Consider the following 272,857-nt stretch of genomic DNA (forward strand, 5'->3'; position numbering starts at 1 on the left):
TTCGCGTCAAATACTTAGTTGGTCAGACGAGATGATTTGGTTGCTTTTGAAAGCACTAAACGAGCTCTAGCTAAAGCAATCATGTTGGTACATTCGCTGCCTGACGTTCCAATTGCTCTAACTACAGATGCTTCTGACTTTGTAGTTGGGGCGGTCCAGGAACAGTTGGTGCATGGACAATGGCAACCTCTTGCTTTCTTTAGTCGTCAACTTCGTACTAACAAGCAGTGCTTACAGCACATTCGATTGGGAGTTGCTTGGCCTCTACCTTGCTATTCGTCATTTTCGTTTTTTACCTGAGGTTCGGCCCTTCACCGCAATTGTTGATCACAAATCATTTACTTTTGCAATGTCAAAAGTGTCAGAGCCTTGGTTTGTTCGCCAACAGCTCCATTTGGCTTACATTTCTGAATTTACTACAGATATATCGAGTGTTGCACGGGAATCTAATGTGGTATCGGATTTTCTTTCTCTGCCAAGTTCCAATGTGGTACACTTGGGGGTCAGTTACTCCAGCTTGGCTGCAGACCAAAGTTCTGACCCAGATGTCCAGTCTTTAAAGACAGGGATTCGAGGCCTCAAATTAGTTGATGTTGCGTTTGAGGAGGCCAGTGTGCAGGCACGTGCACACATAGGGCTCAACCTGTGCAGTGCACATGCCCTTTTTAGTCTTGGATAGAAAGTGCCCTTCCAAAATGATCAAAAGTGCCCCCGCGACGCGGCACACCCTCGGTCCCGCCCTTCAGTAGGCGCGCGACAACACCGCTCTTGAGTACGCGCGCGACAACACAGCTGATCAGTACACACGCGATAACACCGCTCTTCAGTATGTTCGCAACAACCAACCACCCCCCCCCCCCGCTCTTCAAAAAATTTATTCTGCATATGCCCTTTGGACGGTCTCTGCACGGGCCTGCCAGTGTGTCTCTTCTGTGCGACGTTTCATTGTGACATTCTCATCCTATTGGTCCCAGGAACTGGAGACGGCATGTTTTTGACATTCTTTATAATTTGTCTCACCCAGGCGCTAAAGCCTCGCAATGATTGTTGGCTTCGAAGTTTGTCTGGCCAGGTCTTAAAAAAGTTGTGCAACATTGGTCTGTTTCATGCATCGTTTGTCAAAAAGCAAAAGTGCAGCATCATGTTAAAGCACAACTGGCACGTTTTGAGGCACCAGAGTTTTGACCGTGTAAACACTGATCTTGTTGGTCCTCTTCCTCTTTCTCGGGGGTACGCTCACCTGCTTATGATGGTGGACCGTACTACTAGGTGGCCAGAAGTCATGCTTCAACTAGGAATATTGCATGTGCTTTCAGTGGCACTTGGATTGCAAGATTTAGCACACCTTTGGAAATTTCCTCTGACCGTAGACTGAGGTTCACATCTGAGCTTTTAGCAGCTGTTGCATGTAATCTGGGTGTTAAACTTATTCACAATACGGCTTATCATCCACAAGCGAATGGCCTGTGTGAACGGTTCCACCGGTCCTTGAAGTCTGCACTGTGGGCTGCCCTAAAGGATGACAACTGATATGACAAACTCCCTTGGGTTTTGCTTGGGCTTCGAACAGCCCCCAAAAAGGATCTCCAGATTTCTTTGGCGGAACTGGTGTGTGGTCAGACATTTCGAGTGCCTGGTGATTTTGTCCCTAGTGTCAGCACTCCATGGTCTGGACCGCAGCACCCTTCCATTTTGCAAAGTCCTGCCTCCTCTTTTACTCCAATGCCTACCTCTCAGCATGAACTTCACAAGACCTGGGTTCCGGATGAGCTGTCTTCGGCAACATTTGTGTTTGTTCGACATGATGCACACAGAGGTCCTCTGAAACCACCATGTGATGGGTCATTCCGAGTTCTACAATCTACGCATAAGAAATTCAGGATTGATGTTAGGGGAGGTCGGAATGTGTTTCAATTGACTGTCTGAAACCAGTTCAAAGAGACCTGGATCAACCTACTCAGCTGGCAGTTCATTCTGCTGTGGCGACCCCGGATTAATAAAGGGATTAAGCTGACAAGAAAATGAATGAATGAATGATGACAGTAAAAAATATTTCACAAGATATTTTTCAAGACACTTCTATACAGTTTTAAGGTGACATTTAAAGGCTTAACTATATTATTTAGGTTAACTAGGCAGGTTAGTGGTTATTGTGTAATGATGGTTTGTTCTGTAGACTCAAAAAATATAACTTAAAAGGGCTAATAAGTTTGACCTTAAAATGTTCTTTAAAAAATTAAAAACTGCTTTTACTACAGCCGAAATAAAACAAATAAGACTTTCTCCAGAAGAAAAAATTAGATTACCTCAACTTAAAGTAACACATGTGCAGAAGCTTTTTTGGGTGAACATGCAAAGTTTTGCTCTCTTTGCTCTTTTTTACTTAATAAAGAAAATTTTGATTTAGGTTAAGTAAAAGTCATTATTTTTTTACAGTGTGTATGGATGTTTTTCAGTACTGGGTTACAACTGGAAGGGCATCTGCTGTGTAAAACATATGCTGGGTAAGGCAGCGGTTCATTCTGCAGTGGTGACCCCTGATGACTAAGCCGAAGGAAAATAAATGAATGAATGATTCTATAACAGCACCTGTTGGTGATACATCTTTCACATCTCCTGCATGCTCACATCAAACAGGAACTGAACTGAACTGAACAGTAACAATATGGTCTGTCATTACATACTGCACAGAACAGTGTCCTTTCTTTCAGAGCAATGAAATGACGAGGTTGACATTTGCCTGCTGTCTCTGGTGTATCTCTGCCAGCAGATGAAAAGAGGAAAAGGTCTCTCATTAACAAAGAATAGGTTAGTGTACCATATCTAGCTCATGCATTATACACCATGGTATAATTACACTGCAGTTTCATAAGCTGTCGGTTTGTTTTTTAAGAGGTCTGTCACTGCAGTTTAGCCTAATGTGATGGTAAATCTAATCTCACCCAATCAAATTATACCATTATTTAAATGAAGTGCGCTGTGTGTTAAAAGCATTAGCGTGCACTGCTGTGAGGACTATATATATATATATATATATATATATATATATATATATATATATATATATATATATATATATATATATATATATATACCCAAATTATGTTAAACAGAGCAAGGAAATTTTCACAGTACATCTGATAATAATTTTTCTTCTGAAGAATGTCTCATTTGTTTTATTTCGGCTAGAATAAAAGCATTTTAAGGACAAAATTATTAACCCCTTTAAGCATTTTTTCCCGATGGTCTACAGAACAAACCATCAACAGTAATAGTCAACCAACAAACTATAAGCCTTTAAATGTCACTGGAAGCTTTACCGAAGTGTCTTAAAAAATATCGAGTAAAATCTTATTCAAAGAATATGTCATCACGCAAAAATAAAATAAATCAGTTATAATAGATAAGTTATTAAAACTATTATGTTTAGAAATGTGTTGAAAAAATTGTCTCTCCGTTGAATAGATAGGAAAAAAATTAACAGGGACGCTAATCATTCAGGGGATGCTAATAATTCTGACCTTAACTGTGTATTATATATATATATATATATATATATATATATATATATATATATATATATATATATATATATATATATATATATATACACACACACACACACACACACACACACACACCACACACACACATACATTTATTTCATATAATAAACAGGCAACAACAACACACGCACACAGCTACACACAAACTTGTAGCTATCTTCATGGGCACTTACATAATGATTTTTAAACCGTACAGACTGTACTTTTTTATCATCCTAACCCAACCCCCACATGAAACAGTTTTACATTTTCAAGATACTCCATTTCACAATGTCATGCCTTTTCAAATTGGCTGTTTTTATGTGTTCTCCTTGTCTGCATAACGAAGAGACAGCAGGTCAGATCAGCATTGATTCCTTTCAGAAATGCCTAATCATGACCACATGGGGGCAGCAAATCACCAAAAAGCCATCCAGAAGTCAAAGAAAAGTATAAATGTATTGTAATACATATGTTTTTATTTATATATACAGTATATGATAAAGGAATAGAATTTATAGAGAAGTTCAGTTTTCCGGTGCCTCCACGTGATTATAGTGTTGTAATTGATGCAATACCAGCAGCAGGCCTGGTGAGGCTTTTCAGGGTTACAGTGAATCAAATAAGCTAGCAGTTAAAAAAAAGAGATTTTATGGTGTTGATAACAAAGATAGAAAATGCAACAACACATTTCTTAGAAGTTTGATTATCCTGCAACTTTTATAAGGAATAACCAATTTGAGAATATCAATTGGAAACTGGTTTGACTTAACAATATTGTGTCACTAATAAAGTCAGTGAAATAAAACTTTAAAAATATACATAAAATATATCCAACCAGCCAGTTTCTCAAGAATTATAAAGTTGATCTTTCTGAATTTTGTGTTTTCTGCAGAATGGATGTTGAGATTGTTTTGCATCTGTTGTGTTTATTGTATGTACAGTTTAGGTCAGAATTATTAGCCCCCATTTGATTTTTCTTTTTTAAATATATCCCAAATTATCTTCAACAGAGCAAGGAAATTTTCACAGCATGCCTTATAATATTTTGTCTCCTGGAGAAAGTCATATTTGTTTTATTTAGGCTAAAATAAAAGCATTTTTCAATTTAAAAAAAAAAACGTTTTAAGGTCAAAATTATTAGCCTCTTTAAGAAATATATTTTTTCAATACTCTAGAACAAACCACTGTTATACTACAACTTGCCCAAGTACCCTTACCTGCTGAGTTAACCTAATTAACCTAGCTAAGCCTTTAAATGTCACTTTAAGCTGTATAGAAGTGTCTTGAAAAATATCTTGTCAAATAATATTTACTGTAATCATAGCAAAGATAAAATAAATCAGTTATTAGAAATGAGTAATTAAAACTATTTTTTTTTAGAAATTTGTAGAAAAGAAATCTTAAAATTCTGTTAAACAGAAATTGGGGAAAAATAAACAGTGGGTCTAATTCTGACTTCAACTGTATGTTAAATATTTCTGATTTGATATTGAATGTTTATTTAATACTATGAGTGGTCATGGAATTAATATAAAGAAAAGAGAATAAAAAAATAGAGATAAGAATCTCCTGTTTATGTTAAATCTTTTGATATTATTAGGAAAGTTTCATATACACAAGTGTAAATGGTCAGAGAGGAAGGCTAATATCTTCCACTTAAAAGCTGCTGTCAAACTTTATTTAAAAACACTTAAAGCAATCAAAACTGTAAATACGGGCCTACTCCAAGAACTAAACTTCTCTTCTCTACAGTAATTGTTATGTTTATTTGCTCTTGTTAATTTTCTTTCTTTCTTTCTTTTGTAATTTTGCTTACATATTTTATGATAAAATGTGAATATCCTATTGAAAGATTTATACATTTGGTTGGAAATGTTCAGCATATACACATACATCAATTTATAAAATCTGTGATATAAATGATTGCATATTTATCTTGTATACAACTTAAATAATTAAATAAATAAAAAAAACAAACAAACAGTATAATAATAATATATGATAATGATAATGATAATGAAAATGATAACAACAACAACAACAACAATATTAATAATAATAATAATAATAATAATAATAATAATAATAACGTGTTTTAAAGAAAACGGCATAATTTAAAAAAAACTGCATTTCTATTTCTATTGTATTGCCTTTCTGTTCAGATTTATATTAAATTACAATGATGATGGAGTTAAGTGAAGGCTTATTTTATAGAATTAATTAATTTATAAGTGAATTAAATAATTTATAAGTGAGAATAATAATAATAATTGCGGCGCATTATGTAGTCCTGTCGCCTCACAACAAGAAGGTTGCTGGTTCATGTATGTATGTATGCGAATGACTGTGTATGGGTTTCCCAGTAATGGGTTGCAACTGAAAGAGCATTCGCTGCGTAAAACATATGCTGGATAAATTTGTGGTTAATTGCGACCCCAGAATAATAAAGGGACTCAGCCGAAAAGAAAATTAATGAATAAATGAATAATAATAATATTGATAATACAGGGAATTTGGTGTTTTTTATGTATTTTTAAGTTTACTAAATTAAAATTACCACTCAAGAAAGACAGGTAGTAAGAAGAAACTCTACTGATATCATACGATGGTAATAACATTTTTATTAAAGACACAACTTTTTATTTTTATTTTTTATTAAAGAATGCAAATATACAACCACAATCAGGAGATCGACATAAAATTGAGAAAAATACAAATTACATTAGCAGCAGAAAGAAAAAAAAAAAAAGATTAACAAAACAAAGGAAGGGGTGAGTAATTTACAATTGTATAAAAGTGTATGAAAATAAATTAAGAGCATTAGGAAAGCGTTCTAATCAGAGTCAATAGACAACAGCTCTTTATATAGAACCAGGAATCTGACACATTTTTTGTTTTACACATACAGAAAGATTTGAGCAGTGAGTCAACTTCAATCAGAAAATGTAAAAGAAAATGTAAAATGTAAAAGAAAATTGAAGCCATGCATTTTTTGCTTATGTATAAAAAAAATCCAAACAAGTTAGCCGGATATGTTTTTAAAGACACGACTTTTTATAAACAGGAAGTTGAATGATTACGTATGCCGTGAAGTCCCGCCTTTTCCGACAACAACTAGGATGTAGTCTGTTGCTGTAGTGCATTTTGACTACAGCTGATAAAGATATAACTTGATGATATTTTATCCAAGAGCTGATCTTTGACAGTACAATGGCTGAGTCTCCAGACTGTCGGAGTCTTGTTTCTGCGTCGTCACAGCTCAATTTAATGGAAATAGAGGCGGTACGTCTGAGATTGACTAACGTTAACGTTAAGATGATTCAGTGTCTATGATTGTGTTAATTTTTGTTATAATTGGTTTGCTTATTTACAGGTTATTAGATAGGTGCGCTTTATTTATGCTTCTTTCTTTTACGTTTGTCACTGAGGTCGTGATTGTTTTGTGCATAACCGTTATATGTTTTTGTAATGTATTATTGTTATTATATTGTATGTATGGTAAGAATCCTCTGCACTTCTTTATAGCTCTGTTCTTTGATACATGTGCGTTTTAATAGTAAACATGCATTTACATTGTAGATTGACGATAAAGAGTTTGACATCCCTCAAGTGGACACACCTCCGACCCTAGAAAGCATCCTTAATGAGGTCAGTATCAGACTGTCTGTTTTTTTTATTGTTCCCTATCAGCACCCTCAAGATATTAGATGTGCAGATTCACCAGTCGAAGGTTAGAACGCACCTTTATGCTCTTTTCAACGTTTCATAACTATATGTAGAGACAGTTATGAAACCAAGTGACACATGTAAATGGGTTTATGGGAATTATGGATAGACCAAGATTTTATAAAAAAACCCTAATGTAATATTATCCACTTTTCCAATCAAATGTTTAAAATAATTTGTGAAGAAATTAAAGGGATTGTTTACCTCCAAATAAAATGATATGCTAAATTAAAAACCCCCACAAAAACTAGGGATGCTCCAATCAGGATTTTTGCAGCCGATACCAAGTACTGATTCTTTGTCATAGTGATTGGCAATGCATAAAGCACATTTTTCCTCTACGTATGTTACTTAAGTGGAGATATCTTCTTACCCAAGTTAAAAAAAAATTAAGGATGTTGCAAATTACCCCTTAAACATTTCTCTTATAGCCATTTAGGTGTGAACATGTCATGGTCAAAAGAAGATTTACAGAAAATAATAGATAAAATCTAAAAAAATTGGTCAGAAAAATGACAAACAAAGCAATATGAAAACATTTTTCAAATTGCATATTTAATGCATAAGAAGTTCAAATGCACACATCCCTTACTTCTTTACTAAAATAGACCTATAAAGTACTGTTTATTGCAGTAAGTATATTACAAGAAGTTATATTATTAAATCTTTATGTAAAAAAAAAAAAAAAAAAAGTTTTATTTATGTAATTTTCCAGCCAGGTTTTAGTGAAATTGCAATATTGTCAAAAACACAAAACATTCAGTGTTTTATGTAAAAAGGCCTGAATACATGCAAGGTCATTCTAATATTTTGCTCGTCCCCAACTAACACAAACCCTTGCAATCGGTTCATGATATCAGCCAGATCAGCAAGTACCGATTGAGTAATGATAGCAAACTGTGGCTGACTAATTGGAGCATCCCTTACGAAAACTGTAACATTATTCAAGGAAGAGATGTAAATTGTGTTACCATTTACTCATCATTCACTTGTTGCCAAACTCTTTCTCCTGTTGAATACAAAGAAAGTTATTCTGAGGAATATTGGGAAAAAAGTGTTATTAACATCCACAGTAGCAACAAAATATTCTATGGAAGTCAATGGCTGTTTTACTTTTAACATTCTTCAGAACAAGAGAAAGAAAGTCAAATATATTTGGAACAAATAAAATATTTTGTTTAGTGTTAAAATATATTTATTTATATATTTTTATATATATTTAATTTAAAATGGTTTATAATTTTTTCGTTAAATAATTTAAATTTTTTTATAAATTTGTACAACTTTGTTCTTTTTAATATTTTAACATGCTGTATTTGAAGGTCTTTGAATTTACCAGACATTACATGCATTCACAAATTTAAGATTCTTTAAAAGAAGATATATAATCACAAGTTATTTATCTTAAGACTGAGTTTTCAGACACACAATACTAAGTTTAGAATTTAAGTAAGACTTACCAAACAGAAGACAAACACCCAAAACTAGTGATAACAAAATCATGTTTTTGCAAGTAGGAGTGCCTTAAATTTATTTTAGCACACTATCTATTCATTTGTCAATGCTCTTTGATTTATTTCAGCCTGAAGATGAGGATGAGCCATTCATTTTAGAGGACACATGTCTTTTGAACACAGAGAACATTGATGCCCACTCGTGTGAGACCTCTTCTTTGGCCAGCTCTGACAGTGGAGACCGAACGCATTTAAAGAGGAATGCGCACTTCCTTTATATTGTTGTTCTTGCCCTGTTGTGGTTTTTGTTCTGCTGTTAAAGAAGTATTTTCTTTTGAGTTATTATTCTGTGTGTTCCCCTCAGGAGGAGGAAAGCAGTGGAAACTAATGCTACAGTGCATGGATCTGTTCTTAGACGCAATGTGCTGAAGGGCATCTCAGCTCAGATAGTATCTGCTGCGGTAAGAGGAATAATACTTCATCCACAATTCCAACAATGCTGTACTACATAAGCTGTGCTTAAATATGTTGTGTATTTGATGACTACACTGTAAAAAATACATTTGAATTGGGACAACATGAGGGAATTAGGTTAACTTATTAAATTCTAAAGATTTAAGTGGATTGAACATAAAACAATTAAACTGTCTCCAAAAAAAAAAAAAAAAAGAATAATTGTGTTGTTTCAGCTTGATTTGAACAAACAGCATTTTTTAAAATTTTTGTTCATTAAATATTTTTGTAACATTAAAATAAGATCACATTTGTTAACATTATTTAATGTATTACATTTAACAAATGTACTTAATGGCCCATATTAACCTTGGTTATTATTAGTTTATTAATGTTCATGTTCATATTAGTTCATGGAGCTTCATGACTTTTTAAAATAAATTATTACTTCTTGCAGTAAATATGCATTATTGAATGTTAATAAATGCTGTATGAATATTGCTCTTTGCTTGTTCATTCTTAATCATTGTAAATGTGTTTTGTGTTCTACCTCCATTCAACCAATTGTTTTTTTTACTTTTAAATAAACAAATTAGTATTTTTTAAATTACAAAAAGTTTAACTTGCAGCTTTTTCCAACTGCTTACACACAAAATCTTTTTATGTCACAAATTTTCTGAATTCTTTCACTGGAAATGCAAACTACACATCAAATGTCCAAAATCTCAGCCTTGAACACTTTTTTTCAAAACACTACACACAACTCTACCTAAAGCACAAAAATCTAACAGAAAACTACTTGCTTTCTTTTTCCAAACGCAATCAATCAAAATGCTACACTTATTCACGCGTTCGCTCAAACACTCTTCACACCTACCACATATTTATCTTTTCTAAATCCTAAATTCTTCTAGAAAAGGATAGAGGAATTATTCTCATCCTGGCTCTGTGATAGCCCACCCTATGCCTGCATTATGCTTCTCCAGGCAATGGACACTTTTCCCCACACTCTGCATTTACTATATTCTGGAGAATATACATTTGCTTTAGATATGTATTGCATACATTTTTACATACATGTTTATGGTTTTGTTGTATGTTACTGTATACAGCAAGAATGTTTGGCTTAATGAATATATTCTGTTTCTACATGTCATTGGTGTTAACTGTGTACCTGTTACTCCTCTCAGATGACTGTCACTGTAGAACATTGTATTGAATTGTAGATATAAGACTATACAGTACATAAGAAAGAGCTTTATATTTAGAACAACAGTGTTGACATGGTATATCCAAAAGTGTTCAATTATAAAAGATGTGTTTGCCATTTGATGCAAATGCTTCTTTCTAACATTTGTTTATGGCATTTTGAATGCAGTGTTACATTTTGAAGGAGATGTGAGCATTTTGTGTGCACACTTTTGAAAATTGTGTGGAGAGTTTTGAAAAAAAGGGACACTTTTTTTTTTGAAAATGTGTGTAAGCAGTTGGAAAAAAACTGTAATATTTTTGTCAATTTGAGTAATGTAAGTTGACGTGATAATAAGGGTGCATTTGATTCAGCTACAATAAATAAGGTAGATTGTATTTTTCATTTTTATTTAGATTTTTTGGCTCCTTTAATTATTTCAGTTTGAAATCGTTTATGTTTGTGAATTTGTGTAGCTTACTTTTTTATTTTCTGCTTTTACTGTTTCCATTTCCCTTCAGGATAAAGTTGATGCTGGCTTGCCGACGGCGATAGTGAGTATATGTCTTTCTTGTGATTTGTAATGTTTTTTTTCTTCTTATTTTTTCTTCATCTTTAAAATGCTTTTGTATTTGCAGACTGTTTCAAGTGTGATTGCAGTAGGAACATCTCATGGTCTGGCCTTAGTGTTTGGTAAGCTTGCCATTTACTGCCAAATGACACTAAAGTGGAATCTAAGTTATGTTTGTAGCAAGGTTATGCGTTTGTTTAATCATAGCAGTATATTTCACGTTCTTTTGCAATTGTTAATTAACATAAAATTTAAAATGCAGCTTGTGTAACCATTATTGTTATAAAATGAGAGTTTTAAACCACCATGGGACTATTTCTCTGCCTTGGCTTTTCTTGTGTGGGATGTTCAGGAAAAGGTAATGTATCAGTAAGGTACAAGATGTGTTTTCACTTCAGTTTTAAATTTGTTTCCATTCCATCATGTTTAACATTGCTACGCAGTAATACCTTTTTCACACTGGATATGTAAGCAGAGCAAAAGTGGCACCACTTGTGGAAACCATATAGCATTCAGTGTAGTGTAGTTAAAAGGTAAAAAAAAAAAAAAGACAGAAAACAAAAAGTCGTAAACTGATAATGAAACTGACCATTGGTCCAGTCTTTACCAAATTTGTCCTGGATCTTCTTCAGACCATATAGACCAAGTTTCTGGAATTAATGTTTATAGATAAAACTGCTGTCAACAGTCATTCTAAATTTATCAAATGACCTTAAATAGTTTTGTCATGAGACTGGTCTTGCAGATTCCTTGGATCATAAAGAGAACAATGGTATAATTTATTCCCTAACTGACATGACTTCCTGTCCACCTTCTTGAATTAGTTTAAAAATCTGTTGTTTTGAACTCTCCTTAGATCCTTAGCCCAATTTCCACTAAATTTGGCCCAGTAGATGCTGACAAAAAGTTATAGGATTTTCCAGTTCTCTGTAGCTTGTTGCCATGCTCATATATGATGTGGCGGCTGGGCTGCTTGGCCCTGATAATTGCTGCGTGCGGAAATATTTAAAACTAAAATTAAAATGACTATTCATTTATTAAAAAAATAAATAAATAATAAATGTGTTTTTTCAGGAATCCAGAAGTTTGAAATGTTGAATATACTTTACAAGGTTTCCAATGATTTAATTTCAGATCAAAGCGTTTACACAGGTTTTGCATCGACACCATGATTTGCATTGACACTATGCTGAAAAAGAACAAGTACAGTATTTATAATAAATAAAAACATTGTTTTGTACTTAATTTCTTTTGGAGTTTATTAGTGTTGAAAATGCTGCTTGCATAGTCTAATGTGAAATGACCTCAGAGCATGCTTAACTAATTAAAATATAGTAGAATGACATGAACTGAGAAGTTTGTGATGGCTGTTTGCACGCTTTTTGTTTGTGTTTTGCTTGCGGTTGCATTTGGATCTATTATTAAAAAACAAAATCACAGAGCACTGTTTGTGTTACTTGTTAAATTATATGCCTGATAAAACATAATTCTTCTGTAGCCTCTAGTTTTTGCCTAATCTCTATCTTTTGAATTTAGATCAGAACCAGGCTCTGCGTCTGTGTCTGGGCACTACAGCGACAGGAGCAGAATATGGTGCTGTGTCGGCTCTCAGCATTAATCACGACTGTACACGACTGCTGTGTGGCTTTGCCAAAGGACAAGTACGCGGCACCAATCTATAAACTGACAAACAACATAAATTACAAATTAGCAATGATGTCGTCAGTCCAAATGTTCAGGTGCATATTTATGGGAAGTCTCTGTTTGTTCTTAATACAGATCACCATGTGGGATTTGGCCAATGGGAAGCTGCTGCGGACTATTACTGATGCCCATCCACCTGGCACTGCCATACTACATGTGAAAGTACTGCACTGCATGTTTTGTATGTGCTATATATGTTTTGTTGTTCAATCAAATTGAATAAAGCTTTTTTAATTCTCTTTTTGCAGTTCACTGACCACCCAGCGCTGGCTGTGTGTAATGACAGTGGCGGATCAGTTTTTGAGCTGTCATTCAGGTGAGACATGCTTTAAAAGCTTAAGATATGAACAAACTAAAGCATATTTGTGCAGTGGAAAGGGAATTTGGTTTGTCAAATCAGTATTGTAATGAAAGGAACTGGTGGGCAGGGGGCAGTAGAGCTTCATCTATTCTTACAGCACCCCAATGGCTGATTGTAATACAAATGTATTTTACCCATTTTCCCTTTAAACAAACTTGAAAAACTCAGTTAATGAGGTAACGCGGGTAATTTAGTTTTATAGTTTATTTGTACTTTAATGCATGCAAATTAAACCATGTAATTGTTAAATCAACTTTAAAAATAAAGTAAAATAATTGCCAATATGGTATTTGTAATGCTCTAATTTTATCCTCTGTATTAATCTAAAATAGTATTTTTCTGGTTCTTTTGCTGTCCTCCCTGTCTGTGTTTTTCTGTCATTTCAATCTGAAATGTGTTTCTTTAAAAGTAAAAATGCCGCATTTTGAATAAAATGCAATACACATGCAAATACAATCTATTATGCAATTGTTTCTCTCTGCCTGATGCATCTCTTTCCCTGATACATATTTTGTTATATTATGCCTTTTTATGAAAAAAGTTACTTTTATTCTGGATTATATATTATATGTATAAACTAAAATAAATGTTTGCTTTGACATAGTATATTTGTGTGTATTGTGTATAAACCGTTGAAGTCTAAATTATTAGCCCCCCCCTTTGAATTTTGTTTCTCTTTTTTAAATATTTCTCAAATTATGTTAAACAGAGCAATGAAATTTTCACAGTATGTCTGATAATAGTATTTCTTCTGGAGAAAGTCTTATTTGTTTTATTTCGGATAGAATAAAAGCAGTTTTAAATTTTAACATAAAAATAATTAGTCCCTTAAGCTATATATTTTTTCGAAAGCCTAAAGAACAAATCATCGTTATACATTAACTTGCCTAATTACCTTAACCTGCCTTGTTAACCTAATTAATCAAGTTAAGCTTTCAAATGTCATTTTAAGCTGTATAGAAGTGTCTTGAAAAATATCTAGTCAAATATTATTTACTGTCATCATCAAAAATAAAATAAATCAGTTATTAGAAATGAGTTATTGAAACTATTATGTTTAGAAATGTGTTGAAAAAATGTTCTCGCCAGTAAACTAAAATTGGGAAAAAAATAAATAGGTACTAATAATTCAGGGGATGCTAATTCTGACTTTAACTGTATATTATGTATATGTAAATACACATATGCATGCATATATTTAAGAAAATGTTTTTTATATTTAGATTATAAATAGGGCTGCACTATATATTGTTTCATCATCGATATCGCAATGTTTGCATCTGCAATAGTCACATTGCAAGATCTGGAATGCTAAATTATAGTTGACCAGGAGCTACAGAACAAATGCAATTTGTAGAGTCACTGCTAAGTTAACCATTATAAAGTGAAGGTTTATCATTTGCTTGTGTTCTGAATGCCTGTGACTGAGCATTTCAAGAGAGTTTAAAACAATTGAGCACAAAAATGTTTGGAGGTGTAACAAATATTAATTGCATTTAAATATTTATACGGGATATTTTTTTCTTACTTAGAATTTTTGTCTTGTTTCTAGTCCAAATATCTACATTTTTAAGGGAAAACTACTTTATATTTATATTACTTTACTAAAAATGTATTTGTTTAGTTTTGTTTCTATGTATGTGTGTGTATCACATATGAATAATACATATATAATACACTCGTATATTATGTCAAAACAAACTTAGTTTAGATGTGATTAATCATGATTCATCTTTTATCAGCACAGATATATATTAATGATAAAAACCCTTTCATTTATTAAAATATGCGACAACATTTTTTCCCCAAAGTGACATAGTAGAATATATAAAACATCTTAAGTTTTCATTAATTTCAAAAACAACATTTTTATGAATCTAATAATATGCCAAAACAATCTGAATTTGAATTGTGTTGATTGGAATTATTGACAATTGTAATTTAATAAATCTGAATTTTTATGTGCTGTTAAAAATTTATTTGAATTAGAATTTTTTTAATATGCATTAGAATTTCTTAATTTGAATCTGAATTTCATAACTTGAATGTTGAACATCTGAAATGTAAGACAACTGCATTTTTTAAGGCTGATTTTTTTTTTATAGACTTATTTTCAAACTTTCAATTTTTTTTGTTTTGAATTCATAGACCACAGATATCCAGATTTTAAAAATACAGTTTCAAATTTTCAGTTTTTAAATTCAATATCCTAAAATTCAAAACCAGAAATTTAGATTGGGAAATTTAGATTCAGGAGAAAATTCAAATTAGAAAATTCTAATTAAGAAATTTAAATTCAAACCATTTTTTAGCAGCATATAAAAATTCAGATTTATTAAATTACAATTGTTAATAATTCAAATGAAAACAATTCAATTTCAGATTGCTTTGGCATATTTTCAGGTACATACATTTTAGGGCTTAAAAAGTGCTTATTTCCCCTAAAATGCCTTGTTGCAGATCTTAAATATTTTTAAACAGGTCTTAATTTTTCTTTGTCCAAGCAAAGCTAATCAGTACAACCAAAAATTTATCTAAAAAAAAAAAAAAAAATTTTACAAAACTGGCATTTTTAAACTCTATTTACCAATCTGGTTTGATCATCTTTCTCTAAATAACATTGTTTATTAATAAGTGTTTGAATTTTAACGGGGCAAGTAAAAATATTTTTTACTGGCTCTTAGAAAAAACCCTTAGCATTTGTTTCTATAAGTCTGAAATTTCATTCATAATGGGCTTAAAAAGTATTACATTTGACTTGATGAAACATGCAGAAACCCTGTATATACAATGCAATTAGCATCAAGTAAAGTGTATATATACTTTTTTATAGTAATAGTGATGAACTTAACCTGTGATATTTTAAGATTTACCCAAGAATTCTATTTCCTTAATTTTCTGTCTGTGGTTGAAAATAGAGACCTGTTAAACCTTTCTCACAAACTCGAAGCGATCCGCAAAAATCCATGTCAGTTGATGAATAGTGTTATGACTGTCTTTCATGCCCTATTGGGGAGGCAATTTTTCATTCATTCTCCTCTGAATGCCTTTGTTGAGTGGTAAAAAAATTCATCCTTATAACCTGTCATGCACCTATCATTTGTTACAGTATTGCCGGGACTCTATTAAGGTGCTAAAGGATTATGAATGCGCTCACATGTCTCTCTTTTTCTTTCTCTAGGAGGGTGATGGGGATGAGGACATGTGAATCCAGGTGTTTATTCAGTGGTTCCAAAGGTGAGGTGTGCTGTGTTGAGCCTCTACATGCTGGAACTGAACTCAAAGATCATCCCATTACCCAGTACTCCCTGCTGGCCATGGCGTCACTCACCAAGGTAAACTCATAGAAACACTACAGTTTCACTTCCCAAAAGTCCAAGCTTTCCATAATACAGTTTAAGTTCCCATTGTATTATACCACCTAAAGAATTGTGTTATGTTCGTTATTTATATTTTGCACACAAAATGTTATCAAATGATGGTTTAAATGGGCCCAAATGGCCTTTTAAATGGCCTTTTCAACCCAAAAGCTGCAAATACTAATAAAAGCACATAATAATCATCTTTCTTTCAGTTTTAAACAACATCATGTAGTTTTGAACATTTTTAAACATTTTTAAATAGTTTATACTAAAAACAAATTGATTTGAAAAAGCTGTTTTCCTCAATGCAAAGTAACAACTCTTACAGAACACTTTGTTTTCAGTTTATACTAGGAATGAAATGTCTCGCTAATGTTAGGTAATTTACTTTAAAAAAGTAATAGATTACAAAATACTACTGAAAAATTGTACTCTGATTACAGTACTAATTACTTCATTTAAAAATGACTAATCACTTTATTTTGAAGTTACTTTTAAAACATATAAAATAGACCTATACAAATACAAAATATACTGCAGCTCTTTCAATACTTTAATATTCACTCACGAAAGTGGGTTGAACACAGCAGCTTGACATATTCAAAATACTTAAAATTCTCTCATTATTTACTTGTTCCAAACCTGTCTGTCTTTTTTTTTTGTTTTCCACAAAAAAAGACTAGAAGATAACTGGATATACATAAACATTGACATATTATGCAAAATCACTGCAGTGTTCGGTGTTCTGTTTTTGAAGTAATTTGTTTAAATGTGTTTTTCCAAACAAAGTATGTCAGTCAGTCATTTCTTGTAATTTGACACGCGGACAACTGGTGTGCCTGAAAAATGTGAGTGCGTGCAATATGCGCTCAGAGTATGCATGCGCAAGCTGCACATCTTCAATGGAAATAGTGAACTTGCGGGCACAAAGGACATAATATGTGAGTGGCCCCATAAGCAGCTGCGTTTCAATTCACATTTAGAAGATACCTTCACTCCCGATCCTGCACAAAAATCCAATTTAGCTCGTTTAGGCTGAGTTAAACCGCCTTGTTTTTGGGTGCCGGTGTCCTCCTTGATGACAAGTGCTGACATGGAATGCTTTCTATTCAAGTATTTAATAAGTTTCTGTTCGAGTTAAAAGCAGTTAAAAGTCCCTTAGAGACTGGACATAGACTGCATTTTTGATGCAATATTTTTGTTTTTACGCTCAATGAAATCAAAGTAATGTCTGTATTTTCGCCTGAAGAAGCAGCCGCTATCATCAGTATCTTTTTCAGCTCACTTCTCCAGTAATTTAAAAGAGCATGCTTATTAACTGACATTGCAGCGGAAAATGTTATTTAAAAGAAGCATTTTTCTCTTCTAAAAATTATATTTGTAGCATAAGTAACGCAATTACATTGACTTTAGTAATTGTAATCAAACTACACAAATTTAAAATGCAGTTTGTTACATTACTGTGTTCCCCAGAAATGTGGAACATGTTACACCCAACTCTGTGTACCTCAGGACCATAGTTCTTCATAAATAAGCATAATCATAAATGTGAACAAAACACTGAACATATGAGTTATTTTAAACCTATTGTTAACATGCATTTAAATACAGATTACAAACTAGACACAAAAAAACCCTACTGTCAAATGTGTTTTCATTCTGTATCGAAAACATAAACTTGTTCCATTTTAAATGTTACTTAAAGTTAAAATTATACACATATTTGTTATACTTATGAAGTGAATGAATAGCATTTGTGTCAAAACTATGCAGACATTTCTACAAAACACCTGAATGCGTTTCGTCCATCATACGTAACCTCACAAACTGAATCGTCTGTCAGAAAAGCAGCATGGCCTGTCATGAATAATTAAGTAAAGTGTCTCATTAATATTTATGAGACACCAACACATCATGAAGTAGGACTCTAAAGATCCATGTGACTCGGTGCGTGTTGTCTTCAAATCCAGAAGACAAAAACAGCTCCAAAAAGCTTAACAGTTTTCTCCTACAGCTTAATTAACCATTGCCACACATTAGAAAAAAAATTCTCAGCTTCATGGTCCAGTAGACATGAGTCCAATACAGGTTTCTTTTTTTTGTCTTATCAATCACTGTTACTTGTTTTTTTTGAGTCACCTATAAAACTGTGACAAGCAATGGGACAAACGAAATACAAAGTTACACAACAAAAATATATTAAATGTTTCATGAGAACCTGAGAAGCATATCACGATGATTTCTAGATAAATCATTTAACAGTAAATAATAAGCACTCCTAATGAGCGCAGATTGTTGTGTATATCACTATATAATTTATGCCACTTTATCAAATTGGGTGGAAATTGGGCTTGGCTTACATTGTGCTTTTAGACAGAAAGAATGTATAACATCTGATGAGTTTGATATAATCTATACCATCTGGTAAGTTTGCTATAACATCTGCTGTGTTATCTTAAGTAAGTGAAGATTTATTTGACGTAAAAGTAAGTGAGATCAGTACTGTCAGATGGGCTATTAGAGGTACCAGTCATCAACATCCAAACACTGGAGTGCTCTCCGTCTGACTGCAGTGTTCTTCAGCCTCTGAACTCTTTATTTTGACAGATTCTGCTGATAGGACTGAAGCCTTCACTCAAAGTGTGGATGACGTTTCCTTACGGCAAGGTGCAGTACACCCTTTCATGTTAAGAATATGTTTGTGTGGGATTGCTTTTTCAGAGCGTATTGTCATGACACCTAAAAGATAAACTTATAACCCCTTTATACAAGATTTATGTTAGTATTTGTTTTCACTGCACGTACTTTATCGGCTGCATGCTTCTCTATTCAACTTCACATATAGTGTAGGTTCAAACGTTTATATACCATACCTAACATTACTAGCAGTGATGTCCCAATTTTGAAGAGTCAGTTGATCCAAAAATGTTGATTAGAAAGAATCAAGTTATATCATGCGTAATGGGGCTGTACATTATATAGTTTCAACATTGAAATCACAATGTGCATATTCACAGTAATCACACTGCAGTATGTGCAATGTTAAGTTCATATAGTTGGTATTATGTTGTAACTATATTTTACACTAACTGGCCACTTTATTAGGTACACCAGACCAACTGCTCGTTGACAGAAATTTCTAATCAGCCAATCATATGACAGCAATGCATTTAGGTATCTAGACATGGTCAAGACGATCTGCTGCAGTTCAAATCAAGCATGGGGAAGAAATGTGATTTAAGTGACTTTGAACATGGCATGGTTGTTGGTATTTCAGAAACTGCTGATATACTGGGATTTTCATGCACACACATCTTTAGGGTTGAAAGAGAATGGTCCAAAAAAGAGGAAATATCCAGTCAGCAGCAGTTCTGTGGGCACAATGCCTTGTTGATGCCAGAGGTCAGAGGAGAATGGCCAGACTGGCTCGAGCTGACAGAAAGGCAACAGTAACTCAAATAACCACTCGTTACAACTGAGGTATGCAGAAATGCATCTCTGAACCCTTAACAGGTCCAACCACCAAAATTAGACAATAGAAGATTGGAAAAACATTACATGGTCTGAGCCTCAATTTCTACTGTGACATTCGGATGGTAGGGCTAGAATTTGGCATCAACAACATGAAAGCATTGATCCATCCTGCCTTGTATCAGTGGTTCAGGCTTGTGGTGGTGGTGTAATAGCATGAGGGATATTTTCTTGGCACACTTTGGGCCCATTAGTACCAATTGAACATCATGCCAATGCCACAGCCTACCTGAGTATTGTTGCTGACCATGTCCATCCCTTTATGGCCACAGTGTACCCATCTTCTGATGGCTACCTCCAGCAAGATAACGCTCCATGTCATAAAGCGTGAATCATCACAGACTGGTTTCTTGAACATAACAATGAGTTCACTGTACTCAAATGACCTCCACTGTCACCAGAGCTCAATCTAATAGAGCTGGGGTGTGGTGGAATGGGAGATTCACATCATGCATGTGCATCTGACAAATCTGCAGCAACTGTGTGATGCTATCAAATCACTATGGAGCAAAATCTCCATATATGGAATATTTCCAGTACCTTATGGAATCTATGCCATGAAGGATTAAGGCAGTCCTAATGGCAAAAGGCGGTGCAACCCGGATTAAAACACTGACCATAATAGGGTAAAAGTTTATTGTATGCATGTTTTTATTGCGACTGTGAGTGTGTTTGAGCATTTCAGGAGTTTAAAGCATTCTGTCAGAAGACATTTGACCATTTGTAACTTTTAAAAACGATTTTATTGAATTATATATAGATTGAATTATATATAGATTTTTATAGATATATAGAATTATATATAGATTGATGTTATTTTACATTTGATTATTTAATTTGTGTACCTGGCTGTTGTTAGATTCCTCAGAAACCCATACGGCACCGTTTATTTCACCTTTATTTTTATATTGTATTTATATTTGCTTGTAAAATGTTTTATTATATTTTATACATGATGGATTCTCATCCAGAATCCTAACCAATCCATATTAATAAATTATTTTCCAAATTGAGTTATTTAAGCCATGGGGTGAAATTGAATTGATAAAACAATAAATATATTTTGCAGGAAAAACTAAATATTGCACTGTCAGATTTTTCCAATGTCACGACACTGGGGTTAAATGTTAAGGGGCTTTGTAACTACAGTACATTTTTCAAAATTGATACAGTTACCTATACACACTCATAGTATAGCAGTCGCTGCCATGCATTTCTGATGTAAATAAATGATACAGTGATATTAAGAATAAATAACTTTACTTATATTCCTATAGTTTACTTATTCATATCACATTAAAACCTAGACTTTTGTTCTTATTCAAAATCGCAACTATACTTGAAAGTATATTAAAGTTTATGAAAGTATATGTTTTTAGTTGTACAATTAAGGGTAATTTTGTTGCATTTGTTCAATTTATGGTGAAATGAGTGTGGGAATTTGATTTATATTTAATTAAATAAATTTAATTGATTTATATTTAATTAAATAAATTAAATAATAATTTATATCATGTCACTTCTTGTTCATTTATATCATGTTGCTGTGAAAGATCCACCCGTACACAAACACTTCCTATTTTTCCTAATTTCACTCAGGACAAATAGATCATGGTATGGCGGTAAAGTTAGTCATGACTTCAGTTTAATGCAGCCTTTTCTAATACTGACATTCATACATTAGTTTTGCCATTGATTTTCACCTTTTTATGTTGAATAAATGGCATTGTTAACTGGAATTTAAAGCTTCATTGTAATTGTTATTTGACCATCAACCAAACTGTCATGATTTGAGATTTATACATTTATACAATCTGAAATTTGAATAAATAACCTTTATATTAAAGGTGCAGTAGGTGATCTGCCAAAATGCTAACTGGTTAGCATAATATCATTAAAAATGACAGATTCACTAGATCATGTCATTCGCCAGTTAGAAAACTTTATAGTATGTTATAATACTACAATTCTGAACGAAAAACTGTATTATATTTAGCATGTTTTCAGTTGTTTAGCAAGCAAAACTTGTAATGTTCAATATTTCATGCATGCAAAGTCTCACTTTCTCACATGAGTTGTCCTAAAACCACTACTGTATGCTTAGTGGTTGGCCGGAATTAAATTTGATACTAAGCATGCTATTTAATACCGAATATGTAAAGTAGCATGGTAAAAAATATAGGAAGCCTGTCGCAAGTTGCCATTGTTCAAAAATGAACCAATGTTATGTGAATATAAAACCAACTTCATCTCAGTAAAGCAGGCTAGGCGGAATATCACTATTTATTTATGTTTTGTTGTTAAACTACATAAAAATCTACATCATTAATGCTGTAAATTGAAACGGAAAATAGTCCTATCAATCTTTCACCGGATGATTTCATTGGCTGAACAACACTTCTGTGCATATAACCCATTCATAAAACAACACAATCTATATCCGCTTTGCATGACTAAAGTAGTTTTAAAACATAACATTATCTGGCTAAAAGAAATACTTCAGCCATGGTGTCATCCTTCCTTCAGCATGCAAAAGTAACTCCAATGTTGATTCAGGATTTTAAAAAGTTTTGATTCAGCATTTGTTTTTACCGCTCTCGCTCTAGTGTCCAGGTGAATGCAGCGCACATGCACATATAAACTTTAGATCTGCATGAATGGCTGCGCAGATGTACAAATCTACATTTGTTGACAGACAGTTTGGGCTACTTATCAGCATTATGGGAATTGTCTGCCCAACATTAGTTTTATGTCTCACCCAGAATATAAAAATACATATAAATACATTTAGATCATTTACTTTAATCGTAACTATTGGAATGTGAAGAGACTTTCAAGCAGCACAACAAAAATGTTTCTGAAGACCTACTGCACCTTTAATAAGTGGTTTCCTAAAATATGACAATATTTGGCTGGGATACAACTATTTAAATATCCTGAATCTGAAGGTTCTGAACAATTTAAATATTAAGAAAATCATCTTTGAAGTTGTCTAAACGAAGTATGTTTTTATTAACAAAAATATTTTTGATTTATTTACAGTAGGACATTTTCTGAATGTCTTCAATAAACTTGACTTAATCTTCAAATAATTTTTGGCATAAAAAATCTGTAATTTTAACAAATAAAGTGCATTTTGACTAAAATATTTCCCAGCAACATAAGACTGCTTTAAAATTAAAATAAATACTGCCTATAAGAAACCTGAAACAAGTCCACATTTGCAGCATACAAAAGGGGTAATCCTGGTCTTTGTGTGACAGTTATATTGCATCCATTTGGCCTGTTGTCTCCTTTAAGCTTGTGTGAAGGTTGTTCTGTTCAATTAAATTTAGCTAAATTAGATTTTTTTACTACAGAGCAGCTGCGCATTAGCATGTTAATATCACTCAATTTCGCCTTTGTGTTATTGATTGTATTTATGGTGAAGTTCAGAGGTGCCAAACATTTTCTTTGCAACTTGTTCTCATAGAAAAGTCAGTGTAATGAGTAGTGATGCTTATTTCAGCCGGTAGGAAAAGATGCCAATTACAACCAAAGTTTAAAAAGCAGTAAGAAGAGTGGCAGTTAGAATATTATATAGCACTAACAAGGGAGTAGCAGGCTAACAGTGTCTTTGGTTTGGACTTTAATAATTGCAATTCTAAATATCTCATGTGTTTTTACATGTTTTTGAATGCAGACGGATCCTGCAAGCGTACCCTTGTTGGCTTGGCAGTTTGTGGCTGCACAGAAAGCAATCAACCCAGTTCTGGCTTTCTGTAGAGGAGACACCATCCACTTCCTACTGGTCTGTTTGAGCAATGCTATTTTAAAATTGATAAATACAATTAAAGGTACTTTAATGCTTAAAGTGTGCCATTTCTTTTATGCTTGAACATTTTAAGTGGCTGGACACACACTTGTGGTGGGAGTTTGGGGATATTATTATTATGTTAAATGAAGTCATGCCATGGATATAATTGATGTTAAAGGGATACTTATTTCAATAGTTTTCTTCTGTTGAACTAAAAAGAAGATTTTATAGAATTTTGGAAACTGGTTGTTATTGATTTGCATTTTAACGACCATTCACACGGGGCTTCAGCGCTTGACAGAGGGCGTGTCGGAAGTTGGGACCGACACGATCGTCATAGCAGCGTCAGCCAATGAAATAAGTCAGCAATAGGCCACTATCTGAGCTGATTTGCATACAGCGGTCTGATAGGCTGACGCTTCCTTTTTCGCTTAAAAAGTTGAGCAAGTCCCAACTTCTGCAGCAAGCAATGCCACTGAAGTGGCGCCGACGGATCCACAATGCAGTTTGGCAACGCCTGAAATCACCCATTCAAAGTGAATAGGAAGCGTTGAAGCTGATGCACCGTGTGAATGGGGCGTAAGGCTTGGTTGTGTTTAAAAGATGCAAAGCAATGTGTGCTCATGCTAAATTTGTAAAAAATCACGTTATTTTTGAAAAAATCTTACTGTAATTATATACAGCTACTCCGCTAACATGAAAACGACTGTCAAACGACTGTCCTAGTTTATCTGAAAGGCCTGCCCTTAAGAGGCTCTGATTGGTCAGCTAGCATAATGTGCTGTGGTTCGCGGATCAGCTCCACATTACCGGACAATAGCGTGATGCTCCTACAAGATTGTGGGTGTTTACAGGGGTTTGATGGATAAACATCAAATTTTAGTGTAAGGAATGGGTTTGTAACTAGCTAACTGTACATTTCTAGTCAAACCATCCTTCTGCAATCTTATAACAAAAATGGAAATAAGGGCAGTATTAATAGCTTCAAATGTGCGAGAGCGTTGCTATTATGTGATTGTATTGTATTGCAATATGGAACAATAAAGTGTTGATGTTAAATCAAAAGTAATTCACAAATATTTGAAAATTAAATGATTTAATGACAATAATTTGCTATGGTTACAACTGAATTAGTTACAAAATAACTAATATAGCATTGTAATAATTGTACCTATTGTGAGTAGGCCTCAAAGAGAGCCTGAGAGCAGAGTCAGAAAAGATAGTTCAGAGCAGGAAAAGAGACAGAGCAAAGTTTAACAGCTATTTCGTTTCTTTCTTGACCATGTGACCAAAGCCCAAATACTGAGATAAACAAACTGACCAATAAAAATGTTGCCACATCGTGAAACCCCCAAAGTCTAAACGCCAGGCCCTGATCTAGTCAGTTTCTGCCTTTGGAATCAGTATGGACCTTCTTGGTGAAAAAGACATGTTTTGCCATATAAACAAATACATATGATCATTTTCATCCTTACAGTAGCTAAAGTGTTAATGGTGCTAAACAGCATTTCCTGTTATTTATATTCTTGTTAAGGACCTTGCTAAAACATACCATTAATGCTAGAAACTGTGCATGTAATAAATCAATTTTAACAAATAAAAATAAAAATATATGAAATAAAACAGGTTGTGGCTTATAATCCACAGCTTCTTCTATTATGGTTCGAGCTGCTCCTTTGAGTTTTTTGCTGAATCCAGCACTGAACTGGGAGAGATTCTGGAAACTGTCCTTTGTCAAATACTAGCTATATATTTATAATTCTTTAAAGCATAATTAACATTAAATTGTAAGGACTTCTCTCTTTGTGTCATGCCCTTTGGAAGGCCAAATACAGAAACATTGTAGCAGTCTCTGCTATAACATTACAGCACCTCTAGCTATGCCCCTTCACCTCACGGAGTGTATGCGCGTGGTGAATGCGTGTAACCTGAAGCATTTGTGATCTCACCAGCCTGAATGCTTGTCACCTGATGGTCCACTATCGCTGTAGCCACTGAGTTAAAAGCTTTCTTCCCTCTATTTTGTAAGTTTGGTGATTGTTTGTACTGTTCTCATGTGTTAATGGATGAGATGGCAGGTGTCTCTGTATGTTTATATGTTCTGCAGAGCAGGAACCTGCTAAAACAAAGCATCCATGCTGAGTCAGGCCCGATTATCTTTTAATCTTTTCCTGTTTATTCAATCATTCATTTTCTTCTAGCTTAGTCCCTTTATTAATCTGGTGTCGCCACATCGGTATGAAGCGCCAACTTATCCAGCACGTTTTTACGTCGTGGATTCCCTTTCAACCACAACCCATCTCTGGGAAATCTTTTCCTGTTTAAAAAATTCTAAATAAATAAATAAATAAAATGTAATTTTGTGTTGTCCCCAAACTTTGTTCGCTGTAGACTTTGCTAAGCTAACTCCTGTAAAAGCCAATTTCTCCCTTTTTGGGATTGTTGTTTATGTTCACGCATCTACATTACATATAAACTAAAGTTTAAAATATGATTATTTAATATCATTAGTACAATGTGGTCAGTCATTTTATAAAAGCCATCGACACTTTACAAAAAAAAAAACTAAATCAGTAATGTATGTTTGTAGAAAACTTAATGTTAATCAATAAATAATAAAAAAAACTATATAATAAATGAATTAATTCATTATTACATGAAATATTTGCTACGCAAAGTTGTTTTTTTGTAACCAGACTGGGTGGCAATAATATTTAATAGCACAACATGCTTGACTATGCTAGCTAGCCGAATCTGGACCCTTTGGTCTGAAAAGTGAGAAACTAGAGGACTGGTTCAACAAATTAGATTCAAAACAAGCCATTAATCTAATTAGTGCCTCTAGTGGAACAACAACATACTTCACCCTAAAATAAAGGTCATAAAACAATTAACCCACTGTGTTATTTTTGTGCTTAGGTTAAAAAAGACGAGTCTGGCACCATCCATGTCATCAAACAAAGGCAGCTTCAACTAAACTGTGACCTAATCAGTCTGAGCGTGAGTCAGACTATTACCAGCAATCATCTGAGTTTGATTACCTTCATGGCAGTATGCTGTTTCATGGTCTCCCTTGTCTCTTGGCAGTGGATAAACCCCCGGACGATTGTGTTGATGGACAGCACAGAAAAACTGCGAGTGGTGGACAGACCCAGTCAGGAGGAGCTGGAAACCGTGGACATGGCTGAGCTTCAGCTGGTATACAATAGCAGCCATTTCAAATCCCTCGCCACTGGTGGAAATGTCAGCCAAGCACTGGTAAGGGCCAATATCATGAGATGCCACAGTGTTCACCATTTGGTCTGGTACATATAGCTTATTGTGCAATGTATATATATATATATTTTCTCCACATACAATGTTTCAGTCAACAATTGGTATTCTTGAATAAACTAGCCAAATATGTGCTTACTACTTTAGGATTCTGGCCCAATTTGGTTTTCTGAGAATAAGTGTAAATATTGAAAATTTTTGGCTAAATCTGTAACATTAGATCGCTGGTCTGACATGTTTACCTACAGCCATTTAATGACCACTGCAGTCAAATTGTTTCAAAATGTTTGAGATGCTTTACAGCGTTTGACTGCTCTTATGATGACTGTCAAAACAAGAATCAGTTGGAGCTCTAGAAAGGAAATGGCTTGGTGAGAGAAAAAGAGAGCGTTGGAGATTTTGCACATTTCATAGGGTTTTTCATGGCTGCAAAATGAGGTGGTATCCTGAGTATTAAATATATGTTACTTGATCTTGGTCTAATTTACCTTATTTTTGCATCCTATCAGTTAAAACATTATCTTATTTTAATTACACTAAATGTAATTAAATATATCCCATTACTTACTCCTAGGGCCATTTATATCAAAGTTGATATTTAGCCGCACCACGTTGGTGTTCCGTAACATGTCACTCAACTCCCAACCTGGAGGACAAGAAGATACACACATATACTACAGACAATTTAGCTTACCTAATTCACCTATAGCGCATGTCTTTGGACTTGTGTGGGAAACCGGACCGCCCAGAGAATGCTCTTATCAAGTGATAATATTATAAAGCTTCTGATTCTGTTAGACAAGCAAGAGTAGGTAAGGATTAAATTTTTTTTTAATTTATTTGTAAGTTAAGTGTTCAGGTATAAGATGTGTTTAATGTGTCTTTTAAATTTAGCTAGGAAATCATTCCACTGGTAAAGAACAGTAAATAAAAAGATTCTGAAAAGTGATTTATAGCTATATCATACACCTGGCACTAGATGTGTATAGTGCGGTTTGTTGCTATTTTCAGACCAGCGCCACTGTAATTTTCATATTTTGTGCCTCATTGTTTAAATAGCTAATACATTTGTGGCACTTTGTGAAATCATGGGCATGCTGGTCTAAAAATAAGGTGTTTTAAGGTGCTTCGTTGCCACGTTTTCTATTTTGAGGAACTGAAATAGGTGGCGACAGTCCAGTGCAGAGTGTGTTAGTTATGCACCTATCCAGGCCCAAACACTTACACATTACTTAATATACACAGGATGTACAGCAGTACAAAAATATCTTTACATAGAAAAAAAAATTAGATTAGATTTGTCCACCTGTCGAGTGTTGGGAGACATATGAATCACCAAATGGGGCATAAGAATATGAAGTGTGTTTGGACATAATGTTTTTTTGACCACACTTTGTTATTATTGTTTATTTATTCGTTTGATGGAAATTAGAGCTGACAACAAATCTTTGGGCTTAACAAAAAAAATTAAGAAATTAATTATGTATGCTAATGGATATCTTCAGTGGAGTGAGTTTCCACCATTTCCTTACTTCACAAAAGTAAAGAAGTAAAGTAAAGAGAAAGTAAAGAGGCAGAATAGAGGAGGGTCATTCTTCATCCTTGCACAAATGGTCTGTTTTTGGCCCAATTTCAATTCCCTACACTGTAAAACCCAAACAATTTGAGGAAACTTATTGCAACAAACCATTTGAGTTAAAAAACTAATCCAAACGAGTACTGTAAACTCAATTAACCTATACCTATAATTAACCTATCCATTTTAGTAAACAAAGCAATTTGAGCACAGTAAAACCCTATAAATGAAGAGAACTCAAACCAACTGAGTACTGTAAAACCCAATAAGGCAACTAAACTGTTTGAGAAAACCGAGTGCTTTAAACCATTTGAGTTAAAAAACTAATCTATTTAGGAACTGTGAACATACTCCATTTAAGTTGAAGTAATGAGGTAATTAATTAAGTCATTACCTTTAACACTAAGTTCAAAACCTTTTTTAAATGAGTAGAATTAACTTTCAGTAAATTTTAAGTTGACTACACTCATTTCATTTGATAAAGTTGACAGTTGGGTTTTACAGTGTACGTCTTTAAGCTAAAGAGAATGGGGACACCCCTACGCCTCATTTTGCAAATTCACCTGAAGGGGTAGGGGTGTTCCAGTTAAGTAAGGATAAAGTTTAAGGGGTAGAATTGGAAGTGGGCCAAACTGTTTTCTTGCTAGTGAAGTGTTCAGTGAAGAGTTCAGTTTTTTCCACTTTCAAAGTCAGCCATGTAATAGCAAATGCGCCAAATAGCAAATGCGACACAACTAACTCCTTAAGGGAATGGGAAATACAACTATGGTTTTATGCTCAAAATACACCCAAAACTCATTAAGAGAATAAGCACAACCCTGTTAGACCATATGCCAGGGCGCAGAGCGCATTTTTCCGTCCTTAAATAGCAAAAGTGTATTTGAACATGCCCTTACTGCTTTTGCTGCATGTGCTATAAAATTTGCACTTAGATAGTTAAAATAGAGCCCAGAGTCTCTTTGTAATAGTACCACAAGGCTGAACTCACTTTTTAAACAAAAGCTTCATTTGGGGGATATAGATTTGTGAAAGTAAGGGTGCAGAGTCTATTGCCATTCTGTATGCAAGAACCAATGTTTTGAATTTAACGTGAGCATCAATCAGTAGCCAGTGCAAGGATTTAAGGACATGGTCTCTGTTGGGCTCATTGAAGAACAGATGAGCTGCACTCTTTTGGATCACTTGCAGAGGTTTCAAAGTGGATGATGGAAGTCAAGCTAAGAAATCATCATAGTAGTCCAGTCTAGAAATGAGGAGTGCTTGGACCAGAAGCTGCTCCGTCTGTTCGGTGAGGAAGGGCCTGATCTTTCTGATGTTGATTGTCATATGGTCTGACAACTGAGATTTCACAGTGTGACATAAGGATAATGTTTGTGCTGTCTGACAATTGTACAGCCACAGTTTTAAAGGGCTATAAAGAAGGTACAGGGTGAGCCCAACTTTAGATGCATGATACAAAGTTTTTACGTGAATCATGTTCCTATGGGTCATGAAATCTCTGGAATATCTTGGAATTTTAAAAGCTCTCTTCTAGTCATGGGCCGGTATAAGATTCTGATGGAATGATAATCTTGGATAACAATATCATGGTTTGATAGTATTGTGGTTACTGCTGAAAAATAAAATCTTTTTAAATGTCTGCATAATAAACTAAACTTTTTTGCTTTCAAACACAGTATATTTTATTTTGAGAAACTGCCTTTGCACGCGATATCAGAATATAGCAAATTAACCTGATACAGTACACGCGGTTACAAGTAACAAATCACAACTAAATACATTTGCAAGCTAGAGTAAACAAGGCAACAACTTTAATCGCACGTACTTACACTTGATAAATGGAGGAAGAAACTGATCCATGTCCTGACATGTCCGATCAGTTGTCTTTACTGATCCTTCCTTAACCAAAGAAGCATTCTTTGTAGCATGTAGTTTCCAGAAGTTTCCAGTAGTTTCCAACTGCTTAAAGCTGGGCTTATGCTGAGGTTTCATTTTTGGGTAGACTCAATAATATCCATCTGCAGTGTGACTTCAATCGACCAACATGTTTGTGTGTGTGTGTGTGTGTGGGTTTCTGTGTTAGAGGGCGAGGCCGCAGGTTTCAAATCTCCCGAGTTTGCGCGTGCACGTGAATAACTTGGTTTCAATAGTACGTCATGGCGAAACACCTAATGACTCGTTATCAAGGCGACTCGTTTAAAGCACTATAAGTCGACTCTTTCATAGATGAATCAACAGTTTTAAACACTGCACACTTACAGATTTAAGCCTTAGCTGGATATTTCACTTCACTTAGAGCTGTGTTACACGCTACATGGAAGGGCATTTTCAAAAATCCATAATATGGGCTGTTTAACTAAACAGAGGTAAATATATATGAAAAATAGCACAAAACAACTGCAAAAATAATAAAATTAAAATCACAACAACAGCTTCAGATGTGGTGTGATTCAAAATGTTAATATGCATTTCAATTTAAGTATCTAAAATTTTACTTTATGAAACTTTATTCAAGAATACATATGTGTTATTATATAAGCAGTCACTGTTTTTCATAAAAATTGGCAATAAAATCTTTTGCCGCAAGTATCATTTCTTTTTTTATTACTTTAATTTTTATTGAGATTTAAATTTTTTTTAAACATTTTACATTTGAAAATATGTAATTTTACAGTGTTGCACATGAAATAATTAACAAATACAAAATAATAATTAGTAATTAAAGACACAACATTGAGGGGGTTACTTTGTTACAGATTCAATGCTTTCAGCAATTGTTAACATTGCAGTAATCAATCCATTTCTTCCAGTGCTTTAGAAATAAGTCCTTTTTAAGTCTAAATGTCAATTCTTCCATGTTGCTTATTTCCTTCAAAATTTCTATCCAAACAACAATAGAGGGGGTGTGATGCTTATACCAGTATCTGGTAATACTCTTCTTACTTGCCATCTTCATAGTTTTCAAGATAATTTGTAATAAAGTGTTTTGGTATCCTAAGATCTTTTCCATTTCTGTAATATTTTTGCACACAGTTGTCATTTCTAAGGTAAAAACTTTTCTAATTGGTGGAGCTAAGGAAGATTTTGGCTATGAGCATGGTTTTTTTAGTTGAATGGGCATAATTTGAAGTTACAGTGACCTGTGGCTTTTACAGAAGTGTATGCTCCCATTTAACAACCTGAGTGCTGATAGTGTGGAAGAAAAAAATCTATCTTGAGTCTTTAAGAAATGCAATTGTCATTTGTGGCCAGCAAGAATACAATTACCATCTAATAGAGAGTATGCCTGAGGCTGAGACAAGGTTATGAGAACAGAGATTTAAGGCTCAAGGGTCAATGAAAAGGCCATTAGCCTGAACCCAGTGCCAATTCATGAGATATGATTATATATTTCTAAAGTTTCTCTACAGTTTGGCAGTTTTCCTCAACACATAAATGAGGTTTTAGTATTTGGGAATAGTGTTGAATGTTAAACCACTGTTTCTCTTTATATCTTCAGGCTCTAGTTGGAGAAAAGACATGTTACCAGTCTGTTTGCAGCTATGCGGGCCAGATTATGTATCTTGGAACAAAGGTAAAGGCACTCATTATAACACTGAATACATGCACAATACAAAAACATTAGAATGGGCTCTTTACATGGTTTACTGCCTGGATACTTTAGATGTAATGCTGTGCAATATTGTTTGATTTTCTGTGCATAATCTTCTGATTTTATTTTATTGTATTATGTTACATCAAAGCTTTAAATGGCCATGATATTTCAAGTAAAATTATTCTGTAAGATATGATATAATATTGAACAAAATTACACCAAGATAAAGTCAGAGTTTAATTTGCCAAATGGAGCTTTCCAGAAAATTTCTCTCCAACTTGTAAAGAATTTTAAATGACCGTTGGTAGGGTTGGATCTCGTTCAAAACATTTTTGATGCTTTGAATTTGATACAGTTCCTGAATTATTCTTTTTTCAATAACAGGTTTATAAAATTAGTTTTAACATCAAGATTACAAACATCTTTTTTTCCAGTTTTTATTTTATTTAACAGATTAAAACACTTAGCCCGTACAGTATGTGCTGTTCGGAATGTTTTCATCCATTCTGGGGTGATTTTGAGTCTTAGTTTACCCAACACTTTATCTGTGTTTCAGCAAATGGAATATTTTTTGATGACGAATCTTATTTTGACACGTATTTTAGGAAAATTCTTTAATTTCTTTTCCAAAAATTCAACACTGCCATTTTAGTTATGTCTGTAGCTGTTTTCGCCCCATTGACTTTCATTATAATAAGATTTTTTGATTGCAAATCCATGACACCGAATAATCATAAGTCTTGATTGATCCAGAGTTTCCTTTATGGGATAAGGTAAATTTACATTTGTTTTACTATTGATCTTCAGTTGCAGTGCTAAAAAGGGCTAATTTCTGGATAAAAAAATATTATATGAAGTATAAGTGTTTGTGTGGGCATGTGTAAGAGTGCAAGACAGACCTTTGTACACTTACCTTGATATGTTTAAGTAAATAAAAAATAAGCAGCTTTACTCTCCGACCATAGTAAGTATAGTTCTGCACACATACTATGATTTGCTGTTTTATTCCATAGAATTCCATATAAAAGTCAGAAACATTTTTGTACAAGCCTATCTAAAGGGTTAATGCTGCCAATCGATGATCTACAGTAAAAATGAAGTTTATCTCTTCCTAATAGGGAAAGCCACCTACAATCAAGAATGCATGATTAAATCAATGAGGCAAAAAATGTCATGAACATAATAAACAATACACAAGGGTTAAAAGGATAAAGAAACTCAATTTAAACAAACAATAAGTCAGTCCAAATAAGTTCAAGTAGTTTACCGTGAGAACGATTTCATTTCAGTATGTGAGGTTCACTCCTGCATTCTTAAAGTTTTTAATAACGTTGCAGATTTTTCTAAAAAAATGCATGCAGACAGATAATTGTGCTATTGCTGCCAAGTTATTTGAAAACAAGTTCGGATGAAGAAGCTATGTCTAAGGTGACTCATGATTTATGGATCATTGGAGAACAGGCGTTTGATGACAGCTAATGTTATAAAAAGTATATGTTAGCAAAGATAAATGCAGTTAGAATTAACCTCATTGTTACTCCTTTATACACCTAAGATCTCCTGTTTACACCTGTTCGATTGGAATGCAAGCAGGAAGACACGTACCTGTTTAAACCTGTCATTTAAATCTCTCTCTTTTGTAAACTTTTGACTGATTTTCTAATGGTATCATTTGAAGTGATAGTGTACAAAAAAGTAATAAATCAGGTAACACTATGAACTATTCAAATTTTTTTATGTCTGATGAGATAAAGACAACAATGCTGTTTGGTATGTCTTTTCCATATACTTAACTATGCCCTTGCATACAGTTTCTATTCTATGGCGTCTTTGATATTTGTCTGCAGGGTTCTCATTCCAAGCCTTTTAGAACAAAATGAAAAACTTTTTAATAACGGTCTCTTTAAAATGACAACACACTGTGCTTTGGGCGCCTACACCATTAATCAAATAGATACACTTAGCTGTGAATCTATGTCTAATTTAACAAAATCGTCAGAATACTGATGCTACGGCATCTGGCACATCACAGCAGTCAGCATGTGACTTTTTATTTTCCTTCAAAAGTCTGTGGCCAATCCAAGTACTAGAGCAACAAAAAAGAGGCGTAAATACTAAATATTTATTATGAAAAATGCTTGATCTTTGATTTTATTTAAAATTGTCATTTCATTTTATCGTTAAGTGATCACCATGAAAAATTAATCTGGTTTGCCTTGGTTTGTTTTTATTTTTCAATGTCTGTTAACCTGGTGGCATTTTTTTTTTGCAGTCGTGTATCACAAGTCTATGTTAGGCAAAACCACATATTAAATCTCCCCCTGAACCTAACATTAACCCATATAGTTAGATACAATTTTTATCCCAGTACTTTTTTTAGTAATTACACATACTGTCAAATAAAATGCAATCATTAACCTCATTGATAAAGAATGGAAGATCATCAAGTGAAAGATATAGTAAGGGTAAAAAAAATCTAGTTTTATTTTCAAAACTCTTCTGTTGTTATGCTCATTGCCACTGCAATGGATAAGTTCGGAGGGGGGCGAGCGTTGCGCATGCATTTATAGTATTCGAAAAAAAAGTATTCCAGAAGTACTTGCATGACCTACTACATCTGGCGAAACTCTGAAGTGCACATCCGATGGATGCTGCGCTATCCTATGATGCCTCACAAGAGAATTCATGAATGGGAGTGAAGCGAATCGAAGCAATTGACGTGGGTAGGTGATTTACATTTACATTTAGTCATTTAGCAGATGCTTTTATCCAAAGCGACTTACAAATGAGGACAAGGAAGCAATTTACACAACTATAAGAGCAACAATGAATAAGTGCCGTAGGCAAGTTTCAGGTATGTAAAGTGTAAGAAGCAAAACATAAGTTAATTATTTTAATATATTATTATTATTTTTTTGTAATACAGTAAGCAGTGGAGCCAGAGAGGCAATTGCAGATTAGGAAGGGAAGTGGAGACTAAATAGTTGAGTTTTTAGTCGTTTCTTGAAGACAGCAAGTGACTCTTCTGATGCAGTTAGGGAGTTTATTCCACCAACTGGGAAGATGGAATGCGAGAGTTCGGGAAAGTGATTTCTTCCCTCTTTGGGATGAAACCACGAGGCGATGTTCATTCACAAAATGCAAGTTTCTGGAGGGCACATTAATCTGCAGAAGTGAGAGCAGATAAGAAGGAGCAAAGCCAGAAGTTGCTTTGTAAGCAAACATCAGAGCTTTGAATTTGATGCGAGCAGCAACTGGCAGCCAGTGCAAACGGATGAGTAGCGGAGTGACGTGCTCTTTCTGGTTCATTAAAGACCACTCGTGCTGCTGCGTTCTGAAGCAGCTGAAGAGGTTTGATAGAGTTTGGTGGAAACCCGGCTAGTAGAGAGTTGCAATACAGGAAGGGTCGGACCTTTCTGATGTTATAGAGTGCGAATCTGCAAGATCGAGCAATTCTAGAAATGTGGTCAGAGAAGTTTAGTTGGTCATTAATCATTACTCCAAGGCTTTTCACCGTTTTGCATGCAGTAAAGGTTTGCTCCATCCATCTGGATTGAAAAGTTATGATGTAGAGTTGGGTTGGCAGAAACTTCAAACATTTCTGTTTTCGTGAGGTTAAGCTGAAGATGATGATCTTTCATCCAGTGTGAAATGTCCAACAGGCAGACTAAAATGCGAGCTAGAACCGAGGGATCATCAGGGTGAAAAGAGAGGTATAGCTGGGTATCATCAGCATAGCAGTGGTAGGACAATCCATATTTCTGGATGACTGATCCTAAAGATGTAGATGCTGTAGGTTGGACACCTCTCCCCTCCAAGACATTCTAAATGACCTGTCAGAGAGGTAAGATCTGAACCACTGAATAACAGTGCCTGCAAAGCCCAGTGACTCAAGCGTAGATTCAGTGTCAAAAGCAGCTGACAAATCCAGCAAGATAAGGACTGATGATTTAGAGTCTGCTTTAACCAGTCTGAGATCCCCCATGACCGAGAGCAGGGCAGTCTCAGTTGAGTGGCCTTTCTTAAAGCCAGATTGCTTGTTGTCCATGAAGTTGTTTTGAGTAAGGTCACATGATAATGACAAACTGCTAATGCAGTACATCCGAGTTCCATTCATACGACTCACGTTCATACTGTGTAGAATGTACAGTTTTATGCAAAGGTTTGGGTACCCCTTATAATTTTTATAATTGCAAGACATAGACCGCTGGCCTTTCAAATCAGCAGTTTTACTTGGATATATTTTATACCCTTGAAAAAAGGAACCTTTCACTTCTGACATAACAGACAGGTGCAACAATGTGGATTCCCTAACAGAATAATGACATCTTTTTTTTATGCCACCTTTTGCTGTAATAGAAGCATTTAGATGCTTTTATTAGCCCTGAATTTTCACTGAAGGCATCGTGACCCATTCTTTCTTGCAAAATTTCCCCCATTCAGGTTTGATAGGTGCCGAGCATAATGGCCATTTTTAAATAAATCCATTCTCTATGAAGTTCAAGTCTGGGGACTGAGATAGCCATTCTAGAACATTGTTTCACGTCTGAGCAGTCATTGTCCTGCAGAATCATCCAACCCTGCTGTAACTTCAGCCTCTTGACTGAATCCTGAACATTGTTCTTCAGAATCTGCTGATACTTGGTGGAATTCATGCAACCTTCATTTCTGACAAGGTGTCCAGTACCTGTGCTTGGCACACATCCCCACAGCATGATTGACCCTCCACCATATTTTACAGTAGGGAGTAGGTTCTTCTCCTGGACTGCTGTGTTTTTTTTCTTGATGCAAAGCCTCTATGGTTGTGGCTTGTGTCCACAGTATATTTTTCCAAAATGATTTAGGCTTGTCCTGATGAGCCTTTGCATACCTCAAATGACTTTTCTTGTTGGTTGAATGCAGAAAAGGCTTCTTCTGCACCACCTTCCATTGAGCTGTTATTTGTAAAAAAAAGTGTGCTGGAATGTGGAATGATTTACAATGAAATTATCAGCAGCAAGATGTTCCTAGAGCTATTTGGAGGTGGTCTGCAGTTTGTCTGTGACCATTCTAGCCATTTTCACCTTTGTTTTTCACAATAAGGAGAAGCACAACTAATAAGCTGATGATTGGTTGCATCTGTGTTATGATTGTTAAGGTTCACTGAGTCACTCAAATCAATTTTGTTTTGTAATCAATCTGCATTAGGGCACTACAGGTTTTGAAATCCACATGAAAGAGAATGTGCCCAAACTTTTGCATAGCCTATTTTTCAGTTTCAATGTAATTTCACACATCTCAATACTGCTACACTACAGATTGTTTGTCTGAAAAAAATACATTGTCTATCTTTCTCCAGAAATTGAATGGCATTTCACTTTAATCTTCTCTTATAAAGAAAAAAAAAACTATACAGCCATAAAAGGTGCCCAAACTTTGTTGTGTTGTATTTGTAATTTAGAAATCAATGCATCTGGATTAGGGTTTCCTCGGTTTACCTGTACTATGATAGTATCGTGATACTATGGCTCCAAAATACTGGTGTTGCCACTGTAGTTTCTAAACGGTAGTATTGTCATTAATGGTCAGTCTACAATAGATAATGCTGGATGTGAAAAAGTCACTAAAATGCTCACACATTTGTTTTAAAGCCCTTTAAGGTTGCAAGTTTTCTAAAGTTTCAAACACACATCTGAATCGATTAATTTCTGTTCCTCTCAATATGATTTAGTAGTTACAACAATCTGTGCATAAGCCCTAAGATTACATCCAACAAGAAAAAAAATAAAAGAGAAATGATTTCGCACTTGCTATTTACTGACACGTGGATCAGCCAGACCAGGTTTTTAAACAAACTTTCTGTTACCGACTGCATGACATTTTGTTGTATTTTCTTTTAAACATGGACATTTATTCAAACCAGTCTCTTCTAGTTGACTAACGTTTAGTCGACTTATTAGGGGTTTGATGCCTAAAAACTTGAATTCCTCACACCATTTAGAAAGCTGATTTCATGGTGTTTGTATATCAAAGCAATTAAATCTTTTGATCTCAACTACATTATTCTGGATTTTGCCGGTAGCCATATCACTCCACATGTCGTCCCTTCTTAACTTAATCTTTCAGATCTGCCCAGCTAATATTCCTCTGAGGTTTTTTACATTCACTATAGTGAATGCATGAGATTTGCTGTAATAAATAGATGAGATTTGCAAGGGTATCTTGTGAACTCTGAGACTGGTAGCGCATGTTGGGTTGCTTGCGTTGAGCTGTAAGTTTGGCTGACTCCTCCAGCACCTCTGCGACTGAGCTCTGGCACACTCAAGTGCTATTATGGTAATCGCACATCACGCAAACCCTGAATATTCATTGAGGTCTGCTCTCCACCATGTCCTCACTGAACTTCCTGTTACCTGCAGCTTGTGGGAGGGAAGAAAAGAGAAATGAAGGAGATCGGGGCAGCTGGAGGGAGGGCTGGAAAGAGGGATTGCATTCAAATTGCCCATGGGTTATCCATTAGACATGGTAGTGGGCAAGCTCTGGGAGGTCACATTAATTCTTGTGCCGTGTATCACTTGTGCTTCTTATTTAATAGCTCAGCCAGTGCTTGAATAAACAGCTAATGTGACCTCAGTTTTATGAATGAGTCTAATTTTATGCTCTGTCAGTACGTTTAATGGCAAATACATATACCTCACAGGGCTCAGACATATTTTCCTTCCTGACTAGGGCCAGATTTTACTAGCAGTGGCAACTTTTTGCAGATTCGTTCTGTAGAATCTGAAATTTGTAATAAATTGTGTGTACATTAAATAAAATCAGTTCTTGTTTTTATTTATTTCTTTTTTCTATTATTTGTTTTGCATTAATAATTTCAGTTATGGTTATATAATCATTTTAAATCTGTTATTCATCTAGTTATTCATTTATTAAAAATTAATTTATCAATTTATAAAATTTAATTTATTGATTTGTTGATTTTATTAATTGTTTAGTTTTAGTGCTTTTCCCATTGTTTAGTCTTATTTTGATGGTGTTTCATGAAATGTTCCCTTCCACTCATATAAGATATGAGTGGAGATATGAGATATGAGAGTCTTGTGGCCTGATGTACATTTTTTTATGTTTGTGCTGTTCGGACGAAGTATGAGAGCGCACCGAACCACATGCAACTAAGATTGTTCAATAAATGCTGCTCTTTTATTATCATCACTTCATCTCCTGCTTTTACTCTTCTCTGGCTTACTTCTATTGTCGACTCCTTTATTGATGGTAGACTGCTACTTCAGTTGTATACTGGTTAACAGGTTTGGGTTCTGGAAACTTTGCTGACTTGTTGTCCAAAAACCTGGAGAAACTGACATTGCCTGACAAGATCAGGTGTCTGCAACTGGATCTTATTTACCTGTTGTGGAGACTGTGATCTAACAGTTCATAAATATAATACATTTTATCAGCTATATGAAATGTGAATTATGTGATTATTTTCATTATATAAATCAGTTACAGTAACAACTAGGGCTGCACGATTCTGGAAAAAATGTAAATCAGGATTTTTTTGCTTAAAATCAAGATCACGATTTTTTCACGATTCTGTAAATTTAAAATAAAGGTTAATATGATTAGCCTATTATTATTGTTAATTCTCAAACATATGGTAATACAACAATAGTAATAATAGGCCTATGTGTAGGTCTACTGTTGCTTAAAATGCTACATTTTGTAAAGTCATTATGGTGGACTTGAACAGACTTTCAGTATGTCCTGTTTGTTAATTCACAGTAAAATGATGACATCAGAATATAACTAATCATAATTATATAGTTGATTTATTATGTTTAAGACATGTGACAACATTATGAGACCATTTGTTTTCATTGGTAAAATTAGAATTTTGTCATTATCAGATTCCTTCATGCATTATATTTAACATTATATATAAGCTAGGGCTGTTATTCTGACACCGTAAACGTTTATTTTCACAACACTCTGTGTTCGCTACAGTATGTAAGAAAAAAACGTATCAAATGCTAGTCGTAATCATAACTGTAAAATGCGAAGTGATCAATTAAATGATGTGCGCACAAGTTTCACTTTCACTTCCGCGTGCGGCTCATTGTTGCATTCACTATCAGAGAAAACACATACATGCAAATCAAACTTCATGCACGACCCTCAATCGACTACTCTGTGCAACAAACTGAACAATATTTACAACTTCATTACCTGTTATTCATAGCCTATGCAGGTTGTGTTCACTTAAGTAGGCGTCATGCGTGCACGCACCAGTAAACAAACATTGCGTCAGTTCGCATGTGATTTCGCGGCCACAAATACATCATAACATAAAGACAGAAATGACATTTTGGGTGAATTATTCCTTATAAATACAGTATGTGACACTTTTAACGCCATTTGAAGATATCAATGTTGTTGTGAAGACTTGTTTGACTGCTTTGCTTCTCTCCTGACCTTGAAAATATGATTGGCTGAATCGTAGAAAAGCTTAATTGATCGTGTGTAAGGTTGAATCGAGATGGTAGTCTTTTTTTGATTAATCGTGCAGCCCTAGTAACAACTATTTAAACGGTTTATTCATTTGTTCTGTTTTAACTGATTGATGTAATTGCTGATTAACCTTTATGCCTGTATGAATTCATACAGTTTTAAAAATGAAACGTGGCATCCACCCTGCCCATAAACCCAACCTTCATTGGGGGATGAGCAAATTATCCCAAATTGTGAGAATGAGATCTTACGAATTCCTACGAATTAGCCACTAAATCAAAAAGTTGCTGTGAGGTTGTGCTGGAATAAACGTTAATTTATTTCAACTGTCAAAGTACCCATTTTTTGGATTTATCATCTAACATTTTTCAGCTTTTTTATATAAAAATGAAAGTAAATACTTGTTTTAATTAATTCGTTCACATATCAGAAGAATATCAACTCCATTTGCAATATGAAAGTTTAGTTTAATCCAAAACACCAAAAGTTCTGAGATATATAACTGCATGAAATGCGCAAGATTGGCAAGATACAGTACAGGCACAACTTAGAAACTTACACTGTCCCAAGTTATTAGATTGCTCTTAATGTTAGGTCCTTTTTAAGAATTGTTAACCAATCACTATACTGTTTTTTTCATAGTCTGTGCACATCATGACTCTGAGGAACTGGCGTGAGGTAAGACATCATTTTATAATGCTTTACTGACTTTATATCAGATAAGCGTTATTGAATCTGATGATGATGGAGTGATTCTTATATTCTGCAGCGTGTGGACTACCTGTTGAAGCAGGAGAAGTTCATGGAGGCTCTGTCTCTTGCCTGGTCCTTTCATGAGGGCACTGCCAAAGCTGTATTAGGTCGGTCCTTCTGTTCCCATCAACTGTAAAATGTGTGCATTTGTCGAGTTTTAAACCAAATTACACTTATTTTCTCTGAAAATGCCTGAAACTTTTACATGTCTGAGCTCTTAGTTTGTTGTCTAACATTGGTAAAATTAGTATTTTTTTCTTTTAACCTATAGCAAAATTTGAATATCAAAAGACCTGTTTAAAAGAACAGTTTAATACCTGTAATACCCAAATCAATATGCAAATTTGTTTAAAATTGTAAACCATATAAACCAGAACACACACAAAAATTGGTTTACTGTATCATGTTGTGCTTCTCTATTTCTAGGTTTGTTTGCAGACCCTGCTAAGAGAAAAGGTGTGGTTGCAGACAAGGTAAGAGAAATGACACATTTAAAAGAATGTTAATAGAATGTCACATCTATACAACGTTAGTTTCACAAGTTAAGACATTTTCCTAAAGCGGTAATTCACCCTGAATTGTAAATTATTTTATCATTTACTCACCCTTAACTTGTTTTAAACCCGTTTAATCTTCTTTCTTCGGTTGAACACAAAAGTAGGTATTTTAAAAAAATCTATAAACCTGTATTCACTGACTTCCATAGTACATGGATGTGATTCTTCCATATGAATACGGATTTCCATATTTTCCAAGCACAATGGGGTGACCCCTGTAATTTGGGTAAATCTTTTTTTTTTTTTTGAGGGGGTGTCTTTATCAAAGCAGGCGACTTGCTTCATTCTGGATGTCTTTCAGGGATTTAATTGTAGACCTACCTAGGCTACTGTGTAAATAACATAATGATATTATGTAGTGACAATATACAACATTATGAAATTGCTTTCAATGTGTGCACGACTGTGCACTTTTTCTGCTCTCACATTTGCATATCACGACCACGTGTGCTCTATGTACATTATAAATACAGCTGCAGGACGCACATTTGTTACTATTCTTAATATGTAAGAATAATTACTTATCATGTCTTCATTAATTCAGTGCTACAGCCTAGCACTTCAAATGTATTACCTGAAAGTGTCATAAGTTTAGATGGTATTACAAATACAAAAAAAAAAAATATTTTTTAGATAATTAAAACTATTTAAAACAGGGACAAAGCTGGAGGAAAAAGAAAGTGAAAGTGATTAACTCTTATTATCGATGAGGGTGGAATGTTAAAGCATATTAGGCTACTCAGTTCAACTGGATTTAATATATTCACAGGTCGAATTGTTGACTGACTAGTAGTTTAGTCATCATGTGAAATAAAGAGTTTGCTAAATTACAGGGAAAGTTATATTCTCTGGAGTTTGGACACAAGAGAACTACCCGGATTAGTGGCGCCATCTAGCGGCATTGTGTGAATTGTTCTGACACAAAGTATAAACCTTTTTTTAAAAGGGGAGCAGGGTGTCGTCTTCTTTTTTTTCCCTTGGCTGATCACATGCATGATAGTATTTTTTTTTCTTTTATTAAAAATTGTTACAGGTTTTTTGCTTTCTTTAAAAACCCAGAAACTTAAAAACATTTTGAACCACTTAATGTAGGATAAATATAGATTACATTTTCAATTTTACGTGAACTATCTCTTAAAGCTACATGTTGTAAGAAGGGATTGAAATAAAGGATGCCCATTATACAAATTTTTAGAGCATTTTCATGGTCTGAATAAGACCTTGTTAAGCCGTGAAGACAGAAGGTCTTTGGTTTATTATTCAGGGATTTTTGGCTTCAGATACAGTAAGGCTACATTGTGTGACATCAAACATCAAGGGGGAATGTGGCTGGTTTGGGCCTCATTTACTGGATTCAGAGTCTGCAAACTTAGCCAAAAGACATTTTGAAGCACCTTCTGGTTTATCTTAGTCAGGGGTTCATCCTACAGGCAGATAATGGCCTGAAACCCTCCTCCAGGCAATGTCAGAAATACCTAAGATGAAAAGAACAAGACAGTAGGCTTCAAATAATGGCCGGTACAGTCTCTTGAGTTAAACCTCATCAAGCTGGTTTAGAGAGAACAGGACTGAGAGGTTAAAGCAAAGTAACTTACAAGTACGACACATCTGTAAGAACTTCTGCAGCAGTGTTGGAGAGACCTTTGTGAGCATTTGATATAAATAGTTAAAGTTTGTCTGTTTTTCTGCAGTGTGTTTGAGTAAAAAAGTAGTTGTGTTGTGTTCAATTTAAGTTTTGGGTACTAGCTGGACATTCTTTTAATTCAACAAAATGTTGTTCCCGTTTCTCAGACATGATTCTTTTCCACCACATCCCAGAAGTGTTGTTTTGGATTGAGATTTGGTGACTATGAGAGATGTCATGATGTCATGTTATGGTTAAGAATCCAATTTGAGATTACTTGAGCTTTGTGTCAAGGTGCAAACTGATACAAATGGGCCAAAACTGTTTAAGAGTATACCTCTCAGATCCAGCTACCAGCAAGAAATATTTATAGAAGGCTGGGTGGATTATTGCTTTCATGTTTTTATGCTTAATTCAGTAACATTCTGTAAAATATGTTGCAACATGCCTTTATTTGAGTTAAAGGGGTTGTTCATCCACAGGTCATCCAAGATGTAGGTGACTTTTTTCTTCAGTAGAACATTAAAGAATACTTTGAAATGAATCTGTGGTCCTTCCTATAATGGCAATGAATGGTTATAGGTATTTTAAAAATAAAAACAAACAAGAGTTCTGATAATAAAACTATTTATCTGTTTGTAGCAACAGCGATGGCAACAGTAAAGTAACTTATTGTAGGTAAATACAGTTGAAAACAAAACAATTAGTCCTTTTCTAAAATGTTATTTTTTTTCAGATATTTCCTAAGTGCTTTTTAAATTAGAGATAGTTTGCTAGTTACTTTGATAAATACTAGTATTCAGCTTACAGTGCAATTTAAATGCTTAACTAGGTTACTTAGGTTAACTTGGCAGATCATTAGACTAGGCATGGGACAATAGCCGTTTTCAAGATATACAGTGGAAAAGTCAAGGTTTTAAAATGCCGTTCCTATATGTGTAGGATTTTTCAATTCATATATATATATATATATATATATATATATATATATATATATATATATATATATATATATATATATATATATATATATATATATATATATATTTTTTTTTTTTTTTTAAATTTTAGGACAACAGTATGTCCAGCAGAAAAAAGATACCCAAAGATGCCATTTTAAATGATTTTTGAAACTAATGAAAACAGCAAAGGTCAATAGCCTCTTTTACACATTGATACTGGAATCAATATACTGATACTGGAAATATCTGGAATGACTTTAACGGTAAATTTAAAAAAGCTGTGTTCACACAGGCAAGGATGTTATAGAATTTTTCCGGAAAAGACCATTCACACATCCATTCCAAAATACCTGTAAATTCTGACATCATTAAACAGAAATGAGCTCTAAACGGCTGGGCTTGTATTTCGAAAAATTTGACGACAAACTCTGTGGATGGATAAGTATTGTGAACAAGTTCAATAAAAACATATGGAGGAACATTTTTGCATGTCGAGATGTACATGTTATGTGTGTGTGTGCTGGCGCTCACCGGCTGCTTCACATGCACACATGTCAAGCAACTGAAGGAAGCAGAGCTTGAAAGTAAACAAACAGCGGTTCATCATAAGCATTTTATAGCAAATTTTTTCCACAATTGGTATTAAGAAGGAACATAGAAATGTTATCTGACTAACATTTAGCGGCTAAATGTGTCTAAAAAAATATTCAAAAACTTTTTATTTTCATAAACAACGCGGATGTGGATGCATCTAAATGTTCTGACTGGCTGGAGTACATGTCTCACATCAGCGTGTTCTAAGCGTGAACACACTCTTTTCAAAAATTATCCTTATGCGTTCACACAGGGTTCTTACAGGTGCTGGAAATCCTGGAAAATGCTTGATTTTTAATATAGTGTTTTAAAAGTTAGAAAAGTGCTTAGATTTTAGACAAGGTGCTTAAACCTGCTTGAATTTGAATTTGCAGGGCTGGAAATTTAAACTGTTTTGGTTGCATATGCGCATGATTTTATCTATGTGACCTTAAAATATATTTTGGAGCATATCTGCGAGTGCATAAATTGTTTTCATTGCAAAATGTTCGCCGCATGCGCGTATTTATGGGGCTAATAATGTGCCAAAACAATCTGAATTTGAATTGTTAAATTGAATTATTAACAATTGTAAGTTAATAATACTGATTGTCCTATTAGAATGTCCTATGTTTTGAATGTGTTTCTTAACTTGATTATTGAACATCTGAAATTTAAGACAACTTAATTTTTTAAGTCAGATTTTAATAGACTTAGTTTTAAACTTCAGATTTTTTTTTTGATTCTGAATTCAAAGACTGTAGATATTGGGTATGTAAAAATACAGTTTCAAGTTTTTTAAAAATTCAAATGAACACAATTAAAATTCAGATTGTTTTGGCACTATTAGCCTCATATGTATTTAGGAGACATTTACATTTACATCCAGTGAATGTAAAAAAAAATTGCAATGCACATGAAATATCATGAACAACTGGTCATGAAAGTTTGATACTACACCCAAACAAAATCTGATTGTAAGCTAATTTCTTGAGATATTTACTTTAGGTAGAAATAGACCAAACTTAAAAAAACACTTCGAATAACTGAACTCATTTTTGGGTGAACTATCCAAATAAATTTAGGCTCTAGAGCACTCAACAATTTAAGTTAAAATGTCGTATTGTGTTTTTCACAATGGATTTAAATGTGAAAAAGTACATACAACATACAGCTAAAGTCTGAATTATTACCCCCCCCTTTGATTTTTTATATTTTTTTAAATATTTATATAATACTTCAGGGGGGCTAATAATTCTGACTTCAACTGTATATAAACGTAATTAACCATGGTCATTAGGTGCTGGAAAAGCATACAAATGCACCTAAAAAGTGCTAGAAAAGTGCTGGAGTTTGAAGTTGAAAAAGGTGTAAGAACACTGCACACAGTGCTGCATTCTGGCATAGCGGCATAGCAACTTCTCTTTCCGGAAAATTGCCAGAACGAATTTAAAAATTCTTTTTAAAAAGAGCCTGTTCACACATACAGACCTTTCTGGAAAATTGACGTGTGTAAATGTTTCTCAAAAGAAAATATATTGTGTTTAAAGGGCGAAAAAGTTTGTTTTTTTTTGCAGACATTTAAAAAGAATATATTTTAGAGTAGTAATCACAATACAGTGAAACTGTGATATTTTTATCTAGGTTGTCATACCATTAGAAAAATATACTGGCCCATGCCTACATTGGACAACAGTAATTTGTTCTATAGCAATAAAATAATAATAATAATAATAATAATAATAATAATAATAATAATAATAATAATAATAATTATAAAGAAATCTTAAGGGGGCAAATAATATTGACCATAGTAAAGTTTTTAACTTTTATTTTATTTTTATTCCAGCTAAACTAAAAGAAATAAGACTTTCTCTAGTAGAAAACCAGAATAGGAAATACTATGAAAAATTACCTTGCTCTGTTAAACATCACTTGGGATAAATTTGAAAACATAATTAACATTTCACAAGAGGGCTATTAATATATTCCTCTGCTGATTTTCTCTCTTCACAGATGGTGGAAATTTTGTTACAGTATGTGGAGCGCTCTCTGAAAAAGTGTCCAGAGCATGGGAAAATCCAGGTGATGGAGCAGCACTTTCAGGTAATTGCTCTCCCAGAGAAGGCCTTTCAAATGAGCCTCAAATGGGTTTATGGAGTCATTAAAGTTAGTGCTTAAGAAGTCAACTGTTTTTTCATATTATTATTTTACGATCAAGATAAAATGTAACTGGAATTGGTCTGAGCTGAATAGTTTTTCAGCATTACAAAGGCTTTTTAGAGAGGTGAGAGTGAGGGGAGCAATGCAGACAGTCTCCTTTATGTCAGTCTTTAGGCCTCCGGCATCCATTTTTAAACTGCATCTCATCACAAGGTGGAAACCGCATATAATAATGGCTCACTAATGTCATCTCTCCGCTGCCTCTGGGTCTAGCTCGCTCTCAGATTTCTTTTTGCCATTAAGAAGCACTCTGTCATCACAAAAATAAGGCACTCACCAAGGCCAAATGGTAGATTTAGCTCTGTTTATCTAGGCTGATGTGAAATGTTCTGTTGCTAAACTGCCTGTTTCTCTGTGATATTTCAGCTTGTTTTAATATATTCTAAGTTGTTGTTTTTTGCTTATGTAGAATTTTGAAATATTTTCGTTTAAATTATTTTTAAAGAAAAGTGAGATTGATTGAACATTATTATAATAGTTTCACAATCTTTTTCAGCCCTGCGACTTGGTTCACCACACAATAATTTAAAAAGGATGACAGAAATATACATATATATATATATATATATATATATATATATATATATATATATATATATATATATATATATGATATATATATATATTAATTCTGAAAATTAGCTAAAGGTCATGAATTCCAAATTTTATCAATATATCTTTAGAAATTAATTAATTAATTTATTATTAGAATATTATTCTTTAAAGTGTGCAGTTGGATGGTTTTTTTGCTCAAAACTAAAAAAAAAAATGACATTTTGTGCTCTATTTTAATGATCTAGGCGCAAAGTCTGAAGTTTATGGCGCAAAAGCATTAGGGATGTGTCCAAATCCACTTTTGCTATTTTGACCCTTTAACTGCCTGCTCTACCAAATGGTTGACCATATTTTGGCTATTTTAAATAATGACTGTTAAAGTCGTTTAAAGAATGACTGTTTTAAATTATGGTTTACAAGACACTAACTAGCGACATTAGGAGTTAAGAAATACAATTTTTTTCTTTCTTGGTGGGACAGTTAGAGGTAAAATACAGTTTACACTAAGACGCACAGTCTAACAGTGTTGTGCTTATTGAGTTATGTGTGTGTTTTAAGCATAGCATGCATTAAACCAATCAGAGTCTTATCTCCATTCCCTTTAAGAGTCAGTTGCATTGCACCATGGTGCATTTGCTATTTAGGCTGCATTTACACTGCCGATCTTGATTGTCAGTTCTGATTTCTGTGACTGTTTCCGATTTTATTTGTTGACCAACTTATGTCATCTTTTAAAAGTGACTCGTATAAGATTGTCTGTATTTACAAAGCACACATCAAAGGCGCAATGACCAGGAAAAAAGAGCGGGTGCGTCTTATATTAAAAGAGCACTCTTTTCCTGTTTTTAATTTGTTCACAGGATTTAATTTTTTAAATTCTTTTTGACAGGTTGTTTTGCTGTAGTTTATGACAGAAAATTTCTCATTTGGCCATCTTCTTTTAATTTATGCTTTTCTTAAACCAGTGGGCATAATCCCTATGGTGTGATTTATGCATGTGATGTATGCAACAGTTTTATTTAAGTTTAAATTGGTTACGTGGCGGATGTTGCGCTCTCTCTTTCTCTCTCATTAACATGCTGAAATACTTGTGCTATATGACAATATAAAAGCTTTGTTAGTCCTGGTGTATGAGATTTAAGGCTTGGGAATCTGCTGAAGTCTGTTCTGAAACTATAGCACCAGAGTTGACGTCGTTCTCTATGGTTTATAATGATGTGCAGTCTACAGTACCTGCTTACACTGCAGACACGAGGGCAGAGATACAATTCATATTGGATAAATTTCAGAAAAAAAAATGAATTAAGTCACTTGACTTATGCAGTGTAAATGCAGCATTACATTGCAGACTTTGTAGGTAGAAAAACTGATTGCTTCACTAGTAATAAAACAGTCAAACAGACCATCTGCGCATTGATATAAAATGAGCCTCTTGCTTTCGGCCTCTACTTTTTCTTTACTTTTTTAACCTACTTTACTTACGTTCGTGGAAAGGAAAAACGGTGTTGTACGCACTTCACTGAAGACATCAGTTAGCATACATATTTAATTTTGTTTAAGCGCAAAGATTTGTTTAAAAACTATTTCGAAATTCAGTTCTAATTTCCAGAAAATAAATAAATGAACAATAATAACAAAGTGTGGTCAAAAACCAGTTACTGTATATCTAAATACACTTCCTATTCTTATGCCCCATATGGTGATGCATACGTCCCCAAAACCTGATAGGTGGACAAATCTAAACTTGTTTTTATTAAAACAAATATAAATTTGCATGTAATAAATACCACTAATAATGCATTTGCTATTTTAACAACAAAGCACAAAATGTAAAAAAAAAAAGGATTTGACTGGTCTGAAAATAGCAACAAATCGCGACAAACCTGTCTTGCACCTTATTGCGCCGATGTATGATAGGGCCCTTGGTGTTTGTTCAAACTACTTATTTAAAATGTGCTGAAACAATGATGCACATTGTTTTTTTTTATGGGATTTTTTATACAGTATTTTCAATCCACTTAATTTTGTAAAAACAAACAAGTTAGCTTAATACCATCATGTTGTACAAAAATTGATTGTGTGGAACCCAGCATTTTTTTTTTTTTACAGTGAATGATTTTTTTTTCCTGTCTCTACTTGCTAATAACGGTAGATTTTCTTAAAAGAAACAAACATGGCATGTTGAGTATGTTTTACTAAACTTTCCACTTATTTAATCTTTTTGTCAACGCCTGCTTCTGCAAAATGTTTTTCTTACTTAGGACTTTTTGTCTTGTTTTTATTCTAAATATATAAAAATTCTTAAATAAAGAAGCATTTCCTAGACAAGCAAAAAACATTGACTTTTTTCAGAAATAATTTTCCAAAAACCTTACAACGAGCAAAACAATCAGCCAATGGGGTAAGCAAATTAATCTTGACTTTTAGTTTTGGCATACGATTATTTTGCTTATCCCATTAATAGATTAGCTTGTTTCAGGGAAAAACTCGAAATTTTTTGACATTATTTCTGAAAACAAGACATTATTTTTTGCTATTTACTTTTTTGGACAAGAAATGAGACAAAAATCCTATAGAAAAAACTTTTTTTGCAGCTAAATTGCTGCCTTTAAAAGCCAAATTGCTCAGTCTAAATATTAATACTTAAAAGTTCAGAAAAGTTTATGTAAGTGTAATTTATTCAAATGTCATCCTTTAATTTACTTATGATTTTTAGCAAAAGCTAATGTAGTTTGCAAAGGTGAGGTTGCTGACACGTAATATTTTCAGTATCTTTGAGAGAAAACATTTCTAGCCGTACTTGATGATTGCTTATTAGATGACATTTCAAACTTATTGAGCTTTAGAGATTAATTTCCAGCATACAAAGGGTGCAAAGTCATTTTGTTTAAAGTCAAAATTTAATTGATATTTTTATTTCTGTAAAGAATGACTCACTCAGATAAGCTTGTTATTTACTGGTAAACAATAGCCTTGCTATGGATGTTTTGTCACTTAATATAGCCCTTTGGAAGCTTGTAAGTTTTCCATTGAGAGCAATTAGACATTGCAGACCAGTCTTGTCTGGTAAATAAGGGTCAGGTGTGTTCAAACATTTAGTGAAAAATATATATGTATAGTGTTTTCAAGCAGATTTAGTTCTGTAATGTGACAGGCTAAAATGCAGTTCAGATCAGGACTTGATTTAATTGTTTGACAGTTGATTTGAAAATGAAATATTCTATATCAAAATTAAAGCAAATCCTTACAAAATAGCACTATTAGCTGAATAAATTTGTGATCATTAGAATTTTCTGGACTGTAAAGTGGAACTTATAATACTTCACTCAGTTAATATAAAATTCACTTCACTTTGTGAATGATAGCTGTTCCAGTTTTGTGAAAGTCTTTGGGGCCTTCTGACAAGTTCTGCATACAGATATCTCTTTCGTTTTTTAGCCTACATTGCCATCTCTGATGTAAAAATATTTATTTATACTGTTTATTACAGTGAGCATTCTGAATTCATGAATTCCCTCTCCTTTTTCTTTTTTCACTTCAAACTCTATCACTCCATCTTTTCTTGCTTCTACTTGCCTTCCTCTTCTCTCCTCTGCAGGATGTGGTTCCTGTCATGGTGGATTATTGTCTTCTTCTACAGAGGACGTGAGTGTATAGACATCTTTCTTCCTACACACATGCAAGACCCGCACTTATTTAGATGGTTGTCATACAGTATTTGTGCATTTTTGCACAGTAGATTCTGACACTTTTCTTTTTTCTAGAAAGCAATGGTGTTTGCAAAAAGATCCATAATCATTAATTAAATGTTCTGACTTTATATATTTCACAACAATTTTGACATGACGTAAATTACCACTGAAAATTAGTCAAGTGTTTAAGTGAATATCAATGAATCAATAACACCACCATTTGATTGTTTGATGTTGGTAGCAATTTGAAGATTTATTTTCTGCTCATCATTTATCCAAAGCGTCTCACAATTGCTGACTACCAACTTTATTAAAGCCCTGCACAATATAAGCTTTTAGTTGTCCATAAAGCATCAAAATAGATGGTTTATGCTTAAGGCATTTTTTTTTAAATACAATGTTTTTTTCTTGCAGTCAGTAACTACTACTATTGTCATATCATTTTAATTTCACATAAAGGACATACTGTAACTGGTTGATTGTAAATGTTAACCCTATAGATTAGATATAATTGTGCATTAGTTATCAATTTATTCACCTTTTAATTACAATTACATTTAGGTTTCAAATAAGTTTTATCACATAAATTTTGGTTGCCCAAGTTACCCCTCTAAAGGATATTCAAAGTTATGAAAATGGATTCAAATATGTGACGTTTCAAGCTAGTAGAAATGTTTAACGAATGATAATACAGTTTTTGGACAGAGGGGGCGATGTGTTTACAGGTGCAAACTCGCTTTACCCGCACATCAGCAGCGAGCAAGAGGTGGGGTGGCAGAGTAAAATGACAGCGACGAAGTTCACCCGACAAAACGCAAACTTTGTGCAAATATTGCAAAAAGACTTTTACGTAGACTAACAGAACAACGAATATGATGCACATAAACCGTCAGCACTGTGAAAAACTACTGTCACAGACGTCTATATGCAAAAAACTGTTACTAAGTCAAACCTAGCTGACTTGCAGCTCCACTTGCTTTGACGAGTGCTGTGGGGATCCCACGCTGCATCAATGTTTTCATAGCTAAATTGTGAATATTAGATTATTTTCACCCTCTTCTTTTTAAATTAGTTTATGAATTTTTAAATAATTTGCTTATTGTTGGATATTTAAAACTGCTTGAAATGATCTCTTCTGAAGTGTATCATACTGATACGCATACTAATTATTTATTCATTTGTTCATTTTCTTTTCGGCTTAGTCCCTTTATTAATTCGGGGTCGCCACAGCAGAATGAACCGCCAACTTATCCAGCACATGTTTAGCGCAGCGGATGCCCTTCCAGCTGCAACCCATCTTTGGGCAACACCCATACATACTCATTCACACTCATATATTATGAACAATTTAGCCTACCCAGTTCACCTGTAGTGCAAGTCTTTGGACTGTGGGGGAAACCGGAGCACCCGGAGGAAACCCACGCGAATGCATGGAGAACATGCAAACTCCACACAAAAACGCCAACTGACCCAGCTGAGGCTTGAACCAGCGACCTTCTTGCTTAGAGGCAACAGCACTACTTTCTGCACCACTGCGTCGCATCCTAATTCACCATACATATAATATTAATAATTAATTCATTCATTCATTTTCTTTTCGGCTTAGTCCCTTTATCAATCCGTGGTTGCCATAGCGGAATGAACCGCCAACTTATCCAGCATGTTTTTACGCAGCGGATGCCCTTCCTGCCGCAACCCATCTCTGGTAAACATTCACACACACTCATTTACTCACACACACACACACACACACACACACACACACACACACACACACACACTCATACACTACGGACAATTCAGTCTACCCAATTCACCTGTACCGCATGTCTTTGGACTGTGGGGAAAACCGAAGCACTCGGTGGAAACCCACGCGAGCGCAGGGAGAACATACAAACTCCACGCAGAAATGCCAACTGACCCAGCCGAGGCTCCAGCGACCCAGCAACCTTCTTGCTGTGAGGCGACAGCACTACCTACTGCATCACTGCGTCACCAATATTAGTAATTGACTGTCATAATCATGTTCATCTCCTGGCTCTATCCTACTATATAATTAGTAATTTTATTATCAGTTTTTATGTCAGTGGCCAGTCCCCTAGAGCAGAGGGCCTATTGACCACCTCTGTACCCACTGCTCTCTGGTTTAGGACAGGCTTACATCTTCACACCAGCCATCTCAGTCCTCAGTGAAAGAGGTTTTTTCAGCATGGAACATTGTAAATATGCAAAGATGGAGCGACCCCCAGCTGTTATTAATTAAAAAAATATTTTTAATAAATGTAAAAATGTCTAGACATAATTATATATATATTATTTAGCTATTATAATGTTTAAATTGGTTTGTTTTAATAGCAACCTGCTTATATAACTTTTTTGTTTATTTGCTGAATACATGTCAACGGGTCCAGTGCTCTAACACTAGTTTTTTGCTGGTTTTGACTGCTCGTCTGAGCTAGGGATCTGCACTAGCAGAACCCGTTCCAAGATTTGATAAATAAGAGAATACTTATATTGATCAAATAACCTGGGGCGGGTGTTAAGATGCCTAAAATGCTCTTAAAAGACCACTTGCGGCACTCCTGCAAAATGTACATATGCCGTATAGTAAAAACATTAATTTTGAAAAAAAAAAGTTAAATTTGGAATTAATCGAACTTGCAGAAGCAATGACGAATTAACACCCATTCATTCAGGAAGCAGCAAGTGCCGGTTTCTCCCATAGTGAAAAAGTTTTGTCTGGTCGAGCGTGGTGCGGGTGTTGTGGTTTCTGACATTACAATAGTTATAATCAAGAAGGTCTCAATTATATGTGCAGTTTTACTAAAGTCCGTTTAAGGCAAGTCATTTCACTCGACAGCCATCCTTGCAACACCTCTCGGGAATTATGCTTGGGCATTCCCTATGAATAAGTAAGCATCAAATACTCCATAATTGCTTGCCAAGCTTAAAATAAAATTTAATATTAGGAAACAACAATGAAATTAAACAACAGCTGTCATTTTAGTTTCATTTCTAAACCTTCGAACCACACAGAATCTGCAGCATTTCACTTCTGGTCCGAGTCCCTCCCTCGGAGAATCTTCAGTCTGTAGTGATTGCTGATTGGCTCCTGTACTAAAAACGGGGCTTCATTTGGTATATTGACCGTTACACTTTTCCCCATTCAAAACAATACAAGTGACATGTCTTGTGTATTCTTTATAGTCTTTGGTTTTATACAGATATTGAGTGGGGCCTAAGAAGTTGAAAAATCTGCTGACGGTTCGCCACTTTATAGCACCTACAGTGCCAGGATATTGGGTCTCCTTTTTTTATCCTCAATCTCTCTGGGCATAGGGACATGTAATGTTCATTTTATATTTGTTCAAATCATTGACAGTTTGCTCAGTGAAGACTTTTTCTGTACAAGTTACTAACCTGCCACAAATAGTGGGTTCATTGAAAAATGTCAGGGGAGATGTTGAAACGTATGTATTTGGTTTAGGGGATAGCGAGTTATAAAAGGTTGGCAACCACGGGTGTAAAATATATTGTAAAATAGAGTATAGAGCTGAGATCGCTTTTTTCCGCCCGCAGCTTAAAATACAATAAACTGCTTGGGTGATGCAGGAGGGGGCTATCAAGTGATTGACCAATGCACTCCAGGTAGGGCTCCCTGCATCCTGCAAAGTAAATCCAACCCTACCTCTGTGTGTAAAGACAGAAGCAATGTCTACACTACGCTTATTCATTTATTTATTTGGAGATCATATGAATACAGCAGAATGAAATAAAAGTGTTGTTTTATGTAATTCTGGCTAACACACTGTCATAAAGATGTAGATTAAATATTTATAAAAAAAGAAAAAGCACACCGAATATAATAAAATACAAATAAAGCAATATAAAACAAACAAAAGCTATAACAAATTAGTCCTATAAATTACTAATAAATTAAAGCCAGCCTTAGTCATTTTTAATTTTCTTTTTACATAGGATCTGAAAAAGAGTTAAGTTATTTTCTAAAAAACAATAAACAGGAGTTTTGAAATATAGTGTAAACTGTTTAAGTAATACTATGGTTTTAGTGCACTACGAAGGGAACGCAATTATCACTATGAAAATCGATAAAAGTGAACTGTAAAAAATACATTGGAAAGCAAATTATACAAAAGAGAGATGGTTTTAAAGCCTTAACTTTTTTTTTTTTTTTTAATTATTCCAAGTTTAAACGTTGGAACATTTGAAAGGAGTAGGGTGTAGGGGAGGATAACTGGGAATACACAACCAGGAACTATGCTTCTGTTTGCGACGCAGTTTGTGAATGTTTGTTGAAACTATGGATTTGGGAAACACCATTTCAACAAACTATGTTTATATTGTTAGAACTTGTTACCTTAATTGGTTAATGATGGTTTTTGGAAATCCCTGGGCAGGTTGTTTGATTTGGGGGCCGTTTGCTCACACTGGTTTGATTATGGAAAATCGGTTGTTCCTTGTGCCACCTGGTGGATATTGGGTAAAGCACAAAATTGTTTTTTTTTGTTAAAAAGACTGAGCGTGACAAATTGCACCACTACGCATAAAGAAATGTATTCTCAGTAGCCACATATGTTGCACTACATTCAGTAAGGATGGCAGTATAAAGTGAGTGTTACATTATATTAAGCATCTTTTTGTTTTACTTTTAATTTAGGTAGTAGGAAGAAATGTTTTTCTATTCTATTTTCTAGTCTATTTTTTTCTCTCTCCAATTTCTTTTTCATTATTTTCTTTCAGCTGACAACTTGTGACAATCAATATTATACCACAAAGTTGTAGAGCGTAATTAGGGACCGAGCACCGAAACGGTGCGTAGGCCCTATTGGAATTGCTCCGTTTATTATTCTTCTTCTTCTTCTTCTTCTTCTTCTTCTTCTTCTTCTTCTTCTTCTTCTTCTTCTGCGGAATGAATCGCGGTTTTGAGGGGCTAAACATGCCCGAAAACTCACGCAACTTTGCACACGCCTCAGAAGTGGCGAAAATTTACGTTTGTTATGGGCTTCGGAAGTGGGCGTGGCAAAATGACTCGACAGCGCCACCTAGAAAAATTAAACGGACGAGCCCCCGATCCACGAATCACGCACATGCACGAAAATTAGCACACACCTCAAACATGCCAAAACATACGAAAAAGTCTCTTGGAGCCATATCTCAAACCCAACAGGAAGTCGGATATTTTTAACTTCCTGCGGCGAAAAAGTGGCGTTTCCAGGCGTTGTATTTTAACGAACTCCTCCTAGGGATTTTATCCGATCGACACCAAAATTGGGTTTTGTCATCTAAAGGCCTTGGCGATGTTAAATTGCGAAGCTTTAGAGTTTTCATCGATGGGCGTGTCCGTGGCGGCCTCGCAAACTTTGACGATTCGCCACAAAAGAGGAAGTCGTTATAACTCAGGCATGCATTATCCGATCTGCCTCAAAATTCACACGCTTGATAAGCGTCCTGACCTGAACACGTTTACATGCCAATATCCAGACATAGTTATAGCGCCACCTGCTGGCCACAGGAAATGACATGATTTACGGAGTTACAAACTCCTCCCACAAATTTTATCGTATCAACACCAAAATTGAGTGGTGTTATCTGAAAGCTCTAGCGATGATATATTGTGAAGATCTAGAAATTTCGCAGAGGGGCGTGTCCATGGCGGTATGACAAACCTCAACGCTTCGCCATGGAACAGGAAGTCCTTATAACACAACCACACAAAGTCCGATCAGCCTGAAACTTCACATGGTTGATAAACGTCATCTCTTGAACACATCCACATAACAATATTGAAGTGGGCGTGGCAAAATGACTTGACAGCGCCACCTAGAAAAATTAAACGGACGAGCCCCCGATCTACGAATCACGCACATGCACAAAAATTGGCACACACCTCAAACATGGCAAAAAATATGAAATTGTCTCTTGGAGCCATATCTCAAACCCAACAGGAAGTCGGATATTTTTAACTTCCTGTGGCAAAAAAGTGGCGCTTTTGCCATTTTCAGACGTTGTATTTTAACGAACTCCTCCTAGGGGTTTTATCTGATAAACACCAAAATTGGGTTTTGTCATCTTAAAGCCTTGGTGATGTTAAATTGCGAAGCTTTAGAGTTTTCATCGATGGGCGTGTCCGTGGCGGCCTCGCAAACTTTGATGATTCGCCACAAAACAGGAAGTCTTTATAACTCAGGCATGCAATATTCGATCTGCCTCAAAATTCACACATTTAATAACAGTCCTGACCTGATCAGGTTTACGTGCCGATATCCAGTTACAGTTATAGCGCCACCTGCTGGCCACAGGAAATGACATGTTTTACACTGTAACAAACTCCTCCCACAAACTTTCCCGTATCAGCACCAAAATAGAGTGGTGTCATCTGAAAGCTCTAGCGATGATATATTGTAAAGATCTAGAGTTTTTGCAGAGGGGCGTGTCTGTGGTGGCATGACAAACCTCAACGCTTCGCCATGGAACAGGAATTTCTTATAACTCAACCACACAATGTCTGATCTGCCTGAAACTTCACATGATTGATAAAAGTCCTCTCCTGAACACATCTACATAACAATACTGAGTCAGTCATAGCGCCACCTGCTGGCAGAATGTAGTTTGTCTTAAAACACAATCTCCACACAATCTCTGATCTGCCTGAAACTTCACATGGTTGATAAAAGTCCGCTCCTGAACACATCCTCATAACAATATTGAGTCAGTCATAACGCCACCTGCTGGCAGATATTAGTTTGGCTTATAAGTCAGCCACACAATGTCCCATGTGCCTGAAACTTCACATGGTTGATAAGATTCCTCTCCGGAAGACATCTACATGCCAATCTTAAGTCACAGTTATAGCGCCACCTGCTGACAGGAGGAAGTTTGGCATAAATCTGTGATTTTCTTAGATTTTTTTTATATATCGGCTTAAAATATTATTATATATTGAAAAAATATACTCTTATGTATTTGATTTATAGAGTTCCTGTTCTACGGTGATTAATGTCAATGATTGTGTTACTGTCTCCTATATTTGCCTTTAGCTCTTCTGCAGGGATTTCCTAATAAGCGCTAATGAGATTCTAAAGAGGGAGAGTGTGTGTTTGCCTGTGTATGTACTTGTTTGTTTTTGCTGATTAGCAGGTGAGAGGAAGCCATAACTCTTGTAATAGTGTTATGCGGTGACACACTTTCTGTCTTTGTGTGTAACTAAACAGAGAAGAGCTTGAGAGAGAATTGTAATAAAGAGCAGATTAGAGATCATCGTTTTCTGCCAGAAACTGTTATAAGCTAAAACAGACATTTTTAAGAGCACGTGACCTGTAGATGGCATGGGCTCCCAAATTCAGCTTGGCCTCTCAGATCGTTGTGAAGTGTGTGATGAAGTGTGCCAAATTATGTTTTAGCTGATTGAAGTATTGATGAGATAAATCTTCAAAGCCAATTTTGGGTCAACAATGTTAAACTTTTGAACACAGATGAATATCAAAATTATGTTCTGTACAAAGATAAACTGAGCAATTTTTTTGCAAAAACTAGAGAAGTTTTAAAGTAGGAATTGCAAAAAATGAAAGGCTTTAATGCTCAAAACGACCAGTAACTGTAGACTCTTAACAAAAGCTACGGAATGTTATCTGTCACGGTTCAGGAAAGGAAAAGGACAAGGACTCAAATGCAGAAGTGAAATGGGTATTTATTAATTAGAAAAAAAGGCAACAAAAACCACCCAGAGCAGAAAATAATAACAAAACGAATAAATAAAAACTTGTCTGGGCTGGCGGGGAAGAGCAGGGCTTGACAGGACTAGACAAGACAAGCCGATAAACGACAATGAACTGGCACAGAACAGCACACAAGATGAGACTATAAAAAGAAAGAATAACAAAACAAACGGTTGAACTGAATAAACTAATAATGAGATAACAAGGAGGGTGGGACTAGACAATAGTTATAAGAGCACATGACACAAAGAAACAACACAAGTTATGTGCAAAACAGGGCTAGAACACACAGTCAATGAGAGAACCCATTAACTGCGTGTTCACTTTAAACAAAACACTAAAGCAGGCCGCATGTTTAAACATAACCAACATGTAAATGTTAACATGAACCACTTGCCAAACACAACACCAACAGAAAACTGAAAGCAAGACATGAGTACATGATAAATAAAAACACTTACCGTGCACTCACACATGCATTGTGCCTGTTTCATTCCAGCGACAACTGAAACAAAAACCAATTAGACTGAGATGCTGAGAATGAAACTCCATGTTGCAGACAGAACAAACACAAACTTGCTGATGAGAGTATGCATCTGGAGCATGCCCAGACCTAAACGGTGCTCATAGAAAAATCAGAGACAGACAAAAACAGAATAAGAGTGCTCGACCTGAGAAAACTCGAGCCAAGCACATACAAGAGAGGAAAGGACTAGTGTCTGGACTCAAAACAAGAATTACCAAGACCGAAGTGGCAGAATCCTGACAGGAATCAGCATGAAGATTAGAATTGGTAATTTGTATGAATGTATGGATTCAAAAGTTAGTATATGAAAAAGGTGCTGGTGTTATAAAGTTTATTTATGTGGTCAAAGAGTTGGTCAGGGTGCTGTTGAGAACTACCTCAAAAAGTGTGGCAAATGTCATTTTCAGATTGTTTTTACAGGGCCTGCTGCCTTAGATTGCCATTACCTTCAGTGCACTGCTTGACCCCTAATATTTTGATTTGATTTGATACATTTATTTTAAACATTGAATACACTCTTCAAAAATAAATCCTTCAAACACATTTCACCATAATCAACAAAACATTTTCATATCTCTGCAAACTTAATTAATTGTAACCGGTAAAGTACTTTTATGGCATAGATCACAGTCACAAATTTTGCTAACGTCATATTTGGGATTGGATGTGCATTGTACAGTCACTGGAGTAGTGTGGCACCGTTACTGTTGGTGTCTTCTGTTTGATAGTGTTTGATACGTTGCTTTATTCGTAATTATTATTCAGATTATATTTTTTTGTTTCCTTTTACAGCCAAACAATCCTTGCTGTCATTAGCACTTATGCCATTAGCACATTTTGTCACACATTCAAAAGCAGCGATGTTTACAATTTTTCCTCGCATATCAAAATGTGAGAGACAAGGTTTTTAGATCAGGCTTGTCAAAACAGAGCAAGTGTATTTTGTTAAATGAGTGAATGCAGAGAGCAACATTCCCACCTTTACTAAAAACCTTTCAGACTGATTATAAAATGATTTGTCACTGTCGGATCAGTGAATATTTTAATGTCAATCACTAAAAACGTAGTGTTTTGCAATACAAAGTACTTTTATTAAAAACTACTGCAATTTATATAAATGGCTTTTACTGGGGCGCATTACAGCAAGAAGGTCGCTGGTTTGAGTCCCGGCGGTGGAGTTTGCATGTTCCCCTTGCATTTGCGTGGGTTTCCCCCCTGTCCTCTGGGTTTTCCCCACAGACCAGACACATGCGCTATAGGTGAATTAAATAGACTAAATTGCCCATAGTTTATTAGTATAGGCATACATTAGACTCCAGAAAGTGGGCACTAATAAGCTGAATAGCCACTGACATGTTATATACAAGTTATATCTTTAAAATCATTGAAGCACATTTTTAAAATAGGCACTATTCTTATAAATAAACCACAAATCTGCAGTCAAAACAACTGTATTATACTGTACTAAAAGGGTCCAAAAAATACATTATGTGGTTCAACAGCACCAGTATTTGTTAAACTAGAGCAAGTTAAGTCCTCTGTTTGACACTCGCTATGAACAGAGTAATACACACAGGTGAAGAGACTGGATCAGTTCTCGTATGTGACTCACTTCATGAAAACCCTGCTAAAGCCATTTTTATATGAATCACTGTTTTCTACATAAAATAGTTTTAAATATTTAAAGAATATTTTGTGAAAATAGAACCTTGATATCTTTAACATTGACAGTTTAATATCAAGTAAAATTTCAGATTTAGAAAAAAAACATATTTTTGAAAAAATCCAATTCAAAGAAAGGATTCTTTAATTTCTCTCATTTTAAGTGATATATGACACATTAAGATTGGAAAACGTCTAATTTGTAAGATGTTAAGTTCCTAAAAGCTTAAAAAAAACAATGAAACTATTGGAGTGGTTTAACATATTTGTAAAACCAAATGTTAGAATTGTAGTTAATAATTATAATTATGAAATGACAGTTCATGAGAATACTGTTGCATTTATTAAAAGTTGTAGGCTAAAATAACTAAATATATTGGCTATGCTGCTGGCCTAAAATAGCTACACTTTTAATATGGTTTAAAAACACTACAATTTTTAGTAACTCTAAATTACTATTGTAATGAGGAGATTGACACGGAGGGATCCATTATGCAGTATTTATTAGTCACAGTCAAACACAAACATCCAATACGCACTAAAGTGCGAACACACATCCACAGTTATCAATAATGGTCGTGGGGCTGGCGGCTGACAGACACAGAGTGATTTACCAGGCATAGATCAGTGGCAGGCGGCGTGGTTCAGAATCCTTTAAGCAGGCTTGGGTCGAGGGCAGGCAGCGTGGTTCAGAGTCCGTGTATCAAGCAAGGGTCGTGGGCAGGCAGAAGGCAACTCAGAGTCAGAAACAGTCCGGGGTTATTCACAGAAAATCAGGCAGGAAAGAACGCTCAGTAATGCTGGCCGGGGCTAAACAAGACTTCGCAATGAACTGGAGTTTGAGTGTGGCTTATATAGGGAGCGTGGGTCGTTAACTGGATTCAGTTCAGGTGTGTGCACAATCAGTCTAGGTTGATGATGTAATGCTTAGAAATCCGGGAATGACTGGGACAGAGTCGGTGACAGAGCCCCCCTCCAACGAACGGCTCCTGAAGTGAAAATAATTGCGACGCCGGGGTCTTCCACGGGGGCGAGGGGCCGGCATTTCCGGATGCTGCAAGTAATACTCATTCAACAGAGTTGGGTCGAGAATGTCCTTACGGTTGATCCAAGATCTTTCCTCCGGGCCGTACCCCTCCCAGTCGACGAGGTACCGTAGTTGTCTGCCCCGGCGTCTGGATCTCAGGATCTCATGGATCCGGTAAGCCTCTTCTCCGTCGATCATGATAGGTGGGGGACCCTTTTCACCGGCTGCCACCTCCCTATCCACCTCGGCTGGACCAACAGCAGGCTTAAGCAGGGAGACATGGAATGTGGGAGAGATACGGTAGTGGTTAGGTAGTGTCAGTCGGAAGGATACAGGAGTAATCTGTTTCTCAATTTGAAAAGGACCCACGTACCTGGGGCTGAATTTCTTGCAAGGAAGTTTCAGGCGAATGTCTCGGGTTGATAGCCACACCCACTGTCCGGGGAAGTACATGGGACCAGGACGACGAGGTGCTTCCAGGGGTTCCTTACGAATTTGCTCAACATCATAGTTTCTCTTGGCTGGGTTAAGTTTGAGAGAATGAAAGGTATAGGGGTGGAGTTTGTTAGTTGCCGGGGATCTCTGGGAACGTTTAGCACCGATGCCCGTGTCAGAGGCATCACTCTCAACGACAAACGGCATGGCTGTGGGGGGAACGGTTAAGCTAGCTGGAGCAGGTGATGCGGATGGTTGAACAAAGCCCTTCTCCAACTCCTCCGTGACGCAAGTTCATGGCTTTGGTCTCAGGCTGAGAGAGTGGAAAGATCCTTCCACGAGGGGGCGGTATGCCTGGTAGTGACTCCATAGCATGATCATACTCACGATCGGGCGGGAGTTTAGTGGCTTTCTGTCTGTTAAAGGTTTCATTGAGATCTTGGTAAGCTTCGGGGATCTGACTTGACTCAGGGTTTTCAGGACAGGTGATTCTGGTATTGAGCTGGACAGAGGTGACAGATTGAAGACATTGGTTAATGCAGTTCTTACTCCATTTGATAATCCCACCAGTCTTCCTGGAGATCTGGGGGTCATGGGCCTGCAGCCAGGGCAATCCGAAGACAATGATATGCTGAGGAGAGTCAATTACTAGGAAGGAGAGTTTTTCTTCATGGAGAGAGGCTGTTTGAACAGAGAGTGGTAGAGTACGGAATTTAATGTTTCCTTCCCCCAGGGTGCGTCCGTCTATAGCTGTGATGGGTAGGGAAGAGTCACAGGTGGTAAGAGGGATGGAGTGGTTTCTGGCAAACGTGTGGTCAATAAAATTGCCAGCAGCTCCTGAATCAACCAAAGCTCGAGTCTGAATCTTTACGTCACCATAGTTCAGACAGACGGGTAAACTCAGATGGTTATTGGAGGTTTAGGGTAAATTGGTTGCACTCACCTATACTGTCTTAGGTGGAGGTTTATTGGGACACCGGAACTTGGTATGACCCAAAAGACCACAATACAGGCATAAATGATTGTACAGTCTTCTTTCACGTTCCTCAGGGGTTAATCGGGTTCTTCCCAGTTGCATGGGTTCAGGGGAACTTGGAGCTGGGGGTCTTCAGGGGTTGCAGGACAAGGAAAAAAAAAATGTAGGGGTCTTCTAGCTCGAAGTAAATTATCCAACCTGATTGAAAGTTCGATGAACTGATCCAGTGATTTTTCCCTCATCATGGCAGGCCATCTCAGTCTGCAGTTCTGGGTTCAGAGCTTTTCTGTAGAGTGTCTTTAGAGGACCGTCAGCCCAGCCAGTCTGCGCAGCTAGCGTGCGGAAATGTAGAGCAAATTCGGCTGCAGGTTGATTTCTCTGCTGGACACACAAAAGCTCCTCACCAACGTTACGACTTTCTTCAGGATGGTCGAAAACAGTGCAAAAACGTTTGAGAAAGTCCTTAAATGAGGGAAAAATTGGGGTATTGTCTGGCCAGAGCGCAGTAGCCCAATCTAAAGCTTTTCCCGTGAGCAGGGAGCACACAAAGGCAATTTTACTCTTTTTATCAGTAAACAGATGGGGCTGTTGAGCGATAAACAGTTTACACTGTAGTAAAAAGCCTTTGCATTTAGCTGGGTTACCTGAGAACTTGTCGGGAAATGCCAAACGAACTCCGGAAAAAGTCTGGAACGGTGTAACAGGATGTTGACTTGGAGAGTAATTGGCGGTGAGTTGTACTGTGGAAGCAACTCGTAGGTCTTGCAATGACTTAACTAATTCATCGGTCAGCTGGGTTAGATGTGACAACTGCTGCTGATGTGTTGTTAGTACCTGAGCTTGAGCTGCGACTTCGTGGGACAAGACCTGTATGGCTGCGGGATCCATGCTGGGCGACGTCTTCTGTAACGAGGAGACTGACACGGAGGGATCTATTATGCAATATTTATTAGTCACAGTCAAACACAAACATCCAATACGCACTAAAGTGCGAACACACATCTACTGTAATCAATAATGGTCGTGGGGCTAGCGGCTGACAGACACAGAGTGATTTGCCAGGCATAGATCAGTGGCAGGCGGCGTGGTTCAGAATCCTTTAGGCAGGCTTGGGTCGAGGGCAGGCAGCGTGGTTCAGAGTCCGAGTATCAAGCAAGGGTCGTGGGCAGGCAGAAGGCAAGAACGCTCAGTAATGCTGGCCGGGGCTAAACAAGACTTCGCAATGAACTGGAGTTTGAGTGTGGCTTATATAGGGAGCGTGGGTCGTTAACTGGATTCAGTTCAGGTGTGTGCACAATCAGTCTAGGTGGATGATGTAATGCTTAGAAATCCGGGGATGGCGGCCTCTGCTGGCCAGCGAGGGGAATGACTGGGACCGAGTCGGTGACAACTATAGTACCATTTTTCATGTTTTAGCATTATTGTCTGCGTACATACTGTAGATTACATTAAAGTGCACCTATGATGAAAAATCTACTTTTCAAGCTATTTGGACAAACATATGTGTATATATAGTGTATAGACCATTATATTGGGGTGATATAAACACACCCTGTCCTTTTTTTTCAATTTAACAACATAAAAACGGTGGACCAATTGGAGCGGTTTTCAGACTGACCGCAACTTTACGTAGGAGTGCGGTCCCCCCGCCCACCAAATTGATTTACAGCTGCGCACATTAACATGTCCTGGTAGTCACGTGTATATGTCAACAAGACCAGACATATGCAAAGCAACCGGGAATAAAAGCTCTGTTCTGTTCGCTAGGATCTGCAATCATCATCAAATGTGATTATGAGTAAGTTTAACATGCTTAAAGTGTTTTAAAACAGTGCACGTGTGTAATGAAGTACAGCGATTTACTTCAGCTTTACTTCATCAGCACAGCCGCGTGTCAGAACAATTACTGTATAAAAGAAGACGCTTCAATCCTGGTTTGTGGATGTTAAATCAGGTTTATTTTGTAAAATAACGTAACAGATATCCACACAGCAGTGGAGGTTAGCCTGTATCCTGTCACATTTGAATGCAAAAACAGTGCAAAGCTAAGCGCGCTCTGTCTGTCTGCCTGCCTGCCTGTCTGTGTGTGTGTGCGTGTGTGTGTGTGTGTGCGCGCGCGTGCGTGCGTGCGTGCGTGCGTGTGTGTGCGTGTGTGCGTGTGTGCGTGTGTGTGTGTGTGTGTGTGTGCATGCGTGTGCGCGTGCGCGTGCGCGAACTTTGTAACGATATTGCATGTGACTCATCAATGCAATGTCACAACAAATACTGATTAGTAAAGCTCTTACTGTAGTATTTCTCACAAATTCTACGTGAGACCTTCTTCCTTTAAGTCTGTCTGTTGTCTGACGCAGCCAAGGGAGGAGATTAAAGCACGCGGGAAGGCACATAGAAACAGTAGGCGGGGAAGAGTCGTCTTAAAGGCGCAGTATGACAAAATCACACCCTGGTGGAAATGTGTATAAAACAGGTTCTTGTAAAAGGTACAATGAAAAATCTGATGGGTGTTTTGAGCTAAAACTTTATATACACATTCTAGAGATGCAAAAGACTTATATTAAATCTGAAAAAAGTGGTAACCTAGGTGCCCTTTAACTACATTTAAATATATTTTCCCCTTAATTCCTCCCCAGCTTCATCCAGGAATAAATCTTCATTCTCCAAAAAATAATCATCTTATTGTTATCTTCCTCATTACAAATCATTGCTGTTATCTTCCTCACACTTCACAACTGCTCACCTGCCTGACACATAATTCATAGATCAATAGCATCTGTGTCTAAAGTTCAAATGATTTAATTGTGTATCAGCGATTAAATGTTTCTAAAGTTAGCTAGTTATCTTGACACACATTGAGCCTTAAAAAAAATAACCATTCTTCAGTTCTGTAGTGTTGACAAAATTCTAAAGTGTTAATTTCAATATTTATCATGTTACAAATGTAAATTTTGGTGCTGTTTATAAACCTCAATATTTAATCTATTATTTACTGCAATTATCAGAATTGCATGTTTATGGCTATACAAATTCAAGCCTCTTTTTCTCAGAGACATATTATAAAGTTTGATTTACAAACTAGCATACAGTGTAAAGTACAGTGTTGAGGGTAACCCGTTACAATTAATGCGAGTTAATGTAATAATATTACTTTTTAAAGTAACAAGTAAAGTAATGCATTGCTTTTAAAATATAAGTAATATATATATATATATATATATATATATATATATATATATATATATATATATATATATATATATATATATATATATATATATATATTAAAAAAACCTAATACAAGTCACTTTTTAGTTTAATTCACTTTTAAAAAATAAATTGCTGAATTAAAATGAGTCACTATAAACCCTATCATACTCCCAGCGCAAAGACGTGTTTGGTGCGATTTGGTGCTATTTTCATACCAGCGCAACCCTAATTTTCATGCTTTGCACATTGTTGCACATGGATTAAATAGCAAATCCATTTGCACCACTTTTTAGAATCTTGGGCATGCTGGTCTAAAATAGAGGTGTGTTGAGGCGCATGTCTTAAGTGGAATGTGGACAACATCGTTTCCTTATCCATGAAGGCAAAGGAGTAAAGAGTAAAAGTAAAGAGAAAGAGAGAGTAAATGTATCCTCGTCCTGCAAATGGTCTGTTTAACTTTTTTCTCACTAGTGAAGCATTCCGTTTTTTTCACGTACAAAGCCTCAGCCAGGTAATAACAAGTAATGCAAGAGTAACTCAAAAGTAACGTAACGCATTACTTGCTATAAAAAAATTAGCTAAGTAACGCTACTAGTTACTATTTTGGGGACAACTCAATATTGTAATGCATTACTTTCAAAAGTAAATTTTTCAAACAGTGGTAAAGTATTTTACAGTAAAAAAAAAAAAAATGTAATGTATCGCCTATACTGATTCTTACCTTGTTGACTTTTGAAAGTAGTTTAGTATATCCTTATATTGTATGTAGTTTTTCAAAGTACCCTATTCTACATTCAGATAAACATGAAACTCAAACAGTTTGCTTTTATTGGTAAGTTATGCTTGTATGTTATTTTAAAAGCCAATAATGCATGGATAAATAGCCCAATCTAATTGTGAATTAAACATTTTTCCAGTTTTAATGCAAATCCACTGTTTACTAATAATATATTCATCTTCGTATATTCATATACAGCACAAAATCACACAAACATCACAAAATTCGTAGCATCTTTGGAAATGGCATATCATTTGAGCATATTATTCTGCTCCTCCAATCTTATTGTCATGGTGTTTTCGTTGCCTGTGGTTCATGGAGACTTGGCATAATTCATGCATGAGCACGTGCATACATAAACACACAAAGATAAAGTAAATTTACAATATCCTTGGGCCAAACTCTCAGACAGCTCATTACGGCCTGCACATCTCTCTTTCTCTCTATCTCTCTCTCTCTCATGCTGATTATCATCTCCATCTGTTCTGTCTTCTAGCCGTGAGTCAGTGTTAGTCAGTGTCAGCAGATAACCTCGTCTCCCCTCTGATCCAGGACCAGTGTCCTAAAGCCTTGCACCAAAGTATGTTATTGGAGTGCAGAAACAGCAGTTTTCCCACATGAAGTCTACATCTCCAGTATTTGAGACATGTTGTTTATTACACACACTCACATGCACACACACTTGGGATGAGACTGTATCATTTAAGGGAGAACAGACAGATCAATAATAAGGCAAATTAACAATAATGAAAGAAAAACATGTTTAAAAAATAATGAGTGTTAGTCAAACCAAAGAAATGAACAATACAAAGCAATTTTTAAAAGGAACTCCAACAAAAAAGGGAATAAAAATAAAACTGAGATGTTCAACATTCTATCTCTTAATTATACTAAGAAAAATAATTCATATGCTACATATGCACACAATCACACATTACCCCAAAAGGATGAACCTAAGTTTTTTTTTAATTTTTTTTATTGTAAGCTATTTACATATTTTGAGTTGAAAATCGTCTACAATTTTTATGTGGTGTATTTGTCTCAAATGAAAAACAATTCTACTGTCATTTAGAAATTTTAGATTAATTTGATGTAATTGAACAAATATTACTAAATGCAGAATATTAAAAAAACCTAGGGCTCTTTTTTAACGTTCTAGATGCAAAGTCTAAAGCACATGGCGCAAAAGCATTAAGGGTGAGTCAAAATCCACTTTACTATTTTAAGAACAGAAAAATATGGTTTGCACTGTGGCACATGGTCTGACAGGGTTGTGCTTATTCTCTTACTGAGTTATGAGTGTGTTTTGAGCATAATGTGCATTAAAACAATCAGAGTATCATCTCCCATTCCCTTTAAGAGTCCATTGCGTTACGCCATGGCACAATTGCTATTTACATGGTGGACTTTGTAAGTAGAAGAACTGAACACTTCACTAGCGACAAAAAGGTTTAACAGACCATTTGCAGCGAGGATAAAGAATAAACCTCCATTCAACCTCTTTACTTTCTCTTTACTTTACTTTTACTTCACTCCACTGAAGACATCCGTTAGCCTACATATTTAAATTTTTTTTTGAGCACAAAGGTTTGTTTTAAAACTATTTCTAAATCCAATTCTAATTTTTAGCAAATGAATAAAAGAACAATAATAACGAAGCATGGTAAAAAAATAAAATAAAATAAAAAAACGTCATATCCAAACACGCTTCCTATTCTTATGCCACATATGATGATGTATACGTCTCTAAAACTTGACAGGTGGACAAATCTAAAATAGTTTTTATTAAAACAAATATAAATGCATTTAATAATTAATACTGATAATAATAATAATAATAATAACCTTAAAATAAAATGCTAATTGTCATGAATAAACTGAAAAAAGCCAACTGACATGAAAAAGGCATGGAGATAGTGTTTTTTATAATTATGTAGAAAGTAATTTTGTAACATTTTAATTTTTTTCTTCATATGTAAAGATTTTTGTGTGTTGCTATACAGTACACACTGCATGTAATACGTAATGTGTACTTGTTTGGACCTGCATAGGTGCATAACGCATTAGTTATGGACTTTAGACCAGCTTTTATTTGGTAAACTGTGTAGTCCGTTTCAGTTTCTATTTATTTATTTCGTAATTTCTTTTTAGTAGTCAACAATGCGCCTAAACACACATCCTTTATAGACCGGCACACCCGTTCTAAAAGGCAAAAGATATGTGAACAATTCATATTACTTAAACATTAACAATTATTGGGAAGTTAACCAATAAACACAAACCAAACAATGTAATGAAAATGGAGATTACGACAGAATATTGTGAAAATAAAGCAATATACACATGTGTGTATACGTGTATGCGTTTGGACCTGCATAGGTGCATAACGCATTAGTTATGGACTTTAGACCTGCTTTTACTTGGTCAACGGTGCAGTCTATGTCAGTTTCTCGGAATAGCAATGTGTCAACAATGCACCTTAACACACCTCCTTTATAGACCAGCACACCCATGAGTCCACAGAGTAAAACAAATGGATTTGCTATTTAAATAATGTGGCGCAAAATGTGTAAATTAGAGTTGCAGTTGTCTGAAAAAAGCAAGAAATCGCGCCAAACACAAGACTTATTGAGTCTGCTGTAAGAAAGGGCACCTAGTGTGCTTTTTGTTTCCTAATAAATTATTGTAAATATTTTTCTTGCAGCGTCTTGAATCCCTTTTTTAAACTTAGAACAGATTTTTTTTTAATGCACTGCAGCGTTTTTAATGTGCATGTGCAGTACTTGTTTGGTGTAAAAAAGCAACTGTTACACTCTGTAGTGTACTCACTTTAGAGCAAAATCAAGTCACTCCACTCCACATTGCTCACTAGATATGCCCAAACCACGTTTTATCCTGATCAGCAACCGGATTCTAGGCTATATTATACACTCAAAATAACTGTTTTTAATAGCTACTTATTTAAAAATAAGCTGAAACAACACAATTCTTGCGTTTGTTTTGGGATAACTTTATTGTTAACTAATAAGTTTACTTAATTCCTTCATGTTTTCCTGACACAAATTGATTGTGTTGGGACCCAGCATTTTTTTGGGACCCAAAACAATTTTTTTACAATGTACAGTGAACAACACAATACCACAAAGAGCCAATGACATTATGTTTCAATATGTGAAGAACAAGGAAATTAATTAAACAATAAAGCCATATAATCAGGCAAAAATTAAGGTGCATCTTTTGTGTTGTTTTGTTCCCTCAGTCCATCATCTTTTGTGAAAATGTCAGGCAAGCTGAAGACAAAATGCTGCTTGTTTTTTCCTCTTATATTATCAGAGCATTATTTTCTGTCCTTGCCTCAAGCCATTTTCTCAGCCTGTGTAATTTTGTTGCTTGTTGTATTATCAGTGGCAGTAAAGGTCAGCAGCTGCCTTTATCAGACCTGCCTCACACTTTCAACCTCCACTCCTTTCTGCCTTTCCCCTCTTTTTATTATCATATGCTCCTATCATTTGGTGTTATTATATTGTATGACCAGAATTGCCATGCCAGTTCATATTTAAGCAAATGCAGCTGTCTGTCAGGAAAATATAAGTGCATGTGTGTGTGTTATTTAATTACCCTCAGTACTTTATTTCTTCTTTATAACTTTTAAGATATTTTGAATAATATTGTGCCTGTGTCTGTACAGTAATGCCAAGGTACAATGTATTAACATTGTAGCAATAAACAAAATTCTTTGGTACAGTGTAAATTTAGATGTTTTTTCCTTATTTTTAAAGGTAAGTTTTAGCCAAACACAGCTGCCATTTTTAAACCAAATCTTCACTTACTTACGTTTTAAAAAAGTGTTGTATATTAACACTATGGCTTATTTGGTTGCATTTTATTTAGTAAAATCACAGGAACATTATGTATTTAGATGAGTGAGAAAGAAGAGACGAGATAAGATGTCATCTGACTTTCAGGTATACCCACATGTATAGAGTTCTGTGAATTGCTGTGCTGAGTCTGGATTGAAGCGGCTGTTTTTCGGCTGAACTAAATTTATTTTTGATATCTTGGTCACTGTTTGGAGGGCCGGAACAAAGTGCCTCGGGGGCCGGATTCGGTCCGCGGGCCACCAATTGAATAGCCCTGCATTATGGTATTTTATGTAGCAACTGTTACTGATAAAATTTGATGTCTTAGTAGTATAACTACTAAGACATCAACACTAAAGCTGACTTTAGTGTTCAGTTGTTCTTTAAAAGTTTCTTAAAAAGGTGGTCCACTACGTTATCATCTTTTAAACTTTAATTGATGTGTAATGTAGCTTTGTGAACATAAACAGCATCTGTGAATGTAAGACGCTCGAAGTTCAATGCAAAGGGAGACTTTGGTTTCTACAGAGTTTGCTTAGCAAAGCCTACAATCAACAAATTTTGGAGACTACAGAAAAATAAATACTTCCGGGCCTGTGAGATCACAAACATAATTTTACCGAGCACACACACTGTGCAGCTAAAGGGCATGGCCAGAGGCAAAAAATATGAAATGGACACTGTAAGCCGGATTGTGTCAGTGGTAACTTACACTTCTGTGATGGCACCATTAATGCTAAAAAGTACATAGAGTTTTTGGAGCACAATATGCTGCTATCAAGACGACATCTTTTCCAAGGACGCAGATGCATATTTCATCAAGCAAAATCACATTCTGCACACATTACAAAGTCCTGGCAATGGACCAATGCAGTCCTAACCTGTCTTTATTTTGAAGTGCAAAATGCATCAACGAAGACCCCGTACTCTTGCCCACATAAAGACTTGTTTGCAGAAACAATGGGACCAAAATTACACCTGAAACCCTTCTTCACCTGGTGTCTTGAATGGCAATGGAATGAAATGTGTTGCAAGAACCAAAATGGGAATTTATGATTATTTTGAAATTAATCAATAAAACCATGAGGAACACATCAAGTAATGTTTTTTGTATTGTCTGCAATGAAATACAAGTCAAACTATATTTAGAAATCACTATTTTCTATTTTTTTTTACTTGCGTTTTCCCTACTGTCCCCTTTTTTTCTGATTTTGGGTTGCAAATAAACAAATAGTTTTTAATTTTTTTAAACTCTGAGTAAATATTTTTGAGAACCTGGCATGTTTTTTTTTTAATAGAAGTTTTATTTTTGCTAATTTTTAAAATAGTGGACATTATGGTAACTGCCACATAGATATAGGGTAAGGTTATGCAAGGAAACGTCTACATTGATTATGTGCATGTTTGATGGATTCTGCTTTTGTCCTCATCTAAGCTGTTGACTCATATGTGAGGTAGAGATGAGATTAATGATGCTGTCTGTAGACGCGAGACACACTGACAGCTGTGACACTTTGTGCCAGCCATTACAGTGAGTAAATGCATTCAGTGATGTTGTCGTGTTTAAAGAGCCCTGCTCTTCTCAGAATGCCAGAGTCTCTCAACATAATTGTGTGAATGTGTGCCATTGTGTGTTGACATTGATGCGTGTATGTATTTTGGTTTTCTCAAAGATCTGCACCCTTCAGGGAAATGTGTTCTGTCAAACTGGATCAAACTGTGTGATTCTGCCACCAGAGTTTCTTCAGCAAAGAACTGTTTTATTAGGTGCATCTCTTTTAGTACAGCGCTACCATGTTTTTGTTAATCTGGAAACAAATCAAGAAGTTTTTGAATGATCATTTAAATTATTATTTTATTAAAAATTAATAAATGTAATTTTATAAATAAATACATTTAATAAATCTTTAAAAGTCACATGAAAATGTCTAACTTTAATATAAGTCAAATTGGTTTTGTTAAGCTTTAAAACTTTGTCAAGAAAATTGTATTTTAATTACTAATTATTTTGTTAATTGTTTGAGATTTTTTCTATCACATATTTTTATTTTATTGTCGGTTAAACTTTTAAAAATTTTGTCACTTGTTATGTTGTAATTTTTACTTCTTAAAAAATAGATGCTGCTTTTTAGGAACCAAACTGTATTTTTTTAATTTTTATAAATGCTGTTCAAAGTGTTTACATTTATAAAAGCTATTTTAGTTTTGCAGTGTGGACTCATTGATGAAGCATTTTAGTCATGTGACCAATTCATCTAACATGGTGGATGACATTGTAAAGCAGAACTTAACATTATTAAACGACAAAATGTACTGCAGAGCATTTTACATCCAGTAGAAAGCGGTATGATGTAGCAGAATGACTGGGACTTATCCAGGCCACTAACAATATAATATATAATTGGCAACGTGAAGGCTCAAAACAGTGCAAGAAAGGATAAGAGCCAGAATCACATATGATCTAAGTCTGTTAAAAGTATGGTAGAGGTAAAGTTATTATCTGGCAATATCTGTGAATGGCTTGACTATATCCATATTAGACACAACAGGCCTATGTGTAAACTCCAATTCCATGACAAGATGCAGATTTTTTTCTTTTCTTTTTGTTGCCATCATTCTATTCACTTTAAATTCAGGTTCACAGCACAAAACTGTCATGCACAAAGTGAGCATGATGAACATAGCTTTCTCAATATAATGCTTGTGCACCGATTTCCTCTGTTTGTGGACAAAACTGCTTGTGAGCTCTCAAATGTACGCTGCTTGCGTGCAAATTTTCTCACTCTCTCTCAAATATGCACTGCTCACGCACAAATTTTCTTGTGCGCTCAGTACACTGCTCAGTGTCTGCTTATATGCAAACTCACAATTTGTGTCTTGTTTTCCCTCTTCCTTTCATGCTTTTTGATATGATTTATATTGGTGCACTATTTATTAACAATAACCAAAATACTAAAATAGACTTACATATTACATTTTGAATCTAATAAACCATAACATTTTTTTGCTGTATGTTATATGATGAGATATTTCCAGTTTCAAACACTTAAAGACACAGAGAACAGAAGTTCGATGTAAAGAATACATTTTATTTTAAAAACATTTTTTAAACATCCAAAAGGTGCACCATACTAATCAAATAAAAAAACATTTAGACAAAAATATAACTAACACAAGCAGAAATGTAACTGTGATTGAAAATAGAGGAAAACTTGATAAGGTATTAGTTCAGCATCCACTGTTCCCCCGCCTCTTTGGTCCACACTTTGATGGTGCGCCTCTGTTCTTCTCATTACCTGCACCTTTACATTGGACCATTTTTTTTTTAAATTCGTTCACAGTGCGATGTTCAGACCCCACTGCCTTAACCACATCAGCTAAACTCTTCCACTCTATTTTTATTTTAATTTTAATTATTTTTTTAATTTTGGTGGACAAACTTACAAATAACACAGTTTTTCTCTGGTCTTCCTCTGATAGCAGCACCTCCAATTTATATTCTGTGAAGTTTCTCTTCTTGCTTGCGTTTGCCATTGCTTTTTACATTTGGTTTTGCCAGAGTAGAGTCATTACCATATTTATTAGGGGGAGGAGACAGGGAGGGGTTTTGTGCTCATGCACGTGCACTCAATTTCACATTAATTTGGATGTTTAAAGAGAAAATGCGTGGGATTCCGCGTATGCGGTGTTTCATCAGATTTTTTTACTGCACATGCACATTTACAGCTTTGTCCGTACGCAATGTTTTAGTATTTATTCAACGCAAGTCTTTGTACTTGAGGCTGTATGTATTTCAGTTTTCCAACCCCTGTAGTTTCACAACACGTTAACGTTGTCAATGACTTGGTAAAGTGAAATTATATCTGCAATAAACTTTTTTTAAGCCTCTAACTCAATCACAGGCGAGCAGTTTTCATTTTTCATTCATTCTAGCATGAAATTTGGTTGCATATATGAATAATTGTCATGTTTCTTTAGTGTACTAAGTTCTCCTGTGCAGCATCTCGTTCACTCTCACATATTGTGCACTGCATGTAAATTAGCCATGTTTACTGATTTCCATATTGCAATATGCCACGAACGAAAAAATTATTATCTTTAAAGGTTTTTAAGCCGTCACTGGGGCTGTACCTTTTGAAAAGTTACACATTTATACACAAAGGGTCCATAGTGATAGCTTATAGATAACTATTATTAACTAAATTGTTCAACAGTATACCTAATAACATTTCTAGGTGCTAATATGCTCCTTTACAATATGTACCCAGTACACATACTATAGGTATACTAAAAGTCCTGGCAATGGCTTGCAGTATATACCTGTTTTTTTGGGAGTGTGCTAACAATATATACCATATCACTGCTAAGTCTTGGGTCATGGTATAATTCACAGCTGCATTTTTAAGCCCAACCTCATAATCATGCCGACGTTAATTGAGTCATCAATCTCCCACTGTTTAGTGGATCAAGATCCTTTCTGGTGCCAAATTCTTGTTCATGAACTATGCAGTGAAATCATGCACTCCAGCATTTTTTTCTAGTCCTTTTACTCTTCTTGGCTCTCTGTTCTCCCTATTCTTCCTTTTTTATTTGACACACATTATTTGACATTCACTCTGTTGGGCTCTTTGTCTTTTCTCTGTGAAGGAAATGAGGTGAGGAACAGAATGAGATGAATATCAATATTGAATGGCTTTGATGTTCATGGTGCTATTATTAAAGCCACCCTGTTTTTCACAGGTTGACAGAAAAATAGCTTGATCGAATGTTAAGTAGAGAGCAAAAAGCAGTTTTTTTTTGTTTATTACTCTCGAACAGTAGTACTTATTATTGATTTGTAATAAAAAACAGGACAAAATGCAATTTCTGTTATTTATGTCACTGTAGTCAAGTGTTTTTTCCATCTGTAGTCAAATCAAGTCACTTTAATTTTTATAGTGTTTTATGCAAAATTGATTTTGGTATTAAAGCAGCTAACAAGACAACAGTGTAATTATTCAGCTCAGTTCAGTTCAATGATTTATTGGCTCCAGTTCAATAACTAATTAAGATTAATTGATTAGGAAACATGGGCAATTGCCTTTTCAACACATTCAGAACCCTTTAAATCAGTGTTACTGCTGAATGTTAAGTGGCTTTTATATGTTGTATAGTATACTGAAAAGATAATTTTGTAAAATTTGTGGTTAAAAACAGCAGCTGTGTTTGCCAGAAAGCATAAAATAAATGTCTAAATTTTACTATAAACTAATGTTTTTAATTAATTTATATAACAGACTAACAGTGCTTCTGACAGGTTTGAAATACTTGCAGTGGTTGTCAGATTAAAACACACCATTTACCCACATCACATAAATAGTTACAAACATACACATAATTTAACTTTTAATAATCATTTTATTTATTATGACACTGTTATACTTTGTTTCTTATACACATAATTTAACTTTTAATAATCAATTTATTTATTATGACACTGTTATACTTTGTTTCATTATAATGGGTTAAAGTCAAATAGAAATCCACTATTTCCATTACTTTTATGCTACTCATATGCCATGTGCACAAAAAAAATTACTGAAAGTTAATTCTACTCATTTTGAACTCCGTGTTGAAGGTAATGAGTTAATTAAACATTTCATTACTTCAACTTAAATAGAGTAGATTCACAGAATTTATATATATATATATGTGTGTGTGTGTGTGTGTGTGTGTTTGTGTGTGTGTTTGTGTGTGTGTTTGTGTGTGTGTGTGTGTATATATAATATATATATTGTTTTATCTTTTAAGTTTTGATTGATGGAACTCATAAAAAACATTCTTTAAGGCTAAATGTTTTCACTTAATTTACCTTACCGAAAGTGTGAACACTATTACAGAAAGGTTCTGTGCATGTGAAGAGCAAAATTTTGTGTCTAGGTTTCCATGGCTGCAGGAAGATGTCAGGGTTCTTGTCAGAGCAACTGAGCTTGTCACGATTGCCAATTGAGATGTTCCCTGTTTGGGCATCTAAAATGCCTTAAAAGCTTTTTTTCTTTTTTCTTTTCTTTTGTTTGTTTGTCTGTGCTATCTATTCTATTCTATTCTATTCTATTTTATTCTAATCTATCTGCACCACCAATTTTAGACGCAATAAAAAAATCCATTTTTATTTTTGAATAAAGTGTTTGGTTAGACTACATTTTATTGATGCATGTAAATAGAATGTTGGACGTTAATGTGCTCTAATATGGTCTTACAAGTAAGTTTTTTTTTATTCAGATAATAACTTTTGTTCTTTGAAAGTTAAGTAGTTAGTAAAGTAAATTGTTTACATCGATGTGACATTAAAAGAGAAATCTAAAGAATCATTTAATTAAATTATTATATGCACTTTAAAAATAATATGACAAAAAGCCATCACAACAAATGCTTTTATGTTACTTCAACTTATTTTAATAGGTCAATAATTTTTAAGTTATAAAAAGTTTAACTATTTGTTTAATATGTTTAGTCAGTTTGACTGAACTAAGTTGAGATGACTAGAAATCAATTGATTCAACAACAAAAAATAAGGCAGTATGATTTTTTTTTTTTACTGTGTGCTAAAATAATGGCTTTGTTTTTGTAATGTTAAAAATGTATACAGTACATGTTAGAGACATTGTTGGAATCAGTACTGACCTTGACAGTGCTTCGATACAATGATTTAATTTGTTTATTTAAGTACGCCTAATGTTAATCATGATTAGACAGAGAAGGTTAAATGCTTTTAAACTGGTTCTCAGCCTGTATTGACCTTATTTTTGACCTGCATGTGGGCGCAGCCATTGAAATCTTTTTGGCTCAAGATTGGCTCGACTCTCATTGACTTCCATTGATTTTAATTGAATGTTAAAAACAGCTCATTATGCTGCTTCATGTTGCTAACTGATATATATATATATATATATATATATATATATATATATATATATATATATATATATATTTTATTATTTCTTATTATGTAGATCAAGTTGTTGACTGTTTTCTGCCGTTTATTATGCTTAGTCATTTTTTTCCATAGGCTACTGAATCGCAAGTCCTAAAGCAATCGCAAAAGAGCACACTTCCACATTGCAGAATAAGATCAATACATTTGTTTAGGGATAGCTAATATATTCTCGCAGTATTTTTATTTTTTATTTTTTGCTTTTTATATCTGATCTATAAAATACACAAGTTTGTATATTCCCACTACACCTGCTAACCCACTGGCAGTCTCCACAGAGACTTTAATCCCTGCGATCACTTCCTGTTTTCTGGTAGTGTTCTCTTCCTCTTTCACATTTTTCCTCAGTAACTGATAAGCTCTTATCACAGTAGGTTTGTTTTTAAATGCACTTCAGTTAATCAGTAGGGATGTTGATAGAGTTGTTTATGTATGTGTGTGTGGTTGCTTGTAACCTTGAAACATTGATTTATTCAAGCTTTGAATATGTTTTTGCGTGATATTTTGTTTGATGTTTTAGCTAACAGCCTAATGCTGTGTTTGAATCAGATTTCAAACGTCAATTTTATGATTCAGTGTGAGACGGATTATTTTCAGTTTTCTTTAAATCTGTCACTAATCATTCTATTGTAAGATGCATATAGTTTTGAATGCTGATTTTAAAGCTTTGTAGATTGTGTACAGTGTTTGTACTTTGATCAGAGAACTCTTCTATAGCATGTGACAGACCAGCTGCTGTATTCCTTGTACACAGTACTAACCTATTGGCGTCTGCTTGTTGATTATTTCTATTATTATATTATTATTTTATGTTTTCAAGATAGCACACTTGCAGGTTTACAAAAACTTTGTATGTTTCTTCTATTTTGTTATACGGTTGACAGGGTAACATGATCAAATATTTGGGGAAAAAAATCCACCGTTCATTGTCAGTACTGTAATGACAAATCATCACATGTATAGAGTTTTTGTGAACAAATAATTGTCCTGTTACAAAAATTGTGATCTAATCTTAAACCTGATGTTAAATATCTCTGGGGAAGCTTTTCCACCTTACAAAAAAAATAAATAAAAAAAAAATAATAATAACTTGACCTCTAGTTGATCATTTGGTATCAGAAGTGGCTTATATGAAAGGCAAAGGCCTCTAGATTACACTTATGATCATGCCTTGATTTTTGATTATTTAATTTGGACAGAAAGGTCTTACTTTGCTAGGATAAAAGTCTTGTCACTTTAACAAAAATAAATATATAAAGTATAGAATATAAAGTCAGTGCAGTGGAAAAAGATTAATATTGTGCATGACTCCCATGAGCTTGGAGGACTTCATCCATACATCTCTGCAATGACTCAAAAACTTAATAAAGTCATTTGGAATGGCAAAGAAAGTGTTCCTGCAGGACTCAGAGAATTCTTCAAGATTCTTTGATTTCATTTTTAATGGCTCCTTCATCTTACCCCAGACATGCTCAATAATGTTCATATCTGGTTACTGGGCTGTCCAATCCTTAAGCACCTTGACCTTCTTTACATTCAGGCACTTTGAAGTGGAGGCTGAGGTATAAGAAGGAGCGCTCTCCTTCAGAAGAATTTGCCCTCTTCTGTGGTTTGTAATGTAATGGGGCCCACAAATGTCTTGATACCTCAGGCTCTCGATGTTGGCATCCACTCTGCAGATCTCTCGCACGCCCCATACTGAATGTAACCCCAAACCATGATTTTTCCTTCACCAAACTTGACTGAGTTCTATGAGAATTTTAGGTCCATGCATGTTCCATTATTTTTTCTGCAGTATTTGTGATGATTGTGATGCAGTTCAACAGATGAGTTATCAGTAAAATCTACCTTCTGCCACTTTTCCAAACTTCCAGCTAGAAGTCAAGTTATTATTTGTTGCTCTTACAACTGGGACAGGCAGTTTGTGTGTGATGTATAAATCTTTACACTCACACACTCATTGTTTTTATTTTAGTTATACTAAAAGCTGCTTTTTGTTCAGTTTCATTTGTCAGTTTTTTTTTATTTTGTTATTTTGTTGAACAAGTCTTTATTTTTCAACATATTTCTTTTCTTACAATGATCTTCTTTCTTCTCAGGGACCTGCTCTTTAACCAGATCTACCCTCGGCTGGTGGAGAACTCTGTAGCTCGGGGTGTTTTTCTGGAGAGTTTGGAGCCCTACATTCTGAGCGAGCGGATTGGCTGTCTAACTGCTCCTGTCATGAGAGACCTGCTCAGTTATTTCCAGGAGAACGGCATGATGGATAGTGTGGAGGGATGCCTAGTCCACATGGACATAACCAACTTGGACATACAACAGGTGTGATGTGCTAATGGTCTATTGCTGCAGATGTTCATTGACTGTATTTCTCCAGTCAACTTACAGTGTATTTACTTGAAAACGTAAATTTTTTTGCAGGTGGTGCAGATGTGCTGGGATAACCAGCTCTATGATGCCATGATTTACGTCTTCAACAGTGGCATGAATGATTACATCAGCCCGATGGAGGTATGATGTGGTTTTGCTAAAATGCGGTTTAAAGCTAAAATTGACTCACTGCAAGACTTTGAAGACCGGAACAGATTTTTAAACACTAGATCCTAAATTTGTAAATGGTTACAAAAAATGAAATGAGCACCATAAACAGTGCTTGACTATCACAAGTATCAGATTTTTAAGTCAATGAAGAGAATGAGAATTCCGCCAGATGCATGCATTACAAAAAGTGATGCAAACAAACATAAATATACAGTAGAATAGAGGAACTGGCCGGTTCAAAACTTTTTCCCTTCTAACTGACTTTTTCCAGTTTGAATCTGTAGAAAACAGAGTGACTTGGGGTGCAGCTAGAGCTGATCACATTGTTCTACTTAGAAAAACGTCTTTTGGTCAAGCTTGTTTTTCAAGCTTCATTCGATTCACATCAGTGGAATATGATACTGCAATCCGTAAGAGAATGTGTACCAAGAATGATTTTAAGAATCGGCTTCTTATTAATCAACATTATGAACACTAGGCTATTTGACATTGTTGTTGTGGTTGTTTTATGTTGTTTGAGATTTGTTTTTAGTTTGGATTTGTATTTTTATTGGTATAGTCCTTTAACATCTGGAAAAGGGACTACCAATGAAAACTAATCTTTGGGCTAATTTGGGTACATTTACATTCTTGGTGAACCTTGATTAATGTACAATGTCCCTTGTTGTGAAATAAATAAAAGCTAAAACCAAGACAAATAATTAGGAATGCTATTAAATTATTTGAGATTTATAATGTCAAAATTAGCCTACTTTATTTAAATATGTTTAGTAAAAGCTTCTATGGTACACATATACAACAAAATTGCATCTTTATTTTATAATAATTAATATAATAGACATGCAAGACAATGAAAAAAAAAAACTTTCACATGAAAAGGTTAAAGACTTCAGAACTGGACAACACCCATGTGCTCAACTTATATTCTTTTTAGCATTTACTTACATTTAAAGGCTTATTTGACTGTATTAATACAAAATGGTCCACAAAATCTTCTTTTTGACAGCGATTAGTATATTTGATACACTATATTTGATATTTGATAAATCCAGGCACATGGAGAACAGATCACACACCGTCTTCAGGAAAAAAGATATCTCTAGCAACAGATTATGTCAGTTGTGTAATTCAGCATCATTTTGCCTGCCCCAGCTTTTCTCACTACAGATAATTGAAAACAAATAGAAATCAATGGTATTTTTTATTCTACAGCCAACTTGGTTAGCTTTTATTGGGCTGTTATCAATAGAGCTTAAATACAGGACTCTCATAAAAATCTGGTGACCCTTTTGGTGGATTAAACCAGGGCTGTTCAAATTTCTGACACCGCTTTAGTCCAAAAATTGAGGGGTTGTAAGACGTTTAGAAGACCTGACATTAGGTGACTCACCCTAGTTGTTCAAAGTCATCTTTTAAATCCTGAAGCAAATCAAACAACATGACTTGGCAATATGTTTGGACAATGTGGTCCTTTGGTTTCTACCCTACATCAAATATGGTCAAAAACAATAACTAAAAAGCTCAAATGTTTTTAGTCTGATGAGTGAGAACAAGTTCCCCTTCGGGGGGAACTTCAGCACTATAAGTGGATTTGATTGTAAAATCCACGCATTGGGAGGTTCGGTTCAGAAGCTACTCGTCTGAAAGAGTATTGAACGGGCCAATTAAGAATGAATTGGCAGCGCAAGCCTGCGCAGGTGAGCGGCATAAGCAATCAACTGAGTATATAAGCTCACCTGGCGCCAGCAGACGCTATCCTTTTTCGCTTCAGAGACTTTCTGATCGAGTCGATGAGGGTTCCTCCTGCTGTGACCAGCGATTCTGACCGAACGAGAGCATTCTCCCGGTCCAGAGTGTGTACACGCAGTGGCAGACGGCCGAGCTGGGTTTCTCCCTTGCCTGGCGTTCTTTGGGTCCGGTCCTCCAGAGCGGTGCGTATAAAGTTGCAAACTTCACAGAAAGAGCAACACAGTCGTGCAGCACGTCCTTATCAGGACGGCGCTCCGACTGTGCGTTTCTGGATGCGGTGGTTTCCTGTCCTCGGATGATGGGCGCGGGCACTGCGTTGCATGTCTGGGGGTCCAGCATGTTAATGCGCTGCTCGCGGGCAGTTCATGTCGTCATTGCGATGCCATGACTGTTGCTCAAGATCGCGGTTAGCCTTTGCAAAAGGGCGAACCACCCCAGGTGTCCCCTGCTCTGCAGCGGGCACTCGGGCAGATCTGAGGGTTTCAGCGAGAGATAATCCGTCGCCCACGGGCCCGTGGACCTCCCGCTCCTCTAAGCGCTCTATCCAAGCTTCGGGCGGGGGAAGCGATCCGTCTAACAGATGGTAGCCCTTACGCCCGATGACACCGGAGACCAGATGTCCACCGCGGCATCGGAGGGTGGGCTTTCATTGTCCGATGATGATCCAGACCCGCTCGCCCCCTTCGGGCTGGTGAGCGCTGTCACTACGGATCCTGAAACGGACATGGTAGCCGTGCTTTCCCGGGCTGCTTCGGCCGTGGGTTGGAGATGGTTTATCCCCCAGCTCCGCGGCCGGACCGACTAGAGGGGCGTTCCCTTCTTCCCGGAGGTGCACAGTAGGCTCACGCGGTCTTGTAAAGCACTTTTTTCTGCTCGTGCTGCGTGTTCCTCCACCCTAACCACTCTTGACGGTGAAACAGCCAGGGGGTATGTGGCGATTCCTCAGGTTGAGTGCGCGATGGCGGTAAATCCGCGCGGCGCCTCTTCTTGGCGGGGTCCGCCTCGTCTCCCATCCAAAGCCTGTAAGTTATCTACCTCCCTCGGAGCTAGAGCTTACATAGCTGCGGGCCAGGCTGCTTCCGCCTTGCATGCGATAGCCATCTACCAGCGCTACCAAGCGCAGGCGCTGGCCGAGCTGCACGAGGGTGGGTCCAACCCAGGCTTACGAGCTTCGCACCGCCGCCGACTTAGCTCTTCGGACTACTGAGTCCGCTGCGTGTGCGTTGGGGAGGACGATGTCCACATTAGTGGTCCAGGAGCGCCACCCCTGGCTGATATGCGCAAAGTCGACAAAGTCCGCTTTCTTGACTTCCCCATATCCCCAGCCAGGTTCGGCGACACTGTCTGTGAATTCACCCAGGAATTCAAGGCGGTGAGAGAGCAGTTGGTGGGTGATGTCTTATCGGCGGTCCGTAGCCCGCTCCGCCCGCCGTGCCATTCATACCTGCTCCTCGCCGAAGGCGCCCTCCTACGAGAGCTGCTCCGCCTCCGGCGAAGCGAGCGCGTCGGGCACCTCGGAAGCAGGCAGCCCCCCTGCCCAGAACGCCGCTAAGTCCGGCAACGGACCGCGAAGCGCCCCTGGGACAGGCCATCTGGAGAAGAGGGAACTTGCTCTTTCCCCGCTGGAGGGCGGGGCCCCATTTCCAACGGCACTTTTTACTGCCATGAAAACATTATGAAAGGGCACTTTTCACTTCCCCAGATGTGACAGCCCGAAATCTGCCAGTCTGGGACGCTATGCTTTCTAGCTTGCAGATTCGGTGCGTTTCGCCAGTGGCTCACGAGCGCTGGGAGGACGGTCTCCTTTCTCCCACCCCTCGAGCCTCCCCTCCGGAGCTCGGGTTTGGAGTGAGAGCAAATATCTCACCTCCAGCTTTTCCGTGGGACCCGCGAGCTTCCCGGATCAGCACACCCACTCCGCGCTGCCCCACTGCTGGTACGTCAGCGATTGTAGCGATGAGTCCATTAGCGAGAGCTCTGCCTACCTGGTTAGCGCGGGCCAGCTCTTCGCGGTGGCTCATACGCACAATCAGACTCGGCTATGCGATTCAGTTCGCGAAACGGCCCCCCAAGTCACGGGTGTGTATTCACCAGGGTCAGCCCCCTGTCCGCCCCTGTCTTGCGAGAGGAGATTGCTGTCCTCCTGGCGAAGGATGCAATCGAGCCGCTCCCTCCAGCCGAGATGGAGAGCGGGTTTTACAGCCCACGCTTCATCGTGCCCAAAAAGAGCGGTGGGTCACGGCCAATCCTAGATCTGCGCGTTTTGAACCGCTGCCTGCACAAGCTGCCGTTCAGAATGCTCACGCAGAAGCGCATCCTCCGGTGCGTTCGTCCTCTGGGTTGGTCTGCAGCATTAGACCTGATGGACGCGTATTTCCATGTCTCCACTCTTCCTCGCCACCGACAGTTTCTGCGGTTTGCGTTTGAAGGTCGAGCTTGGCAATACAAAGTCCTCACCAAGCCTGCGGAGGGTGCCTCAGCGCCCCTTCGGCTCGCGGGCATCTGCATACTCAATTTCTTTACGACTGGCTGATTTTTGCCTCTCTCGGAGCAGTTGATTATGCACAGAGACAAAGTGCTCTGGCACTTCCACCTGTGGGGGTTTCAGGTAAACCGAGAAAAGAGCAAACTCGCCCCCGTGCAGAGGATCTCTTCTCTCGGGCTGGAGCTGGACTCGGTCACCATGGCAGCGTGCCTCTCCGGAGAGCGCGCTCAGCTGATGCTGTACTGTCTGAGAGAGCTCGACAGTAAAATAGTGGTCCCACTGAAACTATTTCAGAGGCTCCTGGGGCATATGGCATCCGCAGCCGCTTCATGCCGCTCGGATTATTCTATATGAGACCACTTCAGCACTGGCTTCACGATCGAGTCCCCAGACGCGCATGGCACGCGCGCGCACACCGAGTCTCTGTTACTGCGCTGTGTCGCCGCGCCCTCAGCCCTTGGAGCGACCCCTCGTTCCTACAGGCCTGGGTGTCTCTAGAACAGGCGTCCAGTCTTGTTGTCGTTTCAGCAGACACTTCCAACACGGGCTGGGGGGCTGTGCGTTGCGGGCATGGGGCTGCTGACCTGTGGAAAGGTACCCAGTTGCATTGGCATATCGCCTGGAGCTGTTGGCAGTGTTCCTCGCTCTCCACCGTTTTTTTTCCGGTGCTGGAGCGGCAACACGTGCTGGTCAGGACGGACAGTACGGCGGCGGTGGCGTATATCAGCCGTATAGGGGGTATGCGCTCTCGCCGCATGTCTCAGCTCGCCCGCCGTCTGCTCCTCTGGAGTCATCCGCGGCTGAAATCGCTGCACGCCATTCATATTCAGGCAAGCTCAACCGTGCAGCCGATGCGCTCTCACGGCAGCCTTGCGTCCTGGAGAATGGAGACTCCACCCCGAGTCTGTTCAGCTGATATGGGCGCGATTCGGGGAAGCCCAGATCGATCTGTTGCTTCCCCCGAGATCGCTCATTGCCAGTTGTTCTTTCCCTGACCGAGTGCTCTCGGCACGGATGCACTGGCTTACAGCTGGCCTCGGGGCACGCGCAAATACGCGTTTCCCCCAGTGAGCCTGCTCGCGCAGTTACTGTGCAAGGTCAGGGAGGACGAGGAACAGGTTGCTGGTTGCGCCCCTCTGGCTCAACCGGACCTGGATGTCAGAGCTCTCCCTCGCGATAGCCCTCCCCTGGCAGTCCCTTCGAGAGAGCACCTACTCTCTCAGGGACAGGGCACCACCTGGCACCCTCGCCGATCTTTGAAGAGATTTTTAGACGCGAGGAAGACTTAGGTAACCTCCGATTGCGGTGGCTAATACCGTCACTCGGGCTAGAGCCCCCTCCCCGAGCGCGCCTATGCCCTGACGTGGAGTCTATTCACTGAATGGTGTGTCTCTCGCTGAGAAGACCCCCGTAATTTGCCAGATCAGCGTTGTGCTTTCTTTACGCCGAGAGAAGTTGGAGAGCAGGCTGTCGCCCTCCACACTCAAGGTTACGTGGCTGCCATCTCCGCTCTCATAACGCGGTGGCTGGCAGCACCGTGGGAACGCATAACCTCATCATCCGGTTCCTCAGGGGCGTTAAGCGAATTAATCCACCCCGCCCCCTCTCATGCCCTCTTAGGATCTCGCCCTCGCTACACAAGCCGCGTCAGATCCCTTCGATCCTCGACTCAGTATCTTTCTGTCCCTGAAGACAGCTCTGCTGGTCGCGTTGATATCGATTAGAGGGTCGGGGACCCGGAGGCATTTTTCGGTGAGTGACTCGTGCCTGTAATTGGGCTGGCTTCTCTCACGTCCTGAGACCCCGCCAGCGATATGTGCCCAAGGTTCCTACCACTCCGTTTTAATACGAGGTAGTGAGCCTGCAAGCGCTGCCCTCGGAGGAGGCAGACCCAGCCCTTCTTATTGTCCAGCAGGTTTTGCGTATTATCCGGACCGCACTCAGAGTTTAGATTATCTGAGCAGCTCTTCGTCTGTTATAGCGGTCGGCAGCAGGGAAGTGCCGTACCGAAATAAGTTCCCACTAGATTGTGGATGCCTTTCTTTCACTATCAGAGCCGAGATGAGCCGCGTCCCCCGAGAGCGCGTGCGCACTCCACTCGGAGCTTCGCATCCTCTCGAGCGCGCGCACGCGGCGCCCCTCTAACAGACATCTGTAGAGCTGCGGGCTGGGTGACACCCAACACATTTGCAAGGTTTTACAATCTGCGAGTGGAGCCGGTTTCCTCAAGGGTATTAGGTAACCCTTGGTGATTGAGGAAACAATTCGGTAGGGTGTTGAAACACGCTTGCTGCGCCATTTTCCCTAACACGGAGATACGTGTGCCTTTTTATCTGTCAGTAAAGTTCCCCGTCAGGTGAGCCCTGCAGATTCCTCCGTGGCCCCCAGCACTGACTCAGCGGAGGAGTCACTTGCTGGCCCACTACGTTGTAGGTCTGCCCGCTGGTCAGCCCGCGTTTTGGGTAAAGGTGCCTGCTATGCGTGATCCCCACTAGGCGATCCCATATGCTTATTCCGCCACGGTTAAGTCCCCCCCCTGGGCGGACCCGTGTCTTCCCTCCCCGCTAACCACTCTTTTGCTATGCGTACTCCCCCTTTTTAGGGCTAGTCCATATGTAAATTCTGCCATCTATCCTCCCTTGGGTAACGGATGGCCTCCGCAGCGTCCTCCCTATCGGGATTGCACGCTTCCCAACGTACTGTCGTATTTCCTAGAATTATCTAGATGCTCACGACTTCCCAAAAAATATATATAAATCCGTAAAACTTCTGTTGAAGTAGGATAAATTAGGGCCAGGGACACGTTGGAGGACCGCGCCCCCCATGATGTGGGTGCGTCACGCTTGCTTGACTATCTCCTCATCGGGGGTGTTGGTAAGGTGCAGTCATTATGGCGCTTTCAATGGGCTCCCAATGCGTGGATTTTACAATCAAATCCACTTATAGTGCTGAAGTTCCCCCCGAAGGGGAACGTTCGAGGTTACTAAAGTAACCCTTCGTTCCCCGAGGAGGGGAACGGAAGCACTATACTCCGTCGCCATAATGACTGTCCCTTAGCTGTTGAAAGTCTCTTCAGCTTAAAAAGGATAGCGTCTGCTGGCGCCAGGTGAGCTTATATACTCAGTTGATTGCTTATGCCGCTCACCTGCGCAGGCTTGCGCTGCCAATTCATTCTTAATTGGCCCGTTCAATACTCTTTCAGACGAGTAGCTTCTGAACCGAACCTCCCAATGCGTGGATTTTACAATCAAATCCCCTTATAGTGCTTCCGTTCCCCTCCTCGGGGAACGAAGGGTTACTTTAGTAACCTCGAACGTTATCTTGGCAGTTGGAAATGCTCAGATGTACTACTTTCATTTGTGAAAACAAATCCCATTTATTGTGCATTTGGCCAGCACATTTCTATTCTCTTTAGCTTATTTAAATATACCTTTTAATTTTAAGGGACTGTTCACCCAACAATGAAATTCTCCTCACCATTTACCCACACTCAGTTCTCTGGTTAAAATCTTTACAAATGTATTTTTTTCTGTTGAAGACCAAACAATCTGAAGCATCCTGAAGAATGCTGGAAAGCATCACTCATTGACTTTCTTAGTAGGAATAGAAATACTGGCGAAAAGAATAATAGTGAATTGTCCCTTTAAGCATGTTATAGAACATCACATTACTACAGAATGTAGCAACCTTTGTTTTTTCTCATTCACACTCTTGTGGTATGATTGGCACAATAAGCAGAAAACATTAAACTGAACCTGTTACAGCTTCAGGGACACCTCAAGGGTGCATGTGTTCTTTTTTCGATGCACTTTTGCCCATGTTTTAGTGTGCGTTTCTCACCATTAAGCTAGAAGAGAAGATGAAAGCCTTGTAGTCAGAGGAATCTTCTGAACCCCAGATGAAAGGCGGCATAGAAAGAGGATTCATTTGTTTCGTGGCCAGAATGTCACACACTGACCAAACACAACACACTCTGCTCTAGTGCTAGATTACATGACCGTGTCTTGCAGATGCTGCTGGGAGTGTGGATGTAAAAAAGACTGCAGTGTTGTATACATCTTAGGCCTGGGCATCAAATGACAAACTCTCTTAGCAAACTGTATATTTCTATCTAAAATATTATTGTCTTAAGCTAATGTCAATGTAAAACTGTTTCCCAATTTGTGGGACCATTTTTAGGACACAAAACAGTAATTTTCTTTTTAAATTAAAGTGATTTGGCTTGCTTATACTGGGTCGCTTTTAGCAAATTTAATGAAAATGTGTTTTGTTTTTCTTTGTCCTGCTTTTCCAGAAACTCTTTCAGGCGATTGGTCCTCCTCTGCAGGAAGGAAAGCCTCTCACAGGTAGATCAGAGAAATGAAATACTCTTTCAAATCTGAAAACAACACAGCCCACGTAAATCCTAACACCTGCTAAACTATAACAAGATGTTTCTGTTTTTGATGGCTTGAGCTAACCTAGAAAATGCCCCCGTTTTGTACTGTGATGTTAATAAAAGGAGGTTTGGTGGCACTTCAAAATAAGTTCAATAGACTGCTTTTATTTTGTATCAAAAAGCGACTAACAAACAAGATCCTAACCTTGAAGAAATGTTTTGAGAAATCATGATATAGACCATTTTAATGTGGTCATGTAATTGGCCCATGAACATTTCCTGCTTAGGAAATAGACAATTCAATCATAACTTAATGTTAAACCAGCTATCATAATATTATTAATCAATATGTTTATCAAATATTTATCAAAACTCTTTTTGGATTCTTGGAAGCTCTAGAAATTAAAAATGTAAAACATTAATAATGTCAGGATCATTGTTTCTCTTTACATCCATCAAATAACAATATAATAACAACGATGATGATATCAATATTTATAGTGATACTGATATAGAAATATTTGCAAATTGTGCCGCTGTACATTTAACTCACTGTTTAAAATAGCATTTTATTTATTCAAAGTACAGTTGTGTTTTTTTTTTTTTCTTTGTCTCCAAACCTGCAGCTCTAGTTTCGTTATTTTAATGTATGCTATTCATGCAAACTATTATAATATCTGCAGTAGAAAATCTTGGCTTCTCTATCGCCATCTGTGGTTGAGAAGCAAAATCATCACTAGAGTAGTTATTTGCGTAGTTTCATTTCACACTGTTCTTCTGCATCAGTGAACTTGATGTGAGGATTTTCTATGGTTGCCATTAATCATTTTGGGATCCATGTGTCTGTCATGTTGTCAAATATAATTTGACCTATTAAATATTATTTTGCTTTTGTTATTTTTGATGTTTTAGCAGATACTTTGTTGTTTTAATAATTTTGAACCATATAAATTAACCATATAATTTTTTTTTTTTTTTTTTTGCTTTTTCAGTGCATAATTTAGCTTAATGCAAAGCCTATGCTACTAAAATGATCACTGTTATTATTATTATTTTTGCATCTTTTATTGACATTTTTGTTTTGATAATAATAATAATAATAATAATAATAATTACTTAAGTTTTTATAGCATTTTTCTGGACACTTAAAGAACTTTACACATTTTTGGGTGAATCTCCTCATCCACCACCAGTGTGCAGCAGCCACCTGGATGAAGTGAAGGCAGCCATATTGTGCCAGGCCGCACACTAGGCTTAGGCTGTAATACCGTATTATGGTATACCGCGGGATCTAAAAATAGCAACGGTGTCAGTTTTAATACTGTTGTACCATCATAAAAAAGAATGCACTTAAATATGAGACAAGTATTAAATATTAAATATTATTTATTTATTGCTTACAAATGCATGTCTGATTGTCATAATGGGACAGTGTGGAGGAGAGAGAGGCAAGGTAAGATGGCAAGTCGCGCACCAAGTGACCTGTGTGTGTGCAGTGGTGCTGTCTCTCTCACTCTCTCTCTCTCCCTCTCCATCTCCATCTCTGTGTGTGTGTGTGTGTGTGTGTGTGTGTGTGTGTGTGTGTGTGTGTGTGTGTGTGTGTGTGTGTGTGTGTGTGTGTGTGTGTGTGTGTGTGTGAACGAGAGAGAGCGCCCCGCGCAGATCTCTAGTATAAACAAGACAAACAGGTAACCTTAAAGGTTGCATATACAGTATTCAGTTTCTGAATTATTCAGGCACAAGCCAACAGTTTGGTGACGCTGTCTGTACCTTACGTCATCATTTTTTTTTATGCACAGTAATACCGGATACCGGCGTAAAATAGGAAGGAGGTTTGACGGTATCAAAATTTGGACACACGGACTAGAGCTTAGATCAGGGCCAAAAAATGAAACCCGAAATTACCTGAGCCCGTGTACCTTGTGTCAGAGCTCGACCCGGTCCGACACATTAATTGTAATTATGAACCCAATTTAAACCTGACTATTTTTTAATGCATAGTCCGTTATAACAAACGTTCCCAACTACAATTCTGAGATGTTGGAACTACATAAATAAGTTGGAAGTCCTCGTTTTTATGCCTTTTTTACACCACATGCGTGAGCAGCATGTTTTTTTTTACATCCATGGTAGCAAATAAATATTAGAGCTTTCATACCAAAAACAGAAGCAGTGTGTCAGTGCAGAGCGTGAGCATAGCTGAAGCAGCTGTGCGGCACTCATTGGGTCTTTTTTGCAGGTGATCACGCTCAATTAAAGTGACAGTGATAATGACCCAAACATTGAATGACAGTAAAAATTTGCGATTTTACTAAATAGATGCATTTATGCGATTCACTGATTTTTATGCATTGTTTCAGCTCTACATACACAATGCACATGTGCTGCTTCACCTCTGCTTGTGCATGCAATGTGTGGCAGAGGAGGAGACACTTTTGCAGGAGCTAGAGCGTTGCTTTGGGTTGCTCCTTTGTTTTTTAATACCACACTCTCGTGTTTGTTCGTTTCTAGAAAAATAAACTTCAATAATCATGCATATGTTGTTTTAATCAGCTCAAGAAGTTTGATATTTCAAATATAGACGTGTGGCGGGCACAAGTGAGAAATTAGACTTTAGATGGTTTAGACAACATTGTAAACAACTACGGGGGACAGGGTAGGTCTGCTCTTATTCTTGGTTTTGTGGCTGTTCATCAAGACTTCGACAAGGTTTGGTAAAGCTCGGGTTGAACATGGCTTGTTATTATATATACATATTATTACAGTGAAATGTCTCTGCTGTGTTTTTAAAAATAGCGGTTTCTTTGTTTTCATTCTCCTGGCTTGTTCCACGAGTAACTGACGTATCTCTTTAAATCAATAACGTTCAGCTGCGCATCTTGCTCTGCCTTTTGTTACGCATTTGTTGTGCATAAAAAGTGGTATGGTACAGTTTGCTTTTAGGTACTTTTTGACAGTGGAATCAGCCATAAAAGCGTACTGTACCGTACCATACCGTATGGTACCAGGGGCCAGAACACAGCAACCTTCCTTTCCCATGTGGTACTGATTGGGTGCAGCCCTCCTTAGCTTCAGTGGGTGACCATGTGAGATTTGCAGAGAGCTAGCTGCCGGCTTTATGGTCTTACTTCTCTACGGGGTTTTAATTAACAATTTATCTATTTATTTATTGTTGTAAAGCACCTTGGGCAGCCATTCGATTGTAGTGATGTGCTATATAAATAAAGTTAATCAAAAGATTTCATTTGCACACTTACTGCACTGGAAATTCTATTTTTTTGATTTCATGTACAAAATCTGCTCACTAACACTGTTATTAAAATGATTAAAACATAACAATTAAAATTACTCTAATTTTTGACTGCTAAAGTAGCAATGTTTTATTATTTAGGAAATCTAATGCTAAACTTAAGTGCACATAATACCATTTTCCCATGTGTGTCCTATCACAGATGAGCATGTTGTAATGGGGAATAAACTGCTGGTGTACATCAGGTAAGGTGACTTTCTGCATAAATTCAGCAGTCATACGCAGTTGCATGCCGTATAACACACCTGTTCTTTCTTCTCTGCCAGCTGTTGTTTGGCAGGACGTGCCTATCCACTAGGTGACATTCCTGAAGATCTGGTCCCTCAGGTGAAAAACCAGGCAAGTAGTGTGATTACATCCAGATTGCATTAAAGAACATGCATTGTTTGGTTAGCATCTGAGGTTGCACTCGTGTTGTGTACAGCTTGACACCACAATGTCTGTTTTGTTTGTACTGAGTCTGTATGAGTCACGCCGTATTTCTCCCCGTTACACTCATAGCTCTCATAAAAGACACAAGCGTGTGTGTGTGTGTGTGTTTAGTATTCTCAGCAGTTTGCTCTCAGCAGGGCTTTTAAGGGGAGTTCCTTTTGTTGCCTATCCAAAGTGCTCAAGCAATTAGTTCTGGGATGGATGACCTCAGGAGAAATTTAAAAACGGATGAGGAACATGCACACATGTACACACAGCCTAAAGCTACTCTCACTTTCATGCTAACACAATGAATGCTGTCATACTTTGATGCAAACATTTGATGGGATGAGATCTAGTCAGCTTTTAAGTTTAAAAATGCTAATTTTATGTGAACAAAACTGTAAATCAATAATTGCAATAAGAGATATGCTGTAATAACTATAAAACAAGTAGCAAACAAGTAAACAAAGTTAAAGTGACGTATAACCAAAAATGTGATTTAAGTATTCTGGATCAAAGATCTGAGTGATCTTAAATCTGAAGTCTATTAAGCTAGAGAAAGTAAAAGACATAGCAGCATGTGCTGAAATTTCGGCTGGGCCGAATAATGTATGTATGTATTTCAATAAAAATGATAAGCTCTGGACTTTTTTTTACCTTATATTGATCCAAGAGTTAATAACTCAGCAGAAATGTGCAACAATGAGAATCTAAAAGTGTGTTGATATTAGAGATGTTCTGAATTTTCCGCCACAGAAAAATTATCGGTCGAAAATGTTATGCCATTTAATGGACTCTCTAATTTTTGTTTCTTCTGTCATTTTTGGGGTACTTTTTTTAATTATGAAAGCATTAAAAAAAGATATTGAAATATATATCGTTATCCTTTAATATGGCAAATATTAATCGAAGTTGCATTTTTTGCCATATCGCCCAGTTGTAGCTGAAACACAAGGGGACAAGATCTTGAGCTTCCAGAGAGGATTTTCTGAGTTATATAGGCAGAAGAACTTCTCTCTTTCTATGTCAGCAGCAGATGTTTACACTGCTCAAACAAATTAATTCATGTATCACTAAACTACATCTTACAGTATGTTTCCTTCACCTAAGTTAAGTCAAAGCGAAAGCTGGGTCTTGTCAATATTATCCATGAAGTACAATAGGTCAAGTCAGATAAATTTCAAAAGTTGTGGTTTTGACAGCCTTTAGCAAAATTAGTTTCACTTTGCAAATACCAGAACATGGTTAAAATATCATATTTAAATGCCAAACTAAAGAAAATGCAATATCGATTGCCATCCAAGTGATTTCCCCATAGTGGAAGTTTCCACGTAGCATTGGAGTTCCCCATCCTAGGGGGAGCTGTACGGTTACTAAAGTAACCCTTCGTTCCCGGAGGGGGGGAACGTAAATGCTATGTACCTTCTCCACAACGACTGTCCCTCAGCTGTTGAGCGTGAAAGTCTCTTCAGCTCAAAAGCATGTCGAGCATTGTGCCTGGCGCGTCTTTATAGTTTGACTGATTGTTATTGATGCCAGCTATGCACGCCGCCAACTCATTGGCATTTCATTGGCCAGATTTTATATTCTTTCAGATGATTGGTTTCTGACGAAAACCCCATAGTGGAAGTTTCCACATAGCATTTCCATTCCCCCCTTGGGGAACGAAGGGTTACTTTATTAACCCTAGCATTCTCAGTACTGGGTTGTGGCTGGAAGGGAATGCATTGTGTAAAGTAAATGCTAGATAAGTTGGCAGTTCTTTCCGCTGTGGTGACCCCTGATGAATAAAGGAATTACGCCAGAAAATGAATGAATGAAGTTATTCACCTATAGCAGTGGTTCTCAAACTTTGCCAAGTGTATCACTAGTGGTACGCGGGCATTCTTCTAGTTGTATGCGAGGAATCTGTCATATATACATGCAAAATATATATATGAAAAATGTATCACTAATAATTTATATGAATATGATGACTATATTTATAGTAGTCCAAGCTACATTTCCAGGTTTTGATGAATAGGCTATTATATGTTACTTTACATTTAAGTCCAGGAGTTTCATTTTTTAATTTTAATTTTTTTAATTTAATTTAATTTTTTTACTTTTTAAGACAAGTAGTTTACTATTTTAATTTAACTTTTAAAAGCACATTTTAATTAAAACGTTTACATTACATTTTTTTTATTGTTTTTTGTTGTTTACCTTCAAATACAGTACAGTGTTAACGTTCAAACTGTTTATAATGTTTAAAGTGGCTGACAATAATAAATATTATAAATAATAGGAATTAATCTGCCTGGTTTTTGAACTGTGCTGAGCAGTAGCTGCTTAATTGGGCCCACTACGCTACTGTATTTCAATACTCTTCATTATGGTGGTACTTGGAGAAACTATTTTTTTTCTGAGGTGGTACTTAATGAAAAAAGTTTAAGAACCGCTGACCTATAGCACATGCCTTTGGACTGTGAGAAAAACCGGAGCACCCAGAGAAAACCCACGCGGACACGAAGAGAAAAATGTCAACTGTCCCAGCCAGTGCTCGAACCAGCGACTTTCTTGTTGCGAGGTCACACTACCCACTGTGCCACTGTTTTTAGTGAATGTATGTAAGTTTATGTTGTGCAGTTCTGATTTATTTTTTTAGAAGGGCATAATACAAACTTTGTCAGTGAAGGCATATTAGCATGGTAAACATTCATAAATGTGATAAAAACAGAATTAAGAGATAAATAATCAGAAATAGCAGCAATTCAGAATTCTTTACTTTAATAGACTTGCAAGTTAAAGTCCAATTCTAAACGAAAAAAGCGATTTCTTCAAATTGCATGTCTATAACTCACAATTTTGACTATACAGTAACAAACAATTGCAAATTTGTGTAAACCAAAAAAACAAACAAAATCAGAATTATTAGTTTTTTTAAAGATATTTGTGACTTCATTGCTGGAAACAAATTAGATTTTTTTTACCATTTATGGTCAGGAAAGAAAAACTGCAATGTCTGTGGCCATCTTGCTCCAAAGATATATACACTAATTATTGCATACGGACCTTGAGTATGCGTCAATATTGCCACCACATTTGTACAGTGCTCCCAGGTCAAATGTCATTCAACTGCGCTAGTCAGGACTAAAGCCAATGTCAAGATGCTGGACTTTAGTGCCGTGTAAGGATGTAGTAATAAGTAAACAAAGAAAACAAAGCACAAAGGCATAACATTTCATAGGTAAGATTTCATTTTCTACGTTTTTGTATATTACTAACTTTAGTGCTTAACAAGTGTTATTGATGATAATACAGCCTCTTACTGCACTGATCATAAGGCAAATAACAGCAACTTAAACCAAATACTAAGCTTATTCTAGTTTTGTTGAATAAAATAAGCAAACAATGTGAATGAAATATGACAACAAGACGCTGCAGTGCTAGAAACTTGTGTTATTGTCGGCTAAGTAAACGAGTTGTTCATAACAGAAATTAATTCACAAACGAATCACTCCCACCATTAGAATGAGAAGTGAAAGCAGTTTAGGGGGTGTATTTCAGGACACGGATTATATCAAATTGAACAGGGAGAGAGGATAACACATTTCCATGCACACAAACACATGCTCTTTGTTAGCCATGCGTATTCAGTCACTTATCCATTGATGTAGAAAAGTGATGTAAAATTATAATTTTCATTAAAAAAAAAAGTGCATACTGACAATCGGGAAAACTCCCGATCATAGATATGTATATATGAGTCTATATCTCTGGCTCTGGATGGCCAGTCCTCCTCTGCATCATGGTCCAACATTCAGTTCAAGGGATCGCTACCCTGTACTAAAATGGGGGGTTTATTGACACATTCCTTCCAATAGACAACAATAGCGTAGGTTACATCTAATGCAAATATCTATGATATTGCCCTATATAATAAAATATGTTAGAGCTCCATAATATTGGAAAAATCAGACATTGCAATGTTTTGTTTTGCTGTAATGCATATTTTGATATGTATATAATTTTTATCAGACGATTTGAATAGGTATGTATTTTGAATCATGTATTTAATTTAGATTGACTTGTCTGATCAAATCTTTTTCTATGCAGTGCATTTGCATAATATATTTATATAAAAAATATAATATGACGAATTACAAGCAAATATAAATACAATAGAGCAAAAATATAAACTTAAATACATAGTGCTTCCTGGTTTTCTGAGGAGTCTAACAGCGTTCAAATATAGAAATTGAACAATCAATTGTAAAATAACATGGTCATCATTTAATAAATAATTTTTGTTGCAACAATATTTAAAAATATCTTTATCTTTTAATTTTTATAAAATAATCCAATCCTCCGATGTGACTATTGTGGATACATGCATTGCGATATCGATGCTCATATAATATATATTTTAGCCCTAACATATGTTTCTCAGCAGGGAGTATTAAAAAGAGAGAGAGACATTTGTGACTCTATGCATCTGATGTTGTGTTAGTTGTATCATCTTGTGGTCCCTAAGGGGTCATTTTCAAAGGGACACATATGCACAGAAAGACTTTTTCACTTTGATCTGTCAACGCAATGACACAAATTCCTATATAGTCCACACACACACTTACACAGTGTCACATCTGCAGGTCCATATCCTCAAGCCCTTCCCTCCCCTCTGCTGCGAAACACAACATTGGCATCGCAAAGATGAGCACCTCCAAATGATGTCCAATTATCTCTCTTTATGTGTGTGTGAATGGGAGATAATGGCTAATCTTTTGGTCCATGCTGCTCTCCCACAAACACACTCATACTAGCGCTGAAGTGTACCACCTGGTCACCATGGCAACTAGCCAGCCCTGTACTATACTCAGATGATAATAGCTAGAATTTTGATTTAGTTATTGTGTTGAGGGATTGGCCCTGGAGCATGTACCTGCAGAAAAATCAGAACAAATTGAATATTATAATGCTTTTTGTACACATTAATTGAAGCCTATATGTAGAATTAAAAATATTTCAGTATTTAGTCATTCACATTGTTATATGCATTAAAAATTAGAAATGGAGTACACAGATTCTAGATTTTTTAGCCCATCATGGAGTCTATTTATTTACTTGTGTAAATGTGTGTAAATTTATATTTGTTCAGTTTATAAGTTAATTTTAGAAATGTTATTGACTAATAAGAAGATGTTCATATTATTTATTTACAATACAGTTTGTAAAGTAATATTTTCTGTCTTTTAGTGGATATGTTTATATAAGTATGGATTAAGATTGATTTGCATTGTAAACATTAAATAAAAGTGAAAACGCTAGTATTTTTTTATTTTATATATTAAGTTTCAGTTATGATGTTCCCAAAATAATTCCTCATAAATCTGTAGATTTTCTTTTACAAAACTGTCAGCAGAAATGGCAAAAATCATCCGCAGATTCTGTCTGGTCGTAAGCTATAACTAGGAATATGACTATCGTGTTTACACTGAGTATGTTTACATGGACACCGATAATCCAATTTTAATACGATTAAAACAATAGTCTGATTAAGAGTCTACCATGTAAACAGCAATTTTTGTTTAATCCGATTAAGGTCATAATCGTACTAAACAGAAATTGAATTAAGAAATGTGGAGTATGCAGATTTTCCTCACATAATTGAAATGACTCAAAATTACATAAAGCTCCGGAGGAAATGTGGATTGCTTGGTCACACAATGATGTTAATCGAATTATGTGCCTTAACATGTAAAACAGGATCATGAAAGGGACATTCAAAAAGCAAATCATGTAAACACCTTAATCATATTGTCTTACTTAGATTAAAGGAAATAATAAGATTACTGATGTCCAGGTAAACGCAGTCATTGTTGCTTATGCACTGTTCCTAACACTATTGCAAATTTAATAAATTTTTTATCTCAAACCAGTGTTTCAGTGTTTTTCAATGTCTTTCTATAACTGTATGTAATCATACCGGTGGCTAATATAATAGCTAAAAAGAACTCCCAAGGGTTATACTATAAATATAAAAAGTTTAGTGTTTTAGTGTCAGTAAAGTTTATTTTCTTTTATTTAACTAGGGCATTGTCCAAAAGTGGCAGAAAATGTTTTGTAAATAAAAGAAATCTTAATATATTTGTATTCTTTAGATAATCCTGAGAATATAAAACTAAATACAAATAAAATAACGTGCATATGTAATCAGTTACCATAAAAAATAAACAAAAAAAGAAACACAGAAAGCAATGCAATGGAAAATGTTTAGTTGTGAAAAGAAAAAAGTAATGTCTGCTGGAAATGTAAATACAGCATAAATTATATAAGTTGTTTAAAAACATCATCATAAACAAATACTTGCATTCTTGCTGGGCAAAACATTTATTTATTTCTTCTCGGCTTAGTCCATTTACTAGCCAATGATCCGGATTGAACCACCACCAACGACAACAGTAGATGTTTTACGCAGCAGATGCCCTTCTAGCTGCAAATCACTGGAAAACACCCATACACTCTCATTCACACATATACACTACGAACAATTTAGCCTACCCAATTCACTTATATCACATGCCTTTGGACTTGTGGGGAAAACTGGAGCACCTGGAGGAAACCCACGCTAACACAGGGAGAACATGCAAACTCCACACAGAAGTGCCTACTAACCTAGCCGAGAAACCAGCGACCTTCTTGCTGTGACAGCATCAGCAACAGCGCTACCATATTTAAGATACCAAATTTTAAACAGCTATAGGGTTTTTACAACACTTTAGCAACTGTGTTTACCATTTTCATATGGGGACTGAGTATGCATAATAAAAAAAAAAAACAACAACAACAAAAAACACCCAAAAACATTATTATGATACTGATGTATCAACTGGGGCGGTTCATTTCGCTGTGGCGATCACTGATTAATAAAGGGACTAAGCCGAAAAGAAAATGAATGAATTTATATCAACTGATATGATGGTGAAATATAATGTATATTATCTAATTCTACAATTAATTTCAATTTAATTTGTTTGTCATTCCCACGTTTCCCTGTACAATGAAATTTTTACTTTGCCTTCCACAGTGAAGTCATGCACATAACATACACATCCTACACGACATACACATATATACACAGAAGCGATGGAAGTGTAATTATGAAATGTGTATATATATATATATATATATATATATATATATATATATATATATATATATATATACACATACATAAATATCTATGAATGTAAACTTTATGATACTGATTGTGGAGTAATGTAAACAGATGTAAACAATGTATAGTAGTTCTTAAATTTGTGCTTATTATGCAAAAAAAGTGCCTAGTGCAATTGGCTTATGTGCAAACAACAGTATAATGGCCGGAGCAGATATAGTGCAGTTGTATGCATTAAAGGGCCTCCCGTTTCAGCAGGGTGTTTTCAAACCTCTAGTTTGGAAAAAGTCAGGAAAGTGGGTGTGTCTAGCTCAGTTTAGGTGCGATTGTCAGGGGAGGGAAAGAGGGAAGAATTTGGATAAAAATGGGAATTTCCATTTGAGCACGCACTGGTTTTCACAGAGGCAAAACAAACACACAGTTGCAGGGGAAAAAGCCAGTAATAAAAGTGCAATGTTTGATACCGCACATCGTATAAGAAAAAAAAAAAACCTCTGCATTTCTCCAAACTCATATGCACTCGAAAGGTCAGAAAGCTGTGTGTGTAGACTATCCTGTCACAAAATGTGGCAAAAATTTAACACGACGGTCAATAATAGTTTGATTGCACTGTTTACATGTTTTCACTCAGAGAGCAGCATTTATAGCAGATCTTTTAATCCATAATATTGTAGTGATATAAACGTACTGCAAACTAAGTAACTTAGAAATAATTTTGACTGAGGTCTGCCTTTAAACACTGAAAGAGTACTGCTGACGATACAAACTAACTTTGCCATCTGAATAAACAAAGAAATGGGCACTGATCGCACACACTTACCAAATCTGTACAGACAGGACTTTTAAAACCAACTGGAGCCGCGTGTTTTTTTAAAAGGAAACCGTATTTCACAATTTCCAGATGCGAAAAATCGAAATGATGCGATATGATTAAAAAATGTTCTGTACAACGTTATCCACACGTGAGACCAGCTGCGCTCTAATAGCTGGAAAATTAGATTAAAACCTTCGTTGCAGCACATTATAAAAGCAACACTGACGACCCGTATCTCGAAAGAATTCATTTTCTTAATCCTGTTTTGGTAACACAACGTGTCGTGTCTCTGCCATCTTAACACTGTTTCAGGTAAAATAGTCTTTGAAGCTATCATGCATATTAATGAAGTTGCACCGCATACACAATAGAGCGCTCTGATTGGTTTGAACCAAGTCTTTTCTCATAATTAAATGCAGCACACTCAGAGACGTCACGGAGAACTCCTAGGTAGAGACAGCCAGTCTACATGCTGGAATACACGCAAGTATCTAATCGGCGTGTCGCAGCTTCAAAAATGTGCTTTAAACCGGAAGAACGAATTTGTTTGAAGTAACTTAAAAACAACCTATTTTCACTTTTTTGTGTAATATATGTGTCCTAATATTATTTTTAGCAGCATGGGACACATATATGAGTGTCAACAGCTCAAAAAATGTGTTTGGTCTTTCATGACCATTTAATAGTGCAAACTGGGATGGAGAATATAGTGTGCTACTGAGCAAATAATGAAACTGTTTAAGTCCACTGGTTATCCGTTTAAACGTCTGATAGCTGATTGGAAAAAAGAGTTCTTGAGTCTAGCAGTACTGCTTCTCACACTCCTATACCTCCACCCTTAGGTTAGGAGTGTGAATATTCTGTGTTGTGGGTGTGTGGGGTTTTGTAGTAAACATTCATGGTGTATTGAAACCAGTTTTTTTTATATCCCTGAATGTGTTCTAGGTGTTTGAGTTTCTCATTCGTCTGCACTCTGTGGAGGCTGCACAGGAAGAGGAAGTGTATCCCTACATCCGAACACTCCTGCACTTTGACACTCGAGAGTTCCTCAACGTTCTGGCACTGGTGTGCATAATCTAATCATGCTAACCTAATCAATAAATCAATATATATTTTGCAAAATCTAATCATGCTAACCTAATCAATAAATCAATATATATGTTTTCAATACTTCAAATCTTTTATATAATGTTAAGTTTTATTCAGATTATAGTTATTTTGCCAATGAATTGGATCTGAATGTTAAAATCTCTTTTCTTCACAGACATTCGAGGACTTCAAGAATGACAAACAGGCTCTGGAATATCAGCAAAGGATTGTGGACATTTTACTAAAGGTGACATATTTCTTGCTTTCTGTCTTTCACATACACATACTAACACGTTTATGTTGGTATTTGTTGTTTACGATGACTCTAAGTAGTTGTAATATATTTTGTACAGTAAAAAAGCGCTTATTATATGCTTGTACCCCACCCCAACCTTTGAACCCAAGCCTCACAGGAAACCTGTGGCAAAATTTAGATGTTAAAAGACTCCATTAGGATTGAATATTAGGCATTTTGAACTACAAGGACATTAGACATGCCTTTGTAAACCACTGTAATAGAGTACAACTAGGTAATACCCATGTCACTATACTAAAAACTGTTCTTTTAAACCCCCAAAACCAGTACACACACATTAGTATTAGCAGACATTTAATATAAACTTTAATGACAATGAACAATATACACTAGCTTATCCTTTACTGTCATCATCACTCACCATATTCTGTTTTAAGAGACAAATGTGCAACTGATAGATAGAAATGTGTACCTTTTGAAGAGGTACCTCCCTTGTGCGCCCTTATTTCTAAGAGTGAAACATTCAGTGACAGTAACATGAATATCTCACAGCCACTTTCAGTTTTTAAAAAGTAACTTGCATATGCAATACATTTTTAGACCCCGTCTATGCATTACCCCACTTTTAAACCCAACCTCAATAGAAACATTGAAGTCATTAATGAAAACCTGTTTTTGTTCAGCAGTTTTTGTTTGTTTGTTTGTTTGTTTGATTTTTGGCATTTTGCTTTTGTTTTGAGAGGGGAGTACGTTGAAAGGAAGTGAGATTGTAGAGAGAAAGAGAGGGAGGAAGATAAAAAAAGGTTGGCAAGACAGGATTATGGAATTCTATTTTGACTATATGTCGATGTACAGTCAACTAGGTTATGGGTCCTGGTTCAATGTTTTAAGTACTGAGTACCACTAAATCTTCCTCACTTATGGGTAGGGCCAGACAAGATAGGCGGACATTTTTCGTTGTTTCTGCTGAGAATTTTGTAAAAAAAAAACTGTGTATTTATGTGGAATATTTTTGGGAATATCATAACTTAAAACTTTATATATGAAATAAAAATATTATCTTTTTAACTCCAGATAGATTAGATCCATCTAGATCTATATATTTGGTAAACAAAGCGTAAATAAATCATATGTACAGTTTCAAATCAGTCAATAATATTGATGAAATTAATTTGAAAACTGAATAAATATTAATTTACACAATTAAATAAATAGACTCAATGATCTGCTGAAATAAAAATCTTTGCATGCGCAGATTCCATATGGCCCTACTTACAATATGGGTCATTTTGATACAGCATCTTACTGTGTAAGGGGGGACAAAAATACCCCTCACAAATATAGGTAACCCTTACTCATTAATTCTTACCAAACTTCACTTTGCATAAAAATCATTTGACTCTTGAATGATGCTTCACTCTGTCGTTATATTTAAATCATGCGAATGGGATAATTTGTGGAGAACTGTTGGAGAACTGTCTCTGTCTTCTCTAACAGTTGAAGATTCCTGCAGTCCTCTTCCTCTTCATCGGCACAGCTCATTCAAGAGTCCTCAGCAACTTAAATCATCATTCCCTCTCTTCCCCATTCTCTTTTGGTCTCCTGCTCACTCTTTCCCTCCCCGTCTGATCATTAGTTCATTTATAAAACATGTAGACTGAGTCCCCATAGAATTCCACATAAAGGGCCTTTCACACTAAGTGTGACACAAATCACAAACTGTGCCTTGCACTGAACACTGAAAATGATTCATTGCAAAATTCATGTCTGCACGTGAGGTGGTGGTGACCAGAACAATCCATTATTTGGCATTCTAACACTATAATATTCAGCTTGATCTTCTCTTGTATTTCTTACAAATGTGTCTTTGACATTTCTTCCATTTGGCAGTAACCTCATCCACTGAATAGTGTACTACAATAAAGTAATATAAGTAAAGTTTGGGGCTGTACCAAAAACATACTGAAACTATAGCTATCATGCATAGGGTTTTATTAACATATTAAATCCCATTGACAAAACCTGATGTGAATAAATCTAATGGGATCTATTTGACTCTAAAACATCATGTGTACATTTGCTTACATTTTAAGGCATGTGTCCACCAAAGTGTTTTTGCAGAGCTGAAAACACAAGTGCTCTTCCAAAAACAAATATAAATACATATATGTTCACATTTTCATATGAAATTGAAAAAAATCTGTTGAACATTAAAGGTATTACATAACATTTTCAACTTTCTTGATCACATACAATTGTGCAGATTTTGTTGTTTGACAAATATTGTTAAATTTGTAATTAAAATGTTAGAAGCCCAGGGACAAATGTTAACTGCTTGTTAGGAGGGTTTTTATTGCATTAGTTAAGTGAATGTGTTTGATAGAATGTAAATAAAACTCTGCTTGTCACATCAATACAAGTACTATTGGACTATAATTCATCTAATATTTGCCAGAGTAATATGAAAAACCTTTGTAAAAAACTGTCCAGGCTCTTTGCATTATTTACTTAACAACAATCAAAATCAGTGCGTACGCAATTAACAAATTCGGTGTGTGCTTGTGTCCACTTTTCAGGTTATGGTGGACAATTCTGACTTCACCCCATCTCAGGTCGGCTGTCTTTTTACCTTCTTGGCGCGACAACTTGCCAAACCTGATAATACCCTCTTTGTTAACCGGAAGCTGTTTGACCAGGTGACTTGTATTTTTTGTCAGTTTATTTGCCAGTACTTCACCTTTTCAGTTTTCACTGTGCTCTTTTTTATTCACTGCTATAATCGTAACTGCAAGATTGATTTCTGTGAAGGTGTTAGTTTTGGTACAGGCAATTAACAGGTTTTGTAAAAATAGCTCTCCCGCAATAGAAGCGTTATGCTTGTTTTTCTGCATGTTAAATAGTTCATGATTCTGCAGCCTGCATTGGGGCCTGTTCTAAATTAGAACTCATCAATATAAAAGCAGTTTGAAGCTTTGTTACCATCAGAGAAGCTGACAGCTGTGATTTCAGAATTATTCCACAACTTTAGTAAGAAAGTTTTTTTGTTGCTGCTTGTTGTCTTTTACAGGTACTGGAGTTTCTATGTAGTCCAGATGATGACTCTAGGCATACTGAAAGGCAGCAGGTATGAACACAATACCAATTTTGAAACTAAAATTTTTTCAAGATTAGTTCAAATAATGATTTTTAGGTTATGATCTGCATGTGATCTGGTGATTTTGGTTGTTGTCAGGTCCTGCTGGAGCTGCTGCAGGTTGGCGGTGTGGTCCAGTTTGATGAAGGACGTCTGCTTTACCTTGCTGAGAAGGCAGAGTTGTAAGAAATCCACCACTCATTAAACACAACAGTTTTGCTTTATCCGCAGAAAAATTATACATCTAAAGTCTTTTTGATTTAACAGTCAAACAAACTTTTCAGCGTGATGAGATCATCCATATAAAATACACAAGGAACAGCCTTGGATTTATATGTCATAACTAGGGCCAGACAGTATCTGTGGTCATTTTTTGCTATTTCTGCGGAGAATTTTGTAAAAAAATCTGCAGATACATCTTGAATAATTTTGGGAGTATCAGAACTAAAAACTTATTATATGAAAATAATAACTTTTTAACTTTTTATTGTAAACATTTAAAAATGATATGTCTACAATGCAAATCCAATTAGATCCACTTTTTTGGTAGACAAAGCAAGTCTTTCATATAATATGTCTACTAAAAGACAGATAATATTACTTTACAAATTGTATTGTAATCAAATCTTATGAACATTTCCATATTAGTCAATAATATTACTAAAATTAATAAAAAACTGAATAAATATAAATAAACATTTACACAAGTAAATGGACTCAATGATGGGCTAAATATCTGTCGAAATGTGTGGATTTCTGCTCGCGCAGATTTTGTGTGGGCCTAGTCATAACTTCAATAACTGCATATCTATCTATCTATCTATCTATCTATCTATCTATCTATCTATCTATCTATCTATCTATCTATCTGTCTGTCTGTCTGTCTGTCTGTCTGTCTGTCTGTCTGTCTGTCTGTCTGTCTGTCTGTCTGTCTGTCTGTCTGTCTGTCTGTCTGTCTGTCTGTCTGTCCGTCCGTCCGTCCGTCCGTCCGTCCGTCCGTCCGTCCGTCTATATATATATATATATATATATATATATATATATATATATATATATATATATATATATATATATATATATATATATATATATATAATAAGAAAAAAAGTTGTTTTAATGAAATCATGTTAGAATGAGTTCTGAAAGATTGTGTGAAATTAAAGGATGTGATTGTGACTACTGGCTACTGAAAATTCATCAAATTGATTTCACAGTATCACAATTTGACTACCTTTTAGGTCCCATGAATGAAGTCTTGGTAAACAAAAGATACATCTTTCATTAGTCAATATAGGTATAACATAGTAATAGGATTGTGTGTAGATAACTATGATGATAATAGATTAGTATAATATAATATAATATAATATAATATAATATAATATAATAAAATATAATGTATGTACTCGTGTATCTGCAAGTTATGTCGTTTATACTTTATACAATTAAATACAGAATTATTAGCGCCCCCCCCCCCCCCCCCCCCCCCCAATTTCTGTTTAAGGGAGAACTATTATGTTTAGAAGCACATTTTTAAACATAATAGTGTTAATAACTAATCTCTAATAACTGATTTTTTTATCTTTGCCATCAAGGCAACAAATAATATTTTACTAGATATTTTTGAAGACACTTTTATACAGCTTAAAGTGACATTTAAAGACTTAACAAGGCTAATTATATTAAGTAGGCAAGTTAGGGTTATTAGCTAAGTTATTGTATTACGATGGTTTTTCCTGTATACTATCGAAAAAAATATATAGCTTAAAGAGGCTAATAATTTTGACCTTAAAATGTTTGACCTTAAATAAAAACTGCATTTTTCTAACCGAAATAAAACAAATAAGACTTTTTCTCCAGAAGTAAAAATATTATTAGACATACTGTGAAAATTTCCTTGCTCTTTTACACTTTTAAGAAATTTTTAAAAAAGAAAACAATCAATGGTCTTTTGATCATCTCTTCATAATTATTGTTACTTTTTTAAGGTTTTATACATAATATGTGCAAAAATTATTTGTAATTAATTCTAAGCCAGACTAAGTTATGAAACTTGCTGCTAAATCACTAAAAAGTCTATATTATTATTATATATCTTTATATTAATGAACAGACCATTGTTATAATTGCAAATTTTTTTCTCTTTGTTCTTACTCTTTTAGTTATCAAATATGCGAGTTTATGTATGAAAAAAAGCACCTTTATGACAAAATTGTGGACTGCTACCTGAAAGACCCTTTGAGAAAGGTACAAAACGTAAATCCCTTAATTCTCTCTCTTGTTTTCCTGCCACTTCTGTTTTTCTTATACTAAATCTTCATCTTTGACTCCAGGAGGAGCTCTTCAACTACATCCATAATATCCTGTCCATGCCTGGCTACAGCGCAGAGGAGAAACATTCTGTGTGGGTCAAAGCCCTTCAGCACTTCAAGGTGAGTCAAACAAGGCTTCAAATGATTCCTCCCCTAGAGCACACTCAAGGTAGAGAGAGCTTAAGCTTCAAAAAGCTCATTTCAGACCCTAGTCTCATCAAACCCACCCCTATCTCTCTCTTTCTCTGCCTATCTCATCTTGTTCAGTCAGTGGTCTTTGTTCTGATGACTTCCTCTGATTGTTCAAATTGAGAGTAGTAAAATCAGTCGATATGTTCTTGGAACATGCCTGACAGAAAGTCTAATCAAGCTTTTGAAAAACCTTCATTTATAAATATCTGAAACATTGATTGACATCAACAGGAACAACTTAAATTGATACTTTTATCCTTTAAAAAAACATTTGGTTTTGTTTGCGACTAACAAGTTTTGTGCATTAATAGATTGCCAGAATTTGCATTTTTAAATAAGTCATTACATTTTAGCTTGGTGCCTATTTTATTTGGTGTTCAGTAGGACATTGGTATCTTGATCGGTACTGTTTATTGAAGCCATGATAGATCGCATCACCCTAAACCTATTCATTTAGATAAGTAGAAATCACCACTTAGGTGTCATATTGGAGGGAAAAGGTGCTTTATGCAATAAAGCTTGAAGCCTCAGAATCGGTACTCTGTGTCAGCCAATCACCATGTCAAATAAATTGGTGCTCTGTTTTGACTGCAAAAATCCTGAACAGAGCATACGTAGTATTCAGATAGCTAATGCACAGAACAATTATACTGTATTATATAAAGCATGAATACATGTGTGAGGGTTTTTGTTATTCTTTTTTTTTAAGTACCAAATCCAACTATCAATGACTGGCTTATTACCTGCCTATTATTAAGATATTGGCTGTTTATTTGTGCTTAACCCTTGTGCAGTGTTCAAATTGACAACCCTTTAGTTATATTAGGGATGAAAAGATCCATTGAAGTACTGTTTTTTCCAACTGCTTACACACAAACTCTTTTGGTCACACAATTTCTTAAACCTTTTCACTACACCTAAAATCTCGAAAACCAGAAGCTATTTCTCAGCCTTGAACTTTTTCAACTGAATAAAATACTTTTTTCAAAGCACTACACACAGTTCTCTACCTAAAATACAATACTCTTAAAAGAAAGCCACTTGCTTTCTTTCTCCAAACACAACCAATCAAAATGGTACACTTAATGACAAGGTTCCACACACACGCCCTTTAAATGTGGAAACACAAATTTCTTAACTGATCGCTAACTAATCACTGCTCTAGTCTAGTACAGGCCAAAGATGATGGGACACTTGGCTGTTCTGGTAAAAAAGAAAAAAAGAAAAGAAAAAAAAAGAAAAGAAAATTGGTTATCCACTCATCTTTAATTTGTAGTTTTGTACCTACCCAATTTTCTCCTTTTCTACATTCTAAATTCCTAAAAAAAATAAAAATAAAAAAGAATAGAGGAATTCTTTTGAACCTAGTGATGTAAAGGGTGTGATGGGCAACCCTATGCTTTTCCACGATATGGATGCTTTTCCCCCTCGAGAGCCCCCACACACAATTGTGTTCTTTACTGTATTCTAAAAAAAAAACTTTTTTTTTGCTTTAAAAATATATTTATTTATTTTACATTCTTGCATACAGTATGTTTGTTTATAGAATACAGTTCTATTTTTGTATGCTATATGCACCAACTGATGATCAACAGTAAAACCAAAGAGGGAAAACCACCAACAATCAAAAAAGCATGATTATATGGTCATAATGAATTTTAATAGATTAATGATTATAATGGAAGTCAATGTGGCAAAAACAACCACCAACATTAAACTAGGGAGACAAAAATGAAAATAATTTCACAAAAATGCATCAAAGTCAGTGTTGTTTAACTTGTCAAAGACTTTGATTAAAGGTCAAACAAAATCCAGTCCTCAATTACTTTTATATTAAAAATATATTGTTTTCCCCTCATCAAACCATCATTTGACATCAAATCAATTAACAGTTTCTTTACAATTAACCTAAATTGCCTGTAATATTAATATATAATGAGGAATGTACTGTTAACAACAAAATCATTTGTCCAAGGCACTCGAAAAGAAAGTTACTTCCTTTTCAATTGCCTTGGACTTACAATTTTGTTGTTTATCTTGATTAATTCCTTCTCCAAAGAGAACTGACACATTAATTACCCCTAAAGCGCTTTTTGTTTGATTTTTGTTGGATTTGTAAGGATGTACTGAATTAAATAAAAAAATGTTAGCATTTTTACTAGTAGTCTTTTACCTAACTGTAAATACTACTCAAAGATGTAGAATGACTGATGTTATAATATCTAAAATGTACTGTTCCTGTCATTGTATCTGTGTTCAGGATCTGGTCCGAATCAATGCGGCTAAGACAGCAGAGCTGGTGGCGGTGCACTTCGCAGACGAGGTGCACTCTATCATCACATCTCTACAGGTATGCAACAGTGTTAACAGCCTCTATGTATTCTAGACATAAGCTTCATCGTGGTGCTTACAAACTATTTAAAACTATAAACACATCATGCACAAAATAAAAGTTTGAGTCCAGACAGTTGTTGTTATTTTTTTTTACATTATTCTTACGTTCTGGTATGTAACATCAGAAAATTACTTAATGTGCTGAGAAATGCAGAGAGAATAGCATTCACTGTCTCACATACAAACATAATTCAGCTGGCAAAGCTGTTAAGAGCTTTCAAAAGGAGCCTGTCACTGTTGTAGCATGTGTTTGATTCCTATTTGGTGTGTGTGTGTGTGTGTGTGTGTGTGTGTGTGTGTGTGTGTGTGTGTGTGTGTGTGTGTGTGTGCGTGCGCTCGCGCATTGTCTCACCTCCTATTCACTCATCTTAAGATAGTGTCAGTGAATGTCTGTGAGAGGGAAGAGGCCCCCCTGAGGCTCACACGTGTGTGTGTGTATCAGTAAATGGATTAGGCTCTATATTCAGTGCTGTGTGTAATTGGGTTTGTGTTATCGCTCGCACACTGTCAGGAAGGTGCTAATTGAAAAGCCTGCTTGTGCAAACATATGTGCCGATGAGAAGAAGATATGAGAGAAATGAAGGGAAATAAACAAGTGTTAAGGCTTTTTCACAGTCAAAGAATAGTGTGAGAATAACATTAATGCTGTTGTAATGATTTGTAGTTCATTAAAGTCTGGAACATTTGGTAAATTAAGAATGACAGTGACAATTATGACAAGAACTATATTGGAAGAACCTGAGGTGATTTTGCTCACATAGGTCAGGCATTTCACATCATTCTCAAAGTTTTATCTAGAGATGACCAAACTTTAAAAAAAAGAAAGAGGGCCAAGCCTTGGTCAGTGCGCTGAGGTTTATCACTGATACGCCTCAGTTATCAACTTCAGTGCAGAGTCATGGACCAGAAGGATTTATTTCATTCTAATAATGATAATACATAATACTGTTTTATTTTTAAAGATTTAAATTTAAACTGTTGGTAAAAGTCAGTAATTTTTTAGAAATTTTATATATATATATATATATATATATATATATATATATATATATATATATATATATATATATATATATATATATATATATATATATATATATATATATTAAAAAAACAATAATAAGAGAAATAAGAATTAGGGATGTTCGGCCGGAGATCGGTAATGGCCAGTGATCACATTTTATGACTCGGTTGGTACTCGCTGATCTGGCCAATCTCATAAACTGATCACAAGTTGCTGTGAGGCTTTTTGGTGCTGCAATCCTTGTGCTGCTGTCAATAGTTATAGTCTAGCAAAATATTTGAATGGCATTGCGTGCATTTAGTCCTTTTTACATATGGAACTTAAAATTCTGTGTTTTCAACAATGTTGCAAGTTCACTAAAAACTGTCTTGAAATATTAGGGAAATAAAAAACTTTTTTTTTTAAACTTGAATGTTTAAGATCATAACTTTTTGTAATATACTTTCCAAGTATTTTGTAATATACTTTCCATGTGGTGTAGGTAAATGGGGTATGATAAAATTGACCGTAGTGTACGTGTGAGAATAAGTGCCTATGAACGTTTCCCAGTGATGAGTTGCAGCTGGAAGGGCATTCGCTGCATAAAACGTATGCTGGATAAGTTCTTCTTTTATTTTCAATATTTCCAAATTGCAATTGAGTCATTTTTCTTTTTCTTTTTTTTTTTTATATATTATTCTTATCTAATATTTTCTGTAAAGCTGTATCTCCACAATAGTGGTGATAATGGTTATAAGAGACGTGTTTAAGGCATTATATGAAACATCTTAAATGTACTCTCGTAGGTATGGAGAGATCTCCTTTCTTAAAGGGAAAGTGTGCTTTATGCATTGGAAAAGTTATGTAAAGTTATATAAAGCTTATAGCAGAATCTGAACTCATCATCAGCCGATTGTCATGACAAGGAATCAGTACTGACAATCGGCTGCTCTCAAAACCATAACCTTTGCAGAAATTGAGTTTATGTGGTACAGCATTTACTATCCAAGCCAACTATGTTATCATAGGTTGTACATGCATTCTTTATTTAACAAAGCTTAAAAAATTACATAAAATGTAAAAAAAAAAAAAAAAAAAAAAGATATATAACTAATAAATAAACATTCTGGTAAATTGTGTAAATACAGTAGACAACATTTAAAGTGGATCATCACCTTTCATTAAAGTTTTCCTAGAACTATTGAAAAACATTCATTCTTGTCCTAGGACAACTTCGGAAAACATTCTTTTTTTCTCTTTTTAAAAAAGTTCAGAACAAAACAAACAAAACAACAACAATAAAAAAGAAATACAATACAAAGGTTAAAGGTCACCGAATAGAAACTTATTTGCATTTGTATTTTTAGTTGATATAGTATTATGTTGCTTAATAAAATTTTGTTATGGGTTACGTATCCAACTTCAACCGGCTCCAGATATATATAAAATAAAGGCACCACAATAAAATTAAAATAATAAATTTCTTCTCAACCATTTACCCCAATATGCAGACATTTTATAGGCTTGTTGTCTCAAGGAAAATGTCTGTTCTTCCATGTCATACTACTCTTTCACAATATCATACCATTCACCTACAGATGGAAGATCCTCCTTGTGTCATTTCTTTGTAATTGCCTTTTTGCTAGTTGTAAGTAGTGTATTAGAAAGATATGTATCATTTTTTTGGTATTTGTAAAAAGTAAATTTCCAGGTACATAGTTTAAAAATTACATTCCAGATTCAATCCCTTCATTGCATTTAACTCTTTATTTAAATCATTATCTTGCAAAAAACGTTCTTGATTCACTTTGAATGTTGACTACTTTACATACATAGACGTCTTGATTACATAGATTGAATTTTGGGAGAAAATTGATCATTGAAAAATGTAAAATTGATCCCACACACATGCAAACACACACGCAAGCACACACACACACACACACACACACACACACACACACACACACACACACACACACACACACACACACACACACACACACACACACACACACACACACATACGCAGATTGTGTTTAGATTTATGGAAGTCATAATCTTTAAGTCAGAGTCAACAATGGCCATAAGCTTAGTTCGTTTAATCAAGATCTTGTGGTTGACTACTATCTGTGTGAATCAGAATCATATTTTTGATGTGGAGCTCTCTTTGTTTACAGGACAATTATTTGGTGTTCCAGTTTCTGAAGTGCCTTCTGGACCCCAGGTAATGTAATGATAGCTTGACATCTGTAATCATTTTTGCTTGTGCAATACATTAATGTCTCACTGTAATGATGCAGCATCCGATTTGCTTTAAAGTACAGAATCTGTACATTAGGCCTTTCAGGAGGGTGTTAACAGACATACACTGTCTATTGTCATTAATATAAATAAGACAACAACATATGCAGTCGGGTGGCACAGTGGCTCAGTGTTTAGTGTTGCCTCACAACAAGGTCGATTATACGAGTCCTGACTGAGCCAGCTGGCATTTCTGTGTGGAGTTAGCTTGTTCTATACAGTAAACAAAAAAAGTGGCCATAATGTACAAGTGCATGTGTGAATGCGAATGAAGAGCACAGCACTTCATATGCTGCATTAGTTGGTGGCTCATTCCTCTGTGGCGACCCCTTTGGGACTAAGCTGAAGGAAAATGAATAAATGAACATCTGCAGTCCTTCTTTTAGCAGGAGGCAATGTCAAAAAAACACCTGTCTTTTCTAACAGTCTCTGTCTCAGATAGCGTTCCTTCATCTCTGTTCTCATATGACCTCTCCCGCACACAGATATACATTTATCTACGCACAGTATTTCTTTTCCTTGTACCCTTGTTATTGTCCGGGAGTCTGTTACGCTTGACCCCCCACATTTTAGTTAGTGTCTTTCTTCTACCGTAGCAAGAAGGAGTCAAGGATTAAGATCAGTATCTGTTGTGAGTTTTGTACGTGCTGCTATTGGCAGCCTGTTGTTAGAAAACTGATAAGAGAACAAAGTGTATTTTTTCACAGTATGTATTTTTTTCTCATTCTTGAACTGACATTTACAGAGCAGACCTTATAGGTAAAGGCTAAACAAAACTGATTAAGTGGTTTTAGTTCTACAGATATTTTCCATGGCCTGTACATGAAATGCTACATGTAACAACAGGGTCTAAACTAATAAATTCAAAATAGTCTTTTTTTAAATTTTTTTTTATAATATTAAACAGCATCAATGTTAACAATAATATAGGTAAATTGCACACAATGCAGTTTTCATACTACTGTCTTTAATAGCATCCATTTAATAATTTATTAAAACATAAAATAAGACATTAAAATAACATTAAATAAGACATCAATGAGTTAGTTTAGTGTTAATGTGTTAATTTTTATTTTACTTGTTTCTTTTATTCTTGTTTATGTAAAGCACTTTGAATTGCCACTGTGTATAAAATGTGCTATATAAATAAACTTGCCTTGCCTTGCCTTAATGTGCCCCAAAATAAAAGATTTCTCATCATTTACTTATGCTCAAGTGGTCCAAACCATTATGAGTTTCTTTTATCCCCTGGACATAAAATAAGCTATTTTGTAGAATGCTGGTAATCGGTAGCCATTGATTTCAACACTAGGAGGAAACAAAATATAATGGAAGTTAACAGCTTCAGGTTATTGACGTCACATTACAATGACAATGGTACTTCTGGTACAGATTATGTGTTTTATCTAGTGTTATTGTTGCTAATGTCTTAACCACACTGAAACTACTAAGCAATCATTTACCTCAGATATTAAAAATAATCTAGTTAGCAAATATAGTTTAAACATAAACATTAGAACTATATATATATATATATATATATATATATATATATATATATATATATATATATATATATATATATATATATATATATATATATATATATATATCTGTATGTATGTATGTATGTGTGTGTATGTGTGTATGTGTATGTGTGTGTGTGTGTGTGTGTGTGTGTGTGTGTGTGTGTGTGTGTATGTGTGTTTGTGTATATATATATATCCTTTCAGGAGAGCGAAATTAAATTGTATTAGTGTAAATGTGGCTTCAGTATGAACTGGGAGGTAAGAAGTAAAAGAACGGCACGTTTAGGTGATTGTTACTTAAAAATAAGCCTGACAGGCTTATTAACCTGACACAAAGCGGAGGATGAGCCTGTGTTATTAGTTTCATTCATTCATTCATTCATTCCTTTTCTTTTTGGCTTAGTCCCTTTATTAATCCGGGGTCACCACAGCGGAATGAACCAGCAACTTATCCAGCACGTTTTTACGCAGCGGATGCCCTTCCAGCTGCAGCCCATCTCTGGGAAACATCCACACACCCACTTATTCACACCCATACACTGTGGACAATTTAGCCTACCCAATTCACCTGTACCGCATGTCTTTGGACTGTGGGGGAAACCAGAGCAGCTGGAGGAAATCCACGTGAATAGAGGGAGAACATGCAAACTCCACACAGAAATGCCAACTGACCTATCCGAGGCCAGAACCAGCGACTTTCTTGCTGTGAGGCGACAGCATTATCTACTGCGCCACTGCGTCACCCGTTATTAGTTTCAGTTGTTGTTATATGAGATTATTACATGGCTGTCTGGAATGTACTTGATTATGATTGGTCAGTCGTGAGATTTCAAGGTATGAAATTGTGCAATAACAACCACTGAAACTAATAGCACAGACTCAACCGGATACTTTGAATGATCTTGACTGTCAGTGAATGCTAGCACATCCATATATAAACTTGCCAATTACGTGACAATGTTTGATTCAGTCTCAAGACTGAATAATATGTAGATTAATGTATTCTCTTGTCAGTTTTTTTGTTTGCTTGTCAGCATCGCCTTTGATTCAAGAATTAAGCTATTATGCCATTATGTCTCCAAACAGTGTTTTTTTAATTAATTTATTTTTTTTATTATTTGTAGAAATTAGTCATGTAATAAAAAACAGAAAATACATCCAGGTGTTTATATTCAGCTTTATCCCACTTTTCACATGGCTAATTGGTACACAGTGTAAGACAATGCATGCAAAATATTGTTCTGAGCAGTAATAGTTTATTAATTCTATAATTAAAGGCAAAGCTGACAGAAACAAAAACTGGCCCATACACTAACCTGCATATTATTCAGTCACAATATGGCACCAAAGTTTATATATAGATCTGAACATTTACTGATAGTCAGGATGATTTGAAGCACCCAGATAAGACTTTTATCTTTTTTTTTTAGGTATGATTATTAACATACCTTAAAATGTAGCAACTGATCAATTCAAGCAGCCGCTTAATAATGCATGTTAATTAGATTATAAAAATGTCTATTTATTTGGGGGTGGAGTGTACATTTTTCTCTTCTGAATAGCTCAAATATTTCTGCCACATACTGTAGCATCTGGCATAGATACCCCTCTTGCTTGTCGCTGGAATCTTACTGTGTTCTGTCTGGTTAGGACATGGTTTTAGAAAGTGCCTAGCAACCACATATTGAATATACCACATATATTTTACAAATGTACCACATATATAATACCACATATCATACAAATATGTTTATTTGTATGGTCACTTTCACCTTTGCCCTAGTTTGCAGTAGCTTTAGTTTTAGATACAGTCACACATCAGTGCTTGCTCATTTCCGTGGCATGGCAGACCCTCAGAGCTACATCGCTGTTTTTGCAGTAGCTGACCTGCTGTGCCCTTTAGAGGACATATGGCACCTCAGGGCAAAGCTCATCTGTGGAAGAACATCTGAATTTACTCAGTCCTCCGCATCAAGTGATGCTGTCTGCTCTCAGGCCAGGCCTCAAAGCAATCCCACTCACAATCCTCCCGTTCTTACAAACACCCCAACTTTATTTGTCACAGAGCCTCATCTTGGACAACAGAGCTGAGTTCATTTAAGGTAGTTTGTATAAATAAAGAGCTCCGTTCCTTATAATGGCACTGTGAGACTCTTGTGATGAAGTCAGTCAAAGGGGGGTGAAGATAAATTGTAGACGTCACCATTAAAATGACTAATCTGTGGCATACCCTTCTGGCAGAAACTTTGAATATATTACTTTCAGGAGAGCGACATAAGCTGTGCCACTTTTTACTTAAGGTTTATTTCCTCTAGGCAAAGCTAAATTAAATCAAGATAAGACTAATACTCATTCAAGTGTAATATGAAGAAAGCATCTAAGAAATATCACTTTGATGTAAAATGATCATAATCATAGGGAAATATATGAATAATATGCATTTTAAATAAAAATGTGCAAGGGCAGGGGAGTGTTACAAAGTACATTTTTAGTACTTTATTTAATGATTAATGGCCCATCTTTATTTAGAGTTTGACATGTTTTAGTTTTTTTCTTTCATTGGAAATTCACCAACATCTATGTTTTTACATTTAGCTATAGTTTGCTTTAGTGTGTGTATATAAACTGTATCCTTCACATCATGATTTTTCATGGTAAAAATATTTCTAAGGAACTGTTGACATGACATTTCAGCTGCTGTCTTGGCTTTCCATGCTTTTTTTACACTACCTTTCTTCATATGGTCAATACATTTTCCCTGTGTCATTTGAGTTTTAGTTTTGTAACATTTAATAATTATTAATCATATTTTTTTAACTACTTAGTTTTGTTTTATTTCTATGGATAAACTACTTTGGTTGTTACTGAAATCTGGTGAAAAATTTTAAGACAACAGCACCTTTAGAAATATGTTTTCTTGGGAAAATGGCAAAGTGTTAGTTATTTTGCTGGATATTTTTCAAGACACTTGTATACAGCTTAAAGTGAAATTTAAAGGCTTAACCAGATTAATTAGGTTGACTAGGCAAGTTAGGGTTGTTAGGCAATTTATTGTACAGTACAATGATGGTTTGTTCTGTAGACTATCGGAAAAGAAATACCTTAAAGGGGCTAATAGTTTTGATCTTGAAATGTTTTTTTTAACAAAATTAAATACTGCTTTTATTCTAGCCGCAATAAAACAAATCAGACTTTCTCTATATATATAATAACAAACATGAAAATTAAAAAGACTGGGGGCTAATAATTCTGACTTCAACTGTACACTTTTCCAAGCAAATTTAAGGAGCAATTTTTTTTTTTAACCAAAGGATAGCATCAAGTCAATTAAACTCCTGGGATATTGATCTGGTCAGTTCAGTAGTAGAGGGGCTTGTCAATCCATTTTAGCTGCTTTGGTGTTAATGGAATTAACAACAGGTTCAAGGAAGGGTTTTACAAGTAGAGTCCCCAGACATTTTTCAACTACACATATTTTTTGGGGTGTGTTTTTACTAGTTTTAGATTTGACTAAGGTCAGTGTCTTGTCTGGTACCATGAGGTGATACCTGAACCCTACTCTTCCAGGATGGCACTTCAGTACATGCCATTGCAAAATTGTCTCACAGAACAGGAGCATGGAGGAGATACCAGGAGACTGTCAGTTACTCTTGGAGAACTGGACAGGGCAGTCCAGTCCCTGAAGGTCCTCAACCCTTGAGCAGGACTAGTTTACTCTTATTGCAAGGAAGAATAGGGTGACCACTAAGCCTTACAAAATGACCAATATTGTTATATCTCTGTTAAAACCAATACTGTTAATGCCTCTGTAAAAACAATCAGAAACAGACTTTTTGGGCTGGCCAGACATCCTTTATCAGACCCTGTGCTCACTTCCTGACAGCCTGGAAGGCTTAAATAGCATTTACCATTGAACACCAATATTGGTAGGTCCATCATTTTCACAGATAACAGCAGGTTTAACCTGAATACCTGGAGAGATGGGAATTGGGTCTATAGCCATAGAGAATGTTATTCTACCTGTAACATTGTTCAGCAGGACCTGTTTAGTGGTGGGTCAGTGATGGTCTAAGGAAGTGTATTCATGGAGGAACACACAAACTTCTACAGGCTTGACAATAGCACCCTGACTGCCAATAGGTGTCGGGATGAAATCTTTGAAATATCCCAGAACACCTCCTGTCTCATTAGGAGCATACTGTACCCTGATGTTGTCAGGCATGGTTTGAAGCCATGCAAACAATTGAGAACCTTTCTGACTTAATTTTGATACTTTTTAGCCCTCTGAAAGTTTAAAATGTCCAGTTCCATCAAATGATGTGGCATCATTTATTTCCTAACTCATTCCCCAGTCAATTACAGTATTTAATAACCAGCCTAATATTTCTTCAGTTGAGCTGGCAACATCTGTCTTTGATTTATATATACATATATACATATATATATATATATATATATATATATATATATATATATATATATATACATATATATATATATATATATATATATATATATATATATATATATATATATATATATATATATATATATATACATATATATATATATATATATATACATTTTGTATTACAACTATATTACAGATTGGTGCACTAATAGTTACAAAAGTAAACCACATTCATTGTCACTTTGACTAGAAAATACCAGTTATAATCTGTATGTATATGGAATAAATATTCTGCTTTTGGTTTGATTTAATCCAAGATCATGCATGCTTTCAAAATTCTTTATTTTAACATTCTTTTTATGTTAGGTTATTCTATCTTGATGATTTCATACACCTCAGTAACAGCATCCGTCATTCTCACACGTCTTCAAAGTTTTATGACAGAACCGTACCAGAGAAGAACAGTACTCTTCACACATGATGAGGTTGTGTTCTCTCTCATGCCTCGGGCAGCAGGAGCTCATGGTGACTGATTGGGCTTTGATTTGAGAGCTCGGCTGTGATTGAGCTTTGAGAAAACCACTCTACATGATAACTTGATTGAAGGAAAAATGCAGAGAGAGAGAGAGACAGAGAGAGACACACACACAGAGAGAGAGAGAAAGAGAGAGAGAGAGAGAGAGAGAGAGAGAGATAGAGAGAGAGAGAGAGAGAGAGAGAGAGAGAGAGAGAGAGAGAGAGAGAGAGAGAGAGAGAAACAAGACAGGTCATGAAAGGTTGCTTCTTTTCCTCAGGAGAGACAGACTTTAATGTGGTATGGCCCAAATGGTGTGTTTTTTTTTCTTTCCATTAACATTTCGTGTATTTATTAGGAGGTAACATAAGTAATCAATAACAAAAAATAGCCATGATGCATTCAGTTATTCACAAGTGAAAAGTTGCATTTATTAAAACATAAAAATTAAACTGCATGAGTGTTTTTTCAGCCCTAATGATATACTGAAACGTTATTTATGTATGAAATAGGAAAATAAGAAAGATTTCGGAAGAATAATCCTACGCTGAATACTGGAGTAATGGATTCTTGTCATCACAAGAAGAAATGCAAATAAAAAAATGTAATTAAGTTATCTAAATTGCAAATATATTGTTTTAATTGTAAAAAAAAAAATTAACACAGTAAATACAACTGATTCAGTTGCATATTTGCTTAATTTCTGAATGAATCAGTCATTTGAATGAATTAAATAAATATGTGACTTACAGTAATAACTTAAGGAACACATTAAAGACCCTAGGATACACCCAGCGCAATAAGACGCAAGACATGTTGGGCGCGACTTGCTGCTATTTTCAGACCAGCACAACCATAATTGTCTTGTTTTGCAGCACGTTGTTTGGATAGAAAATCCATTTGCGCCACTTTGTGGACTCATGGGGCCCTATCATACACACAGCACAATAAGGCACAAGATGTGTTAGTCACGATTTATTGCTCTTTTCAGACCAATGCAACCGTAATTTTTACATTTTGCACAACATTGTTTAAATAGCAAATCCATTTGCTGGTCTAAAATAGAGGTGTGCTAAGGCGCATTTTTGGCACGTTTCGTTTTTTGAAGAACTAAAATTATCTGTGCCATTGATCAACTAAAAGCAGGTCTAGTCCAGCGCAGCCTGTTATTTATGCGCCTTTGCAGGTTCAAACACTTAGACGTGGCTTAATTCACACAGGATGTTCAGCAATACACAAATATCTTTACATAGGAAAAAAATATAGGATTAAAATGTAACAAAAAATATTATTTTCTACATAAATATAAAAACCACTGCCTCCATGCCTTCTTCCTGTGTCCATGCCTTTTTTCCAGTTCATTCATGACAATTTGCATTTGTACAGTGTTATTATTATCGGCAGTATTATTATAGCACATTTTTTGTACTTAAAATAGCAAAAGTGAATACGGACACACCCTTGATGCTTTTGTTTCAGATTTTGACCTTCACCTATTGACCTTATTCTAAAATGCGGAAGTGCGCCTGTTTTCACGATTGTCTTAGAACTTTCGATTCAGTCGCCTATGGGAGAAATGAGTAGGAATAATAAACGGCAGAAAACGGTCAAACTACTTGCTCTACAAACAGATGTAGGCATGACTATACAGACCAAGTAGAATAATATAATAAGAAAATATCAAATTGCAATGTCAAGCAGCGTAAAGAGCAGTTTTTAACGTCAAAAAATGAATGGAAGTGAATGAGACCGGAAGTCTCAAGCCAAAAAGATTCAAATGGCAGCGCCCGCTCGTCGGCAGAGAACAAGGTGAATAGTAACAGTTTTAGTTTCTTATATTGTTGTAGGCTATCATTTGATTTAAAAAAGCCTAATTCCATATCAAGAGATTGTTCTCCTAAAAATGAAAATCAGCAGAAAAAATAAGACTTTTTTTTTTTCTGTTTCTTGCTTATGTAGTTAGCTTGTCAGTTACATTATTGCTGTCAGAAAACTACTGAGGAGTCCTTAGCACATCAAAGCAGGCCTTTCTATGTCAGTTTCTTATTATATTCCCATGGTTAAACTTCTATGCTTTTGTCTTGTTTAAACCCAGTTTGTCCTTGAATTTGGTCTGGCTGTTGATCTTGTTCTCGGCACATTGAATCCAGTAAACATCAATAAACAAAAGTTGCATTTGAAGGACTGTTAAAGGTCTTTGCAAAAGCTGTTGCCTTGAGCAGACTGTTCTTATGTGCTGTATGTGAAATGTCTGGCAAGCGATGCTTACAGCTGAATGAAACATGGCATGAATGAAATGAAATACATAACAGTATTTGCAACATAACCTCATGAATATTTTAACACTAGCTCTACTGGAACTACTAGAATTCCCATATCTGTTTTGACCATTCATACAAGAATGTATTGAATGTCATTTCTGTCAGGTCAACATATTCACATTTGATGATAATATTGAGGTTAGGAATGGAAATTGAAATGTCCATTGTTACACTTTAGGGATTTTTGCTGTACTTAAAGGTTTGTGCCTTGCTTTGTGTTTGGCAGACAGGGGAGCTACTGTACCTTTTTCTCATTGCAGTAAAATGTTGTTTTTGAAAGTCAAAAAGCTGAAAAAACTGAATATTTCATGGATTAAAAACACTGGGAGTTTTGGAAAGTAAAACATCATGTTTTTTTCCTCAATGTACTTGTTGTGCCTTTTGATTTTGTGACATTGGGACTTTGTAATGCTGTGGAGTAAATGAAAACAATCCTGTGCAGTTATCAATCAAAAAAGCTATATAAAAAAAACAATCTGCACTGAAAAATGCTGTTTTATCCATATGGTCAGTTTTGTTGTTCATAGGAGAAATACTCAATCAGAACTGTGTTTTGTCATTTTTAATCATGCCTGTCATGAGGGGGCGGGGCTGAGGCTCTGGGATGCGAGCACCGATGAGTGTCACCTGGGCACCACACTGGTCTCTAATCCCACGTAGGGGAGCTCTGGATGTATAAAAGGAGGAGTGACAACAGAGGAAGACAAGAGAGGACTAGGCCAGGAACCTGGAAGAAGGAGGGACATGCTGTCCAGATGAGAAAGAAGAGTGTTGTCCTTGACCTGACTGCGTAGCTATGCGGCAACCAGACTGGTGGAGAAATATACCTGCCTGCTATAAGATGGAGGGGCAGCTGACAGTCTAAAGTGTTGGGGAAGTGATGCTGTCTTCTGACAGCTGTAGCCTGCTGCAAGAGACACAGGGCTTACTACTGCAGAATGAATGAATTGGGTAAGCCACTAGGCATCTGGCATGCCGCTGAAACCTGCTACAATCTGTTAAGGAGGGCCCAGAACACAAGACTGCAATCTTAAAGGCTGAATAAAGGCTGATTAATTCTTCTGTGCACACGTATGTTCCGGCTTGGCCTTCGCGCGGTTGTATAGCCCTTGCCATGGCTGACGTCATCGATGACGTGCACCTTTCAAGAAATGTAACTACACATCGCTATGATGCTTAGTGCAAGCTTTGTGATTGGTCTGCTTGGGTAGCTGTGCTGGGTGTGGGCAGTGCGGAGAGCCGCAATCCGATGGAGTGAGTGTTATAAGTGTCAAATTCTGCATAGGAGCTCCAGATGGTAACTTTTGTTTTGTTTTATGTTATGTTATGATTAAAGTTTTTGCAGCGTTTTTGAAACGCTCCTCTTTTAAAAAATGTAACTACACGTCATTTTGACGTGTAGAGCAAGCTCTGTGATTGGTCAGTTTGGGTAGCTGTTATGAGTGTGGGCAGTGCTGAGAGCCGCGAAACAGCACATAAAAGTATAAATGCATGGGTACACACAAGGCAGTCGTCGTGGATGTGCGTGGCGAATGTGACGTCATTGCAATGTTGGCAGATTTTCAGTTTGGGTGCACATCACATCATTTTGGCTAGCTGAAAGAGCAGGTGTTTTGTAACTGAGTGCAGCTCCACATCCAAAGGTGCATGACTCGAGCTGGGGGAATTTGCATGTGCAACACCTTAGAAATCCAAACTAACCACCTTTCTTTTGAAGCTTTGAGGAATAACAATGCATATATTGTGTGGAAAGCTTGTCCAAGACTTTTTATGTAAGTTTAAGTAAGTAAGTTAACTTAAATATATAAAATGTATATAAAATGTAGCCTAAGTTACTCATTTCCTTAACTGTACTAAAAGAAAACATTTGCTCGAGAGTCTTTCAAAATTATTTACAACTTGTATTAATTTATTCATTGGTAAATTGATTAATTTTGCAACTCCACTCGCTGACTTCGTCTTTACTACTGTTTCGGCTTGACAGTCACTCAGAGTTGCCCCCTGTTGTTAAGAGTACTGTAATAGTACAACGGTGAGCATGTCAAGTATAAAAGCCTTCACTGTTCTCCGCTGTGCGTGAGTAGTCAGCAGAGGCTCACGCTGTGGGCCTAGACAAAAGTATAAATCAGCCTTTACTGTTTGTTGGAGAAGCCACTACTTATCATCAGAAGTCAAATGAATATAGATTTCACCATGATCTTTCCGACAATGAAAAGGACACAACTTACAGCCTTTCATCTGATTAAGGACCAAGTTTAGAAAACCAAGTCCAGTTGTTTTCTTTTCTTTCCTCTCTCCCTTCTCTCTATTCTATTTTTTCCATGTCTTTTCATCTTCTTTCTATCTGGCTTCCAGTATATTTTACTATTACTGGTGGCCAGCCTTCGAGGACCAGATGTTAGGGAAGTGGGACTAAGTACTAGGATGATAGGGGTATGTTAAGGGGAGGATGACGTGGCCAAGAGCCATGGGAACAGAGTGAAGCCGGTGGCACGAACACTGATGAGCATCACCTGGGCTCCACACCTGCTGCTTATGATTTGGTTTATTTTATTATTAAATATCTGCATTACCAAGTTCTCGGCCTCCTTTTTCCATTTGGTTAGAAAGCAATCAAACCTAGTTACAAAAGTTTTTTTTTTTTTTTTTTTACTATCAGTGTTTATTATAAATTAGTACATCCCATTTTAAAATTTTTTATTTTTTATTAATTTACTGGTGAATATACAGATATTTTAAACAGTTGTATTTATTAAGATAATATTTGTTATAATTGTTAATAGATAATTGTTATCAAACAAATTCTGAAATAAAAATAGTGTACATTTAACTTAACATTGCAAATGAAAAAAAATACAAACTCAAAACTTTCACCAAAATGTCTTGTGTATATATAGATAAATAATTTATTTTCTTTTAGGCTTAGTCCCTTTATTAATCTAGGATCACCACAGTGGAATGAACCGCCAATTTATGCAGCATATGTTTTACGCAATAGATGCCCTTCAAGCTGCAACCCATCACTGGGAAACATCCGTACACACTCATTCACACACATTCACTACAGCCAATTTAGTTAATCCATTTCACATATAGTGCATGTCTTTGGACTTGTGGGGGAAACCGGAGCACCTGGAGGAAACCCACACCAACAAGGGGAGAACATGTAAACTCCACAAAGAATTGTCAAGTGACCAAGCCAAACCTTCTTGCTGTGAGGCAATTGCACTACCCACTGCGCCACTGACAATAATTAAATAATAATTTAATACAGGGGTTCTCAACTTGTTTGGCCATGGGACCCCCATTTTTACATGGTCATCAAGCCACGACCCACATTTTTAGGAACTATAATACAATTTTAGGAATTATAATTAATTTGTATTTATTTGTAAACAAACACAAATAGTAAAAGGACAAATACTGTAAACGGTGGTTAGTTACAGTTACCATGAACTAAACTATTAATAAAACATGTTGTCTGGTTTCTACATGTCGTTTTAATTTAGAAGGTTTCATGCTCTCTTATGAGAGCACCTCACTACTTATGACACACTGAGGCTTAAGTCTTTTTTGCTGTTCATATATGTAAAAACATACCTTACATATTTGGGGTCTTACTTTCATTTCACATGTCAAACGGTAGGGTTGTCGTTCACGCATTTCAAAATAAAAGTCAAAATTAGTTAAAAATGAAACTTTTGTTATTTTGTTGACCACACACTCCCACCAGTTGAGAAACACTGATTTAATATACTTCCCAGACTTTTGAGTGTACAATTTTTTTGTAGAGTTATTATAAATTATTTTTGTTATATTAGCTCCAGATTTGGTTTCATGCTGACAAATCTAATGCATATGCACAAATACATTATTGAGTAGCATCCTTTTGAAATGTAAATTTAAAGATTTTTTAAGAGGTGTACTCATATTTGCTAAGCACTGTACATTTAGGAGAAATCAGGGTGCTGCAGTTACATGGGTTTTATTATTTTTTTTAAAGTTATTACATTGCAAAATGTAAAAATTGTCAATATGACCGACTGCCTTGGTAGTTTTAGTGTTAACCCGCTTTCCACCCCCACCTCATTCATTTAATGTGATTTACTCTTTTCTCTTTCTGTCACAGCTCCAGAGAGGGTCTGAATTCTCAAACAGTCCTGAAATTGGGCCCTGATCTTCATGAGCTCTTAGTGGATCTTTTGTGCCAGTTCAGTCCTCAGCAGGTCATTGTCTTTCTTAAGACGTCTCAGGACTACAGACTGGAGGAGACCATCCAGGTATAAATCAGTTACTCATACAATACACACATATTCACTGTTTTAATGCTAGAGAGCTGCCTAATGGCTTTCTGTCTTCATGTAGGCAGCTGTCTTTTAAGTCATTATGTTAAATCCCCTCAACCATGTTTTTTCAACATCCAGTGTTCCATACAGATTTGAAACACTCTTTAAGGCTAGTATTACATTAATAACCACACATATTGTATCCCACACAATCAGAGGTCTTCAAGTGAAGTGCAACTAGTATATGAATAAGACTTACAGTTTATTCCTAGAGTTAAGCTATTTACTGAATTCTTGCACCATTGTGTTCAACACTTACAATATTTTTGAGCACAATTGGTATTTTAACTAGGTATGCACCGAAATAAACATACTGGGCTAAAACCAAAAATGTAAAGTATTAATTTGTAAATTTTTTTGCTGAGGGTCAACTTGGAGCAGAGCTGTGGACTTTAGCATAAGGAATGATCTCAGTTAATGCTTCAGCAGGTCAACATGTTTTTCACCTTCTGCTGCTGGACAGTAGAGGAGAGGCTCTTCTCTGTATTTTAACTTCCCTGAAGAGAAACACATTCTCCCCTAGGTGTCCGTTCATCGTACATGGCGTACTCAATTAGTTGGATTTGGTTAATGATAACTGAACCAAATCTGAAATTTCATTCTTAAAAACTCATCCGAGAGTTGTTGTCATAGCAGTAGGTCTGGTAGCTCAATCCTGCTTGGGAGCAGGCTTATTTCATATCAGCAGGATTAGATCGGGTCATTTCAAGCAAAGGTAATACTGAAAATATGAACTGAATGCTGATATTTTTTACAGTAGTAACCTATAGATTATATACACTGGGGAAAATAGTAGAAAAAAAAAACTCTATAAATTTATATATTAATAGAAGTTGTTAAAAAATTATAAATAATAAAACTGTTATAAAAACACTCCGAAACAAAATTGCAAAAACTGTCACGGGGGTGTTCTCTCCCCAAAGGGTTCACATGAAAGGTTTATTATTACTGATTTTTTAGATTTAAATGTGGACTATTTTAAGGTACCAACCCAGCTTAAATACAATTTCGTCACCTTCGAATTATAAGGTTCTATCTGAATTTTTCTTTAAAATTGAGCTATTGAAATATTCTTATTAAATGACAACTTATATACATTATGGGATGTTTTTTATTAGTTGTTTACATTTTAAGACTTTTTTTTTATTTAAAAAAGAAATGTTACACACATACTGTTTGCTATGGAATGCAAACACTTTAAAGCTCAATATGTCAAAATCATTCAGAGCACAGATAGAACCTTATAATTACAAGGTGACAATTTGTGTATGATAATGGACATGGCCAATATTCTCTTTTTTTTTTCAAAGGAAGGAATAATAGTTTATAAAGTCATGCACATATTGACATATGATATGCTTCACATAGGTTGCAGACACCTTTACCAATATCAAAATGCTTTTATGATACAAAATTAATTTGAACAACTATTTATTAAGAAACTTAAATAGACCTAGACCTATGAAAGAGTAAAGCCTGCAGCCCATTTCAAATGTGAAAAGTTATTGTGTATCATATTTAACAAACAGTTTACACATTTGATATAATTTTTCTCACATGGACAATTGAATAATTATCAGATGACATCCTTATCATCCTTATCATCCTCATCAGCCAATCGTTGCATTGCAGTTCATGATTTCGTGGACTGATAGATCTGTTTAACACACCACACGCAGCGGTCTCAGATAAGTTCATCCAAACATTTTAATTTTATTCACGAACTTGTTTAAAGAACCAAATTAGCCAGTGATAAAAACCCAGGATCTGCAAAATCATCTTAGATCATTTAAATCAGATACGAAGAACAGACTCCAGGATTTTATCATGTATGTGACAGGCTTGAATGGCTGTCTGAGTAATTGGAAGCAAGATTAAACAGCTCATAACGACAAACTGTGAATGTGGTACTGCTTTTACAAGTCTCACTTGTGCGATTAGAATGTTTATTGCATCATGTGATCAGCTGCTAAATTCAAATCTGCTTTCTCTTGTCATAAATCACAATTTACTAATGCCTTTTGTTTTGAGACTATTTAAATTCACATAAGTAATTGCAAAACAACGCATGTATTGTTTTTTAAATGCACGCTGATAATAAGTAATAAAATAATAAGTAATTTAAACATAATTACCCATTATTTCTATTTCTTGGAAGAAAAAAAAAACTATAATTAAACGTGCAAAATCACAGTAATGTTATGGACTGTTCTGTAGTAAAGCTAACATTTTACAGTTATTCTAGAGTTACAGAAAGTTTTTAGTATTTTACCATTTAAAATTTGCAAAACGTTTCAAATATATTCATCTATGCAGTGACATCCTTTAGCTGACAATTGGTGAGTTCACCAAAAATGTAATTTAATTACTTGCCTTTATGTCATTCTCTTGATGTCCATTCAGACTTTCATTTATTCTTGACTGAGTAACTTCAGGGTTCTGAAATCTTAGAGCTCCTCCATCCTCTATAGACAGTATTGGTCCCTACTCAATCAGAACTCTTTTGAAAAACACCAAAAAACATCACCTTCAGTGGTTCAGTTTGAATATTTGCAAGCTCTTTATGTGTGTATACATTGTTGACATATACCTTGGATGCGCTCATGCTTTGCTTCTTTCAGAAAGGCATCTGGAGTATACATCAGTGCACAGTGAATGAACGTGTGCCCTTTACTGAACCTGAGGAAAAGAAACAGTTTAATTAAGTCATTAATTATGTTTAACGGTATGTGCTCACAAAAGTTTTCTTGCAGCTTGAAAATATTCAGACTGAACCACTGTAGACACTTGGACTGTTTTGAATATGTTTTTTAGTACCCTTCTTGGACCATTTCTGTCTTTAGAGAATGAAGGAGCTCTTGGATTTAGCATCTTAATTTATGTTCAAAAGTTGAGCAAAAAATGGTTTGGAATGACATGAGGGTGTATTTTTTTGGGGTGAGCTCTCCTTTAAATAGAGTGATGCTAATGGCTTTTGAATAAGTTTATCTATTAAGCACAATCTTTAATGAGGCTAATTTACATATCAAGAAGGGATGTTTATGCTCAAAAGATTGAGATTTACTTCACCACCTCATTTAGCACCTATTTAAGCTAGATTGTATATGATTAGAGCGTAAGACAAAGTTTTTGCACTGAAATACAGATGATTATCTAATTAACCCCCTAAACTGTGTGTTTTGCAGTACACGTTGAGAGCTAGACCATATCTAATCAGTCATCATGAAACCAAGTAAAGGTTTCCAATCTGATCCAATTAAAGTTCCGGCTGACAGGCTCAGGCAGAGAGATTTCTGGAATGAATGAATGAATGAATAATGAAGGCAGGGCAGTTTTATGCTGAGACAGACAGCCAGCCAAAAGAGAGAATCAATACCCTTACAGAGGCAGAGTGGCACCTGCTAAATATTTGAACAGACACCTTGCGCATGCACATGCATGTGTACAGCATCTCTAAAGTCCTGCTAGCTCACCTTATTGCTGTTTCACTGCTCTTTGTATATACGTCTCCCTTTCTAGACCTGTCTGCTTGTTACTGTCAGTCTGTATTGCCTTTTTCCCCCCCTCTATGCCTTCTCTCACTTGCACTGTTTTTGTATTCATGGATTCAAGTATATTCATGGATGCCAGTTTGTGTTTTTCTGCTTTCCGCATAACCATTCAGTTTCAGAATGCGTTTGAATGTTTCATTATGGAAATGTTTTCTCCGAAACGAACAGTCTCACCTAAACGCACTTTTTCTGTTCATCCAGTGGGCGGCTTGGAGTGGATCATTTGTCTTGGTAATCTTGACAATTTGACTGCAACACAATTGACAGTCTTATCTTTGTCTTGTCTAATCACAGATCACAGAGAAACACAAGCTGCATGAGGCCACAGCCTACCTGCTGGAGAGGAAAGGAGATGTACAGGGAGCTTTTCAAGTCCTGCTGCAGGTTTGAGTTTATCACATCACACATGCCTGCAGACAAAAAGAGAGAAAAAAACACGGAAAAAGACATGGGTCCATATTAGCTTGAAATAAATGGTTGTTATCAGCTTTATACACCATTGTGATTCAAATACAATATATAAGACATAAAATACCTAACAAATAAAACCAGTTGTTAGTTTTAGACAACTATGTTGATTTATAATCTTTTTGATCTAACGTGGCTCCTCTTGTCCATATGTTTGCTTTAAAATATTTTTTAAACAACTTTCAAAAACCATCTTAGACATGAGCGTGTGTAGATGTTTAAGTGGATAGTTAAAACCAAACCAAAATTGAAAATTATGTCTGTTAAAATCTTTAATTAGTTTCTTAATTCTGCTAAAAATTAAAAAAAGGAAATTGTGAAAAACTTTGCAATCTTTGCAGTTCGGCGAAACAGGAAGTTGTTATAACTCAAGCCTGCATTGTCCGATCTGCCTTAAAATTCAGAGTCCTGTCCTGAACACGTTTACGTGCCAATATCCAGATACAGTCATAGCGCCACCTGCTGACAACAAGAAATGACATGTTTTGTAGTGTATCAAACTCCTTCCACAAGTTTTATCAGATTGAATACAAGTTTTGTCAGTATAATTCGAAGGCATTCGTAATACTAAATTGCGAAGATCAAGAGTTTTCGTCGAAGGGCATGCTGTGGCTGACTGAAAAAGTTCAGTTTATCACCATGGAGGAGAAAGCACTGGTAACTCAGCCACACAATGCCTGAAAATTCACAGGTTAAATGAGATTCCTCTCCTGAAGACATCTTCATGCCAATACACCATTACAGGCATAGCTCCAACTGCTGACAGAATGAAGTTTGGTGTAAATCAGTGATTTTTTCACAGGTTTTATTTATATTAATCAGTTTAAATTATTATTGTTCACTATTCTTTGTCATATTAACGCCACTGCGTGCGAGGTCTCTTTCATCGCTGCTTGTAGCTTTAATTCAATTTTATTTCTGTTTAATAGAATTATTGCTTCTTTATTAATTCAGTTGGTAGGTTATTTTCCTGGTGTGGTTCGGTTCTTGAGATCTAGTGGACTTGTTAGCCTACATTGAAAAGTACTGTATAACACAATTACAGTACTGTTAAAATTAAATAATTGATTACAATCTGAGCTATTAATCTATTTACTCAAGTGTATTGGAATTGGTCTGTAGCTTTTAATAACATTATTTTCATTGTGATGTATCTCTAATTAGGTGTAAACCTTAGTCAGGCTTTAAAACTCTAGTATGGCAACAGCAGGGCTTTAACAAAACTTCTACAGAGAGTTAAACTGTCAAATGTTTAAACAGGTGTACACTGTTATATTCTGGCCACTTCAGCCGCCTGCGACCAATTTTCCAAATCCCAAAAGATTCCTTTAATCCTAGGCCAAAATCTGCAGTCTCTGATCACTAGTTTGAAATGTTCCCCAGCAGGTGATTAATGGCCACTGCAATCCAATTTTTCCTTTAATGAAATTCTGACAGTGTCAGAAAATTTGAGGCACAGACCTGCATTGTCATGAACAAATAGAACCAGAACTACAGAAGAAAGCAGTGTGACAGCAACTTTGTTCCACACTCCATCTTTGTTTGTTCTTTTCAAGACTGGCCATAATTAAACAGACAAAAAACTGCATTTTAACTTATCTTTACTGTTTACCAACAAATCTGTGCGAACATAAGACTTTGCAGCCAAACACAATTTTGTCTATGCAAAGGATGGCATTTTATGTACAGTGGGGGAAAAATGTATTCAACACCTTACCATTTTCTCAACCTATTTATAATGGTTCTGTTGACTTTCACCAGATGTTGGTAACAATCAAAAAATCCATATATGCAAATAAAACAATATTACAAAATGAAGTCATGTGTAATAAAATTAAATGACACAGGAAAAAAGTATTGAACACGTGAAAAAAGGGAGGTGTAGAAAGGCAGTATAAGCCCAGACAGCAGTTGATAGTAAATTAATATCAGCTGCAGTCCAACATCTACATTAGCTGGGTGATGAAGACATTTTAGCAAGATAAAGATCCAAAACACAGCCAAGGAAACTCTCAAATGGTTTGAGAGAAAGAAAATCAAACTGTAGAATGGCCCAACTGATCACCTGACTTCAATTTAATAGAAAATACAAAATAAAGCTCAGGTTCGATAGACGAGACCCACAGAACCATCAAGAGTTTTACACTCTGTAGAAGTCTGTGAAAAACTCACACCTAACCAATGTATGTGACTTCATTCTCCATATGAGAGGCATCTTTAAGCTGCCATTATCAAAAAAGCTTTTATTATTAAAGTATTAAATACATTTCAGTAGTTCAGTACTTTATCTTTGTGTCATTTCATTGTTATTATACACCGTTTTTTTTTTTCAGAATTATTTTTGTTAAATTTTATCAACATCTGGTTCAATTCCATGTCCAATTAACAGCTCCTTTGAAAAATTTTACCCAGAATTAAAAAAATACTAATAAAATAAAAAAACATAAAGTTATACTTCTCATTCCCTCCCCTCCCCCACACTGTAGATACGTCTTAAATATAGCAACATTTGTATTTGTACTGAATGAGCATGTTTCACTTTTAGTTTTGCATTCTCAATTCATAGCTACACTATAAAAAATTGCTGTAAAATTTACAGTATTACTTCCAATTTGGTTGCCACTAATACTGCAAAATTTACAAGTGCAATGTAAATTAATATTACAATTGTGCTTTCATTTTACAGCACATTTATAATTGCTAATTTTATTTTGCCAGTATTATTGTAAAAATTGACAGCGATACTGTAAAATTTGCAAACGCCCTGTGAAATGATGATTACAAAATACAGTACAACTGCAATTGCTAATTTACAATGGACTTGAAAATTTTACTGTATTACTGGAAGCCAAAATGGCCAGTTATGCTGTTAAATCTACAGCAATTTTTTTTTTACAGTGTACTTATTTACTTCGTTGTACTTGTACTCATTCAGTTCAATTCAAGTTTATGTCTATGGCGCTTTTAAAATGTAGGCCGTGTCAAAGCAGCTCAACATAGAAGTTCTAGTAAATTAAAATCAGTCCAGTTTTCAGAGTTGATGTTCAGTTCAGTGTGGTTTATTTTTTACTGCTGTAAGTCCAAACACTGAAGAGCAAATCCATTGATGCGCAGCTCCTCAAGTCCCAAACCAAGCAGGCCAGTGGTGACAGTGGCGAGGAACAAACTTAACTGATTGACGAAAGTAAAGGGAAAAAAACTAGAGAGAAACCAGACTCATTTTTATTCTTGTTCTGTTCTGAATAAGAGAAAATCTAAAATGTTTTGCTTGCAATTATCAAAACAGAATTTATTAACTGCAGTATGTAGCAGATTAAAATCAATACAGAAATCTTTAACTAGAAGTATTTTCTGATCAAAACAATTAGTGTTATTTTGTTTTTGTTTCATACTAATGGGGTTCAGCATCGCCAAATGTGTAACATACTGTATTAATGAAATAAGACACCTGGGGAGAATTTGTGTGTATCTTCCTTTTTAATGACTTTAATTACTGTAATGACTCACTTGACTGTAATTAAATATGGCATCATTGACAGCTGAGAACCCATAGTGTGACAAGACTTATAGCTGGGATTATGTCTGTACAGTTTGACAAGCAGCAATCTTAAAGGACTATTATAAATCACAGTGTGCACCTTAATAGCTAAAATATATATGTAGGAGAAAATCCATTCCCACTTTGTTTCTTTGCATTGTTATTGTCATATAAAGCATTTTCAACAGATTAAATTTCACTTAATGGCAGTTAAAAAGAAACTGTATTTGATCAAATTAACCTGATTGTATCTTTTTGAGTGGGTGTTTCAGAAACTGCTTAAATGTCCTTTATCACACACTATTTTGCTCTCAGTTCTGCTCTTTCTGATAAGATTCCCACTAGTAGGAACAAGCATATCCTCTATCGTGACTCTAAACACTGGAGTCTCTTAAGGTCAATAGTGTATTCCCTCATCCCTTACATTTATTAATTCATAATTGTTGTTGTGACTGCAGTGCCATTAAGCTGAAACTCTTTACTGTTCTAAACCCTGGTGGAGAGGCTACATATAGAAATAGAAGTTGAAAGAAGATTAAACTCCAGAAAAACGCTGAAAGGGCAGTGACCTCCATCTTGGTAGTGCAGCTCTCTCTGGACCAGAACAGCCAAGCAAATTATCGCAGTTTATAGGAAACTTTAGATTGGTGAGCACAGACCTTTGAATAGATGAAAACTTGATTTAAGAGGGTCAGTCGTTTTTGAGAATAACCATCACGAAATTTAACCTGATCTTGTCACATCGGCATTGTGGTAAAAAAAATCATATCAGCGGATTTTCTTCACATTAAAGAAGGTTTGGCATGCCTTTTCATCCTGGTCAGCATCTGTAAGTGCACTATTAGAAGTATCCTGACTAGGCATATCAGAGCCTGGTGTGGGAACTGCTCTGCTCTGAAGTACAAAGTGCTAAATTGAGTGGTGCAGTCAGCAGATCTTATTACGGACACTTAACGTCAAAGACAGGATGTTTACCAATATGTGCATTATGAAGGCCAGGACTATCCTCATTTAATATTGCTGCAACAGACTCTCACAGCTGCTATATGGTAAAGATAGCAAAAACTTAAGAACCACTGAGCAAAAATACTTTGTAACAGATCTCCCCCTCTTTTATTCACCCTCTCTGTATGGTATGACTAGACCCACACAGAATCTGCGTGTGCACAAATCCGCAGATTTCCATCGATTATTTTGCCCATCATTAAGTCTACATATTTACTTGTGTAAGTGTGTGTAAATTTGAATTTACTTAGTTTATTTAATTTATTTATTTTATTTTATATATATATATATATATATATATATATATATATATATATATATATATATATATATATATATATATATATATATATATATATATATATATATATATATATATATATTTTTTTTTTTTTTTTCTTTCTTTCTTTAAATATTTCTCAAATGATGTTTACCAGAGCAAGGAAATTTTCACAAAATGTTTGATAATGTTTTTTCTTCTAGAGAACATTTTATTTGTTTCATTTCTGCTAGAATAAAAGCAGTTTTTCATTTTTTAAACACTATTTTTAGTACAGAATTATTAACCCCTAAATTATTCCTCAAACAGAGATTGGGGAAAAAAAATTAACTGGGGGCCTAATAATTCAGAGGGTTTAATAATTCTGAGCTCAACTGTGTGTGTGTGTGTAAATATATATATATATATATATATATATATATATATATATATATATATATATATATATATATATRTGTGTGTGTGTGTGTGTGTGTGTGTGTGTGTGTGTGTGTGTGTGTGTGTGTGTGTGTGTGTGTGTATATATATTAGGGATGTAACGGTATCAGAATTTCACGATAATACCTCAGTATGAATGTCACGGTACGGTATTTATTGAATCATTTACAGGAAAAAACAAAACTTATGAAAATACTCCAAAAAAGTGCCAAAAGTGTCAATGACATACAAATTAGCCATCTATCTGTAAGCTTTGAAACAGGAACTTCAATTTTAATAACAAAAAATTATTAAACCATGTAAAAAAATAAAGTTTCAACATTCAACATTTAATCCCTCACTCACTCACTTAGATAGAGATGGGTTTTAAGGTAAATTATCATATAAATATAATCTGGTAAAAGCTGGTATCTCTGGGCATTTACAATGTCCCGTGCAACAGAAAAAAAAACCCTCTCATTTGGGACTGAGGTTTCTGGGACAGAGATATGACTTGGCCCAGGTTGACAGCAGTGGGTAACGTTGTGCATTGTCTTTCCCCCACTTGAGAGGGCAAGCCATGAGTGAGATAGAGATCTCATGTCTGTATCAATCTGAACAGTGTGCTGTGTCACACCCTCCGTCTCGCTTTACAGTAAACACAGCTGATCAGAACGCGCGCAACAACACCGCTATTCAGTACGCGCGACAACACAGCTGATCAGAACGCGCGCGACAACACAGCTGATCAGAACGCGCGCGACAACACCGCTATTCAGTACGCGTGCGGCGACAACACCCGCTTCAGGTTCGATCATTTCCAGCTCTTTTTGATGCCCGCTTCTAGCAGCAAACTCCATTTCCGCATTACTGTATCTGTAGCGACAACAGACCGCAAGGGATGATGGTCACCCCTGGGCTGATGGGAATTGTAGTTTTCGCTACCTCTTGTTCGCTTCATTCGCCTGAGCAAATTTTCTCAGAAGACCTATAGTTTTACCGAGTCATGCGACTACGGTAATATCGAAAAAAATTAATATTGCGGTATGACGGTATTTACAATACCGTTACATCCCTAATATATATATATATATATATATATATATATATATATATATATATATATATATATATATATATATGTATATATCAGAGGTGTGGACTCGAGTCATGTGACTTGGACTCGAGTCAGACTCGAGTCATGAATTTGATGACTTTAGACTCGACTTGACAAAATATAAAAAGACTTGCAACTCGACTTGGACTTGAACATAAATGACTCGGACTTTGACTAGGACTTGCCCCTATTGACTTGTAAAGACTTGCTGCTTTCCATGAAAAGCCCAAAGATAAAAAAGTATGTTGACATGGACCGCTCTCTCTCTCTCTCCCCGTTTATGTGTGCGTGTGTGTGTGACAGCATGCGCGCGTGTGTGTGTGTGACAGCATGCGCGCGTGTGTGTGTGTGTGACAGCATGCGCGCTTTCGGCATGACATCCAATCAAAGCACGGTAGATTGTTTTGATTCGACAGTATCCAACGTGACTACTATGAGGCGCCGGAGTGGACAAAAGTCAAGCGAACGCAGAGAGAATTTGAATTTGAGATCGAGCCAATACTCGCGTGCCAATACTCTGTCTCTCTCTCTCTCTCTCTCACATACAGCATGCACCTCTCTCTCTCTCTCTCGCTCGTGCATTCAGTCTATTTGCGTTCGCTTGACTTTTGTTTACGATGGCGTCTCATACCTTTAGTGCTTTTGCTCTCACGGGATCCTCCTTTTAAACTGACCCTTCGCAAAGCCACACCCAAAAACCGCCACCCACCAATCGCGGCTTACCAATCGTGGCTACGGACAGGGGCTCTGTCAAGCTTTCGAGCGAGGGAAACAAGCCAAATCGTTGCGCAATTATTGGATTGTGCAAATCTGACACCCGCTATCCTAAAAGTTTGGACTGGGTGGTGGGATTTTTCCCTTTTCAAAACCTAAAGCCCAAGAGGAGAAATGCCAGCGTGGATCAAGCTGTGTGAGGGGCGGTAAAGGAGTTAACAGCTAAGTTGATTTTGTTTTCGATATTCACATTCAGTGATAGGTGGCAATAACTCACACTCCTCTTATCCTAAACAGATCTAAACTGTGTTCTTATAAAAAATTTAAAAAAAAGCAGGTTATGTTTACCAGCGGTCTTTTTCTTTTTTTCCACTCGATATTGTAACGCATATAAATACATACACTAATATTTGCTGGTAGGAAATATCTATTTGTTCACTTCTGTTATTTATACTTTGATTTGCATTTCAATTTTTTTTCTTCCACTTAACTGCAAATTTGAATAAAAACTGGATAAAGAGCACACAAACATGCTGACAGTAATAGGTACTGTACACTGTTATGGGTCAATGATGCTAATATTCGGCACAAATCTATCAGTTTCTTAGGTTATTAGATTATTTTATAATTTCACCTCTCCTGCTGTGCATGAACTATGCTGTTGAATGTTCAGCGTATGAGGTTGCTAGGTTAACCTTGCTTCAATTTTGATAAAATTATTCTCTAATCAGTTGCTATTATGTTGTGAATATACCCCTGTAATGTATACTGCAGTCCTCTTTTGTCTGGCTTTCTCAGATATCTCACCTGTTTGTCAAAAATGACTAATAAATCCTTGGGAATGTCTGACACCAGCGCATACACACTGTAATAGATGTGCCAGGCATGAAAGCTTGACAGGCGTAGCAACAGTAACTAAGGAGGGCGAGGCTTAGCGAAGGGTTATTCCAAGAATGTTGATATGGTTTCTTTCTTGCTTTACTATTTATTTACAATACACAAAAAAACTAAAAGGTTAAGGTAAATTCTTTAATAAATTCTAGTGTTTTTGAGTATTATACTTGTTGTATACTTGTATTATACTTATTATAGTAGTATTAACAATAGTGAACAGATAAAATACAAAGTGTAGTTTTACTACAGTAAAGTGTAGTGATTTGTAGTATAAAATACCCTATATTGTAAAATAATACAGCACTGGATAATTTGTTTATATTACACTTGTGTTACCATAGCAACTATAGTATTACCACAACTGATCAATTGAAGTTCTTTACTGTAGTAGGCTACTGTTCAAAACACAGTACATGCCAATATACGTGTTTAGGGGCCCTGTGGAACAGCTTTCCTCAAAATGAAGAGGATGACATGGAAAATGTCCTCCACAATCTCATCAGCAAAGTGGAAGCCAGCAGACACTAGTTTACTTTATTTTAGCTGCCATGATAAAATGAGATTGATAGTGAGATTTATTTGAAGAGTGAATAATACAGTAGGCTATAATACCTTATCAAGTGTTTCCTTATTTTATCACAGTTACATTTCCGATTGCATTAGTTTTTGTTTAAATGCTTTTAAAATAAAATGTATTCTTTACATCCAACATCTATTCCAGGGGTGCCTTATAGTGGTGTAAACCCCTTTACAAGGGGTGTTTCCCCTGTGTAAACTCTAGCCACCCCGATATGATTTTGCTGTTGACATTATTTATTTAAATCTACTTACATAAATGCAATACAATGCAATATTTCAATAAATAAATAGCAGCCACTAAATTATTGTGGATTGATTGGTGCCACTGACGTAGCTGGCCTCTTCTGGCCACCCCTAAGCAAATTTTCAGGGGGGCACCACTGGTCTATTCTCTGTCTTTAAGTGTTTGAAACTGAAAATATCTCATCATATAAAACAACCAAAAATGTTATGGTTTATTAGATTAAACATTTAACATGTAAGTCTATTTTAGTATTTTGGTTATTGTTATTAAACAGTGCAGCAATATGAATCATATCAAAAAGCATGAAAGGAAGAGGGAACACGACACAAATTGTGAGTTTGCATATAATCTCTGAGAGCGCTCAAGAAAATTTGTGTGTGAGCAGTGCATATTTGAGAGCGAGAGAAAATTTGCACGTGAGCAGCGTATATTTGAGAACTCGCAATCAGTTTTTTCCACAAACAGAGGAAATCCGTGCACGAGCATCACACAAGGTAGAGAGCAAAGCTCTTCAACGCTATGTGAAGAAAACAACGTTATTGTTTGTATGAAGTAGCCTACTTCATTAACAATATGTGCTACCATTTTACATTGCTGCTAGACAGATTTGCAACTCCATCTCTTTAGCACACACGAGATTCAATTGACAAAATTCCAATTTCACTCAATTTAACTTTGCAGCATATACAGGAGTTGGTCTACTGCTACCACATTGAGGTTATGTAATTTTGGTTAATCACAAGTTGATCACCGAAGACATAACATAGCACAACTAAACTTAATGAATTTGACAGCAGTAGACCTGCAATTTCTGTGTGATGTAAGGCAAAATGGAGTCTTTTTTTGGTGGAACTCATTCTTGTGCATTATGCTGTGAAGACGAGACGCAGCACTGTTTAGCACTTTTTCAGAAAATTGCATTTGTATTTTTATATATCTGAGCAATGTTCTTTCATAAAAAAGGTTTGTTTAATTAATACAGATCTTACAACCATACCTAATCTGTATATATTTTATTTTTCTGTTAAAAAGACTCGAAAAGACTCGAAAATCAAACTGCAGGACTTTGGACTTGACTTGAGACTTGTTGCCTTTGACTCGGGACTTGACTCGGGACTTGCCTGTCTTGACTCGGGACTTGACTCGGGACTTGCCTGTCTTGACTCGGGACTTGACTCGGGACTTGAGGGCAATGAATTGAGACTTACTTGTGACTTGCCAAACAATGACTTGGTCCCACCTCTGGTATACATATATGTATATATATATATATATATATGTGTGTGTGTGTGTGTGTGTGTGTGTGTGTGTGTGTGTGTGTGTGTGTGTGTGTATATATATATTTTTTTTTACTTTTTTTTTTAGTCAAACCATTGTCCTTATCAAATGTTTCTCTGTAAACAACAACATACCTTAAAATTATAACTCTTATAACATGAATATATTAATAAACAATGATTTTGCCTAATTACCCTAAAATTTGTTTAATCAACCTAGTCGAGAATTTTTTGTTATGTATATAATTCCACATGTGTTAATTCATAGTTTTGATTCCTTCTGTGTGAATCTAAAATTTTCATAGTCAAGAAAATAAAGAAAACTCTTTAAATGAGAAGGTGTGTCTAAACCTTTAGTCTGTACTGTACATGTATGTATATAAACTTTAGTTTTATTAGGTAAAAACAAATCACCTCCTGAAGATTTATTTCCATTTTTCTTGTGTGAACTTTAAGATTTAAAAAAAAAATATTTAAGAAATATTTGAAGCCTTTTAAATAAAAATTTTGTTATTTTATTCTTCACATAATATAAAAAATAGATAGAAAAAAGTCCTTGGTCAATAATGTAATGGTGGATGAAACTGCTTACACTGAAGTCCCTTTTAAACCTGGTGGGCCCATGTGACAAACTGAATCTGTGCAAAATCTGCTTGTGGAATTGTGAAATGTAACTAAACTGTTAGTTTGAATGAATATGTTTTGAGTGTCATTGCTGTCATTGTCATTTGTTAACTAATTCACAGCAGCGTTTATTTTCTCTTAGCCATCTAAGATACATTTCTTTGAAATATGTCCTCAGAAACTGCCAGTTCATTTAGATGGTGTTTCAGAGAACAGTGTCTTAAATATCCCTGGTGAGACCGAAAGGGCAGGTGGAAATGTGCTATCGATCTGTTGATCTCTGCTTCGCAGACCCTGAAGGGCAAACTCCACAAACTTGCCATGGAAAGCTCTGACTCAGACAAGCCTGACGGTGAGGAGGAGGAGACAGCTGATGAAGTGCAGAGTCTGTTACAAAGAGTGGAGGAAGCTCTGCATGACATCATTGCTTTGTGTCAGAGGAGCTCAAGCGGCCTCAACCAGCAGCAGAGAGAGGTGTGTATTTGTGTTTATTTGTGTGTGTGTGTGTGTGTGTACAATTCCAACAGCCTGAACTGGGTTTTTCATGTACAGGATGTATTGATCTTTTTGATTCCTGGTTTTACATTTCTCCCTCTCACTGACTGCATCAATCTTCTGTCATTCCCAGGCTTTGTGGTTTCCTCTCCTGGAGGCAATGATGTCACCACAGAAACTACTCAAAGGAGCAGATACCATACACACATCAGAAGGTGAGACACACATACTGTACAAGTATTTGTTTTGAGTTTCACTTTGGTCCTCAAGCTTTATAGCTCCAAGGCCCCTAAAAGTCTTTGGAAATAAATTGAGATTCTTCATACTCCTACAATTTCTGCTCTAACATTTGGGGCCCTTTGTTGCTAGTTTTAACCCATAGCAGGTATCAATTTTTATGTCATGTTCACATTGTTTAAATAGCGAAGACACTTGCACTCATGATTGTGCTGGTCTGAAAATGAGGTTTATTATGGCACATTGTTGGAGTGTAGCTATTTTGAGGCAACTGAAATTATCAGCAAGTTTATTTATTTATTTTTATTATTTTTTTTCTTTTTCTATTTAATGAGCCCGTCATTGATAGGCAGATGTTTTTTCTTCACTCTCCTATCGGGAAAGTTTTTTTTCCCTCTCCGCTGTCGCCACTGGCTTGCATGGTTCATGATCAGTAGAGCTACACATCGATGAGTTTGCTTTTCAGTGTTTGGACTCTCAGTAATGATTTTAAACCATACTGAACTGAGCTAAACTGAACTGAACTTAAACAGTAAAAACTTAACTACCCTGATCCAGTTACTATGACCATTTATGTGAAGCTGCTTTGACACAATCTACATTGTAAAAGCGCTATACAAATAAAGCTGAATTGAATTGAAATGTAAAACATGCATGCACATTGCTTATTACATACACTCAGGGATGTGCAGCATCGAATCTGTATCCTCTACAGCAGGGGTGCCCAAACTTCTTTTTTTATGACAGACCAAAGACAAATTGAGCCTAATTGAGGGCTGTGGGCCGAAGTTAAATATAGCAAACTATATTAGATTAAAGTCGCCATGGGTAATTTTCAGATTTTTTTATTAATATTTCAGAATAAATAGAAAACATTACTTTAATTGTGTAATGCATTTTTACATTTTATGATGAACATATTAAAGTGAAAACAAACCATTCCATTTTGAACACAATTGAGTTTGATGCTGAACACACTAGTCAAGCAGCACATCCATTTGCATTGTCTTGTGCATTGTCCTTTATCCACTGAATGACAGTATGTACATTTTAAAAAATCAGAACTTTTAATTGAAACATTTAATTTAAGTTAGCTATTTTTGTAACTCAACAATAACACAAAGAAATAAAATATAATGCTAAAATAGAAATGACAAACTCTATTAAAGGCATTCCCCAACCCTTGCCCATCATTTTCTCTATGGGGCTGTAGTTTAAGCATTTCTGATCTATAGTGAAGTGATCAGTTTACCGCTTACCAAGTCCACGATGTAAATAGAGAATGCACCTTCAAACAACCACACTTAAAGAGAATAGGAGATATTTTGATTGTACACTATGGACATTTTGCACAAAAAACACTCTGGGCCCTATCAAGGCACGACACAATAGTTGTTTGCTAGTTTCAGCTTGGCGCAAGAGTCGTTTTGAGGTTTAAATAGCAAATGCAATCGCGCCCATATGTGCGCCCATAGGTGTTCTGATCTAAAAGAGAAGGCATTCTGAGGCGCACTGCTGGCGCGTTGCTATTTTGAGAAACTAATATAGATTTTTCAATAGACCAAAACAAAGCCGGTCTAAAGCCCAGCGCAGAGTTGCGCCTTGCTTACACACTGCTTAATACATACGATATAGAGCTGTAAGAATTGAAATATTGCAAATATTCTGATATCTTTGACAATTCAAAACATGAGCTGAAAACAGAGACTGGTAACTTCACAACTCAGCAAGGGGAATGCGGGAAAAACCAGTTCCTGCTGCATTTGCATCTGAGTCTGCTTCATCCCCCTAACTCACACATATGGTCATTTCAATGTTTGAATGTTCTAGAATTAACCAAACTGACTTTAACTATCATGTTTGATATCATTTGAAATGTCTCAGTGCGATTGGTACAATGGTCTCATTCTCTCAGAAATAGACATAATCAGAACAATAAATATATAACTTCAGGCATCTTTTGAACCACTGTGAGGGGTGTGACACTAAGTGTGAATGCCTTTTGTTATACATTCACACCCCCTTCCTTGAGGGAATTCTTGGATTATTTAAGGTAAGGCCTAAGAAAAGCTCAGGGCGATTCTGCCTAACTAGATCAGCCCATAACATGGGGTCTGCCCCATGTTATGTATATTTCAAAGTCAGGAATGCATCTTTTTCATCTTGGATTTATCTTTGATAATTTGATGTTTTGTATTGATCATTTATGAATTGACTGATTGAATTGGCATAATACATTTACCTGACTAATAAATTGTAATGTTTGACCATATTTTGCTTACTCTGTAATTATTAATTCAAGTAGATTACGCTGTATCCTTGTTTCCGCACGTCTTGCGTCAGGTCAGTAGACGGACTAAAATCCAATTGAGATGGAGCATTGGCACACTAATTGTGTTTTAGCGATCCGGCTGACTCTTGATATTGATTCATGTGTACTTAGGTGGAAAGGGCGATAACTTCCGTCTAGGTCAACAAGGTGTTGCACGACTAACCTAGATTGGGTACCCGACCTTTGTTTGAAGGTAATATTATTCTAAATTAAGTTCATATGGGAAACCATGGGCTTGGTGAAAACCAAAGTTACTATAGAGTCCAGTAGTCGGGTACATTTATATTAATGCCCTAACCTCTAATTAGAAATGATGATTGTCTTAACTCAAAGGTGTACATCTAAGCGGGACTAACTAAAGTATTTTAGAACGAGCGCGCTGGTAGCGGCCATCTAAAGTATTAGTCAATTTACCTCTGTTTAATATTCAAGACTGACCGGAGTGTGACCGTGAGGGACGCCTTCGGCCGAGGCGATTTCTCTGAGCGACATGAGCACCCGAATGAACGGATGTAATAGTTACTAGTGAAGACAAACGGTTCAAACATTTATCTAAATTACATATTGATATAATCTTCTTAATGTTTTATGATTGGAGTCAGATAAAACGAGGATAAATATATTAATATTCTAAACCACCTCATACTAAAATTGGAGTCAGATATGAGTTAAGTTTAATATAAATTAACATTGTGCACTGGAAAGATCGAACATGCAGTGAACCTTCATCCACCAGTGGACACCGGCATTGGGCCAACTGGGTGGACCTTACAGAGCAATACGCAAATATCTTTAAATATGAAAAAACATTTAAATATTAGGGATATATATATATATATATATATATATATATATATATATATATATATATATATATATATATATATATATATATATATATATATATATATATATATATATTTATATTTATATATATATATATAAAGGATTAAAATATTACAAAACATATTATTTTCTAGCCTACATAAATATGAAAAACCACTGCCTTCATGCTGCCTTCATTTTGGGAGGCTTTTTCAGTTCATTCAATTTGCTTTTGTATAATGTTATCATTATTAGCAGTATTATTTATTATATCCATATTTATATTTGTTTTATTAAAAACAAGCTTGGATTTGCCCACCTCCAGGTTTTAGACCATATGGGGCACAGCATGTGTATTTGGATAAAACTCAGGTTTTTGACCACACTTCGTTATTATTGTATATTTATTAGTTTGCTGGAAATTAGAACTGAATTTAGAAATAGTTTTGAAAGAAATATTTGCGCTTAACAAACGAAATTAATTATTTATAGGCTAATTGATGTCTGTGCATACAAGGTTTCCCTATCCACAAGAGCAAAAGTGAAAGGTTATAATTTATCTCTCATTCTTGCACAGTAGATGCTCTGTTTAACTGTTTTCTTGCTAGTGAAATGCTCAGTTTTTCCACTTACACTTAATTTACATCATGTAAATAGCATTTGTCCCATGGCGCGACGCAACTGGCTCTTAAAGGGAATGGGAGATGAGACTCTGATTGGTTTATTTTCAAAACAGACCTATAACTCATTAAGAAAATAAACTCAACCCTTTAAGACCATGCGCCACAGCGCAAAGCTGATTTTTCCGTCCTTATATTGGCAAAAATGGATTCTGACACGCCCTGAAAGCATTTGCGCCCATATGCTTTGCGCATGGATCGTCAAAATAGAGCCCTCTTACCCATTAAGAGAATGAGGACAACCCTTTTGGTTCATGCATGGCAATGATTTTTCCCAACCTTAAAATAGCAAAAGTGGATTTGACACACTCTAGCTGTGCTATACGCTGTACACTGTGCGCTTAGATATTTAAAATAGAGCCCTTACATTTGCATACAGTCATTGAACAGACATCTTTGTCCGAAGAAATTTAAAGTTGAGGATTTTGAAATCACGGTTCGGTTCGATACGACACAGTGGTGTCACGGTTCGGTACATTTTCGATACGGCAAAAAGAGAAAAAAGCCAGAGGATTTCTCTGATATTATTTTTTTATGTATTAAAATTAACATCATAAAAGTATGATCTTCTTTTTTTTTTTCTTTTACTTTAAACTGTGATAGAGCTACAGTATACTTCCGGGGTTTCTGCTTAGTAGCAAATAAAACAAATCCTTTTTTTTACTCAAAACCAAAAAGCTTCCTATTAAAAATTAATGTAATATTGTTGTAGTTAAACAAATAAAAATAAAAGAACTATTTAGTTCTCATATGGAATTTCAATCTATTTTTAAGTTGTTGTTTTTCAGAAAGATGAGTGTCCACCTTTTCTTCAGACAGCACAGATCTGCTTGATTTGATGGTCACCTGCCATTTCAGTGGATCTGAAAGCAGGAATTATCTGACTAAAATGGGCCTATGAAGGAATAATGAAACGGGGCTCTATTACATTTAACAGTTTTCTTAAAACCAAAAATTTCCACTACCCATTAAGATCTAACAGGGCTCGAAATTCTTATTTTTTAATTCTTTTTTTTATTGGTAGCACCGGTGCTCATAACTTCAAAAATTTAGGCGCAACAGACAAAATTTTGTCGCACCCACCAATAATGATGAGCACCGTTACTACATGTTTTATATTGGTAGATTCTATTTTATATCAACACTCCAATCATAATTAACAAATAAACAAAAATCTGCGTGCGCTCTCGACCCTGCACGCAATGCTTGACGTGAATGAGATGAACTGAATTAACAATAATCACTGTGCTGTTCTCACAGGTGCTGTCTGATATTGCACAGATGATATTGACATAATTTATTATTTGCATACGTCATCATAATAGTAATGGTCGTTTCGTGAGCTGCAATATCAGTTTCATATCAGTGAATGCACGCTCTTAAGCGATGGTGAACGCGGTATCAGTCGCACGACTGACAGTATCATGTTGAATAAATGAAGGATTAAATACCGTTAGAACATCTCGTGCTTAAAATGTGTAGATAAGACAAACACTGTTAACTGAAATCTCTGTCCCACCAGCTTTCTGCTTTACTTTAGTCATAGCAGACTTTAACCACTGGAAGTCTTTTATCCACTCTTCGAAAAGTGTAAATGCTGAATTGACATTCAGCACATGATCACTAATCAGATGTGTCATTAGTTGTAACTCTAGCTGGTTTCTAAAACTAAATCTGCCAGTGTTGTTTTCATTCTCGTGGATCCAGCCCTTTACATTTTCGCGGCTGTAGCTCACTGTCATCGGAACTGAGTGATTAAAAGCTGATATGAACCAATGGATTTGCGTTTGCTCTAGTGCAGTGGGCCAATAAGAAGAGCTTTACTGATTTACTGGGATTTTCACACATAACCATCTCTAGGGTTACAGAGAGTTAATATCCAGTCAGCAGCAGTTCTTTGGGCCCAAATGCCGTGTTGATGCCAGAGGTCAGAGGAGAATGGCCAGACTGGTTTGAGCTGATAGAAAGGCAACAGTAACTCAAATAACCACGTGTTACAACCGAGGTATGCAAAAGAATATCTCTGAACACACAACACGTCCAATGGGCTACAGCAGCAGAAGACCACACTGGGTGCCACTCCTGTCAGCTAAGAACCGGAAACTGGGGCTACAATTCGCACAGGCTTAACAAAATTGAACAAAATTGGACAATGTTGGAAAAACATGACCAGGGGCCTCATGTATCAACGCTGCGTACGCACAAAAACTTTGCGTACGCCAGGTTTCACGCTCAGAATCGCTCACGTTTGGATTTACTAACAATGAACTGAACGTGGGAATGTGTGCAGGTTCACGGCAGCTTTCTGGCAGGCGTACGCACATTTTTTGTGCGTGTCTGTTTTATTTCCATTGGCGACTCCTAGAGGCAGTTGTGTTAAATTCCTCTCTACGAAGTGTCTGAGCCTTGCAATGGCAGCTGTATGAGACGGGTTCATATAGTAGGTATGTAAGATTTCCATACCATACAGTTGACCAGCTAAACATTAAAGCACAATTTGCAGCGGTCGCCTGTTTTCCCAATGTAATCTGAGCGATCTACCGCACACACATTGCTATAGAGACACTATCTGAAGATGAATTTGTATGCGTGAATCAGAAACATTTCCATTCAATAAATGTGCAAATAAAATATGATGCACAAACTTATTGATGATTCCTACCTGTCTTTCTCTTGATAAATAGTGGGCAAAATCTGATATGTAGCGGGGAAAAAAAAAAAAGAATTCATTAGACGCTGGATTCAAGCCGAGTTTATGCTCGAACATGTCAATACATGATCACATGCTTCTTATGAGGTGCGCCACTGAGACTGCTAAGGGTACTGCAACATTTTTCAGTTATAAATCACACGATTTCTTTTTTAAATGCACTCAGTGCGATGTTCAGACCCAACTGTGTTAACCGTATCAGCTAAACTCTCCCACTCTATTTTTTTCTTTTGTTGTTAATTCCGGAGAACAAACTTGCAAATAACACCGCTTTTCTCCGGTCTACCTCCGAAAGCAGCACCTCCAATTCACATTCTGTTCAAAGTTTCTCTTTTTGCTTGCTTTTGACATTGCTTTTTCGTTGGGTTTTGCCATTAGCATAGTCATTAGCATATTCATACGGGGGAGGAGGCAGGGAGGGGTTTTGTGCTCGTGCATGTTGCGCTCAGTTTCACGTTCATTCAGATGTACAAAAGAATTTTTCTGCGTACGCACATTTACAGCTTTGTGCGTACGCAATGTTTTAGTAAGATTTCCACGCAAGTCTTCGTATATGAGGCCCCTGGTCTGGTCAGTCTCAATTTCTGCTGTGACATTCGGATGGTAGGTTCAGAATTGGGTGTCAACAATACGCAGGGATGGATCCATACTGCCGTGTATCAACAGTTTAGGCTGGTGATGGATGTGTAATGATATGAAGGATATTTTCTTGCCACACTTTGGACCCATTAGTACCAATTGAGAATCATGTCAATGCCACAGCCTACCTAAGAATTGTTGCTGACCATGATCATCCACAGTGTACTGATGGCTACTTCCAGCAAGATATGTCATAACATGTCATAAAGCTCAAATCATTTCAGGCTGTTTTTTTTTAATTTGGCAATGAGTTCACTGTACTCAAATGGCTTCCACAGTCACCAGATCCAGCATCTTTGGGATGTAGTATAGCGGGAAATGCATATCATGGATGTGCAGCCACCAAATCTGTAGCTTGGTAGCTATCATGTTAATATGGACCAAAATCTCAGAGGAATATTTTCAGTACCTTGTTGAAAAAGGTGTACCTAATATAGTGGCATAGTGTGTGTACTGTATGTGTGTATGTATGTATGTGTGTGTGTATATATATATATATATATATATATATATATATATATATATATATATATATATATATATATATATATATATATATATATATATATATATTCCAACTTTCATGTATGAAATTACAATGAAAAGAAAGTAAAATGTAGAAAATTTCACAGGAGTGAAATTCAGGAGTGAATTTCATTGTGTGGTTTTAGGTTACTGTATTTAACTTTTTTTTGTATTTTACTATAATGTTCTCAATAAATGTCAATAATGTTATTAACCAACTGTATACAGTGACTGTAGCTAATGGGCTAATTTTCTGTTTTAATTGTTTCTCTCCTTCCTCAGCACTAAAAGAGCTTACTATGAAAGTGTTAAACAGCATGTCCAGTTTTATTGCTCCACCTGCCATCATTCAGCGCATCCTACAGGTAAGATGCATTTAGAGTTAGAAATACGCCAAATTCCTTTAAATATGCCTTTCAATGGCAGCCATTGTTTGCACATTTAGAGGTCCACCAGTGTGTTTTGGTGTATGCAGTACATACAAGATGTTATTGTTGTGTGGGTTATTTGGGTTTTCTTTGGAACAACTTAAAGCCTTCTGACTTGACAATAGGGTAGCAGGCTCAAGCTCAAAATCCCATGGTTCTAATTTGTGCAAAAACTAATACACTCACATAGAGTATTGCTCGCAAACAGATACAGACTGTTCCAGAAATGTCAACAGATTTTCCATCATAAATCTTTTAACATTTCAGGGTTATGGTTTTTAAAATTGTAGTGTAGTTACAGTAGGTGTAGATTTGTGTATATATACAGTTGAAGTCAAAATTATGAGCCCCCTTTGAAATTTTTTTTTTCTTTCTTTTTAAATATTTTGTAAATGATGTTTAATAGAGCAAGGACATTTTCACAGTATGTCTGATAATATTTTTTCTTTTGGAAAAAGTCTTATTTGTTTTATTTCGGCTAGAATAAAAGCAGTTTTAATTTTTTTTAAACACCATTTTACGGACAAAATTATTAGCCCCTTTAACCTTAAAATAACTTGCCTAAATACCGTAACCTGCCTAGTTGACCTAATTAACCTAGTTAGGCCTTTAAATGTCACTTTAAGCTGTATAGAACAGCTTCTTGAAAAATATCTAGTAAAATATTATTTTCTGTCATCATGGCAAAGATAAAATAAATCAGTTATTAGAAATGAGTTATTAAAACTATTATGTTTAGAAGTGTGTTGAAAAAAAATCTTCTCTCCGTTAAACAGAAATTGGGAAAAAATAAACAAGCGGTCTATTCAGGGGGGCTAATAATTCTGTATTTTTTATGTATGTATGTATGTATGTATGTATGTATGTATGTATGTATGTATGTATGTATGTATGTATGTATGTATGTATGTATTTATATATATAAATATGTTTTTTTTTTGGATAGTCTACAGAACAAACCATTGTTATACAATAAATTTCCTAATTAACCTTGTTAAGCATTTAAATGTCACTGTAAGCTGTATAGAAGTGTCTTAAAAAATCTATTAAAATATTATTTACTATCATAGTCAAGTTAAAATTAATCAGAGAATAGAAATGAATTATTAAAAGTAATATTTTTAGAAATGTTTTGAAAAAATCTGCTCTCCGATAAAAAGAAATTAAAACCTGTTTTTATTAATCTCTTTGAATTGATGATGATTTATCGATGATCTGAATATAAATGTTAAGTGATGATAAATGTTAATTATGTGCCCTATATCTGGTCATTTTAACAGTATTCTGAGTTTTATATATATATCTGTTTTAGCATATATTGATGATAATGTTCAACCACGTGTAACCGCAAACATGATGAATGCATCTCAATACACAGGAGGCATTTACAGATAAGGCCTTTAAAAAGAATTGCTATTTTTTTGGTATGTACTTTCACAAAATGTTCTATTGGCCTTCATATTTAGACTAATGGGCACACTGTAAAAGCAGAGCAGCAAATTTGCTTTCTAATGGCTTTTTCAGCTTAGAGCCATGTGTAGCTGTTTTAAACACAGACAAACACACACACACACACACACACACATGCATTTGTTTTTTTCTGGGATTGATGCTGCAGCTCACAATTCGGTTGAAGCTTTGGTCAGTGGAGAGCCTTTATCGGTTTTGATCTGCGCATGTTCAGAGCTGTCATCTTTCAATTTCCCTCCTCCTTATCAGTGCTATTACACCAGCACTCCTCTTCTTCTTCAAATTGCTTTCATTACAAATTCTGTAATTTCTTTTGAATCAGTGCTTATGAAATTTTTTTTTAAAAAATTGTCTTTCTTTCTTTCTTTCTTTCTTTCTTTCTTTCTTTCTTTCTTTCTTTCTTTCTTTCTTTCTTTCTTTCTTTCTTTCTTTCTTTCTTTCTTTCTTTCTTTCTTTCTTTCTTTCTTTCTTTCTTTTCTTTCTATATATATATTATTAGCCCCTGATTTTTTTTCCCAGTTTCAGTTTAACGTAGAGAAGATTTTTTCAACACATTTATAAAAATAATAGTTTTAATAAATCATCTCTAATAACTGATTTATTTTATCTTTTTCATGATGACAGTAAATAATATTTGACTAGATATTTTTCAAGACACTTCTATACAGCTTAAAGTGACATTTAAAGGCTTAACTAGATTAATTAGGTTATCTAGGCAAGTTAGGGTAATTAGGCAAGTTATTGTATAATGATGATTTGTTCTATCGACTTTCGGAAAAAAATATAGCTTGAAAACATTTAACTCTCTTTGATTTTTATATTATTTATATATATATATATATATATATATATATAACTAATTAATCGCACTTTTAAAAAAAATTATCGTGATTAATCGCGTTTAAAAGACTGAAACTTGTAATTTTAGCTATTCGAGTGTAAAATTAATGTAAACGCAAGAAAAATACTATTTAAATTCAAAATATAATTCATTATTAGAATTTTTGTTTACTTGTAACACAGATTTCTTCATGTAAACAACATACCCACAATAAACCATCAAGATCCTGGCATGACAGCCATATTTATTACAGAAATAAAAACACAGGCATGTTAATTCCATTTGAATTTCAAAACAATCAATGCCAATAAAGAAAACATTGATTTCCATATTGGATTCTAAGTGAACTGCAAAAAATGCCAAAATACAGGCATTACAGATATGGAAAATTATAATAATAAAGTATTGAAAATCTGTGCATGCCCTTGAATAGGTTTACTATATATAGGAAATAACGAGAGTTGACAAATTAAAAAACTACATTTTTTATTTATTTATTATTAAAATAAAATTATAATCCACACTGGAAATGTGGGTGCCTTTGAGGGAGCCTAGAAAATAATGAGCATAAAAAAAACTGCCTGCTGACGCACACAGTTAATGTTGATTAATAAAATAAAGATAAATAATAAAAGCAATGTGTCAGAGACCCTAAAAATGTTTAACTCAACAATGAAACATCAAACCTAGCTAACAGCTTTTACATTGTCAATCAAATGAACTTAAACAATTAAAAAATGCAACAAATATTTGTTTGGGCAGAACTACAAAACTGTATAAAAAAAAAGTTGCAAAAGTTGCACACTAGTTTGGTCATGTATAAATATCATTATATTAACCATATTGTATAAATATTATTGTCACTATAAGCCTACGTCATGCTTACGATCTAAAACACTATGTCATGATATCTCATGCGCTTGTCTTCTGACCGAGTGCATCTTAAAATACATGACATACACTCCTCAGAGCTTGAGAAGCGGACATTCTTTATCATTTGTAAAATAAAGACTTGCAGGTTAAGGAAACAGCATTATAGGAGGAAGTTGCCGCAGCCGTGGTGCAGAATAAAAGTAAAAAAAAAAGTATATGTTTATGGACAGATAGGTAACTAGATAGAATAGACAAGAATATATTGTTCCCCTTCGGTTGGGGAACTCCAGTGCTATAAGTGGATTTGATGTTCTAAATCCACGTATGGGAGATTCGGTTCAGAAGCTACTTGTCTGAAAGAGTATTGAACGGGCCAATGAAAGCAATGAATTGGCAGCGTAAGCTTGCGCAGGTGTGCTGCATTGCCAATTAACTGAACATATAAGCACACCTGGCGCCAGCAAACGCCATCCTTTTCACTTCAGAGAAAGGTTCCTCTGAGGGTTCCTCTTGCTGACTACAGCCACATCGAGCGAACGAGTGTCTCCCGGTCCAGAGCGAGTCCACGCAGCGGCAGACGGTCGAGCTGGGTTTTCTCCCTTGCCTGGCGTCCCTTTGGGTCCGGTCCGCCAGAGCGGTGCATATTGTTGCAAGTTTTCCTAAAAGAGCAAAACAGTCGTGCAACACGTCCTTTTCAGGATGGCGCTCCAACTGCGTTTCTGGTTGCGGGGGTTTCCTGGCTCCGGATGATGGGCACGATCACTGCTTTACATGTTTGGGGGTCCAGCATGTTAATGTGATGTTCGGGGGCGGTTCATGTCGTCACTGCGATGCCATGACCGTCGCACAGTTGAGATCCCGTCCAAAGCCTGTAGGTTATCTGCCTCCCTTGGAGCTAGAGCTTACAAGGATGCGGGCCTGGCAGCTTCTGCCTTGCACGCGATGGCCACCTACCATCGCTACCAAGCGCAGGCACTGGCCGAGCTGCACGAGGGTGGGTCTAACCCAGGCTTGTTACACGAGCTGCGTACCGCGAACGACTATGCTCTCCAGACTACTAAGTCCGCCGCGTGTGCGCTGGGGAAGACGATGTCCACACTTGTGGTCCAGGAACGCCACCTCTGGCTAAACCTGGCAGATATGCGCGATATTGACAAAGTTCGCTTTCTTGACTCGCCCATATAGCAGGCTGGCCTGTTTGGCGACACCATCGGTGAATTCACCCAGGAGTTCAAGGCGGTGAAGGAGCAGTCGGATGTGATGGGCAATGTCATCTATCGGCGGGACCGTAAGCCCGCTCCGTCCCCTGCCGAGCCATCCACCTCCGCTGCTCCTCGCCGAGGGCGCCCGCCAACGGCCGCTGCCCCGCCTCCGCCGAAGCGGGCGTGTCGAGCATGCCGGAAGCCGGCAGCCCCTCCTGCCCAGGGCGCCGCTAAGTCCGGTAAACGGACCGCGAAGCGTCCCTGAGACAGGCCATCCGGAAAGGAGGAAATTTGCTCTTTCCCCGCTGGAGGGCGGGGCCCATATCCCAACGGTACTTTTCAGTGCCACCAAAGATTCGAACAAAGAGCATTTTTCCCCTTCCGTGGATGTCGCAGCTCAAGCCCTGCCAGTCTGGGACGCGATGCCTCTCAGCTCGCAGGGTCTGCATGCTCCAGAGTGGCTCACGGGCGCTGGGGGGACGGTCTCCCTTCTCCCAGCCCCCAAGCCCCCCCCTCCGGAGTCAGGGTGCGGAGCCAGAGCGAATCGCTCTCCTCCAGCTCTTCTGTGGGACCCTCGCGCTCCCCGGATCAGCACACCCACTGCGCGCTGCCCCTCCGCGGGTACGTCAATGATTGCTGCGATGACGTCATTAGCGAGGGCTCTGCCTGCCTGGTTAGTGTGGGCCAGCCACTCGCGGTGGCTCATACGCACGATCAGACTCGGCTACGAACTTCAGTTCTCGAAACGGCCTCCCAAGTTCACGGGCGTGTATTTCACCAGGGTCAATCCCCTGTCCGCCCCTGTCTTGCGAGAGGAGATTGCTGCCCTCCTGGCGAAGGGTGCAATCAAGCCGGTACCTCCAGCCGAGATGGAGAGCGGGTTTTACAGCCCGTACTTCATCGTACCCAAAAAGAGCGGTGGGTCACGGCCAATCCTAGATCTGCGCGTTTTGAACCGCTGCCTTCACAAGCTGTCGTTCAGAATGCTTACGCAGAAGCGCATCCTTCGATGCGTCCGCCCTCAGGATTGATTTGCAGCCATAGACCTGAAGGACGCGTATTTTCATGTCTCCATTCTTCCACGCCACCGTCAGTTTCTGCGGTTTGCGTTCGAAGGTCGAGCATGGCAGTACAAGGTCCTCCCCTTCGGGCTCTCTCTGTCTCTGCGGGTCTTCACCAAACTCGCGGAGGGTGCCCTAGCGCCCCTTCGGCTCGCGGGCATCCGCATACTCAATTATCTTGACGATTGGCTGATTTTAGCCCACTCACGGGAGCAATTGACTGCGCACAGAGACGAGGTGCTCCGGCATCTTCGCCTATTGGGGTTGCAGGTCAACTGGGAAAAGAGCAAACTTGCCCCGGTGCAGAGGATCTCTTTTCTCGGGATGAAGCTGGACTCGGTCACCATGGTAGCGCGCCTCTCCGGAGAGCGCGCTCGCCTGCTGCTGAACTGTCTGAGGGAGCTCGACAGCAAAATAGTGGTCCCACTGAAATATTTTCAGAGGCTCCTGGGGCATATGGCTTCCGCTGCGGCTGTCACGCCGCTCGGACTGCTCCATATGAGACCACTCCAGCACTGGCTTCAAGATCGAGTTCCAAGACGCGCATGGCATGCGGGCGCACACCGAGTCTCTGTTACTGCGCTGTGTCGCCGCACCCTCAGCCCCTGGAACGACCCCTCGTTCCTGCAGGCCGGTGTGCCTCTGGGACAGGCGTCCAGTCATGTTGTTGTCTCAACAGATGCTTCCAGCACAGGCTGGGGAGCCGGTTTGTCACGGGCATGCAGCTGCGGGCCTGTGAGTAGGTGCCCAGCTGCATTGTCATATCAATCGCCTAGAGCTGTTGACAGTGTTCCTTGCTCTCCGTATATCAACCGCATGGGGGGTATGCGCTCTCGCCGCATGTCTCAGCTCGCCCGCCGTCTGCTCCTTTGGAGTCACCCGCGGCTGAAGTCGCTGCGCGCCATTCACATCCCAGGTATGCTCAACCGTGCAGCCGATGCGCTCTCATGGCAGCAGATTCACTCTGGAGAATGGAGACTCGACCCCGAGTCTGTTCAGCTGATATGGGCGCGATTCAGGGAGGCCCAGATCGATCTGTTTGCCTCCCCCGAGAACGCTAGTTGTTTTATTCCCTGACCGAGGGCCCTCTCGGCACGGATGCACTGGCCCACAGCTGGCCTCGGGGCATATACAAGTATGCGTTTCCCCCAGTGAGCCTGATCGCGCAGTTACTGTGCAAGGTCAGGGAGGACGAGGAGCAGGTTCTGTTAGTTGCGCCCCTCTGGCCCAACCGGACCTGGATATCAGAGCTCTCCCTCCTCGCGACAGCCCTCCCCTGGCAGATCCCTTTGAGAGAGAACCTAATTTCTCAGGGACAAGGCACTGTCATCATCCGGTTCCTCAGAGGTGCTAGGCGAATTATTCCAACTCGCCCCCCTCTCATGCTCTCCTTGGATCTCGCCCTCTTTCTCACGAGCCTGCGATCTGATCCCTTCGAGCCACTCGATTCAGTATCCTTAAGATTTCTGTCCCTGAAGGCAGCTCTGCTGGTCGCGTTGGCCTCCATTAAGAGGGTCAGGGACCTGGAGGCATTTTCGGTCAGTGACTCGTGCCTGGAATTCGGGCTGGATTTTTCTCACGTTATCCTGAGACCCTGCCCGAATTATGTGCCCAAGGTTTCTACAACTCCGTTTAGAAATCAGGTAGTAACCCTGCAAGAGCTGCCCCCGGAGGAGGCAGAACCAGCCTTTTCCTTACTCTGTCAAGTTCGCGCCCTGTGCATTTATGTGGACCGTACTCAGTACTTTAGATCTTCTGAGCAGCTCTTTGTTATGACGGACGGCAGCAGGGAAGTGCCGTGTCCAAACAAAGATTATCCCACTGGATTGTGGAGGCCATTTCATATGCTTATTTGAGCAGAGGTCAGCCGCGTCCCCCGGGAGTGCGTGCGCACTCCACTCGGAGCATTGCATCCTCTTGGGCGTGTGCACGCGGCGCCTCTTTAACAAACATTTGTAGAGCTGCGGGCTGGGCGACACCAGACACATTTGCAAGCTTTTACAATCTGCGAGTGGAGCCGATTTTCTCAAGGGTGTTAGGTAACCCTTGGTGATTGAGGAAACAACTCGGTGGGGCGTTGTATCACGCTTGCGGTGCCTTTTTTTCCTAACACGGAGAGATGTGCACCTTCCTGTCTGTCAGTAAAGTTCCCTGTCGGTGAGCCCTGCAGATTCCTCCGAGGCCCCCAGCACTGACTCAGCGGAGGAGTCACTTGCTGGCCCACTACGTTAGGTCTGCCCGCTGGTCAGCCCGCGTTTTTGGGTATAGGTGCCTGCTATGTGCGTTCCCCGCTGGTGATCCCCATATGCTTATTTCCGCCACGGTTAAGTCCCCCCCCTGGGTGGACCCGTGCTTTCCCTATCCGCTAACCACCTTCTTATGCGCACTCCCCCTCCTTAGGGTTAGTCTATATGTAATTCCATTTGTCTCCCTATTGGGTGCGGATGGTCTCCGCAGCGTCCTCCCTACCGGGATTGCACGCTTCCCAACGTACTGTCGTATTTCCTAGAATTAGCTAGACGCTAGCGACTCCCAAAAAAATATACCTATTACGTAAAGCTTCTTTTTGAAGTGGGGATAAGTTAGGGCCAAGGGCACGTTGGAGGACCGCGCCTTCCATGATTTGGGTACGTCACGCTTGCCTAACTGCCCTCTCATCGGAGGCGTTGGTAAGGTGCAGTCATTATGGTGCTTTCAATGGCTCCCGTACGTGGATTTAGAACATCAAATCCACTTATAGCACTGGAGTTCCCCAACCAAAGGGGAACGTTCGAGGTTACAGAAGTAACCCTTCGTTCCCCGAGGAGGGGAACGGAAGTGCTATACTCCGTCGCCATAATGACTGTCCCTTAGCTGTTTAAAAGTCTCTTCAGCTTAAAAAGGATGGCGTTTGCTGACGCCAGGTGTGCTTATATGCTCAATTAATTGGCAATGCAGCACACCTGCGCAAGCTTACGCTGCCAATTCATTGCTTTCATTGGCCCGTTCAATACTCTTTCAGACAAGTAGCTTCTGAACCGAATCTCCCATACGTAGATTTAGAACATCAAATCCACTTATAGCACTTCCGTTCCCCTCCTCTGGGAACGAAGGGTTACTTCTGTTACCTCGAACGATCTGTGCCCCGCTGCAGAGTGCAGACGCAAAAGCCTGCTCTCCCGCGGCGCGGACCCGCGCGTGAGAAACAGGCGTGCCTCTCGGCTATTTTGACGAATACACACCTACCTTACACAGAGCCCAAAATGGAAGATTGTGATTGGGTCAGCCCAATGTCAATAAAGAAAAGAACCAATGGGCTGCAGATAATGTTACGGAAAAGAAACATCTTACTTTCAGAGCGTAACAACTCACAGCACCGTCAATCACTGAGGGATAAAAACATGACAGTCTGTGTTTTATGGGCCGATCAGATCATAAGAAGATGATCAGCCCGGCCCAAAAAGTACATCGAAACAGCGGGAAACTGCCCGCCGTCTGCCCTGGCCACAACAGGGAAAAAAAAAAAAACTGTGTTAATTGCGTTAATTTTTTTTACACGTTAATTATTTCAAATTAATCGCATGCGTTAACGAGTTAATTTTGACAGCGCTAATATATATATATATATATATATATATATATATATATATATATATATATATATATATATATTTAAACCAGTTTATGTAATGTAGTGACATACAGTATCTAATAAAATAATATTATTACAGATATGCACAAAAACTGTTGGAATTTTTAAACCAAAATGTAGGTGAAATAAAAATTTAAATAAAAAAGCTATTTTATTTAATAGTATTTTGAATCACAATTTTACGGTTACTGCTTAGTACTACACCTTCCCAGGAAACTTTGAACTGAGAAAAATATCTAAAACCAAACATTTGATTTCACTTGACATTCCTCATGTTCATTTTGATTTAGGGATAGTCTCTTTTTTTCTTGCCTATGTTGATTTATTAATCTCCCTGCTTCAGCATCTATCTGAGCAGCTCTGGTTCAGCCTGGCTGCTGATGGTGACATTTGATGGCATTTGCTCACAGTGTGTAATTATTAGTCTGCTGCTGTGAATGCAAATGCACTTCTGACAGGGAAAGGGAAAGGTTATGATGAACCCTATCAACTTATACTAACAGATGATCACAATCAATATACAGTATTACATCATCCACAGATGTTTAACGTGCTCTTACACCTGCATAGAGACACCTGCAGCTATACAGGCTGTGGGCAGCATGTAATCTTGCAAATCATTAAAAGTATGATTTAAGTATATATCATTAAATCATTATTAGTATTTCTAATTCACACAGTACAATTGATTCCATTTCACGTGTACTGCACAGCAGAAATTGAACAGAGGGGGTTGTAGTGTGGTGGGAAACACCAAATGTGTGGTATATCACAAAACTGGTCTAAGCATGTCATCAGCTGAGGCAAACTGGTTTAGCCACAGCCATATCACCCTGCAGCCCAACACCGTTTTTACTGAAGCTAAGCAGGGTTGAGCCTGGTCAGTACCTGAATGGGAAACCACATGGAAAATTTAGGTTGCTGTTGGAAGTGGTGTTAGTGAGGCCAGCAGGGGGTGCTCATCCTGTGGTCTATGTGGGTCCTAATGCCCCAGTAAAGCGAATGAGACACTATACAAACCTCTTAGTTTTGAATAACAATGTTATTTTATTTATTTATTTATTTTTAACTAGGCATGTTTGGGATAATTAGGCATGTTATTGTATAATGATGGTTTGTTCTGTAGACTATCGAAAAAATATAAAGCTTAAAGGGGCTAATAATATTTACCTTAAAAATAGTGTTCAGAAAATCAAAATTGTCTCTTATTCTTATTCTTATTATTAGCTGAAATAAAACAAATAAGACTTTCTCCAGAAGAAATATAATTAATCATATTAGGTAGCCTATGTTAGGTGTGCAATCTGATATAATGACAATGACACAAATCATAGAAATAAAGCTTCTTTATTTTGGTCTCTTGTCTAAAACAGATCTAAAATGTTAGGAATTAAGCCAAAGGAAGGTTCTATAACTCTTATTTTTACCCACAATCTTAGTTTTCTCAGATTTTACTCCCCGGAGCATCTGACATCATGTACCTCACTCAAGACATGTGTTAGGGCTTCCCCTACCGTAATACACATAAAACACAGATTACTGTAAAACTTGTCAATGGCAGGGAAGCATTTTCTCTTGTTAACTGCAGGAAAAGAGTTCAACTAAATCGTTTATCGGTTCCACGAACATCATAATATTAGCCATACATGTAAAGTGGCCTTCAATTCGGTCACGTCCAGCGAAACCCCGTGCAGAAACCCCGCTCATGATTGTGAAGCGCTTTGGGTGTATGGCCATACACAATAAATGCACAATAAATTCACTATATAAATACATATAACTTACTTACTAGCTGGACTAGCCTTTGGAGGACATGTACTGTACCTGATCACATCACTGTACTTTACTTACGAGATGTACAAGACAATCACAGCTGTTTCTAAATTGCAAATGCAATTTTACATCAAACTGTTGTGCAGCCCTACTGGGAAACACACTCCTGCTTAGATCTTGTAGAATGTTAGACAGCTTAATTTCCATCTTCTTAACTGGTTCACTCAGTAATAGCAAACTGGCACAATCTGGAATGGATGGAATATTTACCTGCCACAGTAATCTGCAAAAGTATTTTTTTTTTATTTTTTAGATGTGTCAGATAATGGTGTTTTGAAGGGAGTATGTTTATATTACCCCCAGTTAATTTATTTTCAATTTATATATACCATAAAGTGCAGTATATTTCCTGTGTATATGGGTAATTTTTCCTCAATACTGGAGTGGGAATGGTGGAGCTGGGTAAGCTTAAGTACATAACAGGAGGCCAAAGCAAATATTACATTTGCTCTAAAGGCAAATTAAATAACCTACTAATACAATTCCATGACTTTCTGAAAGGATTTGCCTCGAAAAATGGATTACAGCAGTCAGGAGTGAAAAACTTGTCAGTTTTCTTTTGTACTGAATTTCTGGCCAGAATAATGCTGTTTTCAACAAGATAGCGCCTCTGCTGAAGTTGTGATATTTCTTCTAATAACAGTCCCTGTTTTTTTTTTTTTTTTCATATGTCAGTCAGTATAATTTATGTTTGGATGCATCATGTGAAGACATAATTCTATATTTTTAGAAGAGAACTTGTAAATCCTGCTGTGTATTTAGTTGATTATATTATAACTTGTATAATTGTATATTATAACTTTTATAATTTGTTTTTACATTCAGTGTTTATTTAGTTTACAGGGTGTCTAAATAGGAATATTTGTTGTTTGAGAAGGCAAATAACACCTGCAGCTGAAGTGGGATTTTTATGCATTTATAAGGAATTTAGTCAAGGATACTCATCTAAGTCAAACATGTAGGAGTAATTTGTTTTCTTTTTCTACTTTCTTTCTATCTCTTCCCGAAGCAGTAGTAATGCTCTACATGATTTATAATTGCTGCCATTTGTGTACTTCAAGTCTTGAATGGCCCCATGAACCATGCGATGAGGCCTCGAAAGTGACATACTGTAATTCATCATATGTTTAGAAAGACAACTCTATTTTTATAAAATGATCATAAATGAAAAGTGATATGCAATGTTGCACTGTACTTTAGAAACCAAGGATTCTTGCAAAAGAATCACAATTTTCACAAAAATATAGCACAATTATGATAAACTGTGATGATAACAGTGATAACTGTAATGGCTGTTTCTGAAGAATCATGCATCACTAAAGGGTGGAGTTGGAGTTGCTGAAAAAATTACCACTTTAATAACTAATGTCAATTTAAATAATAAATTGCTTTAACTTTAAATTAATAGAGTATTTAATTCCTTTGAAGTTCCTTTTTGGTCAAGATTTTTTAGTTTAACAATGCAGAAAGTGTTCAAATATCATATGATTTCATTTAGAATACACAAAATGCTTAACATAACAGGACACAGAAGTCAGAGAGAGCTTAACGTGCTGCAATTTAAGGCTGTCCCTACAGCAGACGCAGCACATGCAAATAAATTGTGCTTTTTCCATGTACATAGACGCATGAATAGTTTGAGTTTACTCGGTCCAGTTGTTCGTCAAATTCTTTTCATTGGCATGACAAATTCACTTTACAATATACGCAAATTCATGTCATGGGCTGGGTTTCTGTCTGCCTGAAGACTGTAGCTTTGTTGCTAATTGGCTAACATTGATTTTATTGAGAGAGTAGCTGCTTTATGTGCTTTAGGAAAACTGAAAAGCCTGAGCCCCCCACCGAAAACGACTGTGTTCTACGAATCACAAGTCCACTTCGTGTGCCCTGAGAAAAACGATGGCCACATTAGTGGTCCTGGAATGCCACCTCTGGCTAAACTTGAAAAAAGATAGGCGCGAAGTTGACAAAGTCCGCTTTCTTAACTTGCCCATATCCCAGGCTGGCCTGTTCAGTGACACCATCAGTGAATTCACGGCTGTGCAGTAGGATGCGATGGGCTGAGTTATCTATCGGCGGGGATGTAAGACCGCTCCCCCCACCGAATCATCCACATCCACTGCTTCTCGCCTAGGGCACCCGCCTGCGACCCGCCGAGCACCTCACAGGCAACCAGCGCTCCCCGCCCCAGGGCGCCGCTAAATCCAGTAAACGAACACTGCACATGGAGGAGGCAGACGCAACCCCTATATTGCTGTGTCCTGTTTGCGCTTTGCGTATTATACGGATCGTACTCAGAGCTGTTAGAGTGTCTGAGCAGCTCTTTATCTGTCATGATGATTGGCAGAAGGGAGGTACCGTATCTAAACAGATTTAGGAACAAACCCACTAAACAGTGGATGCCATCTCCCTTGCTTATCAGAGCCAATGCGAGCCGTGTCCACCAGGAGTGAGAACCCACTCCACTCAGAACACGCATCCTTTTGGGCGTTAGCACGCGGTGCCTCTCTAACAGACATTGTGGAGCTGCGGGCTGGGTGACACCTAACACATTGCAAGATTTTTTTTTTTTTTTAGGGGAAACGATTTCTTCACTTGTGCTGGGAAACCCCGATAAATGAGGAATTTCTCTCTAAGGCGGAGATACGTGCACTTTCTCGCTTTGTCAGTTAAGTTTCCCACCTGGCGAACCCTAAAGAGATTCCACCAAGGCCCCCAGCATCTGACTTCGGGGCTATGTACCTTCGCCACAATGTTTGCCCCTTAGCTGTTGGGCGTGAAAGTCTCTTTAACTAGAAAAGGATACATCAGCTTGGCACGTGCTGCGCTTATATTCCAAATTGATTGTAAGTAGTGCCAGCTGTGCAACTCATTGGCATTTCATTGGTCCATTTATATACCCTTTTAGGAACCCTTTTGGATTCTGACGAAATCCCCATAGTTGAAGTTTCCACATTGCATTTCCGTTCCCCTCATTTAGGAAACGAGGATTACTTTAATAACGGAGCGGTTCTTAGATCATGTTTTCATTTTATTGTTGAGACAGTGAAACAGCGTAGCCTGCAGGGTGATGTGAATGGGGATATGAAATACAGTTTACTTTGAAGATTTACCCAATGTGTCCTCTGGAGTTTGTTTACCATATCAAACTTGTGAAGTCTGAACTTACAAGCAAAGGATGCAAGACTGAAATTTGTGTAACCTATACTTAATATTGAAGGAAGGCTTAATCATAGCAAAACTTTTAAAACTAAAACATATTAGTGTAAATGGGGCCTGAGACTACTAGATCCTTTCAGCGGTGCACCCAGCTCTGTGAGTTCATTCAATCCTCCAGAAACTATAAACTGCTTTAATGATGCTTCCAGCTGAGCCAAAAACACTTTGATGAGCTGTTTCTCGGTGTCAACAAGAGGATTTCTCTTTGGGACACCAACAACAGGTGCTACATCATAATCACGTCCATACTAGATCAGTTCTGATTGGTTGAGGTGGCATGAATCTCTGCTGAAGTTAAGATTTTCTAACTCGAGCGAATTATTTACACGAATCGTGTCTTCTGTGCCACCTCATTTGTACGAATAGAATTGCAGGATGTCTATTCACATCCTTGCATTGACTAAACATGTAAATCACTCGTGATTGTCGCTTCATCCGCATCTGGTGTGAATACACCATAAAAAACACATGCAATTACAAAAACATTAGCAAATAAAAAAAAAAAAATCTTTATTTTTTTGACAGCAATGGAAATGTTTCAATGGGACCCTAAACATGACTGACTTAGCCATTTTGGGTATGGTTCTTTAGTCTAATAAAATACAAAAGACAAGAGAATTACAATGTTAAAATATAAAAACAAAAACTAACCTTTCAAAGATCACCTACAACTTCACTAAGCCATAGTCACAGCTCAATAAACATTTTGCAGCAGCGTCCATCTTGTTTTAGGGTGCCCCTGAAACATTTTTTTTGTGTGTGTGTTCCATTTTATTTACAAAAGGCTAGTGTCTTCGTTGTGAGAAAATGAAGCATGTTTTATTAATTTGTTTTTGTTGTGGGAAAATGCAGCGTGTTTTTTTTATGTGAAGATTTACAAACTAATTTCAAGAGGAGCATGTGATATGTGATAGAGGAGCATGTGATATGAATGACCACAGCTGGTCCCTATCAGTAATCAGCTAGCCAATCGGATTATTTCAAATCTAACATAAATATCCAGCCTAACTTTACTCCCTATCTTCGCTTGGGAAGAACCCCCTATCCACCCCTTTTCCCTCTTCCTTATTTCTAGGATCGGGTGACACGGTGGCTCAGTGACTAGCACTGCTGCCTCACAGAAAGAAGGTCACTGGTCCAAGTCCTAGCTGGCCAGTCAGCATTTCTGTGCAGGTTTATATGTTCTCCCCGTGTTTGCTTGGGTTTTCCCAATATACTCCACTTTCCTCCGACAGTCTAAAGACATGAGACACAATTAAATTAAATAATAGTAACAGTCTCAACTACATTAATACTGAGCTTCTCTAGGTGAGTAAGCACCGGTGTGGTTGACGGCCTATTCCTATTGAGCTGTCTTTATTAATCAAGGAATAAGCCAAACGAATCGGGAAGCTCTCGAGACCTACCAGATCTTGTATCTCTTTAAATGCTTATTGACCAGACGGGAGCCTTGGGCTTATCTATCTCCATGCTTAGGGTTCTTACCCAGGATAGCATGCCAAACCTGCTATTATCATCAAGCATTATTAAGTGTGAACTCTTGGGGCCCTATCACACCCGATGCAATGCGGTGCAAGACACAACGCAATTGTTGTTTGCTAGTTTCAGCTCGACGCAAGTGTCATTTTGACGTTTTGAACCATGCTGTTTAAATAGCAAATGCATTTGCATTGAGGTGCATTTGCAAGAATGTGTGTTGAGGTGCATTGCTGGCGCATTGCAATTTTGAGGAGCTATAATAGACTGCACAATAAATCAAAAGAGGTCTAAAGTCCAGCGCAGAGTGAGCCTTGCTTAAACATTGCATAATACACACAGGATGTACAGCAATATGCTGTAAAATATTTAATGCTTTGTTTATTCTCCACCAATAAACATGTAGCAAATTATAACAATAATGTAGATTAACTTGCACGCATATCTACATCAAAAATCTGTAAAAGATTATAATGTATATTAAAGTGCTCGCATATCTACACCATTATTACTGTAGTAAATTAGCTCAAGGTTATTCTTCCCGCGCCTTTTCCGCCATTATAATGTTAATAGTTATGATTTAGATTACAGTGCATTATATATATAGCGGGCTAGCTTAACAGGAGGAAGATTCATTTGAATGGGGCTTCAAATGAATCTACTCTTTAGATCTGAACAAACGAATTTTCCAGCGATGCTATGAAAAATAAACCTATTAAGTTTGAGCAGGGTAACAAGATCAAAGTTTAAGACATTAGATTCATAAATATACACAGGCACCTTTCTTTATACAAAAGTAAACTTTATTGACTAATCTAACAGAAACAAACACCTAACACAAACACACATTCATTAGAAAATAGAGAAGATTAACGAACGTGAAGTAAGAGGTTGAGAAGATGTAATGATGGGAGAACCTCGGAGTTTGTAAGAGCAAACTAAGCAAACCAAACAATCAAATTCAATATAACCCTTCTAGGGTCTTTTAGAGTTGCATTTAGTCTACATCAGTTGAAATGGAAGTGTACTTGCGTGTCCATGTGATGTAAGGAGGCTCCCTTGGTTGAGCATGTGGTTCTGCTGGTTGTACCTTTGCTCGCACGAGTGTTGGAGGGGGGTGAGTCCGTGTTTGAAGTTGAAGCAGCAAAAGGATTCAGGGATGTGAAATGTCCGAGCTGTGCGATTAACCCTTTCTGTCTGGGTTTCCGCCTGCTTTCTTGGAGGTTTCTCTGCTTATGTCTCGTTTTTAGTTTCTGAAGAAGTTGCAAAGAGTTTGAAGAAAAGTTTCAAAACAGCGTGTTTCAGAGCAGAGCCGGGTTCAAGAGAGAGGTTCAAGAGTTGCAGTTCAAAGAGAGACTAGAGAAAGAGAGAGGGGCGTAGCTTTGGTCCCAGCTTATATAGGGCGGGTTCGGATCCACCCTCCATGGAAAGTTGACCAATTAGAAACTAACCTCTCTGCATCTGGTTTATGGGGCTTTGTGCGTGGCAGCGGAATTTGCATAGGCAAATTTTATGCAAATTGGGACAGAAATGTTAAAGTCTCTTAAAATGTTAATATGTTACACTCGTATTAAAATAAAATGTCAACGATCAATTAGTACAGCAAGTAAGCTTTACGAAAAGTCTAAACACGAACAGTATAAGAGCTTGTTTAGCTTCGGTAAAGTTAAACATTTATACAGAATTATTCAAACCAATAATATTAATACAGGAGCAAGGGAAATGTTGCAAAACACATGATTACACATGAAGAGAGAGTAAAGTTTACATTAAAACATCATTCTTAAGCAAGGAGCTTAAAAAGTCCTGAACCGTTTTTTGTTCAATGCTACATGGCACATTCCTTTTGGGTCGTAAATACCTTGGAATCAGGTTTCGAGCCTTCCCTGGGAAAAGGCTGGCTCAGTTGTGGAATAAAAGCAAAATAATTATGTGTCTGGTCGGCCATATTTGGTACAATGCAAATATCTTTACAAATAAAAAAGAATTAAAGGATTAAAATATTACAAAACATATTATTTTCTAGCCTACATAAATATAAAAACTACTGCCTCCATGCCTTCATCTCGGGTGGAGGGCTTTTTTTAGTTTATTTATGACAATTTGCTTTTGTAAAATGTTATTATTATTAGTATTTATTATATGCATATTTATATTTGTTTTATCAAAAATAAGCTTAGATTTGCCCACCTCTCAGGTTTTATACCATATAGGGCACAGCATGTGTATTTGAAAATAACTCAGTTTTTGATCACACTTCGTTATTATTGTTCATTTATTTGTTTGCTGAAAATCAGAACTGATTTTAGAAATAGTTTTAAAACAAATCTTTGCGCTTAATAAACTAAATTAAGTATGTAAAGGCTAATGGATATCTGTGCACACAACACGTTACCCTATCCACGAGAGTAAGAGTAAAAATGAAAGTAAAGAATAAATAGGCTCATTCTCTCAGGCTGTTCTCACACTAGGTACAGTTGCCTCGAACCCGGGCCAAAGCACGCTTGTCCCCCCTCCCGTCTCCCCCGATGGCCCGCGCTCACACCACAAACGGGCTTCGGCACGCTTACGTCATCGCTGCTGGGCTGTTCAGTGAGAAGCACTCTCTCACTCAGCAGCACAGTGGAGATTTCTCTAGTTATATCGTTTCAGTTGTTTGATATGCCGTCAAATATTTCGCCAAACAGTCCTTAGGGATGCGGGGACACGCAGTCAGATATTTCGCCGTACAGATCCGCCACTTTTGGCGCTCATAAACAATCATAAAGCTCTCATGCTGCAGGAATGAGGAGGTCTGCTGAAGGCGCGCAGCTGTCGTGAAGTGAGGAGTTTGCGTCTTTAATAAACGACGGCAGTTTGCGTTCACTGAACAGTAATGATTAATAAATCTATATGAAACAGTCCCTTAAAAGTCACGTCTCACTTTCAGTTTCGGGCTTTGGCGCGTTTTGCACTCACACACAAGCGTACCGCGCCAAAGCCCAAGTGAACCGCGCTTAGGCACACCTCTTCCAACCGGGCCAGGGCCGGCCAAGTGAACCGTGCTTGAGCCTGATTTAGCGCACTCGCACTTCTCAAACGATCCGGGAAACGGGCCTGGGCACGTTACGGATGGCATAGTGTGAGTAGGCCCTCATTCTCACGCTGTAGATGGTCTGTTTAACTGTTTCCTGCTAGTTAGGCATTCAGTTTTTCCACTTACAAAATCGACCATGTAAATAGCAAATGCGCCATAGCGCGACACAACTGACTCTTACAGGGAATGGCAGATGAGACTGATTGGTTTATTCTCAAAACACACCTATAAGTCATTAAGAGAATAAGCTCAACGCTGTTAGACCATACGCCACAGAGCAAAGCAAATTTTTCCGTCCTTAAAATAGCAGAAGTTGATTCGGACGTTCCCTGAATGCTTTTGCACCCTGTGCTTTGCACTTTGCACCTGGATCGTCAAAATAGAGCCCTTGAAGTGTGTATTATTGTGAGGATTTGTCAAACGGATGAAGATCTTTTCTTAATTTACTGGTGTTTTTTGTAATTGCATGAGTTTTCTAAAATGTAGCACGTTTATCTATCTCAGCAATCGCACAAAAAGGAATGTCAAACTTAGTGATAGTATTCTTTAAATTCATCCAAGACTACCTCTATGTAGAATTAAAGAGTAAACACTGTGCATTTGCCTTGTTATGCACCTTCTGTGTGCTATATGCCAGTGGTTTGGCTCCATAAGTTGTCAATTATTAGATAGTGTAATATAATAAATCTAAAACAATAATATTGTAAAACAATAATAATCTAAAGTTATAGACATTGTAGAAATTATTGGTTTGAAAAAATACGCCATTATAAAAACCTGAGTTTCTGGTATTTGATATTCCAGATATTTGTGTGATGGATGGTCTTTTCCGAGGGAGAGCAGATATGGTCTTTGGGAATTGACTGCATTTGGAAGGAAGGAATTTTATGTTTAGAATGCACAATTTTATTTCCCTAATCTCTCAGTACAATAAATTATTAGATCAGAATCAATAAAAAAGTTTGCTCCCTTAAGGAAAATAACTTTTACTGTGTTGAGAAAATGTTGTGCTGGCCATTACGGGACCTTGTTGTCTGTTTTCCCAATGACAGCGGTATTTCTGCACCCCTTTGCCCTTCAGAATAAACCAATTCTGTTTGTCTCTCTCTTTCTCTCTCTGCAGAATGATTCTGTGAGGGTTGGGTTTAGGGTAAGGTTGAAGTAAATGAACAGAATATAAAAAAAATCATGGTTTGGGTAGTTCTTTTAAAACAAGCAATTTCAGTGTGTTTGTATGTGTGTAAAGGTTTATGTGGTTTAAAGAGACATGAAGTTATATAATGACATGAGTATGATATTGTTACAGGGATACAGTGTGTAGGCATCTGTGTGTGTGCAGGCATCCCTGTGTGAGCGAGAGACAAGTAGAGTCTTCTAGGTCTTGATGTTTGTGACTCCTTCGATCTGAGCTCCAACCGAGCACAGAATTGCCCAAGTGTGTGCAGTCCTATGATAACAGCTAGAGATTGCTGTGTGTGTATGTATTTGCTGTTTCTGACACTGCACTCTTTCATCATCTGAGGGTTATCAGCTGTCATTGTGAATGCTGTCTAACAGACCATACTGTTACTCTCTTATGCTGTCTGATTTGTGTGTATTTCTGCAGAATGTTTCTTTAAAATTAACTTCAGAACTTTTTTACTAATAGAATCCTGTGAAATCCAACCCAGACCAAAGCTATGAGACTTAAAGTTCTCTTTGTATCCTGTGTTCTCCTTCAGGATCCTGTATATGGGAAAGGAAAACTGGCTGAGATCCAGGGGCTCATTTTAGGAATGCTGGAGACTTTCAACTATGAACAGGTATTGTACTGTGGGTGCATGCACGTTATTAGCATAGTTGTTGCATAGAAAGAATAAGATGTTTTTAAAAAATCAAGTATTTGCTCTTCTTTTCTCTTAAAAAATATTGGAATCGATTAGCAGATTTGGAATCAGAACCATAAACGCTTAAATTATACTTAAATAACCAACCTTAGCTTTGTGATATCAATTGTTTTTGATTTTGTGGTTACAAGTTGAACATTTTAAACATTTGGTTTTCAGAATTTTATTTCCCTTAGATAATGTCACTTTACCATGATACAGTGCATCTGGAAAGTATAAAGCACTTCACCTTTTCCACATTTTGTTTTGTTACTGCCTTACTCCAAAATAGACTATATATATATATATATATATATATATATATATATATATATATATATATATATATATATATATATATGAAATTACGTGTGAGTTTTCTGAGAGAAATTACAAAACGGGACGGAAGCAGGAGATGGGTCTGAAATACAGGAGACTGCCAGGAAAAATGGCAGTGTTGGCAGGTATGCTCACACATACACTCTGCACTCGGACTACTTCAGAATTGTTAATAGGGCATGGTGGGCATTTCTCTTTTTCTCACACTGAACACAGTCGACAATAACAGCAGACTGGGTCATCAGACCAATCAGCGCAGATTAGCACCGCGCTAAGGAGGGGTTTGCGAACAAATGAATCGCTGAACAAATCATATGGGAGTTGATGGGATAATTAGGTAAAAATGAATGCGTATTATAAGACAATGAACGTGTTTTTGACCTTGCATGCACATCAGCCTGTTGTTGGAGACCCCCAAAATCAAAATATGTTCCTTTTTAATGCATAATAGGGGCTCTTTACTGGCATTCACATTAAGAAACTTGAATTGCGTGTTTAAACAGAGATTTGTCCATTTATGCAAGCAATGTGATAAACCAAAGAAAGAATTGGAAAAAAATGAAACCAAAAAAGGTGGATCGGTCGTTCTTTTATTGTCTCACAGGAGAGGCTGCTGGCAAGAGAGAATGTTATGTGCTGTGACTGCGACGCGTGTCATTTCATAACCATAGGGCCCATTGTCTGACTGAATTAAATTAGTTCTATGGATGTTAGGGAAATTAATTCACTAAGCTACTTGAGGGGCTCGAGCAAAGTACCCTGAGAGCCGGGTTGGTCTTGCGGGCTGCCAATTGAATAGCATAGCTTAAAACAATTTAAAACTTGACAGAGCTGCTGCACCAGTAACATGACTGAAATCTATAAATGCATGCATTTATTCATCGAATGAAATTAAAGAGCAATGCAGTTTATTGTGACAAAAAAATAATGTTTTGAGTTACTTTAATCTTTTTTTGTGCTACGTTTAGTTTTATCTCTTCCATCACTGAAATTGCAGTGATGTAGTCACTGTCTGTATCTAATAATACCCATGTCATCCTGGCTTCATCTCATCTTAGTCTTGGAAAAAAAGGTCATTAACAACATCTTTATTTTTTGTTACCGAAATTAACAATGGTCTGTCAACAACCATTTTAAGATACTGTATCCCCACAGATGTTCATTTGGGTTTAGGTTTGGGCTCTGGTGGGACCACTCAGGGGCATTCACAGATTTGTATTGTAGCCACCTCTTTGTGATTTTGGCTATGTGCTTAAGGTTTCTATCCTGTTTCAAGATGAACTGTTGCCTCAGTCTGAGGTTGAAAACACTCTGGAGAAGTTTTTCATCGGGTATATCTCTACATTGCTGCATTAATCCTTCCTTTTATCTTGGTCTTGGTCCCCCAGATGTTTCCACTAAAAACACCACCATGCTTCACTGTAGGGATGGTATTGGCCAGGTAAAGAATAGTGCCTGGCTTTTTCAAGACATAAATTTTTCCCAAGACATAAAAAAAGAAAAGAAATCAAAAAAAGAAAATAATTATTTTTTCTTATGGTCTGAGAGTCCTTCAAGTGCCTTTAGGTCATCTGTCTGACTAAGCCCTTGTCCTTGATCACTTGGTTTAACCGAGCAGCACACTCAAGGAAGAGTCCTGGTGATTTTACATTCTGCTATTCATAAATAATGGCGGCCACAAAAAATCCTGTCTTGGAGGTCAACAGACAATTCCATAGACTTCATGGCTTGGTTTGCACTCTGACATGGTGTGTGCCTTTCTAAATCAAGTACCGTGAACTAATTTTGGCAAGGTTTAAAAATATCTCAGTAGCTATGTTTCCATTCACAAATGTTTATATGCATTTTGGATATGCTCATAAAAATGGTTGATGGAAACACCAATATGTGCATTAATTTTGAAAATGCACTTAAAAAACAAATGTGCATAACTGAGTAGGATAAACTATTTATTTAATTTTAAAAAATGCATAAACTACATTGGAAACACTTTTACCAAACAAATGTTTAAGTCTTGTGATTTTGTTATGAGAGATGATCAAAATATGTGTAAATTGGATAAATCTGCAGGCTGACTGCACTGTAAAACATCTGAAATGTTTTGGTTATTCTAAAATGCCTAGCCATCTCAGTATTAGTGTTATTATATTAATAATTACCTCCAAAACTCAAGAGTGTCTGTGCTCCACGTCTCATCCCTTCAAACGCCATCACACCTTCATTGAATGTTAGCATTGTCTTCTGAGGAAAGAGTAATTTATTAAATGAAGAAAAGATTAACGCAGCTTTTCTTACTGCAGCACATTCCATTTTTTCTTTTGATTTTTGCCACCAGTTTATGAGTAAGTGAAAATAGTTTTTTCTTTGATTTGTTGGAAAGAAACGCTGCTTTACATCATTTACGTGATATTCTAGTTTTGTGCATAAATTTAATTCACATGTATAAATGGTCACACAGCTAATAATGATCAGTAGAATCAGGAGGCACTTTTGCGGTGAATGCTACTGTATACTTATGTACTGTACTTTAGAGCCGTAATTGGGCCATAAAAAGTTAGGACCAATAGTACATTTTGATTGGCTGCTTTTTAAAAGCCTGAACCCGTTTACGCCCTGGCATTAGTCATCTATATGTGTTTTAACATAGTTTATTCATAAAAAATGTAGGGTATTGGTCGCTTTCAAGTTAAGATAAAATAAGTCCTCTGTAACATCAAAACATCTCAGCACTCTAAATAGGCTTAGGTACATACACTTCGCCTTTAAATTGGCCAACACACCAATAACAAATATTGCCTAACAAATTAAATTAAAATAAAATCTAAATTACGACGGGTATTTGGCAATAATGAAATTGAGATAAAGGCTCTGCGGGATTTGTTTCGCCACTTCTCTTCACAATCCAGCCTTAAGGTGACTTTGAAGCTGAATATTAAAATAATAATGACAACATATATTCCGTCTACATTATGCACTTTTGGTTTATTTAATATTTAGTTATAATTTGAAAATCTTTTGCTTACCAACATTAGGCTATGTGGTTTTGTGGAGGAACATTATTCAATCCACCCATTGTCTTTAGCGTGGTCTTGCACTTACTGATGGTGCGTCCATCAGTACTGAACAAGCTTTCACTGCTGCTGCTACTGGCCGGAATGTATACTGTTCTGGCTAATTTTGCATGTTTTTGGTAGGATTGTTTGTTCATCTTTCACCAGCCAAGAATATCCATTTAATTTTCCATGACAGCGGTTTCAGTAGCAAGTGACCTTGTCATTTTCTTTGTCAGCTTGCTCTACATTTTCCCACTCCGCAAAATTAGCTCTTTTTGACTTCTCTGTTATTGCTTGTTTCACCTTTGCAGGGATGGGTTTTAATGTTGTAAAAGACAATTTAATTACTTTCTCACGCTAATCGAAATGCATCACATGACTGTTCATTTACCCCACAAGCCAGAGTGCAAGCCCGAGTCTGGCCCGACCCCTTCTAAAATGATAGATATTGAGCACACATTTGGACATACCGTCTCACTCATGCTTTGTAAGGTGTTGAAATTCACAAAGTTGTTGTTAAATATGTCTGTACAGTAGAGCAACCCACGGTGATTTTTTTTCACATTGCCATTATTGGGATGTTGTTTATAAAATATTGAGGAAAATTATGAATTATTAATAATTAGCAAAATAATTTATGTAATCTGCTTTAGAATTAGGCTGTAAATAAACAAAATACAGAAAATTGTAAGCACTGAACTCTTTCTGGACATACTGTATCTCACTCATGCTTTGTAAGGTGATAAAATAGACAAAATTATTGTTAAATATGTCCGTACAGTAAAGCAACCCACAGTGCCTCATTAATGTCTTACTCTCCTATTTATTGTGCACTTGTGGATCTTGGACAGCAGTGTAGAAAGATATTTCATTTAGCTTTGTTAAATTATAATGAGATCTTTTTATACTGCTCACACAGTTCAAGCTACAGCAGCTAAATTCACACTGTTCTATGTGATAATTGGAATGAGATGTGAGGCGAGATTTTTGGGGTTCTTTTCCTTTTTCAGTGTTGTAAATTATTTTATTTTATGTAAAGTGACATCCAAGCACACAGTGTCAGTCAGCAAACGAGAGCTGCATGACAGACACTTGATCCCTTGCATAAATTACACTAGTTTTTTTTCTTGGCCAACACTAATTATTATGGATGCTATATGTTCTTAAAGTTGTGCACTGTTTGTTTATAAGAGATTTGTTGTGTACAACTGCAGTAACTATGTCTATTTAAATAAATAAAAAAACACACATACATTTTCAGACACACTTGCGTTGGGTTTTCATGTTTTATGGAGACCATCCATAGAAATAATTATTTTTTTTAATACTGTACATTCTGAATAGTCTATCCTTTTACACTAACCCTTCCCTTACTCCCAACCCTCACAAAAACATTCTGCAGTTTTAATAAAAGTAATATATATAAATAACTTTCTTTGATTAATGAACATTTTTCTAATGGAGAACAACTGCTGATTATAATATTAGTAATGATAATAATAATAATATTACTAATAATAATTCTTTATATTTATATAGCACATTTCTGGGCACTCAAAGTGCTTTACACATGGGGGGAATCTACTCATTCACCACCATGGTGCAGCAGCCATTTTGCGCCTGACCACACACCAGCTGATTGGTGGAAAGGAGAGAGTGATGAAGCCAATTATGATATGGGGATGGTTAGGAGCCCATGATGGACAGAGGCCAGCGGGCAAATTTGGACAGGCTGGGGTGGGGTGAGGCTGGGGTGAAAATCCTACTGTTTTTTAAAGGGCATCCTGGGAGTTTTTATTACCACAGAAAGGCAGGACCTCGGTTTAACGTCTTATACAAAAGATGGCGGTCACTGAGCAGTAGAGTCACCGACACTATACTGGGGCAGTAGGACCACAGGTTGGGTGGCCCCTGCTGGCCTCACTAATACCACTTCCAGTAGCAACTTAGCTTTCCCATGTGGTCTCCCATCCAGGTACTGACCGGGCGCAGCCCTGCTTAGCTTCAGTGGGGGACCATGTGAGAGTTGCAAAGAGCTAACTGCCGGCTATATTGATTATTCCTCACCCCGAAACCCCCCAAACACACATAACGGTTTAAAATGGTTTTAATTTGACCAAGTGCTGATGCTTTTTCTTTTGACCATACCCACATCTGCTATTAGGACTTATATCTGTGCACCTCTAAAATACTTTAAAACAGTGTTATTGAATAGGCTGATGCCATTTCCACTAAAAGAAAATGACAGGGCTGGACCTATCAAGCAGCTCCTTGCTCTGTTTTTTTTTAAACAGCCAAACGTGTTTTATTTATATCACAGCATGCCCAGAACCACTGAGTTCAATAAAGCTGCATTTGACTGCTTATGACAACCACCAACCACACATTATAATTTCCCCTAAATTCCCCTCCCCTCGATTTGTGCATATGATTCATTATGTACTGTAAGGTGAACATGAAAATGCACTATAAACATCCATGATGTGAATGTAGATGTAGACTGTGGCATTGACACGATGCTCACTTGATACTAATGGGCCCAAAGTGTGCCAAGAAAATATCCCCCACACCATTACACCACCACCACCAGCCTGAACTGTTGATACAAGGCAGGATGGATCCACGCTTTCATGTTCTTAATACTAAATTCTGACCCTACCGTCCAAATGTCGTAGCAGAAATTGAGACTCACCAGACCAGGCCATGTTTTTCCAATGTTCTCGTGCAATTTTAGTGAGCCTTTGCAAATTGTAGCATCAATTTCCTGTTCTTACCTGACAGGAGTGGCGCCCGGTGTGGTCTTCTGCTGCTGTAGCCCATCAAGATTGGAAGTTTTGTGCGTTAAGAGATGCTCTTCTGCATACCTCGGTTGTAACAAGTGGTTATTTGAGTTAATGTTGCCTTTCTGTCAGTTTGAACAAGTCTGGCCATTCTCCTCTGACCTCTGACATCAACAAGGCATTTGCCCTACAAAACTGCCGTTTACTGGATATTTTTTTTTTTTTCTTTTTTAGACCACTGCGTGAAAATCCCAGTAAATCAGCAGTTTCTGAAATACTCAGACCAGCCCGTCTGGCACCAACAACCATGTCACATTCAAAGTCACTTTAATTACCTTTCTTCCCCATTCTGATACTCTGTTTGATCTGCAGCAGATTGTCTTGACCATGTCTACTTGCCTAAATGCATTAAGTTGCTGCCATGTGATTGGCTGATTAGACATTTGCATTAACGAGCAGTTGGACAGATGTACATAATAAAGTGGCCGGTGAGTGTATCTTCTAAATGTGAATTTCGACATTTTTCCTAGACCACACATTCATAATAAAAGCCAAACAACTTCCGTTTTGATTTTATGAGGACTTTATAAGATATGAATCCTATCAAGGCCTGTTTCAGCAATATTTATTAAAGAGCACAGTGATCGTGCAGTTGCGCGCATACCTTAAAACTTTTTAATCACTTTGAATAGGCCTTTTTGAAAGTGACGTCCCTTCAGAAAAACTTAACTTATTCCACCTCATCCTCACAGCTGCTTTAATCGGGTCAGTGGAGGGTGGGGTGTTATGAGAACTCATTAATGGCTGTTTCTTCATTAATTAACAAGTGCATAATTGAAGAGGCTCTCAGGACTTCTCAGGTTCCTTGTTGGTTATCAGTGGCATGCACACATACACCCTACAGTTTTACTCCACAAACAAGACCCCATAAATGCTTTCCCTTTGCTTAAGTTCAGAGAGAGTCTTTTTTTAAAGCCGTCAGAAAATTTGGAAGTACCCTCTCCTCCCTCTCTCTCTCTTAGTGTTATTATAAAGTAGGCATTGAATTAAATTCCTTCCTAGTTTTTGCTTAATTGAAATGGCTTTGCTAGAGGATTTTTGAAAGTCACGATGAAACTTCCACTGAATTTCCATGACACTTATTGACATCTGTTTGTAATGCAAATTTGTTTTATAGATTTTTTATAGATCTTTGGGTGCAGTTGCTTTTTCCCCTTTTGTCTTTTCTTTGTTGTCTTCAGTACTCAATTCTGAGGTCACCTGTAGGCTAATAGCATTCAGAAATCTGCATCTGAGTAACATTTTGTGCCTGTTTGTTTCTTTCCATTTTGAGGTATATATTTTAAAACCTGATGCTGGAATCTGTAATCTGTAAATGTAATTTTTTTGAAGGTGTTTTTCTTTGGCTGTTGTGTCCATGGATCATAGGGTATTTGTTGTCAGCAGTAAATTCTCACTCTTATGCTTTTAAGTGTTTTAGTATGGGCACAATCCAATGAAAGATATTACACTGTCTACATCAGGTTTGACCATGTGAGGCCATTTACACTTGACATGTTAAAGCAAATATTGCAAATCTATTTGCTTTGTTACTAGAAGTGGTGCAATGATCCTATACCTCCGGGTTTCTTTCCAACGAGCCTCGCTTTCATGTTTTAAAATGGTGGTCGCATGAAATATTCGTAATGTTATTATCAGTATTTGCATATTTATATTTGTTTACAAAAAAAAAAAAAAAAACATGTTTAGATTTGTCCATAGATTTTACATGGCATAAGAATAGGACGTGTGTTTGGATATAATAGGAAGAATAGCATGTGTGTTTTTTTACCATGCATGTGTGTTATTATTGTTTATTTATTCATTTGCTGGAAATTAGAACTGAATTTAGAAATTTTGAAACAAATCTTTCCACCTAACAAACAAAATTAAATATATTAGATGTCTTCAGTGGAGTGAGGTTCCACCATTTCCTTATCCACGAATGTAAAGAAGTAAAGTAAAGAGTAAAAGTAAAGACAGTAAAGAGTAAAGCATTGTCCTAATGCCTTTGCACCATTCACTTTAGACTTTGCGCTTATATCATTAAAAAAGAGTTCCAAATCTTAACATAGAATTTATATTAAACAGGTAAAACTAAAATCATAAAAAATAAAACAATAAATTCCTTTCTATAACAAAACACACATTAATTTAAGAACTTGAGGAAGAACAAGAGAGGAATTATTTGCTGTTTTTTTTTTTTCTAAAAAAACTGTTTACATTAATGCACACAGAAAAGGCATTCTATTAGAAAACCTGCTTTCTTATTACTTCAGCTTATTTTATCTATAAACTATTCCCTCGATACTTGCAAAAATTTTGCTGAGCCACTCTCTTTCTACTGAAAAAAAGTTAAATGTGATTTTCTGTCATTTTCTTACACTTTTTCCACTTTTGCTGTCTAAACTATCAGCAGATGTGCTATATGGATATGTGGTCTTTCATTTTGTCAGTGAAAGTAAGCGTGTGTCAGCGTGTGTTTGCACTCTCCCTCCCGTGACCAATAGGAATTTAAAGCCTGTCATTCAAAGTAAATAGCAAGCAAGGGGCAAGAAAACCACCTGATTCCCCCTTCACACAAACATATGCGCACACACATTTCCCCGTTGGCTGAGACGCTCCACTTGGTTTCACTGCAGTAAATAACATGAAGCCACAAAATTGAGACATAAATTACACATGCATAAATGCTCACATTTTGAAGCTTCCCTAAGGAAAGATTTCCTGGTATGTTTTTAACACACAAACTTGGTGAATTCCCCCACAGCTGATGAAATATTTTGAAATATTTTTCTTCAATCCTCAGAAACGTCTGTGGGGGTTAAATGTGCTTCCCTGTGTATGTGCGTGTGTGTATGTGTGCAATACTCCTGCCAAAAATGCTGCACCAACAGCAAAATAACATACATCAAGCCATACTCTCTCTCTCTCTCTCTCTCTCTCTCTCTCTCTCTCTCTCTCTCTCTCTCCCACTCTTCTGTCTTTTTAAATGACCTTGCTAAAACACATTGCCCCTGGGGAAGGCTGTAAATTAATGGAGATTTTTCCACTCATAGTTATAAACTGAACCAATTTGAGTGTCAGCAGAAGCTCAAGTGTTAATCTGCTTTAAACATTTCTAAAGATATTTGATTAGGATAAAAAAGAAATATGTATAAGAGAATTTGCATGTTCTCCCCGCTTTCGCATGGTTTCCTCCAGGTGATCTGGTTTCCCCCACAGTCCAAAGACATGCAGTACAGGTGAATTGGGTAGGCTAAATTGTCTATAGTGTATGGATGTTTCCCAGAGTTGCAGCTGGAAGGGCATCCGCTGCGTAAAACATGTGCTGGACATGAAATATTTCTGTTTAATGGAGGGATTATTTTTTTCTCATTTCTAATAACTGATTTATTTTATCTTTGCCATGATGACAGTAAATAATATTTGACTAGATATTTTTCAAGACACTTCTACACAGCTTTAAGTGACATTTAAAGGCTTTACTAGGTTAGTTAGGTTAAATAGGCAGGTTAGGGTAATTAGGCAAGTTATTGTATGGTTTGTTCTGTAGACTATCGAAAAAATGTATAGCTTAAAGAGGCTAATAATTTTGGCTAATAATAAGAGGCTAATAATTTTGATAGCTGTTAAAAAATTAAAAACTGCTTTTATTCTAGCCGAAATAAAACAAGTAAGAATTCCCCAGAAGAAAAAAATATTATCAGACATATGGTGAAAAGGTTCTTCCCCTGTTAAACATCATTTGGGAGATAATAAGAAAAGAAAAGAAAATTCAAAGGGGGCTAATAATTCTGATTCAACTGTACATACTGTATGTATACGTTACATGTTCCCCAACTTTTCTTATGTTTTTTTATGAAGCTTTCTTAAAGGGTTAGTTCAACTACAACTTTTACCTCCCTGTTGTTTAAAACCTTTAAAGGTAAAATTATACTTTCACCTGGCTATGAAACGCAAACCTCCGCTGTCTGCACACAAATACAAGTAATGGAAGCTTATATACTTGACTTTGTTACTGCTGTACTGTTATTTAACAACAGAGGGCATAACTGTTGCTACAAATAATGCTGTAACAATTTGTAACAATGTTGTTCCAAACTAACTTAGGAGTAACTTTCATAAGGTGAAGAAGTAATCAGTGCAAGGAGTTGCCTAAACAAATTAGTTTTATACATGTATACAGTTGAAGTCAGAATTATTAGCCCTTCTGAATTATTAGCCCTTCTGTATGTTTTTCCCTAACTAATCTTTAATAAAAAGAAGATAGTTTCAACACATTTCTACAAATAATAGTTTTCATAACTTATTTCTAATGTAGTATTTGTTTTGTCTTTGCCATGATTCCAGTGCATAATATTTTACTAAATATTTTTCTAGATATTAGTATTCAGCGTAAAACATATGCTGGAATATTTGGCAGTACATTTTGCTGTGGTGACTTCTGATAAATAAGGGACTAAGCCGACTGAAAATGAATGAATGAAATAATAACAAATTATGTTTAACAGAGCAAGGAGAGTTCACAGTATTTCCTTTTTTTCTTCTGGAGAAAGTCATTAAAATTGTTTAAAGGAATCATTTTGGCAGTTTTTTATATATCCATGTCAACTGCTTCCTTAATGCAAAATCTTTTATATGCTTTGGACAACCTGTGCACAAAAGATATACATTTTTCCTCAAAGCTTCTATAAAACAAGCTCAGATTTCTGTCACATGCACATTCATCCTCCAAGTTGTGCATCTTCAGATACTCAGCCACACGTGAAGTTACAAAAAAAGCTGTTAAAAATCAATTAAAATAAATGGTTTAAAATAAATCCATTGATGAGACACATCACCTTTACAAAATCAATGTGTGAAAAAGCAGGACTGTTCATTGTGTCATGACACATGATTCATTTTTTAAAGCCCTTTTGAATAGTGTGCTGTATTTTTCTCTTTGTTTCCCTCAGACGTTGTTGGAGACCACCACAAATCTGTTGAACTCAGATCTTCACTGGTCTCTCTCACACTTGCGCAAGGCAGTCAGTAAAGGTCTTCATCCAAGACAGGACCACTGCAACATCTGCTTACAGCAGTACAAAAGACGACAGGAGAGCGAGGAGGAAATCGTTATCTTCAGGTACATGCACGTATATAGAGCTAATATTGTGCTGCACCTGCCTGTGTTATTATTATATCACAGATAACCACAGGGAAACTTCTCTTTTAAAATGCTTCTTTTTTTTGTTGTTGTTGGCAACAGTTTTTTAAAGCAGCCTCATTGCACACTTTGGAAGGTTTTTTCCCTTATTTTGAGTTTTTAATGTACTTTAAAAGTGACTCAAACTGCTTTTACTACTAAAAGAACAAAATTGCTCTTTGACACTCAAATCACTGGTACTATGGACTGTGTGTATAGCTAGATATTTTTGCTTAACAATATCATATTATTCGAATATTTTCAGTATATATATATATATATACGATGCAGATTACTTCCTATTAGTAAGAATATGTATTATTGTCAGTCACTTTAAACATTTGAAATAGTCTGAACATTAACTGTGCTTGCAGATAAAAAAAAAAAAGTTTTAGTTAAAATGTGCTTTTAAAAGTTCATAAAAAAATGGCGCTGTTCTTAAAAAGTAAAAAGAAAACTGTTTTACTTAAATCTAAAGTATTTATAGTAGCCTATTCATCAAAAGCTGGAAATGCTGCTTGGACCTTATAAATATAGGCTATATGTCATATTCATACACTTTCAGACAAATCTTGAAATAAATGTTAAATGTACATGACAGGGTTCATACAGGCACAGCCTAATGAAAATCAATTCCAGCACCTATTTTTTTTTTTTCAAGACTGACATGCTATGTATTGAAGACCTGAAATGTATTCTCAGCAACCCATTAAACACTGCATAGGAATAGATACAAATAAAAACCATTAATAATAATATTTATTAATCATATATTAATAATATAATAAACCTGCACTAAGTGCTTGTGAAATCTTTTTTGTACTCAAGTAAAAATACTATTACACTGCTAAAATAACAAAAATTTTAGTAAATAATACTAATATTAGGTAAAAGTACAAATTACTCTTTTAAAAAGTACTAGTTGGTTACTTTTGAAAAAAAAATCTGATTTTCATTATGAAATCACTTTTTTTAAGTGTAAACCTAATTTAATGGTTTGATTACTTACATCCCAAAGCTACATGTATAATTTGCACTAACAAAGGAATTATAGTAAATTTTTCCTTTCATGACAATTAATCTTTTTCAATAGCACTGGTAAAACTACCAAATAATCTTTAAGGCCATAGAGACACTTTTTGCCCATTTTTAAAAATATATATTTTTAAGCTTTGAAAGGTTAAATTAAAGTATATGGTAAAAAGATTTAAATTTAGCCTTTTATTTACATATTTTACACTATTTTCTTTACAATATGGCAAATTTGTTTCTTAAATAGCGGTACATCACATGTAGATTTTATTTTACACTTGATCTTAATCTAAAATAGAAACGTAAAAAAATACAAGTACACTGTCAGTAAACAAATAAAACAAATGACTTTATTTTACTTGAGGTATTTGAAATATGACGACACTACATTTATCAAAGCAGTGCTTTAAGAGCCTTATTGTAAATTGTGATAAATAAACAATAAGTAGGCTAACAATGGATTGCTTTGACCTGTAATGCTTTAGGACAGATCAGAATACAGCTAAATGTATAAATCACACAAATACCTCACCCAGAAACATTTCCAGCATAATTATTTTGTCGTAAAGAAATAAAAAAATGTTCCACCTTTGCTAAAAGTAAGTTTCACTTCACAACACAGCCAAATAAGAAGACCATTAGCATTGTCATCGATCATGTATCAATCTATTTCTAAATATTTGATAACTTTGAATACTTTTGATTAAATTTAGTTAAGGAGCAAAGAGAAATAATGTATACTTTAATAGTGGAGAGATCTCGATTGTATTCAATCTGAGCACACAGGCGATCATGAGAGGACCTGCAGTTCATTTGAAAAAAGCCTATTTAAGAGCATATCTGTTTTAGCGATTTGCGTACATGAATGCGCTCTCGTGTTAAAATAAAGCACTCGCCGCATTTCCAGAAATGAGTAATTGCGCAATACCTTCATTCCCGCGCGGCCATTCAGAATGTATTTAGAGGAGTGACAGGTCAGAGGCGAGTCGACTCGCTGTCGGAGAGCGAAACGTGTATGAACATCAAATAGGCAGGAAATATGTCCGCGGTTTAATTACTCTGCTAGACATCTCTGTAGTGAAAACATCCGAGAAGCATTATTCCAACAAAACATTTGTTTTTAAGTTGTTTTTTCTGTCTCTGCAACACAGAAAGCCTTTGTCCCGCCCTTACGTTTCACGCAACTAGACAAGGTCGACTGTGATTGGCCACTTTTCATGTCAGTCAAATCACGCTTCAGAATCAATTCTTAAACTTTGGAAACTGATTTTCAGCAGCTTATGACACAATGCACTAAAATAAACATTCTAAGCACAGCGTTGTGATCGTACGCTTCACAAAACAGCCAATGCTGATCACATCAATGTTATATTACGCATTAAAGGATTAAAAGTGTTAATTGTTTCTTTCATTATTCAGCGATTCCTCCGCGTACCACTAGGAGGAAGCCCGCGTACCACTAGTGGTACGCGTACCACAGTTTGAGAACCACTGCTTTAGACCATGTGATATTTATTTATAACAATTCTTTGCTTTTCAGTCAATATGGGGTGCTGTGTGTACATTAATGAGAAAAAAAAAATTACTGAAATTATTTTAGCGAATGGCTGCAATATAACAAAGAGCGAAAAACTTTGGGGGCTCGAAATACTTTCCATACCCATTGTATGTACTGCAGTACACATAATCTGCACACAGCAATAAGTTAGTTTCTCTAAGATATAAAATAAGACATATTTCTTTTCTTGTTTTTCATGTTTTTATGTGGTTAACACAAACCATTTAATTTACATTATATGTGTTTTATAACATACTGGATTACATACTTTACGAAATATTGTATTGTATTATTGTGTAATATAGTTCTAGAAGTTATTTTTCACACACACACACAATAAAAATGTAACATAAATAATATCTGTAGTTTTGTACTTCTTGCAAACATATTTTTTAGGGATTCCAAAAAACTCCCACTCTGTTGATCTCATTTGCTTTCAGGTGTGGGTAGAGGAGCCTTGTATCTCCTCTGACATGGTGTTGTGAAGCGTTAGTTGCTACTCAATGTCTTTACTTTTTCTATAACAATCGTGCCAACCTTTTTTAAGCACCACAACTAGCTGTCAACCAGATCGTAGATGTATAATAATATTGTTGCTAACTATATACATACATAGTTTTGCCCATAATATAAACAAAACAAGCTAGATTGCTTGTTAAACAGTGTCCCATCAAAAGTCATTGTAAAGAAAATGCTTATGACTTTTGCATTTATGCATTTGCATTTTATCAGTTTCACCCAAAACTGAAAATTCCATCATCAATTACTGACCATTTACCTATCACAAATCGGAATGAGCTTAGTTATATTGTTGAACACAAAATAACCATTGGCTTCTTACTATGGATGTTAATGGTTATTGGTTTCTAGCTTTCTTCAAAATATCTTTGTACTGTATGTTTTCAACAAAAGAAAGAAACTCATAAAAGTTTGGAAATTGTGAGTAAGTTTCCATTTTATGCTGAACTATGCCTTTAAGATCATAAATATATTTTTGTCCTTCTGTAGTATACATTTTTTATAAGGTGTATATAACAGTTATATAATGTTGTCATTATACATTAAACTACTTAAGTGATCTGACGTGATTCTCAAAAAACTTGCCATCTATGCACATAAATTTGTTTTTCTTCATTTTGAGATGTAATCTAAATGCAATATACAGTTAGGTCCATAAATATTTGGACATCAACACAATTCTAACATTTTTGGCTCTGTGCATCAACATAATAGATTTGAAATGAAACAAACAAGATGTGTTTTAACTGAATTTTGTGCTATTTTGCATTCTGTGCTATTTTGAGGGTATTTACATCCAAATCAGGTGAACGGTGTAGGTACAACAGTTTGCATATGCGACTCCCACTTGTTAAGGGTCCAAATGTAATTGGACAAATGGCTTCAAAGCAGTTCCATGGCCAGGTGTGTGTTATTCCCTCATTATCTCAATTACAGTGAGCAGATAAAGGTGTCCAGAGTTCATTTCGCGTGTGCTATTTGCATTTGGAATCTATTACTGTCAACTCTCAAGATGAGATTCAAAGAGCTGTCACTATCAGTCAAGCAAGACATCCTTAGGCTGAAAAAACAAAACAAACCCATGAGAGAGATAGCAAAAACATTAGGTGTGGCCAAAACAACTGTTTGGAACATTCTTAAAAAGAAAGAACGAACCAGTGAGCTCAGCAACACCAAAAGACCCGAAAGACCATGGAAAACAACTGTCGTTGAAGACTAAAGAATTCTTTCCCTGGTGAAGAAAACACCCTTTACAACAGTTTGCCAGATCAAGAACATTTGGTAGGTGTGTATGTGTGTCAGAGTTAACAGTCAAGAGAAGACTACACCAGAGTGAATACAGAGAGTGTATACAGAGGGTTCACCACAAGATGTAAACCATTGGTGAGCCTCAAAAACAGTAAGGCCAGATTAAAGTTCTAAAAAAGCCTTCATTGTTCTGGAACAACATCCTAAGGACAAATGAGATCAAGATAAACTTGTACCAGAGTGATGGGAAGAGAAGAGTATGAAGAATAAAAGGAACTGCTCATGATCCTAAGTAGTGAAGCATAGTGGTAGTAGTGACATGGCGTGGGCATGTATGGCTGTCAATGGAACTGGATCTTTCGGCAGGATAAATTCTGTGGTGTTTTAGGCAATATTTTCTGCTCATATTAAGCCAAATGCTTTCAAACTCATTGGAGGACACTTCACATTGCAGATGGAGAATGACTCAAAGCACACTGCAAAAGCAACCAAAGAGTTTTTAAAGAAAAAGTGGAATGTTATGCAAAGTCAATCACCTGATCTGAATCCAATTGAGCATGCATTTCACGTGCTGAAGACAAAACTGAAGGGGAAATGCCCCAAGAACAAGCAGAAACTGGAGACAGTTGCAATAAAGGCCTGGCAGAGCACCACCAGGAATGAAACCCAGCATTTGGTGATGTCAATGCGTTCCAGACTTCTGGCTCTAAAGAATTTGCACCCAAATATTAAAAAGTGAAAGTTTGATTTATGATTATTATTCTGTTCAATTACTTTTGGTCCCTTAACAAGTGGAAAGCACATATGCAAACTGTTATAACTCCTACATCATTCACCGGATTTTGATGTAAATACCCTAAAATTTAAGCTGACAATCTAAAGTTAAAGCACATCTTGTTCGTTTCATTTCGTTTCGTTCGTTTCATCAAATCTAATCTGGTGTAAAGAGCCAAAAATATTAAAATTGTGTTGATGTCTAAAAATGTATGGACCTAACCATATATGGCTTGAAACTAATAAAAACTTGACTGGTCTTCTGATCTCTGCACCAGCTTTGACGTCATTATACTAAAAATCTGTGTATTCAGTGGTGATGCATTATTTCTGTTGCATAACCTTGTCAAGTCCCTGAACTCTTTTTTTTTTTTTTTTGGTATGTGTAGCTGTGGACACCTGTACCATTGCCAGTGTCTGCAGCGTAAAGAGACAGGTGTTTTGAGTGAGAGGCAGTACCCATGGAGCTGCTACAAATGCACATCCAATCAGGGCTCACGGCCAGCGGACAGAGCCAGCTCTGAAAGCTCACGATCACGCTCTGCTTCTCTGGCACAGGTCAGTCAGACATACTTCGCAATCATGTGTTCATCAAAATACACCATTTCTATTTTACTCAACATCTTGTCTTTCTAAACAATGTCAGGTTCTTAGGAAATAATTGTTTCTAAGAATCATCATAATGTATGCAAGTTCAAACTTCCCAAATCAAGCCTCAATATGAACTAAAACACAGAGTGACATAGTCCATACAACTTTGGTCCTAAATTCGATGTATAAATACTTAAGACATCATCATGATTTTATTTATTTGTATGAGACAGTACTAAAAAAAACAGTATTTGCAGTATTTAATTAGCCAGTGTCAGGATGTGGATGTACTGGGTGTTTACAAATAGATTACATCAAAACGAACATGAGTAATATTGACAAACTATACATCGGTCTAAATCTACAGCCCTTAAGCAGCCATTGTTGCTAGTTGTTTTTCAATGGGAAGCTTATTAAGAATATATTTGCTAAATTTGTCTAAGTTGTACAGAAAACTCTTATTAGATATAAAGTACATATAATCGTAATAACAACACACACACACACACACAGATGCAAGATGATAACATAGCTTACAAGTAAAATGAGTCCACAAACTAAATGAAAAGTCAAAGTTATTGTTACTATAATCTAAACAAAGCAGTCGAGTGTTTTGGCGTTCTGCATATGCATATCTGTGAGTCACTTTTAGCCAGCTACTTTAAGCCAATCTTCCTAAAAGTGCACCAGTCATATTGACTACTTATTATTTTGTTTTGTTCTTTTCAATTCAAATATTCATGATTTTTCAATTTTTTACAATGTCAATTGTGTCAAAGCAGAATACACTATATATATTTATAAATTAGCAGTTTTCTGTATTTTGTCATGCACCCCTTTTCATCTATGCTTTTGAATTGTTTTATGGAACCTTGATCTTACCTCTAATAACTTTTAACCTTTTTTTATAACCTTTTTTAACCTTTTACATTTTTAATAGTTTAAAGTGATATATTGGCTGGGTTGGTGTTGTATATATTATGCTACAAAAGCCTTGTAATATGCTGCTAGTACATTTACTGTTATTTTGCATGCTTATTTCTCACACCACACAGAAATGCATGCATCTAAACGTGAACTTTTTATGCACAAACACACCTTATGACAAAAACTCTCAACATAATAAAAAGGTGGTCTTTGCTACTTCAGCACTGCGCATGACAAATTGCAGCACTGCATGTAAAGAGACGCGCATTCTCAGTGGCCATGTCTGTATAAATAATTTATTGTACATTATATTATTTCAAACTACTTAAATGCCAATCAAAGTCACTTTGTTAAACTGTAGAATTAGGTTATCAAAATCAAAAGTCGGCAGAGCAGAATTAACATCCCAAAATACAATTCACAGCCGTAAATAAACAGAAAACACTTGTGAATCACGAAATACAAAAACTGTTAATTAAGAGGTATTTTTTACAGTGTAGGTGAAGAAAACAGAATAAAAATCCACAACAATAGGTGCCATGTAAACACCTCAGTCAGAATAAAAGTGCTAACAAAGAATGCAATTTAATTTGGTTTTAATTTGTTTGCTTTTAATGTGATTGGTGACAAAAAGGTATTCCACACAGTTTAAAATTGTGCATACACAGCTGATCGTGATGGTAATAAATTTATAAATATGAATATATGGGTTATACAAATGCAAGATATAAAGTGAGCTGCATGACTTCTCGTTCGCTTTCTCTTGCTCTCAGCAAGACAAAGTATTAGGCTTTAAAGGGTCATGAAACCCCCCTCTTTCAGTTCAAGTCTACCTCAGATTTTTTTCAAAAAATGCTTCATGATGGGTGTGGAGTGCTGTGACCAAAGGGAGCATTGGGCTTGGCCAGCAGAGCAGGGGAAAAAGAGGAGAGTGAACTACTCTCAGTTGGTTTACAAAATCAGACAAAAAAAAAAAATCTGACACAAAATATTCAATTCAATTCAATTCAGCTTTATTTGTATAGCGCTTTTACAATGTAGATTGTGTCAAAGCAGCTTCACATAAATGGTCAAATGTAGTTCAGTTTTTAGTGTTTAAGTTCAGTTTAGTTCAGTTTAGCTCAGTTCAGTGTGATTTAATCATTACTGAGAGTTCAAACACTGAAGAGCAAATTCATCGATGCGTAGCTCTACCAATCCTGAACCATGCGAGCCAGTGGCGACAGCGGAGAGGGAAAAAAAAACTTCACCTGATGGGAGTGAAGAAAAAAAACCTTGAGAGAACCAGACTCAGTTCGGCACGACCATTTTAATTTCTCCGCTGGCCAAAATTCTTGTGCAGAGCTTCAGTCACCGCGGTGGGCTGGAAGATGGCCTCAGCGAAGACTCGTATGTCCCTGGAGTGTCGCTGGAATCAGTCTCATGTTCTCAGCTTCCCATGACTATCAGTGCAGCAGCAGCTCAGGATATGGCCTGTTCCCGGATATGGAAACCTTGGGATCATCTCGTCGCTGTTCTTGGATCCAATCAGCGACTCCGCATAATCTGAGGACCTCGGGATGAGTATCCCCCTGTGAAAATAGAGAATAAAGAGAATAATTTGCGTAGCTGCTGTTCATAGTGAATATAAGCAAGATGCAGAAGCCTGTGTGAAACCCGCTAGGTGATGCATTGAGTGTATGCTTTACTAAACAGATAGGTCTTTAATCTAGTTTTGAACTGGGAGAGTGTGTCTGAGCCTCGGACTTATCAGGAAGGCTATTCCAGAGTGTAGGAGCCATGAAAGAGAAGGCTCGACCTCCTTTACTCGATTTTGCTATTCTAGGTACTACCAGAAGCCCTGAGTTTTGAGATCTTAAAGAGCGAGTTGGATTGTAGCGAGACAGAAGGTTGGTTAGATAAACAGGAGCTAGATTATTTAGAGCTTTATAGGTGAGAAGCAATATTTTAAAGTCAATACGAAACTTAACAGGCAGCCAGTGTAAGGAGGATAAAATCATAAGAAGACCCATGATTTTATAGTTTAGAAAGTTAAAATGCAAAGAAAAAAAAACAGGAAGTGATTTAATGCTCTGCTACATATATGATAAGTTATTCATAATTTCATATAATATATACACATAACCACAATTTGTTATACCATTATAAAGAAAATAATGTTTATATAAACACTATAAATAAGGAGGACGTCTCCTGCTGAATCCTCGGGTCTGAATTCAGACTCAGTGGACAGCAGGTCTTTTGTCTTATCTATTTCAACCATTAACCCTGCCGGTAATCCGAATGATTTTAAACATCGGCGAACACGAGCACGGATATAGACGATAGAACTCAACTGATAAAAGACAAAGTCCACCATTCTGCAATTCTCCTACAGCTCTCCTGACAAAACTGCTTGCTACACACAAACAGATGTGCTGTATTAGTCCTGACAGCATCGTGGGGAAAACCATGCAACAAACACCATGCATCATGGAAACAAACATATACAACCCTTCATGAAAGGTTAAATACAGTGTGCTGTGCACATACGATCTCACAGCTTGGCAGGTCTATCATCAAAAGCACATGCTGTCATGAATAATTAAGAAGCAGGGTCTTCTCATAGGATAAGTAAACTCTGTTATGAATAATAATGAGAAACCATCACGTCATCTCAAGACTGGCAGACGTGCACTACGTCATTGATTTTGATTCTGCCCCAAAAATCACTGTTAAAATCTCAAAAAGTTCTTAAGGGTTTCTTGAACCTTTAAGACTCATTATTACCAGCAACAATCTTTTGTATATTTGGATATTTTTCTTCATTTTGAAGATGTATTGAATGAATATCAGGATTTTTATAAAGTGCAGAGGGATAGCTAGATAATGAAACAATGTTCATTTCGATTCTGAAACACTAACATGGGGTAATGACTTGTTGATGTGAGTGCAGTAATTTATACGACTTTTCTTTCTGTATAGTTTGCCTAAATGCAAACACCAAACATCCACTAATGCGTGAATGGCTGGCGATCGGTGACTGACTCAAAAGTTTAGTTTAGTTTAGTTTAACTTCCATTGCAGGTCACTCATTCCAGCACTTAATTTCAGCAATACAACCCACTCCCACCAGCCTGTTCTATAGTATTGACCAGGGTTGCCAAAACTCGGTCCTGGAGGGCCGGTGCATATTTTAGCTCCAACCCCAATTCAAACACACCTGAACTGGCTAATAAAGTTCTTCCTAAGTATACTCGAATCTTTCAGGCTGATGTGTTAATTGGAGCTAAACTACTTTATTCAGGACACTGGCCCTCCAGGACTGAGTTTAGACACCCCTGGTATAGACCTTCATCCACATGCTACTGCTTTTCTTATTGGGGTATTGAGATCCTCATGCAGCCACCTAAAACACCTAAAAGTGACACATGTAAACACCACATTAGAGTAGATAAAGTCTGATGTAAACACACCACCAAATCTTTAAGACTGAATGATTTTAAACAGAATGACGAAAAGGTAAACATGGCTACTATTTCAGATTGTGGAACATTAAAGCAAAGCGGGCAGGCATGAAAGTAGTAGTAAAATGTCTGTGTAGTTCTAGTTAAATACAAAAAGAGAGAGAGGGGTATTGTGATCCTCTTGCAGCCACCCAAAACTCAGATTTCCCTGCCCATCTTTTCCTTATAGTCTAATGTTACCCTCGTAAATAAAAGTGACACATGTAAACACTAAATTGGAGTAGATAAAGTCTCATGCAAACACACCATCAAATCTTTTAGGCAGAATGATTATAATCAGAATGACGAAAAGGTAAACATGGCCAATATTTCAGATTGTGGAACGCAGCAAAGCAGGCAGACAGGAGAGTAGTAGTAGAATGCTGTTGTAGTTCTAGTTAAATGAAAACTGATTGAGTTTGGTTTAGTATAAATGTCACTGTTGATGTCAAGTTAATTTTAGTTCATTTCAGCATAAAACAAATGTCCCTGTTAAAGGTCATTCCACTGAAAAGATATTTTTTATAAATTGTTCTACGGAGAAAGAAGGAAAAGCAAATGGACTTTAAATTGCATTGTAGTTAGTAAATTATGATTTAGAATAAATTATTATTTTGGGCGAACTATTCCTTAGTTCATTTAAACTGTTTGTTCGTGCCTTTTTCTGCCCAACTTCTTATAAAATTAAGAACTTTTGTTCAGTTCAGTCATGTTTTTATTCATCATTGTGTGTCCCATAGTCTATGGACTACAGAGGGTTCAGATCAGGGGTGATATGATTTTTAAGTACTTTTATGTGCATACAAGCTGTATGCATAATCTACGCTAATTGAATCTCTCTTATGAGAGATGTGATGGAAGTGGTATATGTAAATGGAATGCAAATGGGTTTCTCAACATGCACCTGTATTAGTCATAACCACAGGAGGCTGATGGCTGCAGGCACAAAAGAGAGCTGGGCTAGTATCCCTAATCACAGAGGTGTTGCCACAGTGATTCTTTTGGAAGTGATGGAAAAAATGATGCCCGACTAGGGTGATTAGGGTATTAGCACAACAGCAAAAACAAGCCAAGAATGTTCCTAGAACACATTATCTATGAATTCTGTTGACTGAATCAGCACTGCATTTTTTTGTATGATGATGTAAATTAGCTAAAAGTGCAGTATCAATGGGTTCATATAAAATTTGAATAAATGCGATTTTATGTTTTATATATATATATATATATATATATATATATATATATATATATATATATATATATATATATATATATATATATATATATTTGTATATATATAAAAAATATATATTTGGTAAAAATTTGGTATATATATATTTGGTAAAAAAAAAAAAAAAAAACACGCATTTCATTCATTCAGCCAGTGGCTCTCAAATCATGCATTCATGACCAAAATGCAACCTCCTGTGGACAGTAGCAGAATCTGAAATGAGATGTGGATTCAGAGTTCCACATGAGGTTATTATTCATGGCAACAATATAAATGTTACAATTGTAAACATTAGGTGAGCAGGTTACGTTTTCTAACAACACGCTACATGATGAGAATTGCAGTGATAAGCAATTTGGCTGTTTGCACCAGACGAAACACAACAGAAATTAAATACAGCTATTTAGAAGCACAAAATATGACCTTACTCACAAAACGGTAAGGTTTCTAATATAAATCATACACATTAAGCCTCATTAACATTATTAAATGTACATTCAAAATCACTGATATGTGTTGGTTTGCAGTATTTCACAGTTTTAAAGTTCAATTTTAAATGGTTTATTTTATTTTCAAGATCTGAGGCTTTCAGTAGTATGGCAATAATTGTCTTGTGAAATGGCATTCAAACTCACATTATTAACTATAACACTAAATAAAGCACATGAGCTGTACCTGAGGTGATCATGTGATCAAGTTTTCTGTTTATCTGCAAAAAATATAAAGTGCTTCTAAAATATAAATTTCAGGTGTTGGTTAGGGCAAAAACTCCTTTTAAAATGAAAATATTCTTTCTATTGCATGCCATTGCTTTTATATAAACAGGATTTAAATTGGCCTTAATCAGCATTTAGTCTTGATAGTCAAGCTCGCTCCTGTTGGTCCTCAATCTGGCAACCTGTGCTTGCGTGTTAAAATCCAGGAATGCAATACCTAGTTCAGTCACTGGGTTTCAAACTTACATACTGCACCTTAAAGGTGCCATTTTAAAACTTTTTTTAAACTTTTCTGGACTGCTGCGTCTCGTTCGACTATTACACAAGTGGTAGACTTCAAGTACTGAGTACCAGCAAAATATGCACGTGCCCAGCAAGCATGAATGGTCATGCATCGCGTGTTTTAAGCCTATTAAACAAAATTTATCCTGTTGATTTTGAATCTTGCACCTAACAAATATTCTCATTCAGAAAAAAAACTACAACTAATACTGCAACTAATAAAAACTATACTAAAACTAAGACATTTTTAAAATATAGAAACTAATAAAAACTAAGAACTCTACCTCTAAAACTAATTAAAACTAACTGAATTTTGAAAACAAAGTTAAAACGAAATAGAAACTGAAACCAATGAAATGAATATGATAGACCAGGATTGATTAATCAGTCTGGGCAAGAACTGTTTTATTGCAAAATGCTGCTTCGAAACAAAACGCCAGTTACCATATCTTGACTCCAATAATGTCCTTAGCACTTGTAAACAAAGTTATGTGAAGTGATCTTTTATTTCACATATTAATATGTGCCTGAGTCTTCATTCTTCATTCAAGTACAGGTAAAGTAGATTTGCTTTTATTGTGCAAAAAACATCATCTCTGTATAAGGAAATAGAAGTACTAATATGTACTTTCAGAATCACAAATAGATTCAGCTCTCATTGTATCTTGCTAGCATAACATAGGAACAGATGCTGAAAACCCTATCTGTTACTTTCACATTCTCTAGTGAATACTAATTATTAAAAATAATTATTAACACAACTAATTTGATTTCTTAGATATGTTGTTCTTTGTGTTTAGTTAAGGTGAGCCTAAACAGGTTAGTTTAAATAATTAAGTCAACATTAACATGATTGAATAACACTCAAAATAAACTAAAAAAGTTTTCAGAACTTAATGTTAATGTGTTAAGAATCACAACTTGAGTAATACATTTTCTGTGCATGACATCAACTATTTGACATGGCAAAAATTAAGTTTTTATTTCTGTCTTTTTTAAAATTGTGAAATTAATTATTAATTTTAAAAGGTGTTGAAACTGAACCAACAACTATTATTATCAGTATACATCACCTGAATTACCAAAATCATAAATCATAAATAAACACATAAGTAATTCAATGATAAAAACTGACTGATGATTGATGATGTCTGTAAAAAAAAGTATCACTTAACACTTAGCAATAAGGTGCAGTATGTGTATGGCAAGGTTATAATAGTTTTGGATTTTTTATTTGTTTCAGTTTCTATTTCGTTTTGACTTTGTTTTGAAAATTCTGTTAGTTTTAATTAGTTTTAGAGGTAGATTTCTTAGTTTTTATTAATTTCTATATTTTAAAAATGTTTTAGTTTAGTTTTTTTTAGTTTTAGTATTAGTTTCATTTTTTTTTCTAAATGAGGATATTTATTAGGTGCAAGATTCAAAATCAACAGGATAAATATTGTATAATAAAAACTCAACCATACAATTTTTAAATATGTATTCAGAGAACACATGAACTTTATCATAGCACAACCATCTACCCATACTCAAATTCAAAAACAGCCCACAAGATAGCAGTCTTAAGTACAATATGTGTGCAAGGCTGCTTCTGAGGTTAGAAACACAGTAGTGATGGGCCGGGCCGAATTAAACAATAGTCATTATGGGATAATACTTGAACAAGTACTAACAAGTACTTGAACAAGTGTGCTTTTAATGCTTGAAAAATAAGTTAAAACATTTGTAGACTAGAAATATATGTAGTGGATATCATTTATTTTAAAAATGTGGACAATACATTATAAATTAATTTTATTTAACAAATATTATATTAATCTTATTTTTTAATTCAACTATGGGGTGCGGCTATAGAGGGGCTTCAAGACATTGTGCCCAGGGGCCTCTAAATTATTAATCCGGGCCTGGTGATGGTTCAGATTTTTAACCCGGTTGTTAGGACTCAACATTATGTATTCAGCAATAGTAATTTCAGTCAGTTAAAACATCGCCATGATGTGAAAAATGTCTTACAGTAAAGTTTTGCAACCCAACTGAATCATGATTCATTTATTTAAATTCCATTACGATTGTCTGTCATGAAATAAACATAATTTTTTTCACCAGATCCTCTTATTTAAGCCCTCAGTTTACCCGCGCTGCAGATGTTCCAGTTTAGTTTATTCACACAGCAGGCTGTACTGTTTGTGTTTGGTTCACTGAATCACGCATGCTCAGTATTATTGGTTCACCGCTTCTCACTGTAACCGTGTAACGTTACTGTTCTAATAACTGAATGAGAGTATATGTTGGTTTATTTAGAGTCAGAGGGTGGTATTGGGCTTGTTAAAAAGTAAGTAGTTTGTGGATAAGTGCTTACTGGAGACGCAAATTGTTTCAAATGATTCAGTTCGATTTGGTTGAACTAGTTCAACCGGTTCACTCAGAAGATCTGAGTGAAAGATTTGTTTGTGATACAGAAATAAAACCCATTATTGGGCATAAAGTTTTGGAATCCCTGGCTCACACAATAGAGTGCACTGATTGGTTTGAACCAAGTCTTTCTCATGAATGAATGCAACACACTCAGAAATGTTATAAGGAACGTTCGAGGTTACAGAAGTAACCCTTGTTTCCCCGAGGAGGGGAACGGAAGTGCTTTAGGTGGATGTGATGTAGAAAATCCATGTATGGGAGGATTCGGTTCAGAAGCCGCTTGTCTGAAAGAGTATTGAATGGGCCAATGAAAGCAATGAATTGGCAGCGTAAGCTTGCGCAGGTGTGCTTCATTGCCAATTATCCCAGCATATAAGCACACCTGCCGCGAGCAAACGCCATCCTTTTAAGCTGAAGAGACTTTTAACAGCTAAGGGACAGTCATTATGGCGATGGAATATAGCACTTCCGTTCCCCTCCTCGGGGAACGAAGGGTTACTTCTGTAACCTTGAACGTTCCCCTTCGGTTGGGGAACTCCAGTGCTATAGGTGGATTTGATGTAGAAAATCCACGTATGGGACACTATGGAAAACGCCATAATGACTGCACCTTACCAACGCCTCCGATGAGAGGGCAGTCAAGCAAGCGTCACGTACCCAAATCATGGAAGGCGCGGTCCTCCAACGTGCCCCTGGCCCTAACTTATCCCCACTTCAAAGGAAGTTTTACGGAATAGGTATATTTTTTGGGGAGTCACTAGCGTCTAGATAATTCTAGGAAACACAACAGTATGTTGGGAGCGTGCAATCCCGGTAGGGAGGACGCTGCGGAGACCATCCGCAGCCAATGAGGGAGACAAAATGGTAATACATATGGACTAGCCTTAAGAAGGGGGGGTGCGCATAAGAAGGTGGTTAGCGGATAGGGAAGGCACGGGTCCACCCGAGAGTGGGGACTGAACCGTGGCGGAAAAGGCATATGGGATCGCATATAGCCGGCACCTATACCCAAAACGCGGGCTGACCAGCAGTCAGACCTAACGTAGTGGGCCAGCAAGTGACTCCTTCACTGAATCAGTGCTGGGGGCCACGGAGGAATCTGCAGGGCTCACAGAACGGGGAACTTTACTGACAGACAGGGAGGTGCACATCAGGGAAAAAAGGCACCGCAAGCATGTTACAACACCCTACCGAGTTGTTTCCTATATCACCAAGGGTTACCTAATACCCTTGAGGAAACCGGCTCCACTCGCAGATTGTAAAACCTTGCAAATATGTTGGGTGTTGCCCAGCCCGCAGCTGTACAGATGTCTATTAAAGAGGCGCCGCGTGCACGCGCCCAAGAGGATGCAACACTCCGAGTGGAGTGCCCACGCACTCGCGGGGGACGTGGCTGACCTCTGCTCAAATAACATGAATGGCCTCCACAATCCAGTGGGATAATTTTTGCTTGGTTACGGCACTTCCCTGCTGCCAACCGCCATAACAGACAAAGAGCTGCTCAGATGATCTAAAGTACTGAGCACGGTCCACATAGATGCGCAGAGCGCAAACTGGACAGAGTAAGGAAAGGGCTGGGTCTGCCTCCTCCGGGGGCAGCGCTTGTAGGGTTACTACCTGGTCTCTGAAGGGAGTGGTAGGAACCTTGGGCACATAACCCGGGCGGGGTCTCAGGATAACGTGAGAAAATCTGGCCCGAATTCCAGGCAAGAGTCACTGACCGAAAATGCCTCCAGGTCCCTGACCCTCTTAAAGGAGGCCAACGCGACCAGCAGAGCTGTCTTCAGGGACAGAAATCTTAAGGATACTGATTCAAGTGGCTCAAAGGGATCTGAACGCAAGCTCGTGAGAACGAGGGTAAGATCCCAAGAGGGCATGAGGGGGGGTGCCGCCAGCTACCGTGTCATGATAAGCGGAGATGGCGGCCACGTAAACCTTGAGAGTGGAGGGTGACAGCCTGCTCTCCAGCTTCTCTAGAAGGAAAGAGAGCACAACACTGATCTGGCAAGTTCGGGGGTCTTCTCTGTGAGAGACACACCATTCAGTGAATAGACTCCACTTCAGGGAGGTGCGCCTCGTGGAGGGAGCTCTAGCCTAAGTGATTATATCAACCACCGCAGTCGGTAGGTTACCTTAGTCTTCCTCGCGTCTAGGGACCACACGTGGAGGTTCCAGAGATCGGGACGAGGGTGCCAGATGGTGCCCTGTCCCTGAGAGAGTTGGTCCTCTCTCAAAGGGATCTGCCAAGGGAGGGCCATCGTGAGGAGGGAGAGCTCTGATATCCAGGTCTGGCTGGGCCAGAGGGGCGCAACTAGCCGAACCTGCTCCTCGTCCTCCCTGACCTTGCACAATAGCTGCGCGAGCAGGCTCACTGGGGGAAACGCAACTTGCGTGTGCCCCGAGGCCAGCTGTGGGCTAGTGCATCAGTGCCGAGAGTGCCCTCGGTCAAGGTAAAGAACAACTGGCAATGAGCGTTCTCGAGGGAAGCGAACAGATCGATCTGGGCCTCCCAGAATCGCACCCATGTCAGCTGGACAGAGTCGGGGTGGAGTCTCCATTCCAGAGCGAATTTGCTGCCGTGAGAGCGCATCGGCTGCACAGTTGAGCATACCTGGAGCTATACCTCCAGAGGAGCACACGGCAGGCGAGCTGAGACATGTGGTGAGAGCGCGTACTCCCCATGCGGTTGATATACGCTGCCGCCGCCGTACTATCCGTCCTGACCAGCATGTGTTGCTGCTCCAACACAGGAAAAAATGGTGGAGAGCGAGGAACACTGCCAACAGCTCTAGGCGATTGATATGCCAATGCAGCTAGGCACCCTTGCATAGGCCCACAGCTGCATGCCCGCGACACACAGCTCCCCAGCCCATGTTGGAAGCATCTGTTGAAACAACAACATGACTTGACGCCTATCCCAGAGGCACACTGGCCTGCAGGAATGAGGGACTCGATCTAGAAGCCAGTGCTGAAGTGGTCTCATATGTAGCAATCCGAGCGGCGTGACAGCGGCAGCGGATGCCATATGCCCCAGGAGCCTCTGAAAGTATTTCAGTGGGACCACTATTTTGCTGTCGAGCTCCCTAAGACAGTTCAGCAACAGGCGAGCGGGCTCTCCGGTGAGGCGCGCTACCATGGTGACCGAGTCCAGCTCCATCCCGAGAAAAGAGATCCTCTGCACCGGGGCGAGTTTGCTCTTTTCTCGGTTGACCTGCAACCCCAATAGGCGAAGATGCCGGAGCACCTTGTCTCTGTGCATAGTCAATTGCTCCCACGAGTGGGCTAAAATCAGCCAGTCGTCGAGATAATTGAGTATGCGGATGCCCGCAAGCCGAAGGGGCACTAAGGCACCCTCCACAAGTTTGGTGAAGACCCGCGGAGACAGAAAGAGCCCGAAGGGGATAACCTTGTATTGCCATGCTCGACCCTCGAACCCAAACCGCAGGAACTGGCGGTGGCGTGGAAGAATGGAGACATGAAAATACGCATCCTTCAGGTCTATGGCTGCAAACCAATCCTGAGGACGAACGCATCTGCGTAAGCATTCTGAACGGCAGCTTGTGAAGACAGCAGTTCAAAATGCGCAGATCTAGGATTGGCCGTGACCCACCGCTCTTTTTGGGTACGATGAAGTACAGGCTGTAGAACCCGCTCTCCATCTCGGCTGGAGGAACCGGCTCGATTGCACCCTTCACCAGGAGGGCAAAAATCCCCTCTCGCAAGACCGGGACAGACAGGGGGTTGACCCTGGTGAAATACACGCCCGTGAACTTGGGGGGCTGTTTCTCTAACTGAATCGCGTAGCCGAGTCTGATTGTGTGTATGAGCCACCGCGAGGGGCTGGCCCGCGCTAACCAGGCAGGCAGAGCCCTCGCTAATAGCGTCATCGCTACAACCGCTGACGTACCAGAGGTGGGGCAGCGCGGAGCGGGTGTGCTGATTTGGGAAGCACTGACTCCTCACCCTGACTCCGGAGAGGGGGCTCGAGGGCTGGGGGAAGGAAACCGTCCCAGCACTCGTGAGCCACTGGCGGAGCGCACCGAACCTGCGAGCTAGAGAGCACAGTGTCTCAGACTGGCAGATTTCGGGCTGTCACATCCGGGGAAGTGGAAAAGTGCCCTTTCATTTCATGGCAGTAAAAAGTGCCATTGGAAATGGGGCCCCGCCCTCCAGCGGGGAAAGAGCAAGTTCCCTCTTCTCCAGATGACCTGTCCCAGGGACGCTTCGCGGTCCGTTGCCGGACTTAGCGGCGTTCTGGGCAGGGGGCTGCTTCGACGCGCCTTCGGTGAGGAAAAGATATAAATGGTACGGCGGGCGGAGCGGGCTTACGGTCCCACCGAAGGTGACATCACCCATCAGACTGCTCTCTCACCGCCCCAAATTCCTGGGTGAATTCGCAGACGGTGTCGCCAACCAGCTTGGGATATGGGGAAGACAAGAAACTGTACTTTGTCGACTTTGCGCATATCAGGCAAGTTTTAGTCAGGGGTGGCGCTCCTGGACCACTAGTGTGGACATCGTCCTCCCCAACGCACACGCAGCGGACTTAGTAGTCCGAAGAGCTTAGTCGGCTGCGGTGCGAATCTTATAAGCCTGGGTTGGACCCACCCTCGTGCAGCTTGGCCAGCGCCTGCGCTTGGTAGCGCTGGTAGGTGGCTATCGCATGCAAGGCGGAAGCAGCCTGGCCCGCAGCTTTGTAAGCTCTAGCTCCGAGGGAGCAGAAAACTTACAGGCTTTGGATGGGAGACGAGGCGGACCCCGCCAAGAAGAGGTGTCGTGCGGATTGACCGCCATCGCGCACTCAACCTGAGGAATCGTCACATACCCCTTGGCCGCTCCGCCGTCAAGAGTGGTGAGGGTGGAGGGACACGCAGCACGAGCAGAAAAAAGTGCCTTTCAAGTCCGTGTGAGCCTACTGTGCACCTCCGGGAAGAAGGGAATGCCCCTCTAGTCGGTCGGAAGCAGCCCGGGAAAGCACGGCTAACATGTCCGTTTCAGGATCTGTTTTGACAGGGCTCACCTGCTCAAAGGGGGCGAGCGGGTCTGGATCATCATCGGACAATGAAAGCCCACCCTCCGATGCCGCGGTGGATGTCTGGTCTCCGGTGTCATCGAGCGTAAGGGCTACCATCTGTTAGACGGATTGTTTCCCCCACACGAAGCTTAGATAGAGCGCTTGGAGGAGCGAGAGGTCCGCGGGCCCGTGGTCGACGGATTATCTCTCGCTGAACCCTCAGATCTGCCCGATAGCCCGCTGCAGAGCAGGGGACAACTGGGGTGGTTTGCCTTTTTGCAAAGGCTAGCCGCGATCTTGACTGCGCAACAGTCATGGCATCGCAATGAACACATGAACTGTCCGCGAGCAGCGCATTAAGCGAAAAGGATGGCATTTGCTCGCGCCAGGTGTGCTTATATGCTGGGATAATTGGCAATGAAGCACACCTGCGCATGCTTACGCTGCCAATTCATTGCTTTCATTGGCCCGTTCAATACTCTTTCAGACAAGCGGCTTCTGAACCAAATCTTCCCATACGTGGATTTTCTACATCAAATCCACCTATAGCACTGGAGTTTCCCAACCGAAGGGGAACTCCCTGGTACAGACGTCCAGTCTACATGTGGAATACACACTAAGATTTCATGGCCGTGAAGCAGCTTTAAAAGTAAGTTTTAAACCAGAAGTACGAATTTGTTCGAAATAACACAAAAACAACCAGTTTTCAGTTTTTTTGTGAACTACAAGTGTCCTAATACTGTTTTTAGCAGTGTGGGACACATATATGAATGTCAACAGCTCAAAAAATGTGTTTCATGAGCCTTTAAAATAGCAAAAGTGGATTCAAACACATCCTTAATGCTTTTGCACCATTCGCTTTAGACTTTGCAACTAGAACGTCAAAACAGAGTTTTAGAAAGAACTGTGCAGACCCTTGTGATCAAAGACAGATAATAACCTTTTTATGATGGAATGAAAATAGAGTTGTTGGCAACTTATTACAGGAGGTCTGCATTACAGCCTGTCTGTCTGTGTTTTGTCATATTTTGTGAGTCATGTTTCACCTGTCACCTTGTGTGTTTCAGAACAAAGTGACATCTGCTCATCGTGGGATTACGGCAGAGGCTCATGGGAGAAAGGTAAGTAAATGGAATTATATTGTAAAGCTAGACAGGATTTGATTAGTTAAACATAATTAAATCTAATGTTAGGTTAAAGAAATGTGACAGTTTTTATTATTTTATATTTAGCTTGTCAGTTCATTTAGTCACAAACGTAATTTAGATTTAATTGAATTCAGATTTGATTTCAAAGTGTGTCAGACCTTTATAATATATTGCGTAACATTTCTCTTTTCTGGGACGTACAAAATCCAGCACTTTAAGAGGTTGCTCTACTTCTTGAAGGGAAATGATAGTTATCTTCCACTTTGACTTTTGTGTGTTTATTCATTCATGAAACATAAATGGCTTTTTCCCTGCTGGTTCAAAGCAAATTAGCTTGCTTATGATTGCATTACATTCGCTCTCTTCTTTCATACATTTGTTTACTGGCATGAATGGATTGATGAAACAGACCTGCCCAGCTGTCTGTCTGGGTTTTCTTTCTTCCTATCTCTCTCACCTGCATTTTTATCTCTCATCTATCACTCTTTTGAAAACATTATTTCTCCCTCTCCTATTCTCTCTCTCTCTCTCTCTCTCTCTCTCTCTCTCTCTCTCTCTCTCTCTCTCTCTCCATTGAGTATTCATTGCTTGTTGGTCAAGTGACTTGGCGTTTTATGCAATGTGACAGTGAGCCTTAAAGACAAGACAGAAAGTGACATGAACCTTTTGACCTATCTCATCTCTCCAGCATCCCTTCGTCCTTTCTCTCTCCAATAAACCCCCAACCATTAGCATCACTAAGCACTCCATTATCTGTGACATGGAAAATTCAGCACTTTTCTTCACTTCTGAGGTTTCAGAAAGCTGCGAATGCACAGTATTATACCTGTGGAGACTCTGGCTTTAATTAACACGTAATGCTTCAGAACTCCTGCGTGCTAATGATAACAAGGCTGACAGAATGACACACAACAGTCTTTTGTTCTGTTCTTTTTCTTTTCATCTTTGAATGCACTCCTACTGCAGCACCAATTTCTTTTTTATATCCATAGAGAAAGATGCGAGAATTCAGTCCAACCTATGTTAAAATAGACATGATCAAATATATTCAGATCTGGAAATCGAATAATCAATTGAATTACCTGATCTGCAAATGAATTGTATTAATCACAAGCATGTAATGTAAGTTTTTTTGGCATAAAATATTGTATAAATAGAAAATCCTTAAAAATGCTTGCATTTTAATGTAGGGCTTTCAAGGTTTCAAAATATGCTTAGATTTCGAATGAAGTGCTTTAAAAATTGTTTGAAAAAGCAGTTATGTTTATTTCATAATAATATATCCTATTTAACAGCTACATATTTCAATATAAATAAAGTCCTTTTTCTTTTGCATAAAAAAAGAAAACTCTGCTGGAGTCTGTGCTTGTGTCTGTAGCATAATCTGCAGGTCTTTTTTTATTTACAGTATGTGTGCCCTTCGAGCTGTGGAGTTTGCCACGTCTTGAGCACTAGATTGATGAAGACGAATGATATAATCTAAATAAGTGAGACTCAAATCCCAAAGGGGGTTTTTGTTACAATTTATTGTATAGTTATTATTATTTTTAAATAATGTAATATTTGTATATTCTACATTAAATATAAGATGAATATACAGTTGAAGTCAGAATTATTAAACCTCCTGAATTATTAGTTTGTCACTTATTAGTTACTGTTTATTTTTTTCCACTAATTTCTGTTTAACGGAGAAAAGTTTCTCAACACATTTCTAAACATAATAGTTTTAATAACTCATTTCTCAAAACTGACTTATTTTATCTCTGCCATGATGACAGTAAATAATATTTGACTAGATATTTTTCAAGACACTTTTATCCAGTCTCTCCACACCACAACAAGTGTGCAGCATCCACTTGGATGATGCGACGGCAGCCACAGGACAATGGCGCCAGTGTGCCCACCACACACCAGCTATTAGGGCAGTTGAGAGACAGTGATACAGCCAATTTGGTGGCTGGGGATGATTAGGAGGCCATGATGAGTATTGGCCAGTTGAGTGTACATGGAAAGAGCTTGAAAAGTGCTTAAATTAATCTTTCTAAAAGGTTTAAGATGGCTTTGTTTTAGGTAAACCTTGTTTTAGGTGTTTTTTCGTAATTGTAGTGTAATTAGCATCAAGTTTTTAATACTTAATTCTTAAATTTTTGTGTTTGCTTCAAGTTCATTGTGGAGATGCACTAATACTGTATATAGTAATAATGTGTATCATTATTTGTGTTTTTATTATATCCTGCTAATTAAAAGAGATCAAACTTATTAGAATTTTCCTGTCCATAAAGAGACTGTCTCATTTGTGCAATGACTTTGAAATGGGTCACACTGAGACAGAATTGCAGTTTGCAAGCTCTGCAGTGCTCAATTTTTGCAAAGTGTAGGAGTTTAAAGTGAACTTTATGCAGTCTCAGTTGCTATAAACTTTAGAGTAAGTACTATTCACAAAATAAGTGCTGAATCTACTAGTGCTTTATTGTATGCATAATAAAAAACAATATTACAAATTATTCTGTTGTTTAAATGTTGTTGTAACGGTTTGTCATCTGCTAAATATCTGAACTTAACCTGTAACCTGCCACACTTAAATGGGAATCACATTAATTTAACCACATTAAAAGTGCTTTTTCACATTCCTATGATAGTAATGGCTTGAAGTAAAAGCTTATTTTTAGTGTTACTACAACAGATGTATAACTGTTTTTAGTTTTTTTGTATTTATATCTCAGAAGCTTATATTTGGCTTTAGGAAGTGTTACCCAAACAAATGAGTTTACTGTATTTTAAATGGTCTTCGGAGTAGCAAAGGCATAGTACATAAATAGTTATCATATGCATGTTCTGGTTGGGTTTTTGTTTTAGTCTTCCTTAGGCCTGTTCACTAATACGTTTTCCTTTTAAATCAGCATTTTAGAATTAAAACAATCCACGTCCACACTGGCATTTCATCTAGCGTTTCTGAAAAGCCTTCCATCCACACTACACAGCTAAAAGCGCACGTCATGTGACCATACACGGACTCTGGAAATTGCTGAAAGCTGCTTCAGCGTATTCTCGCGTCTGAGCTGAAGGCAGTCAGCGGTAGCTCTGAGCTGAGCACACCTGCTTATCTGAGAGCAGCCAAACATCGCCCAGCCTATTTTGAATCTGCCGCTGGATCTCATCTCTCTGTAGTTGTTAAAGCCTCTTGTCTATACCTATATCCAGTGAGTCGGTCTTGGATCTATTAGCCTACCTCAGGTAACATGTTTTGAGATAAGTTAAACAGTTACAAAGATAAGTTAATATACCTATTAATTTGGTTTATTAAGCACATATTGGTAAAACCACACAAAGAGCCTAATGTTTCATATTTTTCAATGAAAATGAAGGGAGGCAGTTATTAGGCTTAGTTTTGATATAAATTTGCATACAGTGTAGATGACGGTCATATAAATATGTACATGATGCATTAACATTTTTGTTTTCTATTATGTTTAAGTTGTTAATATAAAAATTAAAAGAGAGTGCTTTATGTCATGTTTTCATTTTATTGTTAAGTTTATCCAGGGTGAATGATGTTATAAAAGTACACTGCTGTTACATTTGAAGAATTTTCAAGAATGTGTCCTCATGTCTTCGGGAGTTTGTTGCAAGGAAAGGATGCTAGTCTGAACTGTGTGTACTTGATCTTGAGAAAAAGCCCCAATCAGGTAGTGCGAATGTCATTTTCAAAACACTCCGTTTTTGGTGCTTGAAAACACTGGCGTAGTGCAGATGGAATATGTAACCGTAGCAAAGTAATCGTTTTAGAACTTAAATGTATTAGTGTAAACAGAAGGTAATGTTGAAAACCAATATAATTTTTTTTCATCATTTGTACATATCATTCTTCAAAATATGGTATTTTGTGACCAACATAAAAAAGAATTCCATAAATGTTTGAAACCACTTGAGGGTAAGTAAATAGGGAATCATTTGGGGTCAGTTAAACCTTTAAGCAGGACACTGCAGCAAATTGTTTGTATGTTGTGTATTTATTATTTTGGAGCATATCAACCTCAACTATATTTACTAGCCAGTACAGAATTATTAGCCCCCCTGAATTATTAGACCGCTTGTTTATTTTTCCCCAATTTCTGTTTAACTGAGAGAACACATTTCTAAACATAATAGTTTTAATAACTCATTTCTAATAACTGATTTATTTTATCTTTGCCATGATGACAGTAAAAAATATTTGACTAGATATTTTTCAAGACACTTCTGTACAGCCTAAAGTTACATTTAAAGGCTTCACTAGGTTAATTAGGTTAACTGGGCAGGTTAGGGTAATTAGGCGAGTTATTGTATAACAGTGGTTTGTTTTGTAGATTACTGATAAAAAAAATTTAGCTTAAAGAGGCTAATAATTTTGTCCCTAAAATTATGTTTGAAAAATTAAAAACTGCTTTTATTCTAGCCGAAATAAAACAAATAAGACTTTCTCCAGAAGAAATAAATATTATCAGACATACAGTGAAAATTTCCTTGCTCTGTTAAACATCATTTGGTAAATATTTAAAAAAGAAGAAAAAAATTTGAAGGGGGCTAATAATTCTGACTACAACTGTGTGAATATATATATATATATATATATATATATATATATATATATATATATATATATATATATATATATATATATATATATATATATACAGTATATATATATATATATATATATATATATATATATATATATATATATATATATATATATATGTATGTGTATGTATATATATATATATATATATATATATATATATATATATATATATATATATATATATATATATATACAGTATATATATATATATATATATATATATATATATATATATATATATATATATATATATATATATATATATATATCTGAAGTCTGGACTTTATTTGTACTTCTATGTATTCTATGCTGCTTTGATACAATCTACATTGTAAAAGTGCTATATAAATAAATATAAAATGAATGGAATTGAATGATTGACGGAAACATGATGCTTAGGAATGCTAATTAAGGATGCTAATTAAATTGAAAGGAATTTAATTCACAGATTTTTTGCTACAAGACACATCTGGTCTTATCATACACCTGGCACAAGGCGCGACTTAGGGCTGCTCGGTAATAATTATTAATACATAATTATTTTGGTCATAATTGTAATCATGATTATTCAAAACGATTATTAGTTGAAGTCAAATATATTCGCCCTTCTGTGAATTTATATTTATACATAAATATTTCCCAAATTATGTTTAACAGAGGATTTCCTATATTTTTTTTCTTCTGGGGAAAGGCTTATTTGTTTTATTTCATCTAGAATAAAATCCGGTTTAAATATTTTGAAACCTATTTTAATAGCTCGATATTATTAGCCCCCTTAAGCAATATTTTGATTGTCTGCAGAAGACACCACTGTTATATAATGACTTGCCTATTTGCCCTAATTAACCCTTTGAATGTCACTTTAAGCTGAATACTAGTATCTTGATAAATATCTAGTAAAATATTATGTACCGTAATCATAGCAAAGATAAAAGAAATGAGTTATTAAATCTGTTATGTTTAAACTGTGTTTTAAGCATCTTCACGGTAAGGAAGAAACTTTAGATACAAAAGTCCTTCAGTCAAGAGCAGTGAGGTATTTTCTCCTTTTGTTGTTTGATTAATAATAAAAACAGTCAGCAGCAGGAATATCACACAATGTCACTTTAAGAATGGTGCGGCTCTGATATGGTTCCTTTTTCATGTGTCTTTTGATTCTCAACCTGTTTGTTTATTACACAAATGAGGGTTATTATGAATAATCACCTAACACCGCGCTCTGACACAAATGTCCATGTATTTGATGATTAAAGCGCTCACATTAAGTTGGCGTGTGTGCTCTGTTGTCCAAGGCTTTGCGCGCACACACACACACCCACACTCACTACCTGTACGAGGCTAAGCGCGGCGCGGACACACACAACAGCATGTGCTTTTTCGCGCTTTTGAAAATATGAATGATGCGCAAACGTTACATAACAGCACATGCTTTTAATCATTTTCACGTGGGAACTGAGCTTTGCAGAGCAACAAATGTGTACAACTGTAAAGGGGGCGGTATATGATGGAATAATTGTTTATCTCGATTAATGGTTTTACATAATCATTAGAAGCCAAAATCGAAATCGAAATCGGATTTTCGATTAATTGCACAGCAGTAGTGCGACTCAATTGTTGTTTGCTAGTATCAGCTCAACGCAAGAGTCATTTTAATGTTTTGCAGCATGCTGTTTAAATAGCAAATGCATTTGCACTCATATGTGCCCCCAAAGGCGTTCTGGACTAAAAAAGGAGGTGTGTTGAGGTGCATTGCTGGTGCGTTGCTATTTTGAGGAACTAGAATAGACTGTTAAATATACCAGCTAAGAGGAGGTCTAAAGTACAGTGCAGAGCTTGTTAGTTGTGCACCTTGCTTAAACACACAGGATGCAATATGAAAATATTTTTTTACAAATGACAAAGAATTAAAGGATTAAAATATTACAAAAAATATTATTTTCCAGCCAAAATAAATATAAAAAACAAAAATAAATATAAAAAGGCCTCCAAAAGCAGATTTTTCTGTCCTTAAAATAGCAAAAGTGGATTCGGTCAGAACCTTAATGCTTTTGCGCCCTGCGCTTTGGACTTTGCGCCTAGATCATCAAAATAGAGCCCATCATGTTTATTCTAAATAAAACACATACATCTTCTGGTGGGGCTGATCCTAAGTGACACAGGAAAGAGAAAACATCTTTAAAAGTCAGTTAGACCTTTTTATAGACATTTTCAACACAATTTTTATAAGGTGTAGAAAATTTTTTTTTTTGCAAACAAATGTTTTCCCTTAAAGCAAAGAAAGCCACTGGTCAACAAAAAACTGTGTAATTTGTTTATTTAAATATGTTGTCTATAAATAATGGGTTTAATGAGCGCTCAACCAAATTATCCTACCTTTCCCAGAAAAATCTGTCACGCAAAATCTGGGTCCCTCAGCTCAGTGCACCATAAACGGAGAAAACTGAAGCAGCATGACAGTGCTCATCTCCTTCTTTCTGCTGAAGGGAGGGCTCAATAATTGCATTTATCCTTCTGCAGTGACAGCAGCATTTGTCCTTTGTGCCACTCAAAACAATCTCTGATTATATATAGAGGCCCAGTGAGGTAAAATGAGGATACTCTTGCTTTTTATTCCTGGAACATTCAAGCCTCTGCTCGGGTGGAGTTTGGCAGATCTTTAGGGTTTGTGCTTGACTTCATGCCTTTGGGACTGGAGAAGTCATTGAAGGATGACAGAGACTGAGAGGGTTTTGATCACCGGAGGCTGATTTGAGCCAAACCATAGTGATGAAATGATTCTGATTGGTGTGGAGGACACTGGAATGTGTCTTTAAATAAGTGAACGTGTCACTGTTCAAGATGTGCCTGTCTGTAATTTTAGCAGTAAATGCTGCTGTAAATCAGAGCCAACAATATCTCAATATAGATTTTTTAGATTATATGAGGAAGGTTTAGATTTCATCCTATTTTTTGAAGATTTATAAGTTATGAACCCTCAAATACCATCATCCACGTGTGTGGAAACTATGCTGTACTACCCAGTAGGGGTGTGACGAGATGTTTACTCCACGAGATGAGACACAATATTGTGTTCATGATAACGAGACGAGATAAGATTTTTTATACACATTTTTTTGAATGATGGAAATAGTCTTTTATTAAACTGAAAAAAAAAATCTTAATGCAAAGCTATTTAGAAGCTTTATGAAATCAACTTGTATTAAAAGTTATTTTGCTTCTATTGTAATGAATCGTATGCTTTAAAGAGGATTCATACACTCTACTGACTCGACAAAGCTATTGGATGTTTTGATGGAATTTGATACCTCGCGCTTAATGAAAAAACTACTTTTTTCCAGACGGCATAAATGATAATGTTGGTTGAGTCTTCAAGAGTTCTGTGTGTGTGTGTGTGTGTGTGTGTGTGTGTGTGTGTGTGTGTGTGGGTGGTTGTGTGTGTGTGTGTGTGTGTGTGTGTGTGTGTGTGTGTGTCTGTCTGTCTGTCTGTCTGTCTGTCTGTCTGTCTGTCTGTCTGTCTGTCTGTCTGTCTGTCTGTCTGTCTGTCTGTCTGTCTGTTGTGTCCGCGTGCACTCGGAGAAGATGTGTGTCTGTGGCACTTTACTGACTCAGTACACGAGGTGCAGAGAATAATGTCAAACAGTCATGGGTGTATGGCTTACTAGACAATGGTAATAGTTTTATTACAGAGTTTACATGTCTGTACAAAACTTAAATATTTAACATTTTTTATGTGGGTTTACGACAATTGTGGCTTTAAGCATATCTAAAATGCTATTCTATCGCATCTTTAATTTGTGTAGTGGCAGTTGTAGTAGCATTTGCTTTTGGATATGGTAACCTTTGAACTACAGTGAAAAAATCGGTTATGTCACACCCACTCAAGCAAACAAGTGACGTGCATCCAGTCCTGCTTCCAATCTCCAGTGCTAAATTCACCCTCACACTCCATCATAACAACACAACTCACGAAACAACTTTTCACCTCAATGAGAAATCTTGTCGAGATTCACGCCCCATTTACACAGGACTTCAGCGACAACGCTTCATAGAAGGCGTGTCTGAAGTTGGGGCTGATGTGATCGTCATAGCAGCGTCAGCCAATGAAATTAGTTCGCAATCGGCTACTGTCTAAGCTGGTGTATTTGCATACAGCGATCTGATTGGCTGACGCTTCCGTCGGCACTTGAAAAGTTAAGAAAATCCCAACTTCTGAAGCAGCGGCGATGGATCCAGCAGTTCGGCAATGCCTGACGTCACCCATTCAAAGTGAATAGGAAGCGCTGAAGCTGATGCCCTGTGTGAATGAATCTCGCAAGATCTCGTAGTCCGAGATCTCGTCACACCCCTACTACCCAGACTATGCCATATATATTAATCTTACTGAATGTATTTGTTTTACTCTAATTTCTTAATTAATCATATGATTGAATATTTAACGTTTATGTATTTTGTATGTGCAAAATTGTTGTAAATCTTTTTCTTCTTCATGTTAGTCTTCTTCTTCTTCATCCTCTTCGATAATTTCTATTAAAAATGAAGTTTCCAGGTCACAGATGTTAAAAAGACCCCGAACTAAAAAGAAATAAATTAAAAGACCAAAACCTGCCAACCAAACAAAATCCGGTCCTTATATTTACGGAACCACACCGCTTTGGAAATGACAGAAAGCTCTTTGATTACAACATAAATATACATAAATGAAATTCACAAATCATTCTAAACAAATAATTTAAATAATGCACAAGCATTGTATTCACGTATACATCAATCCTGAAAAAAGAAACAGCTATTTTTTTGCTTATTGTTTTATGTCATTCACCTGCATGAACTCTAGTGAATAGAAAGTATAGAAGCTAACTGCTGTCCTCTTGCACGCTACAAAAGACAACATAACCACAACATAAGACAACATAACTTTATGTTAGTTTTTAGTTAGTTAAGACAACATAACTTTAAAATAAATGAAAAAAAAGGTTATGAAATATAAATAATTACATAAATTCAATATATCAATTCTTAATTAATCTTTATTTTTATAGTGCTTTTACAATGTAGATCGTGTCAAAGCAGCTTAACATAGAAGTTCTAGTAAACTGAAACCGTGTCTGTCCAGTTTTCAGGGTTAAAGTTCAGTTTCAGTGTGGCTTATTTTTCACTGCTAAAAGTCCAAACACTGAAGAGAAAACCCGCCAGTGGTGACAGTGACAAGGAACAAACTTCACTAATTAATGAACGTGAAGTGCAAAAAACCTAGAGAGAAACCCATGTACATCAAAACAAAAACAAAAAAATTGTTAAATAACCATTTAACCTTTAAAATTCTCTTAATATTTATGTCACCTATGTTCTCATGCTAACTAACCTATAACTTATATTCCCTCATAGACATTTGAATTCAACCAAACTCAGTATGAAATTGTTTCGCTGCTTCAGTTAATTCTGCTTGATATTGCTGTTTTTCCTTTAAATGTCACATCCATCAGGCTTTAATCACTTGTCTTTTCCACATCTTCTGCTTATGTATGAAAATGTCACATTTGATGCGAGCAACACTCCTCCACTGACTCTTAAAGGGTTTATTTATTTGTTGCGCATTCCGTTATTTATAAAGTCCATACCTGGCAGCAAAGTTTGTCCCTTCATAAGCCTCGTTGACGTTCTTATGTTTATATACTGTTGATGTGCTTTATGCAACATGCTTTATGAATTTGCCTTTAGGGTTCCCTTGTGACCATTGCAAATTGAATAGTGACAAGGGTGTATTGGTTCTGTGAGTGTGTTGAACTGTTTTTGTGAGGTTTTATTTATTTTCTTCTTTTATTCAGATGATGGCTGAAGCCACTTTGGATGCCCAACAGACACAGGCCTGGGATCAGTTCCGCACTATTTACAGAGGACCATCTCGGGTATGACTGACCAACAGTAACATTTCTTATCTCCCCACTTCTACTCTATACAGTTGAAGACATCAATATTGGTCACACACTTTATTTTGATAGTTCGTTGGTTGAATATATACTATACTATATTATATTATTATACTATATAAGTGTTACCAAATGATTAGGCCTAATGCAAAAGTGTAATTATTTGACTTTTTTTAAACATCTGAACAAATATAATTCAAAGGTTTTTTTTTTTTTTCAACACTTATATAAACGTGAAAATTATTTTGTCTTTGCCTTGATGACAGTACATAATGTTTTAATAATTATTTTTAAGGATTCTTCTAGTGTAAAGAAATATACGGAGACCCAGAAGTGACGTGATGGTGGAGGAAAAAAAATGGGTGAAAAAAAAAGGGTTGGGAGGAAAATAAAACGATAATAGGTAGTTTTTGCGTTATCTCACAAAACTGTTGTTCGACAAACACTTCATTTCATACATGACAACCCTGTTTTTGCCAGGATTCTCCCGTATTTTACCAATATATTTTATTATTTGGTATTTTCCCATATTTTTCTCATATTATTAATCTTGAAAGCATGTTGAAATTAAAAAAAAAAGTCTGAATTCGCTTTTTTTTCATTAAAGCTGTGCGTTGATCTGCGCCCCTCATATGCGACCTCTAAATCAGTGAATGCATGTATAAGCGCTGACTGACTGACTCCCAGGTCAGCTGTACACTGATTTAAAGAGGAGCTAAAGTGTAGGACAATTTGGGATTCAGGTGTGTGTTTAAACAGACAAATACACTTAATAAAATGTAAACATGCTTGCCTGGACGTCCTTCTTGTTTTATTTTAAACACAACTAATTTCCTCTTTAATGACCACAAACGGTTAAAGTATGCTTTCATTATATATTAGTGGTAAGTGACACCTCTGTTATCAAAAAAAAAAAAAAAAAAAATTTAAGAGACTCATTTGCTGCTCTTCACTTGTTTGATAACAGAGGTATCACTTTAAATGGCATGAACAGAAGCTAATCTGGGATCAGTTTATCATACAGAGTGCGACCGTCAGTCAGCGCTTATGAATTTACTGATTCAGAGGTTGCAAATGAGAGGTGCTGATCGACGCACAGCTTTAATGGAAAGAAAGTGAATTCAGACTTTTTTTTTTTTTTTAAATTACAAGAAGCTTTTAAGATTAGTTTTTTTTTTTTATCCACTTTTTTTTTTTATACACCATCACGTCCCTTCCGGGTCTCTGTAGAAATATAACTTTTTTTTTAAGAAATAAATAATGGGACACTGAAAAAATGTTATTACTCTGTTAAACATATTAGAAAAGAAAAAAATATATCATAGGAGGTGAAATAATTCTGTATTCTGCTGTAAATATAGTTGTGCTCAATTATTTACTGAATGTGCCACCTAATCTGTTTTACTTTATTTATTTATTTAATTCATTAATGTTACTAACTTTTTTGTCAGTGTTTTACCTCTGTCATTAAAATATTTTTGTAGTCTTTTATGTAGCCTTTTCAAAAGTAAGGGTCAGTGTTTTAGAAAGCACTATAAGATTAATTTTAAAATGTCATAAGTACTAAAGTTCACTGCTGTTCTGGAAAAGAAGCCTAGGTTCTTTTTAAGCTCTTGCATTCTGTTAAAGTTCTTCCTCGCAGTGGTTCAGTGATGAGATTCAGCTGTAGGACAATTCAAAAACTTACATCATTGCAAAAGCCAAGATTACATCAACATTATTTTCTTCAGCAATCTCTTGTTGTATTTGTGAAATATTTGTGAAATGTCTCAAATGCAGCTTTTCTACTAAAACTTTCTACTATTCTACTGAAAACGAAATCAAGTACTACAGTACTTTTAGCCATTTTAAGGTTAAAATTATTAGCCCCTTTAAGCTATATATATATTTTTTTTTTCGATAGTCTATAACTTCCCTAATTACCCTAACCTGCCTTTTTACCCTAATCAACCTAGTTAAGGCATTAAATGTCACTTTAAGCTGTATAGTAGTATCTTGAAAAATATCTAGTAAAATATTATTTACTGTCATCATAGCAAAGATCAAATAAATCAGTTATTAGAAATGAGTTATTAAAACTATTATGTTTGGAAAATGTGTTGAAAACAATCTTCTCTTTGTTAAACAAAAATGAAAAAGTATGGACAATATATATATATATATATATATATATATATATATATATATATATATATATATATATATATATATATAGTCCATACTTTTTCATTTTTGTTTAACAAAGAGAAGATTGTGTGTGTGTGTGTGTGTGTGTGTGTGTGTGTGTGTGTGTGTGTGTGTGTGTGTGTGTGTGTGTGTGTGTGTGTGTGTGTGTGTGTGTGTGTGTGTGTGTGTGTGTGTGGTGTGTGTGTGTGTGGTGTGTGTGTGTGTGTGTGTGTGTGTGTGTGTGTGTGTGTGTGTGTGTGTGTGTGTGTGTGTGTGAGTGTGTGTGTGTGTGTGTGTGTGTGTGTGTGTATATATATATATATATATATATATATATATATATATATATATATATATATATATTTTGTGAGTAATAGTTTATTTTATTATTGTGTGCGTTTGCATTCATAGATGTGTCAGTGTGTGGGGGTAAGGTAATTCTCCTCAGCTCTATATGTATATATAGATTAGAGAGCTTTACCATTAGATGCTATTTGTGCCTTTATTTCCACTCACAGCTGTTTATCCATCACATATGTACTTAAATGTACTCTTACCCGCATTTACACACCCCCTCATACACTTACACACATTTATAGAGCCTCAACTGAATTAAATGAAGCTCTTTGTTGACTCAATGCTGCTGGTTAAAAAATAAGTTGTCCCAGTGTCAAAAGGCGTCCAATAGCAGCAAGTGTGTTCTTGATTGAGAATGGCTATAATGCCACCATGTGCACATGCTATTCATTTACCGTGATCGGATAACACTTGACCTCATTAAGTACATTCCACTGGCCCCAATAAATTTGGAATTGTGCAATAATGTAAAATATAAAATACTTGAAGTTTATACCTAATCAGACTAAACTATACATGGTTTGTTCCATTATAAGTCCATTATGGGAGAAATCTAAGTACTTCATATAGGAAATAATGCCATTATATTGCTTTTTGCATCTGACCTCTTTAATAACTCAAACAAACTTGATCGATTTATTAGATAAGCCTAAAGAACCAGCTCACATATGTTTATAATAAGTGGACATATTAACACTGCAGGCACACACAAACCATGACTCATCTGTTTTTCAGGTTTGTTGATGTAATATTAAATTAGTCAGAAATAGTAAATGCCAAGCACACAAAAAGCCTGAGTAGTCTGTAGCCATGGTGACAACCATCCACTTTTGTTGTGTACTGTAAGCTACAATTTGAATAATTTAAGGAATTCACTCGACTAAGGCCGTACTCACACTATGTACAGTTGCCTCGAACCGAGCCAAAGCACGCTTGTCCCCCCTCCCGTCTCCCCCGACGGCCCACACTCACATTACATTCGGGCCTGGGCACGCTTACGTCATCGATGATCCGCTGTTCAGTAGAGAAGCGCTCTCGCTCAGCACAGTGGAGATTTCTCTAGTTATATTGTTTTAGTCATTTGGGATGAGGTGACACACAGTCAAATATTATGCTGAACAGATCCGCCAATTTTGACGCTCAAAAACAGTCATTAAGTCCTGGTGCTGCAGGAATTAGGAGGTTTGCTGAAGGTGCAGCTGTGGTGCAGTGAGGGGCTTGCGTCTTTAATAAACTTGGACAGTTTGCGTTCATTGAACGGTAAGAATGATTAATAAATCCATATGAAACAGTCCCTTTAAAGTCACGTCTAGCTTTCAGTTTCAGGCTTAGGCGCGTTTTGCACTCACACACAAGCGTACCGCGCCAAAGCCCAAGTGAACCGTGCCAAGTGAGCCCAATCCAGCGCACTCACACTTCTCAAACGTTCTGGGAAATGGGCCTGGGCATGGTTTGGATAGCATAGAGTGAGTACGCCCTTAATATATTGTCATTCCTGAAATGTTTATAGTGTGCACATTTAGGGGGTCACACAACGGATGTGCCGCTCGACATCATGGCGCGCCAAGTAGCGCCTTGCATTTTAGAATTCTAAACATAGATTTCTATCAGAGTACGCACATCGTCGCCACAAGTCGGTGGCTGTCCATTTCGCCTAGCTACAACTCAGGGCACAGTTCATAAATAATGATAAATGCTAATTAAAAAATGCAAGGTAAAAAGAGGCACAGAGGCTGCGATATCTCCTATATCTTTTCTCAGTTGTCAGGCACCAACATGAAAGTAAACTGTAGTGAGTTATAATAAATATTATAGTATTTTTTTAACTATACTGACACTGACCCCTCCAGCAGAGATAGAGATGTTGCACAATCAACTAAAATGTTTTAGTTATGTTTTATGTGTTGTGCAGTAAGTCGAAATATTGATTATTGTGACAAGCCTAAATCAGACATGAGCATTGTTATTCATTTTATTAAACATTACAAGATTATTGTAACTAAAATAATTCATTATAATTTTAACACAAGACTCTAGTAGCTGATGTTGATGCTATTGTCCAGTTAACTATCACACTACCAAGCCCTTATCCTCTGATGAAATAGGAAGTTGCTGCAGTTATCCAGTATCCCTCTCACACACTCTCAATCTTAACATCTGTCCTCAGCATTACCAGTTGAAGGAGATTGGCATTCTGAAGTGGTACAGAGAGACTTTTCATTATCAGCTACCTCCGTCTGTGTCATTTTTGTTTGTGGGGGGTGTTTGTGTTGTCATTCGTTTCCTGTCTCTGTGTCAGAATTCACACTCTTGTTAATGAGGATCAGTATTATCAAGATGTCACGTAATACCAAAATGATGATCGGGATGAACAGATGGAGAAATAAATGCGTCCATGTTCTCACTGTGCACGTGTGTTTAAGAATACATAAATAGCATGTGGATGATGCAACTATGAATGATTGGATTTTAATGACCGGCAAGTTCTTATTTAAAAAAAATTAAATAATTTTATTACTTAAAGGTGCAGTAGTTGATCTGCCAAAATGCTAACAAGATCTAGCCTCCTGAAGTCATGAACGCACTCCCAATAGATGACCATACACAACCTTATAATAGACAACCACAGAAATATAAAATCAAATTTGTTGACTGATTTTAACACTTTGTGTTATCTATCATAATTGAGTTATTCATCAGACAGACTAACATTTTTTTTGTCTTATGCCTTACTCAGAATATAAAAATACATTTAAACACATTTAGATCATTCACTTTAATCATTACTATTTCAATGTGAAGAGACTTTTAACTAGCACAGCAAAAATGTTCCTAAAGACAATCACCTGCACCTTAAAGTTTTTTAACATTATCATTGAGAATTTGGTTAAAATGTTTTCGGGTTTTTTTTTACTAGGGTAACTAGGGTTGCCTTTAATTGGTCAAAAAGGAACAACATTGGTTCAGTTAAATAAATTTTACTTCAGTATACAATGGGTAAAATAAGTTTTGGATATGTCATAATTTGTCCTGGTAAATATATATTTTAAAAGAGCTATTGACATGAAACCATGTCCAGATTTTGTCCATGTCCAGCCCAAACATACAAACAATAATGACGTCAAATGTCCAAAATATCATGCATTTAAAGTTTAAAGAAAGAAGTGATTTATTCAAATCCTTTGGCGATGGAGAATTAAATCACAATTAAATTAACAACAATGGTTACAATGATTTACACTTTATATCTGCTTCAGGCATGAGAAGTTTTGTGATCTGGAGGAAGAGGTTTTATAAGCCCAAGACATTTTAGTCTTTGAGTTTGGCAGACGTAATGCGTATGGCAAAAGGGGGTTACTTTTCTAGGTCCCAAATGTCCCCAAAGTCTAGAGCTAAATAAAAAGTAAATCATTGCTTAAAAGAACTCCTGTAAAGGGGTCATTCTTTTCTGAAGTCCACTTAGTCAAATTTGTGTTTTAGTCAACTGTTGCATCGAGGCTATATGAAGGAATTAAGTTATCTTATTAGTTTGTATATTGTAAAACCTAACAGTGAAAATCTCTAAATTAAATTAGTTAGCTTAACTTATCATTTTTAAGAACGTTACCTAGACTTAATGAAAAAGAGTTATGGTAACTTGTAAACTAATTAGATTAAGCAGAACTCAAACCAAATGAGTTATGAGTAAATTTGTTAAAAAAAATTTTCTGTTAACTGTTAACTCTCCGAGAAGCAATACCAAACCTTATATAATTTATTTACAGTACTCAAACCATTTAGTTTTTTTACTTAAATGGTTTGCCACAGTCGGTTTTTTTAAACAGTTTGAGCTAACTAAACTTATCGAGTTTTACGGTGTACAGATATTAAGTGGATTGAACATAAAACAATTAAATTGTGTCCATAGAATCAAGAATTTTTGTTTTTATTTTAAATAAGTAGTTTAAACAAACAGCAAATATTTTTTTGAGTGTAGTTCATTTAAAAATATAAGCAGATATTTACAACTTTTTTTTTTTTTTTTTGCTTGTTTGGCCCAAAAATATAAACTTTTAAACTAATAAAATGGTAAAATAAAGTTGTAAAAACCCTGATATGTCATCAGATATCTTCTGCACTGTGAATACTTCTGTATAAATGTTTGGGTTGTTTTAAATCTTTAAATCTTTTCTTTGTTGGCCTTGGAAAAAGTAAATTTTTTAAATGTTTATTCAGTGCTAGATGCTTGCACAAAGAAAGAAAGACAAGTTTGATGAATTACTGTTAATAATATTACAGGTTGAATTATGTTTTTCTTTTGGTGGTTTGAAAAGGTAATGTCTATCCTCCTGTACATCCTATTTTTGTACAAATATACCAAAAGATTAAAATATGATTGCTTATTTCTGAATAATTTAATTTCACATTTACAAGAAACCATCTCACTATTGTCCAGGTTAAGTTGTCTATATTACATTATTTTCTTAGCCTAAAATTGAGTTAAACATGGACAAAGCCCTAAAATCTGCTATTTTAGGACTGTCCTCAATGCTTTTCTGGGTTAGTATATTAGGGATAGGTTATTTAAAAAACTCTATGTAGAAAGCAAAGTGTGTGCTTATGTATGCACAGACTCACGAGTTGCTCTTCCCCCAGTCTAAACAAACAGCTGACATCTTTTTTTTTTTGTTTCTGTATGCAGACTCAGTGTTTGATCAAAGCTGAGAACTGGGCACAGAAATAAAACTAGAAAGGGAGATGGAATACAAGTGGGCTTTTGAAAAATCACATTTGTAAGAAGGCAAATCATTAACCAATAAAATCCTCAGAACTCATTTTAAAACATTGAGGAACATTTTGATGTCTTTCATAACAACTATTTTATCTTTAAGATTGTATGTAAAGTTTTTTTTTTTTTTTCTCATTCACTTTCCAGTTTCTGCTTTTGAGCTCCTAGACTCTCAGCTCTTGGGTTGACCTTTACTGTTAAAGATGTGACACTGGCAGTGCGAGTTTGATCAGCTTGACTTTCTCCCCACAGTCCCTGTGTTCATCAAGCACCCTCTGCCCCATCTCTCCATCCTAAAATATCTGAAAAAGAGGCCAGCTTCCCGTCCATTTCAGTGCTTTGCTCTCTGGAATACTATATTCTCACTGATGGCATTTCCATAATGGCTGTACTGTTCAATCTAAATTTAGTTTTATGGCAATCAAGGCTCCTCTTATCAAAAAAAAAAACAAAAACAACCAATCAAAACCAACCAAACAAACATTTTGTTTACATTGCAATCTGGTCAAGATGCATTTGAAAGCTTGTAACGTTAAAAAAAATGAATTTAACACATTTAGATTAAATATGGTTCTGTTACTAGTAATGCTGTCTTTCCCTCATCTCTGTACTGTAATTTATCTGGAGCAGAGGACACTTTAATGCCTTTTTCACCCATACTCATAGACGTCTGCAGTCTATTTCCAGTCAGAATTGTTTTTATTTTCTCTGTTAATGTTACAGCTTTCACACTGCACACAGTTGCAGCTTTGCCATCAGTATTTAATAGGCATGATTCATGAAGCTGGAGATTCTCGAAAGCTTTTGATTAGATTTGATTGGTAAAGATCTGATGTCATTGTTTTTAAGCACACTAGCTTATAGATAATAAAATTGAACTAAAGGGAACATAAAGGGATAACAAAACTGAGAAATATGTTATCATGTACTTTTTCACAAACCAGTTTGAGTGACCGACTTGTCACAAACCAGTTTGAGTTTCTTTTATACGTGGAACACAAAATAAGATATTTTGAAAAAGTATTTGTTTACTATAGAAGTCGATGGTTTCTTGCATCCTTCAATATAAAATCTTTTTTTGTGTGTTTGCCAGTGAAAAAACAAGCACATAATGGTTTGGAACCAATTGAGAGTGAGTAAATAGTGTGTAATTTTTTTATTTTACTCCCTTTAAGACTAACATAAATATGGCAAAAAACATGAATAAAAACATTCATTTTGATTTCATAGTAATTTAAAAGGTCTTTTTTTTTTTTTTAGAGCCATCGTCTAGCAGCATCCATGCATGCTAATGTGAATTTGATGGTGTCATTTTCACTTTTTCTTTTTGCAACACTTTGGAAAATGAGGGCATTAAACCAGCTGCATGGTATTAAACAGGAAAGTGAGAGAATTATTGATGCAAACTTTAACATTAAGTCCTGATATAAAGCACCTGTAGTGAGTTCACACTTTAATGTTAATTCTGTTTAGTGAATTATAAATCAAGTTCAGTTGGTTTTTAACCAAAGTTAGGTTTGTTGTCATCAAAGCTAAATTTACTACAGAATATTAAATGTGTTTTTAAACCCCAACTGAACAAGCTAGAGGCAACAGTGGCAAGGAATATAAGCTCCACCAGGTGATAGAAATGGAGAAAATGCCTGGCGCATTCAGGGTTGTTGTAGATTTGTAGTCTGTCAAGCAGGTTAAAGGAAAAACAGCTTGTAACAGGGTTATACTTTCTTATTTCAAAGGTAGTAGGGGTCTGGAATGGATATACATTTTAATCACTTTAATAAATAAATAAACCTTTGATTGATCCCATGATTCCCCTCGTGTAAAACTAAAATATTAGTGCCTTAATTTGACCACCATTTGACCCAGATTGAGGCACTTTGCGATGTTTTGCAGTAGAGCTACCTTGGGCAGATTTAAGCCCCGGTCAGATCACATGATTTTTATTCTTGGTTACAAAAGTCACTATGTCAGATCATGCAATTTATTTATTTTCTTTTTTTTTTTTTTTTTTTTTCTTGATAAAATCTTGAATTGTCGTGGGTAGCAAATGTGCCAGACTACACGTTCCTTCATGATCAGTCATCCTGTGTTTTTTCCCAAAGCAGTCACACCTTGCTATAACAATATATATATATGTGTATATAATATAATTTTTATCTTGTTTTCAATTTTTTTTTTTGTCTTATTTTAATCTCTAAACACTGATACATGCAGACAACTAATAACTTCATTATTTATGGGCGCTCATTAGAATAGGTGAAGCAAGTAGCAAGTTCATTGCTGTGACACGATATATTTCATGGAGGCTGCATGAGAGAAAGCGCATACTGTTTATTTTCGTTATTGTACAAATATGCAACTTTGGTGATATTGTGTGTAAATATATTTCCATGGTTATATAGACCAGATTCTAGTATTGCATAAGTGGGGTCATTATTTTACCGGGGTAAAGTGGAGCTTTTCTTGGCAAGTTAATGCTTTATTGTTTAGTAATTACATTTCATAGTTATAAAATACATTTAAAGAATATTTTAACACTTTACGTCGTGAACTATAGCACATTACACGAGAAAGAAACAATTGAATCTTGTGTCACAATGCCCATTTGTCAATCATGAATTCCCATGACACCATACGTCCAGGAAATCATGCCTAAATCGTGTGATCTGACCGGGGCTTTAGTGTAAATAGCTTCTTCCACTCTAACAATTTAAACAAAATATTTCATTAGAATTATTCATATTTTATGGACTGTAGTATTTATTTGTTTTTAGTCATCAAATTTAATTAAACAATTCAAATTTAATTAATTTTCTTTTCAGCTTAGTCCCTTTATTAATCAAGGGTCACCACAGTGGAATGAACTGCCAACTTATCCAGCATATGTTTTACGCAGCGGATGCCCTTCCAGTTGCAACCCATCAGAGGGAAACAATTCAAAGATTAATTATTTAATTAAATATTTATTCAATATTTATCTAATTTATGATCGGTTATCGAACGTTATTTGTTCTTCAAGAAAATTGCAAAAACTAACGACACCATTTTTTTCCCATTCATGCCCAGCATGCCCTTCCGCTAAGCCACTGAAGCAGCTTACAACATTTTAATGATATTTTGGCAAAATTGAATGAAATCACTGAATAAGATTTATCTTGCTGAATGAGACTCAAAGGTTCGAGTCTGAAAAATGATCTGAACTTTAGTTTCTTGTCTAGTTATTTTTATTATTATTATTATTATTATTTATTATCACTGGTGTTAACCACAGTGAACATCCTCCATATTAAGATTGTGTATCTAGCGAGCCCCGCTAGTCCTGGCATGACACTTTAGAGATAGCCAGTGTGTGCAGGGTCATAACACAATCCTATTTCACCCTTTTTCTCCCATAATTTCCTGTTCTTTCTCCACAGTCTCTATTATATTAAAAAAGAGCCAAAAGTAATATTTGTGTTTAATAATTTTCACTGCCATGATGATGTTTAATCCTTAAGAACACTGTCACCTATTAGAAAACAGACATTAAATCTATTTCAGTCTTTCTATTTCTCATATCATTGACCCTGACCCTGTGTATGAGTGACAGAAATTTACTCTTATTTATCTGCAGGACATTATGTTAGTGAAGGTCTATACAGGATATGAAGAGGCTGAGGCTAGGCTCTGTCACTGAATACAAATCCTGTATTGAAATATGCTTTGTTCACTCTGTGTTCGCTCTGGCTTATGGTCAATGCATATTTAATCTTCTTCTGATAAACTTATTTTAAACAGGTAAACCTCACAGATGGCATTATTATTTCCACACAGCCATGTGGAGTAAGAAATTAACTCTATTTCAATTGAAAACCAATTGATTGCTATTAATTAACATTCCGCTGACCAACAAAGAGAAAAACACCTGTTCATGCACTTCCATAAGATTAAAATAAAAATAATATTTTATTAATATAAAATTAAGTCATGTTTCTAAACTCCAAATTAGCATATCATAATTATTACTAAAGTCATATAAGAATAAAGATTTGAGTAATGGCTGGTAAATAAAATTGCTTTGCCACCACCAAAGAGATTAGAAATAAAAATAAATAAAAATTGTGAGAATTTAAATATCTGTTCAAATAAAAACACATATTTTAGCTTACAATAATGTTCCACAATACTTACTGTATCTTTGAATAAATCAGTGCTTCCTTGGTGAGCCTAAGAGACTTCTTACCGACTTTAAAATGTGGGGCACTCTGTGTTTTCCCTGTAAAGCTTTTGGGTGGGACATGAATCGACATGGCCATCTCCCACAAGGCCTGAGAGTCAGGTAAACACACATCAGTCTTTTGTGCCAACCCCTCAGTTACTCACACAAGCGTCCTCAAGAGTTTTATTAGAAGTGTTTGGTCAGCACACACACATACACATTCCCAATAGGCTTCCCATAATTAACACAGCAGAACTACACAGCCCAGTTCTGTGCTCTTTAATTAAACCATAAATGATTTCAAAGGATGAGTAGATAGGAGAAAAAACTGAGCATCCAACAAGGTGTGCGTTTGTGCAGTTGTGGTTTGGCTGTTGTTCCTTTGTTTGGGTGAAGATTCTAGAATTTAGGCTTGCAGGAAACTGAACCAAACTGATGTGTGTATTCGTGTGTGTAGACCATTTTGAGGCAAGTAAACAAAAGTACTGGACCCAACATATTTTCTGTTTTACAGTTTTAATTTCTAGGGCTTCTGGGAATCCAAAAAGAGCCATGTTTTGATCAATAATGTCATGGTTAAGATATGATTGAAATTTCTTCGTTACAGTCATGAAATATTTTGATAGCAAGCAGGAAATGTTCATGGGCCAATGACATCACCACATTGTTTTCTGGTACCCCAGTTGCCGAAAAAAAAAACATAACATTACGTTTTTTTTTTTTTTTTGTTTTTTTTTACAGTGAGGGTGCGTGCATTAAAATCAATTTTTAAAATGAATGGGAAGAGTAGTAGTTGATATTTTTTAAAGATCCTGCACCTAACAATACCAATTTGGCACATGCATGTTTGGGTATGCATGTGTGTGTGTTTATAGCATTAATTTGAAAGCTGCCAAACAGGCACTGGCAATAAACTCAAGTCATGATTATGTCAGCAGTTGCACATGTGTGGTTTGAATCTTTAAAGTGCTGTCTAAACCTTTTAGATTTGCTGATTGAGCTAAGTGGAACATTTGATTTTGACCTAGAGGAAAAGAAACATGTGTTTTTTTTATGTGTATGCATATGCATAGTTTAGTGTCATTCTGAAATATGTATGTGTGTACGCATACATGTGTATGTGTGCACAGTGATCAGCATAATTGGGTACAGACCATTTTGAAAATGAATGTTTTTATTTATTTCTTTGTGAATATAGGCAATGTATTTTGGTACATTTAAACAAGACAGATTTATTAAACAGATATATTTGTTAAAATAATATTTTAGTCACCAAACAGATTTAGATATTAAAAGTTAATTAAATTAAATTCAATCAAAATATTTCAAAAATAAATTACAACCTACAATTTTTAAATTTATTTTTTCAAAAAAAAAATGTTTTCTTCTCTTAATTTTTCCTCTTTTTTTACACTTGTGTTAAATATTTTTCTATAATATATACATTTGGCTGTACTAGTTTTTTGACCGTTATTGTAAGATATTTTGTTAGAATAAGCTTCAGATTTGGCTGCAGTACTGACTAATCTAATGTATATGCACAAATATAATATTCAATTACTTCCTATTAAAAATATGAATTTAAAGGAGAGATTTATGAGGGGTGTACTTATATATGCTGAGCACTGTATGTGCATGCATGGGTGTCTGTGTGTGGGAGGCTGTCAAGAGTTTCTCTGATGCTTTGTCAGGGCAGAGCTTTGATTGCTTTCTTTGAGGTCCCAGTTGGTCCATTTTCCTTCAATACAGCAGTTTCAGGGAGAAAGCGAGGAAGAAGAATAAAGCCACTGGAAAAGATATGTACTGTATATGGAGAGAGATGAGACAAGTCTGTGATAGAGTGATGTAGAGCTTAAAGAAAGGGTGACAATGAAATGACAGAGTTTAGAATGAATGAATGAATGAAAGATGCAATTTAAGTGAGATACAAAGACTAAAATTAGAGACGAGAAGAAATTATGGATTTTGTTTTTGTTTGAAACATACATACTGTATTGAAAATCATCTCCCACACACTTCTAAATGTTGTTACCGAAAACTAACACAAAAAAAATTCTAGCTTAAATGGACGCATGATTTACTATATGCATCTTTACAACCTGGCAGCCAGAAGCAGTTTTCTAATTAGCTGAAATTTTTTTGGCATCTATTTAGCGATACCCATTCTGCCTAAAATTAAAATTTTGTGTTGCCAAACAGCTTCTATGACATAGTTACGCAAATCTGCAGTGTAACCTTCACTTTTTTAGCTATTGAGAGAAGTCAAACAAATGATGTAAACTTTTCTGTCTTATCTATTATAATATCATGTAAATAAACAACATAATGTGATAATCAGTTTAATTATCATTCAACATTGCTAACATATAACGTTTAACACTAGACAGTATCTCTAAAGAAAAAAAAAAAAAAACACCAATGCAACCAAACATGATAAAATCTATAAACAGTGAATCACTCTACACTCCACATGACTCATCACAAATAATAAATCACAAACTAAAGACTAAAACTGGAACTAGACAAACAGTTGTATGGAATTTGGCATAACTAAAACTTGACTTGTAAATAAAAAATACATTTTAGTTACATTAATACTTAGGGCCGTTTATATTGAAGTTGATATTTAGCCGCACGATGTTAGTGTTTCGTAGCATCTAATTTGCGCCCAATGCTCAACCCCCAACCTGGAGGACCAGGACATACACCACGAATAATTTAATTACCCAATTCACCTATAGCGCATGTCTTTGGACTGTAGGGGGAAACTGGAGCACCCAGAGGAAACCCACGCAAACACGGGGAAAACATGCAAACTCCTCACAGAAATGCCAACTGACTCAGCCGGGCTCGAACCAGCAACCTTATTGCTGTGAGGTGACAGCGATACCCACTGTGCCACTGTGCTGCTCCTAACTTAATAATACAGAATACAAAATTTGAGAATGCTTATTAACAAGTGTGTAAACAAGTACTGTATATATTTGATTGTCTATTAAACAAAATACAATAGACGTAAAAATGTGTATTCCTTCAGACCCATGGTATTATTATTATTTTCACTTGTACTCAGACAGTAGTAATATCAACTAACCAATATATTTGAAATTACAGTTCTAGAAATGTTTAAAATAATTTTTTTTTTTTATCTGTATCTATGCATTGGATCTTATAGTATGCACCATTACAAACAGAAATGTGAGTTCATATCCAAGTCTTTGACAGCTCTCTGCCAATGTAATTAAAATAAACCACAGTTTTCACACAAAGACACACTTTTCATGCAGTGACTCCATATATGACTCACCCTGAGAAGCTTCAAGCTGACACACTCAGAAGTGCAGCACATGAAAACACACGCAGAAGTGTTGTACTGTATGTGTCTGTTTCTATAAAAGTAAACCTTCCTTAAACAGATACATTAACATTTATATATATTTATCCTGTAGCTGCAGTATATGATTTATATTATTATTATTATTATTATTATTATATGAAATGAATTAGTTTTGACATTTACATGTATCCCTTCATGTGAGGTTTTTAAGAATAAAACCTTTTTTTTAACCACATGATTTTCTAGGATTTTTATCATGATAAGTCTCGTTCACTAAGCAATCCTACGCATCAATTTTTATATTTTATCTTGAATATATTTCATTATATGTTGTCAAAGTAAAATAAAAGTTGCATTATCTCTTAAGCTGCAAGGTATCAGTCAGTATGTTTACACCAATACTCTGATTTTAAAAATAATTAAGATAATGCTCTGATTAATAGTCTACCAAGTATACAGCGTTTTTTGATTATCTTAATCTGACTAAAGTCATAATCGTAGTAAACACAAATAGGGCTCTATTTTGAAGATCTAGGTGCAAAGTCTAAAGCGCATGGCACAAATGCATTAAGGGCATGTCTGAATCCACTTTTGCTATTATAAGGACGGAAAGAAACGCTCTGTGCCCCATTGCATGGTTTGACAGGTTTGTGCTTATTCTCTTATTCTTTTATTCTCTTGAATTATGGTTGTGTTTTGAGTATAACGTGCATTAAAAAAGTCAGAGTCTAATCCCCCTTTCCCATTAAGAGTCAGTTGCACCACGCTATGGTGCATTTGCTATTTACATGATGGAATTTGTAAGTGGAAAAACTGAGCACTTCATTAGTGAAAAAACAGTTAAACAGACCATCTGCAGCACAAGAATAAAGAATGAGCCTCCTTCATTTGGCCTCTTTACTTTCTCTTTCTCTTTACATTTATTCTTTACTCCTTTAAATTTGTGGATAAAGAAACGTTGTTGTACACACGCCGCTGAGGACATCCATAAGCCTACATATTTAATTTAGTTAGTTAAGCATTAAAGTTAGTTAAGCATCAAATATTTCATTTTTGTCTAAAAACTATTTCTAAATACATTTCTAATTTCCAGCAAACTAATATTTTATGTTCCAGTTATGTCCAAACACGTCTTATTCTTGTGCCCCATATAGTGACGTATATAGTCTCCAAAACCTGACAGGTGGACAAATCTAAACTTGTTTTTATAAAAAAATATATACAAATATGCATGTAATAAATAATACTGCAAATAAAAATTACATTATACGAAAGATAATTATCATGAATGAATTTAAAAAAGGCATGGAGGTAGTGTTTTTTATATGTATGTAAAAAATATTTTTTATACCAAAAATTTTAATCCTTTATTTTTTTTTTCAACTGTAAAGATATTTGTATATTGCTCTACATCCTGTGTGTGTATTAAGCAATGTGTAAGTGTTTGGACCTGCATAGGTGCGTAACTAACGCAATCTGCGCTGGACTTTAGACCAGCTTTTACTTGGTCAATGGCACAATCTACTTCAGTTAGTGAACAGCAACATGCCAACAATGTGCTTTAACACACCTCTAATTTAGACCAGCAGGCCCATAAGTCCACAAAGTTGCACTAATCGATTTGCTATTTAAACAACGTGGTGCAAAACATGAAAATTGTACTGGGTGCGCTGGTCTGAAAATAGGAAGAAATTGATAATACAGCCAAACATGTCTTGTGCCTTTTTGCACCGGGTGTATGATAGGGTCCTAAGTGTGAGAAATTCAACTGCTGTTGAATAACAAAATTAAAAGTGAAACACCCACAATCATATATGGTGACATGATGAACACCAACTGTTTTTACATGAAGCGTCAGAGAAAACTTGCATCAAATGTTGACGTAATGACAATTATTGAACTATGGACTGTTACATGTAAAACAGGAACATAAAAGGAGCATTCAAAAAATAACTCAAGTAAACACCGTAATCATATTATTGTATCATTTGTATTAAGGCAACTAATCAGATTTGGTTTGAGATAATGTTATACAGTACAGTTGACAATAAGAGGTACAGTATATGGGGATGGTTTGGGTGTGCCTTATGCAAAAGATCAACTATATGCTGCTGCCTATTTAGAATATTCCATATTCACTAACATTAGGTCAAATCTTTATGAATTAAGCATCATCTCAGTTTGGTCTCAAAGAAAATTGAGATTTTATTTTTAGTCACATCGCCCTGCTTGTTATCAGAGTACTATTGTTAGGATCCTCCACAGATGTGTCTCAGGCTTGGTTAGCTGAGTGTAAAATTGCTCATAGTAAAGAACGAGGACTGTTACTGGCGTTAGACGTGCCCAGACTTCATACTCAGTGTTTAGCTTGTTTGCTAACAGTATGGGGGAAATAATAAAGCCAGCGTTGTGACAGAGGTGATGATTAGCCACTAACGTGCTCTCCGTGTCTGTATTTACTTTTATCTCTGTCACTCTCTGCTGCTTTTGCTTAGCAGGTGTCCGGTTTAGATAGGAAAATGAAAGAAAAAAAAAGAAAAGAAGACTGAATGAGGAATAAAACCGGGTCTAATAAATGCCTGTCTGTTTTGAAGACTGCTAATAAGCAGCATGAGTAAGCGGATGATGCAAAGAAAAAAAGAGTGAAATTAAATGAGTAATGCTGACAGAAAAAAAAAGTTGTACAGAAAGGGTAGGAAGTGAATGGAAATGAGGAAAGTAAATGTGAGTGAGACGAGAGAGAAAATGAGAAGATAAAGATGCAAAGGAGGTCTTCAAAGTGAGGCTGGAGAAAGAAGGATAGATTATTCTGTTTGATTCATGCTGTTTCGTTAAATGCGCATTGATTGCTCAGGCTGTAACAAGGTCCCTGCTGAAAATATACACATTAATGAATGACTCTGGACAGGCTAATGCTGCTAATGAATGGGAGTTGGTTACTGAAAATATGTCTCTTTTTTTTTTTAAAGATCATGTCACTGTGTGGTGCAACACAGATTCTTCTACTTGCTATACTATCCTGATCTCACAAGGACATGTAACTATTTTACGAATTGCAGAAAAGTGGCCAATTTATTCCTCTTTTCAGAGGTGTACCCCAGACCCCACCCTTAAAGCGCACTTATTTTACCTCTATTTTACAATTAATATAAGTCTTTTGTGTCTTCAGAATGTGTGTCAAGTTTCAGCTCAAAACACCCACCAGATTATAGATATATTATATCTTCCAGAATATTAAATCTTCTGCTTTGAACACAGCTGTTTTTGTTGCCTGTGCCTTTAATGCTAGTTCTCCCTGCCTACCGTTCCCACGTGCCTGTCAGTGTCCCCATCTCTGTTTGATAAACAGCACAGTGACAGACATGAAGGAAGCAGATCTCACATAATGTTTGTGAGAAATACTACAAGAACTTTCCTAATAATTATTTGATGTATTTGTTGTAAATTTGCAACAATGAGTCACACACAATGTTGTTACAAAGTTCATGTACGCACACACACGCACAGCACATGCATTTAATTTTACACTGTTTTTGCATGCAAATGGGATGGCATACATGTTAATATACAGGATTCTTGGACATCTGTTATGGTAATGTACAAACCTGATTTAATACTCACAAACCAGGATTGAAGCGTCTTCTTTTATAATTGCACTGACATGCGGCTGTGGTGATAAAGACGGTAAAATCGCTGTAATTCATTACAAACATAATTGTTTTAAAAACATTTTAAACTTGTAAAACTCTTGATCACATTTGAGAATGATTGATGATCAAAGCAGCTAAACAGATCTTTTAATCCCAGTTGATTTGTGCACATTCAGTCTTGTTGATATCATTACATGCGTTACTAAGGAGACATTTCAATTTCTAGCTGTCAATCAATTAAGTGGGAAACTGCACTTTTATTTCACGTTGCGGCAGGCCTCAAAATGGGAGGAATTTGGATCATATTTTAATGTCAAGAAATTTAAAAAAAGAGACTTATTTTCTTTATATCACTCTAATATAATTTGTGGACACACTATACCTACACACAGTTTTGTTCAAACAACTTACAAGAGATTTTTATCATAGGTGTCCTTTAACAGGGTTTCCGCGGGGTCCGAAAAAGTCTCTAAAAGTCTCAAATTTAAAAATCTAAATTTAAGGCCTTAAAACTCTTAAATTCGCCTTTCTAGGTCTTAAATATTTTTGCACAGGTCTTATTTTTGCGATGTCCATGTAATGCTATATCTAATGCTCATTTAAATTCTTCTTTGTTGTTGTTGCTAGGTTTTCGTGGTGTTGTAACTCTTTATTTCACTAGTTCTATTGTAATTTGCGGTATTACAACTACAAAAATTTCAACTTGCAATAGCCAATCAGCTTTCTGTTATTAAGCTCTGTGTGCGCGGCGAATGTGACGTCATCGTTGTGTTTGCGGACGTTCGTGTTGAGTGCGCGCAACATGATTTTGGCTGGTAAAGTATGGCGTTATTTCACTGGCAAATGTCATAAGCACAGTTTTATAAGTTGGAAGTGCATTTATGTAATACAAGAGAGTGAATATCTTTGCTCATGCGCCGGTTTCCTCTGTTTGTGGACAAAACTGCTCGCGAGCTCTCAAAACACTGGTTGCACATTTGCGAATGATCTGCGGACGGTCTATTTTAGTATTATAGTATTTTAGTACTATAAATAGTGTAATAACATAAATCATATCAAAAAGCATGAAAGGAAGAGGGAACTGTACTGAGAGCGAGCAAGCATATATGCGTGAGCAGTGCTTATATGAGAGTGAGAAAATTTGCATGTGAGCAGTGTTTTAGGTTTGAGCGCTCGCACGCAGTTTTGTCGACAAACAGAGGAAATCGGTGCAGGAGCAAAGAAATCGCTCTTGTTACATGAATGCGCTCTTGGCTTGTAATACTGCACTCACGACATTTGTATGTGAAATAACGCCATAGCGGAGCTAATGGATTTTATTGAGACTCCGGTAAACAGTTCCATGGGTGTAAATCTGATATAACAGTAGAGGGATGGGGACAATAAATATAAAATGTCTTTTGAGCATTTTTTTGAAGGGGACACAAATAATACAGCTGAATTCTACTAATAAACATATGTCCCCACATTTAATAATGGTTCTATCATTATTATTAATATAGCATGGAGGCTACATCATTATGATATTCTCAAAGTTTTTCTCAGGTTCAATGACAAAGCAAATTTTTCTTCAAAACTATTTATTGCAATGTTTGTTGTGTAGTTTACAGTCAATAGACTGACTCCTGAAGCAGAATAAATGCAGAAATAGACGTTTTCCATACTCATAATAATTATCTTGTTAACATTACACTTGTTAAATTGACCGATCATATTGTAAATCAGTGCGCCTGTGAAGTACATCTCCTAAACAGCCACAACTCTGAAAACATAAAAAAAATTGTTCACCCTCCAAAAGTATTGTCATTATTCCTTCAACTTGTACTTGTACTTGGCGTTTAGCTGCACTGAAAAATTATCTTATATCCATTTTCTCTATCATTTTATCCAATGTATGAAACTGCAATGCAAGTTTATTTATACATATGTGAGTGTGTGTGTGTGTGTGTGTGTGTACGTGTACAGCAGGTGAGGTGTGGGAAGCACGCAGTGGGCCAAACCACTCTGAGGAAGAGCAGGGGGAACTCAACTGTTTCTAAATGCATTTTAAATAATAAATGTGGTTTTTTTCTACTTATATAATTATTGTAAGTATGTATATACATATATTTTTTCTTAGTTTTTTGGGGGGGGCAACCTCAACCCCAAACCTCCCTCTGTTTATTTATGCCCATGAACAGTCCGCGCGGCGCCACATTTAATTTGAGTTGAATATGAGACAGTTTAAAGAGATTTTGTCTGAAATCTGTACCGACATCTTTATGATCCGTTGATGTGTGATCATAGGGTGAACCAGTTGACCAATAATTCTTGGCTAGAAATTGCAACCGCAGTGGGAAAAGAGGAAAGTTTTTGTAAAAGTTTGAAAAACCTGAGAGATAAGTTTGTTAAGTTTGTTGTTTGTTTTCCGAAGTTCAATAGTGCATCTAACCTGTCTTTAGTACTGTTCAATTTGAATACATTTATTTTACCACCAATTTTGTGATTTTAAATTTTCTCGCATGTTTTAGATATTGCGATATAGGTCTTAAATTTAATACTTAATGGTCATAAAAAGGTCTTAAATTTGACATTATGCTATCTGCAGAAACCCTGTTTAAAACAAACAATAATTGGGGGATGAGCAAATCATACTGAAGTATACAAATGAGATTGTTCAACTTCATATAAATTTCTATGAGATTGTGTTTGCTACACTCTAAAATGCACACAATAAAGAAATTTCAGCAACATGTTCAGTAGCATGCATTGACCTCTGTCGATAGCACTGTGATGTTTACAGAACAACTCATTATTGAGGTCACACTTTACAATAAGGTTCATTAGTTAATGTTAATTAATGCATTTACTAACATGAACAAACAATGAACAATACATTTACTACTGTATTTGTTCATGTTAGTTAATGAAAATACAGTAGTTCATTGTGAGTTCATGTTAACTCATGGTGCATCAATTATGATTAATAAATGCTGTACAGTAGTTGTTCATGATTAGTTCATGTTAGTAAATGCATTAACTAATTAACCTTATTGTAAAGTGTTACCATTATTGATTATTTAGTTCAGTTGAATCGCACAAGAGTTCGTTTTCCCTCTTGGTGCGGTTCGTTTGGGCAGGTGTGAATGAGGCAATCGCACTCGAGTGCACACCAAAAGCAGACCAAAAAAAGCATACCGAGAGGTAGTTCCTGTACAGTTTCAAACGAACCCTGGAGTGGTTCGTTTGAGGTGAGAACATGATCAAAACTTAAACAGACCTAACCGCAAAAAGCACTCATATTTGGACTAATCCAGCTGCCGTAGTCCGATGCACTGTGTCATTTTAGAATGTGGAGGCAAGATATTTGTTCACAGCACTTTACCAACTGAGAGAGAGAGAGAGAGAGAGAGAGACATTACCTGATGGATCGTTGATAATATTTCCGGAAGATGACCATGTTGCAGCTTAGCTAAATTAATTCACGTCTCCTCCTGAAGTGACGTGCGATGCGTCTTCGTCGTTTGCAATGCCTTAAAATCTAGTTTTTCTCTAAAAGAGATCATGTAATGCTTAAAATGTGTGTGAATGGATAAGACTGAGCACATTATAAAACATCTGAAATGTTGTTTTGGCCATTATAAAACGCCTTAGCATTTCAGTATTAATGTTATTATATTATTAATGACCTCCAGAATCAAGAGTGCCTGTGCTCCGCGTCTGACACCTTCAAACGCCACTGTGCGCTCACTGCTTGTCAGGATTGTCTTCTGAGTCGCATTCATTTAGAAAAGATTGATGCAGCTTCACCTACTGCAGCAAATGTAGTTTTTACTGTTGATATTTGGCGCCAGTTAATCAGGAAGTGATGATTTTGTTCGCTTTGACTCATTGGATGGAAACGATGCTTCATTCACACAACTTGTATGGGATAATCGAGTTTTGCGCATAAAGTTTATTCGCATTTTTGGATGGAAACATAGCTAGTGTCTGGACCAAGTGAACCAAACTACAGATGTGAAAGCACCCTAAGACAGAAATCCCATCCGGACCATTTTTTCTTCTGTTCTGCTCAGTGAATTTCCAAATATGAGTTTCAAACATTAGCACAATCTCTGTAGACTCATTTAATCTATTTCAAACAGAACTCTATATCTAACAAATTACATTTCAAGTGTATTTCACATTTAGGATTTCACAAATCAGTTGCAAATTCCATAGTGGATTCAATCATTAATTCATTAATTTTTCTTCGACTTAGTCCCTTTATTCATCTAGGGTCGCCTCAGCGAAATGAACCGCCAACTTATTTTATTACTTTGTAATAAAAGGAGTATGAGTAAAATAAGTAAATGATGTTTTGGTCATCTATATTTCCCCTTATGTAACGGAAGCCAGTTGGTGATCGCGTAAACCTCACTCCTCGGATCCAGCGACAAACAATGTTCTGCAATCTTTTGCCTCCTCAGAGCATTTGTCTCCATTGCCGGTATCCCTGCTCAGTCCGGTGGGATTACATTCACATAAACCGTCTTTGGACAAATATGATGTTACACATTCTCTATCTTTATTAACTCATTCTTCCATAGACGTAAAGTATTATATTGACAGCTAAAGAATATAAACGTAAGAGAAACAGCAAAGGAAATATTATAATAATACAAAATAGATAAACATAATTATCAGGGCTAAAAACCATTAAGAACAAAGATATGCAAAACCAGAGAGATTTTATGAGAATGAAACACAAAACAGTTTACTTGGAACTGTTAGAAAGAGTGTTCAGGTATGGTTTAAGGTTGGGCATGGATGGGATTTGTAATTAAAAATAATTTAACACAACGTGCGAATGCATTAAAGGAGCCTCTTCAGTTATTCATACAGAACCGTCTAATATTTGGCATAACCATAAGGGGTTATTAGACTATAAAGTGTTTGCGCTGTTAACGCGGCTATGTCAGGATCGAGATAGGCTATATATTTTCATTATTTAAATTATTATTCTTATGATTATTAATATTATTATTTTATGACATTTATTTAGGCTATTGCGCTTAAATAAGTCATCCGTGATTCTAAATTAATATTTATCCTGCCTTTCTCTTCTTTTTTCTAATTTTTGGGGTTCTGCCACGAGTAAACATTTGCAAAATTTTCAGTTTGTATTATTCAACAAGCTTTTTATTTTATTGCTTTTGGCATTGATTTTGTTCCATTCATATGGCAATTAATGATTTGGCGATATATGATGCGTAAAATGCATGTTTATGGCATAATTCATCCAGTAATAAATCAAAATATATTCACATCGCTAACCTGTATGTGGTTTCACTTTTGTGCAACACAAAATAAGTTATTTTAAAAAATGCTAGTAGCCAGATAGTTTTGGTTAACTTCAGTTGTTAGCAGAGTTTCAGATCTTCTTTTGTGTGGATGACTGAAGATAAGTCTAGTCAAGTAAAATTTATTTTTATAATGCTTTATGCAATGCAAATTATGTCAAAGTAGAACTGCATGATTAATCAAAGGTGATTTCATGCGCATTTTGTCAGTAAAGCTGGTTCTGTAATCTGCCGTAAATGTCCAGCACCTGCTTTCTGGAGCAGCTTTACTACACAAAGCCATAGTTTACTGACATTAAGTAACTATTTAATCAGCACTATTCTGAAATAATTCTAAAAATAATAATTTTAACAGCTTTTTGCATTACTTTTCAGTGATCTACCTCTCCTTTTTAAATAAATAAAAAATCCTATTTAACATCAGGTCTTTACTTTCATAATAGTTGAGTATAAGTCAATCATTCATTTTCTTCTCGGCCTGGCCCCTAATTAATGCAGGATTGCCATATCGTAATGAACCGCCAACCTATCCAGCAGGTTTTTACGCAGTGGATGCCCTTCCAGCCGCAACCCACCTCTGGGTAACATCCACAAACACTAATTCACACTCATACCCTATGAACAATTTAGCCTACCTAATTCACCTGTACCGCATGTCTTTGGACTGTGGGGGAAACCGGAGCACCCGGAGGAAATCCATTCAAACGCAGGGAGAGCATGCTAACTCCACACATAAACCCCTATTGACCCAGCCGAGGCTCGAACTTGCGACCCAGCCACCTTCTTGCTGTGAGGCGACAGCACTACCTACTGCACCACTGTGTCGCCTGAGTATAAGTCATTCTAAGATAATTCTAAAGTCATGTTATTGTTAGTCATGTTGAATAAATAAAAGCAGTTAAATCCTGTGTTTGATTTCTTTTGCGGCATATTTGCATTTTCAGTGAGAAAGCACGCCCTTTGGCCTGTAGATGAGATTTACTACTGATCACAGGGCCATGCTTCGCTGACAAGATGTGCATGAAAATCACAGCTTTTTCTAAATAAACATTTTGATTTCATTTTAATGTATCATGCAGTCATATTCGAAGCAGTTTTGCAAGGATGAACATGCAATAATAAAAATTAGGCCTGTGTTTCATATTTATGAATCAAATTCAGTATATCAAGCACATTCAGTTTAGCAGAATGTTAGTTTTGTTCCAGTTGATGATCCGTTCAGTTCAATGTGAAGATTTGAGGATTTTTGCCTACTTTGTGAACTAAATCATGTGGTGTTGAAAAATGATTATTTTTTTGTACTGTTTAATTTGCTTGCCAAGACATAAACACATTTTTCCCTAACATTTGTGATACACTTTGCTGTCAGTATTATATACGGAATGTGCTTTTTTGTTGTAATTAACTATATAAAAAATGTTGTTTTATTTATAAACTGCTTCTAAATTGTTAACATTACCATGAAATGTTCTACTGCTGTTGCCCTGCCAGTATTTTCATTTCTGTTTCTTTGTTTTTCAGCTTGCTGTTCTGACAGAACTCACCCATTCGCATGGCACTGAGAGGGCCGGTTTGTCAAACCCTGCCCATCCAGGAACAGGAAGCATTTACCACAGCGAGAACTTTCAGTTAAAGCTCACTCCTCCGCCACTGGTGGAGGAATAGATGACTCCGTCCACTGTTACCAATCTTAATAAAGCACTACCATGTCTGTACAGAAATAATGTTTGACATTGTGTGTTTTAAAAAACTAGGAATGCTTTGTTAGTCATCATTAAATATATTCAAGGAACATTTACACATTGCTACCTGAAGCATACAACGACAAAGAAGGTGTTATGGATGGATAAGCCTGCATTAGTATTGTAGCGTTCACTACGGATAAGAACCAGATGGTGGTAGAAGCTTTGCATTTTTAATGAAGAACTGTTGGGCTACTGTTTTGGCTGCAACCCATTCAGTACAACAGAACTCAAAGTCAACCCATTGCTCAACTCTCTACTTTTACCTCACAGCCCAAAACTCTAATATATATTTAAGGTGAACTTGCACTGACAACTAGAACCTTAAGAAACTTTAATAGTGCCATTACACTCACAAGGAAAAAACTAATTTCATAACAATCATGTTCAGTACTTAATTGCACACAGCAAGGATTTAATTTAATCACTATTCTTCAGCTTAGTCCCTGATTTATCAGGGTCACCATAGTGGACAGAACCACTAATTACTCAGGCATATGTTTTATACAGCGGATGCCCTTCTATTTAAAAACATTCATGCACTCTCTCATTCACACACATACTGTATATTTTTTCACTACAGCAAATTTAGTTTACCCAATTCATTATATATACAATGTATATGTACACATATTGCAATCAAAATTAGTAAACCCCCTGAATTATTAGCCGCCCCTGTTTATTTTTTCCCCTATTTTTGTTTAACAGAGAGAAGATTTTTTTGACACATTTTTAAACATAATAGTTTTAATAACTCATTTCTAATAACTGATTTATTTTAACTTTGCCATGATGACAGTAAATAATATTTGACTAGATATTTTTCAAGACACTTCTATACTGCTTAAAGTGACATTTAAAGGCTTAATAAAATTAATAAGGTTAACTTGGCAGGCTAGGGTAATTAAGCAATATAACAATGGTTTGTTCTGTAGACTATCGGAACAAAATATATAGCTTAAAATGTTCTTTAACAAATTAAAAACTGCTTTTATTCTAGCTAAAATAAAACAAATAAGACTTTTTCCAGAAGAAAAATATATTATCAGACATACTGTGAAAATGTGTTAGCTCTGTTAAACATCATTTGGGAAACATTTTAAAAAGAAAAAAAAATCAAAGGGGGTTTAATACATTGAAACTGTAAATATAATTATAGTGTAATAGATAGAATTATAGTCTATATATTACTTTTTTTTCATCGATAGATTTGTACGAATCATAGTTTATGGTTCAGATGGCACCAAAAATCCTCTGTCAAGAAAATTCATTATGCACTTTTTTTGGGGAGTTTGGCAACGGAACCGAACCAGATGTATTAAGGACTAAAGTTCATTCCACTTGCAAGTTCATGTTTACTATGTTGTAGCCTTATTTCAGTGACATTAAAAATACTTATTTTCTACTAACCTCACATTTCATTTTAAATTTATTTATTTTCCTTCGGCTTGATCCCATTATTCATCAGGGGTCAACTTATCCAGCATATTTTTAACACAGCAGATGCTCTTTCAGCTGCAACCCAGTACTGGGAAACGTCCAAACACACTTAATCAAACTCATACACTACAGCCAATTTAGTTTATTTAATTCACCTATAGCGCATGTCTGTGGACTGTGGGGGAAACTGGAGTACCCAGAGGAATCGCACCCCAACACGGTGAGAACATACAAACTCCACACAGAAAATGCCAACTGACCCAGCTACCTTCTTGCTGTGAGGCAACAGTGCTAACCAATTAGACACCATGCTGTCCTCACATATCATTATTGTGCTCAAATGTAAAACCACACATATAGTACATGCTGCATGCATATTATTGTTGCACAGTTTGTGCTAAGTACACTGCTGTTCATTCATTTTCTTTTAGGCTTAGTCCCTTTAGTAATCCGGAGTCAACACAGCGGAATGAACCGGCAACTTATCTAGCACGTTTTTACGCAGTGGATGCCCTTCTAGCCGCAACCCATCTCTGGGAAACATCCACACACAATTATTCACACTCATACACTATGGACAATTTAGCCTACCCAAGGCTCCAATAGGTCTCCTGCAGTATTTGTGATGATTGAGATTCAGTTCAAGAGATGAGTTTTCAGAAAATCTACTCTCTGCCACTTTTCCAAAGGATCAACTAGAAGTCAAGTTCTTATTTGTTGCTCTTACAAGTGGGATCGACAACAAGGCTTTTGTCAGGTAGCGTACAGCAGTATGTAATAATGAAAGAATTGTCTTTATTTTTGAAAAACCATATCCAAGTCAGCGGGTTGACCCTTTTTTTTTTTAGATGGTGATAAAAAGCACATCCTCTTTGCATCTGCAAATCAGTATCACGGACTGTAATACAAACACTGTCACATCCACATGAAACGGAGACGTGTGTGTGTGAGTGCTAAAAACAGAGTTATTTACCCTTCAAAGAGCAGTCATTGTTCTCCTACAAAAAAAGCATTGTTCTCTTCTTAAAAGCTCATTTGAGTGTCCTGAACAGTGTTAGGCAGAGAGCTGCACTGCAAACACTGATCTGTTGATGTAGCTCTGATCATGTTGTGTAGCTACATTGATACTTACTATAGAGTCTCCTTGTTGGTTTCATATTAGCACAGAAACCAACAAAACACCTCTTGTTGTAAGAAACAGCAACACTGCCTATCTTATTTTTTTCCACCTACACTTCTATAGATAGAGCACTAATGTTCCCTAAACTGTTCAGCAAAGGCCTGACTGCTTCCATCTCACCTGCTACATTTATGCACTTCAACATCGCGGATAAAAGGCAATTTCTAAGTGTGCCGATGAGTGTTTATATGTGTGGGCAGCGGAAGAGAGTGAATCAAAAGGATGAAGTGTTTTTCAATGATGGCTCCAAATCCCTCTGATTGCGCCGAGCCTCGGCCTGTGTCTCTGAAGTGCCGTAGGAAACATGACAAATGTGCATTCAGGGCAAAAAAATATATTGCAGGTCACCTTTGAAAAGTTTTCGACGTGACCTTTCATACTCTCAGTTGTGCTGTATGAGGTTAATCATTTTTTTAAAGCACATGTGAGGTGTAATATATTACAATTATTTATTTTTTGAAAAGGGGAGGGAAAAAGTTCTGTTTTATTTGCTCTACAATACAAGGATGCATTGCAAACTACGGTTAGTTAGAATGCATGAGGCAGGTTAATAGTGTGAACACACTGAAAGTGCAAAGATTAGGCCTTTAACTGTAAAAGAGCATCTCATTATCACTAAGAAAGCTATGCCATTAAAAACCTGTTTAATAGACTTGTTTCGTGAGTCTTTCCATTTCAAGGATCTTCCACTCTATAAAGCACAAATAGAAAGGAAACGAAAATGGCATCATATTGTGCTGTGTTGATCTCGTTTTAAGGAGAGTTTATTTTATACTGCTGGATATAAAATCAAGTGGAGAGAGCTGTAAAATGCAGTGTTTGTGTTTCTTATTTTGAAGGGAAAAAAAGCATTGAGCAAACTACTGTGGCATGTGTAGTCTTTCAAGGACAAATACAGTACAGTACATATATATTTTTGTCCTATAGATATGGTTGTGCCATAGAAGTTGAATGTAAAAATCTTGATAATTCTGTGGGTCTTGAGTGATTGGCTAGGCCATTCTACAGCTTGATTTCAGCTGCAGTCTAGGCTTTCACTGCCTTTCTACACCTCTCTTTCTTCATGTGTTCAGTACTTTTTTCTTGTGTCAGTTAATTTTATCACATATAACTTAATTTGTAACCTAATTAATATAGTTTTCATTGCATATATTTTTGTTTTTTTTTTGGTTGTTACCAACATCTGGTGAAAGTCAAACTTCCCTTTTTAATTCATAATGAACAGTGGTGGAAAGAGTACTGAAATTCTTACATAAGCTAAAGTACCATTACTTGCCTATAAATGTGGTGCAAGTAGAGTAAGTATCTGTTGTAAATATTACTCAAAGTGTAAGTTAAACATGGACTTTTCAAAAGTATTTAAGAGTTATGAGTATAAGGGCATACTCACAGTATGCTATGGCAAACCGTGCCCGGGCCCGTTTCACTTATCGTTTGAGAAGTGTGAGTGCTCTGAATCAGGCTCAGGCATGGTTCAGATACCTTGGAAGAGGTGTGCCAGAGCGTTGTTCACTTGGGATTTGTCACGGTACGTTTGTAGTCTGAGTGCAAAGCACGCCTGAGCCTGAAACTGAAGACGAGATGTGAATTTTAAGGAACTGTTTCTTATGTGTTTATTAATCATTCTTACTGTTCAGTGTATTCAAACTGTTGTAGATTGTTTAAGAAGCAAACCCCTCACTGCACAGCAGCTGCACTTCTAGCAAACTCATAATACCTGCCGCGCAAGGACTTTATGATTATTTATGAGCGTTAAAAATGCCTGATTTGTTTGGAGAAATATTTGACTGTGTGTCACCGCATCCCAAATAACTAAAACAATAAAACTAAAGATATCTCCACTGTGCTGAGCGAGAGTGCTTCTTAATAGTGTGTGTACACCATTACACTGTAAAAAATTAGATCCTTTTACATGTAATTTAAATAAACCGCCAACTTATCCAGCACATTTTCACGCAGCGGATGCCCTTCCAGCCGCAATCATCTCTGGGAAACATCCATCCACACACACTCATTCACACACACACACACACCAACACACACACACACACACATACACAATGGACAAGTTAGCCTTCCCAATTCACCTGTACCGTATGTCTTTGGACTGTGGGGGAAACCGGAGGAAGCCCACGCAAACGCAGGGAGAAAATGCAAACTCCACACAGAAACTCAGAAGGCTCAAACCAGTGACCTTCTTGCTGTCAGGTGACAGCACTACCTACTGCGCCACTGCATCGCCTTGAAGTCATTTAAAAGTCATTGAAATTTCTTAGAGAAGCAGTTCAGTGAAATAATTGCAAATATCATGATTATGAATATCACGGCTTAGCTTGATTTACCTAGTCAATTAATTCAAGGACTTGGAACATTCTGAAGCAAGAATTAAGGTTTTTTTTTTAGGCACTTAGCACAGAAATTGCTCTGTCATTAAATAATTAAACTGCAGAATCAGTATGTTCGTTCTAAATTCATGAAACTGTCTGCTTACTTTCTCGGAGTAAACAATAACAAAAATGTGAAAACAGTTGTTTTTTTTTTTATAACAATTTCTGTATACAAGCGTGATGCTGAAATAAAAGATCAGATAAAAAGAGGAGACTGATGTGAAAGTCTGAGTCCGTTTACATGAGTAAAAGTGAAACTGAACACTGGCTGTTGCTTGGATACACTGACGCCAAAAGGGGAAGATCAAGGCAGAGTAGATACTCTGAGCTGAAAAGATGAAAGGCTGCAAACAGGAGATCTTCTCATGCAGGCTGTAGGTTCATTCATCCTCACATTTCCATCCTCCGCATAGAGATGATGTTCTCCATATCAGTCCGTTTTCAATCCATGTCCGCATGCCTCACTGTACTGAAAATTTCATGTTTCCCTTTTTAGGTCAGACATTTGTTCTAATTCAACAATAACTTCCCTGCAAAGTGGACTCTGCAGGATATTTTTCACCATGATTTCTGTTAGCAAATGTGTGTCTCGATCAGCTCCCTTGTTCAGTATTCAGGGCACTGAACAGGGAGTCTGTCTCAATCGCACAATTCTTCCAGTGCACTGAAAAAGTGCCACAGTGCATTATGAAAATCACACAATGCTCCATTAATGGACGTTTAGAAGCTGGAAATATGAATCATGTGAATCAAACATAACAAATGAGAGATGTGCGTCTTATTTGTTATGTCAGTAAAGATGACACGTAATGTAGACTACTAGAACTTTCATACTTTTATTGTTGTCCTTCACTTTCCTGTTACAAAACTCTCACACTCTGACAAAAACTCGAGATCCTGTCTAACATCAACAACATCACATATTTTCCGAACTCTTAAAGTGACCTGCGCTCTTTAATTATTATTTGTATAATGAACACATTGCTCTAATTTAACTCAAGATAATGATCAACTAAACATGCAACAGTATTTATTTATATGTAACATGAACAAACATAGAACTAGCAAACCTTCATAATTGTTTAAAGGTTGAAATATTGCTGATATTTAAAAAAGTTAAATTATTTAGCTATAATCCTCTCTGTATACATCAGACACTTTCTTATCATTGCTCCATATTTCTTAAAACATTGTGAAAAATTAATAATGTGCTTCCCGCAGGTGAGTGAGCTTGACAAACCACCTGTAAGTAACACTCTCTGTCCACTACTTATGCACCAGATGCTTCATGAAGGCTTAATGCTTATAAAAACATTTTGGAATTATTGGTGTGTTCCATGGGTGAGTGGGTTTGATAAACCCCCTCTAAAACATACTCAAGGCAAACTTTCGCATCTCTGTTTCCACTACAAACTTTCTTGTCAACAGTCCATGTTTCTGAAAGCATCTTGCAATTTTTGGCATGCTCCATGGGTGAATGGGCTTGTCAAACCACCTGTAGAACATACTCTAAAAGTGCTTCTTTCCTCATTTGTAGGTCACTTTGGATAAAGGCATCTACTAAATGTTGTATTAAATGTATTAAATGAATAAATAATGTATTGGTGAAAAATGAAAAATATTATTCTTGCTGTTGTTCATAAATGACAGTTTTGATGTTGTACAACGATGACCTTCTCATGTCACACAGGTGTCCCAATGTGCAGTGAACTAAGCTCATCACTGTTTTTACCACTGCCCTCTTACCACTGATCCATGACCTCCTGATCTAGGAAGCTGATCGAGAAGCACACTCCATGTTTCATATGTTGTATTTATTTACAGAGGTAAGTTATGTCACGCAACGCTTCTCTAGTAAGATGCTGCAGGCAGTGCTGTTGTGCAAATCCATAAATTAACATTTAGAAGTGAATTAAGTATCTCAACATGCTCAGGTAGCGAGCAATGCACACTTTGGCTATGTTCCAGTCCTCATTTAGACACGCACTTGTGAACTTCCCCTCTCCTGTTCTCCTTGGGGAATCCCAAACACCATTTTGAAGTGCGTTTCACTTCATCAAGTGAACAAAGGAAACTTACATGGACATCCTTGATCCCCGATTTTGACAAAGGGAGCAAGTCGGCCTCATATGTCCACTTCAGCACCCATGTCTCAGAATACGATGTGATTGTGACTTCACAACAGTGTAGTTCCCAAGTGCTCCAAAATAGTACCAAATGCTTGTGTAACAGGTCCCACTTTATATTAAGGGTCCTTTTGTATGTACTTACATCAAATAATAAATACAATGTACTTACTGTGCTTATAATGTATTTGAGGACACGTGGTGCTTTTGAGTTGGGATAGAGGTTGGGTTATGGACAGGTTTGGTGGCATAGGTAGGTTTAAGAGTGGGTTATGGTGTAAGGGATGGTCAACAGTGTATTTACAAATGTAATTACAAAAGTTAATTACAGATGTAATTACATACATGTATTTAATCAAGTATAAGTACACAGTAAATACATGTATTTACACAATAGGTACATTGTAACAAACTATTAATTCTTGTGTAAGTACATATTAGTTAAGGCCACTTAATATAAAGTGGGACCGTGTAACATGTCAATCAGTTATGAAGTCAGTGAGAGAAGGGCATTAAATTAAAATGTGGACTGGAATGCAACCCATGCAGTGAAGTGTCAGCCAGAACACAGTTTCTGCATGGAGCTCCTCTACCTATATGAGGATATTTGAGCATTTATGAAACCTATATGCAGTATATATGCAAATATATGATAATATAAATGCTGCATATATGTGTATATATTCCACATAGGCAAAATTGGGGTCCATATATGTGCATTTACAGGCCATATGTCTCCTGTATTGCTCATTTATATCCACCTAAGCCCTATATGTACATACAAGATGTCTCCTATTATCTCATATCCCACTTTGGCCACATGGTGCCTAGCTCATATTTTCTGTTATCAAGGCAATAACTAAGAACTAAAAAAAAGAAGAAAAAAAATTCACAAACCTATATATGTGCAAACACTTGAAATTGGTTTCATATGTACTGTAATCGGCAACTTATGGAATTTAACTGTGACAAATAAGTTAGAGGAGATGGAAACCTATAATGATACATTTATAAGGTCTATTCTTTCTTGACAATGGTGGAAAAGAAGGAAATGTATAACAAAATGGTTTGCCATTTTATTTATTGTTTTCTGTTCAGTTTTTTTGTCATATTGTTGTTCTTGTTCTATATATATATTTGTATTTAGGTTTAAAGTAAATAAAAAAATGGACATTTCTATATTTTGGCCTTTTATGTTGTTATTTTAATTTTACCAATATATAGATAAACCTATAGCCGAACATATAGGTGAACACACACACACACACACACACACACACACACACACACACACACACACACACACAGACACACACACACACACACACACACACACACACACACACACACACACACATGTATTATATATATGTGTGTGTGTGTGTGTGTGTGTGTGTGTGTGTGCGTGTGTGTGTGTGTGTGTGTGTGTGTGTGTGTGTGTGTGTGTGTGTGTGTGCGTGCGCGTGTATGTGTGTGTGTGTGTGTGTGTGTGTGTGTGTGTGTGTACCTATATAGGTACATGTATGAACTTGTGCACATATGTGCACACACTGTTGCAGTCAGAATTATTAGCCCCCCTTAGAACTTTATTTTCTTTTAAAATAATTCCCATATGGTGTTTAACAGAGCAAGGAAATTTTTACAGTATATCTGATAATATTTGTTTCTTCTGGAGAAAGTTTGTTTTATTTAAAATTTTTAAACACCATTTTGAGGACAAAATTGTTAGCCTCTTTTATCTAATTTTTTTTTGTTTTGATAGTCTACAAAACAAACCATTGTTATATAATAACCTGCCTAGTTAACCTAATTAACCTGTTTAAGCCTTTAAATGTCACTTTAAGCTGTACAGAAGTGTCTTGAAAAATATCTAGTCAACTATTATTTACTGTCATCAAGACAAAGATAAAATAAATCAGTTAATAGAAATGAGTTAAAACTATTATGTTTAGAAATGTGTTGAAAATCTTCTCTCCGTAAACAGAAATTAAGGGGGAAAATAAATGAAGTTCAACTGTATGTACATATAATATAGAAAAATAGACAATTTTATATCTGTCACATATATTAAAAGCAGAACCTATATTAAAACACATATGTTTATATAGGTTCTTTCCATGTGGATAATGAGCTGGTCATCTAAATCAGGTGTGTTAAATAAAAACACATGCAAAATATACTGATGGGAGGGATGAGATCATGAGACAATGCTCTACACAGGTGTCAAACTCAGTTCCTGGATGGCGGCCACCCTGCACAGTTTAGTTTTAACCTAATTAAACACACCTGATCCCACTAATTGAGTTCTTTAGGATTGTTCGTAAACTACAGGTAAGTGTATTGAAACAGGGTTGGAACTAAAATCTGCAGGGCTGCGGCACACCTGAAGGTTTGACACCCTTTCTCTATCAACATTATTACTGTAATTATGAACCTCTTACTTCTCCCCATCACAGCTGTGTTTCTATAGAGTCATATACACAACTGTGCTATTGCGATTTATTAAAATGTTCCCCAGCACAAGTCTATAAAAAAAAAAGAAGAAAATAATGAGTGTCTTAAAACACCTCATTTCACCTTTATTGCCTGACTGAGCAAGTCTGATTACCTGCATTGTCTTTATTCTTCAGATCATAATAAAACATTAGCTAGAATGCTTACTGTGGGTAGTGATAGTATTGTCATGGTATACGTCCATGACAGCACTGAACAACGAATACAGATCGCATCATATTTAACATTTCCTTCACCACTTTAGAGGCATGCATCAGCCGTAGATTACCGAAGAACTGTGAGAGGTTAGCAAGTCAGTTCACTAGAATAAATGTATTTGTAATTTTTACTTTGAGTTTAATTCTTCACCATGACACTTTCTTTGAAAATTTATGAAAGAGGAGTGATAAAATCTGATTCATGTGCAGTTCATGTGATGGAATATTGAAAAGCAAAGATCCCATTTGATTATATATTTTGTACATAATATAATATAATATAATATAATATGATATAATATAATATAATATAATATAATATAATATAATATAATATAATATAATATAATATAATATAATATAATATAATATAATATAATATAATATAATATAGGGCGAAGCAGTGGTGCAGCAGGTAATGCTGTTGCCTCACAGCAAGAAGGTCGCTGGGTCGCTGGTTCGAGCCACGGCTCAGTTGGCGTTTCTGTGTGGAGTTTGCATGTTCGCATGGGTTTTCTCCAGGTGCTCCGGTTTCCCCCACAGTCCAAAGACATGCGGTATAGGTGAATTGGTTAGGCTAAATTGTCCCTAGTGTATGAGTGTGTGTGTGAATGTGTGTGTGGATGTTTCCCAGAAGTGGGTTGTAGCTGGAGGGCCATCTGCTGCATAAAAACTTGCTGGATAAGTTGGTGGTTCATTCCACTGTGGCGACCCCGGATTAATAAAGGGACTAAGCCGACAAGAAAATGAATAAATATATAATATAATATAATATAATATAATATAATAAAAGATCATATAATATCATACAATAAAATTTTTACTATTTATATTTATTCATTAATTCGTTTTCTTTTTGGCTTAGTCCCTTTATTAATCTGGGGTCGCTACAGTGGAGTTAACCGCCAACTTATCCAGCATTTGTTTTACGCAGCGGATGCCCTTCCAGCTGCAACCCCTGCAATCACTGTGAAACCCATACACACTCATATGCGTACACACATACACTATGGACAATTTAGCTTACTCAATTCACCTGTACCGCATGTCTTTGGACTGTGGGGGAAACTGGTGCACCCGGAGGAAACCCAAGCAAACTCAGGGAGAACATGCAAACTTCACACAGAAACGCTAGCGGACCAGCAGAGGCTGAACCAGCGACCTTCTTGCTGTGAGACGACAGCACTACCTATTGTGCCACTGCGTCGCCCCTATTTATATTTATAATATTTTATAATATAAACTTCTCCACTTTATACAATTAATCAATAGCTTTTTTTTTTTGACATTTTCGTGACTGAATCCATTCGTATACAACATCTCCTTGTGTTTTAATATTCCACTTTTCACCTGCTTTTTTCTTAAGAAAACGCATTCTTCCAAATGTGTTAAAAAAGGTTACTTTTTTCATATTTCACAAGTTTGCCAAAGTCAATAGAAGAAGATGAGCCAGAAAGCTTTGTCTAAAAAGACATACAGTAGCTGCTAATGCTGACAATTTCACTCTGTCTGTAAGCAGAGATGTATAAAGTACTAGAGACCCATACTTAAGTAAAAGTACAAGTGCTTTATCAAAAATTGACTTGAGTAGAAGTAGAAGTGCTCTTTAAGCACCATACTTAAGTGGAAGTACAAAAGTATTCAACATTTTTTGTACTTAAGTATTACAAGTAGTTTATTTCAAAATTTACTACTCAAGTACTGAAAGTAAAAGTACAAGTATTGTGTAATGTAGTTATTAAAGAAAGCAGTCAAAATACACTAATTGATTTGTTTATTTTAAATATCTTTTTGGGGTACTTGATTAAGCAGAACGAAAAGAAACATGGCTTATCATACTGTTTTTCTCTGTAAATAGTTTCTATGGTACAAGAGCTCACATCGTCAGGCCCTTTAACCAGAAAATGTCTTCACTGATGAGATAATTCAGCATGTTCACTCACATACATTCTCTCTCTCTCACACACACACACACACACACACACACACACACACACACACACACACACACACACACACACACACTGCCCTGCACACACCTAAATGTACACTCTCTCCCCACTCTCACACATTCATACACTCTCACACACACAGTTCTCTCTCTATCTCTCTCTCTCTCACACACACATTTTTGTGAATTGTGGGGACATTACATAGGTTGCAATTGTTTTTACACTCTCTCTTAAACACACACACACACACACACACACACACACACACACACACACACACACACACACACACACACACACACACACACACACACACACACACACAGGTACAATCACACTGTTGTTTTCTTTTACACATTATTCACTCTCACTCACACACACACAAAGACACACTCACACTTTGGGAGTTTTGAAGTTTGATTGCTTTAAAATAAAAAGCTTTAAACTAAACAAGCAAACTAAATCCTGCTTCACAAATTCACTTGATTTTGATTTTATTGTAAAAAAAAAAAACAGGAAAATGTGTATATTACTGTGTTAAATGAAAATCTGAAATATTTTGTGGCTTATGGCTATGATTTAGTAATAATTTTTATTTATTTTTATCATGTTTTTAATGAAATTGGTCTTACAGTTCATATTTTCTGTAGTATATTTATTAATTCTGGTACTTTTACCATAAACCAACATCTCAACCATTTGGTAGAGGCTGATAATTTAGAAATAATGTGATGTGTTGAATAAAAATGCACGGATTGTGTTAAATAGCGACATTAGGAGTTAAGAAATGTAATCAAAAAAATTCTATTGCTTTTGTCTTGGTGTGACAGTTAAAGGGGTTTTTGTAATAAAATTTTGTCCTTTAATACAGCAGTCAGATATACAAACTGTGCCCTTAATTTGACCTGCTCAAAGAAAACACTCTTCCTGGATGTATTAAACAAAACTCATGCACAGAAGACAGCACGAGCATTTACAGCTAATAAACTCATGTCAATATTATCCCGCCTGCTTTTTAAGCGATGACAGGCGGGTCTTACACGGCTATGATTGGTTATTGTCCTCAACAGAAAGGGCTTTAGAAATATAAGCGCTGTTCACCCATGGCGGGAAGAATACGCGATTATCACAGGTAATAGACACAGTGGAGAAAACTTGCCACGCTCATGTCTGGATCCACAGCTTTAACAGCTAGGAAGAGAGGAAAAGTTACCTTACAAACTGGCCAGCGGGTCAAATGTCCAAAGTGAGAGAGCGAGAGATAGGCAGAGGTGAAGTTTTACAATATTTCTCCCTAGTAGTAAACTAGCGGCTGGTATGCTGTGCCGCCTCGCACTCGCGCCTCCGTCCTTCGCCATAGTACTGCGACATCGCGCATATGGAGATAAATGACGTCATCACGTAATAACCGGGTATGACCTATTACTGAACTGATATCAATCATTTTGACACCCCTAGTAACGAGTAACGATGCAGCACATAAAAAATCTATCGGAGTAAAAGTATTAAACTCATGTAAAATATGTACTTAAGTAAAAGTGGAAGTAGGAGAAAAAAATAATACTCCAGTAAAGTACAGATACTGCCTTTTAGTACTTAAGTACAGTAGTGAAGTAGTTCTACTTCGTTACTATACATCTCTGTCTGTAAGCCAATGTGGCAAAGGAGACTAGAGGCCATTTTCTAAAATGGATGTCAATTGAGAAGAGGCATCATACGCTGAAAAAGGAATCTGTTTTTTGAGGAGATAGCTTACTATTAGCTTGAATCGACAACCTGTTCACTATTCAGCGTGGTTTATGAATAACAAGATGTTAAGGGTGAACCATATTTTACCCTGATAAAATGTTGTTTTGAGTGGGTAATGAATCAACTGTGACATTAAACTGTGCTATAATAATGGTACTGTATATGCTGTGTATAAATGTGTACTGTATGTGTTAATATTTTCTTTTTGTTTCTACCTGAAACTATACTTTTATTGCAATGGTATTTTTTTATGCCTGACCTCATGTTTATATAATGCATTTGAATGAATGTGTGCAATTTTTTAAAGTTTTTTTCAATTGTTTTGCCACAAATTTCAGAACCCTAATGTCAGTTTTCAAAACTCTAGACACAAAACTCGAAACAGTCACTACTTTGAACATTCTCCAGTGTTCAAAACTCTGCATGCTGCATTCATTTTCTTAAAGAAGTCTTGCATTTGCAGGATCATTGGTTCACATAATCCTTTTATTATAAAAACACTACAGGAACACAACTTTAGATCACCAGCACTTTTCCAACTCATTTCTAAGATCGTTCCAATAAACAATCTTTAAAAATCGCATCACATGTTTTATTATGGTTTATACATGTGTAGAGGGAACAGTACAGACAGTGGACACGCTGAACGTCCAGGTTACGTACGTAACCCACATTCCCCGAATAGGGAACGGAGACGTGTGTCTGTATAAACAAACTTTGAGAGTGCTTTAGAGTTCAATCTTTTCTGAAGATATAAAAACGGGCCAATGAAATGCCAATTGAATTGGCGGAGCTTAGCTCCACAGCTGAAACTGATAAGCCAATTAGGGCTATATTAGTCGGGTGTGTGAGTTAGCTCGTCAGAATTTTGCCTGCTGAAGAGCCAATCGCTCAGCTCCCAGCTGGAGACTCAGGTGCTGTGGCAGTGGAGATACACGTCTCCGTTCCCTATTCGGGGAATGTGGGTTCCGTACGTAACCTGGACGTTCCCCTTCATATGGGAACTTTGACGTGTGTCTGTATAAACAGACTTTGGGAGGCTGTATGGAAAGCGCCACGGCAACCAAGCCCGTCACGCTCCTGATGTGTAGTTTGCCAAGCCAAAGCGTGAGCGCACTGACATCACCAAGAGCGCAACCTTTCAACGTTCCCTCGGCCCAACATATTACCATTACATGGGAATAAATGTTTAAAGTTAATCGGGGGTTGTAAGTGTGTTTTTACCTAGCTAATATAGACTTGGGATTTTTGGAAATATGACAGTACGTTGGGAAGCGTCAGTCCCCTCAGGGGGAGGACGCGGTGGAGACCACCTTCTACCCAGAAGGGGAGACCTGATGGTAAGAAGGCATATGGACTAGTCCTAATGAGGGGGAGTGATACATAAGATAAGCTGGTTAGCGGTTAGGGAAGACACGGGACCGCCTGATAAGGGGGAACACACCGTGGTAATGATGCATATGGCATCACCAAGTGGGGATGCACATAGCTGGCACCGATCCTCAATATGCGTGTAGACCAAATGGGCGTACCAACCGCACACTGAGCCATGCATTCGACTCCACCGCTGAGTTGATGATGGTGGCCTCGGAGGAACTCTCTAAGGTTCACCTGAGAAGGGAAACTTACTAGCAGAGTAGAATAAAGCGCACACATTTCCGGGTTAGGGAGCTTGGCGCAGCAAGCGTTTGTGACACCGAGCTTAATTCCCCCCCAATTGATTGGGGTTGCACAATAAACGGGAGGAAACTGGCTCCACTCGAAGGTTATAGAACCTCGCGAATGTGTTAGGTGTCGCCCAACCCAAAGCTCTGCAGATATCTGTGAGAGAGGCGCAGCGTGATAATGCCCATGAAGAAGCGACACCTCTTGTAGAGTGCGCTCTCACGTTAGGAGGGCGCAACTCGCCCTGGCATTAATAAGCGAGGGCAATGGCATCAACTAACCAGTGGGCCAACCTCTGTTTTGATATGGCACTTCCCTTCTGCCGACCACCATAACAGATAAAGAGCTGTTTACATGATCTTACATTTTGCGTTCGTTCCACGTTAAGGCGCAGAGCGCGAACGGGACAAAGCAGTGAGTGGGGTGAGCCTGCCTCCTCCGAAGCCAGCACTTGCAGGTTCACCACCTGATCTCTAAATGGGGTGGTAGGAACCTTGGGCACATAGCCAGGCCGGGGTCTCAGGACAACGTGAGAGTAACCGGGCCCGAATTCAAGGCATGATTCGCTGACCAAAAATGCCTCCAGATCCCCAACTCTCTTGAATGACGCCAATGCGATCAGCAGAGCTGTCTTTAATGACAGAATTTTAAGAGATACTGACTCGAGTGGCCTGAACGGATCTCTCTGCAGACCCGCTAGGACTAGAGAGAGATCCCATGAGGGCATGAGAGAGGGGCGGGACGGATTGAACCGCCGCACGCCTCTGAGGAATCGGATGTTTAGATTATGCTTCCCGAGCGTGTTGCCATCTACCGCGTCATGATGAACGGAGATCGCAGCCATGTAAACCTTCAGTGTGGAGGGTGACAACCTGCGCTCCAGCTTACCCTGAAGGAAGCATAACACAATGCTAATCTGGCAAGTTCGGGGGTCTTCTCGGCAAGAACGCACCACTCCGAGAATAGACTCCACTTCAGGGCATAGGCATGCCTCGTAGAGGGTGCTCTAGCCTGAGTGATGGTGTTAAGTACTGCCGGCGGTAAGTCACCTAAGTCTTCCGCGCTCCGTCTATGCACCACACGTGGAGGTTCCAGAGATCTGGGCGTGGGTGCCAGATGGTGCCCCGTCCCTGAGAGAGGAGGTCCTCCCTTAGGGGAATGCGCCAAGGAGGGGTTGCCACGAGGAGTGTGAGCTCCGACACACAGGTCCGGTTGGGCCAGAGGGGCACAACAAACAAGACCTGCTCCTCGTCCTCCCTGACTTTGCACAAAGTTTGTGCGATTAGGCTCACAGCTGTGAGCCAGTGCATCCGTGCCGAGGGGGGCCTCGGTCAGGGAATAAAACAGCTGGCAATGTGCGTTCTCGGTGGAAGCCAACAGATCAATCTGGGCTTCCCCGAAGCGCGCCTATATCAGCTGGACCGAATCGGACACTAGCTGCCGTGAGAGTGCACTGGCTGCAGGGTTGAGCTCGCCTGGAATGTGGATGGCACACAGCGATTTCAGCCGCCTGTGACTCCAAAGCAGCAGACGGTGAGCGAGCTGAGACATGCGGAGAGAGCGTACACCCCCCATACGGTTGATATAGACCACCGTCGCCATGCTCTCCGTCCTGACCAGCATGTGTTTCCGCTCCAACACTGGTAAAAAGCGGCGGAGAGCTAGATACACTGCCAACAGCTCCAGGCAGTTGATATGCCAATGCAGGCGGGGTCCGGACCACGAACCCGCGGCTGCATGCTCGTTGTACATGGCCCCCCAGCCCGTGCTGGAGGCATCTGTCATTACGACAACATGCCTGGATACTAGCCCTAGGGGTACTTCGGCCCGTAGAAAAACCAGATCCGTACAGGCGCTGAGGGTGTGGAGACACAGCAGAGTGACGCGCACCCGATGGGTACCCGCGCACATGCCCGTCTGGGGACTCGATCGCAAAGCCAACACCGAAGTGGTCTCACATGAAGCAAACCGAGCGCCGTGACTGCGGCTGCAGATGCCATATGCCCCAGGAGCCTCTGAAAACATTTCAGTGGGACTACTATCTTCGTGTGGAGCTCGCTTACGCAGGAAGGCATCAGCCTAGCATAGCATAGCGACCGAATCCAGCTCCAGCCCGAGATAAGAGATCCTCTACACAGGGCAAAGAGTGCTCTTCTCTCGGTTGACCTGAAACCTCAACTGGTCGAGGTGCCGAAGCACTTTGTCTCTGTGCATAATCAGCTGATCGCGGAACAAGGCTAGAATGAGCAAATCGTCGCGATAGCGGAGTATGCGGATGCCCGCATAGCGCAGGGGCGCTAGGGCACCCTCCGCGAGCTTGTGAAAACCCGGGGAGACAGAGAGAGCCCGAAGGGGAGGACTTTGTATTGCCATGCTTGTCCTTCGAACGCGAACCAGGGAAAAAGGCGGTGGTGTGGAAGAAAGGAGCCTTGAAAACATGCGTCCTTCAGGTCTATTGCTGCAAACTAATCCTTTGGACGGACGTTATTAATCAAGCGTTTCTGCGTGAGCATTCTGAAAGGCATTTTGAATAAATGACAGTTCAGTTTGCGCAGACTTAGGATTGACCTTAACCCCCCGCTCTTGTTGGGCACGATGAAATACGGGCTGTAAAACCCGGTCCTCATCTCGGCTGGAAGGACCTGCTCGATTGCATCCTTTGCCAGGAGGACAGCAATCTCCTCTCGCAAGACAGGGGCGCTCTCAGGGATCACCCTCGTGAAAAGGACACCCGTGAACTTGGGAGGGCGAAAAGCTAACTGAATCGCATAGCCGAGTCAGACCGTCCGAATGAGCCACCGCAACGCGCTGAGCGGCGCTAACCAAGCCAGCAGAGCGCGCGCTAATGGCACCATCGGAGCGATCACTGACGTGCCAGCAGAGGGGCAGCTCGGGATGAGAGTGCTCATCCCGGGAAGTAGAGCTCCCTTATTCTCCATAGACAGCAATCCCATCTCGTTCAATATCAAGACAGGTACCAAAAATTATTGTCAATTTTCCGTCAAAATATTATAATCATGCACCCTATTCTGACACTGAGGAGAAAAAACTGTTGATCTAAGTTATTAATTTAGTCTTTTTATTTATTCTTGTAGCTTCATAATATGCTAATTGAAACATTGAAGGCATATGGTCTGTTTAGAGGATGTTTTGCTGTATTTTTCTGGTTTCTAAGAGGTCGCGATCATTGCTGCCTATAGAGGATCTGGGAGCTCTCGGATTTCATCGAAAAGTATATAATATTGTATTCTAAAGGTCCCAGGGGTTTGGAACGGCATTAATGTAATTGTAACAGTAAATAATGACATCATTTTCATGTTTGGCTGAACTAACCCTTTAAATCTTGGATTATTACAGTAATATACTGCAGACAGCATGTTACCTCCGTTGAGTTATTTACACAATATCTGCATTGAATTCAAATAAAACTGACTTCACTTGTGAAATGTGCAATATTTTTTCTTGTAAAATGCTGACATTAATGCTATTAGCTGATTGGCTGGGTCTGTGCTAGCCTTTGCGCTTTCTCCAATAGTAAATAAAACAAAAGCTTTTCACCCTCATTTAGTAAGAAATCTCTGTAATTTGCTCTTTATGCATGAACAACTGTTTTTCAAATCAAAAGAAAAATCAAAGCAGGTTAAATAAGATCCGTATCATAACCAGCCACAATATTTCATGCTTCAAATAATTTTCTTTTTTGTTATTATTATTCTTTCTCCAGCAGTTAAATGACTGATTAGTGTCTTTTCTTGTCGACCATGAAAGGCCATCCACTTTAAAAAATGTTTGTTGAAAATGCATTTTCTAATTTCTTCGACAATGACTTCACACAACAGCAATTAACACATCCAAAAGGATTATGATTCATCTTTAATAACACCGACAAACTTGACTTGTAAATGAAGCTGCGCTAGACGTTTTGTTGCCCTCGTGATTGGGTTGATTGAGCTTTGTGGAGGAGTGTTTGGTCTCCATTCCCTTTTTTTCTTCCTTTTTTAATGATCTGACTCAACCACAGCTGGCCTCTCTTGAGTATTTAAACCCTGCCATGTCTCAGCACTGAACAGCTCTGCTCACACTGTGAATATTCACTCATATGGAAAGTAAAAAGCTCCATAGGCTTAAAGAGATAGAGCAGGCAATTACAGAGTCTTCACAAGTTGTGAAATTGACTGAATGTGGTGTTAAATAATTGCACTGCCAAAGCTGCTATTGGCGGTGGCTGCATTTGTTAGTGTCATGCTAATTCCAAAGTCAATCTTCTAATCAGGGCAATTTACCTGAAACCACCCACACCAACAATACAACGAGATATCTAAATCTAGCACTGCATTCTATGAGGAGTGGAGTTCACAGTGGGCTTGAAGGCTTCATGTTTCATTCTGTATTATGCCTTCGTAATGCTATGAGAGAAAATGTCATATATTTGGAGACAATTCTCCAGAGTGCTCTTCAAGGAACTTTCTGTGGTATTCAACATAGATTTATTTGTATTTGAGGAAAAGAATATAACTTCTTGCTTCTGCTGAATTCAAAATCCTGTTGTTGTCATTGATTTGTTTGCTCTTATCTGCTTTTACATGGAAATATAATACTTTTAGAAGATGACTAATTCCAGCGTTATGGATGCTACCTAAAGACATGAGACACAAATTCACAGATATGTACAGTTGAAGTCAGAATTATTAGCCCCATTTATGTTTTTCCCCCGAATTCTGTTTAACAGAGAGAAGTTTTTTTTCCCCAACACATTTCTAAACGCAATAGTTTTAATAACTCCTTTCTAATAACTGATTAATTTCATCTTAACCACGATGAGAGTAAATAATAATTTGCTAGATATTTTTCAAGACACTTCTATACAGCTTAAAGGGACATTTAAAGGTTGGACTAGGTTAATTAATTAGGTTAACTAGGCAGGTAAGGGTAATTAGACAAGTTATTGTATAATGATGGTTTGTTTTGTAGACTACTAAAATATAGTTTAAAGGGGCTAATAATTTTGACCTTAAATGGTCTTTATTATTATTATTAATTATTATTATTACTTAATTATTATTATTATTATTATTATTATTATTATTATTATTATTATTATTATTAATCAAAACTGCTTTTATTCTAGCCGAAATAAAACAAATAAGGCTTTTTCCAGAAGAAAAAAAAATATCAGACAAACTGTGGAAATTCCCTTGCTCTGTTAAACATCATTTGGCAAATATTTAAAAAAGAAAAACAAAAATTCAAAGGGGGGCTAATAATTCTGACTTGAACTAATGTTAACAGTATTGAAATATCTGTTTCTAAAACAACTAACCACTGAGTTTAATCCCAGGTAAAAAACAATTCTGGCCCAGATTTGGCATAAAGCTGGCACAGCAGGCATTCTTACGGCACTGGCATACAACAATTGGACCAAACATGGCCAGGGTTTGTCATAAGTGGCATCGTCTTTAAGGTTGTATTTGGGCCAGATTTAAAAGGTAGTATTTGGCCCAGATGTTAAAAAATGATATGTGGGCCATGTGAGTTTGGCCTGTCCTGACCTGAAGCATGGGTTCATCAATTTCATTGCAATTATGACAGCCAAATTATCTGGCTCAGTTTAGGTCCAGTTCTGAGTTATTAACTTGGCTGAGACTTAAACCAGATTTGATCAATATTTGACCCTTGTCTGGAAGCAAGATTTGGTTCAGTCATGTACCACCGGTGCGGATAGCATAGTGTGAGTAGGCCCTTAGTTAAAAAGCAGTAGGTGATCTGCCTAAATGCTATCCCTTAACATAATAGCTTTGAAAACTCTGTCCCTCACCTGCCGTTCCAAAGCCACGCTTCCTGAAATCACCAACTCGCACCAACATGATGACAGTAGACAACCCATTCATGCCATTCGTCAGTTAGAAAACTTTACAGTACTTTATAATACTACAGTTCCAAATGAAAAACTGTATTATATGTAATGTAGCCCATTGTCAGTTGTGTAGCAAGCAAAACTTTTCAAAATGAATAACATTTCATGCATGCAAGGATCGCTGGTCTCACTCTCTCATGCGCTCTCTCTTAAAGTAACTGTATGCTTAGTGGTTGGCAGGCGGGGTGCAGAAATGACACTTATTATTAAGCCATACGTACATTATATTTTCAGACCGAATATTCAAAGCAGCATGGCAAAGTAGCAAGAAAGTGCGTCACAGGTTGTCATTGTTCAAAAATTAACCAATGTGATGTGATTGTAAATCCAACTTCACCTCAGTAAAGCAGGATAGGCGGAATATTGCTATTTACTTATGTTTTATTGTTAAACTAAATAAAAATCTACTTTATCTATGATGTCAAAGGTCCCTTATGAAATTGAAAATAGTCCCATTAATCATTTGCCAGAAGATTTCAGTGGCTGAACAACACTTTCGTGCATATAACCTATTCATAAAACAACACAATCTACATCAGCTAAACTAAAATAGTTTTAAAACATAACCTGTTAAAAGAAATGCTTCAGCCATGGTGTCGTCCTTCTCCAGCGTGCAAAAGTAACTCCAATATCGATTCAGGATTTTTAAAGTATTGTTTGAGCATTTGTTTTTAGCGCTGTGACTTTCTCTCTCATGCGCAAATGTCATGAACGTTGCGCATGTGCTTGAGCGAACAGCGGATCTCAGTTTGGGCTAGACAGTTTGGGCTACTTATCAGAATTATGGGATTTATCAGCCCGACAAATTTTAATTGGATGAACATTTTTAGTCTTATTCCTTACCCATATAAAAATACATAAACACATTTAGATCATTTACTTTAATACTATTGGAATGTGAAGAGACTTTCACCCTTCACGACAAAAAAATGTTTCTAAAGACAATCAGACAAAGACAGACAATGTGCTGTTAATATGTTTGTGTTTTTAATAGTGTGTATGGATGTATTTATGTCATCCGTGATGAAGACAAATTTCTGATCTGTGACAAGCAGAACAGACACGTTTAAGAGACAAATGTCTGTAAAATGGTTTTATATTTGAAATAAGTGAAATAAGCATGTGTTTTGGATGTGACCAAAAGTATAAATTTACAGTATCAGCATACTTTGAGGAAATTCTTTGAATTACTGTAAACTGCACAACTAAAAAGAAATAATATTAAACAAAATGATAAGAGTTTTTTTCTTTCTATAGAACAAAAAAGGTTTCAAAATGGTTTTACTATTTTTATGAAAACGTTTGAAGGGAATTGCTCACATCAAATAGTTTTCAGCATTGTTGTTTATATCAAATTGAGGTGTGAAGCATGCAATTTCTATATCACTAACGTTACAAAATGGAAACATGGTGGCTTTTTCCTTCCAGACGGCTTTGTGAAGTAGTCTCTGCATGTCAGGCCTAGACAGGACATGGCATTATAAAAGAAAAGTGCACACACTGCATTCAAAGAAATGACATCGATTTCAAGCGCTAACTGGAATGTTTCAGTATCAGCTTTCACTGAAAAGTCTAAAGATACATGAGACAAAAAATAAAACTCTATAAAACAGCCTACAAGACAGAGCTTTTATGTTCTTTTAAGAGTCTTAAAGCATGTCAACCGATTGTAATAGAAATAGTTGAGGCATTTATGCTGATGCTCCTTGAATACAAAATAGTATATTTGAAACCAAGTATTCTTTTATCTACAGCACAAGCCCATGCTTTGATTTGGCATGCTTTTTATACATAAAACTCATCTATCAATTTATAGATCTCCTGTTTGAATAAATGTCCTTACAAAATACAAAAAGTGCTGGTAATGGTTAGCTGGCCCATTGTGGTGATTGACACTTACAGCATGTTGAAATGTCTTGCCCGTTTGGCATAACCATAAGCTTCATTTGATCAGCTGTAAATATTAAAGTCCCCAAAAAATCAAAGCTAAATATGATTTTGTTAGTTTACATTGCTAGTTTTGGAGTCAACAATACATTTGTGCATGTCATTAAGAAAAAAAAAAAAAGTATGACAGTCGATTTCTGAAAATGTACTTCCTGTTTTTATTTTTTTCCAGTTAAATTGTTAGATTATGTATATCTTAGCAAATGGGCGTGGCTAACATATTTAATCATGCTGCTCCAACTGTCAGTTTTTACAACAAACAAATGGTGAGGAGTCTGTTGTGTTGTAATAACTCTTCTAAAACCCCTTTACTCGATCTTTCCGAATGAAATGCAAACTTTACTACATCTAATCAGCTTGCAGTAGAAAAACCAAGCCACGCCCACTTTTGTCTTTTTTTTAAATAATCAATAAATTTTTATTTATTTATTTTATTATTATTATTGTTATTATTATTATTATTATTTTATTTATTTATTTTTTTTCGCTTTTGATGAACATTTCCAATCGAATGCATAACAAATCTTACAATAGGATATTCACATTTTAGCATAAAATAAAATAACAAAAGAAAGAAAGAAAAAATGAGAGAAAAAACAAACAAAGAAAAGAGCAGGTATACATAACAATTACCACAGAGAAGAGGAATTTAGTTTACTTATTGATAAAAAGATTGTGAAAAGATGGTCACACTTTACAATAAGGTTTATTAGTAAATGTTAAGTAATGCATTTACTAACATGAACAAACAATAAAAAATACATTTACTACAGTATTTATTTATGTTAATAAACATTAGTTAATGAAAATACAGTTGTCCATTGTTAGTTCATGTTAACTCATGGTGCAATAAACTAATGTTAACAAGCATGGACTTAAATGTTAATAATGCATTAGTAAATGTTCACTTATGATTAATAAATGCTGTACAAGTGTTGTTCATGATTAGTTCATGTTAGTAAATGCATTAAATAATAAATCTTATTGTGTAGTGTTACCGAAAAGATACAAAAAAAAAAAAAAAAAGAATTTAAGCAAACATTTCTCATTAATTGTATTTTGTTAAAGTCTACCCCTACCCCAACCCTAAACCCGACCGTCACAGTAATGTAAAAACAGATCTGGATCAGAAGTCTTCTCTATTAGTAAAGCTGATTAACTATGTGGATGGCTGATAAGATTTAAAGTTGAATTGGTCAAATCGATTCACTGTACTTCTTTGTTTAAAAATGTGAATAAATATTATTATAGTATGTGTTTGAATGTAACTTATTTTCACAAATTGGAAATGGGCTATATGCACGGCAGCGCGTGACACATGTCCGGTAAAATGTAAGACCCAGAGCCAACTTCCGCCAATCGTCAAGTACAGTGCTACAACGGGAGCGCTACTGATCAAAACAACTTACTTTTTGGAGAGTTGTCTTAATGTTTTATGCCATTATAGCCCACTTACGTTTATGTCAGCTACATAAATATGACATCTAAACGTTTGAAAGTGTCATTTCAAAGACATGAGAACAGTACTTTTAGCTTCCACTGCTGTGTTTAGCAATTTAATTATTCAATATTCAATAATTATATTCAATAGCAATATTCAACATGAAAATTTTACAGAAACAAAAAAGACAAGAGTGTAGCTGACATAAATATTACAAATATTAAATATTATTCATTTATTTAATTTTAAATTAAATTGTCAAAAAAAGTAACATTTTGAAAAAATATTTTATTCAGATGAACAGAAACAATACCATTGAATCCGTTGTTTTCTCAGCACGGTGCTTCTTCTGTTACTTGTGCATAGAGAGGTATTTGGGCTGATACGTATTAAATAAATAGATAAATAAATCACCCCTCTGTTTCATGGAACTTAACACATAATTGATCCATTCCAAACCATTGTTCATGGTTCATGCAACTTCTGCTCCATTTGGGTGCAGGAGAGATAACAGACATTACACATTTCAGAGTATTGGGCTGTCTGGAAAAGCAAAGCAACCAAATGTTTGCAAATCCCACTGTCAGCCACAGAAGAGCAGGAGCTATTAACCAGCAGATGATGGCATGATAGGCATGGATTTTCTGATGAATGTCCGCTCCAGAATGGAGTAACATGCATAATTTTCTAGCTCTGAATCACATAATGTTACCTAGAAAACAGAAACAAGAATATTAATGGGTTAAAAAGAGTCAATAAAGGCAGTTCACCCAAAGCTGAAAATTCTATTTACTCTTCCTTCACTTGCTCCAAACCTGTTTTAGCTTCGTTCTGCTGTTCAACACACATCCACAAAAGAGATATTTTGAAGAAAGCTGGAAACCACTGATATTTATAGTAGTTCTTTTTCCTACTATGGAAGTCGATGGTTACAGGTTTTCAGCTTTCTTCAAAATATCTTCTTTTGAAATGCGTTCTGCATCTGCACCAATACAATCAGGTTAAACTACACTGTAAATCATTACTTTAAATAATTTAAAAGCAACTCCCATGAGTCGCACTTTAAAATAAGGTTTCATAAACAATACTTGTACAGCTCTTAATCATAGTTAAACTAATTTATTAATGAATAAAAATCTAAAGTCATGCTTGTTAACATTAGCTATTGTGAGTAAACAAGCACAATGAATATGCTTTTGTTCATTAACGTAAAAAAAAAAAAAATAAAATACTGCAATAGACAAATTGTTGATGTAAAATTACCCTATGACACCTTATTGTTTTGGGTCACCCTCCCATTTAATTACAATGTTATAGCTTAAATAGAAAGCATGTCATCTACACTGTTACACTGCATCTGTCATGTCCACTGTTTCATGTCAGTGCTATTTGTCTGTTGTGAATGGATCTGCATTGTGTTATTTTATTCCTAATATATTATGCTCCATAATCATGCTTAAATGCTGAGATAGCATCTGTGTTTCTGTGGCTATCCGAACAGTGCAGTGGTGGTCACTTTAAAACAGTAAAATATAACAGAACTTGACATTTATGCTGTCCTACTCTCAGCTGGTGAGGAGACTTCGATTTCCTCATAGATAGATCGGTAATAATGAGCTCTCACTGAGATCTTATTCCTGCCCTGTTTTTCACCTGACACTTTGAGACAGACTTACGTACAAATATGATCATTTTTACTAATGTGATAAAGTTGCAGATGGACGGATCGTAAAAGTATTAACGCTAGCTTTCATGCTAGCTGAACTTACCTTTATAATTGCACAAGTACGAAAATGCATAAAGCTTGAAACCTTTCTCAAGTTTGCTCTGCGGTGTTGTAGTGCACATCCTGACAATCATTTGCACATCGTTGACCGTAATTCCCGCAAACAGCGATCAAATATTGACGACTCTGCCATATTACTGTTTACCTCCATTTAAAATCACCTGGGCCGGAAGTTGGACGGCAGCATTAGACAAACGGGGAAGTAATGTGTGCATATAGCCAATTACTTACAAATAAATTGACCCTTCGCTAAGCCACACCCAACAACCGCCACCCACCAATCGTGGCTTAGCAACCGCAGCTATGTCAAGCTCTGTCAAGCTTTTGAGCGAAGGAAACAGGCCATACCATTGTGCTAGACGGGATGGTGGAATATTTTCCCTTTTCAAAACCAAAAACCCAAGAGGAGGAATGCCAGCATGGATCAAGCTCTGTGAGGGGCACTAAAGGTTAAGGGTAAGTTGGTTTTGTTTTGATATACCTGACACATTCAGTGACCGACGGCAAGAACTCACACACCTCTTACCCTAAACAAATCTAAGCTGTGCTTTCTACATTATGTACGTTATGTTTAACAGTTGTCTTTTTCTTTTTGTCTTTTCGCTCGATATTATAAGCAATGCTCTTTTTAAGCCTTCGCCATGACTAACGTTAGTCATACTAAAAAAGAATAGGTCATAATGTCATGAGTTATTGATCTGCTGTAACACCGGCAAATACGAATCTGCTGAACTTCATATTTCCATCTATTTCAAGCTACGAATATTTGAAATTACAAATCAACAGAACAAAACCGAGATGTGATCACAAACTGAGCACTTGCGATCAATATACTTCACGAGCAGCTGTTTTTCAGTCATTTATAAAGAGCACACAAACATACTGACAGTAATGGGTAATTTACTGTACATTATTATGGGTCAACGATGCTAATATTCGGCACAAATCAATCAGTTTCCCCTTTCTGGCTGTTCTTTCTATGAATAAACTATGTATTGTAAAAGCTCTGTCCATGCGTGTTTCCTTGTCGGTTAGTAACGCTATATTTTATTGCACCGCAATAGTCTATCAGGCTTTTTTGGCTAAAAATAGAGAAATCACAGTTTAATTAGTTATTATTATATTATTTTTAAATTTCACCTCTCCTGCTGAGCATGAGCTTAGCTGTTGAATGGTCAGGGTATGAGGCGGCTAAGCTAAGCTAGTTTAAATTTTGATTGAATTATTCTCTAATCGATTGCCTATTATGTTGTGATATACTCCTGTAATGAATACTGCCGTCCTTTTTTGTCTGGCTTTCTCAGATATCTCACCTTTTTGTCAAAAATGACATTATATCCCTGGCAACGTCTGACAACGGCGCTAACACATTTATAAAGCCATGTCAGGCACGAAAGCTTGACAGGCGTAGCAACAGTAACTAAGGAGGGCTGGGCTTAGCGAAGGGTCAATTAAGAATGTCAAACAACCTTGTGACCCATGCTCAGGGAGGAACTACTATACATATTGAACAGTTCTATGTTAGACAATTAATAGTACTTATATTTTTAAAATGTTTTGGATATATTGCCTAAGATTAATTTTGTGTCTGGAAAGTTTTCATAGCCTTTACTTTTTCCACATTTTTAAATTTTACAACCTTATTCCAAAATGGTTTTAATTAATTTATTTCTTTAAAATTCTACACAAAAATCCCCATAATGACAATGTAAAAAAGATTTTTTTGAAATTGTTGCAAATTTATTACATATAAAAAACCTGAAAAATCACATGTACGGCACACAAGTATTCACATTGTCATTATGGGGAATTGTGTGAATATTGAGGAAATAAATTAATCAATTTCGGAATAAGGCTGTAACATAAAAAATGTGGAAAAAGTGAAACACTATTATTACTTTCCACATGCACTGTAAATTTTAATTCATTGTCACTTCATGTCACTTTTTTAAAATGATAAAAAAATAAAAAAATACATTCATCTTTACAGTATATTTGAAAGTGTCTCTCAGCACAGAAAGCTGTATTTAAAAGTTTTACCTTTCACAATGGCAGTCCAAATATTTTAATTCGTAAGAAGCTCATTATAAGCTCAAAGCAAAAGTCTGCTTTGAATAGTGATGTATTTGTAAGCTAGTTTAGGTTTTGTTTTTTATTTTGCCTTGGGTTAGCTTGGAGTAATTAGCTGAATTGTATGGATGTTTTCTCAGTCTACCTCTCAGCCCGCTGTGCTGCACTGTTTTCATGAAGATTAACAACAACAGACCCCCTGAAATTGAGTCAACCCCACCACCATATTCTGACAATGGAAGAAAAGGCTGTTTACTTTCTGCAAATGATGCCACCCCAGGGGTAATGGTCTAATTCTCCTCTAATGGTTTCAAATAGAGCGCATATCTAATGAGATGAGCTGTGTTATTAGATGGTCTGCGTTTAAACTCACCATGAAATCAACATTGACAGTTTAGAGTTTTTATGGAATACTGCAGCATTTATTATGCACCCTCATATTCTTTTTGCAAAATAAACCTCCTCTCCTCTCCTCTCTTCTCTTCTCTTCTCTTCTCTTCTCTTCTCTTCTCTTCTCTTCTCTTCTCTTCTCTTCTCTTCTCTTCTCTTCTCTTCTCTTCTCTTCTCTTCTCTTCTCTTCTCTTCTCCTCTCTTCTCTTCTCTTATTATATTGTAATAAGAGGGAGAATATGTCTATTAAATTATTAATAGGTACAACAAAACTGGGCAAATGAAAAATAAGAAAGAACAAAGATTTTGCTGTCATAAATCCTAAAGTCGTTTTGAATATGTTTAAATATCTGGTGGAAGAATTTGCACATTACAAAGTTTATTATATTACAAAGTAATATGTGCATGATGATTTCATCATTTCGGTTTTATTATATTTTGATGCCACTCTGTTAACTAAGTAAATTTAACCCTAACCTTAACCCTAAAGGCAGAGCTTGCACTCACAATCTCTATTTTTGAACCATTTCTTCATGACCACATATGGGAAATGCAGACATTATAGGCACACATTTAGGTCAAGTGAGTGCAAAAAAAAAAAAAAAAAGCTTCTGTTGTTGAGCAATGAACGGTGATTAGTTGATATATAAAATACTAGGACAATTATAATTGTAGCGAATTAGCTCAAAGGGAATTAAAGATCAATTTGAATGGGGCTTCAAAAGAATCAACTCTTTATATCTGAACAAAGAATCGTCCAGCAATCTTTCGCTATCAAAAATAAAAACCCATTTAAGCAGGATAGCAAAATCGAAGTTTAAGACATTATATTCATAAACATGCATAGACGCCTGTCTTTATACAAAATGAAACTTTATTGACTAATCTAACAGAAACGGACACCTAAAACAAACACACATTCATACAGTTGTGGAAAAAAGTAAAGAAACTGAAATGAGAGTTTGAGTGTGTGTAATGATGGAAAAACATTATTTTGTCATTTAGCATACCAAAAATAATCAATTTAACCCTTCCATCGTCTTTTTATGGTTACATTGAATTTATACATTTTAATTTATATAGTTTAGTGGTAGCCTGGAAGTGCTTCTTGCATTCCTTTTGTGAAGACCTTTCCCTGTTGAGCATGTGGCTAGCTGGGGTACAGTCTTTGTTCTTGTGAGGCTTGGAGTTGGTTGGAAATTGGATTTTTAAGTTGAGGTGGCAAAACTGTTTTCCATTTCATGGCACACTAAACTTAACTAGACTCTCGATGGAAAAGAAAGAAAGAAATGTATCGGAGATGATATTGTCTGAGCTGTGCAATTGACCTATTTTGTCTGGGTCCCTGCCTGCTCCCTGGAGTCTTTCTGGGCTTTTAGTTCTGGGTTCAAATCTTTCTCTGGTCTGGGCCTTCTACAGTCTGACACGGTCTTGACCTTTGCTTTATGTATGTATGTTGTTTTATGTTGTCTTGTCACCTGTCCTGACCACAGTGGCATAGTGGACGGGCACCACAGGGGCACCCTGCGTCTTAATACAGTATATCGACATAGATGTGTAGTGAATTTGTAGTAATCTCTCAGACGTAATAAACTCAGACAAGTTCTGAAACTCTCACATAAAATATCTCTGATTCTGAAGAAAAGAAAAAACGATTAAATTAAATAGTTAAAATAAAGGAGAAGCAGATCACTTTGACTGTACAAGGGAAATACCTTCACACTGCCGGTGCTAAATCATTTGCCACCGGTACACAGAGTATAATCTGCTTTCAGGCTGCAGGTGGGAGAGGCTGCTGTATGAGGACTGGGCCGCCTGTAAGTGAGGAAGCTCATTGAGAAGAGTAGAGACGGTACATTATAAAAAAAAAAGACAGACTATATAAATCTCAAGTAACACACAAAAATGTCGCTAGATTTGTCGCTAGTCGCTAGGGGGGTCTGAAGTCACTAAATCTAGTGACAAAGTCGCTTGACAAGTTGGCAACATTGCCTCCTACCAGTTTCAGACCCAATTGTGCCAATTCCCTCTATTAATTTCTGGCTTATACCTGTTTATTATTATGATATTGATTATTTCTTAAAAATTATGATCTTATTTTACATCCATAATACTACCCAACACCTAAACCCAACTACAACCATACTGACTACTAAAAAGCAGCAAATCTGTGCTTTAATAAGCTAAAATTCATAGTTAATATTAAAAATTTTACCTTGAATGAATCTAAATTTACAATGCTTATTTTGCTAGCGCTTGTTATTATACTTTAGGTGGAACAAATTATTAAAAAATTTGTTTTGGTAATAATCCAAATCTGAATCAATCAAGGAAGTAACAGTCCTTCTCTATTGTCAGCTACAATATTCTTAACCACACCTCTCTTACCATTAGTTTCCTATGGAGAATGATGCGCAAATAGAAATCCCCACCATATACTAAATATTCCATTGCAGTTAGAAGTACATCAACATACTAAAATAAAAGACCAGGCAACGTCCGGTTCATGGAAAAGATTGCAGTTGTATTTGTTTATGTCTCTGTCTCCTCTGATCCCCAGATAAATGTCTCCTTGACAACCTGTGGGGTTGAATGCACATGCTGGATCCCACATTTCTGTTTGCTCATTAGTACATGTTTCCTGTGTGCTGTTTCATTGAGAGGGTTCTTCAGATTTGTGGACAATGATGTGAACATTACACTCAACAGGCTCCCCCATCACTAGGAGTGTTTTCATCCTGTTATGTACTACTGTACTCATTCTGTTCACTAGACTAATAGAGCCAGCGATCAACCCCCACTAGTTGTTGAGAGGGATTGACTTGATAGACTTCCCTGTTTTCTCTCCCCTGCACCCGTAGGTCTGTGCTCGGTTGCTGGTGTCTCTTGTAGTTTACATAGCATTGCATCATTTATTTTATAATATGTGAAAGCAATGTCAGTGCCAGAGGCCTAGCATGTTAGTTTACGTACCCTAGTAATACATTGAGTTTCAGCTGAAATAGCAGTGGAATATGACACATATACTACAATATAACAACCTACTGTACACTTTATTCCAATTTCTGGGTTCAGTAATATCAGTTATATAATTACACACACACACACACACACACACACACACACACACACACACACACACACACACACACACACACACACACACACACACACACACACACATATATATTATATATATATATATATATATATATATATATATATATATATATATATATATATATATATATATATATATAATGTATACACACACACACACACACACACACATATATATAAAACCATTAGATTCCATGTGGAGTTTGCATGTTCTCTCCATGTTGACATGGGTTTCCTTGGCGTTTCTTTGTGGAGTCTGCTTGTTCTTTCTGTGTTCACTTGAGTTTCCTCCAGGTGCTCCGGTTTCCCCCACAAGTCCAAAAACGTGGTATAGGTGAATTTGGTAAGCTAAATTGTCCATAGTGTGGGTGTGAATAAGTGTGTGAGGATGTTTCCCAGAGACTGATTGCAGCTAGCATCCGCTGTGTGAAATACATGCTGGTTAAGTTGGCATTCCGCTGTGGTGATCCTAGATTAATAAAGGGATTAGCTGAAAAGAAAATGAATGAATGAATGAATGAATGAATGAATGAATGAATGAATGAATTAATTAATTAATTAATTAATTAATTAATTAATTAATTAATTAATTAATTAATTAATTAATTAATTAATTAATTAATTAATTAATTAATTAATTAATTAATTAATGAATTAATGAATTAATGAATGAATGAGTTTTCTTCTGTCCTGTTCTTTGAAGCAAGTCCTTTAGCTCTTGCATTGGTTATCCATTATTTATTCACCTTTTAAATAAAGTCCAATTTTGATTCATTTTTGGATTGAGATATTAATGTTACATCCTCGATTTTTGCAGTCAGATCAAAACATAAAATAATGGACTCCTGTTGAACTTTAGTGCATAGAAGAAGAGCAACCACTGAACAAGAATAACCATGAGCCCCGGCGCAGCGTCTTCATTGCAGCAGAGTTACTGCCTGCCTTACCTCATGTCTTTTTAGTGCGACTGTAGCCCTAACACTAAATATGTGATAGACATGCGTGAAATATATTACCTATAATTTGCA

General features: G+C 36.7%; 1 protein-coding gene and 1 non-coding gene across 4 annotated transcripts; both read left to right on the forward strand.

Annotated features, from left to right (window-relative positions):
• The first annotated feature begins 6,654 nt into the window (after positions 1-6,654).
• vps8 (VPS8 subunit of CORVET complex) lies at positions 6,655-239,930 on the forward strand. Of its 3 annotated transcripts, none has more exons than XM_073949180.1 (45): positions 6,655-6,830; positions 7,128-7,196; positions 8,857-8,993; positions 9,099-9,189; positions 10,892-10,924; positions 11,009-11,063; positions 12,478-12,602; positions 12,721-12,807; positions 12,894-12,961; positions 16,188-16,341; positions 18,976-19,035; positions 23,582-23,689; positions 26,615-26,695; positions 26,783-26,953; positions 32,044-32,118; positions 41,269-41,304; positions 41,396-41,486; positions 41,806-41,852; positions 47,112-47,201; positions 51,472-51,518; positions 80,842-81,064; positions 81,164-81,253; positions 89,812-89,863; positions 93,348-93,390; positions 93,472-93,544; positions 102,538-102,657; positions 102,857-102,928; positions 105,514-105,633; positions 106,005-106,061; positions 106,170-106,252; positions 108,233-108,317; positions 108,404-108,502; positions 110,835-110,924; positions 114,152-114,198; positions 127,180-127,330; positions 131,242-131,331; positions 142,396-142,578; positions 142,733-142,814; positions 150,830-150,912; positions 171,379-171,459; positions 182,692-182,861; positions 188,442-188,610; positions 203,784-203,837; positions 214,311-214,391; positions 239,731-239,930. In XM_073949180.1, the coding sequence occupies exons 1-45, from the start codon at positions 6,759-6,761 to the stop codon at positions 239,872-239,874; spliced, it is 4,239 nt and encodes a 1,412-aa protein (XP_073805281.1). In that variant the 5' UTR covers positions 6,655-6,758; the 3' UTR covers positions 239,875-239,930.
• mir740 (microRNA 740) lies at positions 92,794-92,907 on the forward strand. Its single transcript, NR_030522.1, is given in 1 exon segment — positions 92,794-92,907. It is a non-coding gene; the product is annotated as a microRNA 740 (primary transcript).
• Positions 239,931-272,857: the final 32,927 nt, after the last annotated feature.

The sequence above is a fragment of the Danio rerio genome, chromosome 1 (genome assembly GCF_049306965.1).
Source record: "Danio rerio strain Tuebingen ecotype United States chromosome 1, GRCz12tu, whole genome shotgun sequence".
Taxonomy (NCBI): domain Eukaryota; kingdom Metazoa; phylum Chordata; class Actinopteri; order Cypriniformes; family Danionidae; genus Danio; species Danio rerio.

Excerpts from the sequence above, each read along its gene's own strand:
- vps8 (XM_073949180.1), top strand. The coding sequence starts at position 6,759 with ATGGCTGAGTCTCCAGACTGTCGGAGTCTTGTTTCTGCGTCGTCACAG. Across the intron at positions 106,062-106,169 it reads GGCATACTGAAAGGCAGCAG|GTCCTGCTGGAGCTGCTGCA; the intron begins GTATGAACACAA and ends GGTTGTTGTCAG. Across the intron at positions 106,253-108,232 it reads CTTGCTGAGAAGGCAGAGTT|TTATCAAATATGCGAGTTTA; the intron begins GTAAGAAATCCA and ends TTACTCTTTTAG.